Raw genomic sequence first — 215,664 nt, 5'->3', positions numbered from 1 at the left:
CTTAAAAAAACATGTGTAGCTCTCCTCACTTAGGGCTGTCACAACGACATGTAATTTCTGAGGACACATTGGTATTATCTGTTAGGTAATAGAAACGCTTTATACTCGATAGATAAATTAATACTTAAATTTCTTTTATTTGGGATTTCTATCTATTAAACCTTTTAAATAACTTTTATGCAAAAATGCAAAAAGAATGAACACGTTTGGTGTCAGTTTAGTGGTTTTTGGACCAATAATCTGTATGAACAGTGAAGTTTAACAGCCGTATATGTGAGAGATTGTGTGTGTACGGCGCCCGCGGTGGATCAAACTTCATGTTCAAACAAAAGCGCGAAACGCCTTCCCCTCTGCCGTCAGTCCGAGCGGACCGCAGCTCCGCGCGCACACACACATATAGGCTACACGCACGCACTGAGCGAGGGGGACGCGTGTGTGAGAGCAAGAGCCTGTGAATAATCCTCATTCCTTCTGCGACCCGTTCGGCTCTTGGATGATCCATAATAACCTCTCATAATAATCTATAATAATATTTAATAATCAATAATCAACCGGATCAACATGTCCCGCAGAAAGCAGAGCAACCCCCGGCAAATCAAACGTAAGTTACTCGGTTTGTTATTATTACTGTTATTTGTTTCAAAGCCAGGCGGAGTAAAGTTGGATGAAAGGGAGACAGATATCGATCAGTTTTTTATGACAACTGACAGTAGCAGCAGGTGCAAATGTCCTTCTTTAAATTCTCTTTGTTGGTTCGGTGTTTTTGTATTTAATGAGGCTTACTTTACAATCAATGTAAGATTTTTAACACTTGTTTGTTATGCTTTCATTTTGCACATTCTTCGTGAATATTCTTGTTTTATTGAGGTGTATAATATTAATACATGTGCTTATTTAATGCTGAAAGTTTCATATGACAACCACTGGGACTGAATAAAGTAGTTGTTTTAGATTTGAAGATGATTGTTTCAAAGCCTCGAGAGGGTCTGTTGACAGTCAGTCCATCTTTCAGTTTATTTTTATTTTTATTTGTTGAGGCATGTGGTGATGTTTTTCATAATGATGCAGTTAGTGACATTTGAAGACTTGCTTATGTTTTCATTTTGCCTTTATTTATTCTTTATGCATATTCTAGCTTTATTATACCTCACCAGGCAGATTTTTAAATGCAATTGTGTTTTTCTAGAAGAGTATTTATAATAGTTATGCATGTGTTTGTTTAGTGCTGAAAGTTTCATAGAATCACATGAACTCATTCAGTGTTTTAGTTTGAAATAGTTTTATATTTTTAAAGATGTTCAGCTGATTCTTTAAAAAGGTGTAAAGAGTGTTTTGAGTCGGTTCATCTTTTTGTATTTGGGCTTGTGAAGATGTCTTCCACGATTAACAGGCGATGGTTATGTCATGTTTTTATTATTTTACATCATTCTAGTTTTATGGTGCTTGGCAAGCATAATAAAATGCTGATTGTTGAGTTGAGTTGAGTTGTCATTCAGTTTTTAGTTCACTGTAGTTTTAAAACATTTCCCGCTTTTCTTGTAAAGGTCTCAAGGGTCTGTTTAGAGTCAGATGTGGATATCATAAAATAAATATCGCCCAGAATTCCTCACACAGACATTCTACCTGAGATGAGCTGATACAGACTGAAATATTTTTCTATAATGTAATTAGAAAAAAAAAAGAAAATGAAATAATTGCATTTTTACTCTAAATGTGTAAAACGAAAAACAATTTAGTTTTTGTATTTTTTAAATGCGTCCTTCCAAAAAGTATTTCTGTAGTCTAAAATAACTTTCATATTTAATAAATATGACACATCTCAGCCTAGAATAATCTGCAGAGCTCTACAGAGTTAAATAAATAATGTGTTTCATAAAATATACACCATCAGTAGCTTGAGCATTTCCATTTTTCAGGCCTATTTTTGGACACTGTTATCATATAGTACCTGAATATTTTCAGCACTGATGGTGAAAAAAATCAGAAAATAAAATTACAGTTCTGTCTTTTATACAATTATTAAATGGGCTGGCTATTGTTGCATTCATCTTTTGTGAGTGAAAGAGTCGAAGTGCGATCGCTGGTCAGGGCCTTTAGCAGCAGTGTGTGTGTGTGTGTGTGTGTGTGTGTTTGGACCGCAGGGAGGAAGAATGAAGGATCTTCTTTCTCTGTTGTGAAATGTTTTTTTTTTTTTTTTTCTTTCAGGAACAGGTTAAACTGAGCCAAGGGGATAAGAACAAGTGAGATAAACTAGTTGCACACTTCTGAAAGCCGTGTTTTTTTATCACTGCTCGATATTTATATGTGTGTCGTCATGCAGAGTGTGTACTAGTGAAAGAAAATGCTTCTGTTTGAGTGTGTGTATGCATGAGATGGTGTGTGCTATTTTGATCCTGTGTATTTTTGTACTTTTTAAAATTATATATTCCTTTTTGATTATCCAGTCACTTAGGTGACACATTAAGACGTATTGCAGTGAGAGTGTGAGAGCAAATATTGTTTGACTGTACCAGTGTACAGTACAGTAAATACAAATACGATTGAAGGCTTTCAGTCGGTGCAAAGCAATCTTTGCGCATTTTGTTTGATGTGGTACTTTCTATTATCTCATTCGACAAGCATGACAGCTTTTGAATAGCAGAAATGAGCTTGAGTCATTAAACTGTTGACCGAGGCGTTAGCATGCAAATCGATCTGCGACGATTTCCTTTTGATATGTCCAGGAACTGAGGTCTAAGTTATCTAACATCTCTCACAGCTCTGTTACTAGAGCGTTCATAATATCAGGGTATTGTCTCTGGCTCCGAAAGGTCACGCGGAGCCTATAGTTCCTCTCTCCGGCACTTCAGGAAGAGGAAGAGAGAGGAAGAGGCCGTCTGATCCAGTGCAGAGAGACCGAGTCATTCTAAAGGACAAAAAGGTTGTTGGGCACCGTACGCCCCCCTCCATCGCCAAAGCCATACGTTGGACGGTTATCTAAAATTGTGATTTATGCAGTATTTTAATATTTTGCTTATTCTCTCCCCTTGGGTGCTCTCTGAGCAATGATAAAAAGGCCGTGCTGAAAAAGCACCATTAATTTGCACCGATGCCTGTGAGATAGGGCCAGATAATGGGAAAGATAAGGCGGGGAGATATACCATCAGAGCCGCGATTATTACCATTAAAATTCCAACCCAGCAATCTGCAGCCGGCTGATAATTCCCTCTCCGTTTCCACCACTTTGGATGATAAGGCAAAAAATAGTCATCCACTGCTCCTTGATTAGGCTGCCTGGATATCCCGATAATACTGTGATAAATTATGTATTTCTCCTCCTTGTTTTTTGGCCCTGAAACGTTACATCTGATTCCATTTTTTATTAATATTTATTTTGCGTTAGTTTTCGTCCCCGCCCCCACCGGCAAAGCGAAGACCCCTCTCGCCCTCTCCTCTTTCACTTCTTCTCATCGTAATAAGAGTTTGATAGAGAGGTGATGGAGGGTGAGATGTTTTGTATGGGAGCTCATATCAGCGTTATCAGCTCATCTCCACGAGCGGCTGCTCACCGCTGTTGTTTTTAGCCCTTATCACCTCATGCCAATATGCCAATAAATTGGCCTGATTGTTAACCGGCCCGAGCCGGGGCCAGCGAAAATTTATGACAGGAAGAGATGAAAATATCGCTGATGGAGCACGATTAGCTTCGCAGGAAAGTGTGATGTCTCAGTCTGTGCTGAGGAATGCCTGTTGGTGCTTTTATAGGCAGGGCAGATACACAGGTTGGCGAATGGAAAGCGTGCCCTGTGGTGTAATTTGTCTGTAAAATAGCCATTCGAGTTGCACATGTGGGGTTGGAGAGCAGGCGGGGTGATAGGTAAAGCCTTTCTCCATCTGTTTACGCTCTCTGCAGCTCTTTACACTTCTTCGTGAGATGCTAAGGCTTTTCTTTCAGCTTTGTTTCCAAAGCCAGTGAGCTGCCTTGTTTATAGGTGTCATGATTAAAACATTTACATTTATGCATTTGGCTGACGCTTATCCAAAGTGACTTGAATTGCATTTAAGGTGTGCATTTATCAGTTCATGCATTCTCTGGGAAATGAACCCATGACCTTGTATAGACTTTGAGACCTAGTAGGCCTGTTTGATGTTTTTGATGCTGCCTGTCTGCACTTTGTTACACACTGCTCTTTTTGTTGTAAGGGTGGCTAAAAGTTTTAAAAGTTATATTTTTAGGCTGATTTACCACAGTGGTCTAACAGTTTTCAGTAATATTACACTAAAAATGCTGTGTTGTAGAGTTGTCAAAAGTACCGTCTTTGGTACCAAGTCAGTACTGAAATTTTAAAAATGTGACGCTTTGAGTGCTGTTGAGCGGATTCGTAAACACCTCTGATTGGCCATTGTGTTCACGTGCTCATCAGATATGTCTGTGATTGGCTTCAATGATCAGCGCTTCAAAAACGTTGTAAATAATCATCTAAGACGCTCTTCACTGAGCGCTTACACAGATACACACGGGAGCGTTTGAAAGAAGGTGTCTATCGTGGACCAGTTCGCTAATACTTTCAAACGCTCCCGCTTTCAAAATACTTTCAAATTCAAACACTTCCGTGTACTTTCAAGCGCTTCTGTGCGTTGATCATTGTAGCCAATCACAGACATATCTGTTGAGCTCGTGAACACAGTGGCCAATCAGATGTGTTTATGAATCCGCTCAACAGCGCTCAAAGCATCACATTTTTAAAATTTCAGTACTGACTTGGTAACGAAGTCAGTACTTTTGACAACTCTACTGTGTTGTTTCAACCCATGTTTGGATTAAATATGGACAAACCCAACTGTTGGGTTTGAAAATTGTATCTAAAAATTTAACCCAATAGTTGGGTTTGTCCATATTTGACCAAGACATGGGTTGAAACAACCCAGCATTTTTTTTTAAAGTGTAGGCATACGATACCCTAACAAATTGAATACTTCATATTATACAATAAATTTTAGTTATTTTACTGGTCCTCTTTCTTTTTCTTTATTCTATTAAATCAATTTAAATCCTATAATTATTTAATACCTTTAAATAAAAAGGAGCATTATCCTCTTTGTTTTCCTCAATATTTGGTCCCCCCCAAAAAAATTTATAGAATGGAAGTCATTTTGTCACAATTTATGTTAGCAGCGCTACACAAATAGCACTCACAATTGTTTTCAGTAGAGTTTGGCATTAGCATGTTTTTGTTTGGATACAGTAGTACATATTTAATTAGATTAGACTTTGTGTTTACTAATCAGCATATTGTTTTTCACAGAGCTTGTCGCAGTGCATTCTTATCCCTAATGAAAGATCCAAGGGACGATCATGCTGACAGCAGTTTGTAGTGACCTAAAGTCATTCATTTCAAACAACTGTTAGCGATTTCACTTTATGCAAATGAGCAGCAATGTCTTAAAATGCTGTTTAAGTAGGATGTTCACTAGGTTTTGGAACAAAACTCATTCAACAGCATGGTCAGGAGCGAACTGTTTCAAACCTCTTCGAACCTTTCTGAATCTCTTCCAAACCAATTCGCACTGTTTCTCAGTTTTCAGCTGACAAAGGAAACACGTCTGACTGAAATAGCTACTTTAAAAGTGTCTTTTCAAGATCCAGTGCCAGTCCAAATGATTATTACGCTCAATCTGAAGTATAGTGAGGATTTGCCAGCTTTCTGTGCTGGAAAATGATAGTCAGAGATCTCGGGTGGAGGTTTGTTGTTGCTATGTGTGAATGTATGTGTGTAATCGACTGTCAGTATGACTTTATAATGAGTGTGTGATTATCATCTCGGCTCCGCCCAGCAGATGGTGATGTCATACGAGAGCTCCGTCAGGCCTATCAGGTGACACGTCTATCTCTGGATGGGGTTTATCACAGACTCAACTTATAATGGTGCAGTGAGAGTGTTTGCTGACTTGGCTGCCAACATGTCAGTGTGTGTGTGCATGGATATGTTTATGTTGGAGATGAAACGGGTGGTGTGTGTGGTTTGAATTCTGTGGTTTACCAGTCAGTCGGTTTAGTATATTCTGTTCTATTTTTATGCCCTTTTGTTTTATCAAATTATTGAATGTATATGGAGCTTACATCTTTGTGTCTGCGGTCTGGTCGATGTGTTTCATCATCAGGGAAATTCTGACGCCGTAAGACTGTGTGTGTATTGTGTTCTTGTGGACTGCAAACCAGCTCAAGCATTCATTGGTTTTGGTGGAGAATATCATTGTGGTAATAATGAATCTCCTCTGAGATGACTTTCTCATACTTCAGACTTTTTTTTGTTATATTCCACTGATGAAAGTGTGTAGTTTTTTTGTGTTTCTCATAGATTTGTCTCATGACGAATGGCTGCTGGATGCCAACTTTCCTTTTCGACATCTGTTGGCTGCCAATAACAGCTTGCGTTGTTTTGCCTTGTCTAAGCTGAAGGAGCCATTTGACTCCACAAACTTATAGAAAGCAAATGCTCTGATGTACAGACAATAATTTTAATCTTCTGCTTTTATCAAGTACACAAATGCAAATACTCGGTCGTTGTATTGAAATCGTGTGGTTGCATTCAAAATACTTGCGTGCATTCCTGGCTCTACCAAACCTCAAGCCTGGACGAGTTACAATCAAATATCTGTGCCATTACACTGGATGTGTTATACATAAAACTAGCTATGAATATTGACTTTAAAGGGATAGTTCACCCAAAAATGAAAATTATCCCATGATTTACTCACCCTCAAGCCATCATAGGTATATATGACTACCTTCTTTCAGATGAACACAATCAGAGATATATTTAAAAATATCCTTAGTCCTCCAAGGTTTATAATGGTTGTGAATGGGGGGCTGTGTTTTGAAGCCAAAAATAATGCATCCATCCATAATAAAAGAAATCCATACGACTCCAGGTGGTTAATAAAGACCTTCTGAAGCGAAGCGATGCGTTTTTGTAAGAAAAATATACATATTTAAAACTTTATAAATTTTATATATATATATATATATATATTATATAACTAGCTTCTGGTGGGTAACCGTAAGCAGAATGCGCAAGTCGATTTACAGTGGAAGAGTATCCTTTGACCTGACGCACAACGTAATGACAAACGCAGAGGCGACTTGCGCATTCTGTGTACGGTCGTCTGCCGGAAGCTAGTTATTTGAATTTATAAAGTTTTAAATGTGGATATTTTTCTTACAAAAACGCATCGCTTCGCTTCAGAAGGTCTTTATTAACCCCCTGGAGCCGTATGGATTACTTTTTTTATGGATGGATGCATTATTTTTGGCTTCAAAACGCAGCCCCCCATTCACAACCATTATAAACCTTGGAGGACTAAGGATATTTTTAAATATATCTCCGATTGTGCTCATCTGAAAGAAGATAGTCATATATACCTATGATGGCTTGAGGGTGAGTAAATCATGGAATAATTTTCATTTTTGGGTGAACTATCCCTTTAAAGTCAATATTCAGTATTCTGTTTAACTAGTTAGTAGCTGATCTGAAACTTTGCATAAAAATTCACACATTTCAAAATAGAAATACAATGTTACTTTAAAATATTCACAGGATTGAAAAACATTAAAGCAAAAGATTTTTTTTTTTTGTATAAAATTGAATATCTTTTTTTATTGTTATATGCTATGATATTTTGTACACATGAAATGGATGAAATACCCTTCTTTTATTTTTTTTGTCTCATTTTGTTGACTGTTTTCTTGTTCTCAACTAGAGGTTTATCATGTTATTAATAATAATAAAAAAAACATTAAGAATAATAATTAAAAAATCTAGAGAAGCTGTTTTAAAGGCATTTTCAAAAATGAAAACTTTGTCATCATTTACTCCCCCTCAAGTTGTTCCAAACTTTTATAATTTTTTTTTTTGTTCTGCTGTACACAAAGGAAGATATGTGGAAGATCTCACCAGATCTCACCCCCCATTGATTACCATAGTTTTTTTTTTTCCTTACTGTGGTAGTCAATAAGGAGTGAGATCTGCTTGGTTACAAACATTCTTCCAGATATCTTCCTTTGTGTACAGCAGAACAAAGAAATTCACACAGGTTTGGAACAACTTGAGGGGGAGTAAATGATGACAGAATCGACATTTTTTGGGTGAACTATCCCTTTAATGAAAAATTACCAGGAAAAAGAATGGATGCATTTCTGAACGTAGAACAATCTATGGGAAAAAAGAGAAAAGAAATAGTTTACCTTAAAGAGAAAACTGACTGTAAAAGAACTGTTAATGTTAAAGTTTACTGTAGCGCCTCTTTTGCATCAATGTTGAAAACGCAACACAACATGGGTTGCATTATGAATTAAATTCAGAACAATTTCCAAATTCAACATGTAATCGAGCATGTGCAACTAGAAGCTTTTCGCAGCTTTGTGTTTATGTGCAGTATCAGTATACATAGAGCATGCTTCAGGTCTTGTTATTGTCGCTGGTTGTCTGAGAAATAAATTGATCAGCACAGTTGTTTCTTTTGTGAGAGTTTCATTGAGTAAGTGTGTACATAGAGTGACCATCTGCATTTCCTGGGAGGAAAATACAAATGTGTGTACAGAGTTTGAACATCCATCATTCGAGAAGAGGAATGCTGTCATTTCTGACTCTCTGAACATTCCCCTTTTCCTTTTTTCTCTCGCTGTCAGTTTGTCTGTCTGTCTGTCTCTCGCTGTGTTGGAAAACAGTCTATGATGCATCAGGGTTGGCAGTTTCAAAAGGTGGAGGTCATTTCCTGCCAAAGTTTCCTCTTTATCTTCCTTTTTCCTGAATTCCTCACTGATGATTCCAGAGCTGACAGTTTGCCTTCCTCGGCTGTGATATTTGCACAGAAAGAAACTCTGTAAACAATATCTCCATCTCAAGAAAGCAACTCATCAGTTTACAGTTGTCACTTCAGATTCACATTAGTTTTAACCCTGAATCATTAATTCTCACAAACCTGTTAGTTGTTAATCATTCAGTTTTTTCCTCACAAATGATGAACTTGATGAAAGGAATAGTTCATACAAAAATGAAGATTGTGGCTCTTCCTCATGTTGTTCAAATCAAAACCTAAAAAGGTACACAAATTATATGAATATATCATGTAAATGATAGATATATATATATATATATATATATATATATATAATTTTTTTTTTTTTTTTTTTTTTAAGAAATAGATTATTAAAATGTTTTTAATCAGCAAATAAGTTGATCAAAAGTGACAGAAATATTTTGTAACATTATAATGTCTTCACTATTTCAAATAAATGCTGTTCATTTGAACTTTCTATTCATCAAAGAATCCTGAAAAAAAATATCAAGGTTTCCACAAAAAATATTAGGCCACACAGCTGTTTTCAACATTGATAATAATAAGAAATGTTTCTTGAGCAGCAAATCAGCAAAATAGAATGATTTGTGAAGGATCATGTGACACTGAAGACTGGAGTAATGATGCTGAAAATTCAGCTTTGCATCACAGGAATAAATTACATTGTAAAATATATTCAAATAGAAAACAGTTCTTTTAAATTGTAATAATATTTCACAATATTACTGTTTTTACTGAATTTTGATCAAATAAATGCAGCCTTGGTGAACATAAGGGAATTCTTTCAAAATCAATTAAAAATGTTTCTGACCCCAAAGTTTTGAACGGTAGTGTACATAGTCTGAATGACTCATTTGAGTTATTTCATCTACTTTTATGGTACGTTTTTTTTGGTTGGTTTCCTCTTTTCTGTTTGACATGAGGGTGAGTAAATGACTTTTGGGTGAACTGTCCCTTTAAGCCAACTTTTTCCTTTCACTCTGTCTTGAAGGACCTAACAAGATCAAATCGCAGAAATTGTACTTGACTAATCTGTGTCGTCTGTTGTTTAGTTTATTTAGCTGTGATATCAGTGATCAGACTATTGAGCTCCAGGTAACAATTGACTTTCAGCCTTAGAGTTAATAGCCTTGTGTCTTGCTTGTACAGATCGATATTCGTATTAATTAATCAGCGCTATCGGCCATGCGATCTGGTTCTGTTTGTTGTTACATCAGCGCAATATCAATAGGGAAAGTGTACTCCCTGATCGCCATGGCAACTTCATCGCTCAGGTCAAAGAAAGTTTATCTTATCTTGCTGCTGAGAGTGGCAAACTGCTTAGAAATCTAGTTTAGACTCTCAGATCATCGATTCGGCCCTTTCTGTCTCTCTCTCTCTCTCTCTCTCTCTCTCTCTCTCTCTCTCTCTCTCTCTCTCTCGCCGGCCTCATTTTGATCAAAACAGAAAAGGAAGGTTGGAACATCAGTATTTAAAGTCTGATACTGCATGCCCTCAGGAAGGAAAAATCACAAATGTGATCTCTTTTACATCTCAATTGTTTCTCCAAGGCACCAGTGAGACCAAAAAAATAGAGGTTTTATTTCTTTTGAGAAAAAGACCTCAGTAATCTTAAAGGGTTAGTTCACCCAAAAATGAAAATAATGTCATTTATTACTCACCCTCATGCTGTTCCACACCCATAAGACCTTCATTCATCTTCGGAACGCAAATTACGATATTTTTGTTGAAATCCGATAGCTCAGTGAGGCCTGCTTCGCCAGCAATGACATTTCCTCTCTCAAGATCCATTAATGTACTTAAAACATATTTAAATCAGTTCATGTGAGTACAGTAGTTCAATATTAATATTATAAAGCGACGAGAATATTTGAATATGAAGCTTAGGAGTGTTATGAATCTTTCGTGTCGAATCAGTGGTTCGGAGCGCCAAAGTCACATTATTTCAGCAGTTTGGCGGTTTGACACGCCATCCGAATCATGATTCGACACAAAAGATTCATAACGCTCCGAAGCTTAATGAAGCAGTGTTTTGAAATCGCCCATCACTATATAAGTCGTTATTTTGTTTTTACGGGTGTGGAACAGCATGAGGGTGAGTAATAAATGACATTATTTTCATTTTTGTGTGAACTAACCTTTTAACATTTTTCTTCCTGAGTTTCATAAGAGATCTCAAACTGTTTTCAGATTAATCAAGATACTAAAGTTTGTGATTAAAAGTTAGAGATCTCAGTATGAATTCAAACATTCAAATCAATACCAAATGATCTGAGATATGCTATCAATGTTTATAGCACTCTGTATTTGTATTTAATGATGATCCTGTATTTCAACAATTGTCTCAATATGTTATTTTTAATTTAAAGTGCCCATTGTGCTTTTTTTTTTTTTTTTACATTTTACCTTTCATGCAGTTTGTAATATAGCTGTTTGTGAATGTAAAAGGTCTGCAAAGTTTTTCAAAGTGCACGACAAATAAAGTTATTGTCTCTTAAAAGAAAGAATCAGTTCTGATCTGCTGAAACGAGACATAAGTAATTCCAGTGTTGCTTCCTGTTACCAACGTAACAATGTAACAAATTTGCATAATGCCAGCCTATTGTTTTCATTGGCTGCCGCAAACGATGTCTACTTTGACCTTCAAACACTGTAGTTGTAGCTGAGGCCCAAAAGAGTTTGGTTCATGTTGTTGATGTCTAAAAGACACTGTTTTCTACACTGTGAATCCACGTCGCAAAAGATCAAAAGGTTGAGGACTCACACTGGAATTGATACGGGAAAAAACGATGGCATCATTACTGTTCATATCAAGTGCTGAGGAAGCCTCTGGAGCTGAAATTGAGATATGGTAATCGGCGTATCATTTCCGACATGCGCTGTAAGCGGTAGACCAATCACAACAGACTGAGCCATCAGACCAATCAGAGCAAAGTAGACCAATCACAATAAACTTTGTGCTGAGCAGAGTAGGCTGGGATTTAGAGAGACTGAATCTTTGAATGAACTGTTTCAGGCTCTTTGAGAAATTAGATGATGCTGCAGTGTATATTATGAGAAAAAGAAAGTGTCTTTTTTGTTTTGTTTTGTTTTTTACTTTTAATGCATATAAATCTGAGATCGCCGAAACAAAAGTAGGAACATTTAAAACAACATAATGGGGGCTCTGCTCACCAAGACTTCATTTATTTGATCCAAAATACAGCAAAAACAGTAATATTGTGAATGTATGCAAACCCGTAAGCTGCACATAAGGCCGTTTTTGCATTAACTTCAAAATCTAATTATAAAATTAAGATTTACTCCAATTCATTGTTGAAATATAATCATTTATACACAGTGGCTGTCATTTTCATGACTGATTTATTTAAATAATATATAAATAATATATATATATATATATAATGAGAGAGAGATAGAGAGAGAGAGGGGCTAATACAGTGCATATATTAAGCGAAACAGTTCATTTCTCTAGCGAACTAACAAGCTGTGGACTCTGAATGGCTTTTCTGAGGTAAATGCTTTGTAACATATTGTTTACAAGCTGTTTCATTGTGATGTCTTTCCGCCATTGACACACTGATTGAACGATTGCATGAGATAAGACCGTTTTAGTAAATTGTACTGTATCTTTCAACATACCTTCAGATGTTCATTCATGTTTATTCTGTAACTAGTATTAAAGAGGAAGAGATGATCGCGTACACTCGCGCTCACGCTACCGTTTAAACTGAGGCGCCTGTACAGAGATCTGTCACGCCACATCAAAATGCGTCAAAACGGCATTTTCTGTTTGAATTTCATGATTTCGTGGACAGAATTTGAAGGATGACACTTTGGGCCTGTCCACACGGAGACGAGTTTAGCTGTATATGCAAAAATTTTGTATTGTATAGGCGTTTCGTCCAGACGGATCCGTTTTCAGAAGGTGCAACTGCTATTTTTTTAAACCGGGTACCAGAGTGGATAAATCTGAAAACGACGCCCTTTCATTTTCGTGTGTACAACCAATCCATATATTTTGTGAAACGATGATGTCATCACCCCACGTGTCGACCCTAGTCAGACAGTGCTAACAGCACAAAACAACAACAACAATAGCGGACTACATGCTTGTGTTCATGCTGCAGAAGCTACTGAGCCTATTAGCTTTGCTAAAAAAAAGCTTTATTTCTAAGCTTTACTAAAGTTTTATACAGCGCACAAGGTTATGCGCATGCTCCAAGTCTTATTCTCCATTTTTAGTGTATCCCTGTGGCAGAATTACAGTGCCACATACTGATCTGGCATGTATACTACATCATTTTGAGTCGGTTTCAGTGGTTTTGTGTGTATGCAGATATTTCTTGAGACAAGGAAAAAAAAACATTGGATAGGGAAAGCTCTGGCTTTGTGTGGATGTAGCCTTTGTTTCTTATCGAAAGTAGCAAAACACAGAGCTTATTGCGATTATTGGTAGTTAGTGGTGTTTAGGCTACAACTCTGTATTCGTCATATACTGCTTTCGTCTTATCCACCTGTCTTTGTCCATTGTCTTAATTCACCGGGAAATTGTTCCCAAACAGGAGACCTTAAAGTTGCAATGTATACATACTCTTATGTTCATACTTAGTTCAGCCGGCATACACACTCTTATGATTGTCTTTAAAGTCAGAGCAGTGTTTATCTGGCACAAAATAATTTTTAAAATTTAAATCATTAAATTTACTTGAAATAAAACTTAACTCATTGAAAACATAATGATGAAGATTGAGGTATTTTCATGCTAATGAGAAATGTAGTAGCGTAGCTACTTTAAGTTAGTTACTCTCCAACATTAGTGCAGCCCATCTGTGGTGTACGACAACTTCTCTCTCTCTTTCCCACTTATTCTCCCAGAGGTCCCAGTTGTAGCCCAGTTTGTGGTTTGGTTCCAGCATGGTTATATACCTCATCAGGCTCAGAATAGCCCCCAGGGATCCCAACACAGATACTCGTGTTTTCCCCCCACTCCTGCCTTGGGGACACAATCGCTTCATTTACCACTCTCTATTTGGCCCCTGCCAAAAGGGGAAACGGCCAAAGAGAGAGTGAAGGGGCAACATCATGAATTCACTCATTTCACTCACACGTCTCCGTCACCTTGGCTCCGAACATTACCGGCGTGGAGATACGGCTCAATTAAGTGCGTTTCACGGGTTAGACCACCAATCTGCCCGCCAAAATTTTATCAGCGGAAATCTTAGCATGTAATGAATATGGATATTGACTCGGAGATGAACACAAACACACACTCCAGTGCTTCTCAGAACGAATGAGACTTTAGCCAGTATCAGTATTAGACATAGATTCAGGAGCCCAGAGAAAGATTGTTTCTTTCTGCGACAGAGTTCATGGTTTTATTTAAATATGAACTTTATTTCTGCTTGATGCATATGTTTAATTGACGTTCCAACCTTCCAACATTTATTTGGGGATTTTTATGAGAAATATTTGCATTCATATTGAGGTATTTGACTTTAATTGCAGGCCTAGGAACCTTGGGAAATCTGAGCACAGTTTGAGACATTCTTTTCTGAAGAAATTTTTTTTTTAACCCTTCCAGTTCTACCTTTATTGGAAAATCTCATCTGAACTGGAGAGGAGAAACATGTGAGATTGAGTCTTTTTCTCAGTAGAAACATCTTTTCTTTGCATTCAGTCATTCTCATTGTCTTAGAGAAACATTTGAGATATTAAAGAGATCTCATTTTTGTGATTTCCTGTTATCTTTGCACACAAATTCACTTCTTGAGCTTATGATGATGATGTTACTTATTTTTCGCTCATATTAAGATACTTTACAGGGAATTATTTCTTATACACACTGACCTTAAGCTGGTGACAGAAATATTGAAGTGTGAGTTTCTGGCAGGAATTAGTGCAGCTTGTGTGTATCTGATGGAGGGGTTTGGGCATTTCTCTGGCATTTCTTGGGAAACATCATTAAGGAAAAGGTGCTGGGGAGGATTAAACATCAGGCCTTTCACTTCAATTTGTACATCAGTATTTCCTCAAGCCTGTAATATAAAGCGGACATCAAGTTTCAGACTGGCTGGAAAATCACTGGAGACAAAGCTCTGGGAAATAAACAGATCAACAATTTATGTCAGATGTGTAAGAAATAAGAAGTAAACCTCCAGAACATGTTAAGGCTTTAAGGGCAAAGCTGTGCATTGATTTGACAGGACCGCATGTCTGAGGTTTGTCATGATGTGGACTTTCAGTAAAACCCTGTTTTATCCTCTGATTTGGGCATATCTGCCCTTTTGCGTGCATATGTTACAATATACACAGAAAACATAAACCAGGATTTGGCTTTAATGGTATGGTTCATGCAAAAATGAAAATTCTGTTCTGTTTACTCACACTCATGTTTACTTCTGTTCTGTTTACTCGTGCTCCAAACATGTGTGAATTTCTTTCTTCTGTGAAACAAAAAGATATTTGAAAGTAGATGAAAAGAGTCTGTAAAACTCAAACCAAAAAATAAGAAATTTATAATAAAATTGTGTGAGAAACAGACCAAATCTCTATCTATCTATCTATCTATCTATCTATCTATCTATCTATCTATCTATCTATCTATCTATCTGTCAACAATGGGGGGTGGACATCTGTCCCTTTAGGGGGGTCTGAGGGCATTTCAATGTATATGAATGTGTATTTGTGTATACATGTGTGTGTACATGTAGGTGTGTATGTTTGGGATTTGCAGAGGCACACATTTGACCATCATCAACTTTCTTAAGCCACTGAAACAGAATAACACATGGGTCAAATGATAAGAGAGGCAAAAAATATGAAAGTGCTGATTGATTGATGTCTGGCTCTGCGTTTGACAGCGAGTTTCGGATCAGTGTGTTTGATTCCCTCTCTCAGATTGAAGCTCGGCAAATGTGAAGGACAAAAAGGTCACAGATATTCGTCTCCTTCTCTCTCATCTTCCACTGGTTTCGTGAAACTAGTTATAGCACAGTGGTCAAGTGGGACAGCTTTTGCTGTGAGGTGCTTCAACATGCATTCCTTTCTGTATTTTTACATGAGTTTTGTCATTTTCTTTGAGGCTCTGCTACTTTAAAGGGTTAGTTCACCCAAAAATGAAAATGATGTCATTAATTACTCACCCTCATGTCGTTCCACACCCGTACGAACTTTTGCAAATGTCTGATTTGATTTAACATCTTTAGATGGTTTAAGCAAAGACATAAAGAATCTTTAATTAACCCGCTATGTCTGTAAAGACGACTCATGAGATTACTTTTCCTTTTTTATTGTCTCGTCAAACTACTTGACATCACATCACCAAACTGTGTAAAAACATTCTAGCATCAATATCACTCCCCGTTCAAAACCCTTAAAGTAACAGGCGTTCATTCTATCTTATTAATGTAACAAACACATTAAAGTTCTGTCATTTACTCACCTTCAAGTTGTTCCAAACCTGTATGAATTTCTTTCTTCTGCTGAACTCAAAAGAAGATATTTTGAAGAAAATGGGTAACCAAACAGTTGATGGACCCCACTGACTTCCATAGTATGGGAAAGAAATACTATGGAAGTTAATGGGGTCTATCAACGAAAATTTGTCAAAATGTTTTTCTTTTGTGTTAAGCAGAAGAAAGAAATTCATACAGGTTTGGAACAACTTGAGGGTGAGTAAATGATGACAGAATTTTCATTTTTGGGTGAACTATCCCTTTAACTAAACATTAGATTATTAGTCTAATTGAGTATGCATGCAACAGAACCGTATTTGGGGAATCAGAACCCAAATCATTACAGAAAACTTGCACAAGTTTCTCTCCTTAGAAATCTTTAGTAAAAGGGGAAAAAATCATGTGTCAATAAAGAGAAACTCAAGCTGAATTTATAATGCATCATAACCAACATCCATTGAGAATCAAACTGAACAATTGCACTTCATAGAGAGGACAGAAACACAGTCTGTTTGTGATTCTGGAGAGTTTGTAAGTGCAGTAATGTGTGAATGTAATTCATGATCGATTGTTTAAAAGGGCTGAAATCAAGGTCGTGTGCTGCCTGGCTCATAGATAGTTTAATCACAGTGATCTCCATGTCCATTCATTTCTCAAGCTTTCCTGAAGATTAGCTTCTTGTGGTGGTCAGAAATGTACATTTGAAAGGACTTTAATGAATGTAGTAAAATGACTTTCATCACATTATCTCCAATTAGATAGTAGCTCCAATAAAGATTGCACACGTCTATCTGTGTTTCAAAATAGTTTTTTTTTTTTTTTTTAACCTATACCTCTCTTTGTTTCTTTCTCTCTCTGTGACTTTCTTCTTTGTGGCAGTTTAAAAGATATAGAAAGATAGAAACATGGGAATTTTGTATTTCAGGCACTTTTTTTCAGAGGTTCAAAGACTCTTTCATACTTCAGTTAACTATAACGAAATGACCTGACTTTTTTATATATATAAAGGCAAACAGCAGCATGATTAGCTGATTTTAAAGGGCTAGTTCACCAAAAAATGAAATTTCTGTCATTAAGTACTCGCCTTCATGTCGTTCCAAACCCGTAAGACCTTCGTTATTCTTCGGAACACAAATTAAGATGTTTTTGATGAAATCCAAGAGGATTTTTTTTTTTTTATCCCCAATAGAAAGCAAGCTAATTACCGTCATTCAAGGTCCAGGAAAGTACTAAAGACATCATTAAAATAGTCCACGTGACTACAGTTGTTCAACCTTAATCTTATGAAGCGACAAGAATATTTTTTTTCTGCACAAAAAAAAAACAAAAAAACTTTATTCAGCTAATTCTCTTCTACCCTGTCGGACTCGTACACGGTTGACGCAGTGAATGCAGTTCAGTGCTTCCATGTTTACGTCCGAACGCCGGTCGTAAACGTGTAAGATGTGTTTAATACTTTCCGGGATCTTGAATGACGGTAATTATGTTGCTTTTTATTGGGGATAAAAAAACCTCTTGGATTTCATAAAAAATATCTTAATTTGTGTTCCGAAGATGAACGGGTTTGGAATGACAATGACAGAAAATTCATTTCTTTTCAGCTAATCCAGGTGGTCAAGGACAATGGTGGTCAAAATTCATTTACGTGTAACTGTGTGTTATTAAAATATTTTTGCAATATATTATTTATTATATAATATTTAGTGATGCACCCAAATTGACATTTTGGCTGATACTGGAAACCAGAATATTCTATCAGTCTGAAATTTATATTTATATTTTTAAGCAAATAAAAACAAAAACAAAAAAAAACTTACTTTTATAAAATTAAAAAAAAAAAAAATCACAAAAATAACAAAGAATTAAGAAAATGCATTAAAAGGTTTTATAGGCTCTGAGAAAACGATTTTCAATATGTAGGCCAACTAGAAATATTGTGGCCATTTATAATTTATTGGCTTAAATATATCACTTTTATTGACCGATATGACCGCTGATATATCATGCCTCCCTAATAATATGGAATGACCAAGTGACTGTCATGAATGGGAATGTTGACAGATAGCTTTTACCATGGTTCATAGACATCCTAGTTGTAGTCATGGCAGACTTTAAAACTTGCAGTGAAATATGGGAACGTACCAGTCTCACTAGCAACTATCCCGATCTGTGACGTCAAAAGCAGTGGACTGAGAAAACCAGTCCATATGCTTCTGCATTTGAATGATAGTGTAGTGTAACCAGGCCTTTAGCATGGAAACGTGCCGATCCGGATCTGAGGTGTGAACGGGTCAGTGGCCGTGTGGTCACAGTGAATGGGCCGCAGCGTGTGATTGCATGTGTCTCTGGTGTTCAGGCGTGTGTGGGTCCATGCGGTTCCCTGTGGACTCTTTGTTCAGCACCTATCGGCATATCAGCAGAGAGTCCTTCAGCCTGGGCCTCTAATGCACCATGTATGGCTTTGTAGAAGCAGCCAGGATTGTGGGCAGTGCTGGGCAGCAGGATAGCTGCAGGCCTTCTCTGCAGTCAGTGGATTAGAGGTGGCCTGCTTTCACACACGCACACACACACACACACCGGTGTGAAATCGGGCTCTGCTCTCCTCTCCTCAAATGCTAAAGCCTCTTCCCGACCATCTGTAAAATCCTCAAACTCTGTGTCTAAGTTGAGTTCAGAGTCCAATCTCCACTGCCAAAGCCTGAGAGAGAGAAAGAGAGAAAGATAGTTGAGTGACATTGGATAGAAAGAAAAAGAAAGAGTGATTGAGGTTATGTGTGAAATGGCATACTAGCACTTACTACACACAGTTTGGATATCAGAGGTACCCTTAATTTGCAACCAAGTTGCAACCGATACCACTGTTTCTACAGTATCAGAAAGTAAAGTATGGATTTTTATTTCTGTTTACTTAATTAAGAAATGCTTAAAGGCTACATGACAATGTTTTAATTTAATTTCTTAATATTTATATATTAATGTTTTACTTATATGTATATGAATATACATAAACATGAATATTTATATATTAATTTACATAAACATTTACATTTTTTAACTTTGTTAATGAGTGTGTTCAGTAACTTACAGAAATTTAATGCCAATGAAATTTAAATTTAATGTTAACATGAGATTTAAAAAAAATATTGTGTAAAAACAGTAAATTACATTTAGTAGTATTTTGCATTTTTGTCATGTGATAGCCAAACGTTTCATTTTAATTGGTGCTGTCAAATCGATTAACATTCATCTAACATTAAAGTTTGTGTTTACATATATATGTGTGTGTGTGTGTATATACATACACTTATATTATAGATGTGTGTGTGTGTGTATGTATGTATGTGTGTGTGTGTATATAATATATATATATATATATATATATATATATATATATAATATTATTATAGTAATCGATTAATCACGATTAATCGCATTAACAAAAGTTTGTTTACATAATGTGTGTGTGTATATATGTGTGTGTATATATATATATGTGTATGTGTGTGTGTGTGTGTGTGTGTGTGTGTATATATATATAATTTTATGTATAACAGTTTCTATAACTTCTAGTATGTTTGACACAGAATATGGTCAACTTGAGCGCATTGCATTATGGGAAATAGTGTTTCAGTCATTGTGCTCTGTTGAACTACACACTATGTTAGATATAATAATTAGTACCACTTTTGTATAATATTTTGTACAGAAAAAATACAGTATTTCATACTGCAAAAATAGTACAAGTATGTAGTATGCTATTTCAAACAGAGGCATGGAGAATAAATAAGAAAGTACAGAATTGAAATGATTGGGGTAAAAAGGACGATGTTGATTAAAGAGAGACTACTTACAGCATGCAAAATGAGTTCAGATTATGGGTAACAGGATATGATGTCTCTGGGACTTCTTTTAAATAAATAATTGTATTTTAAATAAATGTAATAATAACAAATAAAGTAGTGCAAACCATACATTTTGACCTAAAACATCAATATGAATTTTTGTCATTTTTGTGTAGATACGAACTGTATTTAAGAATACTGGTTTGTAAAATCAGAAAGTAATGGCTTGTGTTTGCTGTGAAGTTGTACAGTTTACAGAACATTTTCTTTTTCTCCTTATGCACATGCTGATTTTTTTTATAATGTTGTTCGTAATGGTGTTATGTTTCATGATCGCCTCAAAATCTAGATCTGTGCTTTGAGACGAGTAGCTGAAATGAGTCCGTCTTTTCAGACTCTCGCATCCATTTCACGGCGCTTTGGCAGTCAGACTTCTTCTGTGGTTAAGCTGGGTGCATTTTTTCCATATTTTGACATTTGTAAGTCAATGGTAACACTCCTCAACGTCAGTTCACTCTACAGCTGTGTCGAGAAGTGGAATAAAAGAGTCCATCATAATCAGGACACAAATTATGTCCTCTGTTTTTTTTTTTTTTTTTTTGGTCTGTGGCTTTGGAGTTGAGATGCATGTCTAATCTCTGGTGATTGTGTGGCATTTTGGAGGGGGGCTGGGGGGGGGAGGGTCGAGGGGGAACATTGGCCTTCATCTCGGCCAGCACATCAGCTTTCTATCCTCAATGTGAATCACGCTGTCGCCGGACTCATCAGAGATGGAACGTTGATTGCTTTTTGACACCCCTCCAGCATGGACTCGGTCCTGCATACATCATCCAATTTGAACACACCCAAAGTTTGGTGTGTGTGTGTGTGTGTGTGTTACTTCGCCTTTTTCTTCCTTAAAGACTTTGATTCCAAGTGCTCTGACACTGTGTGTGTGTGTGTGTGTGTGTGTGTGTGTGTGTGTGTGTGTATGTGTGTGTGTGTGTTTGGCGTTGAGGTTGATATTATTGTGTTGGTTTTTCATTTTCAGAAAATTGCAAGACATTTTAATGCCACATTTTTCCTTCTTATAAGTGAAAGCAGAATGTGTTTGTCACATCTTATCATCTGTCACATATCTGAGGAAAAATTTATCTGTTTTGAATTTAGTGGGACATAGAGCTGTGTTTATGAAAACCATTTTTAAATCACATATGAAACCAGTTATGTAATGCTTGCTGCTCTCTCACTGAAAGTGTTGACTTTTTGGCCCTTTATTAGGTGGATGTCACATTTCAAATGGTTTTATTTGTAAAAATGGTGTTTTATTACATTGCATTTGCGTAATTCAAGACTAAAGGGATGTTTAAAGGCACAATATGTAAGATTTTTGGAATAAAATATCCAAAAACCACTTGAACAATGTGATATTTTGTTGACTTGTGTACTTACATTATCCCAAAAGTTTCCAAGAATGTTTAAATCCAGAGAAATAAGCAATTTTAACCAGGACGCAGACCATGTCTGTGCGTCGCCTATCAATTACATCATACCTGCATTACCCTCAATTTCTGGTTTTATTTTGTAGAAACCATAGAAACACCAAAGACGCTTTAATATATTATGTGTTTTATTAGACAGGTGAGCAGCTGTCTGGATACATTCATCAACAGAAATCTAATCATTGTTATATAGCTCAACAGTCTTATTGTTTAAATCTCGTTTTCTTGATTTACAGCGAGTACCATGTATTACCATGCCTAATATCGATCTAGCTTACTGCAGTGTGCAACAAGTGTCTCATAGTAGCCGCCGAGTAAAATTATAATAACTTTTAACACACAAATGTATCTAATATGATAAAACAGCACTGCATTACCCCACATGCGCATGCAAAATCCTTTTTTACTCTCCGAATTAAACACGCAATGTATTAAGGTCATGTGACAAACAATGTAGTAAATACTTTTTGAAGCATTTATCATTGTATTCAAACTATTTTACTTGCTTTTTTTTTTTAGCAGGTAGTACACTAGGTTTTCATTCTGAACACAGCCTAAGTTTGTCACTTACTGCTGAAAGCATGTATCATGTCCTATTCGGATGATATTTTTAAGAGAGTTCAATTAGGAGAGGAGCAAAATTAGGTTAATACCACAGGGCTTAACAACAAACATCTGTTTTATTTTAAGCATTGACCAATGGGACATTGAGCTTTGAATGAGTTCGAGAGCTTAATTTGAGTTTCCTCCTACTAATGTCCCCCAGGTATGCAAATGAGCTCTTTGTAATTGGTGGGCGTAACAAAGGGGAGGAGAGTCTCTTAATTAGGCAGCACAAATGAGTGCGTGTTATCCAGCCTGCTTTAATAAAATTACTGCAGACAGAGCATGTCACGCCTCGCTCATGCGAATAACCCTTCGCATAAGATACAGGTCACATACTTGAGCAGGACAGTTTGGACTTATTCTAGTTTCATATAATATCACTGCAAAAAGCACTCTTTATCAGTATCTGTGCATTTATGTTTGCATTATTCTTTTGCTTTTATATTTATATTTTCATTTATTCAGAAGCTTTTATTCAAATCCACTTATAGATTAGGAAGGCTACAACACCACTGAATTAATACCTTTTGATATTGATCTGAAAACCTAAAGCACACTGTAAAAACCCAATAAGTTACAGTAACTCAAACCATGTGAGGAAAATGATTGCCTTAAATGGTTTAAGTTCATCAAACTCAAAGTAATAAAGTTACATAAGACTAAGCAAAAACTAACATTGGTGCACAGGTGCCTCTCATTAACAATCACATCACCAGCATCCCTTCGCTCCCATAGTTCTCAGCCTCGCCCAACTCATCATAATGTTCATTACATACAGTTAATTTACATAAACATCACATTCAGATCTTGGTTAAATGTTAGTACGCAAATAATGCATGCTATTATAACTATCAAAGAGACTGTCATTATATACTTGCATATATATAATCAAACAACATACAGTATATATGGTCTTAAAAGTTCGGCAGGCCATCCTCAACCTAACCACAGGCTCTACTCTTCACCATGTAAATCCCAACATAACACAACATTAAACACTAACTTATGTCTACCTATTTTAATCTTGTGCAAAAACACAAAAAATAACACTTAATTTCAACATTTATTTTCCTTATACAGTCTGACGCAAAGCATGCTGGGAATTAGAAATCTGCTGCAACTCAATCATATTAAGTTCAGCTTACTACAATCAAATTTTGAGTTCACGTAACTTTCTTCTATTAAGTACAGTGAACTTTCATTATTATTTGAGTGAAACGAACTCAATTCATTTAATTAATTTGACTGTTCGTTTTCACAGTGCAGAGGTCAATGTGATGGCAGTGGTAGCTGATTTTAACTCTGGTTGTATCGAAACCTAGTAAATGTAAGGCCTAATTAAAAAAAGTTGAAACTACAGTTGTTTTTTGTCTGTACAGGAGTTTTTTGATACACAAGTGAATACAAACCTTAAAGTTATTCAGAAAGATAACCTCAGGAAGTTTTCTCTCAGGACAGGAGACAAAATGACCGTTGATAAACGCACATCCTGATTTTGCCGAGTTAGGCGCGTTCCTGTGTCAACATATTTTGTTGATCCTGGAACAACATTCCTGTCCGAAAAAATATATCATAATCATATCCCTACCCATAATGTGTCCCTAAAATCAGAAGGAAATGATAGGTGAATAACACTGATGTAGAAGCACCTAACCCTGGTTGTAAGCCTAAACTTATTCCTCAAATCTGATTGGTTGATTGGAATGTTGTTCCAGGATCAACAAAGATATTGTTCCAGGAACATGATGTACTTGGTGAAATCAGGTTCTGTATTGAGAAACTAATCTGGATTAATCCAGTTTGGCAAACCAGTAGTTGGTTACTATTACCCAGCAGGTTGTGTAGTTTGTAAGGAGGTGCATCATTTCTACTTTCAGTGAAAGTTAACCCAGCAAAAAAGTGACGCAACAGGTAGAACCCACCAGTCTGGGGAAAAATAACCCAGCAAATTTTAGAAAGTACATATTTTACCAAAAGAAGTTCAAGGCTTTAAATAAAACAACTGATATTCAAAGTTAAGACAAAATGTATTTAAACATTTTTTTGGGAGGATTGTCAGACAGAACACTTTTTGAATCTGATGGCTCTTGATCTCCGATAGCATTGTTGGATATTAAAGTGTGGCAACACAATTAATTCAGAATCCCAGCAGATGTTTTAGGTCATCCAGTTATTGTTTAGCTACTGTATCATGAATACTGAGTATCCTTAGACATTTGACATACTGCTTTTTGCATACTTTGTAGCAGAAGCTACACATATTCAGATGCAGGGCTTGACACCCGTTGGTTAAAAGTCATTGCAAAAATGGCTCAGAAAAGTGAAGTTAGTTCAGAGTTCATTTTATGCCACTTGGTTTGATGTTTTGTTATCTAATGCAATGACATTCACAAATTTTAAAGTGTGGCTTAAGTGTCCAAATACTTTTTTGAGGCCACTGATCTGCACATCTTGGGTCTGTCACTAAAAGCTTTTGCAGGTTCTTTCAGGAGCACAGGTGCTCTTCTCTGAGCTGGAGCCGTGTTTCTGTTGCTCCACGTGTTAGAAACGAGAAAAAAATAATAACACAAAGTGCAATATCGGCTTCAACAGGAATCATGCTGCTGTTTCTCCTCTTAATCTCGACACTGATCTTAATTCCAATAAAACGTTTCCTTTTTTCCAGACCAGGAGGCACTCCAGTCATGTTTCTGTGGTCATACTTTATTGAATATCATTTTAGATAAGAATATAATCCTTTCAGCCAGATGATGTATATTGACCAGCTTTTTTTTTTTTATCAATAATAGTGTACAAGGCTAGAGACCTTTAAAGTGGAGTGTGAGTTTGTATCAGTGTGTACTTGTGTGTCATTTCATACTCTTGACTTCTGATCTATTGCAATAAACCCATATGATCTGGTAAGGAGGGTCTTGTATTACCCTGAAGGGGTTTATTTGATGATAATGACCTGCTGACTGTACATTACCCTGCTTTTTATGTGGCTTTTTACCAAATAAGTCAAATACTATGATGGGAATAGAATGAGACCACAGATCAACATAAGAGACTAGTATAGTAATGTAGGAAATCAGTTGCCTGGGGCAACAGTCAATTATACAGTTTAACAGTATTATACAAAAATATCTGACCGCAAGATGCCAGAATTGACCAATCATTTTGATTGATATTAGGCCTAGTCACATCTTCTGTTGTTGATGACTAGTTTAAGTGGTTAAATAGTTAAGGTGTGGTTTATGTGTTTATGGTGCTGCTCTAGGTGAGGTCTCGATTTACAGCATGCGTGTCAGGCAGTGTTTTTTATTTACATTACACAACCTTTTAAAGGTGTAAATGTGTAATTTCTGTGCCACTAGCAGCACCAAATGAAATCTATTTCTTACAAGTCAACCAATAGTAAATAGCATAAACAAAATGCTATGTTATTTATTGTGTATAAAATAATAAACAATAAATTGCCTGTCTATATATTTAGCCTGTCTGTCTATCTAGTCTGTTTGCCTGTCTAGTCTGTCTGTCTATCTAGTCTAACTATCTAATAATAATTAATAATTCCTTACATTTATATAGCGCTTTTCTGGGCACTCAAAGCGCTTTACATATTGAAGGGGGAATCTCCTCAACCACCACCTATGTGCAGCATCCACCTGGATGATGCGACGGCAGCCATATTGTGCCAGAACGCCCACCACACACCAGCTTATTGGTGGAGAGGAGACAGTCTGTCTAGTCTTTTTAGTCTGTCTATCTAGTCTATCAAGTCTATATAGTCTGTCTGTCAGATAGACAGACTAGATAGTCAGAGAAGACAATCTAGTATTTTTATCTTTCTAGTCTGTCTATCTATCTGTCTGTCTGTCTTTCTATCCGTCTGGTATGTCTATCTATTTAGTCTGTCTATCTAGTCTTTTTAGTCTGTCTATCTAGTCTTTTTAGTCTGTCTATCTAGTCTTTTTAGTCTATCTAGTCTATCAAGTCTGTCTGTCTGTCGATCTAGTCTATTTAGTCTGTCTGTCTATCTTTCTAGTCTATTTAGTCTGTCTGTCTGTCGATCTAGTCTATTTAGTCTGTCTGTCTATCTTTCTAGTCTATTTAGTCTGTCTGTCTGTCGATCTAGTCTATTTAGTCTGTCTGTCTATCTTTCTAGTCTATTTAGTCTGTCTATCTGTCTATCTAGTCTATTTAGTCTGTCTATCTGTCTGTCTATGTAGTCTATTTAGTCTGTCTGTCTGTCTAGTCTATTTAGTCTGTGTTTCTAGTCTATTTAGTCTGTCTATCTGTCTATCTAGTCTATTTAGTCTATCTATCTGTCCATCTATGTAGTCTATTTAGTCTGTCTGTCTGTCTAGTCTATTTAGTCTGTGTTTCTAGTCTATTTAGTCTGTCTATCTGTCTATCTAGTCTATTTAGTCTATCTATCTGTCCATCTATGTAGTCTATTTAGTCTGTCTATCTTTCTAGTCTATTTAGTCTGTGTTTCTAGTCTATTTAGTCTGTCTATCTGTCTGTCTATCAAGTCTGTCTATCTGTCTGTCTATCTAGTCTATTTAGTCTGTGTATCTATCTATCTAGTCTATCAAGTCTATCGATCTAGTCTGTCTATCTATCTAGTCTGTCTATTAATAATGAATATGGTTCATTTTACCATTTTGAGAATTTATTTATAGAAAATAATTATATTATTTATTTTTACGCACAATAAATAATATTTTATAACAATTAATACAAAATAAATATTGTAAAAATAAATTTGGTAAAAATATGATTGCTTGACTTTTTCATTTAACTTAATGCTGAAAATATCAGGTTAATTTCTCATTGTCAGCAGTGCTCAAGTTTAGTCCATTTCTGTGTTTTTAAACCTTTATTTTCATTGCAGTGAGTCAGAGATATAGCAGAGCCGGGCAGGGGTGTCTTTAACAAAATGCTGTCCTGGTATTAGAGTCTGGGTAGGGCAGAAAGCTTGATCGTCTGCTGGTTGAGTGAAAATCATCATTGTTACTGTTATGTGACTGCATAAAGTTGGTCTTGTTGGATATGACCACAGGACAGGACAGAACTTATTGTCCAGTGCTTTTGTTTCTGTTGACTCATAGGGGAAAAAAAACATAATATCTCAATTGTTTCTCCTGGACAATAATGAGATGAAATGGAGAGCAAATGGGGTCTGTATGTCAGAGTTTGATTGTGTTGATCACTTCTTGTGGTTGGCTTGAGATTGATCCAGATTGGAAAAGTTCGTCGTGGCAGATGTCCCTGTGAGAACCCACACTGAGGTGACATCTCACCCCAAAACTTCACCCAGGAGGAGGTCAGAATGTGTGTTTTCCTCCAATTAACATCAAAATCTGTTCACCAAACCCTTTAGTTCTAGCATAACCCTACTCATACCTTCTCATATCCTCTTACTGTATCTCTCCTGCTGTGTTTTCCTCTTTTATGCCGCTTTTTGATCTGTGAGACCTGTCTGGTATTAAGGCCATGCAACCTGAAATTCCCAGTATTGGCTTCTAGGCAGTGCATCTTTGCGGATTTTGGGCAGAGAGCTTTTTCTAATGCCGTTATCCTGTGTTTCGAAGCGCTGCCGTTCTCTACCCTCAGACGACTGAGGCTTGTAGACCCGGCATGTTATCAGCACCAGATGAGCGTTGACTTCAGCCTTTTAATGTACGGTAGAAAGAGAGAGAGAGAAACTAATGAGAGCCATAAAGCACCTACTGGATAAATAATTAGGCTGCTTCACAAAAATCCTGCCTGAAAGGAAAAAAAAAAAAAAAACTTTCTTTTTCTTCTGAAGTCAACAGTGTCAGTGATTTCTGAGGTGTTTTTCTTCTTTCATTGCTACTGTAGAGGATTTTCTTCGATGTATTTTTGTCTAAAGACTCTGAAGGTTGACTGCATTGAATAATGAATGTGTATCACTAACAAAAGCACATTTAATCTGAATATCTACAACCCTGAATAATCACGCAGGGAAATATTTCCCTTTGACAGGCCATTTATGAGCTAATCCTTCAGAAAGATGGTTATTAAACATGTAGATTAAAATGTTTGGAACATGTCTGTATATCCTGTTGCAGTTGTTTTTGTTCAGATGATAAATATTACATCAAACTAGATTTGCATGTCCTGAAGGAAATATCTGCACTTGCAAGGCAGTAAAATGAATGTTTTAAGTAAGTTTAGGTTTTTTAAGCTTTAGTTAATTGTTGGTTCCTCTTCATCATGACAACGGCACAAGAATGCCCTCTGTGCCTGATTTTTCATGCTATTTTGAGTGTCATGACAACTTATGATAGACAGATATGTCAAGTGGGCATATTAATTAGCAGATATTTGGCAATTATAGGAGATTGTTAGCATCAGCCGATAACTGTGTCCTATTGGTGATTAATAGAAGTGGTTGTTTCACCTTATGTAAGTTCCAAAATAAATCAAAAGCATTGTGAATGATACACATATTTTGTATTTTTTAAAATTTGTACATTTTTAATATCGTGCTTGTACGCATTTTTTATGCATATATGCAAAATGCTGTCATTTTATTCATTTTATTTCCTGTCATTAATAGGGATTTATCAATCATCAAAACAATGATCATATGTGATGTGAATTTTTACTATCAATGTGATAGATTTTAGTAGTACCTTGCTGTTTGATTCCTCAGATTTTTAGACAAATTTTTTAAACATGATTTTTAAAAGAAGAAAATAGAGATGCACACTTATTAATATAGTTTTGCAGAAATAGCAGAGACACTTTATGATTTTTTTTTTTTTTTTTTTTTTTTTTTTTATGTTTTGAGTTTTCTGTTTTATGGACTTTTTAAAAACAGGGCCTCTATTAGTAATTATGGAAGATGTGGCGAATTAAAAAAGGTTGACCACTAATAAGAAAGCGACAAAATCTAAGGCAGCTCTAATGCTCATTAAGAAAGAAACGGCCAATCATAATTCAGTATGCTAATATTACAGCAGTGTTGGGGAGTAACTAGTTACATGTAACAGAGTTATGTAATTTAATTACAAAATAAATGTAACTGTAATCACTTACAGTTACTGAGAAAAAATGTGTAATCAAATTACAGTTACTTATGAAAATGTTAACGATTAAGTTACATCTGAATATTTTCTGTAAAAAGCTAGGATGAATAGATTGAATAATATTAGCTTGTTTAACTGATTTCTTTCCCAAATTGCATTGACTGCTCTAAAATATGAGACACCAATGTTTCAGGAGTTTGGGACACAGAATAGGACACATGCTTATTCAATTGTTTCATTTCCTATTTGGGTTTATGCTTTATTTTTTAAGATTAACATTTTTTTTCCAAGGCATCGTTAGATGCCAGTATTTCCTGTCATAGGTATGCAAAGATTTGATTTCAAAAACATTATCATAGCTATTAAACTATTTCTTGTTATGATTTTAAATCTGTATTTAACCTGTGAATGATCTTTCAAAATTTTGAAAGTCTGACTATAATCAGTGTTGAGTACTACTGTAAGGTTAACCCTGCCTGGTTTAAATGTTTGAAAATGATTAACAGCTGAAAACAGTTGTTAGAAATTTAGAAAAGTAATCAAAAAGTAATAAAAAAGTAATCAAATGAAATAGTTACTACTTATTACATTTTAAATAGGGTAACTTGTAATCTGTAACCTATTACATTTCCAAAGTAACCTTCCCAACACTGTATTACAGTGATGTCATTCATTTTGGATAGTGTTTTAGAATTCAAAAATGTTTCTTAAATATTGTTAAAGAATAGTTTATAATACCTCAGAAAGAAATGATCTGCAAAACAGTGTTTGGGGTCTGTACATTAAGCAATTCCAGCTGAGGTAATTGGGGAAAAGAAAAAGAATAAGGAATTTCAATGCAGTCCTGCCTTGCAAGCACTCAAATGAGCTTACTGTATACAGTGCTCACAAATACACATACACAAACACAAGAGAGGATAAATGAGATTGTTTTATCAGATCATTTTGATCAAAAGACATCTGACTGTTAACATGTGATCTGTACAGGCTTAATATGCGTCACATTCAGACTTTTTTTTTTTTTTTACATGTGCCGGGTCCCTCAGGATCGACTGCTATTGTTGTCATGCTCTACAGAGCGTTCGCATTCCCATTGTTCTAATACTCTTCCGACAGCTTCAGAAGAGGGGGATAGAATGGAGAGAAAGAGTGACATTATCCTCGCCGTCTTTGATGGCGACTCGTGTTTCGGCACTAGCTAATCTGCTGCTCTAATCTCCCCAGAAGATAGAAATAAACAAGCAGGTCTGTGAACGAGGTACCGCGCATGGGTGAACTGCAGGAGGATTATGGTAATTTTTAAGGGATAAGTAGCAGTATTTGAAACCTGGCTGTTTTAATAGGGAAGTTGCTTTTAGTAGGTGAGAATTGGGGTGTTTTTCCTGCGTACTTAAAACCTGAATCTTTATCGTTCTCTGTTTGCAGATTGTCAAATGCTTTTCGATATCCTTTGGCCTCCGTGATGCCAGTTGGCCAGTCGAAGGACAGAGAAACGCGTTCAAGCCTCCAAAATTTGGAAAGTCGGAAATCAATTACGAGTCGCAGCTCAAATGAAAGGCAAGGCACCGTTCGACTTAAAAGTCAGGCTGGCTCGCCTTTAACCGGGTCCATTACAAAGGGAAAAGGAAATCACACCGCATACCTGATCCACCAAAAAAGGCCTTTTGAAATGTGTTGCTGGGTGGCATCCAGCCTGGCAAACGCGGCGGGCATCGATGGCGCAGCCCCTGGGCGCGAGGATGCTTGGCCCAAACGCGACGGTCCTGGGCACGTATCAATGGGCACTGGCCCATCCGCTGGGAGCTCCTAAGCCATGCTGTCTGAAGGAGAACCGATGGGCTTGGCAGCACATGTGGGCATGCGGCGCCTGCCTGCGTGGGCACCCGATGTTATCGCCTTGAGCCACCGAACGCGCTGCCCACCTCTCTGAGCCCAGCCCAGCTGACCTCCCTGACTGCGGCTCACACAAAACGCCTTCCTCAGAACTTTCCGAACTAGCTTTGCTTTCGCATGCATTTATTTTAGTACACTTTTTTTTTTTTTTTCTTTTGGTGCATGAATAAACACGAAATGCAAAACAGTCCAAACGGCCTTTAGATGCAAAACTAAGCGTGTCATGTGTCACGCTAGCTACGCGCTTTCCTCGCATTGGATTCGCTTGGAAGCGACCGTGAATGTTAACTTTAAATGAAAATACATAACCTTTGCTGAGAAGCCAACAGGGTTTTTTTGAACCGCACAAAAACCTGGATGGAGAGCGAGCCGATGAAAGCGTCAGGCGGTGGGTGGGTGAAAGCGTGGCCCCGCGTTCGCTTTAAAAGAAACTCTGGGCGGAGGTGAGGGGCGCGCTCTCTCTGCTCAACTGTCTCTGGAAGACTGCTGCCAGGACATATCTTTTGTCTTCCATTATCTTTATTTTCTTATTATTTAAAATGGCCGGATTTTTTCCTCTCCTTTGCTCCAGCGGTCTTTTTTGATATCCATTTAGATTGGAGCTTCATTAAAAAAGCTCAGACAATAGAGTGACTTCTAATTAAGAGCAGCAGCATCTGGCCTCTGGCACTGTATCCCAGTGTTCCATCTCTTTTGCTGGGGAGAATTCATTTGTTTCTTAATTAAGAAAAACACCAATAGCGTGAAAAATCTGCTTATGTTACCTGAATCCTAATTAGTTAAATAGTGAGTGGAAAAACACATTCCAGTAGCCCTAGAAATGAACTCGGCACTGATAAAAAATGAACTAGCCTCGCATAAATCGAAGCCGGATGGAAAGTGTGCCGTCATTACGGCTAAGACAATATGCAAACTATCTTCAAAGAAATCAAATTGCCGGAATGTTTTCATTTGCATGCATTAACCATTAACATAATGAGGGGAAGTGACACCGGACTCGGATCGCGCGTCTGCTCGGATTGATAACTCCTACGTCTGCAAATAGTCTTTTCCGCCGAGCGCAAGCAGTCAGATCGGCTGTGAACTGCGAGCGTGCGCGTGCAATCAAATAAAGCCGGGCGCCGTCCTCCCTGGGAGGAAAACCAGGGTCTGCGGACATGTTGCGCGGAGCACTTATCAATCCCATAGCGGGCAGGCAGCCAAAGTGCGACAAAATGCGACTGTTTTCAAATCCAAAACTGTTTTTGCTTTTTGCTACATGCTATTGCGGCCGATCAGCCTCTCAGGTCAAATGATTCAATTAAGTGTCTGTTTATGGCTGATACCAAAGCTGGGTGTCGTCTTCACTTATCACCTTTTTTGCAGATCAGTGTTCTCCCAGAATGCCACAGGAGAGATTGCTGGGGCTGTAATTAAAATGGCACGGAGACAAATTTGACGTAGGGGCTAACAAGCGGGAGACGAATCTGAAGCGGGGGGGGGCGAAAGGAGGAGGAAGCATTTAGAAATGCTGTTAGCCAATTAGGAAAAAGAGCAGGTTTGAAAGAGGACCGTGGACTCGACATTGGCTCTTTATGTCAACATGTGATCGGTCCTTTAGCACTTAGTTTAAATAGTTTAGTACTGATTAAATAAGGTCAGAGACTTTTGATTACACCTAACTGGGAGTCTAGCTAAATGCCTGGTCTTGGGCGGTTGATGCGTGTGGCCCTGTTTGGATGTGGCCGGGACCCCCGCTGTGCTACATTTGATGCTCGATTGGCAGGAAACAGACACACGTGTTCCCTGTGTCTCGTGGCAGCCGTACCTTTCACCATGTGACTTCTTTCGGAAGCCTGAAAAAAAGAAATCCAATGCGACAATAAGTAGCAGAAATGCAAGATGAAAAAGAGACAGAATAACAAGAAAGAGCCGTTACAAAAAACGTCTTTGGATTTTCAGGGCTGAAATCTTCTGCTGGCTTTTGACAATTTGCATTGTTATCGCCGATAAGGCTGATGTTTTTCCTCAGCTGTACATTTCCGTGTGAAATATTTCAAGTGTAAACCGAGCGAGCGTTCCCTTAATGAGCAGGGGATCCGGTCTCTTGCCGGGATGGAGTCTTAAGTAGCGGCTTGCTGCTTTGGATGTCTGATATCTGAATATTTAAAAGAGTTTCAAGCTCATCTGCAAATGTGATTTGCACATATCACACTTCTGCAGTCGTCAGGCTGCCACATCGGCGGGCTTCTGAGCAAAGACGAGAACACAGGGAGAGAGAGAGAGAGAGAGAGAGAGTCGAGGGGGAGATGTTGCACATATGGGTTGCTATTGATGTATTCCAGTCCTGACCTAATTTAACTCCCCGCCAGCGAGCTCATATGCATACTGTACATTTGCTAAATTAGAGAGTGCAAACCTTGCCTTTCTCCTGGAGACAGGTGTAAACAGCATTGTTGTCATAATGCGGCCGCAGTAAATATGATAATTGTACCACGATGCAATGGAGCACAAAATAATTTGGCCATCATTTTGATGCCCGGGGGCCCAGGGGATCGCCCTCCGGAAGGAAGACGGCCCATTGACATGCGGCACACGCAGTGATATAATTATGGCTGCCCATCTTTGTTCCTCGCTGGCGTCTTCGCACTGCACTAGTAATTTGCTTGTAATATGGAAGCATTTAGTAAAAAAGGAGGCTGTGATATTTAGGTTGGAGGATTCTCAGCATACTGGAGATTGACGGCATTATAATGGAATGAGTCTGTGTCGCAGAGCTTCAAGCTGTTATATAAGAATAGTGTTACATGCAAATCTTTTAAACAATAACGATTTATTAGTTATTTAAATAGCTAATTATTATTATTATATTTATAATAATAATAATTTTATGTAATATTATTTTAGTAATATTAGATTTGCTTTTAATTCAATTTAAATATTTTTCAAAAAATATATAATATTTTATTCAAAATATTGTTCAATAAAAGTATATTTTCTTATTTCATTTATATTAGTAAATGATTCATTATGAAGAAATCTTGAATGATGAGTAAAGAATATTATGAAGAATGTAATATATATATATATATATATATATATATATATATATATATATATATATATATATATAAATATAAAATGTATATAATTATTATATAAAATAATTATATATATAATATAAAATATAATTTAAATAATATAAATATAAATAATAATATAAAATAAAAAAATAAAATATACTTTTTCTTTATTACGTTAAGAAATTATATAGAAGGATAGAATATTAATACAATAATTTCTTACTAAAATAATAATAATAATTAATGATAATAATATCTAATAATAATATTTATTATTATTATTATTAAAATGATTATACTTGTTCTGGAAAAGATCATTAAAGTTTATAAATAAATAGAATAGAATATATTTTAGTACAGTCAGATGAAATTATACTGTTTCTAATGTGCTGGAATGATAGTTATATGCAAACATGAATCATCTAGTGTGCAGTGCTGTATAGTTGCGCTAAGACTTTATTTGCAAACATACTTCAGGCACATCCTATGCTGTCTTATGAGTAGGCTGCAGTACAGACCCTCTGTTAGTGTGTGTGTGTGTGTGTGTGTGCCCTGTCAGGAGGGGTGTCTCTCATGAAGTCTTTTGACATGAGGTCTCTCTCTCCCTAGTTTTAGCTAAAGGTCAATGTTACTGTGGGAGTGTCTCTTTCTCCCTCTGGAGGTGACGTCCCTCTTCCCACACATATGAAACACTTCCAGCTGCTGCCAACTGTAAGGAAATGAATAATACACATAGAGACTGTTCCACATGGGTTTGTGGTTTTACTATAAGTAGGGTTCTGGATATTGGGAGTCATATATAATGATCTGTTTCATCTGACAGTGTATTTAATTTTCCCAACATATTATTAGCCAGTATTACTATAGCCTGGCCATTACAATCCAATCCAATCTTGATTGGTAAATTCAAGTCTCGCAATATATAATTGCTCACTAAAGATTCTGTTTCACTTGGAAATATTGCACATTGCCATATATATATATAGAGTGTGTAGTGTGACACGAAGCCCAGATTTATGTTTAATGTATTATATTAGAATTATAGAAATTATAGAGTTATTTCCACCGTAATAATTTTCTGCTGAGTCATTTAGAAGAGTGATCTAATTACTTATAGTTAAATGATGACTCCATTGTCTGTGGTTATTAGACAACACTCGTGTATTTCATATTTGTTGGGTAGCCACTATTTCATGGCCTTTTTATTGAGCTATTATGAAGCTGTTCCAAAACCTATTGTGCTGCCTATATGTAGACTGCATTTTAAGGCATCATACACTGCAAAAAGATATTTCTTACTCCATTGACAGATATTTTTGTCTTGTTTTTAAGCATAAACGCAATTTTATAAATGTTTCAGAAAGCAAGACTTAATGTGTTTAGTCATTTTCCTTCTCAAGTATTCTTATCAAGGGTTGCAAAGGGGCGGAACATTTCTGGTAAATTTTCAGAAACTTTCCAGAAACTTTCAATGGGAAGTTAAGCTGGGGGATTTTGGAAATATTCCAAGTTGGAAACTTAACAGGAATAAAAGGGAATTAATTGGAAATGTGTGGTAATTTATACAAACTGTATCCTATATAAACATAAATTATAATAAACACTTTGTTTTGGTCTTAAGCAGACATGCATGCAAACTTATACAAATTTTAAAAATTATATTTTTGATTTTGATTTATTTGTGATTTGAACTTTAATAGATGTTTTCATTGAACAAAAAATGCATGAATGTTGCATAAAATAAACATATTCCCTATGACCTATTGAGGGTGTGAAATGCAACTTACTTTGCATTAAATCGGGTTATTATGCTGCAATTTTTTTTCTCCAACTACATTTAAGTTCCCTGTTATAACCTGCAGTTTTTTGTTTTTTTTTTTGCAAATTTCCAGTTTATCCCCATTAATTCCTGTTAATTCCCATATATTCCCATTAATTCCCCATATTTTCCCGTTAATTCCCATATATTCTTGTTAATTCCCATATATTCCCATTAATTCCTATGGAAAGTTTGTAAATTCCTGGAATTTTGAAACCCTATTTGTAATGGAAAACAAGACAATAATTGGCCCTGTGTTCTAAGATACCTTTTTTTTTTGGGCCAAATTTTAAAGCAGTACATCTATAATTCGGGAAAGGCAATCCCATAATGCATTGCATTGAACTCCGTGAATTGAGCTCAGTTCAATGCATTATGACAATGTAAATCCATACTCATATTTCGTTCAGTGCTGAAAAATATTTGAGTATATTTGTGAACTTAGAACATTGCATTGTTGGTTTAACAACAAGCTAACAATAAATTGTACTGTTTTTATAGCTCTTTTTGCTACTCATTTAGAGTGTTCTAAATCAGTCACTTACGAGGTTCAGTGGCAGTCAGGATGCTGCCTTAGAAGCCAGCACTCTATGTAATGCAGTAGACAGCCAGGCAGCTCACTAGGTTTTGAAATCAAGCCATGTGCTTCTAACTCTCTGACGACATTAAATGAATAACAGTGTAATGCAGGAAGACGCATCTCCCCGCGAGTCTCACCGTCAGGATCATTAGAAGTGACACTGGTGCTGCTCTATAAAAGCTGAGTGTAAATACCCTCTGGAGACACTGTGGAGACAGTAGGTGAGGCCTCCAAGGGCCCCTGGCTCCGCTGTTTGAGAAACATTAGGCTGTGAAACTGCAGGAGCGTCTCCAAGTGCTCTGATACATGATGAAATCAACACGAAACCTGAGACTTCGTCTTTGGCGAACAGCCTGCATAAGTGTCTACCCATAGGAAAAAAACATCACTGAGGAAATGTCTTTAATAGACAGCAATGAGATTAAATGGAGATGTCTCCTGCTTCTCAGGTTTTTCTCCTGAGAGAAAACGACCTCAGTAATCTTAAAAACCTCCTTTATAGTTTCAGAATTGATCTCAGCAGTGTCTCAAACTGTGCTCTCAGAATGAACTCCAACATTTATTCTCAGATTATCTGAGCTATACCATCTGTAATCATTTTATACCTCATATGCTTTCCGTATGTCATTTGTGTCTACTTTCATTTTTCCTCAGGGATTTTAAAGGTAAAGTGTGTAATTCCAGGGTGAATAGCATCACTTTTCTTTTATTGGTTGGAAAAAAATATGCTATACCACGCTATAGACCAATTTGGAGCAGACAATTTGGCAAAATCCATAGAATAAGAGAAAAATGTTTTGTTGTGCCTTTGGATATCAGAATTGGAATGCAAAAAATATAGTCTTCATTTTTATAGAATACCGTCGTTGAAAACGCCCTTTGAAGCTAAACGCAGACGTTTATGTTGCAAGTCACAGACTGGACTGATGAAACCTGCAATGATTAGTCTACTATTAAATCATGAATTTGATGTAAACAGTAAGTCTACATAATATTCACATATGCAGGTCATAGGGGACATACAGCAGTTCATAGGGGACGTAGCAGTTACAGCATGAAATAATATTTAAAGCTATACAATTTCCTGTAGATAACTTTTTTTTATCTCACAATTCTGCCTTTTTTTCTTGCATTTGAGTGTTTATATCTCCCAGTTTGAACTTTATAACTCACAATTGTGAGTTTATATCACAATTCTGAGGGGGGAAAAAGTCAGAATTGTGGGATGTAAACTTGCAATTCTGAGGGGGGAAAAAGTCAGAATAAAGAGTATATCTCACAATTCTGTTTTTCCTTTTAAGAATTGTGAGATATAAACTCAGATTTGCAAGAAGAAAAGTCAGAATTGAGATATAAACTCAAAATGAACTTTTTTTATTCTTTATTCCGTGGCTTCCACAGACTCGGTACTGTAGAACTGTCATTTTCTGCCAGGTAGGCTCCGCCCACAAAAAACATCATCACTGTTTGCAAACACAAAATAGGTCTATTGGGACCTTGTGATGTTTTGACGTAGAGTTTAAGAGATAATCTCCCAAAAATAAAAATATATGTCTTTCATGTACTGTATGTATGACTTTCTTTCTTCTGTGGAACACAAAAGAAGACATTTTTAAGAACGTCAGGGTCCAAACAATGAGTAAATGATCAAATTAGTATATTTGGGTGAACTATCCCTTAAGTCATATAGGTAATATTAAAAAATTCATACAATCCTTAAGAGAAACATCTGAGTCAAAGTTGATACTTTAATGAAAGTGCAAACTCTGAGCAATATAATTTCTCTCTGGGTTAGTAACAGAGCAGCCCAGATGAATTCACTGAGATCTCCTGTGTGTTATCATAGAAATAGAAAATGTATTTCACACTTGACCCACACGTTAAACAGTTAGACCATCGGTGCGATCAAATAATGATCCAGGAGGACTCCACAGATATAGTCGCCCAATAGAGGCCACGTTCCCCAGTGCAGAGCATCTTCAGGAGGGAAAACGGGCCCTTCGTATCGGCTTCTGATGGAATTTTAATCTCTCTCCATAAGCTTCACACGGCCACATCAAGACTTAAGAGCCGGCAAGAAAAAAACCCCGCCCTCTGTCTGTTTTAAAGGACAGCACTTTGAATGTCATTTGACAATTTCCTTTTAATTAGAACTAATTTACAGAAAGATGCCCACCAGCTAATCTTTACAGGATAATTAGCTTCTATTTTCTTTACTTTTAATTAAAAAGTGGAAAAGATTTAGCTGATCCATAAATAATTGTTCTTTTGAAATGTTCATCAGACTTCACACTTCTCTTTGGCATGAGTAATATTTAGATCTTATCGTGGGTTCTGTCTCCTTAGAGTTAGAGCAGCGTTTTTTTTATTATTATTATTTTTATCTGGGGTATTAAGAAGTGGAACTATCAATAATAGAAATAGGAACCAGAGGCAAATTAGAATTGAATTAATGAGGAATTTATTACTTAAAAAACGGTCTTCTCTTTCTTGCTGGAGTGAAATTGGAATCTCGGGTATATCCGTTTCAGAAATTGTTCCTTGATGGAGAAACATTGTTTTATCTGCAAGTATTTAAGACTCCAATCACTTTCCTCTGAAAGCTTCTCATTTATTTCCTTGATATAAAATGGTCTTGATTTAAAACTAAAGCACTGAGAGCTCTGGTTTTCATTCTCATTTACTTTAGTAGACATCAGCTTCTGGATGGTGACAAAAATAATGTCCTAACCACACACGACACAACACCTTTATTGAAACAAGTCATTTCTCTTTCCATAATGAAAGAGAAAATGCTGTACATGACAGCCAATCAGAACATTTGTGATGTTTAATTCACAATTATATGGAACAGGATTTTGGACTGAAATATTTGTACAGTCCGTTTTCAAATTCGTAGAGTGAACCAGGGCTGCTTGATTATGGCAAAAATCATTATCACAATTATTTTTGTCAATATTGAAATCACGAATATTTAATACGATTATTGGTGGGTGATATGATCAAAGACTTATTTCATGATATGAGTAATTTTAGATATCAGTAAAATTTCACAATTATATACATTAAATATAGATTAATCCCTATTAAAGCTACAAAGGTTTGTCATTTATTGTTTGATTAACATTAATGACAGACTGAAGCAGTAATATTGGGCTGCTGCCCCTTTAAAACCGAATGCACGTATCCAATATACCAACATTATCTCACAACCAATTCATACGTATTTTTACGAGGTGGCTAATTTGTACCGTTTAGGGGAGGAGTTAGGGGTAGGTAATTTGTATGAATTTATACGAATTTGGCAACTCGTAAAATACATATGATTTAGCAAAAAACGCATGAATTCGTACAGATTAGCCACCTCGTAAAATATGTACGAATTGCCATGAGATCAGGTTGAATATGCTGTTACACACGCGTTTTCTTTCTCAACTGTTCACTTAAAGGGTTAGTTCACCCAAAAATTCTATCATTAATTACTCACCCTCATGTTGTTCTACACCCGTAAGACCTTCGTTCATCTTCAGAACACAAATTAAGATATTTTTGATGAAATCCGATGGCTCAGTGAGGCCTTCATTGACAGCAAGTTAATTTACACTTTCAAACGCCCAGCTACTAAAGACGTATTTAAAAGTTCATGTGACTACAGTGGTTCAACCATAAAGTTATGAAGCGACGAGAATACTTTTTGTGCGCCAAAAAAACAAAATAATGACTTTATTCAACAATAACTGCTTCAACAACACTGCTTCATGAAGCTTCGAAGCTTTACGAATCTTTTGTTTCGAATCAGTGGTTCGGAGCGTGTATCAAACTGCCAAAGTCACATGAACTATTGAAATTTCGAAACACTTATGATGTAACGAAGCCTCGTTTACTGAAATCACATGACTTTCACGCTCCGAACCACTGATTCGGAATAAAAAATTCGTAAAGCTTCGAAGCTTCATGTTTTAACTGTTTTAAATATGTTTTTAGTACCCTTTAAGACATAACCAACTGTGTTTGCAAGGATACTTACCAAAACAGCATTTTGACATTTTTGTGTATTTCACCATTTAGGCGCAAATCCAAAGCCCATAGTATAATTTGCTTATGCGCGTTCCGCTTTGCCTCGGAGCGTGTGCACAGAAATCTGCCTGGCGAACAGTTTCTCTTTCGCAGCTTAATGCACTTTTAATGACACCATTCAATATCAGGCACGTCCCGCAGTTTAGCAACAGTAGAGTGCATTTACAATACTCACTTATTCGGCTGATTTGGATGTTAAGTTTGGCCTAGGGAGGAACGAAAGCGCACCATAATCGTCTTTACCTCAATTATCTTAATAATTGTTAAATCGTTGGAAGCCAAAATCGAAAATCAATTACGATTAATCGCACAGCCCTAGAGTGAACAGATGTTTGAATTATTTAGTATACAGTATTGAAATTCAACATTTAATGCCAATTACAGCCTTTTTTTTTTTTTTTTTTTTTTTTGTGTATTTTATTCATAAATTGGTCTATAACAATATTTTTTCATCATCTGGTGTATTTTTTAAGATATTCTAGAAAAAAAAAAGGGACATGACTTGATTTTAAATACATCAGAAATTGATTGGATTGGGAAAAGTGAGTGTTACCAGTGAAGCCAGTTGGTTGGAGAGGAGGGGATGAAAAGTAAGGAAAATTGCTTCAAATTTGCAGTAAGACCAGGAATGTTCAATTTAGAAAGTAAAACGTGTCCATTTTGATTTCATGTTGCTATTATTTGTTCTTTATCATTTTTTTCTCTTAAAAACAGAAGACCAAAAGTGTGACATCCTGTTCGCCCATATTCGTTGCAGGGGCTGAAATGATTTTGCATGCTTAAAGTATAGTGTGACCTCACCTCAGGCTCAGAGATCCAGTGCGGAAGGCAGTTCACTTGCAAATGTCTCTCTCTGGAGCTCAGTGGAGTTGATGTGGAGCAATCGGAGAGAGCGTTTCTGAAAGACGGCCCAGTCCAAATTGGGACAGAGCACAGGAGCTAATGAGAACTCACACCTGAGCTTCAGAGAGCAGGGTCTCTGTGATTGGTGTTGAACATTTGGAGGACGACCCTCAGCCTTTAATAGGCGTGTGGCACTGCCAGTTGGGTGCAGAGAGAGGGAGAGAAAAGTAGAGGCTCTGAGATTCTGGCATCTGTTGAAGCCCATCAGCTCGCTCAGAAACGCCTCCAGCATTTTAATGGCCTTGTCAAATGCCAGTCCTGTTTTTATGCCACTCCAATTCCAGTCTACTAGATGCTGAACACAGGGTGTCTCACTTTCATATGCACAAAATCTAGTAACTCTGCAAACTCTACAGCTCAGAGCTGCTCTGCTGTTTGTTAGCATGTATATGTGTGATTTTTCACAGTGATTATGAAACGCTCTGTTCCGATCTGATCTTTATGGACTTCAGCTGGTATGGTAATTGAATCTTTTAATCATGGATCTATGGGTTTTAAACACATTAAACATGCAACCCAGAAAGCATGACCTAATTAAGATATAACCAGATGTTTTGCCCTCATTAACTATCAATATATTCAGATGTTTAACTTTGAAAAATACTATAAAATTAATTCATGTTCAAAGCTATTTTATACTTAATGATAATCCTGTATTTTATTTATTTATTTATTTTTTTATTTTTTTATTTTTTTACAATTTTATTCATTTCCATAATGTTTTTTGATATAAATTATGGAACCTAAAATGTTAAAATGTTGTTTTTTAAAATATTATATATTCTATATATTATAAAAACAATTATGCTCAGCAGTTATTTTCAGAAAAAATTCTCTTTCAGAGTGCAATAAAATGTCATTTCAAACAACTGTAAAATTAATAGAATTTCATTGGTCTAAAGGTTTGTGAACCCTGATTCTGTAAGTTTATTTTGAAATATAAACACACTCAGAGGATATTTTAATTGCTCAGATGTTGCTCTTTAATGACTCGGTTATGTTTCATTCTTGTATCAACTTTGTCTCAGATGTTTCTCCCAACATTTTTGAGAAGAAATACAAAAAAGACGCAAAAGAGACAACATTTGTGTAAGAGAATAGAGCTATACAATTAATGCGGATATCACAATACACTTAATTTGGTCTTTTTTGAGTTCATTTTGAGATATCTGACTCTGGTATCTTGATAAATCTGAGCACAGTTTGAGACATTTTTGAGAACTCTTTTGAATCTCATCCCAGCTCACTTTAGTCTTTTTCTTAGGAGAAACATTAGCAAATGTCTCCATTTGGTGTATGTTTGTTCTCCTTTAATTTCATTGCTTTCTAGCGTAAAGACAAATTAAATAGATCTTTTTTTTCTGTTCATATTAGATGACTTTCTATGTTTTGGTAAAAATATTTTAGCAGGTGCTTCTCATTAGTTTGACCAAAATATGACGCAAACCCTGAATGCATGTGTCAATCTAATGGAGGTTAACTGAACGATTTAGCAGCTATTGCACTGAGACGTGTGTTCTTGCACTTGTGAGTCGATCTGTGTGTGTGCGCATGTACTTTCAAACCAGAATGTCCCAACACTATAACAGAATCTGTCTTTGGCCCACAAAAGATAGGTTTCCGTCCAAGTCTGGCAGGGTTTGGGCCGGTCTGGACGTCCCTATAGGCCTTTGCGCGGCATTATGTATTCGTGTTGGGTCTCAGGTGCTCGCTGTGTGTTTTATCCTCGGGCCAAGCTCGGTCCCGTTTTCAATGGCACAGCCAGATGAAAAAACGGCTGCTGTAGGTGCGAGCAGAATGATTTCCACGCTTGTAGAGATCTGCTGCTTTGTTCTATGCGATTCAATTACCTCTACCCTAATTAGGAGCCATAGAGAAGACCCAGACTGTGATGGGACTCCACACTGTGGCTCCCGCTGATAAAGTGTGCTATCACCATCAGAGGCCCCAGACGAGGCCCGGCCCGCCTCCAAACGCGCACATGCGGCTACGCCGATGGCCAGTCCCGTTTGTTTTGAAGTTTAGAAATCAATTTCAAAATAATTTCATTTTTTCTCCTCTTGTTAAGGTTCGTCGGGGTTAGCCAGAGTTTAGATTTGAAGTGCGGTGACACGTTATGAATGATCAATTTGGCAAAGACGTTTTGATTTTTGCTTTTCCTAGGTCACTTTTCCAGCATGTGTCTTGTTTAGAGCGAGTGAATGTATCTTCACATCTCTGGGCTGATCTTTATCTTGCAGGGGTCACTAAGTAAACAGTGGATTGTGTGAATGTGACGTAGCCCTGCGCTATATTAGTTTACACTGCTGCGACTGAGTTAAGGAGTTTTATTACGACAGTGATTTAACTTTTTGTCAGCCGTACACCTTTGACCTAAAATATTTGCTTGAATTCCCCCTTAAAATTTAATATTTCAATAATTTAACAACAAATTTGCATGTTCAGGGTTTTCTGATGACTGTTAATGTACAGAGCCCCGCCTATGACGTGGACAAATGGCCATGAATATGAATTTATAATCACACCATGTTCATTAGTTGGCCAGAGGAGAACTGGCTCCCCGACTGAGCCTGGTTTCTCCGAAGGTTTTTTCCCCATTCTGTCACCTGATGGAGTTTGGGTTCCTTGCTACTGTTGCTTTTGGCTTGTTTAGTTGGGGACTCTTAATATTCAACAATACAGTGCGTGAAGAATTATTGCACGTTGATTTTCTGATTATATTTTTTTCCAGGCACATCTTACCAATTCCAAACCACATTATTCTTAATAACTACTATTTATTTTTATTTAATCATTTATAAGTGATATATAATTGTTCATGAAGGCTGGAAATTAAAAATGCCTTATATTCAGGTGTGCAGAATTATTAGGTATGTTTTCTTTTACAGATAAAATGAGCCAAAAAAGACATTTAGACAAAAAGACAAAATTTATTAAATGCCCATGAGAAGGATGCAATACTAATGCAATACTAGAAATGTTGGTTAAGGCATTACCAATGGACAGTGAAATGCTCACTGAGTCAGCAGGGTCAGACAAAAACAGGTGGAGAAGAAAAGACACATGATAACTGCAAAAGAATTAAGGTGAAGAATTAAGTGTGGAACCCTTTAGTCACCAGTGCCACAGTCTCCAGAAGTGCAAGGTGTCAGGATCTCAGACTTAGGTTAGGTAAAGAATCCTAAAAAATGACCCCCACTTAATAAGAATCACAAGCTGAAGTGTTGTGAAGTACATGAATACTGTTTTTTTTTTTTTTTTTTTTTAATTTTTATAGGCTTTATAGACACACAGATTGAGAGTGACTCTTGAAGGACCAGCACCACATCCTCTTGTACCACTGTTTGAAGAATTTATCTTCCAGAATCTGGCAGTAAGTTTTGGGAGTTCATTTTTAGTCCATATCTGCAAAATGGTCTTCAGGGTAAGAGATGGACTAAAAATGAACACCTAAAACTTGCTGCCAGATTCTGGAAGATAAATTCTCAAAACAGTGGTACAAGAGGATGTGGTGCTGGTCCATCACTCTCAATCTGTCAAACTTTTTTTAGTAAGTGTTTTATTCTGACTGTTTTTATTTTTAAATTATTTTATTTTACTTTTTTATGAATTAATTAATGATTAGATTTTCATTAACTCACAAACTCCCTGCATTTCTTTCGTGACCACCAGTTTGGGAAAACCCTGTAATTACTGTAATATTTTGGCCAATAAATATTCTGTCATGATTTTCTCAGCCTCATATTGTTCTGAAACCATGTGATTTTATTTCTTCCGTGAAACACAAAAGCAGATATTTAGCAGAATGTTCATGCAGCTCTTTTTCATACAGTGAAAGTGAATGATGACCAGGGGATTTTAAGCTCCAAAAATGACAAAAAGCACAAAACAAAGGACTATAAAAGTAGTCTACATGACTCCTACACTATATTTCAAGCCCTTTGAATCCATATGATGGATATGATGGATCCATATGATTAGGTGTAATAAATGATGACCGAATATTAATTAATCCCTTTAAATCTTGCAACGTGCTGAATATGTAGTGTTTGTAAACAGTGATTGTTCTTCTTTTGCCTATGCAGTAAATTTAATTCACTGTAGTATTTGTGATGTTACGCATACATCCATCTTTTCTTGTTTAGCGCATGTCTGTGACACAGAGACAAATTTCTGTTAGCTTAACAACAAAGATCAATTTTCCACTTCTAGCTGAATAGCTGCAGTTCGTCAATAGACCATCAAAAAGCGTTTTGTGTAAATTGGATCACAAAGCATGCGGTTTTCACATGACTTTCATTTTCTCAGATTCTTCATCTAATGAGAGTCTCTCTATCTCGTAATATATCTCATTGATTTTCTCTCTCGGGTTCAAGCGATTCTGTGATGGTGTCAGAGGGCGGCGTCCGGCGCATTTGGCCTCTGCGAGCATCTGCAAACCGCAGCCAGCGTTCAGCCGTCAGGAGATTGATTGTGACAGACTTTTAAACAGTACACAACTAAATATAGCGGGCTACAGCACTATCAGAAAATGAGCTAGGAGTGCGGGCCTAGTCGTTTAGAAAGTCATTATTCTTATCATTTGCTGTCTCTGAAATTATTTCAGGTCTCTTCATGCAATGAATGCAGTATAATAAGCCAAACATGTGCAAAGGGCTTGAACTTTGGTAATCGGAGCAGGTCGGTGAGTAGCCTTTAAAAAACACGACTCTGATGCAAGGATCCACTGGATTTGAAGTGAACGTTCAGATTGTTGTGATGCATTTCATCTCATGAATCTGTTAAATGTGTACCATGGTATTATCTTCTGATTTAACTAAAAAAGGAGCTTTAGGAGCTGTTTCTCATTGATCGGAAACATGATTTTGATGTAACCTAATATAATCAGGTTGACTCAGATATGTGTGATGAAACCAGGACATTTAGATATTACCTCTAAGGTTTGGATCGATACCAACATTTTGTGCCTGTGTATTAATACTGAATTGATATCTTACTATTCAATGTCAATCATTAGTGATGAGTAATATTTTTTTCTTAAGAATCCATTAAGAAAGCATAATGTGTAAGTGCGTGTCTGGCATTTCATTTGGATTACAAATGTATGTGGAGCTGCATAAAAATAGAGAATTTTATATTTGCTGAGCTTTGATGGCAAATAAACTGCCCGATATGAAGAGTGCAAATGACTTCACTATCACGTCACTATCACTTTTGTTAAATATTCCATCTGAATTTGATTTATAACCAGTTACCGTTATAATGACAAGTTTGTTAATATTAAACTGCGAACTGTCTTGAAAAGCAGCACATTGTCATCTGGTCAGGAATAGAAATTTGCAAAATATTGAATATGCTATAGCAAAATTTTGGCACCACTGTACTTTTTAAGACTGTTAAATAGCACAACCCTATATACATAATAGTAGACTACTTGGGGTCAGTAAGATTTTATTTTATTTTTTTTATTTTTTTTTAAATAAAGAAATTAATACATTTACTTAGCCAGGCTGACAGTATAGACATCTGTTATAAAAGATTTATCTTGAATTCAATTAAAATAAATGCTGTTCTTTTGAATTTTCTATTAATCAAAGAAAAAAAAAATCATAATAGTTTACACAAAAAATATTAAGCATCACAACTGTGTTCAACATTGATAATAATAAGAAATGTTTCATGAGCAGCAAATCAGAATATTAGAATGATTTCTGAAGGATCATGTGACACTGAAGCCTGATAAGTAATGATGCTGCAAATTCAGCATCACAGGAATACATTACATTTTATAATATTTTAAAATAGAAAACAGTTGTTCCAAATAATAACATTCTGCTTTTACTTTATTTTGATCTGTTAAATGCAGTCTTGGTGTGCATAAATCTTACTGACCCCAAACTTTTGAACGGTAGGTCTGATCGATAAAACGATAACAATACTTAACATAATATCATTTTCCTTGATAAAATTATAACAAAAGCTTGATAAATGTTCGATATAATGTGTATGCACTATGCAAATAATGCTATGCGTGTATGTCGCAGACCGCCACACTGGTGCAGATACCAATTTGCCTAACTGATAAGTGCTGCCATTTCTGTTGCATATGAGAAATATTAAATGGCAAATGTGCCAAAAAGGAAACAAAACAAAGCTACTCGTTTGAACCTCATACCACACAGAACATTTATCAGCTCGACTCAAAAGACACCACAACACAAGCTTACAGTGAATGTATTTACTCGCTGACTGTCTGAATCACGCGACCACCTAAAAGTGTTGTGAGATCCAGTGAAAAGCATTCAAGTTGAGTGCAGAGTTCTCCAATACAAACTACAAATTAAATGCCTTGTGATTTAAACTAGTTTAAAGTAGAAACGCTGTGCCGCAATGAGGTTTTTCAATCCATAAACATTTATCATGGATTTACTCTAGTAACACAAACTGTAACCATGGTATTGTGGCAGAAATGTGGGATATTCATATCGAAATGTATTATATTGTTAATGTAGACATAGAGGGCCCTATCATACACCCGGCGCAACGTGACGCCAGGCGCGACACAAGTGTTTTTTGCTAGTTTCAGCCCGACACAGTTATCATTTTTACGTCCAGCGCCCAGGTTGTTTAAATAGCAAATGCACTATTTACATGCCAGAATTTGCAAGTGGAAAGACTGAACATTCATCTGTTTCGCCCTTGGGCATCCTGATCTGAAAACGAGGGGTGTTCAGGTGCATTGTTGGCGTGTTGCTATTTTGAGGCAACTGAAAATGACTGCACCATCGACCAACAAAAACCTGGTCTAAAGTCAATGCCACAGTAATTTTTGTTATTTAAAGGCGCGTTAATAATATGCGGCTATAGGCGGGTGCACAACGCACGTACACTCTACTTATTACACACAGAGGGACGTGCAGCAGCACACAAACATGCCAAATATTAAAAATAGAAGGATTCCAATGCTTTAAACTCACACACAAGCAGATCCGTTTCCTCTCTGGAGAAGCGTTCAGTCTTTCCGCTTGCAAATTCTGGCATGTAAATAGAAATCTTTTAAAGGGAATGGGAGATGAGACTCTGATTGGTTTATTGCACGTTACGCCCAAAACACCCATGACGCATTAAGAGAATAGGGACAACCCTTTTAGATCATGCGCGTGGCGCGCAAACCATTTTTTTTTTTTCATCGTTAAACTAGCAAAAGTGGATTCGGACACACCCTAAGTGCGCTTGCGCTTCAGACCATGTGTTTAGATCGTTAAAATAGGGCCCTAAATGTATCAAAGGAGTAATGGAATATAATTACAGTAGGTTATTTTTGTTATTAAGCTACAGCAGCTTTTGTGTATTTGTATTATACTAATCCCCAGTTTCACAGACAAGGCTTAAGCCTAGTCCCAGACTAAAACACTGTTTGAGTTGTCTTAACAGAAAGCAACTTGCACTGACAAATCTTAAAATATGTCAGTGCCATTGTTTTGTCTCAAGATGGACACCAGTAATGTTTTTTTTTCTAATGCACTTTTTATGTCCTAATTGAACTAAGGCCTAATCCTGGCTTAATCTAAGCCCTGTCTGTGAAACCGGGCCTAAATGTCTTCAGGTTACTGTTTTCCATAACAAATACCATAGAAACAATATAGTTACTTTTTAGCATGGTAGTGAGGTGCAATGTGTGGTTTTACCTAGTTTAAATTAATCTAAATAATATGGAAGACCGCTGATTAATTTTAATACTAACTCAAACAGTCAGATTTTTACCCTATAAAAATGAGGTTGTTAAAATTTTTACAAATATTACTGTTTTTGCTAATGAACATAAATTTACATCTGTACTCCAACTCAAGCTACTGTCTAAATGTGCCTTTAAACTTGAAAGAAATAAAGATTTGGACATTTGTGATAATTATTGATATTAACTGATCAGTTTATCATGATAATTTTTTTTGGCCTTATCGCCCAGCCTTAGTACTTTATCATTTTTACAATATACCATAGTTTTTTTTTGTGTGTTTCTAACAACATTTAAAGCTGTGGGTGATGTTTTTCAAGACATCTTCCCCTCATCTTTTGTTTGAATAGTGTCTTTAGAAACACTTCTCCCAGTCACTCCTTAGCCTCTCAGAGAGATGTCAGGCCTCAGCGGTTGTGAGCGGCTGATATCGCTCTGCCCATCTGCTTTTAGCATATTGAGATGTATTGAGAGAACGCGAGGAGCCGCTTCCCTCCGTGAGCCGGTGAAAGGCCCGAACGCGATTAGATCATAAAACTGTAGCCTAATTTAAACGCCGGCTCTCCAGCACTTCACACCGTGTCTATTAGAGATCTGTGCGCTAATTCTTTTCATGTAGCATGAGTCCTGCAGATGTAGCACACTATAAAGGAGTCATTTAGCAGTCTTAATGAACAGAGACGGCCGTTTGGGAAGATCAGGCAGTGCTCGATGGTGCTCTGTGCAGGAAGAAAGGGCTCTTCACAGAATTTATTGCTTTATTAAAGGGAGCGCCTCGACCGTGTTACAAACGAACAAAATGACATGTTAAGTGGTGTACTTAGGATGTCAACTTCCCTAACATGAGAATTATATATGGTAGGATTGACATGCAAAAGGTCATTTATGCTTATTATGATGTTTTGATGTAGAAACTAAAGGTCACTTTTACATTTTCTGAATTTTTGGTGTTTTAGGTGATTGCAAATGTATTGCTACTAATGTGTCCTGAGTGGTTGTTAGCATGTTGCTATGTTGTTCTGGGTGGTTGCGAGGTATTATGATCTATTTTGAAAAATCTCTATTAAGTATGATGGATAGTAAAAGTAGTATATGAGAGATCCGAGAAATACAGTGCTGTTCAAAACTTTGGGATTGGTACATTTTTAAATAACTATTCTATTTGAATATATTTTAAAATGTTATTTATTCTTTAGATGTTAAAGCTGAATTTTTAGCATTACTATAGTCTAGTGTCATATGATCATTCAGATATCATTTTAATGTGCTGATTTGCTACTCAAGAAAGATTTCTTATTATTATCAATGTTGAAAACAGTTGTGGTGCTTCATATTTTGTGGAAACCATGTGATACATTATTATTTTTTAAGGATTCTTAGATGAATATAACAGCATTTATTTGAAATATAAATCTTTTACTGGCACTTTTGATCAGTTTATTGCTGTTATTTCTTTAAAAAAAACACGTACTGACCCCAAAGTAAAAGTAGTGTATTTACGGTCCCACTTTATATTAAGTGGCCTTAACTACTATGTACTTGTGTTTAAATTAATCATTTGATACAATGCACTTATTGTGTACATACATGTTTTTACATTGTACTTATATTTTAAAAACACCTGCATGTAATTACATCTGTAATTAATTACATTTATAATTACACTGTTGACCCACCCTTAAACCTACCCATACCACCAAACCTGTCCCTAACCTTACCCGTCTCCCACCTCAAAAGCAGCGAAAGTGTTTTGCAATTCAGTATGAACCAAAAGTACATTGTACTTATTTTTTGATGTAAGTACATAGTTAAGGCCACCTAATATAAAGTGGGACCATATTTACAATAACGTATTGATGCTAAAGACACGCGATGTATATTACAGAAATATTTATTTAAAATTTCTAGGGTGTAGTTGCAGAGAAAATATTTTTCAAATGCGGACTAACTTTTTTTTTTCCTGTACATTTTAGGTGGAAGCAATTCCACCAATGCCCTTGATTGCAGCAGAATCGTAATATGCATATACCCCCACAAAAAAAAAAAAAAAAAAAAAAAAAAAGAAGTACAGCTACAAGCTAAAGTCAAGAAATCATTTAGATTTAAAGAAATAACATTGCACAGAGCAGAGAAAAAAATTAATCATTCGGAAAAATGTCTCCTTTAAGATTGCACCGGTGTATTACCTGGAGGCATGAAATGTAAATGGAAAATCAACATTGTATCCTGTGATAAGGCAGACAAATTAATAAAGGCATTTTCTGTCCTCCGCTCCTGCTGACGCCAGTGTTAAAAGTCAGTAGGTCGTGCGGGAAGAACTTTTCTCGCAGATGAAGTGGGTTTTACAGGTTTGACATCGGCTGAGAAACGGCAGCGCTCCACACGTGCAGCAGCGGTCATGAGGATACTCAGTCAAGTGGGCCACAGGAAACACTTTCCTGAGGAGAGATTATGCTATGAATACTAGTGTGTAGCATATACTGTATGCTGCCTACTATTTCACAAAAAAAAAAATATATTGTAAGAAACAGTAATCAGAATGCAGCACTGCAGCTATATTATTGTATGTGTGAATGCCAACCAATTGCCAACTTGGAAATAATTGTGTATTTTACATTTTATTCCAATTTTGTGTAAAAAGACAAATAATGAGTCCAATAAAATTCAATACTGCTTTTGGTTCTGGAAGTTACAGGTCACGTTGGGTGCATTGCATTGTGGGATACAGTATTCCATGCACTATGCTCTGGTAGTATACTGTAAACCTTTTGGCTAATGCACTGTAAGTATTTTATGCAAACAGGAAATTTAGTGCACACATGCTGCAAAACTTACTTTGATAGTATAATAATATTTCATTTTGAGCAGAAATAGTGCTAATGCAATTTTTATAGCGACATTCAGTGGCTCTGTTTCAAAACCTAGTAAACTGCCTTTCTAGTAAGCATCCTATCTGAAATAAAACCTCATACATGACTTAAAAATTAAAAAAATATGTACATCAAGAGAATAGCGGTTCTTATGGAAAGAGCACAGAAGACTTGACTCACAATTCATTTGAATAGAGTTTGATGGTACTGTGTTTCTAAGTGAACAATGCAATACTGTGATAAAGAAAAAAGTGCATAGCGTACATTAAATTATTTTTATAAGTGCTGAACGAATCACATCTTATTGACAATTATTTTTCTTTGACCACCATCTTGAATGGACTTTTTCCAAAGACGGAACATCTTTGGGGGAAAGAGCAATGCGTAATATGGCAGAATAAGTCCCGTCTTCTAAAAAAAAAAAAAAAGAGCCAATCGCGATTGGTAAAGCCGTTGCGTCACTGCAGAAGCTTGGGTTGCTATAAAAATAGTGTTTTGAGACGTGCGCTTAGGATGGCACGTGTGCTTTTGCTGGTCTAGTTCATGTCAGATTTTGTTGCTGATTTGAGATATGTTATTTAAATGTGAATTCAGCAAGCAGTTTTTGACATTTAAGGATTCAAGTATGTAGGACTTGTGTTGTGTCCCAAATGACGCACTATACACTATTCAACTATACATATACATATACTACACATACTTATGCACATTGTACTTAACCGTGTAGTGTATGAACTTTATAAGGTTATTTTGTCATTCAGCATCAGTCTGATAGCCCCTCCCCCTCCACTGCGACATTCCAAACTTCACTTTTTCTGTTAATTAAATGCATCTTCTGGGTATTTAAAGTGTACTTTTTCTATTTGTAATTCAGTTAGAACACACTACTCGCACTATTTATAATACAAAACGTCATAGAATAGTGTACAAGCATGAGAATTGGGACACACCTTTGGTCTTGGATGCCCGAAATAGCTGCCCAAAGGTGTTGCAGATATGGCCACCGAGTGAACAAGACTTTTTTTTCTTTGAAAGGTACTTTGCTATTTTTGCAGTGCATTATAGGATTGCCATCTTCACAAAGAATGCGTTTAGTCCTATATCTGAAAGAGGCCAAAATGAGATATCTTGGCATCAATTTCGAGTGACTTTCACATGTTCATGTTTCTGACACATGTGGTGTATGAATGTAAGCGTCTCACATACGACAGACAGTTTGATTGTGCTGTGTTCTGTGTGTAGGTCCACTAGATGGAGGTCTGGAAGAGGAAGAGGAGGAGTGCATATCAGATGCAAATGAGCTCACTGCTAAAGAGGAGTTTTCAGTGGAGGAAAACTTTCCTGCTGACTTTGAGCCAGACAACCTCACCTGTGAGGACATGGAATACTTCTGCGGCAAAGGTCAGCCATTCCTGACGCTTCTACTTCTATGTATAGCACGACCTTTCATGTAGAAGATCTATAAACCAAGCAAGTGTTTAGACATTAATCACAGAGCATATCCTAGTGAAACGAATTGTAGCGTAACATTCCATGAAATTCAGTTTTGCTAATTGATTCCCAGCTGAAGTTTGACTCTGAGGCATCTCTGATCACTGGTTTGATGGTTTGATGGCAGTTTTAGACCAAAGCTTAAACACACACAGTTTTGGCCTTGCTTGTAGAGGTGTGGGAAAATCTCCAGAAACCTCTGCGTCCAGGTTTAGATAGACCTCCTTTGATGTCCAATTCCCACTATGTACCTGAAAAGAGGAGTTTGATCTAGGAAATGGAAACCAGTGCGCTGGCTAATCCTTAGTCATATTCCAGCCAGGACTTACCATGGGAAGCAAAACATACTTGAGCTTTTAACACTTAAAGGGATAGTTCACCCAAAAATAAACATTCTGTCATAGTTTACTTACCCTCATGTTGTTCCAAATCTGCATGACTTTATACATGTTATTTTAGGATGAACTGTCCCTTTAAAGGGGTACAAGGACGAACATGGAAGAGCAGAGGATAGAGAAAAACAAAACACCGGTCACAAATTAAAAGTCTAAAACGAGCCATTTTTGTTTAAACCAGGCGTCTAAGCTTACGTTACTCCTGTATCCTGTGTCATACATCGCTTCAGGGGTTACTCATTTGGCGCAAGTCGATGTGCGCAGTATGTGTACTGTTGTCTGGTGGAAGCTAGTTATTTTACTCTATAAAGTTTTAAATATGGATATTTTTCTTACAAAATCCCATCACTTCACTTCAGAAGGCCTTATTAACCCCCTGGAGCCATATGGATTATATTTATGATAGATGGGTGCATTTATTTTGGCCTTCAAAACAGCCTTTCACTACCACTATAAAGCTTGGTTGTGTTAGTCTGAAAGAAGATACTCATATACACCTAGGATGGTTTAAGGGTGAGTAAATCGTGGGATAATTTTCATTTTTGGGTGAACTATCTCTTTAAGAACCACATAGACATACAGTACAGTACTGTTGAAAAGTCAGTTTTTAAGAAATTAATACTTTTATTCAGCAAAAACACACTAAATTGATCAGAAGTCAAGACATTTATAATGTTATAAAAGATTTCTATTTTAAATAAATGCTCTTCTTTTGAACGTTCCGTTCATCAGTGAATCCCCCAAAAAATGTGTCATGGTTTCCACAAAAAATATGAAGCAGGTTTCACTATTAATAATAATAAGAAATGTGTCTTGAGCAGCAAATCAGCATATTAGAATGATTTCTGAAGGATCATGTGACACTGAAGACTGGAATAATAATGCTGAAAATTCAGCTTTGACATCACAGGAATAAATTACATTTTAAAATATATTCAAATAGAAAACACTTATTTTTACTTGGTGAGCATAAGAGACTTCAAAACATTAAAATCAAACTTTTGAATTGTAGTGTTATATGCCAGGACTTTTTTTCTTTCTTCAGGTCAACCTGTCATGGTGAAGCAGCAGTTTAAAAAGAATCTTGCAGAGATTAGGATAACTTTATTTATTATGCGGTGTTGAACCTGTAGTGGGGCAGCACCCTTGTGTTGGTTAGGAATCTGCATACTTGTGTATAGTATGTTTTTGGCCTGACGTCTGTCATGTGCCAGTTCAGTCAGTTTGTGCCAACTTCTTTTTATTTTTTCTATTCCTTTTATGTATTGGTCACACCTGACTAATTTGCAATGTGTGTTTAGTTCAAAGTTAAGAGGCTGTCAGAACCCCCAACACATATGCAGTCTCATCCACCCTTCTCTGGATTCCATAGTCTTCCCTCACTGTTCAGTGAGAGGAATCTGACCGAGTTTGTGCTTTGAATGTCCCTCCGCCTCAAAGAGAAATGTTTTTAAATTACATTTCTTTTAAAAAAACCACAGTGCCCAGAGGGATTTCATACAAGGCCTGTCTTTGAGGAGCAGAATCTTTTTATGTCTTGTACAAGGTGGGCTCCGTTTTAATGATTTTCCTTTTGTTCTTCCCGTAAAGGTGTAACAGGCATGACATGTGAACCTCAGAACTAATGGCAGTTTGGCAATATTTTGTTTCGAATTCAAATGAAAATCTTCATATGTGCTTTTGTTTCCCGCTGCTTCATTAAACGAGCTGGGAGAAGCCCTGCAGATGAATGCAGTTTTACTTTATTTTGTTCGTGGAGCTTTATTCAGATTCCCCAAGGGATAAAATACAGTATTCAGATGCTCAATTCAATTACGATTTAAAAGATCCCAAGGTCGTTCCTTCCATTTACAAATCAATTGGGGAAAAATATACAAACATCATCTATAGTACATGTCTATATACTTATGTCGTTTTGATTAAACCCGTGGGATTCATGAAAGAACTGCTTTGGTAAATCTAAAGATTCATTTGAAGTATTGAAATGAGCCCTTAAATTACAAAAATAATTTGAAGGCTGTAAGAGGGGTCGTAAAGTTTTTGCATTTAGAAAAAGTAAAATTACTATGTTTTTTAAGACGTGATACTGTGATATTCTTTATTTTTTATATTTTATATGTTATGTTTTTATATTAAATATTTAAGTTTATGAATGTTTAGTAATATTTTATTTTTATCTTTAATAATTATGTTTTTATCTCTACAAACTAAAAAACAATTATAAAAATTACTGTTTTTTGGACCTGATACCATGTTTTAGGAGATATACCATAGTATTCTTTTAAGAGTACTATGAATATAGCATCAGTCCCATGGTAAATATTAAAGTACCACGGTCTCAGTACTATTTTGTAAGACTTGCACCAAAGATCTCACATTCTCAAGGGAGTGTTTGAGTATGTACTTGTATCAAAGCCATTCGATGGCCTTTTTTGTCTCAAGCACCACCAAGTTTCAGCAAATCTCCTCTAAGATTCTTTTGAACCTTTTGATGGCTTTGCTAAAACGAAGACCAACAGTGGTCCAAACTTTCAACTCTTTTACTTCCGAGATGCTTTAGTAATCTTCCCGTCGTCATGCGCGAGGGGTTTGCGTCAGATTTCTCAAGCTTTCTATCTGCTGCAATTCGGCTCTAAGTCTTCCATGTCCTCGAATTCTTCGGACAAGTTCCCATTCTCTTCCCGTTAATGCATAGTACAAGCTCATCAGGTGTATTCATTTCCCCCTGATCCTCTGCTCAATTAGATCTCTTTAAAGCGCATTTAGCCCAGCGTCTGAGTGGCTTAAATTCACTCCACTTATGCAGAAGTGCTATGAATTGAAGGCGAACGCAATCCTGGTGGCATTAAACGGTTTATGTGTGTTATTCCTCGGCTATAGGATGGCAGAGAGGGTTCTCTTGATTAAGTAAACCCTCTCAAATGAGATGGCGGGCTGTAATTAGCCCAAGCAGAGTCAAACGCCAGAGCTTTAAAAAGCAGTCACTCATCCCTGTTCCTTTATCTGTTTTGGAGAATAAGGTCTCCCGTGTGAAGTTCCTCGCTGGCAGGCGGTCGCTCCACGACTGGCTCGTAGTTCAGTGGTCGTGTATCTTTGTCGTCATTTGCTGACAACTAGCTTGTCAGGAGAACCTAAAACCTCCATTAAAAGTTTCATCCTATAATAGGTATTAAAAAGCTGTCTGAACAAAAAGAGGAATCGCCCGTCTTCATTAACTCACCAAGCCCTTATTAACTTTGATCGGACGACGGTGAAGTAGCAAATCAGCTTAAATTTACAAAGGTCAGGCAGTTGGACGCTGGCAAAGTCTCACCCATTTGCTTGAGTCTGAGTCTGTTGCACCTTGTAGCTCATGGTTTGAAATGGAACAAACCAGAATTTTTAAGAGAAATCAGAATTGGTAAATGCTTTAGGATTCCCTATTTTGTTTAATAGAAATGTCTTTAATCGAGCTCAATCTGTGCTTCTAGACAGCTTTCTAACTCTTGCTATAGACTACCAAAGATAATGAATAACCGATACATATATTTATTTGTTCCCTGTGCAGTCAGACTGTTAAACACTCTTAAAGGGAATTTTTCTATGTATTTATTGTGCATATTTTAAAGGGTTAGTTCCCCCAAAAATAATGTCATTTATTACTAATCAGTGGTTCGGAGTGCCAAAGTCACGTTATTTCAGCAGTTTGACACGCGATCTGAATCACTGATTCGAAACAAACGATTTGAAGCAGTGTTTTGAAATCGGCCGTCACTAGATATTGTTGAAAAGTCGTTATTTTGTTTTTTTGGCACACAAAAGTATTCTCGTTACTTTATAATGTCAAGGTAGAACCACTGTACTCACATGAACTGTTTTAAATATGTTTTAGTACCTTTCTGTGCGTTTGAAAGTGTAAATTTACTTGCTGTCTATGGAGTCCTCACTGAGCCATCGGATTTTATCAAAAATATCTTAATTTGTGTTCCAAAGATGAACGAAGGTCTTACAGATGTAGAATGACATGAGGGTGAGTAATAAATGACATTATTTTAATTTTTGGGTGAACTAACCCTTTAAGAGCCTGGGATCTTAATAAAGCTTGAACTTGATCCCTATAGTCATATAGGCTAAAGATCCAGACATCTTCAGCCCATACAACTAGGGATGGGAATCATAACGTATTTAATCACTCTTCTTAACATTTCAGATTCCTTAAGGATTCCATTAATAATTCATTTGAGGAAAAATATTTTGAAACAAAACAGAACTGAACATGTACTGACCTCCTGTTGCTAATTCGACTGAATCATAAAGCCTACAAACGCGTGGTAGAGTTTCATCTTTCTCCAAAGTTATGACTGATAAAAATGTCTTTGTATTCTTTTAAACTAAAGTTGCGTCTATCTCATCATAACCCTCTCACATAAGCGCTTGTCAGTGCGGGCATCTGTTGTTGTTGTAGTCTCTGGTATTTTTTTTTATTTTTTATTTTTTGCTCCGTCTTTTTAGTTTTGTTTTCTACTGTGAAATAGAGGTCTTCTCTTGTCCTACAATCTGTACCCGACCCGAATCACTTCTTACTCAAACCCGATGTGCATAAATTAGTTTTTTTAAAAAGCCTGATAAAAGTAGACCCAAGTCCGACCCGACCCGACCCGACGGCATTTATTTTCGAAACCGACTGGACCCGAACATAAATGGCATTGACGTGTGCACAGCCTGCAGTCAGTCAGGAAAAATCCTAGTGTCCTGCTGAGATGATTTGGCCGCTGCTCCATTACTTTCATTTATTTATTTATATTATTGCCTGCCCGACAAGTTATTTCTGAGTTCGGCTTAACACAGTTTGTAAAGATAATTAAACAAAATAATGAAATGAATGATAGGATATATGCATAAAGACAAGATGACTATTATACTAATATAATAAATAATCTTAGTAAAACTATAAAAACAGAAGATCTAAAAACGGTTCATCAGAAAACTAAACGTATAAGAGTATGAACTGTCACAGACAAAGCTTGCTAGCTTGTTAGCTTTAGAATACTTGCCCTCAAAGTTGCTGACATAACTCGAAACAGACAATTTAAAGCCCTTCTCACTAGAGGGTGTGAGAGATGCCACTTCGATCCGTGAAAGATCTTGCAAGCAGTGAGTCTAAAATCCATGCTGACAGGGCTCATTGAAACGGTAAGCAAAAATGTGGAGCAACTTAGTCTAAATGCGTAGAGTCCATTGCAAGTAGAAGCGAGGATTCAACTTGTCTACACCAGACAAAAGACAATAGAACCCATTATAATCAGTGATATTGTCTACACTGGATGCGACACGACATAACAAATTCCTGATAGTAAACGGATCCCCTGTTCTATTTTTGACGTAGTCCAAGTCCTTTGCAACGGTCGGTTTGTGGCGCTCAGTGTAGACAGCTTTTAGCTGTTGTGGCGCGGCGCGATGCGAAGCGATAAAAGTCGCGTCTGGTGTAGACACGGTGTAACGTTGTCATAAAATTGTTTTAAATAATAATATTTTGTTAAATGCCCGACACAGTTTAAAAGAATTTGGGTCTTCTCGGGTCCATTTGGGTAATTTTAAATTACCCGAGACCCGAGGCCACTAATGCCGTACCCGACCCATGTTTGAGGCACTCATCAATTTTGGACCCAAACCTGCTCGGGTTTTGGGTCGGACCTCGGGTTTTCAGATCCAAGTGGATCCGTGAAGACCTCTACTGTGAAACAACGGCCCGGGCCAGTGTTGCCACCTTGTGAAACAACTGATTAGTGCAAAACATATTCAATGAGCATGTGCAACCTGTGCATACAAAGTTACAAAAATCGGGCGGCGTGCGTACTGTAAGAACGTACTATTCATAATTGTTTCTTATTCGTAAGTATATAAGAAAGTGGCTCATAAGAATCATTTGTTCAGTAATTAAATTACTCTTGTTGCCCTGTACTGTATGTTTCTGTGATGTTCTGTTTGCCTTACTATGTTCAAGAACTGTTACTGTAAGTCATGAAAATATTTTCATTTCTGTGTTTTCCTTAAATCCTTTCAAGACTATAGCTTGGACGTTCAATGTCCAACATCGATATCTGTACATTGATACGCTCTAATGACTATCATAGCATTGTGAAAGCCACACAAAAAATAACTATGTGGTTTATAACAGTAAGAGTTCACAAGAACCATCATGCATTGTGATCAGTCAATCTTTTTGAAGCATTGACTCTTTGCACATCACTCATTTCAATTCCCAGCAGCCTCTGTGGAACCAAATACCCTGAAACAGCAGAGGGGTTCCTCTCTGCGGCGACCCTAAACTGTTTGGAGAGGGTTTCGGCTTCAGTCGCATCGTCGCGCACTCATGTACCATGAAATGATTGAGACGCTTCCGTCAATGGCTTCATACGAAATGGTTTCGAAACAGCAGAGCGCACTGTGAAATGAAGTCCCTGCCGATGAATAGGGTGAGTCTAGCGCACAAACGTGAATAAACATGAAACCTGAGGCCTGTCGAAGAAGATGGGCCTCCTTATTTGAAAGAGGAGACGGAGGGAAATAAAGAGAAAAAAGGCACCCCTGATAGTCCAGAGAGACAACCTTGTTGTCTCCTTGACAATTGAAGCAGCCCCCCTCCAAACAACTCCCTTTTCACGGTCAATTTCACATTTATGGGCGCCGCGCTTGTGAACAAGTTTCAAACTGAAATTTACAAGCCGCTGTCACACTGGCTGCTATAATTGTGAGAATGCTGGTGTTATATTTTCAGGGTTTTTTTTTTTTTTTAGTTTTACAGAAATTGTGAAATTTGACCTTGCTTCTATGTTTTTCCATTCTTGTAAATGTTTCTTCTGGGAGCAGTTGAGTTGGAGTCACACGGAGTGATCTGATTTTTCCTGTGTTGTGAACTGAATAGTGGAAGACTTCGAACCAATAGCAAGTGTTACGCAGTGACCTTGCTAATGACAGTACAGCGCACAATCTCATGAAAGCCACAGCATAAACATGTTCAATATGAATTAATTGATCTAAACGACAGCACTGAGATTCCATTCTGGTCTGATCAAATCACAGCGGAGAAAGACTTGAATAATTATGAGTCATTTTAGCCCGTAGCAAGGTGCCACTTATGAACAAATCCTTTGAATCCTGGGCGGCCTTGCGACGCGAGCCAGTAAACAGTATGCAGTAGAATTAATTACGCTTTCTTTGTGCCGTTTCCTCGCTAATCGGGATCTTCGGCAGCAGAAAGATCTTTTCAATACATTTCTCCCGTCGCTGATGGTAAAGCGTGGAGAATATGGAAAAATGCTCATTTGCGCAGCGATAAGATGAAAGACACATCCCTTTAGCCCCGTTTGACTCTGTGCAGGAAATCATTCATTAATGTTTGTTAAGTATGACAATCTAGCCAGGCCAGATCTACATACTCCAGACGGCATCGCATGGAGAGATAACGCAGGCCAGCAGCAGCCAGAAGAGAGCACAGCCAGTTCCTGTAATGATGGGGAATTTATGGGCCTTTAAAGAGATAGTGCCGAGGCCTTCCACTAATCACACACTCCACCGGGGTGCTGGGTGGGATTTTGCTGGGGTTTTTTTTCCTTTTTTTCTTGTCCGCACTGGAGGCATTTGAATTTTTTTTTTTTTTTTTTTTTTTTTTTTTTGTAATCAGCTTCCGAAAGCTGCATGCCACTGCAAATTATTGGGCGGAAAAGCGAAACTGTGGACTTTGTTTGAGTATTTGTTGTACAGCTGTCTCTAGTTTTACAGGGAAATCTGTTTATTTAACAACAGTTCACTTTATAAAGTCCTCAATTACCACTGCTTTAAATGGAGGGGAAATATTGGCTTCCTAAGTGGCCACCCATCACCAAGCATAACAAAATTAGCACTTTATCTTCAAAACACACAGGATACATAATTCAAAAGTCCCCATTATTAGAAAACAATTCAACGAGCCAATTTTGTTTATGTAATAGCTAGAGCCGTTTTTCTCTTTTTGCTCACAAGAAGGGAGTCTTTCATATTCCTAAATAGAGGGTACAAAATGTGTAAATTACTAACAACAGACACTTCTGAATCTCTTGGAAAATAATTTTTGTACTCTTGATAAATTATACCCAAAACCCTTACAAAAAAGTTCTGTGGTGGATTATACTTAAAGGGATAGTTCACCCAAAAATGAAAATTTTATCATCATTTACTCACCCTCATGTTGTTCCAAACCTGTATGAAATACTTTCTTCTGCTGAACACAAAAGAAGATATTTTGAAGAATGTTAGTAACCAAAGAGTGGATGGCACCCTTTGACTTCCATTGTATTTTTTTTCCTACTATGGAAGTCAATGGGTGCCATCAACTGTCTCGTTATCCACAATCTTTAAAATATCTTTTGTGTTCAACAGAAGAAAAAAACTCATACAGGTTTGGAACAACTTGAGGGTAAGTATTTTCATTTTTGGGTGAACTATCTCTTTAAAGTGAGCATGAAATGCCATTCATAACCCATTTTACTTTATAATCTGATATTTTCTCAGAATGAAACTGGATATTCAATAATAAAAGATTGGCAAATTCTTCGGGAATTAATTGGATCGTGAAATGTGGATGTTACGCACCAGGATAGTGGAAATGGGTTGAAAAATAAGAGGTATTTGTAACGATATTTTGATATCTAAAAAAATTATTTCTATATTAATCTATCATGGTTTTCCAAAGTATATGAAAAATGATTATGGTACTACCATAGTACATAAAAAAAGTCACATTACCAAGGTAACTTGTCAAAAAAAAACATGGTACCATATATTTGGTGGTAGTTTTTTTTTTTTTTTTAGTGTATTAAGGGATATGAACAGTGAAAAGGTTATTTTCAATGAGAGCAATAAGCAATATTTATTATATTTAGTGTATTTTTTTAGCCACAGTGTTGTATAGTACATTAACCATTAGAATACTGAATCACTTTTTTGCATTTCCTGCACTGATATTGTGGAAAAAAATCTGTGGATCTTTCTGTGGAGTTCTGTGTGTGTGTGTGTTCATTCAGAATCTAGACAATATATTTGTCTGATCTTTCTATCGCTCTCTCTCTCTCTCTCTGTGGCGCTCTCTTTCAGTTTATTGGGATTAGAAAGCTCAGATCTCCTTAAAATCACCCTCACCAGATTGACATTTTCAAGGGCTTCCTTGGTAGAACAATGCTGAGAGGAAGAGAAAAGCCAATATGACTTTGTGTCTACCTTGCTGCAGGAGCTGTTTGTGTAAATCGCCTATAAGCTTATTGACCCGCATGCATGTCGCTGCCATTAGACAGAACAGAGGAGCTGTGGTCCGATTGGCTGATTTCTCACTAACTCTATCCTAATGTCTGACATATGCATGCATGGACGAATGCACACACATGCAAACATCTTGGCGCATAGATCAATCTCTTAGCATTCTCTTTTTCTTTTTTAGACTAGTGAGCCGAAGGGCCACAAACCTTATGTCTATCCAGTCTCTTTTGAGACAGATTTAAGCTCTGTTCTAAACCATAGTGAGTTGTCAACTGTCTACAAAGACCGCTGTCTTACTAGGCAGCATCCTAATTGTCATAAGTGACTGATTTGAAATGCTTTTCAGAGGCAACAATTCATTCAACAGTAATTCACACATGTCACACAAATATCGCCCCTCACATGAAGTGCACAAAAGACCTGGCAAACTCACAGTTAGTTTCAATTCGATGATAGACATTAGCATGTTGCTAAGCTAATGACTCAGTAGTGTTACAATTAACATAAAAAACACATAGCACACAAAAATATTGGAAGAAATTGTGTATTTTAATCAGATATCTAGTAAATGCTCCCTAAAGAGTTATATACTATAACTTCTTTTTATTTATTTTTTGAAAAGTTTCTCTCTTCTGTAATCTAATATATTTTAATACTTTAAACTTGGCATTGTCTTGGCTATTGAATTTAGTTGGATCTTATGATAAATTGCTTGTGATACTACACATTTGTAAATCGCTTTGGATAAAAGTGTCTGCTAAATAAATGAATTTTAAGGTCAAATTGGAGTTTTACCACCAATAAGATAGCAAATACAGTATGAATGACCGGTCAAGTATGTAATTGATCTTTTGAGGATTTTTTTATGAAAAATTATGTTGCTTATAAAATAAAAATTGTCAAATACAAAGTTTTTTTGTTTTTTAAATACACATAAAATGCTTTCATTCAGCAAGGACACATTAAAATGATCAAAAGTGACAGTTACATTTTCAACACTGATAACAATAAGAAATGTTTCTTGAGCAGCAAATTAGCATATTTGATTTCTGAAGGATCATGTGACACTGCTTGATTGAGCGAAAGAAAGCGAGGGAGTGAAAGAAAGTGAAAGAAAAAGAAAGAGTGAAACAAAAAGAATAAGCAAAAGAAAAAGAAAGTGAAAGAAAAAAATGAGCAAAAGAAAATGAGAGAGCGAAAGAGTGAGCGAGTGAAAGATAAAGTGAAAGACAGAAAGAAAAAGAAAGTGAAAGAAAAAGTGAAAGAAAATGAGAGAGTGAAAAAAAAGTGAGGGAGCGAAAGAAAGTGAAAGAGCGAGGGAGTGAAAGAAAGAGCAAGGGAGTGAAAGAAAGCGAGCGAAAGAAAGAAATAGCGAAAGAAAGAGTGAGCGAGCAAGTGAAAGAAAGAAAAAGAAAGAGCAAGCAAGCGAAAGAAAGAAAAAGAAAGAGCGAGCAGAAGGAAGAGAGAGTGAGTGAGCAAAAGAAAAAGAGAGAGAGAAAAGAAGAAAGAAAGAAAGAAAGAAAGAGGCGATGTTTCAGAGGGACAGTGGCAGCATGATTTCTGAAGGATCATGTGACACTGAAGACTGCAGTAATGATACTGAAAATTCAGCTTTGTCATCATAGGAATAAATTACATTTAAAAATGATTAAAATAGAAAACATTTATTTTGAATTGTAATAAAATTTCACTTTTTTTCTGTTTTTTATTGTATTTTTATCAAAAAAAAAATGCAGCCTTGGTGACTTCTTTAAAAAACATTTAAAAAATCTTACTGAGCCCAAACTTTTGAACAGTAGTGTATTAAAATAATTGGTTGGTTTCATGGTTTCATAATCTTCAACAACTGAAGACGAATCTTTACCACGAGCACTTGCTCCCTAACTAACTAACTAACTGACTAACTAACTAGCCTGTTCTGTTCTAGCATTTGGTATGATTGCACTGCTTGTGTTGATTTTTCTTTCAGATGAATTGCCTCTGCTTGTATTATTCTCATTTGTAAGTCACTTTGGTTGAAAGAGTCTTCTATCTAAATTAATAAATTCTGAGATGGGAATGTTGGAGGCGAATATTTGGGACACGGTTAATGTCTGACCATGTTATTTATCTGCTTTCTGAGAAGCAAGATGGATATTTATAAAAAATTGCACGCAAGAGTGACAAAGAAACATGGAGGAATGTAAAATTACAGACAAGGATGTGTCCCAAACAAGAACTGCTTCTGTCATGTGCACATGACTATATTCTGTTGCATGTCGATCTCCTTCATTTTATGGGGGTAATTTCTGTTGCACTGTACCTGGTTGGCACAATGTTTTCCCGGCGGATTCCCTCCATGTTCCTGAAAGAAACTTCATCAAGCTGCTGTGACACTTGTTCCCTGCGAGGTTGCCTTGGCGATTGTGTTTAAAATGCATTGCGAACGGTGTTAGATAGAAGGCAGAAAATCCTTAATCACTGCTTAATTAACGAATCATCTTGTAGCTTCATTTCCTGAGCGGTAATTAAACAGTTCCAAGACGTTTCGTTACAGGGCTTAACATGTTCGCCGGAGATCAAGGTAGAGCCTTTAATGTTATCTCGCTGCCTTCCCAAACTCACTACACTGGAAAGGAACTGTTGATATTGCCTTTTGTTATCCTTATGGTAATGCTCAATGAGTATGCTAAGGAGCTTCTCAAGGCCTGACAATACAAATAGTGAGCGGGAGAGTGAGGAGGACAGAATGAATAAAAAAGCTGAGCCCTAGCAGGAACTTGTATGCGGGAAAATAGGTCAGAATGACCTCATGTGCAGTAAGTAGGGCAGCGCGGCCCTCTCCTTTCGCCCGGGTGTGCAGAGGCAAGCAAGAAGCTGCGATCCTTTTGGCCATGTTTACTGCCTGCCTTTGAAGTGAACCACGTCTTAACTGGCTTAAACACACCGTGGCGAGAGAATTTGATCTTTAGATTAACCCATCTGGATGGACCAGTGTGTGTTTGAGGACCATGGTGAAGGCCGTTCCACCATGTTAGAGAGTCGCTGAGACGCTTCCATGAAGCAGCTCTACCCAGAGTGTGACTCCAATGCACTGGGGTAAAAAAAAAAATGACCAAAAAAATCAACATTGTGAGACAAAATTATATATCGATCTATCTATCTCTCTATTGATCTATCTATCGATCTGTCTGTCTCTCTGTCTGTCTATCGACATTAATGAAGTTTGAAGTGTCAATATGAAGTGTAGTTGAAAACAAAAATGTTTAATGCTTCTACTAAATGTAAAATTATTTTATTTATCTGTTGTGTTTTTCAGGGGAAGAGAATGGCAACAGAGAAATAGGAGAGTCAGAGATGGAAACAGAGAGTGAGAAGACCAGACACCCCCCTCTGGAGCCGGAGGAATGGGACGGTCCACGTAAGTGCATCATTTGATTGTGTCAATGTGCATGCGTTTGTTATATGACCATACATTTTGACTTTATGTCTTGTAATTGTGACTTTATATCTCAAACGTTCACTTAACATTCATTATCTGTACAGGTAATATATCGTCTGACTTATTTTTATTTCCTTTTGAAAGCCTTTTTCAAATTTATGGACAAAAAAAGACAAATTTTGTGACGTTAGCTGCAGCAACTTACGTCAGACATGGCATTTTGTTGCTTTTAGGCCAAATTTGATTTAACACATCTATGTGTTAGTATACTCTCAAAGATTGACAAAATTACAGGTAGGGTAGGTAATTTCAGAGAGGCTAACAATAGCAAGCTAGCTTTGAAAGCCCACCCTCCCTTCAGAGTGTCTTCAAAGCCACGCCTCCTTCAAAATACATGAATGCGCACATCCAGAGCAGAGTCTGCAAAGTGCCATGAGAGACGGCGTTAAATTACCTCATGTCTCTCTCAAAGCACATAACATTGCAATAATAATGAATGTAAACAACTTACAAAGCGCTGACTTGTACCACCTGACTGCTTCAGATTCATTTCGCTGTTGATAGTATTGACATAGAAAAGCATAAATCAGAGTCTAAGGACGTGAACAGCTCCGGGTAGAACGTCACAGGTTGCTATCTTGTAATTACGGTCACGACATGGTGTGAACACAGCATAAGCACGTTGTTTTGGTTCAGGAGGAACTGTAAAAGGCGGCTGCTGTTTGTTTGTGGCACTCGGTAACTGTCTGTCTACAACTTTGCATAACCTTATGGAACGCACTGATGATGTGTGATGTCCGCGCAAGCATAGTGCGCGGAGGTATGGAAATACATATGTTGACAGACAGGTAGGACGATCGTCGGTAGGTCCGAATGCAATGATTGGACGAACATTTTTTGTTCCTGAGACTTCCACAGAAGATATATGTACATGTTTTAATATTTATACCACTTATATTATTAATTGCTCTCAGGATGTGAAGAGAGTTTCAACCAGAATAACAAAAAGTGTTTGTGAAAAAATTGCCTACCCTACCTTTAACTTTTAGCAGATACATACATTTAAAAATGTAAAGTTCTGGGAAAAAACTGACCAAATATATCGATGAATCATCTTGCACTCACAGGTGTTTGCAAATTTTTGTCCAGTCAAATACTCTCTAGAATGAGAATGTCCCTTCCCTTAAGATAATGTGCTTAGCATTAGTAAGTAAATCATGGTTCAAGCTCTGATGTAAACTAAAGTCTATTGACTATGTAAAAAGAACAAACGTTTTGATTGACATGTGAAAAGTAATTGTGAAAAGCAATGTGCGCAAGAATTTAAATCATAAATAGGTTGTAAATAGATAAATAACGCATTTAAGTAAATTTGCGATTACAAAGTCACATGTATGAGATATAAAGACAAAATTAACCAAGAATGTAGCTTGTTTTTGAGTGTTGGGCCTCCATAGGTATCTTAGCTTGAGCGCCTATGGGTCCACAGTCCATCGTGGATTGGTGATCATCTCCTGATCCCTTACTGTACTACAGAAACATTCTGATAATATATACTGGAGAACAGAAACTCAGAGGACAAGAATATCAGAAAGGAATAAAAGGCTGCAGTGCCCCTCTGATATGATACTCAGTCTTGAAGGTCCAATCCAACACGCGATCATTCCTGGCCCTCCTTTAACCGTTTAGCCCATTAGCTAGCGGCCAGTAATCACTTGTAAGCAGCTCATTATGACACGTTTTAAATGAATCCATCTGGGATCAGGGGATTTCAGACGCTCAATAGCAGGACATCTGAAGATATCCTTGACAAGGCCACCCGACAGAGGTAAAACTCTCCGCTGTTTCTGAAGACTTAATGAGCTCTTGAATTACGAAGAGCGCTTTTTTTCAACTTATGTTGAATTGTGATGTGGTCCTGCTTTTGATCACTGACAAAATGGAGCACAGTAGTATTTTGTTCTTGAGGTTTTATTTAGCATGCTGCCTACTCAGTATACCATGATAGTAACTTTATAATGCACCTGACAATATATGTTTTTGAAACGAGAATATTATATATATATTTTTGATTTTGTTATTTTACTCATTGATAATTTGAGTGTTTTGTTGTTCCCATGTACAATTCCTATACTTGACAGAAATTTTGTCATCATTTATTCATGCTCTTGTTGCTCCAAGCCCACTTGAATGTGTTTCTTTCACAGAAGATGTTAGACATACATACATACAAACAGGGATTGTACAATGAAATTGAAACACTGGCCAATATAGTGTTGGAGGTTTCAAGTTGATTTGAGATTTGAGATTTCAAAGATACATTGGAGGAGACATTCTTCTGAAGACATTCTCTAAATTTCAGTTTGTTCCTCACACAAAGCCATCATATATATTCAGAAGACATGAAATATATCAAAGGAGTCGTACTGTATGAACTATATACAATGTATGCCTTCATTACATGGAAAAAAGCAGCATGAGTATTCTGCAAACGTTCTCCTTTTATGTTCCACAGAAGAAGTCATCCGGGATTGGAGCGACATGATATGATGACGAATTCTATGATGATAGAATTTTCATTTTTGGATAAACTATCCCTTTAAGCTTCAGTAGAAAGCACACAACAGACGTAAAAACAGATATCTTTTCTTTCCCAAGAATCTCGTCTTACCATGCAGATTTTCCCTCGCCTTCTCTCAGTAGAAAAAAATCTGTTTTATCTGTCTTTTTGCACTTCTTAAAAGTCACTTCATCAAAGTGATGGATAATACATCCAACAAGATAGCAACGGCAGCAATTACTGTTCAGCCGTGGCATCACATCGCAGAATACACAAAATATGATTCCCCTTTTAATGCATATGACCTCCAGAATTTATTGCAGGTACGTACATTTATAAGAAAGTGGATTTTGGCAAGTTGGCACCGGTGAGCCCCCTGGGGTGTGTATTTTATACTGACAGCGAATCAGAGTTATCAGCACCTATCAGATAATGCATTTATCATTAAATTTCACATTTGCATTTCAATCTGGAAAGGAAATGAGCATTGCCGGCGTAAGATAAGAGCGGTAGGGACGACGGTAATAAACGGTCCCTGTGATCAGGCAGCCAGCAGGGCTGAGGGGGTCAGTCACACAACGATGGGGGCAAGCGCATACAAAAAGAGGCATCATAGACCAGTTAGGGGCTTTCCGGAAGAAAATGCTGAGCTTTAAACTCTAGCGGAGGGGTGGGGGGCTAAGCAGCCCAGTGTCTCTCTGATCATCCATCCTGTGATGCTGAGAGAGAGAAAGACAATTCCCTCCCTATTTGTTTTGAATGATTGATTTTAGTTGGTTGTGTCGCTCATCTGTGAAAGTATAACACAAAGAAACGTGTTCCATAACAACACTAAGTTTTTACATTTTCTGAAGAAAATGAGAGTGTTGCTTGTGGTCTCCAGATATTGGGTCCGTCCTTAAGTGTAAGTCTGCGGGATTTTACACAAAAATACACAAAAAGCTGCATGATTTCAGGTGTCATTCATGTTCGTAGCATAAACGGTGCTGCGAGTTGCACGCTCAAGTTCAATATGTAGGGTTAGGGTTAGGAGTTAGGGTTGTTCAACAATAGTGATGGTTGCAATAGTGTTGGTTGCCTTAGCAAACACTGCTAACTAGTCTGAAATCATTTGAGAAGTTGGTGTGATATTTTTGAGTCATTTAAGGATGCACGATACATTGATTTAAGGTTTTTTTTGTTTGTTTGTTTACTTTATTGCCTGATATTAGATATTTTATTGTGCATGCTCATTTTGTTCTCTTTTTATATTTAGAATACTTTTGTTATCATCTAACTCTCACTTAAATTTCATTGTTAAAAACACTGAGAATTTAATAACACGCTTAAATATAATAAAATATCATAAATTTAATAAATCCATTTTCGTATTGAGGTATCGAACAATTATTTATTTATTTTTTTAGTTTTAGCTGTATGTGAATATATATATATATATATATATATATATATACATATATACGATAATTCAACAAGACGTTCAACGATAATCGTGCTTACTGTGTCCAAAATAAGAGTCTGTGTTTACGTAATATATGTGTGTTTGTTCTGTGTATAATTATTATGTATATATAAATACTACACACACATACATGTATATATTTAAGAAATGTATATATTTAAGATATATATATATATATATATATATATATATATATATATATATATAAATAATATGTACATAATAATTATACACAGAACAAACACATATATTACGTAAACACAGACTCTTATTTTAGACAAGATAATCACGATTATCAGCCCTAACAGCCCTAATAAATATATATATATATATATATATATATATATATATATCTGTGTGTGTGTGTGTGTGTGTGTGTGTATAATATTTTGAATACGTTTCTATTTTTATATTTTCCGGATTCAATTCTTTTTAATTAGTTAAAGTTTTAGTAATTTTGTTGAATGTTTTTGACATTTTTATTGTTTTTTTTTTTTGTTTTGTTTTGTTTTTAAATATGTTTATTTCTATTCAGTTTTTTATTTCACTTTATTTTAGTACTTCAAGTTAAACTAAATAAAACATGAAAAAATGTTGATTTGAGATTTCAGAGCTACATTGGAGAAGACATTCTGTAAATTATTACTTAAATTTCAATTTGTTCCTCATACAAAGCTATCATATACCTTCAGAAGACTTATATATATATATATATTGAAATAACCCTGCTTTGCAGAATATCCAAGTTACAAAAGTAGATGGTGATTTATACTGTCAGTCTGAATTCTGCCAGTATAAGAAACTGTGATAATCATAAAAGAACCATGAAAGTAGTCCATATGAATTTTGTGCTATATTCCAAGCATTCCGAAGTCATTTGATATCTTTGTGTGAGGATCAGACTGATATTTAAGATGTTATTCACTGAAAATCTTGCCTCTAGCTCTCAAACCTCATTCAAGCCACATGAGGGTGAGTAGATAATGACAGAATTTTCATTTTTGCCTGAACTATCCCTTTTAATCTAGTTTGTCAGATTCATCTCAATGCTGAATTCCATATTTACCTCCCACCTCGATCTCTCTGATAGCGCCGACGGTTGCTAATGCTGCTGATAATCTTGTTACATTACACAGATAAGATCTATTCTACATGCCCCATTCGCTCCTCACTGAGACATTACTGTCAAACTCCGGCAGGAATGTGGATTTCTGGGAAAATAGAATGCAAATGAGAAAATCGCCCAACAGGAAACAACCCTCTCAGAATACAGGATATGACATCGCTCACACAGCTGCATCGCTGTCTCTCGGGGAGCAGTACAGTGGACATTAATCTCCGCACGTAATAACCGCATTCACTTTCACGTCATGTCTTCTTGTGAAAGGCCATTTCCCCCGTTTCATTCCTCCCATTGTGTTGGAAAAGTCAGATGGGCATGTTATAATTTTAAATAAAGATGGGAATCACACCATCAAATATGAACATCTCAAATGACATGACGTCCTGTTCTCAGCGATTAAAAGCAAATTTATTTAGTTTAAGAGACTACCTTGTTATCACTTTATTTATTTTATTTTTACTCTTCTTAATCTGGACTCTTTGTTATTGCCCGGCTTAAGTTAAAATGTATGATTGCGATCGGCAAAAGATAATTCTTTAATTGTTCAGTGCGAATGGGATATTTAATAGAGAGTACATCAAAAGAAGGACAGTATCTTAATGAAGAGACTCAAACAGGTTCCTCCTGCTTTAAAAATCTCTTAAAACCAATTTCAGGATTTGCTTTAGGTGTAAAAAGTTCACATACTTCAATGTTAAAGGGGTCATGTCATGTCTACCTGATTGGCCAAACTTTATTTGCGATCTTGTCTGTGTCATTTTCTTTACATGAAACATGGCGTGAAACATAAAACATGCTGCATCTCTGAATGAGACGATTGCTGTAATTTTGTGTTGCATATAAGTGATTACTTATAAAATAACGAAGCTAAGTTTGTAAGTGTTACAAATTTGTAAATGTTATTTCTATATTCTGCAAAGAAATCATTTTTTAGTATACAAGGTAGTAACTTGGTATCACTGTTGTTTTTATTTTAGATTTTATTATAGTTTTTGAATTTATTATTTTGAATTAGCTTTTATTTATATATATTTTTAGATTAATTTTAGTTCAATTCTTAGTAATTTCATTATGTGCTTTTCTATCTTTCTATCTATCTATCTATCTATCTATATGCTATTTAGGCTTAATTTATTTTTATTTTATTTTAGTTTAGTTTAGTTTTAGATACGTTTTTTAGTTTAGTTGAAGATTAGTTTCAACTAATATTGGTATTTTATTTTATTACAGCTTTATTTCAATGAACAGAAATGTAAAATAAATGAAATATTTTTCATTTTAGTTAATAATATCCTATCTTGGAGCGCAGACAGGTTTTGCAGTGATCTTTGGTTTTTGAATGAATCTTTTATGTGAACAAATAATTCTTATTCACTGACTCATATTTTATCTCTTCTTTTAAAAGCGTGCGACTGTTTTCCATTGGTTTGGATTTACTGAACGAGTGTTTTGAGTCTGAACCAGACTCAGCATTAAATACAACATCACTTTTGTGAATGACTTAGTTGAATGATTGATTCATGGACTCATTCAGAACACACAAAAAAGACCCTTTTCACCACCTACTAGAGTAATGATGATACAGTCAGCAGAAAGAGTCACCGAACTAATCAGTGAACAAATACGAAGTTCTGTCATGAAACTCTAGATGGCGCAGACTGATGGGTCCTTAACAACCTACTGACAATTACATCATTAACTACACGGCACAAGCTGGTTGGTTCCTGTTGCATCTGCAGCCAATGAACTTGCTGCTCAACATTTAATTAGTTGGTCAGTGTTTGCTGTAGCAGTTTGCAGCATGCTTTCAGAGTTCCTCCGAAACCCTCCACCTTCCCCAGCTCCACCTGTATAGATCTGTTACAGGTATATTTCATATATGCTATTTGTATTTGTATGCCAAAGTATACTTCTGTGTGCGTGCAACAGCGCATGTGCAAGCAGGACAGAAGAGTCCACTAGGTGGCAATACGCACAGTACTGAGCACAGTGTGCAGTCGTTGAAGAAGTGTGTGGAAAGAGCGATTCAAAAGCAACACGCTTGAAACAAGGAGGAAAATACAACAATGGACGGCGAACTTGACGAGCGTTTCTGTGAAGAGATCAGAAAGTACATAGCATATCTTTCTCCATCGTTTTTGATTCTTGTTCTCCTGGTATATCTTCTGAACTATGTTGCAATGCTGGATGCACTATTTTTTTCTTCTCCGATCCTGCCCAACGAATGTCCCGTTGATGACATGACTCAGTGCTGCCCTCCGATGTCTGGTAGAGTATAGAAAAAATTGTACTGCAGATGTGTTGAACTCGGTCATCTGTGGTTGAGTATACTTTGAAAGATAGGTGGACACAACTGCGCTAAACGTGTCCGGGTGCGAAAAGTGAAGTATCCCCGGGCCTTTACTTGCCCACAGCAGCATGTTGTGTATGTATTGGCAGTAGCAAGTCCCATACTTGCTCTGCAGCAGCAGCAATAATCAACAGCAGCAGCAGTGTAGCAGATCTATTTCGCCGAGACAAATACATTAACATTGTCATATCCATTACAATGCTAAACTCCTGAGAGCTGTCATGAGAGAAATTCAAAAGATTCAAGACAGAACATGTCTGCACCGGACACGATAGTTGTCGCGTCGAGCAGCACCGCAGCAGCTTGAGCCTGTCTACACTGGACGCGACAAAGCGACAATTGCAAATCTATTTGTTCTTCATGTGAGAAGTAGCGTGAGCTCCTGGAGGACGGCAGAATTAGAAGAGGGCATTAGTTTATTGTCGCCGATTTGTTGTCATATCGCACCGCATCCAGTGTAGACATTCATCACTGGTTAATGGGTTCTGTTTGCTTTTGTCATGTCGTGTTGTGTCGCGTCACTCGCGTCTAGTGTACACGTGGTGAGAGAGAGGCTAAAAAATAGTCATGTAAATCTATATTATGACATTTTTTGGCACAAAAAAGTATGATTTGACCCCTATAAGCACTAGAGTTCTACAAAAGTTCGCTCACGGCTTCCTTCTAGTCCATAAGCATGTTCTGTGAAGGCAGGAGACCATCCCCGAGATGAAAAGAACATCCACTCTGAGCTCATAAAGGAAGTGTTCTTATCTGCCCCTCCGTCTTCTTCATTCTCTCTCGTCATGGGCTTCTGTATATTAGTGGTAATAGCCTGTACAGCTATTTTGTTAATTATCATGGACGTCTTTGATGCATATCTTGACACGCTCCTCAAGGCATAAAGAAAGTGCATGTGCAGGAAAAGAAAGGGAAGGAAGCTTTTATGCATTAATGAACTTCTTTTTTGTACTTATCACTACGTCTGCCCTCAAATAGAAGCCTTCGACTTGAACTTAAAGGAGTTATATTGTGGAAAACAGGACTTTTTAGTCTTTCTTGCTTCAAGTGTATAATATATATATATATATATATATATATAATTATTATTATTATTATTATTTAAAATATCTAAACATAATTTAAAAATGTATTATTTTATATTAATTTTAATTTATTTTATTATTTAAAAAAATATATTTTTAAATAATAAAATAAATGAAAATTAATATAATAATATATTTAAAACTGTGTGTGTGTGTGTGTGTGTGTATATATATATATATATATATATATATATATATATTTTTTTTTTTTTTTTTTTTTTTTTTTTGGAGAATGCATAAGAAAATGATGATGAATGGAGAATCTCGATCATCCAATAAGCATTGAGTAACCCTCAGCTAGATCCAGTCACCTTGAGGACTGACACACCTCCTCATGGGTGGCTCTCTAAGCTCAGCAGTGCCTATCGGACACAGTTGGTTCTGTCTCTGTGAGCCAACTGGACTCGGGCCACGAACAGAACACAGGCAGGTTCTGCTGAAGAAGCCCTAAAGTAAGAAAGGAGCAGGTAGGACACAGACAGGCAGAAAGCACGTCCTCACAGACAGGAAGCACGTATAGATTGCCTGTTCTCCGCTCAGCCCACCTGTACGTGGAGCTGACACTGCCCGCCCTTGACCGGACCCCCTCACCCACACCAAACAATAGCCGCTTCAGCTTTAATGCACATATGTCATGCTAAGTGAATTTGTGGAGCAGATGGTCACGATAGCATGGCAGGTGCCTCGACAAATGTTTGCGTTTGCTGTGCTGCTATTTATATCGGCGCAAAACACAGCAGCACAAATATTTGAAAAGGCCATTGGGTGTTTTTTCAACATGCGTCACAATTATCAACGTGTCTTTTTTGTTCTTCCCAGCCCAAAACAAACAGATGGCAGTTATGGGTTCATTGCTAACCGCCTTCGATTTCTGTGCAGATCTGAAAATACACAGCAAAAAGATAGATGAAGGTCTTAAAGGAATAGTTCACCCAAAAATAAATATTCTGTCATCATTTACTCATGTCGTTCCAAACCAGTATGACTTTTTTTTTTCTTCTGTGGAACACAAAAGGAGATGTTTATGCTACTTTTCAATCTAATGGAAGCAAATGAGGCTTCAAAAATGCCAAGAAAGCTCCCTTAGTTGTTTTATTAGTCTTGTTTTCCTGTTCTAAAAATCTAAAAATCCTTAAAACATGTTCAATTTGATTGAGAAGCTGCACTTGTGACTTGTTTTCAGTGGATGTGTATTCATTATTAATATATTTTGTCTTTCTGCACTGAACTTTGCTTTTTTTTTTTTTTTTTAAATAGTATTAATATAATAAAACAATATACTGATATTTTGAAGAATGCTGGTAATCAAACAGTGTCAGTTCCCATTGACTTCCATTGTATTTTTTTGTCTATACAATGGGAGCCAAAGGGAACTGAAAGTATTTGGTCAAAAATATTTCTTCAAAATATCTTCTTTCTATCTGCAGAAGAAAGAAAGTCATACAGGTTTGGAATGACATGAGGGTGAGTAAATGATGACAGGATTTTCATTTTTGTTCTGACTATCCCTTTAAAAACTAGTGAAAAAAACACATTCATATTCAAAATATCTCATGCAGTACTGCGTCTCAAGTAAGTTTGTTGTTGTAAAGATTTTTAGATACTTTATATCATTTAACTAAAAGTGTGTAACAAAAATGAGACGAGAGTTGCAGCAGATGGGTCGATTTTCATTAAAAACTCAAATATGCATCTGTTACTCGTGTAAAGGTGTCATATGGCTTCAGAAGACTTGAATACAATACACAACTGCTTTTTTTGGAATTTTACGGTGCATGTTCAATCTCTGGTCGCTATGAAAGGAAGTCATATGGGATTGGAAACATGAGGGTGGTTAAGTAATACCATAATTTAAATTTTTGGGTGAATTATTTAACCCTTAAAGACATACCTTCGGTCTTTATCGATCCTGGACGTCATTGATTGTGGATCTGGTGAAGAAGCTGTCACCGATCAAAATATTGATTTTGAAGAGGTTGAAAACGATAGTTTTGAGATTATGTTTGAGATCGCAATTATGAGCCAGATATACTGGGAAAATGAGCTTTCACGATGACAGTGATGATAATAAAAAGCATCTGCTCAAATTGAACCCTTCCATATTCTAAAAGCTAACAAAATATGATTTATATTGTTATTTAAAATATCGAGAGTTTTATACTATTGCAGCAGTTAGAGATTCATCCATGTTAGATACAGAATATGTATCAGTGATTGGTGAAACATTCATTCATTTAAAGTGTTAGTTCACCCAAAAATGAGATTTCTGTCGTTAATTACTCACCCTCATGTCGTTCCAAACCCGTAAGACCTTCATTCATCTTCAGAACACAAATTAAGATATTTTTGATAAAATCCAAGAGGTTTTTTTTTATCTCCCATAGAAAGCAACAAAATTACCACTATTACCACTATTACCTTAATGTTATGAAGCGATTAGAATACTTTTTGTGCACAAAAAACCTCTCAGCTTTCATCAAAAATATCTATTTTATAATAAAAATAATATTTGTGTTCTGAAGCTGAACGAAGGTTTACGGGTTTGGAACGACATGAGGGTGAGTAATTAATGACAGAAATTTCATTTTTGGGTGAACTAACCCTTTAAGGTTTTTAGCTTTTATTAACAAGTACAAATATTTACCACAATTACAAATGTCACAGGAATAACACATAGATCATTCTAATCAGTCTAAATGTCTGTGCATCTCAACATATTTAGCAATGACCTAGAATCCAGGAATTAAACATTCAAATAGCTGCAACCGGCACTCCATTGTCAGGCTTGTTGACAGCTTTTGAATTACATGCTTTAATGCTGGGCCTTCAGATAAACATCCCACTGTACCCACAAAGAAACGTCACATGCAAATGAATCATCAACGTCCAGCGACTGACACCTGCTCGTGTCCAGCGACTTGTAAAGTTTCTCATCCTTCTTTCCGCATTTGTATCTTTTCCTCTAATTATTCACCAAACTCTGTTAAGTCACGGTGCCGTCCGAGGGGAGGGAGGGGGGCCCAGATGCAGATTAGGCTCCTGAAGATGAGGGTCTAAAAGGGATTTAATGGTAGAATGGATTAGAGAAATCCTTGTAACAATGTTAAATAATTATAGTTCCAGCCGAGATCAAAGCAGCATTGATTGAACCCCTCAAGCCTTTAACACAGAGAGAAGAGAGAGAGAGAGAGAGTCTTGGAAAGCAAAGATTGGTAAACTCCTGCTCGGGCCGCAGCGGCGCTGCACATGTGGATTGGCGAGGAAGAGCATGGATAAAAAGATGTATCCTTTAGGAGAGCTCCGTCTGGCTTTTGTCACTGTAGCTGGAGATCCATTTGAGAGGTCTGATAACGACGCAGACGAACTCGTGAGGGAACGTTGTCAGAGGCGCTCGCGCTGATACCTAAGCGTTTTAAGACGACTTATAGACAGACCGGAATTTAATGTATGCAAAGCACCAAGTTTGAGCGGAGGCTTTCAGTCGGAGTTGTTTATTTCCCATGTAATCAAGAAATTTTGACATGCCTGGCTGCCGCTCATTTTCCGAGCAAGGGTGTCTTGTTCGCTGCTCTCAGCCATCTTACCGCAGGCTTTCTCTGCTAGTCTCGCACAGATAAGTGGTATTGTGCAAAATCAGATTGTTGCGACAATGCGGTACAGTAGAATTTGGTACTGAATGAGCCGGGGTTATGTAGACGAGGTCGGTCGAAGAATCGATGTATTTAAAAGGACCTGTCTGTATATAAATAAGGTGCATGCGATTTCTGGTGATGTTACTAATAAAACTACCCAATGCATGAATACCCATTTGTGGGCGGGGCTCTGTTTTGTGTTTACTGGAGAGGCAGGGGCTAACATTTGGTACTTCATTGTGTACCACACATACTTATTGTGCTGAAGAACTACATAAGTATAGATTAGTCCGAACTCTCTGCTCGAAGTCTTAAAGCATCCAGATGCAAATTTCCCCACTGATCTGAGATGTTAAGAGGTTTAAGAGCAATGACTTCATGCTTGTTAGCAATGGAATCAATCTGAAAATGAACTAATGTAGTCTCAAGGCCATGAACACACTAGAATAATGCTGCAGTCTTATTATCAAACTAAGATGTTTCGATTTCACTGTTCAAATATAAAAATAGACATCTGTGCTGGAAAGTAATCTGTTGTCTGTTTTTGTTTTCAGTGAATCTCTCATCTGGATTAGCAGTGGCATAGACATTTTTGTAGAAAAATTATATAATTTTCATTATTTCACTCGTTCTATCTATAGATCTGTCTATAGATATCTCTGAAACACAAATCTTAAAGCTTAGAGATAATACTAGTTAAGCCATGGCTCATAATACACACACACACACACACACACACACACACACACACACACACTCACACACACACACACACACACACACACACACACACATTACCGTTCAGTCGGTGAGAGAAATCTCTTATGCTCACTAAATCTTCATTTCACAAAAATACAGTAATAGTACTAATGTTGTGAAATAGTATTACAATTTATGATGACTGTTTTCTGGTTGAATACATTTTAAAATGTAATTTATTCTTGTGATGCAAAGTTGAATTTTCAGCATCATTACTCCAGTATTCAGTGTCACATGATCCTTCAGAAATCAAAATATGCTGATTTGCTGCTCAAGAAACATTTCTTATTATTATTTTTTATTTAAAATAGAAATCTTTTCATTACAAAGGTTTTATTGTACTAATATTTAACTATTATGCTTTTAATTTGAGCTCTTATCATGTCATATATTGTGTTGTTAGATGGTATTTTATTGAACAGATATATCTGACTGTATATGCTGACCAGGTGAGGCACATTTAAAAGCATTGTAAAATAAAATAATAAAAAACAATAAATTATTAGAAACTTTTTGATTTACATGCAGTCAGAATTTTCCAATCGGAAGCTTAGGCAGACCTGTTGACAGCTACATGGAATATGAGTGGAATGAAAGCAAGGAGGGCAAAAAGAGGGTGTGCAAAAAGGGAGGGCAAAAAGAGGGTGTGCTGTGAGAGGGATCCCTATCAAAGCAAAGCCCCTCTTATTTGAGGGAGGAGCAGAACAACCAAACGTGCACACACACACACACACACACACACACACACACACACACACACACACACACACAAAGCATGGATAAAGATGTGTGACTGGATCATCACTCTGTTTATCAGAGCCAGAGTCAAATAATTCAGCCTGTGAGAAAAATTTAAATGTCTGTCCTCCTTTCCATTTTGTCTTTGTGTGTGTGTGTGTGTGTGTGTGTGTGTGTGTGTGTTAGGAGAGAGGGAGAGAGAATGAGGAGTTGAGGAATGAGTGTGTTGTCATGGTAGCTCATCTTTTGTAAAGGTTCTTGACTAGAGATGAATTGATTTGTGGTTCGAGATAGTCGTCTGATTGTGAAATGATTTTGTAAAATTCAGCAAAGAGAAAAGAGCTCAGGGGATTTAAAGGAGTTCTTAGTTATGTTCCATTTATTTACAGTATGTACATGCTTCTATCAAAATGGCATTAATTCCTATAACTGCCATAGCAATCTTTTGGGAGATTTTTCTACATTGGTAGTCACTGCATGACTCATCACTGCTAAGTTGAACAGCAAATATCAGCATATATATACAGTATATATATACAGTATCTCACAGAAGTGAGCACAACCCTCACATTTTTGTAAATATTTTATTACATCTATTCATGTGACAACACTAAAGAAATGACACTTTGCTACAATGTAAAGTAGTGAGTGTACAGCTTGTATAACAGTGTAAATTTGCTGTCCCCTCAAAATAACTCAACACACAGCCATTAATGTCTAAACCGCTGGCCACAAAAGTGAGTACACCCCTAAGTGAAAATGTCCAATTAGCCATTTTCTCTCCCCGGTGTCATGTCACTCGTTAGTGTTACAAGGTCTCAGGTGTGAATGGGGAGCAGGTGTGTTAAATTTGGTGTTAATCGCTCTCACTCTCTCTCATACTGGTCACTGGAAGTTCAACATGGCACCTCATGGCAAAGAACTCTCTGAGGATCTGAAAAAAAAGAACTGTTGCTCTACATTAAGATGGCCTAGGCTATAAGAAGATTGCCAAGACCCTGAAACTGAGCTGCAGCACGGTGGCCAAGACCATACAGCGGTTTAACAGGACAGGTTCCACTCAGAACAGGCCTCGCCATGGTCGACCAAAGAAGTTGAGCGCACATGCTCAGCGTCCTATTCAGAGGTTGTGTTTGGGAAATAGACGTATGAGTGCTGCCAGCATTGCTGCAGAGGTTGAAGGGTTGGGGGGTCAGCCTGTCAGTGCTCAGACCATACGCCGCACACTGCATCAAATTGGTCTGCATGGCTGTCGTCCCAGAAGGAAGCCTCTTCTAAAGATAATGCAAAAGAAAGCCCGCAAACAGTTTGCTGAAGACAAGCAGACTAAGGACATGGATTACTGGAACCATGTCCTGTGGTCTGATGAGACCAAGATAAACTTATTTGGTTCAGATGGTGTCAAGTGTGTGTGGCGGCAACCAGGTGAGGAGTACAAAGACAAGTGTGTCTTGCCTACAGTCAAGCATGGTGGTGGGAGTGTCATGGTCTGGGGCTGCATGAGTGCTGCCGGCACTGGGGAGCTACAGTTCATTGAGGGAACCTTGAATGCCAACATCCCCTCCTTTTGGAGACTGGGACGCAGGGCAGTATTCCAACATGATAACAACCCCAAACACACCTCCAAGACGACCACTGCCTTGCTAAAGAAGCTGAGGGTACCTAAAGCCTTTTGAGCATCTGTGGGGCATCCTCAAACAGAAGGTGGAGGAGCGCAAGGTCTTTAACATCCACCAGCTCCGTGATGTCGTCATGGAGGAGTGGAAGAGGACTCCAGTGGCAACCTGTGAAGCTCTTGTGAACTCCATGCCCAAGAGGGTTAAGGCAGTGCTGGAAAATAATGGTGGCCACACAAAATATTGACACTTTGGGCCTAATTTGGACATTTTCACTTAGGGGTGTACTCACTTTTGTGGCCAGCGGTTTAGACATTAATAGCTGTGTGTTGAGTTATTTTGAGGGGACAGCAAATTTACACTGTTATACAAGCTGTACACTCACTACTTTACATTGTAGCAAAGTGTCATTTCTTCAGTGTTGTCACATGAAAAGATGTAATAAAATATTGACAAAAATGTGAGGGGTGTACTCACTTCTGTGAGATAATGTGTGTGTATATATATATATATATATATATATATATATATATATATATATATATATAATACAACATATAATACAATATATAGCTTATATAGTTTTAAATTTACCATATTTTTTATTATAATATATTATTTTTTATTTGACTACTACAATCATCATGATATTTTAGGACATTTAAATTCAAATCTACATTAGAAATGTTAAAAAACGAAGTGTTATTGCACCAAAGTTTACAGTTTTTTTTGTTTTTTTTTTGTTTTGTTTTTTCCTTCAGTTATTGGTTCAGAATGGGTTTTAAATGATGAGTGTTGTACCAGTAGCTGATTATTATTGTTATTATTATTATTATTATATTTAGAGGACTCTTAAAGGCTTGTAATGGACTTGTTATGACTTAATTTTCACGGCTCAGGAGATTGGCTCAAAACAACCTGCCAGCAGAACTGAGCGCCCTTGAGCAAAGATAGCAGATTTCAAATCGTGTATGTCCACGGGCTCCTGTGCCAGCCACGCAGCTGCCATTGAGATGAATGGAAATGCTAACAGATAGATTCCTCCAGGTACTACAGAGCCCGTTGGTTCCGACAGACAGAGCTGTACTGGGACTGCAACTCCAGCTGCTGAGGTTCAGGCGTGTGTGGGCCGGCAGCTCTCTTCCTCTCTGACTTTATCAGCTCACACACTTGTGGGCGAGACGAGGGCGAGTCTCACCCTCTATACCTTAAACACAAGATCTCTGTGGTTTGAAGCACTCGGCTGCTCCTCTTTCCTCCGGCGTCGCTCTCTGCCAATCTGAAAGGCAAACAGACCTACACTGGAGCTGGTAAAATCACACACACACACACACACACTTCGTTTCTGCTGTGTTAGCTTGAATCTAAATGCACTCAAACAGAATGTTGCACAGGAGCGAGATCTGTTCTCCAGGAAGACAGACAGAGGGAAAGAGAGGGAGAAAAAAAGAGAAATAGAAGCAGAGAAAGATGGAGAGAGAGAAACCAGAGTCAAAAACCGCCACATAACAATGCCGGAGAAAAATCAGAACATTTTCCAGCGAAAGATGGGCCATTTCCAAATCCTCGTGCCCTATCAGACAAATTAAAGTAAATCAAGCATGAAATGAAGCAGGAGAGCCCGGAGATAAGACTCCTTTAAGTCCTTTCCAGATTAGGATAGGGGAAGAGAGGTGCATCTGCTCTCTGCCAGCCGAGGAGGCTAGCTTCTCATTTCACAATAGCAGCCTGTGTATAGGATTACTTTCCCCTGTCACCAACACACACACACACACACACACACACACATACACACTCAGTCTGAACATGTCCTTAATGCGTCGGCTCACTAGCTTGTTTTACACATTTTGACAAGTGATCTATAAATGTACAGCAGCTAGTTGATCATAGTCGAGTGTGAAAACGTGCAAGCTGATGCTTTAACCTATAGTTAGTAGTGTTCCTGTAGCGCAGCCGGTAGAACACTGTGAAAGACAAGGTCAGGGTTCGATTCCCATGTATGGAATGTGCGTGTTGATAAATTATTCCTTGAAAGCCTTAAAGGTCTAGTGTGTAATATTTAGGAGGATAGATTGACAGAAATACAATATAATATACATAACTATGTTTTCAGTGGTGTATAAAGACCTTACATAGGGAAGTGTTTTGTTTTTAATACCTTAGAATGAGCCATTTCTATCTACATTCACCACGGGTCCCTTACATCAAAGTCGCCATTTTGCGCCGCCATGTTTCTACAGTAGCCCTAAACGGACAAACTGCTCTACAGAGCACGTTTTCTTGACTGGCTACTCAGTGCTGTCTCAGATGATGACATCTTTGTCCTGTGTCGGCCACCTTCTCTATATACTTCGAAAGGGAGGGGTGAGCGGTGGACTGAGCCATTGGTTGCAATTTGCAACCTCACCACCAGATGCCGCTAAAATTTACACATTGCACCTTTAAATACAAATGATGGGTAGTTAATAGGAAATATTTTTAAGACATGTGGTGTGACGTGTTAACATCACATATAGCCTACCGTTGCATATACTCAGCGAAATTTCGTGAGCAAAAAAAAAGCTGCTTGGTTTGAAAGTGAAATTTCTGCAAAATAGCGCTAATGTAACCACACCTTTATACTCCATCTTTAAAGTATTTTAAACAGGATTTTGTTCATTCTGTTATGATTATACATGCAGTTTTGTTGCCTCAAAGTAATTGAGATAATGCATTATTTTATAATTGTATCCTCCAAACTGACATTTACAATACCATATTTTTGTTATATCTGCTGGGTGAAACAGTAAACACCATAAAAACCACACTAGCATACATTCAGACAAGATTCAACTATATATTGTAGGCTGGAGAATAATGTTATCAGGATAAGTGTATTTTTATATATATATATATATATATATATATATATATACAGGTGCTGGTCATATAATTAGAATATCAACAAAAAGTTGATTTATTTCACTAATTCCATTTAAAAAGTGAAACTTGTATATTATATTCATTCATTACACACAGACTGATACATTTCAAATGTTTATTTATTTTAATTTTGATGATTATAACTGACAACTAAGGAAAATCCCAAATTCAGTATCTCAGAAAATTAGAATATTGTGAAAAGGTTCAATATTGAAGACACCTGGTGCCACACTCTAATCAGCTAATTAACTCAAAACACCTGTAAAGGCCTTTAAATGGTCTCTCAGTCTAGTTCTGTAGGCTACACAATCATGGGTAAGACTGCTGACTTGACAGTTGTCCAAAAGATGACCATTGACACCTTGCACAAGGAGGGCAAGACACAAAAGGTCATTGCAAAAGAGGCTGGCTGTTCACAGAGCTCTGTGTCCAAGCACATTAATAGAGAGGCGAAGGGAAGGAAAAGATGTGGTAAAAAAAAGTGTACAAGCAATAGGGATAACCACACCCTGGAGAGGATTGTGAAACAAAACCCATTCAAAAATGTGGGGGAGATTCACAAAGAGTGGACTGCAGCTGGAGTCAGTGCTTCAAGAACCACTACGCACAGACGTATGCAAGACATGGGTTTCAGCTGTCGCATTCCTTGTGTCAAGCCACTCTTGAACAACAGACAGCGTTAGAAGCGTCTCGCCTGGGCTAAAGACAAAAAGGAATGGACTGCTGCTGAGTGGTCCAAAGTTATGTTCTCTGATGAAAGTAAATTTTGCATTTCCTTTGGAAATCAGGGTCCCAGAGTCTGGAGGAAGAGAAGAGAGGCACACAATGCATGTTGCTTGAGGTCCAGTGTAAAGTTTCCACAGTCAGTGATGGTTTGGGGTGCCATGTCATCTGCTGGTGTTGGTCCACTGTGTTTTCTGAGGTCCAAGGTCAACGCAGCCATATACCAGGAAGTTTTAGAGCACTTCATGCTTCCTGAGCTGACCAACTTTATGGAGATGCAGATTTCATTTTCCAACAGGACTTGGCACCTGCACACAGTGCCAAAGCTACCAGTACCTGGTTTAAGGACCATGGTATCCCTGTTCTTAATTGGCCAGCAAACTCGCCTGACCTTAACCCCATTGTGAAGAGGAAGATGCGATATGCCAGACCCAACAATGCAGAAGAGCGGAAGGCCACTATCAGAGCAACTTAGGCTCTTATAACACCTGAGCAGTGCCACAGACTGATCGACTCCATGCCACGCCGCATTGCTGCAGTAATTCAGGCAAAAGGAGCCCCAACTAAGTATTGAGTGCTGTACATGCTCATACATTTCATGTTCATACTTTTCAGTTGGCCAAGATTTCTAAAAATCCTTTCTTTGTATTAGTCTTAAGTAATATTCTAATTTTCTGAGATACTGAATTCGGGATTTTCCTTAGTTGTCAGTTATAATCATCAAAATTAAAAGAAATAAACATTTGAAATATATCAGTCTGTGTGTAATGAATGAATGAATATAATATACAAGTTTCACTTTTTGAATGGAATTAGTGAAATAAATCAACTTTTTGATGATATTCTAATTATATGACCAGCACCTGTGTATATATATATATATATATATATATATATATATATATATATATATATATATATATATCAGGTCGAAGTTTGATATTTTTGTTGTTTTTGCTTTTTACATTTTTGTCATTTCAGAAATAATTTTGTGTGCCATAATTGTTTTACTGTTTAAATTTGATTTAAAAAGCCCATAGTATGCTGTTCTTAAAAGCTGCAGTCCATAAGTTTTGTCTCTTTGTCGCCATCTCTGTTTGAAACCTGCAATTGCAGTTATTTGAGGAATTATCATCTTTACGTGGGTTGTCCATCGGCACGGCTCCTCAGCACGGATGAATCTAGTGTTTTGAGGAGTCACCGCACCGGTGTGGATACTGTCATCTGAACAAGCAAGTAACATGTCTGCCAATTTTGTTCTGACCAACTGAGGAAAAAAAAGCATTACAATAAATCGCGCTGCCAATGGTGATTAAATCTAACGATTGCTTAGCTCATATCACATCAAACCGTACAAATGATTATTATTATTGTTATACTTTGTTTTCAAATTGTTGATGTTGACAACATCAACTTTTGACTACGGGTGGATCTCCAGTTGTCATTTATGATTGTCGTTTGGACCTTTCTGAATTACAATCCACCATCAAAATGTTTCTTTATGTATACAGACGTGACGTAATGATGCAAAGGCAAACTCGTATTTCCCGTGGAAACCTACCAGTACCACTCAATTTAAAAAACATTATTACAAACTTACCGTTGTGAATCAAGCTAGGCTAAGGAAATAGTTTTGAACACTGGCTGGTTATGTACTTGCTCAAAAATGGATTTTGGATCATTTTTAACCAAACAAAGTTATGGACTGCAGCTTTAAGCAAAGTCCCTTTAAGACAAGTCATTTCACTCAGCAGCCATCTTTGAAATGCCCCTCGGGCATGCAAGTGCAGCTCCTATCTCTTTGAATGGGGAAACATCAAATTCTCTAAAGCTGTTTGCCAAGCTTTCGATTAAATTTCATATTTATAATCACCAATGAAATCTGACAACAACTGTCTCCATAATTTTTTTTCTAAACGCTCGAATCATGACAAAAAATGGTATTTTTTAGGCTGGATCTATCCAATGCGCATGCGCAGACCTAAATGCGTGTCTCTTGTGCCTCATTTCGGAGGCAGTCTGACTGTTTCTATAGAAACCGGAGCTCCTAACAGCCGCTGCAGTAACACGATGACTTTACCAGTCGGCGATTGGCTCTTATTTAGAAGGCGGGACTTATTCCGCCATATTGTGCGTTGCATTTTCTCCCATTCAAAAATGAGTGACACGTCTTGTGTTATTCTATAGTCTTTGCTTTAAGGCAGTTTCCATTGTGACAACTTGCCCCACATAGTGTAAGATGAACAAAAGGTGAACTATATCTTTTTTTTTTCAGTCAATGTTCAACAGATTTTTTGTAACGAAAACTTAAAGGTATGTAAATATACAAAATTAAACCTACTGTGAGAAATATTCACCAGAGTAAAAAGTGTAACAACTTGCCCCTATACATTCTAGCCTAAACCTTTAATGAAAGTTCATATTCATGATATTTTTCAGATGTAAGTTTCCCTCCAAATCTATAATGTTCCATATTTTGCAGATGGGCCAATTTTTTAAAAGTATTATATTCTCACCCTAAATTTTTTGGCACCAACATTAATTATGTAAGAGTTTGCAGCCTGAAAGAAACACACACATTCTTGGGAGTATTTTGGTTTCAGTGTCATGACTGATGTTTCTCCTCTTGGCTTTTCCCTCATCAGGAGTTTGTTAGTTATTAAACAGCGCGACCGTGACCTTCTATGCCCTGGTGTCAGGTTTAGGCCTTTTATCACCCTCTATCTCCAGCCATTTAAAAACTCCTCCTGAAAGTGACTGATTTAACCTGCTTTTATGCCGTTTATATCAAAACCGGATGAGAGAGAGAAGGGGAGAGGGGGAAAAAAAAACTTAATCCATCTTATCTGTTGACTGTCAAACTGCTGGAGCTAAGACCTCCTCACAAAAGACAACTGGGTCAGGCAAGGCAGGAGCGGCCGGATTTGTGCTGGAGGAAAGTTTGAAATGTGGTAATTGACTGGAGGGGCGGCTGCGGATAGAGCTAATGACCCGCTCGAGCCACTGGAGAAAAACAGCACCTGTAAATGCAGCATAAAAACAAACGTGTGGGAGATACGTGAGCTATTGTGTGACCCGGGAGCTTGGTAGTTATTAACACACCCGCCGATAAGTGTGCGTTATTTGTGTGCGTTTTGTGGAAGCGCAATATACCCGAATGTTCTCCTTCAGATCATCAGGAGTGCCTTGAGATTCTTTCAGAGGGGCTGAAAGCAGCATTCCCATAATTTAAAGCATTTGTGAGCATTTCCAGTGAGTGCAGTCACCATTAGTCAGTCCGTGCTGACAGGAGAAAGAGGAATTATATCCCACATGAGCACTGAGATTTGTAACACATCTCTGACTATCAAATTTGTTAGCTGGAAAAAGTCTCCTCTAGATTCAGATAGGGCATCTTCCTCAAGTTTACGTCTAATCTTTTGTGTCCTATCATTCAGAGTGACAGAAGGGAAAGAAGCTGTGGAGATTGTTGTCGGAATGACTTTGCTCAGGTTTTGATCGAAATGAGCTGGAGGAAATGATCAAGGTTTAACTGCGGCTAGATATCTTAACTACAGCATTTGCCTCTAAAAGCTTCTTTCTCCATTGTGGATCAGTATTCTGCAGGAGTAAATACATTTTTAAATATTTTTAAACACAAAAAATACAAATTTATATAAAAAAAGTAAATCACATTTTTTTTTTTTTCATTATAATAGTAGATGTTTTACTAGTGCTCTTTTGTACCATGGTATTTTCCCTGAATCACACTGGATTATGATGTAAGTACTATGATACTGAAAAATTATACCATGATAGTTACTGGGTAAAAGTTTTATTTTTTTGTCACTTATTAGGAAACTAAGAAAAAAGGGTGCAAATTACAAGCCATGAAATTGTATTTTGCATGATTATTTTTTATATATGTATTTATTTAATTTAATAATCCAGTTTTTTTAAATCTGTGATTTGAATGACATTCAGTGAGGTCTGACTATTATTTTTGCAGTTTTATGTTGTACTTACTTCAGGTTTCTTGATATTGACAAGTGTCTTTTATTTATTTATTCACCTTTTTTATTTAGTTACTTACATTTAGTGCTTAGCAAGTACAAATCCTTCATATACAAAGTTTGGGGTTGGTAAGATTTATTAATGTTTTTAAAAGTATCTTACGCTGTCATAGGCTGCATGAATTTGATCAAAAATATGGTAAAAAAAAAACAGTAATATTGTGAAATATCATTATTATAATAATCAATTTAAAATAACTGTTTTTTCTTTTCTTTTCTTTTTAAATATCATTTATTCCTGTGATGTCAAAGCTGAATTTTTTTAGCATCATTATTCCAGTCTTCAGTGTCACATGATCCTACAGGAATCATTCTAATATGCTGATTTGCTGCTTAAGAATCGTTTCTTATTATTATCAATATTAAAAACAGTTGTGCTGTTTGATATTTGTGACCCTGGACCACAAAACCAGTCATAAGTCGCACGGGTATATTTGTAGCAATAGCCAACAATACATTGTATGGGTCAAAATTATCTATTTTTCTTTTATACAAAAAATCATTAGGATATTAAGTAAAGATCATGTTCCATGAAGATATTTTGTAAATTTCTTACCCTAAATATATCAAAAATGTATTTTTGTGAGTGGATATGCATTGCTAAGGACTTCATTTGGACAACTTTAAAGGCGATTTTCTCTAAATATTTTGATTTTTTTTTTTTGCACCATCAGATTCCAGATTTTCAAATAGTTGTATCTCGGTCAAATATTGTCCTATCCTAACAAACCATCAATGGAAAGCCTATTTATTCAGCTTTCATGTGATGTATAAATCTTTCATGTGATGCATAAATTGACCCTTACGACTGGCTTTGTGGTCCAGGGTCACATTTTTTAGGATTCTTTGATCAATAGAAAGTCTAAAAGAACAGCATTTGTTGTGAATATAAATCTTTTGTAACTTTATAAATTTCTTTGTCACTTTTGATTGATTTTATGTATCCTTGCTGAATAAAAGTATTCATTTATTAAAAAAAAAAATCTTACAGACCCCAAACTTTTGATATTACCTTGTGATTTCAGTACTTTTTTATAAGTGAAAGACAGACAGTTTCTTCTTCCATAAATAATGCATGTTCTCAGAATAGTTCCAGCCTTTTAGTAAGAGGTTAGTTTATTAAGAGAGAGAGAGAGTGCGTGTGTGTGTGTGTGCGAGAGAGAGCGAGCAAGGTAAAAAGGTCCTCGTGTGTTTTAAAACAAGTGTCTGCTGAGGAGATAATGGTAAAGCCGTGGGATAAAAATGATGCATTTGCTTCTCTTCTAGCTGATAATGGGGGTTTGGAGGGGGGTGGAGGAAAGTTCATCGCTCTCTTATCGAAGCGCTCTGACATTTCTACTTCAGCTGTAAAATTTCAGATCACATATCTCCTTCAGAGCTCCTGCACCTTTTGTGGAGTGATACTGAGCTCTCCATTTCTCTACACATGCCCCTCACAGTATGTTCATTTGGTTCATAAGCTGCTGTAGATCTTGATATGCGACTCCTGTTTTGTCACACGTGGCTGATGGGCATCTGTACCTTCGAACACGACAAATCGGCAAATTCATGTGACTTTTTTTTTTTTTTTAAAGCATCCATTTTGATCTGATCCAGATCATTTCTGAAGTGCAAATGTTTAAAGATGACTATTAAAAAAAAAAGAAATTTTGGGTAAAATACTTTTAAAGGTGAATTGTGTCATTTATTCACCACTAGTGGCATTGTTATATGTTTTTAACCTTTAAACGCATACCTCAGGTCTTTATCGACCCAGGACATCGAACAGGAACATGGTTTGTGTAACATTAGCAACACATTATTAGTTGTTTGATAACGTAGTCAAGCAAAAGGCTAATAATATCAATTACCGTTATGTGTCTGATGTTGTAGAGATGTTATCATTCTGATACACTGAATTGTAGACGAGCCAGTATAATTTACTCTTCCTCTTCTTTTGAATCAATTTCTGGTTCAAACATATATGGCTGAATTAAACCAGTTTATTACAGTAAACTTGACCGAGTGGATCAGGTATTCTGAGCTTGTGTAAGTGAGTGGGGGCGGAGACTAATTTGCATATTCATGGTTCTGCATATACTAAATGAAGCAAGGGTGTAGAGTTACATTCAAGCTATTTGAAGGCATGAAGAAATTATTTTCACAGGAAAAAAGGTTTAAATATGTTATTTTGGTGATCAAAGATGAGTTTTAAGGGATACAATTATTAACTACAGGGGAACATCTTTTCACAAATGTATTTGTTTGGTTGGTTTGTGTTTGTAGAAGTAACTTTTTCCTCTCAAAAGGTTGCTTCTTTCTTTTTCTGTGCTGTGACATTGTAGTTTTGTCTTAGTTGGTTTCTAAAAACTTATTTTCTTGTTTAGTTTTTATCTGTATTTTAAAGGTGGGAGATGTGATGCCCCCACCCCAATCCCCCATCTTCCCTCCGTCACAGGGGGAAACAAACAGTTGCCGCGTGCAGCATCTTTTTGGGGCTATCAGAGAAAGATCTGTGCACACAAAAGGGACATTCATGGTTCTGCCAAGGATCTGTGGTGAGGGGGAGCGGACCCCGGAGAAGAGCGACAGATGATCTTATCTAGGGAGGAGTGGAGGGACGGGGGGATGGAGTTCTCTTCACTCATATCAACAGCTCCTCCGTGCCAAGATGGTGGCATTTCAGGCCTGGTTGATGAGAGAGCTTTTGGGTGTTTCGACCTGTGAGCTCTGCCTGAGTGGAAACGCTTCATTACCACTACTAAACTGATCTTGCAATTTCTGTTTCAGTGATACTCACCTAATGGGTTGTGACCCTAAAACGAGCTGCAGTTTGTTCTGATAATGACCGCAGACCACAGGGAAAAACAATGCTAAGCCCTTCTGGACCAACAGCTTGTTTAATGGATGGTTTAAACAGGTCTAGATGGTCTCCAAGCCTGGCTAAACTTGTTGTTTAGCAGGTTTAGTTGGTTGACCAGTTGGTTTCCAATCCTGACTTTCTGACAAGTGCCAAAAAGATATTTAAAACCAAACATCAGACATCCTAACTAAACTGGGGCAACAGGTAAGACCAGCAAACCAGCTTAGGTTGTAATATGGGGGCAGTCTGTATTTTATTGGTTAGAGAGTCAGACTTGTAACCTGAAGGTTGTGGGTTTGATTCTCAATACTGGCAGGAAAATGTAGGTGGGGGAGTTAATGAACAGCGCTCTCTTCCACACTTAATGGCTGACTGAGGTGCTCTTGAGCAAGGTACCTAAACCCCAATCACTCCTCTGGCGCTGCAGCAAAATGGCTGCCCACTGCTCCAGGTGTGTGTCCACAGTTTGCAGTGTGTGTGTTCACTACTCACTACTCCTTATGTCTGTGGACTAACTTGGATGGTTTAAATGCAGAGGACAAATTCCACTAATTTAAAAACTTCTCAAAAATGTGGTTTAGTATTTCCTGACCCTTTTGTCATGGTAACTACATAATCTTATTTGGTCACTGTGATTTTACCAAGTAAGAAATGTTGTTGATCTAGGAACAACATTCCTGTCCAAAAACATAGTCCTAACCCTATCCCTACCTCTAAACCTAACCCTACCCATAACTTGTGATGATTGGTGAATAAGAATGGTGTAGAAGCACCTAACCCTTGTTTTAAGCCTAAACTGGAAATTATCTGTAAACCTATCCCATAAATCTGATTGGAAAATTGTTTCAGGATCAACAAGAATGTTGATCCAGGAACATGTTCTACTTGGTAAAATGACGTTCACCAGTCAGGACTAGTAAAGGTAGCATATTAAACAACCATAAAAAAACCTAAATATTCTCAATGAATTTAACAATTTCAGTTTTTGTTAGCATTTTTTTTTTTTTTTTTTTTTTTTTCCTTTTTTTTTGAACAATTTTGGTACTAATTTTGCATTGGCACTTTGTCCAAAATAAAACAAAATAAAATCTGAAATATATGCCAACTTATGAAATATAAACTATATTCCATGAACTGATTCATAATAGTTTTCATTAGCCATACAATGAGCCACCATCCCTCATCTAAACTCTAAATTTGGTGACACATCTCAGACACATTTGTTATTGCTAAAGCACTTATTGTTTCTCATTATATGTTTGACTCGTGGAAAATCTAGATAAAAAGTACATGCATGTCAGTAATCGAGCAGCACAGCCAGCATTCATCGCCGTTCGTGCCAGATCCGAGGGGATAATCTGCAACTGTACATCTTGATCTTGTAATCTATGGCGAGTCAACATCTAAACGCTTGTGGCAAACATGGCGACGGTGGCAGGCTGGCTCATTACGCACCCAGAGCCGTATGTCGTCGTCTTGCCTCTCGGGCTCGTGTCGTATCGGTAACAGCTGGGACGAGCCAGCTGGGACGTGAGGTTTTGAGACGTGGCTTGGAAAGCTCCGTGGACGACTGGCACGTTTGTACTTACCAGCATTAGAACTTCAGATATCCTCGTGCAGCACGCCTTCCTCATTCACCCCAGCATGGGATGCGCAGAAGACTTCAGCGAAAGTGTCTAAAGAGAAACTTGTGCGATCATGGCGAAAGGCCACAAGGTCTTATCAGAGTAGGAACAGAGCACATCAAGCAGTGGTGGGCTAGCATAGATTTAGCCTGCCTGTGATGTGGACCAGCTGCGCTCCAACGCTTAATTATTTCCCTTTAATGAGGTTCCCCACCTTCCAACAGGCTGGCAGGAACATGACAGGCTTCAGAGAGACCCCCCGCCTCCTAAATTTTACCACTATCTCTGCTGAACTCCATAACATGGAATGAAGGCATTAGCACTGGAGCATCATGTGTTGCAGGAAATAGGAAAAGTAATTCTTTGAATGTATACAAGTATGGTTTCACAAGCAGTGTTTCATGATGTACCATGTTGTTTTGATATTTACCATAGTACTAAATGATTGCCATATTTATTTATCATGGTCGTTGATCAAAACATAGATGGAGTAGATCGCATCAATCAACACCCCCAAAGCTTGCACAGTCCTGTACCTCTTTGTGGGTTTGACATTTTATTTGGTAACGTTAGGCAGTTTCTATTTATATGTTGTTGAATGTTTGATGATCGCGTTAACTTACATGTGTGTGTGCAATGCTTTTATCACTTGTTTCTACTCCTTCGCTCGGAGATTCTGTACTCTTTCAGAAGATGACTAATAGCGCCCCCTACCATATAACAGTGAAAACATGGATTGCATGGATGCGTTGTGTCATAAACGGCGGAAAATTTTGCAATGGCTGGGATCGTGTCATAAATGACGGAAAATTCCATCAATAGCGGAAAGAGTTAAAGAACCTAAACAACCATTTAAATTTCATACTGTACATTGTAATGTTTTGTGCTATATATTTTTACTATACATTGTTACTATAACTATATTGTACTATACATTATTATCATCTTGTTTATTCTGCAAGGGGTATGTAAATTTATGAGCAGAATTGTAACATGAAAATAAATATCGGCTTATCATTAACAGCCAGAATATTAATATTGGTGCATCCCTAATAAAAACAGTCAATATGTTGGGTTTTTTTTTCTGTCAAAGATCATACTAGTACAAACCATAATATTACCATAATACATTTCCAAAATGCTTTATTATATTATGCTACTTATTTAATTCTTGTTTGCGCATACAAAAGTCTGTCATGCATTGTTGTGATATTTAGCAAACGCCTGGGGATCGATGTGCTGTGATGTTTATTCAGTCGCAGGGGAATTTCCATACAAGCAGACTAGCATGTTAGTATGTCAAAGATACGCAGCTGATATCTGCAGTGAGAAACACAGCTGAATAGGTCATTTTAAAGTTCAATCAGCACTGTAATGCTACAGAAACATTATGTTGTGTGTGTGTTGCAGACACTGTCTGACAGCAGTCAAAATCACAAATGATGTCACTTTAATGCCTCTGTTCCTAGATATGAGAACAAACGCTAAAGTATACTGTTTCTCAGATGTTTCGTCTGTGAGTTTCTGAAGATACCTCAGCAATGTCTCAAACTGTGAGACTCCAATTTCCCAAGATACCAAAGTCTGCAATCCAAGTCAAAGATCTCAAAATGAACTCAAACATTTCTCATCAAATTCTCCCAAGACCAAATAATCTGCACAATCTTAAAAATAAAGGTTCCAAAAGTGTTTTTTTTTTTTTTCTTTTTTTTTTTTAAGTGTAATAGAAGAACCATTTTTGGTTCCCCAAAGAACCTTTCAGTGAACAGTTCTTAAAATATCCATTATTTCTTAGGGCCTGTTTACTCCTGGTCATTTCATGCGTTTTCTCTGATCGGATAGCTATCCGATCGTGAAAAGACCAGGTCTAAATGCCTTCCGAAATGCATTTGAGACGGATATAAATCTGATCGCTCAAACCACTTCAGGAGGTGGTCTGGGACACATTCCAGTCAAAACTGAACAGGTCTAAATGCATCTGGTTGTTGAAACCACATATTCAAATTTAACTCCTCCCAAAAATACAAAAAAATAAACGTGTGAGAGCGTGTTATAGGCTAAATAACATGTTATAGACAGATATGACAACACTACTGCATCACGCATCGCCACAGATGAGCAGCTGACTATCTTTTCAGCAAGACAATGCGCAAACTGCTGCAAATCAAACCGAAAGTAAGTCGCAGGCGCTCAAAACACAATCGTATTGAGACTAAATGATCTTACCAGTGCTGCTGCCGCGCTCTCTCCTATTGCGGTCTTTGATTTTGAAATTAGCTGATCAATAAAATGCAGCTCATATGTGTTGATTTCGGTGACGTGAACTCCATAAAATCTGCATATAGCGCGGGAATTGAAGATCGGATTTATATCCGTTTTGCGAAGACACATTTATGCAATCATTGTTATAAATCAGATAGCTATCCGATCAGAGAAAATGCATGAAGTGACCAGGTGTAAACAGGCCCTTAGTGTAAAGAAAATTTTAATAATCTAAAGAAGCTTTTTCCACTATAAAGAACCTTTTTTGTACATTGAAAAGATTCACGCAAATATTTTCAGTGTGGTACAGATTCTCAGTCTCCGTCTCACTGTAAAGAGCTCTACTGTTGTTATGAGTGCTGTGACACAGCCGAACAGGATGCTCGCAGGAAGATAAAGCAGATAGCACTCAAGCTCAGAGGGATAAATCTCCCTCCGTCACAGGTCGGCCCCAAAAAGCTCTCAACATCGCCATGAAAACCAGCCGGAAGTCTGCTCTTGAGATCCTCATGACAAGAGCCCCCTAGCCCTCGAGAGACGAGAGTCATGACCAGGCAGTCTATTATAATAACTGTTTGATTAATCACTGTCCTAAAAAAGCACACAAAATCTAACTGATTAGATAGCAGCGCTCGGGGAACTCGCAGGGCTAGCTGTGCTATCCCGTGACACGGTTAATTAACTCCGAGCTCAGCGCGGCACTAACAAGAGGCCTCAGCCCCCTTCCTGGAAAAACAGAAATAGAGCCCATGCTGCCAGTCGGTAAGCCTGTAACATCTCAGCGAGGTTTTATCAGAGAGCGAAAGACGCTCTTTCAAGAGGAGTTAGCATCCCAGCGGTTTGATACGCTCCATCTGATCGCCATCAGCTCTGAGAACAGGTGCTGGAGTCTGTATCAAATACTACAGTCTCTCGCTGGAGGAGGCAGGAAAACACACTATGATGCTCAAATAATTATGTTTTTTTTTTTTTTTATAAAACAGAGACTTCTAGCAATGAATCTATGCTCGCTAATGCATTTAATTCTGTATTAAAGTGTTAATTCACCCAAAAATGGAAATTCTGTCATTAATTACTCACCCTCATGTCGTTCCAAACCTGTAAAACCTTCGTTCATCTTCAGAACACAAATTAAGATATTTTTGATGAAATCTGAGAGCTTTCTGACCCCTCCATAGACAGCAATTTAATTACCTATTTCAAGGCCCAGAAAGGTAATAAAGACATCGTTAAAATAGTCCATGCGACTGTGGTTAAACCTTAATGTTATGAAGCAACGAGAATACTTTTTGTGCGCAAAAAAAACGACTTTATTCAACAATTTGTTCTCTTCCCTGTCATTCTCCTACACTGTTGACATTGTACACACAGTGCAGCGCTTCTGGGCATCCATCCATCCATCCATCCATCTATCTATCCATCTATCCATCTATTTATCTATCTGTCTATCTAATCATCATCATCTATCATCTATCGATCTATCATCTAATCATCTATCGATCTATCTATGAAAAAATAATTTTTTTTTGGTAGGTCATAATTATTGTCCTAACCAGCCATGACTACTGACATTTTGTCAGTCACTTGGTTTCTATTTCTGTCACGTTCCCTCACTTAAATCTCATTTAATATTTATTGAATGTATTTCTCACAGCTTAGTCTCCAAATAATAAAGGCATAAAAAATGTTGAGTCGTTTACTCATTCTACATGCATTTATGATCAACTTGAAGCACTGATTGACTGGCCTGTTCTATCACATAGGAGAACTGGACCTGTTCAACAAAGACGGAGAACGTCGGATTCACAGCCGGCAGCAGCTTCCTGTAGGAACCACGTGGGGGCCTTTCGAGGGGAAAATTGAGCTAAACACAGATGCTCAGGTACGTTATCTCAACTTAAACATTGACGAGGGTTAAAGGTGAAGGATGCACCAAATTAAATTAAATGCTTTGTTAAAACCGAAAGATCTGCTTTTTTGAGCTACTATTGGTTGAACCAGTGGCATTGGTTTGGGAAAGTTACCTGTTTTTAAAAAATTAATTGTCTGCTAGTGCAGAAAACACACACTTCACCTTTAACAGAGTCTCAGTATTTGTAAATCAGTCCATGAAGCTGTTCGTTATTAAGGGTGAATCTTATTTTCCTTGAAGTCCATCATTTGCATATTGACATACGAGAAAGATTACTGAACATAAACAGATGTTAATTGTGTTACATATAGATCACAACCCAGTGCTACTTGAACATTCTAGCATCAAACTGACCTCAAAATTACCTCCTTTGTGCTTTTAACCATTTAATGTGCATATTTTATTACTAAACTCTTGGTTGTTATATCTACTAGATATAATATCTACTAGATTTGATGCTGTTCTCAGTTTGGATCTGATTCTTCCAGTTAGGCCCAAGTTGTTGCTCCATTCCTTCATCCGTTAAAGAAAGAACAGAAAAGAAGAAAGTGTTGACCTAACTACACAGACGGAAAGAGGAATCCTTTAGGATTTAACATTCCATTTTGAATGTGGATTAATTAAGCAATAGTTATTAAAATTTGTAACGAATCTCATATTTATCCTGTTAAAACGTAAGGAAAAGTCCATGAGGAGTTCGGACTTTGAGGCTCCATTCTAGGGGATTACTCTAACGCATAACTTATAACTTTATTAAAAATTTTTTTTTTTTTTCTCATGCTTTTGAGTTGATTTTCCTCTGTACCACCCCTAGAAAGTGCTCACAAATTGGAAAATCTTTTTGCTTAAATGTAATAAAATATTCCCTGATATATTTTAAGCAATAGTTCACATAAAAAGATTTTTTTTTCACAAAAAGAAGGTAGGTAAATAATAATTAATTGTCAATTTTGTGTGTCTTATTCCTTTAAAAGCATAGAGAAAAACATTGTCAGAAGTGATTTAAGAAAACCAAACATTGTGTGACATTCTGCAGGGTTAAAACATGTAATGTCAGAGAAGAGTATGAAAGCTCTTGAAGTTGAAATGAATTGTGTGATGTCTTTAGAAAGAAAGCTCCATCTTCATGGATGTTGACCCTTAGAGGTGGTTAAACACTGTTGAATTTCCAATTCACTGTGATAGGACCTGTGTTACCCTCTTTAGTGCCTGATCTGGGAAAGACAGAACTTGATGATTTATGATATATGATGTGGACTGAACCCAAAGTGGTGTCATATTGCCTGCTGGTATATAGATTTGAATGCACCTGCCTAAATTGAAGAGTGATGTCTCAAATGTTAGTAGACTGAATGTATTCAGCATGCTGAGACTGGTCAGCATTTGTTCAGAGCATCTGATTGGACAGTCATACCAGCTTTTAATGTGCCGTTCATGTCATTTACTATGACTGAATGTTCAGACTTCTAAAAAATATAATTTGAAAAATCTTTTCTAAGGTCAGTTGGTCAAAAGTAGGGTTGTGTGGTATGCCGATATATACTGTGGTGATGACATAAAGTGTGTATCGATATATATTTTGATATATTTTACCTATATATTGCGGTATATAAATATTTTCATGCAGCACAGGACTGCTAAAGTCATTGACATGTTAAAGCGATAAAGAAACATAAATGAATGAGAAAATAAAGTCCGAAACGTGCTTGATGTTAAATAAGTTATCAGGCGCAGTAAGTTTCGAAAAAGAACTCACAGAAAGCAACATTCTTCAAAATATCTTCTTTTGTGTTTCACAGAAGAAAGAAAGTCATACAGGTTCGGAACAACACAAGAGTAAGTAAATGATGACAAAATTTTCATGTTTGTGTGGACTAGCCCTTTAATTGGACATAAACGGTTGATAAGCGGATGTGTATCAATATATTGGATCCGTGCATTAGGTCTTAAAGTAACAGCAGCCTAACATATTCTCAAATCTAACTAAGAAAATCCCAAAAACTCTAGTGTTTACATGTGCATGAATGAAAGTGAATAGAAAACAAAATCTTGTGTGTCCGCCCTTGTATATAGTGAAGTAGGACAGCATCTAGAACTGATTGATGTATCCCTCCTGGTGAGAGAGTGCAGTCAGAAGATCTTGGCATCTGCGGGGCAGAGATAGGGTCACATGATGAGGGCTTATCTGTGCAAAGGGCACATCTGATGTACGGAGAAGTCAGCGGAGACCAGAGGGTTTACGATGCCACGCTCTGCAGTCTCTACACATGAAACTCCTCAGATGCCCCAGTCTGGATGGCATCCATCTTCGTTCCATTCAAACGATTCACCCAAATGATTCACGACTCAGTGAGTCGCCTCTCACTATGATCGCAGTTATTGATTTAACACTCTGGAGCGGATCTCCAAAAGCTATTTGAACAGGGAATCATACCTAGTGTAAAAGTGGACATTATTTTTCTATCGTATTTCATACACCAGATCAGAAAATAATAAGGTATTGAAATGATTGAAGATGTGAATAAAATTGCAAGACAGGCTGCTTTAACAGAGTTGTTCCTTGAAATGTGCCTGAAATTACTTGCAAATTGATTTAAGATATATTGTGGTGTCAGTGTCCGATGGATGTTTGAACTGCTGTGTCTACAGAGCGCTTCCTCTCTGTGCCTGAGTGATAGTCGCCCGAGCTCTCTCCTCTCCTGCCGATCAATCAGGCCATTAGAGCTCAATTACCCAGCAGCCCCTGTGCAGGTGAGCGACGAGCCCGTCCACCCCCACCAAATTAACACAAATTAATAATGACACTCAGACATAAATGTCTGCCATCTGGGGGCCGGGCGGCCGGTCTGGGTCGAAGCTATTGAGTAGCAGGTGTCTTCATCACGGTAATTACCGGGCCTGGACTCAACCCGGACTGTGGCCTATAGCTCTGTGCCGCTCACTGCCCGCTGTCCATTTTAAGTGTTAATAATTGATTTGGAAACAGCCTAATAATGAACTACAGATTTACGGGCCCCTTCCAAGATGGCAGTTAGTTAAGTATGGCTTTTAGTTCAGTGTCCATCTAATGAATGAACATTTCTCTAATTAAAAAGCTTTGTTAAGAAGCTGGGATAACCAGACAGGATCCGTATCATCTACTTTTTTCTGTCAGTTTTAATTTACTGACAGCCTTGTCAATGGATGACATTTTCTGCTTTAGTGTGTGAGTAAATATCAGGGTTGTGCATAATTCACAATTGAAGAAATGTTTCCCTTTAAATTATGCCTATTATGCCCCTTTTCACAAGATGTAATATTAGTCTCTTGTGTCCCCAGAATGTGTGAAGTTTCAGCTCCAAATACCCCACAGAGCACTTATTATATCTTTATAATATATCACTTATTATATCTTTATTATATATGTATTTGCCCTTATTGTATCCCTTTAAATGCAAATGAGCTGCTGCTCCCGACCCCATTTCCAGAAGAGGGCGGAGCTTTAACAGCTTGCGCTTCGGTTGCTCAACAACAACAAAGCTGGAGAATTTCACGCAGCCAAAATGACGATTGTCAGTAACGGTGTTCAGCCTTACATTGTTCAAACCGGAGTCAGACACTGATAGAGAGGAAGTTACAACTTTTAGAATACAACTGGACATTTTTGAATGGTTAGTGGATAAATTTATGTAGTTGCTGTGGAGTTGATTCAACTCATCGACTAGCACGTGCCGTCATGTTAATCTTTTGTGCAAATCCAGCATTGAATTGACTCTCGTTTGTGAAGCAGTCCGGTGTAAAATGACGGCATGGCAGCAACACTACTACAACAACTCTTCCTCTTCTCTAAAGCAGCCCAACATGGACTCACCTCCTTTGTTGCGTGTTCCCGGGGGGCAGGGATAATGTAAATTTTGGGGTTTGTGATGTCACTAAACCAGGAAGAAGCTCGTTGTAGTCCCTACCAGCCTTTTTTTGTAGTCATTAAAAAGCTATTTCTGTAACATTACATGTGAAATCAAAATCAAGGACCCCTTTAATATATCATTTAATATATCAATATGAATTGACTTGGCCACCTCCCACAGGAAGTCGAATTAGATTATGTAATGACAGGAAGTAGAATCTACTAAATTGCAATTAAAAGAAATTCAACATTTGTTCTTATATTGCTCAAGATGTTTCTCCTGAGAAAAAGAGTCCATGATCATACATGATATTTCAGAAGAGATCTCAAACTGTTCTCAGATTCGCTAAGATGTCTGCAATGTAAAGTCAAAGATCTCAATATGAACTCAAGCATTTCTCATCCAACAACTCAATTTTAGGAGAAAGTTCTAAAATTAAGAGAACTCTCGACTGTCTTGAGCTATAAAAGAGCATCCTCTGTGCAATCCAGATTCCTTCGGGGAGGTTTCATGAGCATTAAACAAGCAGTCAAACTCTTTTGGTGAATGTAGCTTGTGTTTGTATTGGTGGAGTGTCCACAGCTGCACAAATGACATGCTATTGTCTTCATTTGCAGCCGTCAAAGGGTGACCAGTGTCTGGTGGGCTCCTGGATTGTTTTTATGCTGTAATTCAGCGTGCACCAGTGTATCGAATGAGCGGGAGGAATAATTCCAGCCATCATTTGGCTTTATCTCCTCCTCTTTGCTGTCCTCTTCCTCCTCCTATAGGTTTATTGTTCGTCCCAAACTTGAACAAGTGGCAGTGGATTTTTTTCATGCCGAAATTATATTTTTCTTCTTGTCATTACTTCATTAATCAAGAGCCGGGCCTTTGGAAAAATGTTTTGTTTTGGTGGCTGCAATCTATTTTGTGGGAGTGGGTGCGTGTGTTTGAAAGGGAGAGAAAGCGAATGTGTGTGTGTGTGTGTGTTGTTAATCTGTGCCTGTGGCAGGTTTCCCCTCCGAAACGCAGCGCTAAGCAGCAGTATCGCATGCCTATTGTTGTAGCCTCTGTCATAGCAAGGAGCGCCTGATGCAGGCCTGCACTGCTCTGATAAGAAAAGAGGATTCAACATGGCTGGAAAGACGAATCAGTGGGACTTGAGAGTGGAGCGCGCACATACGCACACAGACAAACATCATCCGCGTGTTGGCACATGCATAACCAATTATTTACACTTACATCTAATTATAAATGCAAGTGGGGTTTATTTGCTCATAAGCAAGAGAACTCGTGCAACTGTATATTTGGCACCTTGTGTTCATATAGATCTTATTTACATCTGAGGCTATATTTATCAGAGAGAAAATCTCTTCCATTTGTAATGTCGCCCGCTTGTGAGCTTTAACAGGATTTTAATTCCTTGTTGGACACAAAAATGATTTTGGCAAGCCGAATGTGGATTTATCTAATGAAATAATAGGCCCAAAGTTTAGGCGGGGAACCAATTTGTGATTGCACGCATCAATTACTTTACTAGGCTTTAACCAGTTACGAGACCGCTGATTTCTCAGACTGCTGAAATGGCTGAGGTTGAGGGGGGAAATTGACAGGGCACGTAAAATCAACACACAACTACCTTTTATGAAGAAAATGTGTGTTTGCTTGTGCAAAAGAGCCCACACTTGAGTCTCTGTGATGCTCTGTTTGCTGTATATATATGGCTCAGTGTAAATGGATGGGGTTTATTCTCCACCAGGGAAATATCACAGTATTGCTTAGAAAGGAAGTAATGATGCAGGACAAACTAGACGCTGAAGTTTAAGAATCAGGGTCAAGGGTTTGTTCAAACGTACACTACCGTTCAAAAGTTTGGGGTCAGTAAGATTTTCTTTTAAAGGAATTAATACTATTATTCAGCAAGGATACATTAAGTTGTTCAAAAGTGACAGTAAAGACAAGTATAATGTTACAAATTTCTATTTCACATAAATCCTGTTCTTTTGAACTTTCCTGAAAATAAAACTATCGCGGATTCAACAAAGAAATTAATAGCACAAATCATAAGAAATGTTTCTTAAGCAGCAAATCAGTATATTAGAATGATTTCTGAAGGATCATGTGAACTGGAGTAATGATGCTGAAAATTCAGCTTTGATCACAGGAATTAATTACATTTTAAAATATATTCAAACAGAAAGCACTGTAGATTGTAATAATATTTCACAATATTACTGCTTTTACTGTATTTCTGATTAAATGAATGCAGACTTGAAGAGACTTCTTTCAAAAACATATACAAAAATCTTACTGACAAACATTTGAATGGTAATGTATAACCCTTAGTATGAGCAATAGTAATAGTTTGGAACCACTAAAATGTAGTTAAAATATAGTGATCAGAAACTGATATCAGATATGAAATGATTCTTGACTGGCAGAACTTCTTTTGAGATGCAAAAGGTGCATCCCCTTTTTTTCTCAGTTTTATAGCATTGATGCAACCAACTGAAGAGTACTGAATGCTCTTTAGGTGTGTAGTTCTTTTGAAAATCACATGGTGCGACAGAGAATGATGGGACATGTAGTTGTGCTGTCACCTCTTAAACCAGGTGGATGAATAGTATCTTCTAGCATGCACAATCCAGAGTTTCCTGCTGGTAATTATGATGATGATGATGATGTTCATGTGCACCAAAATACAATCATTCTGACACAGGGACGGAGCTACTGGGATGGCATGGGCTGGCAACTGCCACCCTAAGAAAAAGCACTGCCACCATTTAAATAAAAATGTAAGCAATGTTTTCTGTACCTCTTTTCAGCAGCGACGCTGCATTTCAAGCATACCACAAAATAAAGGCAAGAAAACACGTCTTTCCTAGCGGGTTGCATGTGCATGCAGGGCTCCTAGTGTATTCAGCTTCATTAATAAATGATTCTTATGAGCCAGTTCTTTGTGAGTCAAAAACACACAGCGCAGCCCAAATCATGTACAAATTGACTATTTTTCCATTTCTTTGTGAATCTGAAAATTGCTGCTTCTCTGCTAACTCAGAGATCCTCTAAGAAATCTAATCCCGTCCAGATAGGCTATGTCTGGGATTCCATATTGTTTGGCGAGTGGATTTTCTGACCGCCCACTCCACTTTCATTCTGGATATAGGCCTTTTGCCATCTGATGAAAAAATAAAATGAAATCGATAAGATCACGGAAACTATTAGCAGAGAAGAAAGGTAAGAATCTAATCTTAATTAACTAGCTTTTATATTTTGGTAGGTTATTTCTTTCTAATGTTAATAAATTCAAAAGATTGTGTTGCTGAAGCCTATGTAACAAAAGAAGATATTTTGAAGAATGTCGGTAACCAAACAGTTGATGAGCCCCACTGACTTCCATAGTATAGGAAAAAAAATGAAAAGAAAAAAAAACTGTGGCTAAGTCAATGGGGTCCATCAACTGTTTGGTTACTGACATTCTTCAAAATATCTTCTTTTGTGTGCAGCAGAAGAAAGAAAAGTATACAGGTTTGAAACAACTTAAAGATGAGTAAATGATGACAGAATTTTCATTTTTGGGTGAACTAACCCTTTAAACTTGCGATTTATATCATCCAAGTAGCCTATGTAATACTAATAAAACAACTTGTCTTTTCTATGTAGTAATGATAAAAGCTCAGTGACATTTAGAATCTGTTGAGGTTTTTAATATACATATAGTGTCTTGACTTGGTGCCCTGGATACTGACATTTTGTTAATTATTTTTAATTTGTTTTAGACCTAGATGATTGCTTTGTGGTAATGCAACTGTTTCACATATTCATGAACATGAATGTGTATGTCAGGCCACAAATTCACAAAAAAACTATGCATAGGTGTTTGCTTTGGTGTTGCCACCCCTTCTCATGCCATCCTGTAAAGAATTTTCTAGATCCTCCACTGTACCGACACGACCTGAAGACAGCATTAGAGAGAAATTCAAACAGAACACCCTTTAATATCAACATGAATTTGACATATTTCTGAATAAAACTAGAGAAAAATATAATGCAGGACATTTCATTCATCAGGAATTGATTGGATTGTGAAAATGTGTTCTCTATATGACAGATGGTTGGAGGACAGGAGTTAAAATATTATATTTTTAAAAAAGTTTACAAAGACAAAGTTTCTTCTCTTTGGAATAAGCACAATAAGACCAGATTTGTGGATTAAGAACGTAAATTTTGTCTCTTTTCATGGAGTCTTTCATCGTCAGTCATATTTATTTGAATAGATCCCATTAATGAATATAAATCTTGCTAACTAAGCATCAGGGGTTATTATACCCTGGAGTAAAGACACAGGAGGTCCAGCATTCATGTCTTTTGATTCAGCAGCTTTACCAATTACGTGCTCTGCTGCAGAGTTTCAAGGTACTAGAATCCAACATAAAGTACATTCTTGTATTCAAATCACTGTTTTCATAATGCCACATGAATGAAATGAATAAAAGCTGCAGTCCAAGGTGATGCACTCTTTGTGTCGTCTTCTTTAGCTGTGCGCATTTTTAAATGACCAATGGTCCAGTTGAAAACCCAATAAATTAATATATCAGTAAATGTGTTTTTCATGAGCAAAAGAAATAGGAAATACACAAAGAATGATTTGTTTTTCGTGTGAAAGCATGCCTAAATGCAATTGATTAGATATGAATCTGCCACAGGGGCTTTCAATGACCTTTTACTTTTGTCCTTTTCAGTGATGATAACCTAAAGAGCTTGGAATAAAATCAATCAGCATGGTTCTTTGAAGAATATTTACTTCACTAATTATTATATGCCATGTATTTTATCTAGATGTGACCGAAGCTCCTGCGGTAGATGGGGAAGTTCCATTATTTGGTGTAAAATCAGGATGAACATGTATCTGGTTTTTATGATGTAATGATATAAGACTGTCAAGGATGATATTTTGCAAACTATGTAATGATAGAGAATGTTTTAGATGTAGTAATTTATATTGAAATGTTTGAGTGTGGTGAAATTAAACTAAGCAGATATAAATGACTATTAATCACGTAAACACTATCCTGCAGAAAGCTCCACAAGTAGTCATTTATAAAGTTTGACGCATCTCTCATCACTTAAATATTAATTTATCAGATTTTTGTCTAATTTTATAATGTTTTCAGTTTTGATAATACTTTTGATAATGTAATATACACTATATATATATATATATATATATATATATATATATGTATATATACTGTATATATGTATATACCGTGTGTGTGTGTGTGATTCAAACTTGTTCAGTATTATATGAACAACTGCAAAATTTATGGAAAAAACAAAAAAAAACATGGAAATTCATTGGTCAAAAGGTACGGGAAGTGGGAACCCTGTTCTAGACTCTAAGAGAACCCTGTTTGAATCCTCTCAAAGCCCATTTATTGTCTGATCTCTCCCTTCTAATGAATCTATTGTAATACACAGTTGGACTGGTGCTGCCTGAGGGGATACAGGGGACCTGAGGTCACGACCTCACGGTGGAGGGGTGTTTGAGATTTATACTTCCTCTCTCTCTCTCTCTCTCTGAGGGATCCTCTTAGCCCATCTCCAGCTCTATGACAGGAAACGGGGGTGTGTGTGTGTGTGTTCTCTTCTCACAGCGCCAGCGGCTGCTGGGGCCACAGATGACTAGAGCTGAGATAATACATGCTCGACTTGATCTACAAGTGAACCTGACATTTTCCCCTTCTCCTCTTCATCACTGCATGTCCCAAACAGGCAAACAGATATGGAGGGAAAGCGATAAGCGGCCACCGCTTTGTGACTGAAGTGATGGCTACATAGTTTAGCACAATCAGGGCGAAGACACCGTTAAACGCCGTGTCACAATTCATGGTGTCAAGTTTGTGAATGATACATCCACATAGACGTCATTTGACAAGGGCTCTTTCCTTTCAGTCGCTGTGCAACTAACTGAATACCTTATTTTTTTTTGAGCGTAAGCACCTTGCACTGCATTTTAAAGATTTCAGAGGATGTATTAAAATAAAAAGTAAGCCACAAGAGGCTGTGTGTTACTGTGATTTTATCAGGAGGAAGCAACACAATGATGCTTGTAAAAAATGTCCTAACATTAGTCTGATATTAATGGTCACCTTTTATTTTTATTTATTTTATTTTATTTTAAATTTGTGATTATTATAATTATTCAGTTATTTGTAATATTTATTCAATTATTTATTTTTTATAATTGGTGTCTTTTACCATATTACTGTTTTTGCATAAAATCACTTTAAAGCACAGCCTTTCATGACTTTATTACTGTAGGGGACAAAAGGATGATATTGATAACTTGGCATGATTGGTTGCTCATTTTCCCTCAATGAGTCACATGAGTGACTGACATATGAACCGGTGAGATGTTTGGTAGGTCCTCAAGAGCAAAAGGGCCATCAAAGCAGTGCTGACACTGGCTGAGACTCTCAATGCATTAGGGGAAACATTAGCCACCAAAAATATTTTTATTTGACAGTTACACCACTTGATACAGTGATACACATATTTGGTGATTTATATTTAAAGGGGACCTATTATGCCCCTTTTCACAAGATGTAATATAAGTCTCTGGCGTCCCCAGAAAGTGTCTGTGAAGTTTCAACTCAAAATACCCCACAGATCATTTATTATAGCTTGTCAAATTTGCCCCTGTTTGGGTGTGAGCAAAAACACACTGTTTTTGTGTGTCCCTCTTTAAATGCAAATGAGCTGCTGCTGCTTCCGGCCCACTTTCCAAAAGAGGGCGGAGCTTTAACAGCTTGCACTTTGGTTGCTCAACAACAACAAAAGTGGAGAATCTCACGCAGCAAAAATGACAATTGTCAGTAACGGTGTTCAGCCTTACATTGTTCAAACCGGAGTTGGACACTGATGGAGAGACTTTACAACTACAACAACTCTTCCTCTTCTCTAAAGCAGCCCAACATGGCCTCGCCCCCTTTGTTGCGTGTTCACGGGGACAGGGTTTATGTAAATTTTAGGGTTTGTAATGTCACCAACCCGGGTAGAAGCTTGTTGTAGTCCCTACCAGCCGTTTGTTGTAGTCCTTAAAAAGTGATTTCTGTAAAAGAAAATATCTCCCTTTGCATTGAACTTTGAGCGTTGTAACTTTGCAGATGTTGTTTATGCTCTTACAGCAACATTACACACTAACTAAAGTTAAAATAGGGAAATCATAAGCAACAATCCCTTTAAATATTATATTTCTAGGAACTTGGCACGTTTGAAATAGATATTTAAAATATTTCTCCCTTTGATCATCTCCGTTCATCTCGGTTAATGTTGGTTTGATGCTGATGAATGCGGTTGATGAGTATGAAAGCTGGTTAAGCTAGTTAAGAAGACTATTGGGGACACCATAATAGTCATTTCAGTAAAGTGGATTGTGGTGTAGTGGTTAAGGCTCAGGGCTTATGTCTGAAAGGTTGCTGGTTTGATCTCCACTAGCAGTGAGCCAAGATTTTAATAGTTTCAAATGCGATTTCTAGTGCTAACATATGAATTGACGTCAGTGGTTTAGCTTTGGGAAGTTTTTTTCGTCTCTAAAGAAGTAAAAACTAACGCCCGCCTAAAGCTCCCTGAAGTTTGATATTTTGCATAACCTCATTCAAATCTGAATTAGCAAGAAACAACATAAGTTTGTCCACAGTGTTGTCTCCCTCGGTTTGCGCCACGTCTTGCCAAAGGTGTTGGAATACGCCACGGCAGAATCCACGGCGAACACTGAGGGGGAAAATCTAGCACAAGGGAGAAGAGTTTGAGCGATGCCAGCTGCTTTGCCATCTGTCACTGTCAAGACTCCACTTGTGGGACACTGAAACAACTTCCTTGAAAAGTAGCCGAGATAATCCACAATAGTTTTCACTTGCAATCTCGATTCCCCTGTTGGAATTCAACATTCCACAGTGTGAAGCGGAGATGGTTAATTGGTGGCGAAATCCAGGAGATGTTGGCCATCCTTTCACGTACATGCGCATATTTTGAAGTGTGCGACAAGCCAGTCTTGGCAATCGATTCTGAAATTGCCTTTCAAGTGAATAAACGTGTGATATATTGTCTAGTTATGAGCTTTGAGCCAAGTTAGGCTCTCTTTTAGCAAATGAGTTGTTGTATCAGCAGTTCACCAGTACAGCTTCTGTTTTTGAGTTCTCATACATTAAACTTAATGCCCGGTTCTGCTTGATTCTCTTGCCCTAACTTACTCTTACTTCCTCTCAGACAAGAGGCCACAGCCGAGTTCCCCATCTCCTCTCATCTTTTGTCACACAAACGCTCATCAAACCAGTCCAGATGGAGGAGCAGCACTAAATGAAAGTATTCAGTGTGAAAATCACAGATTTTTTGCAGCGGTCATCTGGTGCGCTATCACAGAAGCCTTTTGTGAGATAGAAACGCTTGATAGAGGCTGCAGAAGTCTGGACAGCGTCTGGCCGTCTGTCCCGGTGGTCTAGCACATTAGGCGAGGGTGTACAAGCCTGTCAAAACAGGAAAATTAGACCACGGGGGTCGTCAGTAAACTAATTGGGTAACAAAGAGCATACGCAGCCCCGCAAACCCTTGCTTTAACGGTTGGCGAGCCGAGATAAGAGAGTTCACGCCTAATGCTTTCGGAGGGGGTGAGTTCACTCTTATTTATTTACCTATGACTCAATATCGAGAATAGGTTTTTACGAAGACCCCATCTCAAATCACGTAGCGCATTAATGCTGCCCTGGAAGATTATGCAAATGGTTGCTACCTCATTTTCTTCACCCACATTCACTGTGGTTGTTTCTAGTTTTCAGAGGTTGTATCACATCTGATGGGGTAGCTTTCATTCTCTACACAGAATGCATCTAACGATGAGAGGAATCTGCGCAATGCAGTGACGTTTACGTGCGATTGGTTGCTTGGCAGATGCCACCTGCCTCCCCGGGCCTCCAGGCATGCAGATATCTGTACAGGTGTACGGGACGTACAGAGAACCCCTTGTTATTGGCCCAATAGCGAGCTTTTGCTGTAGGAGTCGTCAGCAAGTTGCATGCAAAGATCAAAGAAGCCAGCAATTTCAGAGGATGGATTCAAAGTGAAAATTTAAATTGAAATAGGGGGATCTATGGGAAGGCACACCATTTCACAAGCTGAATCTGAGCACAAGAGCAGGGCATGTTCCTCTGCCTCCTAGACATTATTACAATGCAAAGCAAACATTATGAATTCATCGTCGCCATGTCCTCTTCAAATAATATGCATGCGAGTTATGCGCAAAGTGCATTCAACTTCACACGAGTCAGGCAGTCGAACACTCTACCTTTGTTTGCTTTCAAGTCTGCTTGAATTTGTTCAGGTTGTGTTGTGTGGATGTTTTTATTCATTGTAGTTTTAGTCTAATTTGTGCACGCCCAGTATTGTTGCATCTACACAATGGCAATAACTTTTTGGTTAAGATATTGGCACACTTTAAAGAAGTAGTTTCTGCCATTATTTACTTCATGTTGTGTCATACATGGTTTTTATTTGGTTTTATATATATTGGGTGTTTCCTTAGAAGAGGCAAGGGAGGCAGTGCCTCCTCAAAAAATTGGATGAGAAAATAATCCATATTACAAAAATAAAAAAGCGCAAATGTTACAAAATATGACATTAATGGGTGTATAAATCACTCTTTTTTCTAAAGTAAGAATGTCCAACAGCAACACAAGCAGGTAAAGTTACAGCAGGAGTCTGCGTCTCTCTTGCCTCCCCTAAACCCATTGAGTTTTAACAGATCCCCTAAAGCATGTGGTGGGTTTGGTGGGGGGTAATTGAGAATGAATGGGGGAAAGTGCCTCCATTGCTCTATGGTTATGATTGGATATGATTGGTTCCTGCAATAAATCCCATCTCTTGTTTTCATGCGTGTTCATGAATCAGTCTGAATTAACAAAATGATGGCGTTGATGGGAAGACTAATTAAAAAGTAAGTAATCAACTCACATACTTAGCTATCACTGCTTTATGTAATGAAATTAAAGGTACATCTTTTTGTGTGTGTGTGTATATATATATATATATATATATATATAATAGCTCTTATATATATAATAGCTCTTTTCCATACCATCACAGTTCATAGTGATCATGATTGTCAAGCCTCAAAAAGGACAAAAAACACACTATAAAATTACCATCAAAGTAAGTAAAGACTTACTGTACTATTCTGAAGTTATACAAACAAGCCTTTTGTTAGGAACAACCTGACATAATGTTTTATTGAAAATTTAAATTTTAAAATATTCCCCTACTTTACAATTCTCAAATATCATTCCCCATTTTGCATCAATCATAAATGATGTTTAAACCTGCCTTGACACTATATTCTTTAGTGATTTTCAGTGATAAATGACTTAAATTTTTGCTTTCCCTCATGCAAAGCTATTGTTTGGCTTTGTAAGACTATAAAATAGTGTACAAATCAAATTTAGCTCTTTTAGGAAAAGAGCTTCGTAAAGGTCCTTCAGAAGCTCTCCTTTTAGGTTCCACACAAAAACCAGCAGGTTTAGAGTGACATGAGGGTGACTACATGATGACAGCATGTTCATTTATGGGTGAACTATCCCTTTAAGTGCATTTCTTTTAAATTGTACCATTATAAATATGGCCCATCACAGTATATCGCCGGGTGCATGTGCTAATGAAGTCCCCAGCAGCCCTGTGACTGTACGATTCAGCCCTGGAGGAGAGAAACAGTGACAGGAAGAGCTCCTGTCCTGGAGGCTAAGTGCTCATTAAACCAGATGGCATTAGAGCTGAAACCTTTCTGCGCTTGACGCTTCAAAACACGTAGTCCAAGTCCAATGCAAGACACTGGCTAGCATCTACCCCTCATTTTTTAATTCATCAGCTGAGTTTTTGCAGATAAGATAACCAATCAGATGTTCAAGATCAGGAAATGGACATTTAATGGCAGCAAAATGCGACGTGTCAAAGAAAACGAGAAATGACAGCGGCGCATTTATACAAAACACACTGTACTGCATGTCCTGTTCATTCGCTGTTGTTCGTAATCTCGATTAAAAGCCATTTTAATCTCTGTCAGCCGTTGTTTACGAGGTAAATAGGACACATTTATGTCTTCAGAAAAGATTGCGATGAAATCAGCACTGAACAGTCAAACTATGTTTTAAAGCAAGGTGATTTTGAATAAATATGCATGGTTCCTATAGCAACGATGAACAGTGCAAAACGATAGGCCCGAGCGAACCTCAATGGGTGTTCCTTAAAAGATTGGTAGAGCCGGAGTGATTCTCAATTTAATCGATTTCAAACGAAAAAGTCAATTTAACAAAGTTGAAAAGAGAAAGCCGCAGAGAGAGGAGGAGGAGAAGGGGGGCTGAAAGCATTCTTTTGCACTCAAGCAGTAAACTAACTACGGCACGCGGGCTGAGATTTCTTCCCCATTATCTCCCACCTCACATTTGCTCTTAGGCAAGCAGTTTAAAAGCCAAGCGATTGAGCCAGTGATCCAATTTGAAATGCAGAAATGATTAGAGCAGCTTGCCTCATTTCATATCGAAATTCTCTGATTTATGACAGGGCAGGCGCCAAGATCTATCTCCAAAGGGAATTAGCGTGCAATTTCTCTTTTTGCATATTTCCGTTATTTAGCCTCCCAATAGCAGATGCTCGCTCAAAAAAAAAAAAAAAAAAGAAGCAGCAAAGACGGCACCAAGGAGGAGGTATCTTTTCATTTTAGGCGATGAAACCACTGCCATTTAAAAAGAGCAGGCTGGAACGGATGACAGACATGGGAATATATTTTCTGGGCTAGATAGTGATTTAAAAAAAAAAAATAGGGGGCTTTATTTAGTTTATCAAACAGCACATGAAAAGGAGAAACATCAGGGTTTATTTTTAGAGAATCCATAATTTCGTGTGGATGCGTGTGAAGGGGATTTGGACGTTTGCTGCGTGGAAGGGGAAAAAATGTCCCCCGCAACTCAGCTGTCCAGCAAGCCTGAGGAAATATTAATACACGGAGATAACGAGAGCTGCAGGAAAATCTGCCTTAATGAAATTTCCAGTTGACCACATGCAATTTGTTTCATCATGGTGAACAACTAATTGAAGTCGCCATATCGAGGGTGCGTTATGTTGTAAACAGAGTCTTAGAGCAGGTCCGGTCCTGTTATCCTCACCTTCAGCCTTCACCTCTGCCTCGAACCCTCAGCTTCAGTTAAAATGTGCTGTGAATACAGTGTGTGTGTGTTATAGGTATTATAGGTTATACATGCAGAAATTAAGGTTCTGAATGGATCGTTTGAAAAAGAAAATCTGTCATTTATGCGTTTGCCAGACACTTTTATTACATTAAAGGTATACAATTCATGCATTCTTTAGATATTTAACCTATGACCTTGGCGTTACTAGTGACATGCTCGACTGTTCAAGCTACAGGATTTCCTTTCAGACTAAAACAGAATTTGATCAGTTTTTAATTAATTTATGTCTTTGAGTCTCTGCATTTTAATATCTGAAAAATGTATTAAAATGCAGATATTCAAGGACATAAATCTAACTAATAAAGCCATTTATTTAATTAAATTGCCTACATTTTACTCTTCAAACATTGTTCTTGTCCTTTTTTTCTACTTGGTAATTATTTTTAGCTTTGGCTTTATTTATTTATTTATAAATAAATGTTATATATATATATATATATATATATATATATATATATACTAACATTTTATATATATATATATATATATATATATATATATATATGTTTAAATTATTACAGTTAACATTTTTATTTTTTCTAATTTTTGATTTTTTTTTATGATTTAGTCTAATTTTTGGTCTTTAAAATTTTATAACATTTTTATTCAAAATTTTATATAAAATGTTAATTTTCATTGTTATATATTTAATAATTCATTGGTTGCATTAAGAAAACTAGAACCAAAACCAGAAATTTCAAGTTGGTCTGATACATATAAATGTACTAAAAAACATCATAATGTATTACATAGAATTTAATGAATGCATATTTTCTTGTTTTATAATAATAATAATAATCTACCTTAATATTTGAGGTATCCTTAACTTCAGATATGGAGTGTTTATCATGAGGATGTGGATCTGTCAAATCCATATGTAACCATAATTCTCATGCTGAATTCGATTTTTATTTCCCACACTTACCAAAAGAATGAAATGATTTCGGTAGATTTAAAGGCTTAAAATCAAAAGGTATAACATGCTTTTAATCTCTTCCTGCGCAGTTTGATGAAATGAAGAGTGCGTAGCGTGGACACTGGGATTTCTGGTGGCCCCATGAGCTGTGCGGCGGGCTGGAGCTCGCTGGGGACCGTGGCAGCGGTCAGCACCGCTATCATTAGCCTGTTGTTTACACACAGGCCTGGAGTCAGGGTGGCTCACAGTGTCACCAGCCACTTTCTTCCCTTCACCTCCTTCAGCTGATCAGAGGATCAGGGTATCAAGGCCGGATTAGCGGCGACTTGGGATTTGTGTGATTGGTTAATTTATTGCGGCGATGGCGGGTCTTTCATCTATGGCAACATTTAATCAGCTGCCGCCACACAGGCTATTACAGGTTAGCTCCTTTCTGCGGGCCTCCGCGCCACTGCCATCAGCTCCATCACAATTCCCCCTGAAATTTCCAAATTATCTGGAACAGGCTTTAGCTGCTCCGTAATAAAAATTAGAGCTGATTCCCGATAGAAGCTTTCGCTCATACCAGGCCAATTATAAATAGTACAGCCGCGGCTCGGAAAGAGGTGGAGGAGAGGAAAAAAGAGAAGGAAGAGGAAGGGGGAAAAAAAGCCAACTCTGAGGGATGTTAGCGAGGAACTTATCGGCAGCCCCTGCTTCCCTGCTCTGATCCAAATCCGACCAGCTGAAAATTTATATTAGATTTTATCACACAGGCCTAAGTCGTGAAAAAATCAATGAAGGTTATCTTTTATGTTCCTGCAACTTGTGGAAATATTGATTTTCATTTTATAGCGAATTTGGAGCATCAGTTTGTAATCACTCGCTCGCTGACTACACTGTTTTGGTCACTGTATCTCTTACACATGGAGAGAGAGAGAGATTGCAAACCAGTAGAGTGAGACTAGAGATCTGTTACTTACACACAGCGCCTCCGGTGAAGGTCTTAAATCAAGCGTCACCTCAGCATCTGTCTGCAAATAAGAGACACTTTCGCTTCACTTGTACATCGACATGAGATTCCAAAACATTATCTACTGTTTTATTACAGTACTTGTGTGTTCATTTGCAACCTGTTTTGTGTTTAACTTAATTACATTCAACTTGGATTGTTCATTCGAACATATTGCAGCACATTTAGAGTCTCTCTTTGATATTCAGATGTCTTAAAATCATTTTAGTACTACAATCACAGACTGCACTGTATATTTTTGAAACAAATGGTCAGTTTAGATGCATGTGTTTATGAAAGATCAACTCTGAGTACAATCAGAATAGCATAGTACACATTTCTACTATGCACAGTATGCAAATGTGGCAAATTTTATGTATTTCTATAATACTGCACATGAGTGAAAAAAACACATTTGCCTAAATTTACAGTATACAACCAGAGCATACTGTATGCCACAATGCAGTGTGACAATTTTCTGACTCTTAAATATATTTTTATACAAAATTGCATTAAAATACAAAATGTATTTGAATGCATTTTTTATAAATACAAAGTTCTGTCATGAAACTCTAGATGGCACAGGCTGATAGGTCCTTAACTCAATCTGCTTGCATCACATAACATCATTCTCTATAGGGCAGAGCTGATTGGTTCCTGCTGTATCAGTAGCCAATGAGCTCGCTTCTCAACCTTCAAATACTTGGTCAGCATTTGCTGTAGCAGCTGCAGTGCACTTTCAGAAATGCTCAACCTTCCCCAGCTCCTGCTGTATAGATCTGCTATGGGTAATTCATGTACGCTAATTTGTACAGCAGCAGCAGTCTTAATTGCTCACAGCAGCGTGTCGTGTATGTATTGGCAGTAGCAAGTCCCGTACTGGCTCTGCAGCAGCAACAGCAGTGTAGCAGATCTATTCCGCCAAGACCAAACATGCCAACATTGTCATGAAAGAAATGTATATAAAATCGGCAGCGGTTATTTACACTAAGTGCAAATAGCGATAGATGCTATTTACTGTCGGGAATTTGTTGTGTCGCGCTGCACTGCATCCAGTGTAGACAATATCACCGATTATAATGGGTTCTGTTGTCTTTTGACGCGTCGATTCGCGCCGCTCGCATCCAGTGTAGACACGGTGTAAGCGAAAATAGCATATTTTCTTAGCAATAGATGCTATTTACACTGTGTGAAAATAGCAAAATATTCTATTTAGACTAAGTGACAATAGTGGCATTTTCTTAGCAATATTCTATTTACACTTGGTGAAAATAGCAATATATTCTATTTACGCCATGTAAAAGTAGCAGTTCTTTGCAATAAGTATACATAGTAATTAGATGCTATCTGTATACTTTATATTGGCAGATACTATTCACACCTCAGTATTTTTGTACATCAGTATGCAATAATATCATAGAGTGTAAACGATTATATTTATTAAAATTATTAAATAGATTGCCTTATTGGGAGAATAAAACCCCTCATTACACCTACCCCTAACCCTACCCAACAAATACTTTTAATACTATTAAACATTCGTTAGGCAGTTTATTTCCACTTTTAGAACTTTTTTTTTTTTTCATTTTTATTAAAATATAGGCCTTTCTAATGTGATATGTGATGGGAGAATGGAGAAAGGCGGATTTGAAGCTGCGTCGATCGAGTTAAAAGCCAGTTCTGCAAGTCTTACTCTGTACTGCTGCGCCACTGAAGACGTTGAATTCTTTGCGTCTTTTTTTAAACTTGAGTGGCCCAACTAGACATTGGTGGGCGGAGCTAGTGTAAATAGCTTTTGCCAACAAGGGACACTATTTGCACTTAGTGTAAATAGACACTCCGATATAAAATTACCATTTGGAACCAGTTTTCAGTGTATTGTTTACAGTGAAGTAATTGTATTACTCATAGTGTGCTTAATGTTACTGTAATTTTTGTACACTGCACTGCACTGTGTATGGCTGGAATGACAATAAACTCTCTAATCTCTAAAATAATCTCAGAGATGATAACCGAGCCACATTGAATTAATGCAGATCATGTCATGTTTTTTGAAATACTACTGTTTGAAACATCTGCCTATGCATATTGTTTTATAAAAGCAGTGTATATTGTACAGTATGCAGTACTGCAGCTTTACAGTTTATGAAAAACATTGATAAATAGCAGGATTTTAGTCACATGATCTACATTTTAAAATTTACATGTGTGGCCATTTTTTCCATAAATTGCATCATTAGCTGCTTTTCCTGAGGAGCCTCTGGGCCTTGAGAGAGAGAGAGAGAGAGAGAGAGAGAGACAGACAGACAGGGCGGACCTTTGCTTCTGAATAAGAGATGACTCCAGACGGTGGGGATCAGAGAAAGGGTTAATCTGATTCTCATTTTAGATAGTTGTCGTGGCAACAATCAGACGGTCTGTGGTGCTCTTTGACAGGCCTGTAAAATTCTCAGGTCAGCCCGGATATAAGACTTTATTGTATGGCTAATTTGAGATGTGAAACAGGAGCTGTGTTAAATGACCGAGGGTTTTTGTCTCACTGCCAGTGTGGGGAAAGACGCCCACGTAGACGTTCAGGTGGGTGAGACTGCCAGGTGAGGGTCAAAACACCCTTTAAGACAAGATTTCGCCTAGTTTGATAGAATAATGAAGTCATCATATTAAAAAAAAAAAAAAAGTATCTCAATTGTTTCTCCTAAGTTATTGAGATCAAATGGATAAAAATCATAAAAAACACAAATGAGATCTCTTTAATGGAGACTTTTTGCTTCTTTTGACAAAATATCCTTGTAATTTCACAAGTATCTCTTTTGTTCTACACTGTAAATTATTATTCAAAGCTGTAAATAAAACATTATTGGAGTATGTCTTCAAGAAAATACTATTTTATTCTATCTTCAAAAATGCACGTTTAATTCAATGTGTTACTTACCGTATCTTTGTAATTATTTGTGAAATTTACTAGCAATTTCTTAGAGAAAATTTATTTTTAGACCATTGTTTTTGTCTCAGATTGTGTTTACATTTTCCAAGACAGCAAAGTTTGCAATTAAAATTCAGAGATCTCAATTTCTCAACGAATTCTTTTAAGACCAAATAATCTTATTTGATTCCCACATTAATTTTATAGATGCACTGTATCTATGCTGTTTCTTTGTTTCCACTAAAGAATTAAAGGAGAAAAGAGAGAAAATTGATACTTAAATGAGCAACACTTCCTTTTGGCAAATAGTTTGAGAGTGTTCTGAATGCATCTGTTGTGAATGCATACTTTGCAGGAGCGAATCGCAACAGCTCAGCACATGCAATGTAGACTCAGGAAAGGAAATGATGTCACGTGAGCTGCCTGAGAGTGACTTCAGCCCATTTTCACTTAGCTAAACTATTTCTGCTGCACTCTAATGAAGGTGTGCCTGGGGCGTCACGTCTAATGGCCCAGAAAGACAGACATTTTGCCTGCCAGTAATGGGCTACTGTAACAGCTGTCCAAGATCTCTACCAATCCTGCCTCGGAGTGAGCTTTCATTGCCCTTTAAAAAAAGCCATTTGAAAAATGAAATAGAAAAAAAAATTGGCATAGTGAACAGCCAAGCACCAGCAGTGGCTCTTTCTCCACAAAAGGGTGCGAGTGCATTTTAGTAGCTTTTCTCTATCTTACCGCTTTCACCTTATAGATAGAACTCGAAGCTGTGCGTTTCGACCCCGGCCAGAAAAGAAAAATGACGTTACACATTCGGAATAATTTGCCGGAGCATTATAAAACTTAACCTCAATCGGCCTTTGAAATGGATACTGATTCTTTAAATTCTTCTCGGCCCATTGCAGGAAATAGTGAGATGGTGGCGATAGGGAGGCACAATGTGGCCAAAGTTCAGTCCTGAACGCTCGCCTTCTCCTCGCCGAAAGCCGCTCGCATTCTTTTTGCAATTCCCAGGCACCTGAGATCAGGCCGTAATCGGAGAGATCAGAAACTGGATCGTTGGGAAAAATTCAGGCTGATAATTCCACACTCTTTGGAGTTAAATGCGAGGATTCTGGGCTGCGGGGTTGGGTTATTGAGACTGAAAACACCATTAAACTCTAGAAAATGTCTGAGTTTCAGTGTCAGTTCTCATCATGTATGTATCACAGAATTCTCCTCATCCACAGGAGAGACCGGTCATGTTATTCTTTTGTCTGTCGTAAAAAGGTTCACTTTTGTGTTTTATTCATTTATTTTTTTAAATGAAGGATGTTAAATCAAGTCTAATAAGCCACTTTGTCACTACTTACTGTTTTTACACTTTGTAGAAATTTAAAACATTATGATTTCTATTATGTATTAATTGTTTTTGTTGAAAATCATGATGATTTACACCGATGTCAAAAGCTTGGCTGCACTGATTTGATCTAATATACAGGGAAACAATAATATTGTGAAGTATTATTACAATTTTAAATAGCTGTTTGAATATATTTAAAATGTAATTATTCCTGTGATGACAAAATTATCGTATATAATTATAATTTAATTTAATATAAGTAAATTATAGTCTTTGTGGCAAATCGGCAGAATTTGCAACAACAATTTATAAAACGGTTAGTTCCAGTCGTTGATTCTGATTGGTCAGCAGCTGTGTTTTATTCACGATAAAACATGGCTATGACCGCTTCACCCAACGGTTTTATGTATTACTGCAGAACACCCTTAGCAACCACTCTTAGCAACGTAAACAAATGTTTGTTCTCATTGATACTGTTCACTGAAGCTTGTATTACCTGCATCTATAGCATTTTTCTTCATGTCAGTCCTATGTTCATATATATATATATATATATATATATATATAAGCAGTTTGAATGTAAGCTGCAATATCTTGTCCTTTTAACAGTTAAGGGGTTTTCAGTGCCCTGACACTGACAGCGCTAGTGTTCACAACAGTATCAGTCCTTTCAAAATAAAAGTCTTCACTACTGACTGACTCACTCAAACAGTCTTTGCCATCATCTGACTTTTCCTAGTCTGTTTTTAGTTGATCTCCATGAGATGACGCATTCTGTTGCTGTTCACGGTCAGGGACTATTTTTTCCAGCGGAAGGAAGGCTTTTAGTGATTTTACTTCATGAAAGTTGCATCGATATATACATATATTTGCTTTAATATTTGTATATATGGAATAACCATTTTATAAAAGCAGTAAGCCCCATGAAGGGTCTGCGACATACCTAACAACAATCCATTACAATATTGTGTTGCTCCCTAAAAAAGTAACTAATTGCGTTAATTACATTACTTTTGCATTACTTTTTCTCACCTGGGCTGGGCTTGCTGGTTCATTTTTTTTAATAACAACAAAAACAGTTCTATTTTTGGCAAATATTTAGGCCCTTTCTCACCAAAAGTAAAAATATATTAGACTCAGGCTGAAGGAAATGTATATTTACGCCTGTACAGTAGAGGGACTTTCAGATGTTTATTACTCTCAACATGGGGACAGGGGAGCTGTCAGTCAATAAATTGAATATTTGTGAGATATTTTGTTGTAAATTGAAAAAGTAATGTGTTACTTTAATAATTGCTTGAAAAAGTAATCTGATTACGTAACTCAATTTACTTGTAATGCATTACCTCCCAACATGGGTTATAAATTCACTGTAAACCATGGCTTCTTGAGGCTTATTGCTTTAGAAGAATACATCACAGAAAACCAAACTTTTAAATTTGTAAAACTATGTAAAAAGTGTCTGTTCCATCAACTGACCCAAAACTGTCACACTCTCTGTGTTGAAACTGCAAGTAAATATCTGATCTTTATTGTTGAGCCCTGTTGAACATCATAAAGTTCCTTGTGATTATGAGCTTGTCCCTAAATAAATGAATGATTGTTGTGTGTATGTGTGTGTGTTATCTCCACCTCTGCAGAAGACAAAGCCGCACGTCCCACTGGTGCTGAACGCAGGCCCCAGGTGGCTGCTGGATGTGACTTGGCAGGGAGCAGACGACAACAAGAACAACTGTGTGGTTTACAGCAAAGGTAAGAGGATGCTTTATCTGCCCCGTACCAAACACACATGCACTGCACACTTCTGCTATCTGCATCGCTTTTCTTTCTTTCTTTTTGACCTGTGTGTGTGTGTACAATTCATGCTCAAAGATGTTTAGTGTGGCTTTGGTTCCCGTGTCTCTTACATCTATTAGCATTGCGATTTGTAATGTAAGGTTGTGGGGTCACAGGTCATTGTGATTTTGCTTTGACAAATGTCATTTGCTGACATTTGCTTTGTTGACATTATTTTCTGTGTTTGCAAATGCTTGTCAACAGCGGATGGCCCTAAGACAGACGTGACGGATACACGCATGTTTCTTCATGCATCAAACTGCACATGTGTAGTGAATCATCTGGGCTTCAAACGCAACATTAAGATTTAATAACCCATACATGCTGTCTAAACTTCACACACACAGCTAGCAACATGTTACAACTCCTACAATGCTAACCTTATTTGTTTCCATCAGACTCATTTATACAGTTATTACTGTAAACTCAAAATAAATTCCAACCCAGGGTCACTGGAAATACATGCCTGTGGAGACATTTCTGCAAAATCATATTACGTTGCTACTTGCACGTTTTGCAACACTTTTTTATACATTTTCAGTAAAAGCGTGGTCAGTTTTATCCAAAGATGAACATGAATCTGGCATCGTTTTTTATTATGTTGCTTGATGTACGGTACATATCGTGGCATTTTGGAAATGAAATATCCAGTGAGTAGCGCTAAAAGGTTAATGCTCTATAGCGTTTGAAAGAAAACATGAGGTAAAAATGCTTTTCCTGAAGCAACAATTTCATGCTATTTGGATTCTACAAGTCTTTGAGCTCTTTTGTTGAGTGTTGTGACTAACGGGACTCATAACCGACACTCCACATCGCAAGTGTAACGCTGTACCAGGTGAGCTACTAAGCAAGTTTACAATGTTAGAAAAGCCATACATATGGAGCTGGTAATGTGATGCGAACCTCAAAATGTATTACAAGTATTTTGAGATCATAACATATATATATTGTGCAAGGAACTATATGAAAATAAGCCTTTATGAAGCGATAATTTGCCCCTGTAATCATAATTTGTGTTAACAGGAATAAAAGTTGTTGGTGTTTTACTGCCTCTAGTGTTCATTTGAGCTGGAACCTGCAGTGAATTATATGTATAGTAGAGCTGCACGATTCTGGATAAATTGAGAATCGTGATTTTTGTTTGTTTGTTTGTTTGTTTGTTTTAAACAGAGCTCATGATTCTCCCACGATTCTGAACAGACAACTAAACAAGATAACGTAATTTACTAGAGGTTCTGATTAATGTCAATTGCTGCAGTCTATTTAAAATGTTTAATGAATCTGAATGATTTTTTTTTTTTTTAAATCAGTTTGAATGAATGATTCAATGACTCATAAATACTTCACTTGTTTCATTACTGGATGAATCAGCATTTTTTTGAACAAATCTCTTGAATGAATGATTCAATGACAAATACATTTTTAACAGTCACTTTGTCACCACCTGGTGACGGAACAATGTAATCAATACAACCGTTATTTGAATTCAAAAGGTGATTTCCTCTATTTTGATCGCTTTCGTAGACATCAGTGTTTTTATCCAAACTATAAACTTTTATCTGAGTACGTCTGTGATAATATGAATATTTATAAAACGGTTAGTTCCTGTCTTTGATTCTGATTGGTCAATAGCTGTGTTTTATTCACGATAAAACACGGCTATGACTGCTTCACCCAACGGTTCTGTGTAACACTACACAACACCCTTAGCAACCACTCTTAGCAACATAAACTGTATGTTCTCAATTGATATTGTTCATTAAAGCTTACTGTGTTATGTAGAAGAGTATTGTGAGAAAGATCGATTGAGCGAGTTTTTTACCTGTTTAAAAATCTGTTTAAATATCCAATGTATTATCTTGTCCTTTTAACAGTTAAGGGGTTTTCCCGTGACTGACAGCGCTAGTCAAAGCATTTGTCAGTTGCGTCTTGTTCCGTGTTCACAACAATTCAGTCTTTTCAATGTAAAAGTCTTCGCTACTGACTGACACACTCATAAAGACCGTCTTTGCCGCCATCTAATGGCGTAATAATATAACTTCTGTTGCTGTTCACGGTCAGGGACTATTTTTTCCGGCAGAAGGAGGGCTTTTAGTGAAACTTTACTTCATGAAAGTTGCATTGATACATATTTTTGGCTTTAATATTTGTATTGTGTGGTAACCGTTTTATAAAAGCAATAAGGTACTCGAGGCTAGTGCTGTATCGTGAATAAGTCATGGCTGAAGGGGTTGCAGGCACTCAGCTTCGCGTCGTGCCTAACAACGCCCTTCAGCCTTGACTTATTCACAATACAGCACAGCCTCTCGTACCTTATTGCTTACTTGTAAAACAGAAATTATGATACTGTGTGGTTGAAAATATTGTTTGTAAAGCTGTTTCATACCTGTACATGACAACTGCTCTCGCTGGCTCAGCGGCAGTGCAAATGCAGATCTGAATGTTCTGGTGTGATTTTGTCTAAGGTTTAATAGACAAAGGCGAATCTTTGTCATTTAGGAATGAGATCGAGCGGATGTTTGAATCAAAATTGCGATCTTTTAACGATTAATCGTGCAGCTCTAATGTATAGGTTCTGTATGTTTTTTGCAGTTTTGCAAAAATGTAGCTAGAGGCACGTATGAGTCTGGGTTGATCAGAGACTGCTTTCTGTCATTATAATTTTTTTTTCTTTTTTTTTTTTTCTGATGTTGTGGTAGTGGCTAATAGCAAGTTAGCACAGTTTTACTGTTGAACTGGATTTTCAGAGTAGAATATGTCACTCTGTTTAAAGGGTTTTTTGGGTTTTTGCCAGATCATTGCTGCATGGTTTGCTAGGGTGTTCTGGATGGTTGTCAGGGTGTTGCCGGGTAGTTGTTAGGGTGTTGTGGGTGGTCTCTATATATGGCTTGAGTCCTTCAATGTAAGTCAACAGATTTTTTTCTTGACCAATTGCTTAGAAACTTTATAGCAGACCACTTCTCAAGAAGGTAAGAGGTATTAGCTGAGGTATTAGCTAATTTAGTAATTTGGCTAAATTGAGTTATTAGCCTAACAAGCAGCACTAATAACTGTGTTTTTGCAATTTTATTTTAACAAAAACTGTGGTTTTCGTGACATATTTGATTTGTGTAAGGGAATCATGCTGACCTGACAATATGAAGTGTTGTTCCTTATGAGCACTTTGAATGCTTTGACGGCCATATTACACCGAGATGCATGTATAAATAAATAAATAAGCAAAGTACAAGGATTCCAGAGTAAGAGCTCTCATTTAGCCGAATGTTTTTTGGATGATTATGACTCTCCTCTGCGCTGAAACAGAGTTTCTTCCCCTTCAAAGTGAACACGAGGCAGACGTGGGATTTTTCGTTTCCCAGCTCTCATCTTCTAATCACTGCACTGCACTGGGGGGCTGATCCTCTTTACCAGCGCCTTCATTTGTGCGCTTTATCAGCAAATCATTAAAGTTTTGATAAGCTGTTAAAGAAGATTATGCAGTTCTTTTAAAATCGTCTAATCTTTTTGCCAGGAGACTGAATATGGGAAACAAAAAGGCTAATAACAGGATTTCTGGAGTGTTGTGTTAAGTCTCTATAATTTCTTCTCTGCCTTCGTATTTATTAGCGAGAGAGAACGATTCAACTGCGAGGTCACCGATTCAGCTCTTCTGGACTGTATTTTAGCAAACAGTTACGGTTCTAGATGTCGATTGGTCTGATTGGTTATTTAATTGTAACTGCATGCTCATTTTCTCCTAGTTTTACATTTATACCATCTTTGGTGTCATCTAATGTATATTTAGCAAATGTCAAAATAAATGATGAATTTTCATATTGTGCATTTGTAATGATGCCTAAATTCACTTGTAGCATTTATTTATTTAGAAATTGAATATAAAATTTTAATATATTTTAATACCATTTATCATATTCAGCCATAACATGAAAATATTTATTTATTTATTTATTTATTTATTTTGGACGTGCACTTTTTTTGTAAGTATTAGCCAAAAAATGAGGGGTAAAATGAATAAGTATTAAAAAAAAACTGATGAGACTCTGACGAGGAAGAAAATAATGCACATTTTTCCTGTTGGCTGACATCCTTGTTTAGGATACAGCAAAGATTTGTTTACATTTTATTGCGAATAGTTGCATCAGCGTTCTCTCAAGGCCTTGAATGTTCACAGTCCAGTCTACAGTATGTACACAACATCACCCTCACTGTGCTAAAACACTTTCTATGAACAGACACACATGGTGAAGATGGTAATTGTGTGGTTGCTTCAGAAATAAATGCATCCCACAATCCTTACAGTTTAATCTATTATATTCAGGCCTGTTGGGCGTGTTTGATTCCCTGCGGGCGGCTCCGAGCGACCGATGGAGGACTCTCACTGAAAATAGCAGATCGAGAATAATCAGGGAAACTAGGGACAACACAACTGTTAACAAACACTTGTCTTATTATACTCCATCTTTTTCTGCCTCGTCTTTTTCCTCGTTATTTCTCAGTTTTAGCTCAAATTAAATGTTTATTGCCATTTCCGAATGTAGATGCTAGTAGGGATTCAGGATTGACCTGTGCAAGAACTTCACAATTGTTATGTTTTTTATTGACATTTTTGGTCTACTTGGTACTTTTGAATGAACATTACAAAGCTTGATGAATCAACTATTTTAGATAAACCTCCCTGTAAAAAGCATGCAAAAACAAAATAAACTGTGATTGGTCGATTTGCATGTCATTTAGATGGTCAAAGAGTCAGACTTTTAATTCTCACTAACTTTTAATTCTCACTATATATCTGGCCAAGAACCGCCCACTAACAATGGAAAAGTCCTTTGTTAGTGGGCGGTTCTTGGCCAGATATATAGTGAGAATTAAAAGTCTGGCTCTTTGTGACTAAATTGACTGAGAAAGCTTGAATTGTTGCAAATATGACATTTATTTTTTCTTAAAGCCAATGTTATTATTTATGTAACTTAAATGTGAAGTCAATGTGCCTGTCAGACACTGAAATGACACTCAAAATCAAATTTATTCTTTTGAAATTTGGCACCAGACAGTTGAGCTCTTGTGCATTTGGACCGCAGATATTCTGCTCTAGTGTGTCTGATTATTTAAAGGTCACCTAAATTTTTCCTCTAAGCCTCTTAAAAGCAGGAACAGTCAGATAGAGCGTGTCAGAGGAGTCGAGGGGGAAATTTGGCCATTGTGCGTGTGGAAATTGACCAGTGTAACGAGAGCGTTTTACATAAGCTCATAGACCGCAGGACTGGACTAATTCACTGTGTCTTTGTGCGGCTCATATTCTGTAATTCCTCTCCATCTGATTCTCCTCCACACATCTCTATTGTGCATTTGCTGTGACAGAGTCAGAGCAGAGACATGTTACCTTGACCTCCATCGCTGCCTTGACCTCCTGCCTTTTCTTTCATAATCTTCTGTCTCTCATCTTCTCTCTGGGATGGAAAGCACTAGGGATGGGAATCATAAAGAGCTAAAAGATTCTGGTTCAGATCCTGATTCCACAACCAGTTCTTCAATGATTCCACTGATTCTTTAACGATTCCAATGATTCTTTTAGTACCTTTGAAGAAAGAACCCCTCCAAATAATTAGTCCTAGTTCATATATCAAGGCAAGACACTACAGGCAAAACCATTGTTTTTTCATGCACTGGTCAATTTTGAGATTTTGGGCTATTTTGCTTCCATAACATGTCTTCTTTTAGACTAGTTGAAAGAAAACATCCATAATACACATACATTGTTATTACACTTTATCTATTTGCATCTGCAGATTTCAATTATAATACTTTAAAAACCTGTTTTCTCCAAATACACCAAACCGGTTTTATTCTTTTTACAGAAGGATTTATTCATATATCATTCACCTGTTTTATATAACTTTTTTTTCCCCTAAAAACATGGTGATTTTTTTCTCCTGCATTGATAATGTTTTTGATGTATGGTCTAATATGATCTAATATGTGACCCTGAACCACAAACACCAGTCATAAGGGTCATTTTTTTTAAATTGAGATTTATACATTTATACATTGTTCGAGATACAACTATTTGAAAATCTGGAATCTGAGGGTGCAGAAAAATCAAAATATTGAGAAAATCGCCTTTAAATTTGTCCAAATGAAGTCCTTAGCAATGTATATCTACTCACAAAAAATAAATTTGTATATTTACAGTAGGAAATTTACAAAATATCTCCATGGAACATGGTCTTTACTTAATATCTTAATGATTTTTGGCATAAAAGAAAAATCGATAATTTTGACCCATACAATATATTGTTGGCTACTGCTACAAATATACCCATGCGACTTATGACTTATGGTCCAGGGTCACATATGTCAAATAAAACAAGAATTTTGAAAATGGCTTTATCCAGTGTTTAGTTTTCTGTTATAGAAATGCATGCAAATGTGTGCATATTTAATTAGAAAATGTCTCTCTTTGCATATTATACATAACATTTTAGAAAACTTGTAGTACAAAACAATTGTCTTAATGGACTGTGATTAATCAGCTTGGGAATTATGATGATATCTGATATCTGTATGATGATAATTTTTTACTTATTCACCTGTGGTGTCTTGCCTTTAACAAAAGTTCTAAACAAAAGTAATTAAACTGACAACTCATTAGTGACTGACGGCTGTGGTCTTTGTTAGTGTGCCCGCCTCCCATGCTGGAAATGCTTTGAATCATGCCATGCCGGAAGTTTGAATCCCGCTCAGAGTGGGGTGACTAGAATCAGAGGGGTTACATTTGGTGCCGTGACCCGGATGGGAGCGAGGTTTAAAGGGGTGAGTGTAACAGAGGCAAGCTAGTAAGAGCTGTGCATGTAAACCTCACTCCTCTGGCCTCAAGAGGCTAGTTCTAGTGACTGACACTAGATACTGCGGCATTTAGTGTCCTTGTTAGTGCACCTGCCTCACATGCCGGAGACGCTGGTTTGAATCCCGCTCAGAGTGGGGTGAGTAGAAATGTAGAGGTTACATTTGGTGCCGTGACCCGGATGGGAGAGAGGTTAGGGGGTGAGTGTAACAGAGGCAAGCTAGTAAGAGCTGTACGTGTAAACCTCACTCCCCTGGCCTCCAAATGTAATAGTCCTACTCCACTCGCCCACTCGGATTCGAACCGGCGAAGCCGGCATGGGGGGCGGGCCCGCTAACACTGTCATTGCATGTAATGTCTTTTTATTAATTATTGGCACCAATTTCTGCCTCATAACATTCAGTTCAAACTCACAACTAAATATGATTTATTTTGCAGTGGTGCTGCAGATTCAGCATCAATGCAGAAAACACTAGGAAGCGTTATCATAACCTAATGTGATTCCGTTGCCATATTTTTTTGGAACCGGTTCTGAATAAGAACCCATTCTCGATTCCCAACCCTAATAGGCAGCGAACCGTTTCATCACTGTACAAACCGAACCTTCAAACGTATATTTATCTCCATTTGCGTGCATGTCTTTGTGTAAGCGCAGTGCTGGGTGAGGGGTTTCACGCTGACAATAAAGCGCTAGAAGACGGACACATGCCAGCTGAGTTTGGAACGACACAAAAGACAAACGCTGTCATGTTTTAAACTGTTAAGGCCATTAAATTGTTTTCATTTCATCTTCCTCTTTGAAAGGCACGGAGGCAAAGCACACGGAGGTGCCAGGGTTATTATCTCTTATCTTTGAACAGCGGAAAATACTGCGACGCATAATAACCAAACAACTGCACACAATGTAAAATTTCATTATCAGGGTGTTAAAACTGGGTTGTACCCTGAAGGGGTCCCCACCACAGCTCTGAGCGCCAGCGTAATTATGTTTAATTAAAATACAACAGAGATCAACAGAATCATTTTCATTAGGAAATTATTAATGATTCCACCGTAACAATAATTGATTGCAGTGAGCCAGGCTGCAAGAACAGACGGTCAGAGAGAGAGAGAGACGGGGAGAGAGTTGCATAATTTTAAGATGAGCACACACACAAACACACACACACATACACACACTCACACATAAACATAGACATTTATTGGACATAAAGTTTACTTAAACAATACAATGTCGTACTGAGACCAGAGGCTAACAAAGGGAATCGTGTTGAACATTGACATTATATTTGACAAACTTTAACATTTTATGGCTAGTAACAGGAGGATTGAAAGTTAAAATAAGGTCATTGCAGCTGCTGTTTTCAACCTGTCGAAGTGAGACTGAGTACTATGGCACAATGATGACAGTACCATGGTACTGTATATATGAAATGGTACGGAGTCATTACCATATTCATGTTCCATTTGAATATAACCATATATTCAATTCAATTCAATTCACATTTATTTGTATAGCGCTTTTCATAATACATATCGTTTCAAAGCAGCTTTACAGAGAATGCATGTCAACATTACAATTTAGAGAATGCAGTTAGCTAATAATGTAATAATTTAGGCAATTAATTTACAATCACTGTTAGCAATTTAATGGAAGGTAGAAGCAATGAGCTCCTGGAAAAATGAATTACATATTAACAATAATTAGGATATATAGAAATTTGGGAATGTGCGTATTGATCCAGATGTTGCGTCTTCTGAAGTCCTCGCAGGAGTTGGCGCCGTCTCTTCAAAAGTGTTGGTCATCTGAGGTCTTCTTAAGAGGCTGGATCCAAACTGAAGCTGATGTACTCTCTAGTCACCTCGGGACGGGCGTCCCGAGATAAAACAGAAAAGCAAATGGAGAATAATTAGCGTAGCTGCTGTTCATAACATTAAGCAAAGATAGTCATGTGCAATTGATCTGATATGAGATGCTTTATGAGAATGCTTGGCTAAAGAGATGCGTCTTTAAAACTGGGTGAGCGAGTCTGAGTCCCGAACATTATCAGGAAGGCTATTCCATAGTTTAGGAGCCAAATGTGAAAACGCTCTCCCTCCTTTAGAGGACTTAGCTATCCTAGGTACAACCAGAAGTCCAGAGTTTTGTGATCTTAAAGAGCGTGAATATATACCAAACCAACACTTACAAAAAAGTATGGTAAATTAAAAGCATTGTAATACTATGGTGCATATTCAAAATGAACATAGTATTATCATAGTACATATAAAAAAAAATTATAATAATAATACTATGGTAATGAAAAAACGTGGTAAGTACCATGGTTCCTATTCAGAAAGGCATGATATTACCATGGTACATATTAAAAAAAGTTATTTGTAATGCCATAGCATTCATAGTAAATGAAAAACATGGTGTCATGGTACAATATTTAAAAAAAAGAAAACAGAAATGTAAAAAAAAAAATGGTAATACCATGTTGAATCTTTAAAACAGCATACTACCATCGTGCATATTATCATGGTGCATATTAAAAATAAACACGGTATTATCATTGTACATATTAAAAAAAATAATACTATGGTAATTAAAAAATCGTATTACCATACCATTACATATTCAAAACCATGGTAATGCTATAGTCAATGAAAAATATGGTATTATCCTACAATATTTTAAAAAACATAATTCAGTGGGGGAAAGACATGGTACTAGCATGGTGCATATTAAAAAAAAACATGGCATTATCATGTTGCATATTCATAGAAAAACATGGTATTAGCATAGTGCATATTCAAAGTAAACATAGTATTGTCATGGTACATATTCAAAGAAAAACATGGTATTCAAAAACAATACTATGGTAATTAAAAATTGTGGTATTACCATGGTACATATTCAAAAAAGCATGATATTACTATAGTACATATTCAGAAAAGCATGGTATTATGGTACAATAATTAAAAAAAAAACAATACTATAAATGAAAAATGGTATTACCATGTTGCCTGTTCAAAACAACATGATATTGCCATGGTGCACATTCATTAACATGGTAAAACTATGGTAAATAGAAAAACATGGTACTAGCATGGTGTATGTTCAAATATGAATTACTGGTTCTTTAAGTAGAAGGCTTTAGTGACACTGCTGTGTTTCACTCTGCATAATTTGTCAGTATGTACAGCTTTAGTAGTGCTGTGTGTGTGAGAGAGTGTGTGTGGATCACAACCTCCTGCTGCTACTATTAATTATGATTCAATTGTGTAGCTCTGGAGCTGCTAAGAGTGATGTTCAACTCCCCCGTGGCATTTCTAATCAGCTCATGAAGTACCTGCACCTGGAGTGAGTGAATGTGTGTGTGTGTGTTTCAAGAGTGCTCACACACGTCCTCTCTTGTAAGAGTGTGTGTGGGCTTGATGATTTAACCTGCATAATTGTATAATCGATGTTGAGAAATGCCTGTGCATCGATTTCCAGAGGGCAGACAGATCTCAGTGTCAATGTGAGAGCTGAGCTTTAACACTGTCTGGAGCGGAGCCTTCAGGAGACAGTAAACAATCCACTTCCTGTATCCCACAATAAATCAGTAGATTATTGCAAAGCATCTGTTATGTTGAGCTCTTCATGGAGGCTACTTAAACAATATAGAATATAAACATGCTATAAGAATGTTCTGGCCATATATCACCCCAAAAATAAAAAGAAAGAAATAATTAATATGTTATATAAAATTATATGATATTCTCATTACTGTAAAAAAAAATTATTTATATACACATATATATATATATATATATATATATATATATATATATATATATATTTTTTTTTTTTTTTTTTTTTTTTACAGTAATGAGAATATCATATAACTTTATATAACATATTAATAATTTATATAACATATATATAAAATATGGACATGTCTGTTTATGAGATTCCCCATACATTCAACCACACACCCTCCCTCCAGAATGATTGACAGGCCGAGAGCGATCTCTGATTTGCTAGATTTCTGATTGGCTACAAAATTGAGCTCCCTTGACTTTTTTTTTTTTTTGCTGTTTACAGAGCCTGCGGCTGTCACAGAGACAGGTGTGATTTCTCAGGACACATATTTCTTTGATATTCCATGCATGTGAGATGATGGGGCTACAAAGCTCAGTAAAATAGATGTCTACAGTAGAAAGAGTGGCTATATTTTCATGTTTATTTTTTCTTTGTGTACAGTGGGGTGACAATTCTTGTTTTGTGTGCTGAGATTCTTCACACTCGATCTATATGTACCGTGATGCTCATTTCTCGTTTCTAAATCGGTAAAATCCACCCACGCAGTAGCTATTTTTCCATCTGCAGACATTTTTCACCATGTTTAAGCACATTATTGTGATTATCTATCTTGCGCCTTTGGACATCAGCATAAGTGGATTTAGAAGCTTTCCTGTGTGTTGATTTTAAGTTTGGATTCGAGTATCTTTACACACGGGCAGAATGGAGCACTTATCACCAAACGATTAAGAACCGAAAGCTAATGTGATTATGAACATCATCATACGTTCTCACAGCATAATCAACAAGGAGCACTTGAAAAAGAGTCGTTGACATATCTGTGAGTGTTTAACTATAGAATAATTGAATGGAAAATTACTCTCCTGAAAGAGCCTACATATTCTTTTTGCCTTATAAGCTCTTGAACCCTCTGAAGTCTCAGAAACTAGTAGAACAAATTGACCATTTAAAAGTCAGGCATAAAAATGGCTTTATTCGTGGAGAAAGAAGCGTTTGATTTAAAGGGTTAGTTCACCCAAAAATGAAGATTATCCCATGATTTACTCACCCTCAAGCCATCCTAGGTGTATATGACTGTATATGATGGTGTATATATCTTCTTTCAGACGAACAAAATCTGAAAATGTCCATATTTAAAACTTTATTAACTATAATATCTAGCCTCCGGCAGACGCCCATACGCATCAATTTGCAGCGGAAGAGTAACCTCTGACCCGACACATATTTGTTTGGACCGCGAGAGGCGTCTAAGCTTACGCTACTCCTACGTCATACATCGCATCATGGGTTACTCATTTGGCGCAAGCCGACTTGCACAGTATGTGTACTGTCGTCTGCCGGAAGCTAGTTATTTGAATATAGTGAATGTTTTATGAGCAGTAGGATAACCAGTAGGATAAACATATTAACAAAGTTCTTCTGCAAAATGCATGCAGTTTTGTTTTTTACCCTCTAGAGGGCCAAAAGTAGTGTACCTTTAATAAATCTTAATGGTTTGACAGTGAATTGTGACCATCCAGTTTTATCATATAGGAAAATTTATACTCTTGGGTTCAACGCAAGAAAGAAACTCATAGGGTTTTGGAACGACATGAGGGGTGAGTGAATGATAACAGAATTTCCATTCCCTTTAACGACAGAGCCAACGATAATGGTACATAAGGGAAAGTGTACAGTAAATGTCTGAATATAACGTGTATGTGGCATTAGTGACCTGTCGGAGGAGGTATACATGGGGGCTGACAGTAATTTTATGCTGCATAAAGAGTGCAGCCCTGTGGCCGCAGGTACAGCTGAGGAGACAACATGCCTGGACCGCCATCCATCCTCACACAGTGGGCGGCTGGTGACCTGCGTGATGGTTTTATATCCATTTACTCTCTCTATCCCTCTCTCTCTTCTCCCAAACCTGCGCACCAGATCACTTTAACCAAGATGTGTTTCACCATTGCTGTCCTCAAATCAAATCTCTCTTTCTTCAGATCTAAACTGTCTTCATGCCTTTATCACACAAGGTGTTTGACAATGAAATCCATCAGTTTCTAAGACTAGCTTCAAGACTTTTTAAAGAATATATTTCATAAGTTTTTTTCACCTAGTTAAAAAGCATTAACAATCATTTTCATTTATATTCCCCAATATTACAATATGCATCAATATTTACCCACATATATATTGTGCTGCAACAGTAAAGTAAAGCACTTATTATCTGAATCAGAATTTTGCTCATAATTTAAATTTTGTTTTAATAAATCACTCAACCCAAATAATAGTCATAGTTATTGTGGCATGTGTTGTGTCAGTATAGTTTGCCTGTCCTTCTCGCATTCATCCCTCAGACCATAAACAAGCCTCCTGACCACCCCATAACTAACGCTCTGGTTAACAACCCCTTGCTCTATTCCTGTTCACTGCACTGCAGAGGGAGGGAGAGTTTGGTGATGAGGTGATGGTAGCGCCATCTGTCCAGTCTCTGTGGGTATTGTCATAAAGAGAGCCTAATGTTGTCATCATCCTTACATGGCAGAGGTCATTACCGTTTATAGAGGCACATGAAACTTTATGGCACATGAACTTATGCTGCCATGATGTGAAAAGCAATGAAACGGGATCTGAACAAAAGCCGCGCAATGATCTTGCATGACCGGCCACGCAAATTAAGTAAGTAATATGCATTCTTGAAATGTAATGGTGAATTTGTGAGTGTTTTGCAACTTTTAATTCCATGTGTTTTAGGTGCGAGGAATTAGAAAAAAGTGTTTTCAATATGTATTTCCGTTGTTGACTGTGATATTGTGGCATTGATCACAAACAGTTGTGTATATTATAAAAATAATTATATATATATATATATAATTAAAATATAATATATTAATTATATATATATATATATATATATATATAAATTAACTTCGCAGGGGATGTTTTAGAATCACAAATGAATTTTATACATAATGGTACTGTTATGATTATCGTTAGAAACAAGACGATTAGAAATCACTGGCTTTAGTGTAAGTACATGACTAAAATTCATAGCAGCCAATTTATGTGGTATTTATAAATAAAATAATTTTATTTCGACAGAAGGAAAAATTAAGAGAATGAAGTGCGATCTTTGGGAAAGCAAAGGTGAGTTCAAGGCAACTGCAGGAAGGGGGAGCTATTCGAAGTGTTGTTCCAAATAAAAATGTTGTTTGAAAATCATGTTATAACTCGAGGTCATTTAAGATCCCTATTTTTCAAATATTATCTGTGTAATATAGCTGTTTGTGAATGTAAAAGATCTGCAAAGTTTTAAAGATCAAAGTGCATAAGGAGACAAGTTACTGTCTCCTAAGAGAAAGAATCGATTCTGAACTGCTGAAACGAGTCATCAATTCCAGTCTCACTTCCTGTTACATACCTACGTAATAATGTAACAAATTTGCATAATGCCAGCCTATAATCTTTATTGGCTGCCTGCAAAAGACACCTACTTTGACCCACCCTCAAACACTGTAGCTGTAGCTGAGGCCTAAAAGAGTTTGGTTTGTGTTGTTGACATGTTGAGAAGATGCTGTTTTCAGCTCTGCGAATCCACTTCGCATGCACTTCAATAGGATGAGGACTTGCACTGGAATTGATACGGAAAAAATCACTGTGTATCAAGCGCTGACGAAACCTGAGGAAATTCAGATATGGTAATAGGCGTTTTGTTACCAGCACGCGGCACTTTAAATGCTATATCCATAGGAAATATTTCCTTATTTATATGTTTTTGTTTGTTTTTAACAAATACTTCACAGGCGATATTTGTGGGTTAATGTTCCAATCAGCAATCATGCTATACGCATGAATTTTGCTGCCATCATTATTTTTGCTATTCAGTTTGGTGCCACTAGTGGTGCAGAAATCACTTTTACATCTGTTTGTGGTGCCACTACACTCGGATTGACTATCAGTTGCACGTTTTGATCCACTCTCTGTGTGTGCTTATAAGTGAGGGTGATTTCTGGGTTCCGGTCGCCGTGAGGTTGCCTGCTTTTCACTCGAGCCAGGCTTTGGGTTGATTTAAAGACCGTTAGGAATGGCAGCAAGAGAGAGAAGACAAAAAAAAGACGGTCGACAAATCAACTCACGCCGATGCCTCTCAAGGTTTCAGCTGCAACCTATTCAGCAGGAGAAAAGAGAAAAATATATATACACTCTATCCTGTCAGGAGCTTTTGGCTTATCTTGAGTGACTGTCAAGGCTGGGAATATCAGGGAATGGACAGAAACATATAAAATTAATAAGCTCCTGGATGTTGTCGGAAGTTATGATGCTTCCATAAATCCTGGTTTGATCAGAGAGGACAAGGCTTAAAGCCGGTGCCGCCTAACGCACACGGCGAGTGTTTTTTGGCCTGGCTTCTCATTCTGTCGCGGAGATAGACGCCCTTAGCTGGCGAAATAAGATTTATCTTGCTTCCTCCCCCTTTCATGACTGACAAATCTGAGAAAGCTGGAGGCGACTCGGCAGCCATTACTACCTTTAATAAAGGGCATGGGCTCAGCAAGGTGAAACTTGGGCCAAAGGCAAAAAAATGCACAGAAGAGAAAAGAAATTGGCGCTTACTTATCAGTTGTACGTTCCGTGTTGGGTGAAAGGTCGAAGAGCTTTTTGTTTGTTTGTTTGTTTCTTATAGCAAAAGAATGGATGCTATCTGTCCCAGCATCCAAACGGCGAGGCTTTCTGGAGTGGTGTGGGTAATATTTCATGTCAAGAATTAGGCAAGTGAACCTCTGTGGTTTTTTTCAGTGGGTGGCGGAGAGAAACATTGATCATCGTCTCAGCAACGAACATCGATGCGTTGGCTTTTTCAAGAGGATGTTCTGTGCTGCTAGTACATTCATTGCAGGGTAATTAAATGCTGCAGTTGTGTGTGTGTGTGTCTTTCATACAGCTTGAGTGTGTAAGAGGTTGCAGTTGTTACTAGGAGAAAAAAAGACTAAACAATATCAATGCTTGCTGGACCAGATTAGAAAAACTGTATTTCAATTTGGGGATTTGAATTGAGAATATGTCATGCTTTCTGGGCATGTCAATACAAAATGACACACTAATACAATTGTAAAAAATAAGAAATGCAATTCAAATCAAAACTGAATGACTCAGGTATGATGTATATATAAGCAATCTGTATTTTTTTTTTAAGTTTCACTAGTTGTCTTTAGCCCAAATGGAATTGGACTTTACATTGATACCTAATTATAAATGCATAAAATCATTAACAGGCTCTTTTGTTATGTTGTCATTAGTGATGCGCTGATATTAAAAGCTTATCTTTCTTTTCATGTTTTGGCTGATAACTAATATTCTATACTGTTTTATCAAAATATACTACCGTTCAAAAGTAAGGTATAAAATATGTTTTTGAAAGAAAATATGTTTATGTTTACCAAATATGCATTTATTTGATCCAAAATACAGTAAAAATAGAAATATTGTGAAAAAATGTTAAAATGACTGTTTTCTATTTAAATATGAAGATGTCAAAGCTGAATTTTCAGCATCATTACTCCAGTCTTCAGTGTCACATGATCCTTCAGAAATCATTCTAATATTCTGATTTGCTGCTCAAGAAACATTTCTTATTATTATCAATGTTCAAAACAGTTGGCCCAACAAAACAGCTGCTTAATATTTTTGTGAAAATATATATTTTTTTCAGGATTCTTTGATGAATAAAAAGTTTAAAATAAAACATTTATTTTTAAATAGAAATCTCATTATAAATGTTTTACTGACACCTTTGATGAATTTAAAGGGTTAGTTCACCCAAAAATGAAAGTTCTGTCATTAATTACTCACCCTCATGTCGTTCCACACCCGAGAGACCTTCATTCATTTTCGGAACACAAATTAAGATATTTTTGTTGAAATCCGATGGCTCAGTGAGGCCTCCATTGCCAGCAAGATAATTAACACTTTCAGATGCCCAGAAAGATACCGAAGACATGTTTAAAGCAGTTCATGTGACTACAGCGGTTTTAAATATGTATTTAGTAGCTTTCTGGGCATCTAAAAGTGTTAATTATCTTGCTGGCAATGGAGGCCTAACTGAGCCATCGGATTTTATCAAAAATATCTTAATTTGTGTTCTGAAGATGAACGAAGGTCTTACGGGTGTGGAACGACATGAGGGTAAGTAATTAATGACAGAATTTTCATTTTTGGGTGAACCCTTTAATGCATCCTTGCTGAATTAAATTAATTTTAAATCTTACTGACCCCAAACTTTTGAATGGTAGTGTAAATTAAAAACAAAATGCTATTGTGTTTGCTGATATATCAGTTAATTTACTTAAGTTGTGTAAAAAATATTTAATTATGCTTTATAAAGCCCCTTGAGCACTTGAAAAGTATAATTTATTATTTAATAGGGCTGCCCTCGACTAAAGATTTTTCTGGTCAACTAGTAGTCATTCATTTTAAGCATTAGTTGACTAATCATACGTTTATTAATAAACCATACAAAAAATAATAATGAGCCTTTAATGCCTTCGCCACTTCCTGTGGAGTTTTTTTTTCTTCTTGCGACTAAGCAACTAATAAAATTTTGGTAGACTAAGCCTCTTCTCGTCGACTAACGGTTAGTCAGCTATTAGGGGGCAGTCCTATTATTTTAAAGCTATTGTTATTATTAATAAGTGGATTGGCAAGATACATCTGGTCATGTGATATCAACATGGTGATGCTGATGAGGATGTGACCCGTTCCATGTTCTGTAGAATAAAACAGTTTTTTCTAGACGGCTGATACTTTTCATTTTAAACATATTTTTCAAAAATACTACTTTTTTTTGAGTAAAAAGTTTTTTAATTAGCACTAAAAATTATTATGTACCTTTAACTGTGAGCTAGAGGAGATTTTCACAGCTTTAACCATCTTGACTAAAGGTCCTGTAAATGCATTCTGTGAATAAGTGTTTTCTAGGAAATAATTGAATTGAGTGTTTGACGTCTGTGCTCTGGGTGCTTTACTGCTGGACTGGTTCTGAGCTGAAGTCTCTCAGATTATCCTGTGAATTGCTCTACCTGTGAAGTCTCCGGTTCGCCGATGGCTCTTCTGCATGAATTATTCAGATAGGCAGAGTCCTCACAAAATGCTCGTGAAGGAAGTGAATTCTGCTCACTGGTAAACAGATTTTAGCGATTTTCTGCTCCGAATCCCTTCTGAGTTGAGTTGTGCCTCGGTGCCAGCGACGGATAATTACATCACATCTCTTTTTCCTCTCCAGACCCCTTCAAACTTTCCCCTGAACCCACTGAAACCCCCCACCACTCTGTCTGCATCCAGAATCACCAGTCAGGGGTGCAGGGACGATCTTAAAAGTGGGGAGACATATTATAACCCTTATAAATGCGGCTGATGAATTCTGAATAGGTGATGCAATGTTTGGCCAGTAGTCGGTAGTAACTAATTTGCTGAAAGACTGGTAAGTGGGTGTGAGTCATAGTAGTATTACCCCTGGTCTCCAGCCATATCAGTGGTGTGAAAAAAAAAAAAAAAAAGTCCCTTCATATGACCAGCCGAATACTTTGTTTATTTGTTTGTTTAAATAAAATTTATTTATAGTAAATATTTAATAAATCCAATAATATGAATTAAATACATATTTACATATCAACATTTATTTATTTATTTATTATAAATATCTATCAAAAATAAATTAAATTAATTTATAATAACTATTTATTAAAAGTATTTATTTATTTATTTACTTATTTTTAATAAAATACATAAATAAATACAAGTTATTTATAGTAAATATTTATCAAATATGTATGAAATACATATTTACACATCAGTTTATTTAATTATTCAAATATAGTATTTATTTATTATATTTCCAGTAATACAAATAAAATACATATTTACACATCAGAATTAATTTGTTTATTTATCATAAATATTTCTCAAAATGATTTATTAAAAATAAATGAATACAATTTATAATAAATATTTATTAAACATTTTTAATTTATTTATTTATTAATAAAACAAATAAATACAAATGTTGTTAGTAAATGTTTATCATATTTCCAATAATATAAATGAAATACATATATACTCATCAGTTGATTGATTTGTTTGTTTGTTTGTTTGTTTGTTTATCATAAATAAATATATTTTGATGTGTAAATGTGTATTTAATTTATATTATTGGACACTATGAAATGCAAAATAGTAATAATATTTCTGACATTAGTAACTAAAAATGATGACATAGATGACGTCTATATCAACCAGCACAATAAAAAAATGACTTATTACACCTTTAAACATAAACACTAAACTCATCTGTGAGACGCTGTGGTTCAGTGCAGCTGATGCATGTGTGTGTGTGTGTTGTGGGCTACAGTCTGACCTTCAGTCGGGCAGTATTTTGGAGGGCACATCTGAAGCCGCTGACCCGTACTGGGCCGCACTAGAGAGAAAACGAAGCAGACATGAAGGAGTGGCGTTTGGCCGGAGCCCAGCTGGGGGAGAACACCTGACCCTGCTCACAGCGTGGGCACATGTGTGTGTGTGTTTCAGATATTATGAACAGTGTCATAAAACGACTACTGGTGCAATACAGAGGGTTCAGAGTGTCTCCAGCATTCCAGGGCAGATGGGAGGAAAGGACACACACACAAAAGACCTGATAGGACTGAGATGCACTGGTCCAAACTAAAGGCCTGAATGTGTCTCACTTATTTACTTGACATACCTGAGAAAAATTTTATTACACAGATGTTAAAGTGAAAGTGACACATAGCCAAGTATGATGTCTCATACCCGGAATTTGTGATATGCATTTCATTCTGCCGGTACTGAGATTCGAACCCGCAACCTTCAGGTTACAAGTCTGACTCTCTAACCATTAGGCCACAACTGGAAATACGCTGAGTTTTTTTCTCAGGAGACAAATCTGAGAAGCAGTGGAAGCAAACATCTCCATTTAGTTCCTCCATTGAGGTATGAATGTGATTTTGGTGTCTTGGCAAATCAAAACACACTTTGAGACACTTTTGAGACCACCAGAGTACACTCATGTGAGAATACTGCTGTTTTTACAGGCGACACAATTGAGGTAATTTGGGATTTTTTTTTAGGATTTTGGGATCTTGGCCAATACAAGCATAGTTTGAGGCACTGTTGAGATCTTTAGAAGAAAACACTAAGTTCTCCATTCAATCTCATTGCAGTCTATGAAAAACAATTGATAGATCCCATTTGGGATTTTTCTTTCATAAAATATACTTTATGATAATTATTCATGGCAAGATGCAAAGACAGATGGATATTAGAGAGGCAGCTGTTATATAATCAAATATCAATTAATCATTTTAAGACATTTCTTTTCAATTTCAATTTATTTCTATGTGATCAGTTTGAAAACCACATTTTTATATACTGGTTCCATCCATCCATCCATCCATCCATCCGAAATTTAATTTCAAAGTAATATCAAAGACCACTATTGAGCAGTTCATTTGCTCAATAATGTTTTGATTAGAATACATAGGCTGATATTATTGTTCTCTCCCTCCAGATTAAAGCTAAAACCAGCATTTCCCACATGTCATAGCATTTGATAATATTTGCTTCTAATCGTCAGAGGACTCGCACTACTCCTATTAGTGAACATTAGCTGTTTAAAGCTGTTTACACACTGCAATCAAGGCCACTGGCCGCCTTTACCACTTCACAGATAAATAAAGCACAAAGTTTGTTTTCCTACTTTGTCTTTGAGCTTCTTCGCAGCAGAGGAGAGACCAAAACCCCATAGACGGAGGCGGAAAACACTCCTGTACCGCAGCTTTGTCATCACGCTTGAAGAATTTCTGTTTAATGTACTGTAATGTGGAATTCAGCAGGGACCAGTTTAATTGAGTTTTACACAAACCAGTTGGGAGCGGCGCTGGAAGCTAGGTGATGTTGAGGTTCTTAATCTGTCTCTCCGTAGAGGGTTGTTGACGAAGTGGTTCTTTCTCTTTGTGCAGGGGAAAAAAGAGGAAGCCTAGGAAATGATACATCCGTGGATAAAACCAATTGGCAACCCTCAAAGGGAACGAGGTTGATAAGACAAATCCAGCACTTGTAGAGAAATAAAAGAATCCAACTGTTCATTAAAGGCGGAAACAAAACAGGCGATTGAGAAGGCAGGCCGGGCCGGTCGAAAGAGGAGAGAGAGAGAAAGAGAGAGAGAGAGGAAGGCAAACAGAGATGGCTCCTATCAGAGGAAAGGATTGGAAAATAATCAAGGATTTGTGAGCTGAATTAATAACCAGACAAATACTGATTTTTTTTTTTTTTTTTTTTTTTTTTTTTTTCGCTTTCGCAAAATTAGGAAGGATGGACCACAATTATCTAACGCAGGACGCCTTTTAGCTGCACTTCCTCCTAATTATGAAAGATAGCTCAAATCTAGAGCTTCAGATGTTTCATAAAAGCACTCAGAGATTCAAATTTGCTGCCAAGACTTCTATGTGCCCATAGGAAAGAAAAATCACAAAGGAAAGATCTCTTTAATATCTCAATTGTTTCTCCTAGAGAGTGAAGAGATTAAATGGAGGGCGAGTGGAGACTTCTTCACAAGTCTAAATCTTCTCAGATTTTTCTCCTGAGAAAAAGACTTCAGCAATATATTCAGCAATGTAAATAATTAGCATAAATTATCTTGTAAGGACAAAAAATCCCAAATGAGATTGTTTTTCCTAGACTGTGATGAGACTGAATAGAGAGCAGATGGAGACTTCTTCAAAATCCAGATGTTTCTTCTGAGAAAAAGACCCAAGTAATCTCACATGTCCCCTCTAGAGTTTTTAATAAGGTCAACAGTGTCAATCAAATGATAATTTGGCATTTGAATATATTGTAGGAAAGAAAAATCTCACATCGGATCTTTTTAATATATCAGTTGTTGCTTCTACAGTGCAATGAGATTAAATAGAGAATTTTTAAGGATACTGCTTCTCAGATGTTTCTTCTGAGATAAAAATTCCAGTGATTTCACACAAGTCTTTAGACATCTTAATAATGTCTCAAACTAATTTGCCAAGATATTAACGTCCACAGTCAAAAGTTAATTTCTCATCAAATTCTCAGGAGACCAGATTCAAAATCTACGCTATCCACATGAATCATATTGCTCTATACTCTTATGTGTCAAATATTGTCTCATGTGTTTGTTTTTTTCTCCTAAAAAACAGTGTTAATTTTGACAGCATTTTGACTAAAATTCCATTTAGTTTTAGTCATATTCTAGTAATTTGAATTGTTCAAGTTTTAATCTAGTAGATTTAGTTGACTAAAATCTAATGGGTTTAGTTAAATTGTTATGCATCAATTATTATACTTATTAAAGCTATTAAAATTATTCAGTCAAGAGCATTGAGTGATTATCTCTTTTATCTCTTTTAACATTAATGATGGACAGCAGCAGGTTATTAGACTGCTGTCACTTTAAGGCCGGATGCACAGATCCGATATTCTGACATGACATAACATAATTGTGACATAATTTTGTGTGTATTTGTCTGTTCAAGCATAAAAAGAAACGTGAAAGAGAGCTCAATTCAGTACTCGTGCGCTGACATCTGAGAGGTGGCTTTCTGTGTGCGTACAGAAAACCGGACTGAATTTAGCTCTCTTTTGCGTTATCATGCATATTTATCCATATGTCTACTCTTCTCTTTCTCCCAGACGTTTAAATTTTTGAACTTTTTATGAAACATGCAGCAAGTGTATGTCAGCTTATTTCTTGCTGGGTAGATCAACATGTTACAATTCAAATGTGCGTCATCATTCTGACTGAATCTCTTCCCAAATTGTCCCTTCCTAACATTTTTGTCTAGCTTTTATTCGTTGACGAAAATGTCAGTAGATTTTCGTCATGGTTTTTGTCATTCATAACTGGTTTTTATTTAGTTATCGTCTCGTTTTCGTCATTGAAATAATGTATTTGACGAAAATTATTAGTCAACAAAATTAACACTGCTAATAAATAAGAAATTTTTAGAAGAAACATCTGTGACGTTGCATAAATGAGATCTTCATTATCTTCATTGTCTTTATTGTATCCTTTTCTATGAAAGTGCAACCTCTAAACAATTGAATTTTCTAGTGGGCATTAACATGACACATGTGAATCTAAAAAGCAATTCCAAAACATTTGGAGCGTGTGCAGAATAAGTGAACGAGTGTGGATGTGTGACCGTGGTACTTCATCAACTGACCATAGCTGTGTAATGAGAGACCGTCCAGCTAACAGTGATATAAACACACACACACACACACACACACACACACACACACAGAGGGCTCAGGAAAGGCTGGGGCTGTAATCAGCGCTTGTGTGATCTGTACGCTTCGACATTCCATGGCTGTTTTGTGTGAAATAAAGCCATTCATCAACACATCAATAAAAATATAGAGCAGATTATTATTGCGTTGGCCACCCCATACAGCTTCAGTCGTAAATAATGGCCTGCCCGCCACTGCTTATATTAATTAGAGGTAGAATGCAGATAATGCGAAGGCTCTTTTATTGCGGTGAGCTGAATCAATTTTACAGTGTTATTCAGACTCGCACAAGGTCAGGCAAAGTTGTTGCGACAAGATGTGTCCCTTGTAAAACAGTTTTTCTCTGATCAGCCTCTGCGCTCTGCAGTGAGGACAGATACAGAGATTGAACACCACCACATCATGATGTGCTCAATACTTTTGCATTGATAGTTGACAGGTGTCATGCATGCTTTCATGTTACTGTGTACCTGGTGGACCGAGGGAAAAACAATGCTAAATGCAAGTTAAAAAAAAATGGAACTAACCATATACTCATCCTAGTTAGGAGAACAAAATGAATAGGTTAATCAACTTCTAAAAAGGAGAAGAAAACACTTCTTGTATCTTTTGTTGTTGATGTCAAAGTTTGTGTGTTCAGACCCGGACATGGATAATCATAGTTTGTGCTAATTAATTTTTTGTGTGCAGCGAATTATTAGATTAATAAGTGTACACTACATTTCAAAAGTTTGGGGTCAATATTTTTTTTTAAAAATTAATGGGTTTTTTTTCAGCAAGGACATTAAATTGATCAAAAGTGACAGTAAAGACATTTATTATGTTACAAAAGATTTCTATTACAGATAAATGCTGTTCTTTTCAACTTTCTGTTTTCATAGAAATCCTATATTCAAGAATCCTGGAATAATGCCTAAAAATGTTTTTCAAAGCTGAAAAAAATCACCTAACCTAATATAAAAAAATATTATGATCAAATAATGTAATATTTTATCTGTTTCCTTGTGCCTAATTATTGACACTACTTCTCCATCTTCTTATAGTCTTTTTAGCAATAGGCCAAAGGTTTAGAGAGCAAACTCATGTGCTGAATCTTAATTTAAGCTGGATTTAACATGCTCAACCACTGCTCACACTGTTCGCTCTCTCTCCAGTAAAGTCATCAGATTAGATGACAATAGCACTATTCTACCACTCTGGAATACCTTCATAACTCTCCAGTTACTTCTGAGAATAGGTTTAACATGCTTTTGACTGGTTCAGACGACAAATTCCAAAAGTCTACAGATCTTATGTCGCTCATTTTTCTTTTGGGGAATTCATTACTGATCAGATCAGTGATCAAGAACCACTGCTTTAGGGGATTCACTCCAGTGTTTCAGTGCAGTCATCATTTCCATAACTTTACAGTGTGTCTCTGCAAATCTCTGGTCTAGATGATTTCAGTTTGTTTCAGAAATGACTAAAAGAACTCATATGTCTGTTTAGTTTTGACAAATGGCTTTATAATCTCATCAACAAACAGTGTTCATAATTATCTCCAGGAGAACCATTTCGGTCTGTTTGAATAAAATAGAGTGCAACTGTGCCCACCCCCTTTTTTAGCAGCACTGGTTCCAGATGTATTTTTTCCATTCATTTTTCCCATAAGGATTTTAAAAAATCAGCCACGAGGTGAATCACAGCACTATAAAACTTTGATTTGAAGCAAAAAAAAGTTTTTTAAAACTAGCAAAAAGACACAAGAATGTGTACTCAACCAAAGTCCCTTCAAGACAAGTCATTTCACTCGGCGGCCATCTTTGAAACATCTCTTAGGCATGTAAGTGTAGCTCTTATCTCTTTGAATGAGGAAACATCAAATTCTCCAAAGCTGTTTGCCAAGCTTTCGGTTAAATTTCATATTTGAAATCATCAATGAAATCTGACAACAACTGTCTTGTTAATGTTGTTTTTAAACATTGGAATCATGACAAAAACAGCATTTTTCAGGCTGGATCAAGCTAATGCGCATGCTCAGTCCTAAGTGCACGTCTCTATAGGAAGCGCGCGTTTGACTGTTTCAATAGGAACTAGAGCTTCTAACGCTTCGTATTTGGAAGGCAGGACTTATTCCGTGTTGCACTTTCTCCCATTTAAAACAATACAAGTGATGCATCTTGTGTTATTCTATAGACTTTGACTCAACTTCTTTAGTAAGGATAAGAACTTACAATCCCATGAAGCATTGCAAACGGATAATCGAATAAAAACAATGGAGAAATATCAAACTACTCATTTACAAATGTTGATTTTATATATAAACAATACATTTTAAGTTTATTGCAAAATATGCATATTTATACAAATATTTAAGTATTTTGAGAGTGTAGGAGCTTCATTCGCAGAGCTTCATGGGAGTGGCCAGCACTAAGAGTTATTTTGGCATGTATTGCTTGTTTCGATTCTGATTGGTGTCATTTTCTGTACAGTTTCATGGGTAATGTAGTTTTTCAGCAGGAATTCCTCTGTTAAACATTATTATTTAAAAAAAAAAAAAAAAAAAGCTGAAATAATGTGGGCTGATGGCATCAGCAGAAGCGAATACCACATATTAACAACCTCACAGCTCACAGTAGGTCTGTCTTTAAAGGCTTATAAGTTATTGTTCAAAATCAATTCCCCTATGAAGAAAATGAATGGACCTTTATTTCCAGAATCTGAGTGTTGCAGTCTATAGTGACGATCAGCACTAATTTTCTGCAGTTTTATTGAAGGCCACCTGTAGATGCAGCTTCCTCTCTCTCCAGTAACTGGGCTGAAATTGTGGCATTCTCTGTCCGTGAATATCAGACTGACCTGCTGTTTCCTGTGAATATCTCCATCTCTCTCTCTCTCTCTGCTCGCTGATCCGAGCGCTGACTCCTGTTAAATCTTGATTATGGATTCTGTGACATTGTAAATGACGGGAGGATCGGGTGGGATGTCTCGGATTAATCGGCGGGCACGGATGCAGATTCCGTCAGTAGACTCCATCTCGAGCAGAGAGGCTTCATTTCCACTTGGCCGCCCCCGTTGTGCATGCAAAGCAGATTTAGTGATAGGTAATCCATGTGAGGTTTTTAGCACAGCTTTTCAGAGGATTGAAGAAAAAATATGTTTTAAAGGAAGAGTTCATCCAACAATCAACATTCTGTCATTGTTTACTCATGTTGTTCTAAACCCATATGCTGCTAGTTTTTAAGGTGGTTCACAAAAGGAGAATTGTTTTAAGAATTGCACTATATGAACAACAGTCATATGGGTTATGTGGACTACTTTTATAGCTCTTTCATGGTACTTTTTGTCATTAAGAAAAAATGCTTACAGTTTCCTCTTTATGTGTTCCACTGAAAAATAACATTAAATAACAGGTTAGGAGCTACATGAAGTAAGTAAATAACCATAAAATCTTGCATAACTAATAGACTTTTATCATTGAAGAGGTCTGAACTATCAGAATACAACAAGCATGTTTCAGTTAGACACCAAACTATACCAACTATTTATGTGAAACAACGCTGTCGACGCACATGTAAACAGTATACACATAATGCGTTTGTGCAACATTAGTAAACCCTAGTAGATCACATATCTTTATTTTGAGCAGGTGGTCTCGAACGAGCCCAAACACAACACAAAACAATGCGTAGATCACGGAGTGACATGCTGCTTGGCTAAAGCTATAGGATTTACGTGATCCGATTGAGTCGCAATCATGATGCAGTGTTTTGTTGAAAGTGGAACCAATGGAGACTGGATCTTGGGTGTGGTGGGCATAGAATATATACATAGATGCCTCATTAGCGGCTGTTTTTATGGGCTGCTATACATAAGCTGCCTGCCATATTGGAACAGTCAAAGCTGGTCCATGAACAAAAATACTGTTTGGAAATTAGTCAGGCCGACAGCAACAACAAACTTGTAACTCAGCATTAAGGGGCGTATGCCGGTCGAGGACACAGAAAATGCGGTGTTTGGCGTCATTGTTAGTGCACTCACCTCACCTGCCAGCAGCGATCAGGGTTCGAGACTGACTCGGAGTAGGGTGGTTAGGATTGGAGAGTGAGATTTGGAAGCAGAGCAATAAAGAGAAGGGTGGGTTTGTTTGGGTTGATTTCAAATATCAACAATGTCCAACAGCGTTTTTGAAATATTGCTTACCCCACCTTTAATTTACCTTAAGTTACCTATTAGCTCTACAAAATGCACTCAAAAAATAACTCATTGAACACACTCAATTTAATTGAGAGCAGAAATTCCATCCTAAACATGCGTATATGAGCGCTCACAGCCTAAACACAGGTGCCAGTCTTCTGCATAATGGTAGCCACAAAATTCAAAAACATTACAGAAACTCCACTAATTGTCCAACATAACTGAACATTAAACACTAAAATAAACTAACAACATCATTCCCTTAACTGAAAAACACATAAAATAACACTTTAATCCTAAATTTACTCTCCTAATGCAGGAGTCTCCTAATTACTCTCCTTGCAAAGCATGCTGGGAACTACAGATCCACTGCCCAGTTAGTTATGTCAACATTAATTTGTGCGTTTCACTCAGCATTGTTAAGTTGACTGAACAAACACTTAAGTAAATCTGACAATACTCATGTTTAGTAGAAACAACTCAGTTAAATTAAGTTCATGTAGTTTTTAAGTAATGTGAACAAGGATGGTTTGAGTGAAACTAACAACAGTGAAAGTTCATTTTTTTGAGTGAACATGAGAGTGAGTAAATTATGACAGCATTTCATTTTGAGATGAACTATCCCTTTAACATGGTGACTACAATGTCTCAGAATGTTTCAAACAGGAGGAAAAACCATCTTATTCTTTCCTCCACCTTCTCTTTCCGCCTTCAGAAGCGCCTCCAGCAGTCTCCATCTCGATCCCAGAGGACCTGAACTTTGCTAGAATATTCCTGAATATCACATTCTTCCCAGCTCTCTCCCTCCCCCTCTGCCTTGAAAAAGTTTGCAGCACCTGTCACCTGTCAAGCGTCCGGTTATTTTCTGTCGGTTTTATACTGCTCTTTCATATTATGGCTCATTAAAGCGCAGCGCGGTCCACGACCGTATTTACATAGCGCTGGCGGGAGAGTTTTAATTTGCACTGGTACTGAGCATGACCGTAACTGAGGAGTGCAGTGCCACAAAATGACTTTTCTCACTTGACATCCCCCTTAGAAAACACCGAGCCGGGCTTAATTGCTTGAACAGGGCCACAAAAGATGGAGACGGAGCCCCTCGCCGGGGGACCTGGGGGCCGCTGCCCGGCTCCTCATTGGTCCTGGGCATTCTAGTGAGATATTATTTTACAGCATGTGACCATCCCATTAACCCTTTCAAAATGCCTCACATTCTCTTTGGATGCGTCTTTTTTTTTCATGGTTTTCTGACCCAGCAGTTTTCTGTATTTCACAGGTTTTTTTTGGTTAGATCTGACACACAAGATGTTGTAATAGTAATGCATGATTGTGTCTTGGACATAAAAATTACATCCTGAAAGAACATTCTGATTTAAGTATCAACTTTGTCTTAGCTGTTTCTCATAAAATTTCATAGGAGAACTAAAAAAAAAAAAAAAAAGAAACAAGAGAAATTAAGATACAGTAAGAAAATGCAGCTTTGTAGAACTATAATATACACAGGAAATTGATGAGAAACATTTGAGACATTGTTGAGATCATGTCTGAAACACATGAGACTGCTGGAGTCTTTTTCTCATGAGAATAATCTGGGAAGCAGGGAATATAACATTGCTGTGTATGTCTTCAAGCTCTTTTATATACTTTTTCATTGGTTAAATATTTGCAAAAACCCACAGACAGACGTAAAGGGTGACCATTAGTAATGATTTATGAAAAAACATACATTAGATTGTTTCTATGGTTTCTCATTGATTTGATTATGATTTGCACCTGATGTTCATTTCTTTGATTAGTTTGCCTTTGTATTCAAACCCTGTGTTTGTTCAGTTCATTGTCTGTTCTCATATATGTATATGGTTGTTCTGTTTGTGGTTTTGATGAAGTATATTCCTGAGTATTTTGTTTCGTTTGAGTTTGTCAATAAAGTGACAAACTATGTCTTCCTGCTTCAACCAATGCTGACAGATACAAGGTTTCTGCCCGATAGCAACAATAAGAAAAAGTCTCAATTTCAAACATTTTGGAGAAAAAACAACAAATGTTAAGAAGTTGAGTTTCATAGCTCAGTCTTGATTTCTCAGTTGTTTCATTTTTAAGTATCATCTTGGTCTCAGATTGTATTTCTCTTAAAGGCCGGAACACACCAAGCCGACGGTTGGCCGTCGGGCAGTTTTTGTTCGTCAGCCGACTAGGTTTTCTCAGTGTGTTCTGCACCGTCGGCTGAAGTTGGTCCTCATCTGCTTTTTTACGGCCGATTCGAAATGTTGAATCGGCGTCGGAGCTCGTCGGTCCGTCGGGCCATCTGATCATTCTGATTGGCTGTTCAGCTACTGCCACCTGCTGGTACAGAAAGGCATTTCATCTTGCGCAGGCGCAGAATGGACGTGCTACTTGGCCGTCGGGTGTCAAGCGTCGGTTTGGTGTGTCAGGGCGACTTCGGACACAGACGCTGCCGACGTGAGCCAACCCTGCAGTCTGCTTTCGTCACCACTAGTTCATCGGCTTGGTGTGTTCCGGCCTTAAGAGGAATAAAATAAACACAAATGATACAATTGTTGGCACACAGTACGGTAAGAATTGGATGAATTTGATTAGAAATGTTAGAGTTCACTGTTGATTGCAGGCTTTGGCATCTTGGCAAATATGAGCAAAGTTTGAGACATTAAGATCTCTTCTGAAACTCCAGAGAAGTGATATGAATCTTTTTTAAGAGAAACATCTAAGAAGCAGGAGACTTCAAGTCTCAGTTAATACATTTTCATCAGACTGCTGTATAGGAGAATCAGTTGTTTATTTTGAGATTTTTCTTTCTTATGGGATTACATCTTGACAAAACAAATATTGAGATCTCAGTTATATTTCTTTTAAGTGTCAAGATTGTCTGTTTCCCCTAAAATTCAGCACTTCAGCAAAAATCACTGACATGACAATATGTGATTTTCTTTCCTATGGGTCAGAATGAAGTCTTTCTCTTTGTCCTTCTCTCTTCTTTGTTCACTGATATAGTCAGTTTCTAGATCAGCAGTAGTTTGAGGTGCTGAGCCAAAATATCACACACTCACACACACACACACACACACACACACACACACACACACACACACACACACACACATATATACACACACAGAGCTCTGAAATCAATCACCAGCAATGGGGTTTGGCTCTGATCTTGCTCATCAGCCACAAACACACCAAACCACTCAGTACCATCAGCACCATCACTGCCGTGCTCAGAATGCGCTGTGGTTTTTTGGAAAGCATATTGTATCATTTCACCATCTGTCCTGGTGGAGGAGATGGCCGAGCCTGTTTACCGTCTGCTGCTTTCAGCGCATGCAGATCTGGAGTGTTCTTTCTGGACCAGATCAGCGTGGATTGGATCGCGGTGGAACCTACAGGGGTCGCCACAGAGCACAAATATCAGCGCTGGTGGAATAAATGTCTTCACAGGCGATAGTTCCCATGGATTTTATTTTATATTATTGGTCTTTTTGTGCATTGCTGCATGTCATATCAAGTAAAATGTGCAAATATGTCATATTCAAGTAAAATGGTTTGCGAACTGCATTTAATTTTGACTTTACTACTATTAGTGTCATAATTTTTCTTGTCCTTCAATTTTAGGGAGCTCTCAACTCTTCAAAAGTGATGGTGTCACATGGAAAATCCAAGGTATTGATTGATTAACACATTACTATACCATGGAATTTAGGTGGTTGTGGCGGCGCCCGGCTCCTCCATGTGGCCGCTGGCTGCGGGTTCGACTGCTCTTTGGCTGGTGTAATAATACAGAGCAGATTGGTGGAGATCTGCAAGCCGTGTTGTTTGATCTTTCCTCTTCACGCCACGTTTGCTGGCACTCACCGTCTCAGCCTCACCGCATGGCGCAAGCGGCACTGGCGTGGCCTCAACCTGCCTGCCAGCTTTCTTCCCCCTCTTTCTCTTTCTCTCTCTCCATGCCAAACTTATTCCCTCATGGCTGTTCCTTACACATTCTGCACCCCATTTTACAAAAGCTAAACTAGTGCAATCACAGGACGAATAGTTCAATATACATATGAATGGCCCATACACTCATTTTCCTGATGGACACAAAAGAATTCTAGTAGCGGTACATTCAATTCATCTGCTCGAGGCCAAACCAGACCTCTCACATTCAAAGCAGAAAGACGGACGTACATGAATCATGATGGCCAGACTAGAGATTCTCCAGAGAGTTCAGACAGTGTGGCAATCTGAGAAACCTCAAATGGTGTCTTAAGTATCTTTTTTAACTTTTCATTTTTACAGTGTATTCTGTTTTATTCCAGAGCGTCCATCATTCTGTCATTATTTAATGCACAATTAACTGTTTTAAAGAAATAGTTCACTAAAAAAAAATAACATTTCTTCTGTGGAACATGCAATGAGAAATTTTAAATAATGTATTAGTTGTTTTTCATGCAATTGTAATGAATGGAAACTGGAGCTTTCAGGCTTCAAAAAGGATTCAACTGCACCAGAAGCTTCATGAAATGGACCATATGACTTGTGCGCAATATTTCAAGAAGTCACATAAAAGCTTTCTGTGACAAACAGACCATATTTAAGTCATTATTCACTAATAATCAGTGAGCTGTTAATGTGAACGGTTCACTGAGTCAGAACTAGAAGAACTAGATCGGTCTGATTCTTGAATGAATCTTTCAGGTTTTGGGAACTGAATCGTATTATTTATTGAAAGGATCCAACTCAATCTGAAAGTTTCATTCACAAATCACACATTTCTAATTCTCCCATGAATTTGCTAGGATGGAAGACGTGTTTTAGTGAACAACAACACGCAATATAGTGCACAAATTGTATTGACTTACAAGGTTTTATAATGCTTCTTTTTGTCATTTTTGAGATTTACCACTAAAGTCCTCCTTCACTCTCTTTATATTAAAAAGAATGGATATGTTCTATAAAAATATTCTTAAAACTTCACATTTTGTGTTTCACAGAAGCAAGAAAGTCATATGGGTTTGGAACAACATAAGGGTGAGTAAATGATGACAGAATTTTCATTATCATGTGAACTATCCCTTTAAAAAAAACTAAGCTCAAACATCTTGCAGGTCAGTGTTCGATACCTTTATCTTTAAAAAGTCCTTTAACTGTTACGCTTTGTTGTTTTTTCTTTCCTTTTTGTCACGATGGGCGGGAAAACCTGGGGCTAATTTGGTAATAATAGTGTTTCATGATGTGTAAGCCCAATTTGCACACTTTCTTTGCCATTTCCCCGCTCTGCCGCGCTATCTCGCCACATCTGCCTCTTATCTCCTCAGCGTGAAGCACTTCATTTGAGGCTAATGGCATATGCCTGATCCTAATCTCTCCCATTCATTCCTCCACTGTGAGATGGAGATCTTCATTGGCAGGATGAGACAATATGTTGAAAAAAGGGCCTTGTTAATGAGCTGTGCCGACTTCTTTTTCTGTGCTTTTGAGGGTCAAAGGCAGACGGAGCACGAGATTGAGTCGAGGAAGCCGCGGAAATGGCAGCTTTGCGTGAGGGCGCGTAACAGTTTTTATTAAAGGGACAGAGGACGTGGCTCATTTAGAATAGATATTTGAAGATCAGATATGTGGAAACCTCCAGAAACCTTGTTCTGTTTTTGTGAGCGATCCAGAGTATGTCCATAGTATTTGTCAGAACTTTATGGTCATTAATGTGTTCAAAAATGTGTTTACATGTGGGTGTATTCTTACATTTTTCTGGGCTTCCGCAACTACCAGAACTCTTGATAATGGCAAATGGATTGTAAGTTTGCAATGGCCTTTCAACACTCACAACCAGACGGGATGTTGCAGCAAACACCCGAAGGGGCGTAAATAAAGTTGCACTCGACTTGCACAGCTCTTGATGTTCCATCACCTTCTTCACTGTGCTGAGCTCACAGTAAAAGGGAAGTCGAGAGCGGGTTCAGTTGTACTGTCTGAAACACTGGGTTAGTCTCTCAGCCTCCTGGGCAACATATGGAGGCCTCCGAGTTGTTGCTGTACGTCTCAACTGCTGCGGTACAAAGTGGCGCTCTAACTGCAGCCCTTGAGATCTCATTAGAGGCCTGATTCAGCGGCGTGGCTTTGGGAAGTTGCCGTGGGCTGCACAGTCTCGACCAAGACAGGATCTGTTCTGCCTGCCAGATCATAAACAACATTTGCATATAATGTCAGCGTTTGGCAATATCCTTTAGCAAAGGCACTATCTACCCTTTGACAGTTCCTCAACAACAACAACAAAAAACATAAAGCTGAAAGGTAAATGATAGTGTTTAGTATTCAGGTGAACGTCAACAACAATATAAAGATATTTGGATTGTTCATCTTCCTTTCTTACTTGTTATAGATAAAGAAAAATATCATTTATTTATATGTACCATCTTTTAAAGCAATATGGTAGCTTTGTGTGAGGGAAAAATCTTTATTTGCTGAAAATCTTCACTTCTGCTCCAGTCTCATTCAGTTCAAATATGGTACAATGAGAACATCAAGTTTGATGTTAATCAGGAGACACTTCATGATGCCAAACCTGGTGCAACACATCTTGACATGCCATATTTGATTTAATGATGGCTTTTAACATTCATGTGACCAATAAATGTGAAGCTATTTGGTTTACCTCAGTAACTTTTTCTCCCTTTCTTTTCTTTTTACCATTTACTGAAATCTCAATCTCAATGATAAGACAATACATATAAGAATCACGTTTGACATCATTACATCTGTTTCTCTATTTCTTTCTCATAAAAAAATATCTTGTGAAAAAAAGAAATTTTATAGAATTTTATTAAATTTAGCACTTCCTGTTCCATCGTCCTGAAGTCAATGGGGTTTTTTTGAATGTTTTTGGTTAAAGGATTAGTTTACTTCAAATTTCCTGATAATTTACTCACCCCCATGTCATCCAAGATGTTCATGTCTTTCTTTCTTCAGTCGAAAAGAAATGAAGGTTTTTGAGGAAAACATTCCAGGATTTTTCTCCATATAGTGGACTTCAATGGCTACCAACGGGTTGAAGGTCCAAACTGGAGTTTCATTGCAGCTTCAAAGGGCTTTACACGATCCCAGACAAGGAATAAGGGTCTTGTCTAGCGAAACGATTGTTCGTTTTCCAAAAAAAAAGGGCGTTTGGCTTAATCTTTGCATATTCGCTTTGTAGACACTGGATCTGTACTTTCACTTACGTCATGCGTGACTTTATAGCGTGATTACGTTTTTTAGAAAATGACCAATTGTTTTGCTAGATAAGGCAGTTATTATTCGTTTGAAGCTCCATTGAAACTGCAATTTGGACCTTCCACCCGTTGTTCCCCACTGAAGTCCACTATATGGAGAAAAATCCTGGAATGTTTTCCTCAAAAACGAATTTCTTTTCGACTGAAGAAAGAAAGACATGAACATCTTGGATGACATGGGGGTGAGTAAATTACCAGGAAATTTTAATTCAGAAGTGAACTAATCCTTTAAATGTCTGAAATAAGGTCTGTAGTTAACACAAGCTCAAGATATTTTCACGGTTTATTCTACAACATAAAATACATCGGTAATACCCCACTCATGTTTTTTTAAGCTTTTACGTGTCTTGAAAAATCAAGGTTGTCTGGGAATGATAATCAAGGTCGTCAGGGATGATAAAATTCATCACACCGAACAGGTTAACTCATCTACTCACTAGTCCGCTTTCGCAGTCTTATTGTGTTTATAATCAAGCTCTCGTAAACTATTATAACTTTCCAAATTGTATAGTTTAAATAATTATCAAAAGAGTTGTCGGAAGCTTAGTGGTGGTGATGTTGAAGTCGTGCGACCGTGTTTAGCTTTAGCTTTTCACTTCTGGTGATTGAATTTAGGCTTCAAAAGTGGTCTGTCAAATTTGACGATAAAGGTAGGGTGGGCAACAGTTTTTGTTATACTGGTAGAAACTCTCTTCACATCCTGATAGCGATCAATAATAGAAGTGGTTTAAATATTAAAACATGTACATATATCTTCTGTGGAAGTCTCAGGACCAAAAAATGTTTGCCCAATAATTGCATTCAGTCTGAAACAATGTCCTACCTGCCTGTCAGCGTATGTATTTCCAGACCTCTGCACACCCTGCTCGCGCAGACATCACACATCATCAGTGCGTTCCATAAGGCTATGCAGAGTTGTAGACAGACAGTCACAGAGAGCCACAAACAAACACCAGCCGCCTTTCACAGTTCCTCTTAAACCAAAACAACAAGCTTATGCTGCGTTCACGTCATCGTAACTGTAATTACGAGATGGCAACCTGTGACGTTCTACCTGGAGCTGTTCACATCCTCAGACTCGGATTTATGCTTTTCTATGTCAACACAATCAACGCCAAAACGAATCTGCAGCAGTCAGGTTGTTGTTTACGTTCATTATTATGGTAATGTTATGTGCTTTAAGACATGAGGTAATTTAACGCCGTCTCTTGTCTCGTGATGCTTTGCAGACTGTGTGTGTTCATGTGTTTTGGAGAAGGTGCGGCTTTTCGCTCTAAAGGGAGGGTAGGATCTAATGCTTTCAAAGCTAGCTTGTATTGCTAGCCGAAATTGCCTACCCTACCTTTAATGATGACAAACACAAGAACCAGGGATGTTTGACATCAAGACTCAAACCTTGGTGCAACTCGTTTTGACTCCCTATATTTGAATTCCACGTTCAATACTCAATGCGAAGGTATTTGGTTTGTTTATCTCCAGCAATTGTTTCTCTTTCTTCCTCATAAAAATGAAAGAAAAAATCTCTTTACTCAGTTAATTATCATGCTCACCCTTGGGTGACTCAAAGGCGCACGATTTCTCTCCAGATACTGCCTTTACTTTAGAGGCGTCACTGTTGCAGAGCACACCGCATATTAGCGCTGGAGTAATTAGGTGGCATTAGGTATTATTCACACCTATCCAACTGTATTAGAGCGTCGTTACAGTGGCGAGCTCTGCGTTAATGAGAGCGTCTAAGCCGCTGCGCCGTCGAGGACGTGCCGGCGTCCCCCCACCCTCGCCGCTGTATTTGTCATGCGGCGTAGTCTCACACAATCAGCCTTCGGTTCCTCTATAATTGCGGCATGGAGCTCCACACAATGATAGGAGCTGAGAGAATACAGTCGCCTTGACAGATGTTGTAGGTCTTTGGGGATAAATAAAGAAAAAACAGGCGTAACCTTTTTTACTTGAACTGTAAATCACTGTGTGCTGCTCGCTTTCTCTCCACCCTCCCTCTTGCACTCCGTTATAGATGGAAAATAAATAATGTGTGAAGGTGCGATGATTTGGGTGATTTAGGGCGAGCTTTGAGAAGCGTATTACGGGGGTCTGACAGGCGAGGGGAGATAGGCTGGTGGTGTTAAGAGGCTGGGATAAGAGGCTGTGACATTATGTCTGCGGGGTTAAGGTGTCGGGCGTCAAAGCATCAGCTGCTATTACTGGATCAATACCTCTCAGTTTTGCACTTATCTCTGGGCTGATGGTGAGCAGCTTTACTGGATGCACACCAGGGACTGAGCACCGACTTCCCTTCTGTATCTCTCTCTCTTTCTCGTTAGATAATGCCGGTGAGACCTTGAGAAATTAGTATCAGTGTAGAGAGTTCAGAGTGAAGCATTTCTTGCCTCTCTGTGTGCACTTTAAGTCGTCGTTTTTTCCGCTCATGCAGTGGTTTTGTCGCAGACTTCTGTTTTCATACTAGGAGAGTAATGAAATGACAGTATTATTTTAAAAAGAAGCATGTTGTATACCTACATTTGCATTTTTTTTATTCAAAATATTTATTTATTGAAATATTATTATATGTTTCATATATCCTTCCTTTTGGCTTAAGAAAATTGCAATGATCTTTCAGGTCAAATTTAACCAGAAATAAAATGTACAAAATAATAATGATTTATTAACAAAAATAAATTTATATATATATATATATATATATATATATATATATATATATATATATATATATTATTATTATTATTATTATTATTATTATTATTAAATTATCGAAAATAAATCAATAAAATACCTACATTTGCATTTCTTGAATTACAATGCCAGTGCAAAATGTTGAAATATTATTATATATTTCTTACATATTTATTTATTTATTTATTCTATATTTCTTATATATATCCTTCCTTTTGGCTTATATATCCTTCCAGCGATCTTTCAGGTCAAATTATAAATTTTTTATATATATATATATATATATATATACAGTATCTCACAAAAGTGAGTACACCCCTCACATTTCAGCAACCATTTTATTATATGTTCTCAAGGGACAATACTATAGAAATGAAAATTGGATATACTTTAGAGTGGTCAATGTGCTGCTTGTATAGCAGTACAGATTTACTGTCCTCTGAAAATAAGTCAACACACAGCCATTATTGTCTAAATAACTGGCAACAAAAGTAAGTACACTCTAAGTGAACATGTCAAAACTGTGTCCAAAGTGTCAATATTTTGTGTGAGCACCACTGTTATCTAGCACTGCCTTAATCCTCCTGGGCATGGAATTCACCAGAGCTGCACAGGTTGTTGCTGGGATCCTCTTCCACTTCTCCATAATGACATCACGGAGCTGCTGGATGTTAGACACATGCCGTTTCTCCACCTTCCGCTTGAGGATGCCCCACAGGTGCTCAATAGGGTTCAGGTCTGGAGACATACTTGGCCACTCCATCACCTTCAGCTTCCTCAGCAAGGCAGTTGTCATCTTGGCAGTGTGTTTGGAGTCATTATCATGCCGTTCAGCCCAGTTTCTGAAGGGAGGGCATCATGTTCTGCTTCAGAATGTCACAGTACATGTTGGAATCCATGTTTCCCTCAATGAAGCAGAGCTCCCCAGTACCAGCAGCACTCATGCAGCCCCAGACCATGATGCTACCACCACCATGCTTTACTGTAGGCAAGACACAATTTTCTTGGTACTCCTCACCAGGGCATCGCCACAAATGCTGGACACCATCTGAGCCAAACAAGTTTATCTTGGTCTCATCAGACCACAGGACATGGTTCCAGTAATTCATGCTCTTGGACAGGTTGTCTTCAGCAAACTGTTTGCAGGCTTTCTTGTGAGCCAGCTTCAGAAGAGGCTTCCTTTTGGGACGACGGTCATGCAAACCGACTTGTTGCAGTGTGCGGCATATGATCTGAGCACCGACAAGCTGACCTGCTTCTGCAACCTCTAAAGCAATGCTGGCAGCACTCATGTGTCTGTTTTTTGAAGCCAGCTTCTGCACCTGACGCACAGTACAAGGTCTCAACTTCTTTGGCCTGTTCCGAGTGGAACCCGTCTTGGAAAACCTCTCTCTATGACCCTGGCCACTGTGCTGTAACTCAGTTTCATGGTGTTATCGATCTTCTTATAGCCTAGGCCATCTTTGTGGAGAGCAACAATTCTAATTCAAATCCTCAGAGTTCTTTGCCATGAGGTGCCATGTTGAACATCCAGTGATCAGTATGAGAGAGTTGTACTCAAAGCACCAAATTTAAACTGCTCTAATACAAGATCCACACATTTGTATGGTCCTGTCAAGCAGACAAAAACATGAACATGATGAATAGGACATGTGGCTTTGCATGGTTAAACAACATACAGCTGTTATCACTTAGGGTGTATTCACTTTTGTTGCCAGCTATTTTGACAATAATGGCTGCATGTTGAGTTATTTTCAGAGGACAGTAAATCTATACTGCTATACAAGCAGCACATTGACTACTCTAAAATATATCCAAGTTTCATTTCTATAATATTGTCCCTTGAGAAGATATACTAAAATGGTTGCTGAAATGTGAGGGGTGTACAAAATAATAATGATTTATTAACAAAAATAAATAAAATAGATATTATATATGTATAAACAGTATGTGTGTGTGTGTGTGTGTGTATATATATATATATAATATATATATATACAGATCCCAAACTTTTGAAAGGTAGTGTGTACATTTATATAATTTATTTTAAAAAGCAGCTCTGGTGTAAATCTAAGAAGTTATGCAATACTTCCAAAAATGTTATCTGATTATGTAACATATTACCCTCATCTCTGGTTATGGTGTGTGACATCTTATCGTCTTGTAGGTAAACTAAATGTCCTTTTGAAGTGTTCTGGTTCATCAGCACAGGAGAGAGTCATTTATTGTATTAGCATGAGGCCACAGAGAAAGCGTTCCGGTCACGGCTGTCCTTTGATTTTTATGGAGGAAAATGTTGTCAGGAGTGGAAAAGAGCCAAAAGTGAGTGAGTTCCCCAATGGGGCGTTTGCCTACTTTCAAGTCTTTCATTAAACTTCACAAGCCAGAGTTAATCCTTGCTACAGCATACAACAAAAACGCTGCATTCAACAATTGAAAAGGAGAAAAAAAAAAAAAAGAAAATACGATGGGGGGAGGGTGGAAAAAGAGAAAAGAACAGGCCCGATCGCTCCATATTCATATTCCTATGCAGCCGTTATCACTTAAAAGGCTTTCTAATTACAACAACAAGACAAAAACTCCTTGGATTCATTCCAGACCCGCTAAATGATAAAATAAGCTCGCACTCTCTCTGCCGCTTAATCTCCGTAAAGCACCTTGGAGCGTCATCTCCCAAATACATGCCACTGAATGTGGAAATGCCATTTGGAGATGCAGGTGTGACATTTGATAAGAAACTTCTGGATTAAATATGTTCAGCTAATGAGGAACCCAGCTACCATCAGGGCAAACTATTGGTCGGATTGTGTGCGGGCTGATAACATTCCACAACTCGATTATTAATAAACAGCCCCAGTCTCTCTCTCTCTCTTTCTCTCTCTCCCTCTCTCTCTCCTTCAGCTAAAGATGTTTTTTTCTCATTAAGGATGAGAGCGAGCAAGGGTGTGGGTTTAAAAGTGCATGTTAATGCTGCACTGAAACAAAAAGTTGAAAGCAGAAATGAGTTCAGATCAGGGGCTCGGAGGGTTTTTTCAGTGGTGGTGGTGGTTGCCGCGGCACGGCTTCAGGGCAAGCGTGTCGTCCGCTAAGCGCTTGGTGCATTGAGCCAGAAGTCCCCTGCCCAAGCTTGACATTTAGAGTGATTTGGAGCAGATTAAGGCCGCATTAGTGCTGTGGCCTGTCAAAGGGCCGTTAATGAGGTGTGGGGGGCGTCCGGACTCAAACGATGGTCCCAGATTCGGAGTTGACGCACTGATGCTCTGTAGTTGGTGGAACCGATCAATAAATCCAGGCCGTACGCATCACGGCGGGCCCAGAGAGTTTCTCAGAGGATAACTGGACTGCTGTGACGTTCCTGCCAAAGTCTCCGGCTCGTCTCATTGGAGAGTGTCCTTCTAAACCTGCTTAGCTCAGCCAGCCAGAGAAAGACTCGGCGAATGACGGCAGTGTGTTACCCGCACCAGTGGCTGTCCGCAAATATCCATATTTAAATTAAAATTAGAAAAACTAAATATATTCCAGCGCCGGATTTGGCAGGAATTGGGCTGTCTTATAAGGCCAAGTGAACTCTACAAGAAAAATGCATGTTTATATTTGTGCATATTTAAAAATGTAAAGTTTTTTGGGTTTTTTTCCACTTATTTAGACAAATAATTGCAGACTAGGTCATTCTGAAAACACCTTATGACTTGTACAAAATCTAGTCGACCAGTCTGAATTTTATTGTAGCATCTGTGACTGTTCTGTGTGATTTGAAGACTACAGTAGTTTCACACCTAAAATTACAATAAACTTATAGACAGTCATATTTTTTTAATAATGCGGTGATTGATGCCACTTTTTTAACTTTTAATGAACATCAAAGTTTTAGGTTAAAATCTGTGTATAGTTGTATATTTTAGCAATCTTTTAGAAATATATTTTTGTAAGTGTACCTTGTGTATCTTTTGGCGTCATAAAACTACTGTCGGCATTCACTAATTTTACACGCAGTGCAAAATTAGCGCTGAAAAGGCGTGGGCTGACCTTATTGCATATGCATTTGTAGGAGTTTCCCTTTCAGACGCAAAATTTATTGGAGGAGAGTATTTGCAATTGAATCACGCAACGCAATTTACTAATGCTTGTGGTAGTCAATTTACTGGTATTTGAGCCATTATTTAATGCCCAAAAAAACATGTCTTAACCCATTTTGCACGTGGCTGCAATTGTTGCTGCTAGGAGGAGACACCGCAGAGAATAGAGAGCGCGTGGTAGAAGGGAGAAAATATTTTCCACTCATATGAATTTCTTCGGAATGCCAGAGGAAGACGTTATTCGTATATTACATGTAACAAGTTGCGCCTGTGTCGACCCGCACCTGATGAGCATCAGCTCTGCTTACTTGCGATCCAACGCTAATTTGCGCAGCTCTTGCTAGATTGCATTGGTCATTATGTAAATGATTTGACTGCTTCTGTGTTCTTTAATTTGCGTGTCAGCAGTAGATCAAGCACAAAACTTGCCACTCCCATCGGCACATTTGTGGAATTGCGCTCTTATGCTAATTTGCCCCTTTTGGAAAATCTGGCCCATAGTATAGCATGACACGTTACAGGACATGTCAGCTTTTTAAAGAGTAATATTAATATGACTACTACCCATAAGTTTAGTAGTAATGTCCCAGACTCATGGGTTTGATGGTCAAAAATTAATATTCTGTACAAAATGCATACATTAGCTGCAAAATAAAAACACTGGCCATTTTGCATTGTTTTAGCATATGCAAATGAAGGTTGCAGGTGTCATGCTGTCGCTGAAGAAATGCTTTATGATGATAATGAGAAGTTGGGTTAATTTTCAGTCTCTGCCATCAAGCGTGAGAAGTTCACAGACCCGCTGTTCAACGCCGCCCAAACGGGGCCACCACACAGATAACGAACGGGTGATGATGTCACGTGCCAGTGGCGGCGGTCAATTACAGAGACAATTGAAACCGTGAGCTAAATGAATCATTCAGACAGCATATCAAACGCAACCGCCACAGACTGGCATGTTGCACGTGTGTGTGTGTGTATGTGTGTGTGTGTGTGTTCATTTAAAAGATAAACAAAAGAGCAATCTACAATCCACTGTCATTAAAGAGTCTGGGAGATTTATGTATTTGACCCTAGTCATATTTAAATGGCAGCATAAATAAAGTTCTCTTGAATTGTGGTTGGATGATGGCAGTGTTGCAGTTTCTGGAGGATGGCATGACTTGACTACATGCTGGTGTTGTGGTAGCTTCTTTAACACTGTAGATTGTCAAGGTATAAGCTACTCATGATTTTAATTATAAAACTTTACAAGCTGCTAAGAAATGGAAGACATGGATGTACAGTGTATGTACTTACAGTGTATGTACTTACAAACTAAGTTAGCTATTTTGTAACAGAAGAAGGAATAAGTTGTTAATTGCATTGTATTGTAACTTTTTTCTAATGGTATTTGACAGCTTTAAACAACACCGGTACCACCGATACATCAATAAAACTTTGAAAACACTATAATTTAGCACCATAATATAAATAAAATCTAAAATATATAATTTTGTACAACAAGAATATGTAAAATATATAAGGTGTAAATAGAAAATAATTGCCTGCACTGGATTTCAAATGAATCAGTGAAAAGGTTTAAACAAACAAATAAATTAATATAATTTTTTTGTGCAAAATATTATTATTATTATTATGTATTTTTAGAGCAAAATATACAATAATATTATCAAATTACAATAGCCATATATATATATATATATATATATATATATATATATATATAAAAATAAAAAAAATACAATAGCCATATATAAATTAAAGCAGCCATATATAAATTATATATATATATATATATATATATATATATATATAAAAGTTTATTTTTGGTATTTAAGTTCATTAAATAAATCATTTGAACAAATGGATTCACTATGAATCAGACTTCCTAATGCAAGAAAAAAACTGCAAATTAGTCATGACATTACTACTACATTTTTTACATTATATTATGACTAATTTGCAATTTATAAAGATAACGATAACAATAACTATATTAGCGCCCACACCAGTGGACAATATCGATCTATTTATTCTAAGAGCATGCTGCAGGTTTGTCGTCTGCCGCTTTAAATGCTCGAGCTCTTTAAAGCAGGATCGATTCTGATTGGCTGTCAATGTTTTTATCGCTCATCTACTGGAAAAAAAATCATTCTAAATGTGATTCCAGAGATATCGTTCCTCTGTGCTATTGTTGTTATTGTGATGTGGACTCTGCTCTTCTTTTATATTTACAAAGATTTTTAGAACTATAATTTATTGTTATAGTTATCGTCCTTAATGTGAACGGGCCGTTACTCCCCAACACTGATAGAAAATACAACTCATGATCAGTGACGTTTGTGCAGACAGCGTGATGGTGGAAGTGAGGTAATGGACATCATAAAATTGAGTTGTACAAGGTGTGCTGCACATTACATAGATTTTTTTTTTTTCCCACCCCGTTTTCTCTCCTTCTTTATGTGGAGGGAATAAAAGCCATCGGAAGAGACTTTCATCTCCGTAGGCCCAATGCGACAGCTAATCTTTCCCTCCTCTGCAACAACATTTCCACTCCAGTTCCTATCCACTCCAGATGTATTTGCTCTCCGCACCTGCTCGTGTCCCGTTAAGATTTAAACGGCAAACACAGAATGCCCAAGATAACCTGCACGCAGGGGCTTTTGGAGACACTTTACTCCCTCGACATTATTTTAAAAGAGCAGATCTGAGCACTCCGCCGCCGCTCGAGAGAGACGCGATTATCTGTTGCGATCCCTCTGCAACGCACCACGGCCATTCATCTCTCTCTCACACACACACATGCAAAGACCTGATCTGAATTTAAGGATTTTGGCAGGTCTGACTGTAGCGTCTGCGTTGTGACACTCTCATTCTGTCCTTCCTCTGATGAATTGCTCTCTGCCGTATGGAATCCTGCAAATCCTGCTCTTCGTCAAAGGCATTACTGTATATCACTACACCCTTTTTAATGCAGCACATGCATGTCTGCTTTCTTTCCAACGAGGTCTGTAAACGTACTTAGGGTCTATGATAGGGTCTTATGATTATTGTTTTTCTTGTATATTTTTTTCCTCAGCTCTTTCATAACTCAGGGGATATAATTGAGTTCTCAGTTATGTCACTTGTTTCTCCTAAAATTCCTTTGGAGAAACACAAATGGACACAAATGAAATAGGATGAGTAATCAGTAAGATTAATGAAGGTAGCAGCTCATTTATACTAGGAAGAATTTTATGAGAAATGTTTGAGTTCACATTGGGATCTGATTTTTGATTGCAGATGTTATTGTCTTAGCAAAACTGAGCTCATTTTGGGACATTTGGCCTTTTTTTCTCAGGATACAAATATGAGAAACAAGATGTCAGAAGTCTCATTTTATCTAGTTGCTGACTGGAAGAAACAGTAAAGATATTAAAGATCCCATTTGGAATTTTTCTTTCCTATGGGAGCCTTTCTTAATACATATATGCTACCATTGAAAAGATGAGTCTGTAAAATGTTTTAATGTTTTTAAAAGAAGATTCTCTTATGCTCACCAAGTTTACATTTATTTGATGAAAAAATACAGTAAAAACAGAAATATTGTGAAATATTATTTCAATTTAAAAGAACTGATTTCGGTAACACTTTATTTTAGGGTCTTTTAACTAGTTGCTTATTAGCATGTATATTACTAGTTTATTGGTTGTTTATTAGTACTTATTAAGCACATATTAATGCCTTATTCTGCATGGCCTTATTCTACATTCTTAATCCTACCGAATACCTAAACATAACAACTACCTTACTAACTAGTAATAAGCAGTAAATTAGGAGTTTATTGAGGGAAAAGTCGTAGTAAATAGTTTATGTGTGTTCCCTATACTAAAGTGTTACCCTGATTTCTATTTGAATATATTTTAGAATGTAATTTACACTTGTGATGGCAAAGTTTTCAGCATCTTTACTTCAGTCTTCAGTGTCACATGATCCTTCAGAAATCATTCTCAAATGCTGATTTGGTGCTCAAGATATATTCATTGCACTTTCTTGAGCTTCAAATTCGTTGGCCCCATTCACTGCCATTATAAAGCTTGGACACGTCAGGATATTTATTAATATAACTCCGAGCGTGTTCATCAGAAAGAAGAAAGTCATATACACCTAGGATCGCCTGAGGGTAAATCTTGGAGTAATTTTCATTTTAAAGTGAATTAATCCTTTAAGCAGATTTCCTGTGCATCATTGGTCGAACAAACTCATAGTCCCGCCCTAAACTCACCTTATTGGTTGAGCCAGTGTTGCTAGTTGGGATGCTCAAACAAACACAGCAATGTTTTGATAGTGTCACAGTGTTTACACTTTTCTCAGGGAACCAGTCTACAAATTGCCTACTTATAGTTGTCTGCATATTAAGCTGGGACAGGAGAAGTATTTTAACATCTTGCTAGTCTGGTACTTTATAAAGTACAAATATATATAATTTGACCTCTTGATATAATGACCCTATTGTGGTCACTCTTGGGCCAGTAAATCTAGGCCCTCAGGGCTGGACAGGCTCATGCGACGGGCTGATGTACCTGTATATTAACACAGTAACTGTTTGCATTCTGCCTGTCAGGATTCTATTATGGAGCATGCGGCGCTCCTTGTTTTGATACAGTGGTAATTTAAAGAGCGTCTTAATTGACTTGATTTCTCCTGCATGCACCGCAGTGAGCCTTGTTGCTTTATTGGGCCACACACAATGCGCCAAGTTCAATTTTACCATTCATAATGAATGCAGTCGTGCCATTCAAATGCAGCCATAAGCACACAGCAGATAAGAATTTAATTAAATGTAGATTAAAACCAAACAGGAAAACACACTCGCTGATAATTTTTTATCACATCCCCTGGTCATATTTTTTTTCTCCTCCTTCGCACTTTCAACTTGTTCTTCCTTGGGCTACAGGACTCTCTCTCTCTCTCTCTCTTCTGTCTGTCTCTCTCTCTTCGAAGCTGCAAAAGTGGAAGCACCTTGTGCATCTGGCTTTTGGTGCCCTGAGATTGAATGGAAATGCGAGACGGGGACGGTCGCAGGTTTAATCAGCGGCGGGAAGGAGAAATGAGGGGCAGGAAAGGGAGGGGTGAATCACAAACTTAACATGAACCAAATTACATGCACAAACAAAATGTCATAGTGACACGTCTGCTGTTTCGATTGGCTGGGGGAAATACGACCTCAGCATATGTATAAAGTGTGTTTTAACCATATATAATATGAAATATTATATGATTTACACTGAAGCAAGCATATTTATATTTTACTTTGGCATGATTTCATCTCTCATGTTTTTACATTTACAGAGGCTAAATAAATGTATAAATATAATGAAATGTTGAGTCTTTTGTAGAAGTGATTCACTGGACTAGCACAAGGAGTTTAGCAGATGTTTTGCGCTCATTAAAATGTTCCTGTATTCAGCATATCCTGAACTACAGAGTATGTTTGCATTGAAAAAAAAAGCAGAGCGTTCCCCATCTGGCACATTTATCCCTGTAAATATTTTTGGGATATATTTGGGTTTGTTTTTGACACCTTTCCAAACTCTTTTGCCATTTTGTGTCATTTTCCAAAGTGTGCTGCGAAGTGAAGCCTTTCAACGCATATTGAGAAATTTTAATGATGCTGTAGACATCAGCGGGAAGGATTTTCATTTCAAAACAGTCGCTTTACCGCTTTATTTCTTCTCTTGGGATGACTGTTTTGCCGCAAACATACACACACACACACACCAGCTGAAGTGGGCACACCCTGGCACAGCGTTCCCACCAGTGCCCGTTCCACATTTGCTCTGGATGCCAGGGCTGGTGTGTGCTGCGGCGAGACCCAGCGAATCTGTTCCACTCTATTACCCTCGTGCCTGCCGCCCACCTTTACTGTGGGGAAAAGAGCAATTTCCTGTCGCAGTCTGTTTGATCAAGTGCTAAACCCTTATGATCAATAGAGAGACAGATGTCAGCTCCAGATGGCCGTATGGCAGTACCTGGGGCAGTGGACGGGCCGTGCCAGGACGACAGCATGGCACTGTGCAAGGGCAGCAGTGTCCTCCCTCCGCACCAGCCGACAAACGCAATTAGATCCTTTAGCCGCTGAATGTTTATTTCGGATGCTCGAAGCGACGGAGGACGTAATTAGCTTGCGCTTTGAGCAATATGTGGAATTACAGAAGGGTTACGGTGCAAGCAGTTCAGGTTTGTCAGGTACACTGAAAAAAATTGGTGTCCAAACAATTTTCAGTCAGAAATTTCTAGTAAATTTCAGAAACAATTACAAAGATACTCCAATAATACAGCCCTGCATCTTGAAAAAAAAAAAATTGCTGATTTGCAAAAAAAAAAGCCTAATGTTACCTAATTTGATGATGCCGAGTTAAAAAAAAAATCAATAAAAACTCTCCAAAAACTGTCTGTTTTTCAAATTACATGTATGTATTGCACAAAATAACAAAAGCAGTCAAATGTCAAAAGTTTCAAAGTTTTAAAATGAAGTATTAAAAATGTATCATTTAACTTACAGTCTGCAAAGGAGTAAAAATGTATGTTCAAATACTCAAAAACTTTACATGAACACTCAAAAAAAAAAAAAAAAACTTGTAGGATTTACTTGATAAAATCCTTGTAATACGTTTTAAGTAAATTTTACTGCTGCTCTTTACAACTTACCTGTTATTATGAAGTAAAAATATTACTTAACTTACTTAAGTAGATTACATGTGAAATTACATAAATTAAATATAATTAAGTAAATTTAACAAAATTAATTTTTTACTCAAATAATATAATATTGAATTAAACCATGCTTTTAAAGTGGATGATTTACTTAGAAACATCTAAGTAAATAATACAATAGATATCGTGTAGATACCATATCTACATAATAGAAGTAATGCGGCACTCACCTGAACACAGAGACTTCAATAATTGGTACACAATACACAATGAGGATAACATTCAATAGATCATTTTTGCGTGTGAATGTGTCATTTTGAGTAGAAAATTAACTCTAAAAGTCACAAAATCGCAAGTTGCTAAATCTAACACCAAAAGCAATGATAAAACAGTGTAAATACAACTCGAAAACGGCAAAAAATAATAATAATAATAATTATTCATGCCCCAGTGCATGATGGGAACACCAGTATCAGAAAAGTTGAGTAGGTTTTACTTTATTTTATATCGTTGATGTTTATGTTTTAATTTCTACATGCTTGAATTGAGTACTAATATAGAATTTACTTTTTCATGTAGAAATTACATTTGTTTTTTTCTGTAGCATTTACTTCACTTCAGAATCATTTTTATCAGTGAATGCAAGTTTATAAATAAGCATTTTTTCACAAAATCTGTAATTTTCTGTCAGAGAAAACATCTGGGTCATGTTTGCATTTTCTTCTGTCACTGGCCATAATTCTAACCTTGAAATCAGGATTAGACAAAATAATGTCATGCAAGTGAAAACTGGCTGAGAACTGAACAAATAGTTGTAACCTGGCTCAGAGTACGAGAGGAATCATGTCTTTGTGACAGTTTTTTTCTGGTTATTAAGGGAAATACAAGAATTCTACACCTTTCAAATGGTTGTCGAAAGCAAAAATGCTACAAAAGGCACATAATATTTTGTGAGAAAGTGTGACATGCTAAAGCAAAACAAGCACTATTTTTGGAATCAGCACTCCAAAATTAGTAAGTAACAAGTACTGCATTATATTCAGAGTGGTGTAATCTTTGTTTTATTTACATCTTACAAAAATATATTTTTTTAAAGTGTAGAATTGTAGATGCTGTCTTTCTCCACCATTAGCATTATAAAACGCAGTTATAAAAATAATCCGCCTTCAAACAGGTTCCCAAACACTCCCTCGTCCACCATTGTTCAACAAACATCTCTATTGTTTACTGTATTAATATCATAAAAAATGACACGCCTTATCCTTAAACACCGATTTTTCCCAGAATGCATTTCTACTTTGAGACATCTTTGTCAGGCTCTCTTCCTGCGATTTGTCCATGTCACAGCAATCCTTCATCTTCCAAAATGGTTGACAGGTGCATCAATCTGGCTCAATCTCCCACGAAAAAACGTCATTGCCAGACGGCCTGAGTCGAGGTTTCCAAAGAGGAGAAGGAGCCATTTTTGCAGGCCGCGCATTTGCATGAGGGCAAGCGTCCACGAGCCCATGTGGCACGGGGACGGAGCCATGTTGGAAGAGAGCGGTCCCGCTGGAGCCCGGCCGTTCACCTGCTCCCCAGCGTGGAGCATGCTGGGAAGGGGACGCGGGCCACCGACCACAGCTGGGGGTCTGCCGCTCAACTCAACACTACCGCTCCCCGCTGCCACGAAGGCGTGACGTCCCATTAACGCTGATGGTCAAGACGGGTGGCATGTGTGTGTACCTCCCAGCGGGGGCCGCAGTAAACACATGTCGACTAGCCGCAACCAATACGCAGTAACCTGACGAAGTGAGCGCTGCTCTCGGTGAAAATGTTTGCTCACTCTCTTTACCCTTGAGCATTTCAAATCTGTGTTTTTCACTTCGAGTGAGCTAATTTATGGTGCTTCCCATGAAAAGTAGATCAAATTCTGTTTTTATTTTTCATAATTAAAAGCATGTACCAAAAAAAAGTGTAATTTCCAGCCAAATATATGTTCATTTTCCACTGCGGGATGCTTGCTTTTCATCCATAAATGCTTTTTCAACATTCATGTGATGTGTAAACAAAGTTGGGGTTTGGCGTTAAACTGATGAGCGGATGTGTTTTTATAATGCTAATTCACATCACAGCTGTTGCTGTAAACACTAAATTAAAGCTTTTGTCAGTTTTTATTGAAGTTTTGATTCTCAAATCTGCAAATGAAAAGTACTTCTAAAGGGATTTGTCAAAATCAGCTTTTAATCATTAAATAAACATCAAGTTTTGACTATTATAAATCATTCAGTATTATACACGCATTTCTGGATCTGATCGGAGTTAGGAACCTGAAGTGTTTTGAGCAGCAGTTTTGTGCAAATGTAATATGTAAACAGATTTTACTTTTCTTTTTTTTTCTGTCAGTCTGATACTGAGAAATTACTATACTGTACCATAGTCTACTATATGACACTGAACTAATACTGCATTTCACACAACAGTAGTAAACTGTTCTACAGTACACAGTGCTATTGCATTACATTAGTATATTGCATATATTTTATAATTTTATGTTATGACATCACTACAATCACTACTGTCATTTTATTTTCTTGAAATCTTCCACAAATGTATCGTGCAAAGAATGTATGTGTAAAATAATTCTCCTGATGCAAGTTATTTATGCGTCAGAAAATACTGCAAGACAATGAAATGGTTGAAATGCTTACGAAATGAGTGAACTGTCTTTTAAGAGGAACAAGGAAGGGACAAGTAGCTGTGTGTCTGTGATTCGTCTCGTGTGGTTTTGGGATGAGCAGAGAGAGTTCTGATAGGTCAGATCTGTACAGTATGTGAACAGTGCCCCCTTATGGCCATACACAGTGATTGTTGACATTGAGACAGAATCATATCAGTGTGTGATGATGGCTTATCAGTAACAGAGACTTGCTGTGTTGGTTTGTTGTGTTATAATTACTGAGGTTCAAACTGTAAGTGTGCATGTAGTTCAAAACAAGCACTGCCTATATGATTTCTCTACTTAGTTTAGTCTGAATCCAGCCAGGGTTTTTTTCAAAGCCTGCATGAAATGCAACCTATTTTACTTCCATTATCTGATGCATTTCCAGATGAAACACAATACTCAACTAGACAGAAAGTAGGGAGGGGATTCATTTTATCTGTTTGGGAATTACTTGGATTTAAAATTACTACATGTGGTAAATCACTGACTGTTATTAAAGGGATAGTTCACTCAAAAATGTGACAAAATTAACAAAAATTGACATTTGTTTTACTTTACTTAATACATGTTCTTGGTCTTAAAGGGATAGTTCACACAAAAATGAAAATTTTGTCATCATTTACTCACTCTGATGTTGTTCCAAACCTGTATGAGTTTCTTTCTTCTGTTGAACACAAAAGAAGATATTTTGAAGAATGTTGGTAACCAGAAGGTTGACGGTATCCATTGACTTGGGTATTGGGTATTTTTTACCATGGGTATTTTTATTTTTTTCTTCTTGCTATTGAAGTCAATGGCTACCGTCAACTGTTTGATTACCAACATTCTTCAAAATATCTTCCTTTGTGTTCAACAGAAGAAAGAAACTCATACAGGTTTGGAACAACTTGAGGGTGAGTAAATGATGACAGAATGTTCATTTTTGTGTGAACTATCCCTTTAAGACCAAGAACATGTATTAAGAAAGTAAAAAATGTCAATTTTTGTTAATTTTCACTTTAGCATCTCTATTTTTGTTTCTTTTTCATTCTTTGATTTTAATATAGCACATCTATTTCTAAAAATGAGCAACTATCTGCTGTTTGTTGGTATTAGATTCTTTTTCAGCCCTTTATTCTGATATAGAAAGTCTTTTGTGTGGTTTTCAGAGCCTTGAGGTCTCGAAATACTTCACATTTTACTATTAGTAACTGCATTCTGCCTGCTAGTATAGAGTTATTAGAAACATTGAGAAGGATTTCGTCTCCTTTTAATAGCTGATAAGCCTTTGCACAATTATTTTATTGCCATTTAACATTGTTTTTTTTCTCTCTCTCTCTCTCTCTCTCTCTCTCTCTCTCTCTCTCTCTCTCTCTCTCTCTCTCTCTCTCTCTCTCTCTCTCTCTCTCTCTCTCTCTCTCTCTCTCTCTCTCTCTCTCTCTCTCTCTCTCTCTCTCTCTCTCTCTCTGCTGTCTTATCAGATCCCCCTTTTCGGTTGCAACCCTCCATTTAAGAACTGCTCTCTTACTAGTTTTTTATTAGCCTGTAGTTCTCAATGAAAGAAACACTGCGGAACAGAAAGTCATAATTACGTGTTGATACTAATGCAGAGATTTAACAGAAAAGAGCTAGTGGAATATTTTTTGATTTGCTCAGGCTTTGCATGTAGCGAATGAATTATTAAATACTGAAGGTCTGAAGGTAAAAGCCGCCTGATCTTTCTGGAAAGATGACATACAATTTACACATCAAATACACCATTATTGACACAAAATATAAAGGATGCATTTGCTTTCCTTTGCCCCAGATTTGTTTTTTGGCAGAGTAATTTTTGGCGTAGCGTTGAGGTTTTTGCTCCACGCTTCCGTTACAGCCTCTAATGCAGCCTTTTGTCTGGACAGATGGGAGAAACAAACACAGATATGTTTAACTATGCATTTTACAGCAAACTATTAAAGTCTTCTACTGTTTACACATGCAAACATTTGAGTAGCTGTCCTCCGGCCAGTTCATTAGCCAACCCTTCTGTCGGCTTTTGCCACAAAAAGACAGAAAGAGAAAGCAAACGAGAGCTAGAAAGGCTTGTTTTGTGCTTTTACAACATGGTCGATCTTTTAAAGTGATCATTCAAAGTGCTCGTGCCCTGTATTAGGTGCCTTTGAGGGACACTGCGGCTTTTAGTCTGCGGCTCATCCTGGTGTGTTTGATTAGAGCGGCATGGACTTACACATGTAATTGCATAATTCTGAACCCCACTGTAATTCCTTTATGTGAACATCTTTAAGTAAGTGTTTAAAAGCATCATTAGTGCGAACGAGGGGGGAGTTTGGGCCGCGAGGACGAGCCCACGCTAGAGGATTCTATACTGCGAGATTGTATGAAAAGAACCTTTTTTTTAAGTTATCTGGACTATGTACAGGATACTGGGTTTTGATTGTTTTAATGAAGCAGCTGGCGTATTGTGTGTCCTTAATTCCTCCATTGTTTTTGGAATATGTCATAGTTCTTTATTCTTTTATCAGGTGCGCTGCAGGAGGACGGAGACAATAGGCTTCATTGCGACTGCGTTGGCCGCGGCACAAAGGCCTTCTGCTGCAGACAGCTCACAGGCGAAAGCAGCACCGCGCTGGCTACGTTTTTCAGCAAGGGTCCCGTGTCTCTCACTTTAGGGCCGCCTATTGACCTGTGTGTTTCAGTGTGTGAAGTTACAATGGCACAGACAGGAAGTCTCCATCTGAACTGTGGTTGTTCTTGAAGTTTGACTTTTGACCTTGCGAGCACCTTGAGCTGAGGGGGAGAATCGGTTGGAAAAGCTGGCCTGAACTCCCATGCTGTACATGTGAAGGGTTTGAACAAGTCTTTTTTCATCACTGCATGATGAAGTTAGGCTTTGTTTGACATGGAGTACTAGAATACTCTTACTGTTGCTGCTATTTTAAGTAGACATTATGCAGAAAGCACTACTGCATTTGCCAAAAATATGAAGAGTCACTGTATCCATCAATGCATAGTGCTCAATTTGAACTGCCGTTTCCAGCGTGATGGACAAACTGGAAGTAATGATACAAAAGTATATTAAAAATGCAATGCTTTAATTTCCAAAATGATAACGGGCAGCAGTGGGGTTTTTTTTTTTTTTTTTGGTTTTTTTAACAGGTTGCAGGTATATTCTGATAAGGTCACAGAATTGTAGGGTGAAACAATGATGAATGCTAATAATTAAATGTATAATCATGAACCATATAATCATGTATATTAATAGCAAAATAAATAGGCATAGCAGCTTTTAATAGAAAGTCAAAGGTCATCTATCCAGTGTAAAGTATTTTGACTCTGCTGATAGCATGAAAACTTCAAAATTTAGGAACATTTTTATTTTTATTTTAATAATATAATAATATATAAAAGATATACATTTCATATTTTAATATATATTATAATCTTATTGTATTTGTTTATACATTTAAAAAAATATCATGATAATAATTTAGCATTTGTTGTGTTTATTTGCAGTTCATGGTAATATTAATCTCAATGTTTTTGAAGCATATTCTTAGTTTTGTATGATACAGTATTTTTATTGTTAACTAAAACTAAAACTTAAAAATCATTTTCATTAATTGAAATGAAGCTGAATATATATATATATATATATACAGTCAAACCAAAAATTATTCAGACATTTTTGATATATTTTTACTAGTGGGTGCAGGACACTATAGTTCATTTATGTAAGTGAGGATAGCAAAATAAAGTAAACTGTGACATATTATACCCAAAAATTCTTCATACAGTGGACTACCAGTAAAATTGATAAAAATTTGGAACCAAAAATTATTCAGACTTTGACCTGACCATGTTTTGCTTAAGTGTTATCTGACATAATTAAGATGATTTTTTTTCTGACACAGTTTAACTCTGAGATCTTGTCATATTTTATTACCATTTTTTAAACTATAGTGAATAAACTGTATTAATGAATGAAATGTTCAAGGTGTCTGAATACATTTTGGGTTTGACTGTATATTACATGAAAAACTTGAAAAATTAAGCAAAAATGAGAAATGTTGCCTTGTCAACTAACTGAAATAAAATAGGTTTCAGTTGAAGTACTAAAATTACTAAAGCTAAAGCTGAAATAAAAATAAAGCTTAATAAAAAATATTTAAAAAAAAATAATAATAAAAATTACAAAAGCACATAAAATTACTAAAACTAAAAATTACTTAAACTAAAATCAAAAAACTAAAACTTAAAATTACTTAAACTAAAATATGAAATTAAACTGAACTTATAAAAATAAAATATTGATAAATGCTAAAATTTTGTATAAATAATACTAAATACTAAAACTAATAATAAAACACTTTTATGATGCTATTTTTGATACTGTGTCGGACAGCTACTTGATGTCCAAATGTAGAATCTTGGACCTGAAGCAAAACTAGCTGAAAACCACTGCTGTAAACCAACCCTGCAGCATCAAAAACATCTGCATTGGAGAAGGACATGACTGCAACACTAATATCTTTCTGATTCTTATTACACCTTATTTCTGGGCAGTCAAAGTTTGTCAGTGATTCGCTTTGAGATGAGAAAACACCACAACTCACTGGCCATCCCACAATGCCGCAGCGGTTGTGGCACCCTACATACATCCCATTCTGGCTTCTTTTCTAGTGTAAGTAATGAGTTCTTCATGCAACTTCCAGCAGTATTGAGGAGGCAGAGGTGACCTGCGCCCTCCTGCTGTTGCAGGTGACAGTTTTGATCTGCGCTGATGGCGACGGCAGTTTTTGTTATTTTAATTAGGAGATAAGGAACGAGAGAGCCTCTCCAGGCAGTGTGTGGTGTGTGACAGGATCCTGCTGATGAAGAGGACCCGTCTGAAGAGTGTGTCTCCCTGCTGTAGATTCACACGTTGATAAGCTGCTCTTTCTGGCAGCAGTCGCACATTTTTTTAACACACTGAAGCTTTCCAGTCGGTGCCTGTATTAGAAAGCCATTTTATTCACTAACTTTATTTCTTTTTATATATTCAATCTGATTGTATGATATCTTTCATTTTTGAGTACCCCTGAAGGACAGAAAATTACAGTGATTCTTCAATGATTTGACTGTCAACAGTCTGACCTAAGATTCCAACTTATGAAAATTTGTACTGATTAGCAGTGTTAAAAGTAATGCATTACAATGTTGCGTTACTTCCTTTAAAAAGTAACGAATTGTGTTACTTAGTTACTTTTTATGGAAAGTAATGTGTTACGTTACTTTTGCATTACTTTTTCTCACCTGGGCCGTGCTTGCTTGTTTCTTTTCAATAACAAAAAAAGTTCTATTTTTGGCAAATGTTAAGGCTCTTTCACAACAAAAGTGAAATGAATAAGCCTCAGGGTAAAGGAAATGCAAATTCACGCCTGTACAGTAGAGGGCGCAGCTCAAACAAGCCTTTCAGTTGTGCTGCCATTCTGGATTACAGAAGAATAGGATGCAGAAGAAAGTTCAACACACTTACTTAAAAAAAAAAATCATAATAAAACAAATGTGATGTTTATCTAAAGTCATTTTTGCTTATGTGTATGGTTGAATTGGATCATCGAAGGTCAGCAGCAAAGACATTGCTTAATAAAGATATTTTGTTGTAAATTTAAATGTAATGCGTTACTTTACTAATTACTTGAAAAAGTAATCTGATTACGTAACTCAAGTTACCCCCAACACTGCTGATTATCTTTTGCACGACTACTTGTTTTTATTAGTCAACTAGTTGACCAGCAAAGTAGTTAGTCAGTGGGTCAATGTTAATGTTTGCCTTTTGTACATTTTCCTAAATTCAGGAATTACATTCCCTTGCTGTTTGTCTCTCATTACCTTCCCTCCCAACAGCTGGTCTGAAAGCGCAGCTCATCTTCCCCTCTGAAGCTCCGTCAGTCAGTGTGTTAGCAAACAGAGAGCTTTAATTAATTGTCCAGCTTCCCTACTGAAACAATGTCCTAATTCTGCCATTTAGCTTCTGCGTATCATAGTTTGTTGTTATCTCGGAAGCCAGATTTTTTGTAAATAGTCATATTTAAAACTTTAATCTCTTGAATGGCAAATGAAGTGTGGCTGAAATCCTTCCATGTGCAAGATAAATGCTATCTGAGATTAAACCCTTCCACTGACTTCCCATCTATCCCTCCCACCTTTTCTTTTCCTGTCTATTCTGAGTATATTCAAAATGCTCAAGCAGAACGTTAGATCTGAACTCCAAATGTTACATGTGCAGTAGACCTTAAAGAGTTACCATCACTTTAAAGCAACATGGTTAATTAAAGCTAAAGTGTGTAACATCACCACCCAAATTGCAAAATAGTGTTTTTTAAATCCCAATCATTTGCATACACAGAATTGGCTAAATGCAGCAGTAATGATGTGTCATTTATTCTCTGTGACACAGGTGGTCAGTTGTGGTGCACCACGACCAAGAACATGATGGAAGGCGAGGAGCTGGTGGCATTCGCAGTGGACTTTGACTCTCGATTGCAGGCGGTCAATCACATGTCTCTCGGTGAGGGCATGTACCCAGCACGCCTCCTGGACACCATCCAGCTCCTGCCCCAGCAAGCTGCCATGGCCTCCATATTACCTACAGCTATAGTCAACAGTAAGTATAGTCAACTCTTTCTGTTTACACACAAACTCAATAACTGTCCACAGGCATCATAAACATGTATGCTACACCATACAATAAAGCTGTACGGTTTGGTCTGGCCATAAATCTTGGCCCCAACATTGCTGCATATGGAGTTTCACCTGTCCCCGTGGTTGCACCGTTAAGCACTCCAACCAATCATTTGAGCCCGTTTAGAACGTGTTACACTTGCACGTACTACACTGAAAACAGAGTATGCGGTAGTTATTCACAGATTAACCTCTACTGAAAGAACATGATGTTCTGCCCTTCAGTTTAGGGGTACAGTAAACATGTCTGGACTCTGACCAACCTTGTAATTGCAAAATTCAAGCCATTTGCAAATACTTTGTTTGTTGACTTTATCAGGGAGGTCTAGAGTTCAGCTTGACACAGAGGATGCTGCTAGCAGATGGTGCAGTGTTTTCATTTGCCCTTGAGGAAAGGGCACAAGCCTACTGGAATCATCTCTGTTGCCATGCAACATCACAGCAGAATTGTTATTTAAAATCATTTTATTAGTGTATTTGAGTAACTTCTCCATCTTCTTCCATCAGCTGTGCTTGTGAACTGACATACAGCTGTCCCAAACACTCCTAATGCCCCCCTGATATATCCCCTATAGGGATGAGATTAAGGAATTGCACAATTCCTCTTAGCCATTTCAGTTCCACTTCTACAGAAGAAGAAGAAAAAAAAACTAAATGCAATTCCATAGCCAAATGATGAGAATTTCATTCATAAATATGATTGGCAATTGGCAATAACTGTGTATAAAAGAACATAAAAGTTCAGCTCAGCAAAACTGTTGAAGCACTGGTTGTAGTTTTGCCTTCACATGCTTGTCTCTGTGTTTCAGAGGACATCTTCCCCTGTAAAGCATGTGGGATATGGTACAGGAGTGAGAGGAACCTTCAGGCCCACCTGATGTATTACTGCAGCGGGCGGCAGAGGGAACCCGATAATGTCCCCGAAGAGACTGACGCCAATTCCCACCAAACTCCCAGTATCTGCCCTTTCCCACAATGCAACAAGAGCTTCAGCAACCCTCGTGCTCTGGAGATGCACTTGAGCTCACATAGTAAGTATAGAGTATGCTGTTATCATAATTACAGTACATTTTGACAGTTGAAAAAAGGTTATTTTTCACAATCATTGTACATTAAGCATCGAAATAAGTAACTATTTAATTGTTCATTTAGCTTGCTCATCACCCATTCCTTTTTTGTACACATTTAGCAGTCACAAACAAAAGCAAATCAGCAGCAGAACCCAGCCAACCTGAACATTGAGGATGATGATTAATTAAATAAATATTATATTAATATTATAATATTAGTTTCACAACATGTTTAGGAAATAGACACAAACAGATCTACAGCAGACACAATGTGGAAATGATAAACTGACAAAAAACAACTGTGTTTTTTTTTTCTTCTTTCTCATAGGTGTCAAAATGGAGGAGTCTCTTCCCCCTGGCACCAGCTTGAAATGCACAATCTGCAACTTCACAGCAGATTCACTCCTTACATTCCAGCACCACATCCTTTCACACCTGTCACAGGCAGCCTTCAGATGTCATCACTGCCACATCAGCTTCCAGAACCATAGGGAACTCCTGCAGCATCAAGACTTACATGGACACTCTGGGAAGATTCACAGGGAGAGCGACAGCGAAAACTCCCCAAGAGGAGGAGAGGAAAGTCTGCAGGCGGCACGAGCAGAAGTGTCAGGCAGGAAGGATGTAGTCATGCAAAGTCCCAAAAGCACACCCAACAAGGCCAACAGTCCTGATGGGGAACTTGAAAGACCTGAGAAAAAACCTACCCTCGGACTGCAGAAGGGGGAAAGTCACCCAGGCAGCAAGGCTAGTTTTTCTTACACCAGAATCAAGTCGGAACCCTCTAGTCCACGGCTAGCCTCCTCTCCTGTCCAGCACAACATGGGCCCAACCTTTCCCATGGGTCCATTTTTGTCACAGTTTGCATTCTCCCAGGACATTTCTGTGGTACCACAAGCATCTGAGATTCTAGCAAAAATGTCAGAACTTGTGCATCGCAGGCTACGCCATGGAGGGAACAGCTACCCTCCTGTCATCTACAGTCCTCTAATGCCCAAAGGAGCGACCTGCTTTGAATGCAACATCACCTTCAATAATCTAGATAACTACTTAGTTCATAAGAAGCACTACTGCAACAGTCGCTGGCAGCACATGGCAAAGTCCCCAGATTTCTCTAGTGTTCCGGACAAGGTTTCCGATGCCATAAGTCCAAACAGTGGCCACACTTCAGTCGGTATGCTCCCCGGATGCCTTCCATCAGAGACTGACAGTCATCTCGTGACAACAGCTTGCTTGAATTCGTCTGTTTTGGATATTATGAATGCTAGTGGGAAAGTGCCTGAAAAAGACCTCACTGGGCAAGTAAAGAAGGTTACTACACCAACAGGAGTTGAGGAAAGGCTTGGTGGAAAACAGCCTGAGGTGAAGAGTCCCAGCACATCTTTGGTGGAAAGTGACAACGACCCAAACAAGACTACCTGTGAAGCATGCAACATCACCTTCAGCCGGCATGAAACGTACATGGTTCACAAGCAGTACTATTGCGCCACTCGCCACGACCCACCCATGAAACGCATGTCTGCGAAGGTGCCTGCCATGCAGCGGACCATGAGAACGCGCAAGCGGAGGAAGATGTATGAGATGTGTCTACCTGACCAAGAGCAACGGCAGCCCATGGGGCCACAGCCGGGATTCTTGGGTTTGCCTACTCTTGGAAATCCCTGTACATCCCAGGAGACGGTTGAAAGTCTAGCCGACCGCTTCCATCCACGGTGTGACATTTTTCCAGGCCTTGTCCCGAAACACTTAGATGCTTCTCTTACCGTCTCCAAGCCCATCCTTGCCCCCAAAGGTAACACTATTGCAGACCCACAGGAACTAGATGCTCCAATAGATCTCAGCAAAAAGTGCTCACCCCTTCCTGACAAGTCGAGCAACTCCCCTAAAAGACTTCTGGACTATCACGAATGTACCGTCTGCAAGATAAGTTTTAACAAAGTGGAGAATTACCTAGCACATAAACAGAACTTTTGCCCTGTCACAGCTGCTCAGCACGGTGAGATCTGCAATCTGGAGCAGCCGATGTTCCAGGGCATTAAGAGCGAAGGCAATAATTCGGATGACATCTATGACAAGAGTTCTGTGAAATGCGAGAAAAACGGTGGTAACAAGTTGATGGTGCAAAACGGAGGTATATTCCCACCACACCTTGGGCCAGCACCGGATCTGAAAGCTTTTGGTGATGCACAGCTCATGACCTCGAAAGATGAGAACAAGAACATGTTTTTGCCTCACTGTCTCTATCCTGGAGCAATAAAGAAGGTGAAAGGTACAGAGCAAATTTCGCCATATTTTGGGATAAAGAGCGGCGACTACATGGCAGGGAGTCTCGCAATGCAGGGTGAGGCAGCCGAACAGGAGCAAAACAGCAATGGCGCTGGAGAGACGGGAACAGAACCACCTGCGGCCAATGGTTGTCCCCATCCGAGCAAGGAGCCGCTGCCACTGCTGCCCAAAAACAGGGGCATGGTGATTGTCAACGGTGGTCATAAAGAGGATCGCCAGACACCAGCAACTCCGCAGCAAGAGAATCAGCCTCACAACGCCTCAACACCAGAGGAACAAACATCTCCCACGTGGGGAGCCGAGAACCCTCCCGACCCAAACGAGAATGTATCACCCACTTCTAAATCGCCCATGGAGGAATCCGCACCTGCCGGAAAAGGCATAAATGGGTCAGCGCCGCCAGCAGGCAGTGGGAAGTACTGCCGCCTCTGTGACATCCAGTTCAATAACTTGTCAAACTTTATCACTCACAAGAAGTTTTACTGCTCGTCACATGCCGCTGAGCATGTGAAATGAAATTATGCTCTTCTTCCCTTGTTCTCCCCTCTTATTTTGGGTACACGGTCGTGTCTGAATTAGTGCATCATGCAGTTTTATATACTGCTTGTGGACAATCAAGAGAAGCTTCTTTTTTCGTTATTTGAAGACTTAATGCAAAATGATGAAAAAAAAAAATCCAAGTGTAATATTGGTGCCACTTTCACATTTTATTTATTTTACAATCAGTATTAATAGGAGTAGTGCTCTTAATTTAAATTCAAAGAAAGTTTATATCAGAGTTGTTTGTAATGTTAATGTATAGTCATTCTTGTGTAGCAGACATATTGTTTACAATGTATGTTAGGTTCAAGGAGACAATAGGCACAGGATACAAAACTGAAATGCGTTTTAGACCCAACAATAGCTACTGGAGCACTTGTGTATTCTTATTTGCTGGTACAGTTTTTTGTATATGTCAAAATGTCACTTGCAGTATGATTCTCTTGACTTCAGCCTTAAAACTGTTTGGAGGGATAACCAGGCAAAACGCTGCAGCTCATGTTTTGGCATATACTGTACACATGGCTTTGCATATACATGTTGCTGTTTGTCTGTCTTTTCTTCGACTCAGAAGTGGATGTTTAAATGAGGATGGCAGCATTCTTGTATAGTACTTGTATTTCTGTTTGCTGAAACACCTTGTTCTCCCTTTTTAAAAATTTGCTCTCAGCGCAATACTTTGTAAAAAATAAAAACAAGAAAAAAGGAGGACAGGAACATTACGGAAAGCAGTATTATAAAGGGAGAAAAGCAGCTATTTCTTACTCCTGGAAAAAAAAAAATGAAATTGTACAAAAAGCAGGTTTATCAATGGTGGTTATTGATGGGTGGGATGAGACAAGGGAATACTGTAAAAATGATCATTCCAATGTCCTTATGTAAGAAAAATATTTCTTAAAATGTTGTTGCTATGCATGTATATGGATGGAATAAAATTCCAGATCTGTTGGAAATTTTTATTTTGATGTGGTGTCAATTAAACTTCAATCCTCAGGATAAACAGACCATTTTATTGTCTTCTTTCAGGATGTCTAACAGAAACATGTCATAAAAATGGGGGGAGAATTGACATTTTAAAAAGTTTGTCATTCACCATGGTGATTCTCATAAATTAATAATCAACATCCTACGATAATGAGAATCTGGAGTACAAATTTGGGCAATATGTCAAAAAAAATTAATGTTAAAAACAGACCTGTTTTCGAAGCAAATATAATTTCCAATGTCTTTTAAGGTGAAATATGACAGACATATTCTTGATAGGCTTCATTAAATTCAACTTTAATTCAACTGCATTCATAATAAAAAAGGCATTTTGACAAAAAAAGTACAGAGGCAGTTTGTCTTCAGCAAAAAGTACAGTCCCTCAACAAACAAACTACACAGATTTCTGTTTCCTTTGTAAGCAGAAATATGATGCTGTTATTTGGCCTCTTGCATTATAGAAGAGAGTATGTGACAGCTGCAGGGATGTAACTGTTATTGAACTGTTGTTATTAGAGAGGCTGCATTTCTGAAGCATCTCACTGCCTCTGTTGGTTGGACTGTCTTTGTGACACAAGCTTATGCAAATGTTTGATAACCGAGGATGGATTTTTGTAGATCATGTGACGATCCGCCCCACGAATTTGAATGTGATTGGCACTGGGATAAGAGCGCTCCAAAAACTTGCTCTGAAGTTCAGCAACCACCTGACGTGGAGAGATGACAGTTAATGAGACGTTCAGCAAAGGATTTGCCTCTGATTAAAACTAGCTAAAGTTCAGAAGTGAAGGTAGAAAGTGGGACTGACACTCACTTGGTTGAGATCTGAAGGAAGCTGATCATCAAACGATTCCCCAGTGATCACATGCACAGATGTCTTGCTAGAGAGAGGCTTATATCTGGAGATCTCCCTAAAAAGTCAAGGACATTCAAACAGCAGCGTAAATTATGCCACTGCACACTTCAGACTAGAAACTAATGTTAAGATTTTTTTTTACCTATACTATGTCTACATTTTACTCAAGTTATTGTTAATAATAATTCACAGTGAACATAATGAATGATAATAAATGAATATTATTAGACTGCAGCAATAATACATTGTTGCAGTCCAATAATATTCTTTATTACTGTTTAAAAAAAAAACATTTTTAAAAATCAGGTCTGTATATTGGTTATCAGAAATTATTATTATTAATAATAATGAACACTTTTACATGGTGTTTGAACATAAATGTGTCAGAAATGTGTGTGGGTCATTGAAGAATAAGGTTTGTAAAAGTGTAAAAAAAAAAAAAAAACATAATGGAGATATAATTCATTTTAAAGTTTCATTAAATGTTAACAATGAGATTATGTGGTTTTTTTATAATCAATTAACACTGTTTTTGTCATTTTTTACAAGATGGACAAAATTTGTCACCAAAAAAAGTAATTCGGTTTAACCAAAATTTCGGTTTTACTGAATGACACTTTTGATTATACCGAATGACGATATTTTCAAACAATGCAAACAGACTGATATCTAACTAAATGTTGTGCTTTTGGCTGTATCAACAAACACGACGCGTTTCTCCATTCCACTGTGCAACTTTTCCATTGCTTTTCTATGTAAATGCGCTAGACGAACGCATTTGACCGTTGCGCTTGTGTCTCACATCTTTTACAGCATCTCGCGCAGGAAACTGTACTATAAATGCATTGCTCAAGTTAAAAGAAATTTAACTTTTAAAAAAAATAAGTCTCGACACCATACTTTTCCACTGCCCACATCTTGCATTTTTAGACGGAAAGACGTGTTGTGTATGGATGGCCCCGAATGGAAAAAAGAAAAAAAACGCAAGGTCCATCTAGTGCGTTTACATAGAAAATAATGAAAAAACGCGTTCTATGGAAACGGCCGCATACTGTTTCTCCTGTTTTGTTGTTGGCAGAGTACCTGAGGCATGAGCTGTAAAGACCCCGCCCTCTTCTGGAAAGGGGGGGCGGGAAGCTGCAGCTCATTTGCATTTAAAGATACACACACAAAAACTGTGTGTTTTTGCTTCCACCCAAAAAGGGGCATTTTGGCATGCTATAATAAATTATCTGTAGGGCATTATGAGCTGAAACTTCACAGACACATTCTAGGAACACCTAAGACTTATATTACATCTTGTAAAAAGAGGCATAATAGGTCTAAAATTAAAGTCTTACCTGACTTGAGATGCACTCTCATTGAGAAAGAAATGCTCGTCTACTGCAGCGCTCTGGTGGGCAGGGTTACACAGGAGATATTTCTGACAGGAGAAAAAAAAAACAAGCATTAATTTTTATAAACACTATTCTCTATGCAAAACACACAAGTCAAAATAAACATTCAAATCTCATTTAATAGCTGAGACAAATCCATTTACATAGACATATATTATGCCAGGACAGTGTTCAAGATGTTCAAATATTTCATTGTTACTCTTTGGTCATTATAATAGGCATGCAGATGTAAAACTCTCTTGGTGACCTCGGACAGACACACTTGAAAGCGTCAAGTCACCACTTGAGTCAATAGCACGAGCTGAGCAGACCCTCTCATGAAGAACAATCCTCCATTCTGAGAGACAGAGCAGTCAAATTAAATGTCGACAAGCATTTCAAGGGCCACAATTCCTCTATGTTAAACATGAAAGCACCATGTAACCACTAATTGCTATTTGATTGTCTGTGTTTTTGTGTAAAGGAGTCTTATAAGTGAATACAGTGTAAGCATCGACAACACCTTTTACTTTATTTCTCTAAATAATGTGATTTGTAGTTGTTACATCCGTTGAAGAGTCACTATGGGCAACAGCAAGACTTGATACTGGGTGTCTAGGCTGAAATACTTGAAACACACGGACATGAAGTTGATGTGACATGTTACACTGCATTTTGCTATTTTTATAATTATAATGCATGCAATTGTATTAGCTAAGAGACAGAATATTTGTATTTTAAAAATGGAAGAAAATTAAAAAAAAAAAAAAAAAAATTCAGCAAGAACATTAAATTGATCAGTGTCAGTAAAGACATTAATAATCTTGCAAAATATTTCAACTAAATGCTGTTCTTTTAAAACATTCTATTCATCAAAGAATCATGAAAAAATGCATCAAAAATATTAAGCAGCACAACTGTTTTCAACATTGATTAATAAAAAATGTTTCTTGAGCAGCAAATCAGCATATTGGAATGCTTTTTGAAGGATCATGTGACACTAAAGACTGGAGTAATGATGCTGAAAATTCAGCTTTGATCACAGGAATAAATTACATTTTAGAATTAATTAAAGAAATTATGGAAGCTTGTTTCCACAATGAAATAAAAATTGCGACTTTTTATCTCATAATTCTGACTTTTTTTCTCAGAATTGCGAGATATAAAGTCAGAATTACGAGTTATAAAGTCAGAATTGCGAGATATAGTCAGAATTGCGTGATATAGTCAGAATTGCGAGATATAAAGTCAGAATTGAGTGTTATAAAGTCAGAATTGCGAGTTATAAAGTCAGAATTGCTAGTTATAAAGTCAGAATTGCATGTTATAAAGTCAGAATTGAGAGTTATAAAGTCAGTATTGCTAGTTATAAAGTCAGAATTGCATGTTATAAAGTCAGAATTGAGTGTTATAAAGTCAGTATTGCTAGTTATAAAGTCAGAATTGCTAGTTATAAAGTCAGAATTGCATGTTATAAAGTCAGAATTGAGAGTTATAAAGTCAGTATTGCTAGTTATAAAGTCAGAATTGCATGTTATAAAGTCAGAATTGAGTGTTATAAAGTCAGTATTGCGAGTTACAAAGTCAGAATTGCGTGTTATAAAGTCAGAATTGCATGTTATAAAGTCAGAATTGAGAGTTACAAAGTCGGAATTGCATGATATAAAGTCAGAATCGAGAGTTATAAAGTCGGAATTGAGAGTTATAAAGTCAGAATTGCATGTTATAAAGTCAGAATTGAGAGTTATAAAGTCAGAATTGAGAGTTATAAAGTCAGAATTGAGAGTTATAAAGTCAGAATTGCATGTTATAAAGTCAGAATTGAGTGTTATAAAGTCAGTATTGCGAGTTACAAAGTCAGAATTGCGTGTTATAAAGTCAGACTTGCATGTTATAAAGTCAGAATTGAGAGTTACAAAGTCGGAATTGCATGATATAAAGTCAGAATTGCGAGTTACAAAGTCAGAATTGCGTGTTATAAAGTCAGAATCGAGAGTTATAAAGTCGGAATTGCATGTTATAAAGTCAGAATTGAGAGTTATAAAGTCAGAATTGCATGATATAAAGTCAGAATTGCGAGATATAAAGTCAGAATTGCGTAATCTAAAGTCAGTATTGCGAGTTACAAAGTCAGAATTGCATGTTATAAAGTCAGAATTGCGAGATATAAAGTCAGAATTGCGTAATCTAAAGTCAGTATTGCGAGTTACAAAGTCAGAATTGCGTGTTATAAAGTCAGAATTGCATGATATAAAGTCAGAACTGCATGTTAAAGTCAGAATTGCGTGATATAAAGTCAGAATTGCGAGTTTATATCATGCAATTCTGACTTCATAACTCAAAATTGTTAGAAAAAAAGTCAGTTGTGAGATATAAAGTCAGAATTGCGTGATAAAAACTCGCAAATGCGAGAAAACGTCAGAATTTCGACTATATCTCGCAATTCTGACTTTATAACAATTCTGACATTATGATTTGCAATTTTGAGTTTATATCTCGCAATTCTGAGAATTGTGAGATGCAAACTCACAATTGCAAGAAAAAAAAGTCAGAATTGTGAGATAAAAAGTCGCAATTACCTTTTTTTTTTTTTTTTTTTTTTTTAATTTAGTGGCAGAAACAAGCTTCCATAAGAATGTATAATTCATTACTGGAATCATGCATATATTCTTTTCTTTCAATAAATACAAACCATAAATTGAGCATGTAATAAACTAAGATATTAAATAATTACAGTGCAGTCTGATTATTTATGAGTTCAACCACAGTGGTTCAACCACAACACAAATAAAAAAATACTATGGAAGTCAATGGGGTCCATCAACTGTTTGGTTACTGACATTCTTCAAAATATCTTCTTTTGTGTTCAGCAGAAGAAAGAAATTCATACAGGTTTGGAACAACTTGAGGGTGAGTAAATGACAGAATGTTCATTTTTGGGTGAACTATCCCTTTAACATACACCTGGACCTGATACACTTTGATTTATACATCCATACTATAACTGTAACGTAAAAAAAAAAACGTGCCGTGGACGCATTACGCTCAACCAGCCTTCTGCATTTACGCCAACAACACAAGCAAAGTTGTTTTTGTCTCTAGCAAACACTCAGATATTTAAAGCTCGTTTATTTTGTTTTGTTTTGTTGAAATCTACCGTTACAAAGAAACATATTGCTTTCGTTTTATGCTTCTAATCTTTCCAGGACAAATGAGACAGAGGTCTTAAAAACACTGTGTCTGTTTTTATGCAGATAGAGAGGAAGGATGGGCATGTATGAAATAAAGAAAAAAAAAACGCACCTAGTCATCACCACCGTCCTGTTGTGCATTAATTATTTCAACCTCCTTATAAAGGCAAAACATTCCTCTAAATCACCTCCTCCGTTCCTCAGGTCAACCTTCGATTCATGTCGTAAATGGGAATCTGTAGCTTTTTGAGGGGAAGAGGGGCCATTCAAAATTCTAATAAATGTTGTGCATATTCGTGGCCGCATGTTAACGTGCATGAAATTGGGTGGAACTGGAGCGAAGAAAGCGGCCTCGTACCTTGACTGCACGCGGCTGTTTTGCATCGTGACCCGAGAAACCCTGTCTGAAGGCGTTTCAGAAAGGATCCGCGTCAGTCTCTGTCTGCAGCCTCTCACATTCACACAGTCCGGGAAAGTTGTTCATCTTAGACAACTGATCATTAAACTGCTTCTCTTGTTCTCCAGAAATCCTGCCCCGAATGTCAACTAGCTCATAGACGCAACTGTAATTTACGCAACAGCGCCACCAAGTGGCCATGTTGTAAGAACGGTGTTTCCCAACCTTTTTTTTTTTTTCTTTTTTTTTCTCACAGCACCATCAGTAAGAATCAACTGCCCATTCAACAGCAACAAGAAGTTAGTTGAAATCCAAAATAAATAAATTAAAAATAGTATGTTTTTTGGATGGTGGCATGTAATTATCAGAAGACAATGTCATTTTTACTAATGTCCAGTAATCTGGAGTCTTTATATATACAAAAGTGTCTGAAACTCACATTGTCTTGCTTTATTTAAAAAATAATTGAATGCAATAACATGCCAAAAATTTAATTTGCACTTCAAACAGGTATCCTGAACACTGCTGTCAGCCTTAAATACAAAATAAATCATTAAATTAACACAACTATTTAATTTTTTAATCGTTTCATAGCTAATTGGGGTTTTTTTTAACCTGTAATTTCTTTTTATAGTTTTATAAAGTAAAACCAAATGTAGTTATTTCAGAACTTCTAAGAAAATCATAAAGTCAATCAATTAATATTTTGACAGCTAATATGTATTTTTTTGTTGTTTTAAGTTTTAAGTAATTTCTTGTTTTATAGGTTTAACAAGTAAAACCAAAAGTAGTTATTTCAAAACTTTTGGGAGGATTAGCTTGTTAAATGAAATTCGCTTGTTTACTTTTGCTCTTTATTATTATTGCTTGGGTTTTTATTGATGTATGGTTTTATCTATGTATTGTTTATTTTGTGTACAGCGTTTTGAGAAGCTGCTTTTAAATGAGCTTTTTAAAATAGTTTATTATTATTATTGTTATTATTATTATTATTAATCATATTTCATTATTTAATCTATTGACAGCAAGCTTTTTTTTTAAGTTGAGATTTCTTTTTATAGTTTTAACAAATAAAAACAAAAATAGTTATTTAATTATTTGAATCTATTGGCAGATATTGTGTATTTTTTAAGTTATCATTTTGTTTTATAGGTTTAACAAATAATAGCAAAGCAGTTATTTCAGAACCTGAAAAAAACAAGAAATTTATCAATTAATCTACTGACAGCAACTATGTATTTTTATTTTAAGTTTTAGTTCATTTATTTTCATAGGTTTAGCAAGTAAAGTACTCTTTGGAGCTTGTTTAAGTGCCCTTTAAGGTATTTATACCACTGGTTGGGAATCACTGCAGTGGCATCATAAACTTTAGTTGTTTATTTACTCACTGATCTGCTTAAAAGACACGATTAGCCATCAAACAAAATGAGCCAGGCTCAGATGGACCCTGTGGACTGACCTGTCTCTGCAGGATTTCTCCTGAGACATCATCTCCCTGAATGACCGGCTTCAACACGCCCAGAATTATGAGCAGACGACTCAAACCTGCGGCTGCAGAGAACTGCATCATCTGCAGGAATGGGACGAGGTGAGAGTACCTGTCAACATACACAAACATAAGATTACAATTCACTTACTGTGACCTTCAGAACTTTGACCCATACCAAAAAGACCATATGTGACCCTGGACAACAAAACCAGTCATATAAGTTTATAAATCAGCTGAAAGCCGAATAAATAAGCTTTCCATTGATGTATGGTTTGTTAGGATAGGACAATATTTGGCCGAGATACAACTATTTGAAAATCTGGAATCTGAGGGTGCAAAAAAATCTAAATATTGAGAAAATCGCCTTTAAAGTTGTCCAAATGAAGTCCTTAGCAATGCATATCCACTCACAAAAATAAATTTTTGATATATTTAAGGTAGGAAATTTACAAAATATCTTCACAGAATATGATCTTTACTTAATGATTTTTGGCATAAAAGAAAAATCAATAATTTTGACCCATAATATGTATTGTTGACTATTGCTACAAATATACCCATGCGACTTATGACTGGTTTTGTGGTCCAGGGTCACATATATTGAAACTAAGCAACAAAAATAGTTTAATTCTAAGGGTCACAGTGAGGATGTTAAACCCCAGAACATTAGACCCCGAGCTGCAGCAGTGCCGTATGAATCAGTGACAGGCGTCTCCTGTGATGAACTGCATTAATTGAGCGGTCATTACCAGCGCATGAAGGACTAAATGACTCCTCGCTGTGCAGTCGAATGCATCACAATGACAGCTCATTTATGAAGAATGAATCAATGACACAGAAACACTGATCAACACTCTTGTGAAGAATATTTAGACACATCACAGAACACTTCATTCACGCCAACACACACTCATATGATAGAACACTTCTGCTGATGCTCTGGAAGTTGTTAGAGCATTGCTTGATGGTTGTTAAGGAGCTGCTATAGTATTCTGGGTGGTTACTGACTGATTCAAGTCAAAATAAGTCTCTATTCTGGTCTCTAGACATGGCTCAGGTCCCTCTTATGGAAGCTTGTTTCCGCCACCAAGTAAAAAATAAAAAGGTAATTGCGACTATTTATCTCACAATTCTGACTTTTTTTCCTCACAATTACAAGTTTACATCTCTCAATTCTGACTTCTTTTCACAGAATTACAAGATATAAAGTCGCAATTGTGAGAAATAAAGTTAGAATTGTGAGTTATAATGTCAGAATTGCGAGATACTGTATAAACTAACAATTACGGGAAATAAAGTCAGAATTGCGAATTTATATCGCTGACTTTATAACTCACAATTCTGACTTTATATCTCGCAATTCTGACCTTATAACTCGCAATTCTGACATTATATATTACGCAATTCTGACTTTATAACTCGCAATTCTGACTTTATATCTCGCAATTCTGAGTTTTTAACTCGCAATTCTGAGTTTTTAACTCGCAATTCTGACTTTATATCTTGCAATTCTGACTTTATAACATGCAATTCTGACTTTATATCTCGCGATTCTGACTTTATATCACGCAATTGTGGCTACATCTTGCAATTCTGACTTTATAACTCGCAATTGTGAGTTTATATCTCGCAGTTCTGAGTTTATATCTCACAATTTTGACATATCTCGCAATTCTGAAGAAAAAAAGTAAATTCACACCAGCAATAAATCTAGTTAGTCTGATCGCTTAGAAAAAAATAATGCTTTTCCTCAAGAAGACCCACATGAGTTCAGGTACCAATCATTTTCAAGAGCAAGACTGTGACTAAACATAACAAAATTCTACAAAAATAAAATGCAAACTTTACAAAAGTTTTAGGGAATGTTTTGTGCATGCAACCTTTATTAAATCTCTTCAAACAACAAACAGGCATTGTCATTGTTAAAAAAAAAAAATAAATAAATAAATACAAATAATAAAAAATAAAATATATAAAAGCAAATTAAATTAAACTTAAGGGGGTTAATAAATTATATTGCAAGTCATTGAGTTAAGGCATTCCTTATTTCAGCTACTTTAAAGGGTTAGTTCACCCAAAAATGAAAATTGTCATCATTTACTCACCCTCAAGTTGTTCCAAACCTGTATGAGTTTCTTTCGTCTGTTGAACTAAAAAGAAGATATTCTGAAGAATGTCAGTAACCAGACAGTTGACGGTAGCCATTGACTTCCATAGTAGGAAAAAAAGTCAATGGCTACCGTCAACTGTTCGGTTACCAACATTCTTTGAAATATCTTCTTTTGTGTTCAGCAGAAGAAAGAAACTCATACAGGTTTGGAACAACATGAGGGTGAGTAAATGATGACAACATTTTCATTTTTGGGTGAACTATCCCTTTAAGGATTGAAATGAATTTTTTAAGCATTTTTAAATACCACAAAACTTGGAGCAACTTTAACAAATCTAGGCATTTGTGTAGATAAAACTTACTTATAATCAAAATATTATTACACAAAAATTCAACCTACTCGCTCCTGAGTTAGCGGTAAAGTCAGTGAATCATTCAGAACTGTTACTGAGTTCACAACTGACTCCCAGACTGAACCATGAGTCATTTTTCGGTTATGTCTAACTTATATCATTCTTTTTTTCCAACGGTTTGTTCATATTATGCACCCAAAAGTCATTTGGACCCTAAATGTTTCTTTAGGAAACACTGCAGTATGAGTTATGCACCTCAGTTTAATAGCATTAGGGGTTTGTTCAAATAGGCTAATAATGATGTTTTCCTTAGCAAGAATTACAAAAAATGGTCCAAAACTGCTCTTCAACAATGCAGGGTGCAGACAAGTTATACTGAAATTCCCCAGGAAAAAAAAAAACATCCAACCGCTCGACCTTCCCTCAAAAGTTTAGCATCGAAAGTTAAAGACTGAGAGTTTGAGCTCATCTTTTTAAATATTCCTTCCCATGTCATTTTAGCCCTTTTTCTTCAAACCGTTCTTCCTTGACACTTTTCATCTGTCAGCATTTCCCCCAAAACACGGCCCATATCGAGCCTGACAATTTGATTCGGAGTCAAATCAGTCCGTTCGCTCTGACATTTTATTTCCACCTGTCCTATTCTCTCCATTTCGTCATTCTATCAATTCCTTCGGTGCTAATTCTGCCCGGTAGGTCTGGATTATGCGCAGGAAGGCATGCGTGTCAAAGGGAAATTTAGCGAGGGTAAAGACAGCCCAGATAGGAGGATGAATTAAACAGATAACAGCAGGCAGACGGAGTGAGGAAGTCGTGTCAAGCAAAACGCCTCACCAATGTTGGTCATTTTCTGTTCCGTTCTCTCTCTCTCTCCTCCCCCCCTCCTTAAGCATGACAGAAAACTATCTAAATGAATAAAAAAGTGATGAAATGACTTTGGTGCCGTGGACTTTCTGCTCTTTGACTTCCCATCTGGATTAGTGCAGGCTGAATGGAGTCTGTTTCTTTTGTAAGAACCAACACATGAGTCTGTCTGAATGTTTCTCTCTCTTTGACACACACACATTCTGTACTTGATAAGAGCCATCTGAATTTGCATGGCAAATTATGTCCTGTACGACCACTTGAGCTGCCCAGATGGACGGCTTAACACAAAGGAGAGACAAGGTTATGACAAATAGATTATTCAACTGACTATTTACTTTTGCTTGATTCAAACTGATATGACGGCATAGACTGCCGGCCTAATATAAAGTATTTCCTTCTGTTCATTTTTTTTGGATTTCACAGTTTGATTTGTCTGAAATAGACATTTTTACATTGCAAAAGCAGTGCTATTTAACTGAACAAAACCTTACAACCTATTTATGAATGTTAAAAATGAAATGTGTTATTCTGAATCACTAACATCACCAGATGAATTTGCAAAGACAATCCTGAACTTTTCATATTGGTTGGACAAACAGATTTGGAATTTTTTTTTACAAAAAAAAAAAAAAAAAAAAAACACTATTCTTAAATGTTTAGGTGTTTAAAGGATTATGAAAGATGAAAATACAACTTGCATTTTAGGTAATTAAACTAGGTATTGGGGTGTATTTCCCTGCTGAAAAATAGAAACATCTTAAACCAGGCTAGACTTGTTTGCTGGTCTGTGGCTTGGAGACCAGCTAAAGATCAGCTTGGCCAGTTTCAGAGACCACATTAAACTAGCTTAAAGATCAGAAATAAATCTGGGCTGGTTTCATTTTTTCAGCAGGGTTTATTGTGCTTATTTTGTGATTTCTACATTATTTTATTGTGTTAGAAGTATCTAGAGTCAATATAGAAAGAGAAGATGGAGAAAACACAAAAACGTTGTCCCAGGGCCCATGAATTTAAGCGACCACCATGACTACACTGTCAGTAAGCAACTTATTTGATTCTTCCCTGTCTCATGACTCACAAGTATGATAATGTTAGAGTTTAGTATTCATTCGGGAGCCAATTCAAAAACTGTCCATTTCAATAAATCAACTCAAAACTCAATTCAATAGGGCTACTTGTTGGCTTCATCACTCAAAAATGCTCACATATGGCATTTTTCTTGTATTAAAAATTTGTCAAAAACATGTGAAGGTAAATATTGCCATTTAATACTTTGTATTGTTATTATCATCTATAAAAATGCTTTAAAATAATTTGTCCTTGAAAAAAAAAAAAATGTTCAAAAACATGCACTGATTATATTTAACTAAATTTTTACTTTTAAGTTTCAGCATTAAATATTTTTATTACAGCCGTCTGGTTGAAATAATGCTTCCTCTGATCCTATATATATATATATTTAAAAGAAAATGCACAAATCATCTAGATAACAGCTAGAGTTGAGCCTTAATGTCAGCGATATCTGTGTACAAAGCCATACACACAGAAACTCATAAAAGTTGTGAGGTCATTCTCAGTGCAGTCAGTAGGGGGCAGTCATGTCTCACTGTGATACACTGTGTGTGAAGAATGGCTGTAAACACAGCAAGGATAATGTGGCCTTACTTCATTACTGATGACTGAATGCAGTTACTTCAGCACAAGAAACTCTAATTACTGCTAATTGTCATTATTGGAGCCAGACCCATTTAATTCCAGAGGACCTCTCTCCTACTACAGAAGAAACGAAAGAAAATGTTAGACATGGCCAACAATATGACTTTCATACACATGTATGAAGTCACACTTATTCAGACGACTTGATTGACTGCCTGATTGAATTTTTCCATTGACTTTTGTCTTTCAGAGGTGTCTGTGATGAAGGTGTCTGACTGTGCAGTCTTCATCGATCATCTTGCACCTCAGACCTGCCGCAGCCTGCTCAGCTTTGCAGGGTCTCGTACCGCTTTAGCCCTTCTAAAGGTGCATTCACACTAACAACAGTTTAATCACTGGATGTCGGAAAGCTGCTGTGCTGTTGGTTGCAAGTAGGCATTCCCACTAGATTACACTGTCCAACACTACCAGGCGACGAATCACATGAGCTCCACTGTCTTCACTTACATTAGTAGCTGGGAATGTTTTCCAATCACTTTGCCTCTGCAAATGAGTGAACGCCACTTACTTCACTCAGTCCACAGTTTTAAAGTCATTAAACACAATAAGAGCTGTTTTTCCTGACAGGAAGCTCCAAGTACAGCCAATAAACAAGAGCCTTTAACAACCTGGAAGACTCTAATGCCATCTGGCAAAAGGTGCTATGGTCTGATGAGACCAAAACTGACCTTTTTGGATTGCACTCCAAGCAAACACAGCACACCACCCAAAACACACTATACCTACTGTGAAGCATGGTGGTGGCAGCATTATACAGGTGCTGGTCATATAATTAGAATATCATCAAAAAGTTGATTTATTTCACTAATTCCATTCAAAAAGTGAAACTTGTATATTATATTCATTCATTACACACAGACTGATATATTTCAAATGTTTATTTCTTTTAATTTTGATGATTATAACTGACAACTAAGGAAAATCCCAAATTCAATATCTCAGAAAATTAAAATATTACTTAAGACCAATACAAAGAAAGGATTTTTAGAAATCTTGGCTAACTGAAAAGTATGAACATGAAAAGTATGAGCATGTACAGCACTCAATACTTAGCTGGGGCTCCTTTTGCCTGAATTACTGCAGCAATGCGGCGTGGCATGGAGTCGATCAGTCTGTGGCACTGCTCAGGTGTTATAAGAGCCCAGGTTGCTCTGATAGTGGCCTTCAGCTCTTCTGCATTGTTGGGTCTGGCATATCGCATCTTCCTCTTCACAATACCCCATAGATTTTCTATGGGGTTAAGGTCAGGCGAGTTTGCTGGCCAATTAAGAACAGGGATACCATGGTCCTTAAACCAGGTACTGGTAGCTTTGGCACTGTGTGCAGGTGCCAAGTCCTGTTGGAAAATGAAATCTGCATCTCCATAAAGTTGGTCAGCAGCAGGAAGCCTGAAGTGCTCTAAAACTTCCTGGTATACGGCTGCGTTGACCTTGGACCTCAGAAAATACAGTGGACCAACACCAGCAGATGACATGGCACCCTAAACCATCACTGACTGTGGAAACTTTACACTGGACCTCAAGCAACGTGGATTGTGTGCCTCTCCTCTCTTCCTCCAGACTCTGGGACCCTGATTTCCAAAGGAAATGCAAAAATTTACTTTCATCAGAGAACATAACTTTGGACCACTCAGCAGCAGTCCAGTCCTTTTTGTCTTTAGCCCAGGCGAGACGCTTCTGACGCTGTCTGTTGTTCAAGAGTGGCTTGACACAAGGAATGCGACAGCTGAAACCCATGTCTTGCATACGTCTGTGCGTAGTGGTTCTTGAAGCACTGACTCCAGCTGCAGTCCACTCTTTGTGAATCTCCCCCACATTTTTGAATGGGTTTTGTTTCACAATCCTCTCCAGGGTGCGGTTATCCCTATTGCTTGTACACTTTTTTTCTACCACATCTTTTCCTTCCCTTCGCCTCTCTATTAATGTGCTTGGACACAGAGCTCTGTGAACAGCCAGCCTCTTTTGCAATGACCTTTTGTGTCTTGCCCTCCTTGTGCAAGGTGTCAATGGTTGTCTTTTGGACAACTGTCAAGTCAGCAGTCTTCCCCATCATTGTGTAGCCTACAGAACTAGACTGAGAGACCATATTCTAATTTTCTGAGATACTGAATTTGGGATTTTCCTTAGTTGTCAGTTATAATCATCAAAATTAAAAGAAATAAACATTTGAAATATATCAGTCTGTGTGTAATGAATGAATACAATATACAAGTTTCACTTTTTGAATTGAATTAGTAAAAATTAATCAACTTTTTGATGATATTCTAATTATATGACCAGCACCTGTATGTTGTGGGGGTGTTTCTCTTCAGTGGGGACTGGGCAGGATTGAAGGGAAAATGGATACTGCCAAGTACATCCAAATTCCTGAGGAAAACTTGCATCCCTCTGCTAGACAGCTGAAGATGGGCAGGTCATTCACCTTCCAACACGACAATGATCCTAAACATACCGCCAAAGGAACAACGCAATGGCTTAAGGTTAGTAAGGTGAATGTCCTTGAGTGGCCAAGTCAGAGCCCTGACTTAAATCCGACCTTAAATCTTAAATCCAATAGAAAATCTGTGGATGGACTTGAAGAGAGCAGTCCATTGTCACTCACCAGGCAATTTGACTGAACTTGAGCAATTCTGCAAGGAAGAATGGGCATATTCCCCAATCTAGGTGTGCAAAGCTAGTACAGACATATCCAAAAAGATTAATGGCTGTAAGTAAAGCAAAAGGTGGCTCTACGAAGTATTAAATCAGGGGACTGATGACTTTTCCAACCCTGTTATTCTAGTTTTTCAGTTTTTTTTTTTTTTTTTAAATTAATTTTCAGAACTTTTGCCTTTTGCCTTTTTCTTTTTATTCAGGCTGTGTGACAAATAAAGCAACTATTTCAAAGGAATATGATGATTTTCTATAGGCACTGTATATATGTGGTCCTGGTAAACCCTACATTATGGGAACAATAAGGATGGCACACAAGGATGGCTATACCAGAAATATTTGACCTTGTGGGGATATTTTTTGGTCGCCGTGAGGAAAACAGAGTATAAATCATATAGAAAGATGTTTTTTGAAAAGGCAGAAAGTTTTATGTGATGGGTAGGTTTAAGGGTAGGGTTAGAGGATAGAATATACAGTTTATGCAGCATAAAACAATTTGTCTATGGAAAGTCCCCATAAAACATGGAAACCAAATGTGTGAGCATGTGTGTAGAAATATTAACACTTCCAGATTGTTCAACGGCTCCAGCATCAGCCACAGAAATGCTTTATTTTGCAGTTTGATAGATGGGATGCACAGACAGAGAAGACTTTATCTTGGGGAAATCCCTCTCGAGAGAGACTTTGAAAGTTGACAATTCTGACATGTTTACGTGTAAATGCCAGCGTGGGGTTTTCTGACAGCTGCTTCTGTTCCTTCAAAAGCAAAAACACAGTCTGTACTGTGTAAACCTCACAGGAACTTAATTCAGCTGTTTTTTTTGTTTTTCGTTTTTGTCACCACAGCAAAAAAAAAAAAAAAAATGTAGAGAAAAAGGCCAAAAAAGACCATCTGTTCGCAACCAACCATATTCTGATATGACTAGCAAACCCAGCTAAAATCAGTGTTTTGCAATGGTAGCTGGTTTGTTGCTGGTTCAAGATGGTCTACTAGTTGCTAACCCAGTTAGTTGACCACCTAAACTGTTCCCAAATTCATTTTATGTTGATTTTAGCTGGATTTTCCAGGATGGGTAGATTCAAATTATGTCACCTCTGAAGTGCCAGATGATTATTCATGATCTGATAATTTCCCTGACCACACATCAGAGTTCAGACCCCATGAGAGCTGGGACATTCTTGTTCTCCAGCAATGGGGATTGACTCTTTTTTTTTTTTTTTTTCAGATATAACAGAACTCATTTCAGAGTGAGGCAGCGGTAATGAGACGCCCTTTTGATGTGGAAATCCTGCTGGCATGGGGAAGACGCTGATACCGTCTCCGCTGTCATCCTCAGGTGCAGCGGCTCTCCCTATTGGACACCGGCAGTTTATCTCTTAGTCGCCACACGAGGCTTCTTGAAAGGATGGAGACAGCAATTACGCAGACTTGTGACCCAATTAAAATGATTCAAAAGAATACAGAGCCACTCCAGTCAGCAAAACAAAGAGTCTTTTTAGTTTGAGTTTACACCTCATGTAATGGCCTCTCATCGCTCAAAGAATTAACGGCTGCTTTTGACACACCTTGGAGACACTTAGTAACATAAAACGAATCAGTAAGCAGGAAATGGAGCTAGAAAGTTATGCTAGTCAAAAAGTCCTAAAGGAATATGTACAAGATTCCAGAATTTGAATCATAATATGCAACCAATACTATACTACCAATACTACTAATCCTCTAAGAATTCAATAAGATAATAATGAAAAAAAAATCTAGATATCTTATATCTAAATATACCTGATACTGTATAATATCTTTAATCTACTAGTCTTGCTTTAGGACAGTTAAAGGAGCTATAAGAGTTTTAAAATCTTGAGATACACCCAGAAATGGGCAGTTTCTCCTATTGGGAAACTTACAGTCCTATTGGGAGCTACAAAAGTTGTTCTAAAGTTTGGGGTCAGTAAGATTTTTTTAATGCTTTTGAAACATTAAATGCTCAGCAAGGCTATATTTATTTGATCAAAAAATGCATTTTAAAAAAGTAATATTGTGAAATATTATTACAATTTAAAATACCTGTTTTCTATTTTAATATATTTTAAAATTATTAAAAATTTATTCCTGTAATGTCAAAGCTAAATTTTCAGCAGAAATATTTCAGTCTTCAGTGCCACATGATCCTTCAGAAATCATTCTAATATGCTGATTTGCTGCTCAAGAAACATTTCTTATTATCATCAATGTTAAAAACAGTTGTGCTGCTTAATATATTTGTGAAAAATGTGATACTTTTTTTCTGGATTTTTAGAACAGCATTTATTTGAAATTAAAATCTTTTGTAACATTTTAAAAGTCTTTACTCTCACTTTTGACCTATTTAATGTGTCCTTGCTGAATAAATTATTAATTCCTTTAAAAAAAATAAATAAATAAAAAGTAAAAGTACATTGTAGAAAATTTCAAGGATTATTCCAGCCTGCAAAGCTGTTCTAAAATAAAAAGAGTATGCCATATTTTATATTGCACAGCTATCACATAATCTCAAGCAGAAGTACTTAATACATCTTCAGCATCTTAAATTTAAACCAGCAGCACTTATGATTTAAGTACGATCAGTAATAAAACATGTGATACGGATATTAACTTAAGCCCTGAGTTAATATCCACAACATTTAATTCACTGTGTCCTAAGTAATTGGATTGCATGTACACCGTCTTGCACTCAATAGGTTGAGCATCTATTAATCAAAGCATAATTGCGCACATTTCCCAGATAAATGGCGCTGCTTCACGTCCAGTCATGTACAAATGAGTCAATCCGGGCATATTCATTTCTTATCTAGCTGAACTCATTCGAGTCGCATAATGGCGATAAATAATAGAGGTAGGAGTTTATGAAATGGGATATTCTGAGAAGGAAGAAGAGCCTTTTAAAGCTGTGCAGAAGGGATCTCTGAGGAACTGTGATCATGTCCCTGCTAAATGACTCCAATAGCAGGTAGAATGAGGCCAGGAAATGCGACTCTATTTCTTACTGACTTCCACTGAAATTGAATAGCTTCAGCATGCTTAACTATGGACATAAACTGCAACTAGCTGTAAATACCCATGTAATTGGAGCTGTACGTGGCTGTGTTAATATTTAATGAGTGCTTATATGGGCTGTATATTAGTGTCGATGAGCAGCTCAGATTTTTCAGGACTAAACAGAGAATTTGTTGTGAGACTTGCTCCTTTCAGCTCTGACAAAAGACACTGTAAATGTAAACAGTACGGGAGTAATTATTTCCTTTTACAATGATTCAATTCGAATCTTTACAGAAAAAAAAAATCATAAATGTGGTCACATTTGGTTCAATATAATTGGGACAATTTACTATTTTCAAAAAAAATTGTTGAAGACTAAGACAAATTGAAGTTGAAGACAAATAACATGGATTTTAGGTTAAAATACATATGAATGTACAAAGGAAAATTTATTTTTAAAAGAAAAAATATGCTGCAATAACATGAATTATCAGGTTTTGTACAAACTTATGGAGTTTATTTCGAAAGTAAATACTAAGAAACTCTGAAATATTAATATCATTATATATATATATATATATATATATATATATTTTATTTAAAAAAAACAAAGACATAAAAAACACCTTGACAAAGGCTACTAGCCGAAACGTTAGTGAATAAACAAGCCTATATGCTTCAGTGAGTGTGCAGTTGTTTCCCTTTAACTAAAAAACAAAGATACGACATCCAGAGTATGAAAGTTAGTAAAACTAGATCTCTTTTATCAAATCCAAAAGGTTTTAATTATATTTTGCTACATATAAAGGTATTTTAAAGGTTTTGAAGTGTCAAAAGGTCATTCGGTTTAACCGTCCAAAGGCCAATACAGCCATTTCATTTGTGATAAAAATATCTACAAATGTAATAAATGTATATATTTTTTATTCTGGCATGATTTTATAACATCATATATCAACATAGTGCAATATGGTATTAAAATTATGTGTAGAAGTCGTTGCTTTGTTATGAGAAAGAATGTCCAGAAAAATGAATTTCATTGATGTCATTCAGAGTAACCAATATAAAGGGACCAATTTGGATCAAGTTATGCGGTCAATATCATGTGACAGGATGTGACATCATTCAGACACCTGCAAAGGACCACATGGTCGTAAAGCAAAGTAACTAACTCTCTCTTAACTATTTGAAAAATTCATGTTTTCACTGAAATATCAGGTCATTCATTACAACCGCTATAAAACATGGAAAATGTTGTAATATTTTAAAAACTAAAAGTAAAATGTTTGATTGTCCTTTTGCTAGCTAGCTAGATATCAGCCTGTTTGCACTGATTGAAAATATCATCATTCGGCATATTCAAAGGTGTCATTCGGTAAAACCGAAATTTTGGTTAAACCGAATGACTTTTTTGGTGACAAATTTTGTCCATCTTGTAAAAAATGACAAAAGCAGTGTTAATTGATTATAAAAACCACATAATCTCATTGTTAACACTTAATAAAACTTCAAAATTAATTATATCTCCATTATGTTTTTTTAAACTTTATTTCTTATTCGTCAATGACCCATATATGTACATATATATTGAAAAATATTAATATGAATATTTCAGAGTGTATGTTATATTGGAATGCAAATTTGATATTTATATAATATTAATAATTCATAAGCTCTATTCGGACTTAATTGTTTCTCATGTGGACGTCTGTAAAAATAAATTTGCATGGCATCTCAGTGATAAAACTATAAATAAATAAATAAATAAATATAAATAAATTCATATTTAATGTAGTAATAATAGCCCATTTATTATTTATTTAAATATATATATATATATATATATATATATATACACATATATACACATATATATATATATATATATATATATATATATATATATATAATGTGTTGATACAGCTACAGTCTGCATGCCTTTCATGGAAATCAACCTCTGAATGGCTTACTTAAAGTTCGAGAAAGCATTTTAACATCCTAAAAAATGGCACACTTCACATTTATATCTGCCTCTGGCTCTCAGCATTAGGATGGAGCTGGTATATGTGCCTCACACACTCTCTCTCTCAGCTGATGACTCACCAAAACTGCTGCCACTTCTCCTCTTCAAAGACATCCTCTGGGATCGGATCGATCAGCACCAGGTCAGACACTTCCCTGAAGAGACAGAGAGACAGAGTGAAAAGACCACACAGAAGATGCTCCAAGAGCTCAGATGAGACCTCACACACACCGAGTGAGCTCATCCTGTAACCAGGGAGAAATGAACAGTGTCTATCGAGTGAGATGAATGGGCTCAGAGCCGCAGAAGGGACAATATTTTCAGTCCTTGGGCGCTACAGGGCTGACACAGCTGAATTATATATGGGTCTTAAAGCCGCACATCAGAGCAGATGAAATGTTAAATCTGTCAGATGGAGGGTTGGATGAGTGCGTGCCGAAAGGTCGGTCCCATTCTGCCCTAATGGATCTTTTGCTCATGGTAGGTATAAATGCCTGGAAGAAAAACCTGTTAGGCCTATACAACACTATACTGAACATGCAATTCTGTGGTGGTATCAAACTTCCTGACATGTTCAGATATAACTGACTGATTGTTTCCATACAGAACGAGGTGACTTACGTGTCATGGATGTGGCTGTAGAACCTGCCATTGAGTGTGCCCAGCTCAGAGCCAATCAGAATGAAGGGTGTGGCTATATCTGCAGCCTTGACCAATCGATGAAGGTCATCCACCATCCTGAAGGATAAAAGCGGAGAGATACAGGTCAGGAATGAGTGCAGGTTTGTGCGAGTGAAGTCTAGACATGACTCATCTGACAGTTCATTAATCACCAGGACACACATGTCCGTTCACCTCCAGACAGGACGCCCACTGTCCCAGACTCCTGCTCAAATTTTAAGGCGGTCAGTGATGTTATGTGAAGGACAAACTGACCTCAAACCAGAGGTTGACATACTAAACTAATAAGCGCTGTGTACCATGAGACTCTAATGGGTTTTATTTCTGACATCCTCATTAACTAAAAGGTCATGAAGATTCAGTGAGCGCTGAGTGACTTACTGACTTATGTCTTTGAGATCTGCAGGGCGCAAGAAATTGGTCAAGAAAAACTAGAGACTGACCGACATTGCTTTTTCAGACTGCTATCAGTACAGATTCCTTCTCTGTTTAATTTTCTGATAAACAATATAAAGATCTAATATTTAATATTTGTTTTATTCCTGTTTTTGGAATAATGATAATACTAATAATAACAATTATTATTATTATTATTAGTATTATTATTATTATTATTATTATTAATTCTAATGATAGCAATTATAATTATAATAACATTTATTTATTTATTTATTTATTAGTTATAATAATAATAACAATTTTTGGAATAATGATAATAGTAATAATAATTATTATGATTATTATTATTATTATTACTATTATTATTATTATTATTATTATTATTAATAATAATTATAATTGCTATCATTAGAATTAAAACAATATTTATTTATTTATTTATTTATTTATTAGTTGTTATTATTATTATTATAATTATAATAATTTTTGGAATAATGATAATAGCAATAATAATTAATAATAATAATAATAATAATATTACAACAACAACAACAATTTTGGGAATAAGGATAATAGTAAAAAATAATTACTATGATGATGATGATTATTATTATTATTAAAAACAATTATAATAATAATAATAATAATTATTATTATTATTATTATTGTTGTTGTTGTTATTTATTCTAATTATGGCAATTATAAGAACAATTAGTATTTATTTAGTTATAATAATAATAATGATAATAATAACTAATAACAATTATTATAATTATTTACTTATTATAACTATTATAAGAATAACACCAGCAATTACCACTTATTTATTTATTAGTTGTTGTTGTTATTATTATTATTATTATTATTGCTGTTTTTTATGCCGTGTTATTTATGCAAACATTGTTTTTCAATCAAGTGATCACAAATTTATTTTCATGTTTGTTTTGGACTACGTCTAATAATTAAGTACGTCTAAGTAATTAAGTATTTCTGGTGTTAAGTTCAAATTCAGTTGAAAATTGTTATTCATTATAAAAATATTTAGTATGGTAGTATGCAGAGTCAATAAGTCTAAGAACAAAACAACATGTCCTTCTCAAAAAAAGGAAACTTAGTATTTACTGTTGACTTTCCTTTAACAGCAAATCAAATCCAAATGAAAAGTTTTCAATAAAGAACAAAAGGGACGATCATCAAAATATTTTCGCTCCCAGCTTATTGAACTTTAGTTAAATTAATATCTTGCCTTGAAGCTTGTTGTCCGCCTGCTTTTAGAGGCCAGACGGAAGAGAAAAAAAGACCACTGATAACCAACTACCCTGTCCTCTCTCTACACATCACTTATTGCACGAAGAAATGCAACATGTTACAATGTCAACAGCAACAAGATAAGAGTGACTCCACATGTAGGATGAAAAAACCTGAAGGCAGGACATCTTGTTGCCAGAGGACAAGGACAAAGACATCTCTCTCCTACAGCGTTGATTGAAAAGTAGAGCGGGACATTGTCAAGGACATAAGACTGCAGAAACTGTTAATGTGTATCAGGGCTGTTTCTTTGTTTTCAGATTTACTACACAATATAACCATACAATGTGTATGTACTGTGGGCAAGTACACTACAGTACAATTTTTTTTTTTTTAAGAAATATGTACTTTTGATCTATTTAATGCATCATTGCTGAATAAAAGTGACAGTAAAGACATCTAAAATGTTACAAAAGTTTTATACTTCAAATAAATGCTGTTCTTTTCAATTTTCTATTCAGTACAACTGCTTTTAACATTGATAATAATAAAAAATTATTTTTGAGCAGCAAATCTGCATATTAAAATGATTTCTGAAGGATCATGTGACACTGAAGACTGGAGTAATGATGCTGAAAATTCAGCTTTGACATCACAGGAATAAATTACATTTTAAAATGTATTAAAATAGAAAACAGTTATTTTAAATTGTAATAATATTTCACAATATTTTACTGTATTTTTGATCAAATAAACGAGAACATTAAAAAATAAATATTTCTGTTCCCAAACATTTGAACTGTAGTGTATATATAATTAGAAAAGTATAAGACTCATATAAGTATAAGTATAAGTGTCAATATTTGACCACTCTTACAAAATAAAAATTTTATAGTGATGCCAATTTCATGAATTGTGTCTGGAGGTCAACTCATTTATGAACCATGGTGGAGGAACACAATTTCCCGGAATGCTATAATTCATCTTATCAAATTTCAATGCCAATGAAGTTATTTGGAAAAAATGCAAAGGACATTTTTTTGGTGCTGTTACACCTTTAACTTCAGACTAAGACACTTTCATACCTTCCAGTGGTTGATAATCCCCACACTTTCTCTGTGCCTGTAGTTTCATTCTGCAGGGTTCTTCGGCTAAAACCCAGACCGACTCTGTCATAGGTGCACACCTGAGAAAAAACAGATCATAGATCATCAAGTGTCATGAAAATGAGAGCAGAAGAAACCAATTGATACAACTGATAAATTCTTTAGGAAACTTAATCTACAAATAAAGTGTGCATTAAAATCACTGCAAAATTTACAGTCACATAATTTTCAAAGTCATCAGTTCATCTTTATCATCAATCATCGCAAATGTTTGTAATGCAGTCAGTGTAAGGCAGGCCATCGGCAGGAATCTCCAGCACTCCACATCAGTATTTTTGTGATGATTAATCAAGGTCTGACAGCTTGTCACAGAAAAGCTTCACTACCTCACTGCCTTACCTTACTAGAGTAATACAGGAGCACATGCATTGAAAGCTGAAATCATGTAACTTTGCTGGAGATGAAGAAAAATCAATAATGTCTTTATGGCCTTTATTGTCTCTTTGGACTCAAATCAATGAAAACTCTGGTGCTGCCTTGTTTATTTAATGTTGTACATGACAGCAGTGAAAGGCTTTCTCTTATCATCTCGTTAATGAAAGAGATTGCATTATATCATTCTAAACAGAATATATGTGTTTTTTGTTTTGGAAAAGCATACATAAAACTTCCCTACTACCTAACAGATATCACTGAAATAGGAGTTGTGAGCTTGTGAATTATGCAGTATGTGACGAGAACAAGACAATAAAGTCATAGTCAACACAGCAAGCATTGATCAGTTGTGCTTGTCCTTGTTAACAGCAAGAAGAAACTAACATACAGTATATATGTCATTCAATTCTCATATAAATTACTCAATTATTGAATCAGTGAAATCGATTGGTAAATCATACACAAGAGTCATTGGGTCTCATTCACATAAGAATTTTAAAACTGTATGAATATTCTCACAAACAAAACATGATACACCAATAACTTTTGTACTAAAATTTATTCTAAGTATATGAAAAAAGCACACACATACTGTACTCAAAAAATTACATACTCTGGGTGGACATATGTAAGGAATTAATTGACGACGGGCCGTTGAATTCTTAGAAAATAATGCACAACCCGAAGAGGTAATGCGGCCACGACGTGAAGCAGTCCGTTACACCTCTGGTCCGTTAAACCTCTTGTGTGCATTATTTTCTAAGAATTCAATGGCCCGGAGTCAATTATTCCACCTATACTACGGTTACCACACCTCAAGACGCTGTTCCGATGTTGTATTTCAAGTCATTTGTCAGGTTTTTGTCCTTAGCTGTGTGGGACTAATTTCTTACGCATCTCATCCCAAGCCTCCATTGCTAATTCCAAAAAGTAATTTCAGAACTAGTAACGAATGCTTGAGCCTTGAGAAAGAGAGAGAATAAGCATATGTGAACCTACCTGAGTCTGTGCGTCTCTCACGGCAGCAGTGTCTCTACTAATAGCGAAACTATAAGTTTATCTCAAGAACCGCACAGTTATTACCTCGCTGGTGAGTCATGTATCTTAAGTTGCTAAACTATTTTCCTCTGATTAATTCGTCAGAGCAGCGCTGACAAAATGTTTCTGTGCGAGTGTGTGTCCGTACTATACAGTATGTGTGTACGTTTGAAAGAGAGAGAGAGAGTGCGAGAGAGTATGAGCTTTCAGGACACAATAAAGCATATTTTGTGACAAAAATCATGACAATAATTTGTCGTTTTCATCCTATTGTTTACTATATTTATTTGCTTGGTCGGCGTGGGTTTTGTTTCTTTTGCGGTTGTTGGCTGTAGGACCTATTGAAATAACTGAAATCATTTGGCGAAGTGATATGGAACTGTAATGCGGTCAAGACCTGCCTAAAGTATAGCCATGCGTTTCCCTGAAAATAACTGCACACCTTGGAACGTTGGTCAACCAATCAGATTCGAGCATTCAACAGCCCTGTAGTATAAAATTGTGTTAACCCTCTAGTGTTGTTCGGTCATTTTAGGCAGAAAAAAAAAAACGAAAATATACATTTATACGTTTTCAAACGTCCAGTACTCATGCTGGAAGTTTGTTTAAACTGACCTTTGTTGATAATGAAAGACTCTCTTGGACATGGTACCAAATATCTGAAGACATTCCTGCTGGAGCATCAAGAACAACTGAAACACAAATGAAACATCACTTTCACTGTGCACAAATGACAATAAAAAAGATCAGATTTTTCATTTTTGAATGAACTTTTAATTTAACCTACTAACTGGTCTTCCATATCCTTTGCACAACATATGGATCTGTTGGCCAAGGCCGATATCAATCAGCTGAGCACCTGCAAGTAGAAAGAAATATTAAAACTTAAGTTGCCAAACTGCACATGATCCTAAAGTCTTCCTGAAGAGATGATGAGGTCTCACCTGTGGGTGACAGCACCTGTCCCTCTCTCTGCAGTGAGGCGTAGTTCAGGAAAGCTGGAGTGAAGATGATGAAGAGCAGAACCTTCATCCAGAAGGATACAACAGCCCAGCAACTCCTCTGAGAGACAGTCACATGAGGAACAGCAGAGTCCTCGGATGTCTGTGGGTGGGAAGATTACATGACACAAAGTGGTGACAACATTGTCCAGGGACAGGGTATACTCCAATGCACTTTTAATGCAGTTTTTAGGCCTGATACACCAATAAATTGACCATTTTGAGATTTTCTGCATCACCTGATAACCCTTCTATCAGTTTCAAAATCTAACAGCCATGGCAACATTCATTTTCGTTTAATTTTTGCAAATATGCAACCACAGTTTCTAATTATTACATCTTAATTTCTTTATTATTATTATTCATTATTATTTATTACTTATTATGTATGTTTATTATTATTATTGTTAAGAATAAAATATATGAAAGTCATACAAAGCAGTGTATTTACAAGAAAAAAAGGTTACAAATACTAATACCATGATTCTTTGATTTACACCATTGCGATAGTATTCAAAGGGTACTTCAAAATATACCATGGTAATACCAAAGTACAGAAACATCGCGTTACCATGGCACCATGTCCAAAAAAAACCTTTGGTACTACAGTAAAAACACATCAGCCCATGAGTTAAAGGGTTCACTGTGTTTCATCACCTTCTTTTTATCAGGTTTGACACTGTCCCCATCTTCTCGTCCGTTTGTCTTTCTGCGCAACATCTTCTGATAGTTTTTCACTCACATGAAAGATAACATATTACATTTGTATGAATGGAGCGTCAAATACAGCATGGAGACACTTCCGCATTGACGGGGACCCATGAGGAGCCAAACGCGTTTCGTTAAAGCTTATCCGCGATGAGAGCGTTTCAGTATTCATTTCAATATACCATGTATGTATAAGTACTATGTAAGTACTAAACTACTATATGACCGTATGTTTTGTGTATAATCATATTATTATACACTGAGCGTTTTGATTGTTTATTTAGGCCTATTAAATTGTGAAAATGTAGAAATAAAACAATAATTAAAAACCGGTTAGCTTATTATTAGACACTTAAAAATGAAAGTCACTTTCATTATGGAAGAGAGGAAGTCATTTATTTTTATGTTTATTTTATTTTTAACTACATTTACATTTATTAATTTAGCAGACGCTTGATTCACAAATGAGGAACGTCAAAAGCAATCATTATTGAATATTCAAATATTCATACAATAAAATATTTGTAGTAGGCCACATAATGCAGTTTCAAGTATAAACTAGATTAATAAACAAGCCAAGCCAGAGCAGAAGTAATATAATACAGTAAAATATATATATATATATATATATATATATATATTTTTTTTTTTTTTTTTTTTTAATTTATTTTTTTTTTTTAATATACAGTATATATATAAACAAATAAATGCATGTATAATATTGAAACTGATGTCCATGTTTTCTACAACTCTGTTTATAACTGACACTCATCTACACAGAACAGATTCCAGACAAATAGTAGAATTTCAAATTTTCATATCATTAAAGTTTGAGACATACTGTAGGGGAAAACACAGACGTACAGTACTACATAATATGAAATTACAGCTTGATTGGAAATAACACACAATAAAAATATGAACTATAAAACAATAAAATCTACACTCAAAAGGAGAAAAGTAGCAAATATAAAAGATGAAAGCATTGTAAAGTCAGTTTTAATGTGACCTTCATTACAAATGGATGCCTTTTTATCCTTCTAAAGGCTGAGATGAATGCAAAGGTTCTGTGCTGCACCACTTTAATACTAAAAGTCTTGCAATGAAACATCTGTCCTGTAAGAGGTGCTGTGTGACATTATCTGACTGTCAGTTCATTTATTTACACAATAACCATCTTAAACCACATTTTATGTCACACTAGCAGAAGGACACACAAGATCAGTTGAGAGATGTCGAGGCAGAGCTGCTCTATAAGAGAATATTTAGTGTGGCAGCAGAAATAAAGGTCATTATAAAGGTCACTTCCAGCACTGCAAGGTTATACATGAGTGTGAGTGAATTTAACATACGCCACAGGATACTGACCCTTTTCAAGTCTTGTATAGGTCCAGTTCAGAGTTTAATTATGTATACAGTGCTGCTAGTAATTCTAAGGGCAATGCTTCTGTCGCAGATGTAATGTATGTAAATTATGATTTTATGCATCCTTGCTCTTACGTCAGAGTCCAGCATCCATATTGAACAGACTCTGAAGCCTGTGAGCAACCTCATTTTGTGTCAGTTTGTTTCCTTCTTAGATGAGGTAGGCCATGTTAAACTGAACAAATGTAGATGTTCAAGGCTCTTCTCTGCAGGAACCCTGAGGAAAATAAAACAACGACGACATCAAGTGCCAGGAAATGTAAGACTTCACGCTGTGCCTCAGACAGCAGGTGTACTGTCATGTGATCGCAAGCGTGGCTCTCTGACTGTCATTCACAGCAATCACTGAACGATACCACCGCCAAACACCGCAGAAGGACGTTTGTTTTTTTCACAGAGTGTCAATCATCACGATCTGTTCAAACATGTCTTTGCAACCTGTCAAATCGACAGTAATGCCTGAAGTATCGTGCCCGTGAGGGAGCATGATGTGATTTTAAAGGCAATAATGAGTCATTCTATTATTTAGGGAACATTTCACATCAGCAAAAAAGTGTAAAAACAATATGTTTTCTTAATAAAACAACTATTGGTTTCAGTTTATATATTTTATCAGTGTAACTTATCTGCTAGTTGCCAAGCTTAATCATCAAATACCATTTTGATATTACAAATAAACTCCCTGGTAAGTTTGTCATGTTACAGACAAACTGTATGCCACTATACACACATATACTGTAAGTGACTCAAATATTCAATGTCTGTTATATGCACAATCATTATTTTAAAAGTCTTCTGAGAATTTTATTTTTTGCAGATACAGTATTAAAATTGAGGTTAAACCGCTGGAGTCACATGAACTACTTTAATGATGTCTTTACTACCTTTCTAGGGCTTGAAAGTGGTAGTTAAGTAGGCTGTCAATGGAGGAACAGAAAGCTCTCAGATTTAATCAAAAATATCTTAATTTTTGTTCCAAAGATGAATGAAGGTCTTATGGGTGTGGAACGACATGAGGGTGAGTAATTAATGACAGAAATGTCATTTTTGGGTGAACTAACCCAAAGATTATTTAGTTTTAAGAGATGTTATGCAAAACTCTAGTACATGTGGATGTAAATGCCCTGAAAGAATAACAGAAGCAGCATTCTAGATATTTAAAATGTAAAAAAAAAAATCATTCAAAACATAGTTGACCATGAGAGTAGCATACTGTAGTTGACGCATGTAACAGTTGACTGGACACTTTGTTACAATGACACCGAAGCTATTTACATGTGAAGATCTCTTATGTTCCCACTTGCAAATAAACAATATATAGTTAATTATTAAAAAAAAAAAAAGAAAGAAATATCCCTTAAAGGGTTCATTTACTCACCCTGACCCTCATGTCGTTCCAACCCGTAAGACTTTCATTCATCTTCGAAACACAAATAAAATATTTTTTATGAAATCTGAGAGATTTCTGTCCCTCCATTGAAAGTCCACGCAACTACAAATTTGTCGCTTCAAAAGTTTCACAAAGAGATCGTAAAACTAATCCATATGAATTGAGCGGTTTAGTCCAAATTTGACTCTGACTCTGAAGAGACTCGACCGCTTTATATGATGAACAGATTGAATTTAGGCTTTTATTCACATATAAACATTGATCAGTGAACATACAGAAGCTCAACCGAACCTGCTTGATGCGCGAGAACAAACCTCATTGGCTCTTGGAGAAGCTCAAACGTGCTGCGTAACACACGAGAATGAACCTCATTGGTTCTTGCATGTCAAGCAAACATGCTTGAGCTTCCGTTTACCATATCTGATGTGTGTGTTGATGAATGTTTTTTATGTGAATAAAAGCCTAAATTCAATCTGTTCATCATATAAAGCATCTGTGTTTCTTTGGACAATTTGGACTAAACCGCTCAATTCATATGGATTAGTTTGACAATCTCTTTATGAACTTTTTGAAGCGTCAAAGTAGTAGTTGCGTGGACTGTCAAAAGAGGGACAGAAATCTCTCAGATTTCATTAAAATATGATATCTTCATTTGTGGACATATAGGGTTAAATTATGAAAAAAATAATAATCTGACAAATAATTCATTATCATCAGAGGATCGCATGGGTTCATAACTATTTTATTCAAGAGTTGGCTCTACAGGTTGACAGGTAACTTGGTTGGCAGTTAATTGAATGCATGTGTGTGAATCCCAAGCTATGTAATAGGGAGGATTGGGGAAAGACCTGGCAACCTACCCCAGAAAAATCATTGCCATAAAAATTCATGGACAGTCTCTTACACATGGCAAGAGGTGGCCATATAATCACCAAAAGTCAGATACGACTGAAATGGTAATACATAGATTCAAAATATCTGTCACAGAGCAAAATTACATCACATGATGCTGGTCAAATAGTTTTGGGATGAACCATTTTTTTAGTTTTCAGGGGGGTGTTTGGTTAGTAACATAGTTGGCAAAATTTTGGTGGACATAAAAAAATGAAAACATTTTCTTATTTGAAACAAAATAAATTTAAACTCAATCTATTTTTCTAAGGTATTTAAATTACAATAAATGTAATATATGTAATCTTGACTTTAACATTTTTTATTCATTATTTTGCTCTCAAGACCCACTCACTTAAAAAAATGGACATTCCAAAAACTGTAAGGGACATAAAGGCAATTTCAAGCTAACTCCATGTTTTCTATAACACTGTTTGTAATTAACATTCATTTACAAATGTAAATAGCTGAATTTAAATTTTGTAGCATATCATTAAAGTTTGAGACAGACATACAGTACTGCATAATATTTTCACACATTTTCCATA

At 37.0% G+C, this 215,664-nt stretch overlaps 2 protein-coding genes across 6 annotated transcripts; one reads left to right on the top strand and one right to left on the bottom strand.

The window, feature by feature from the left end:
* Positions 1–344: 344 nt before the first annotated feature.
* On the top strand, positions 345–184,768 carry zfpm2a (zinc finger protein, FOG family member 2a). Of its 4 annotated transcripts, XM_051866228.1 has the most exons (8): positions 347–601; positions 53,449–53,607; positions 66,661–66,762; positions 98,298–98,416; positions 122,418–122,529; positions 179,589–179,795; positions 180,682–180,903; positions 181,271–184,768. In XM_051866228.1, the coding sequence occupies exons 1-8, from the start codon at positions 562–564 to the stop codon at positions 183,742–183,744; spliced, it is 3,435 nt and encodes a 1,144-aa protein (XP_051722188.1). In that variant the 5' UTR covers positions 347–561; the 3' UTR covers positions 183,745–184,768. The 4 variants fall into 4 exon arrangements, with proteins under 4 accessions (XP_051722191.1, XP_051722190.1, XP_051722188.1 ...); XM_051866229.1 differs by lacking the exon at positions 53,449–53,607; XM_051866230.1 differs by lacking the exons at positions 179,589–179,795; positions 180,682–180,903; positions 181,271–184,768 and adding an exon at positions 122,818–123,623 and having other exon boundaries at positions 346–601.
* A 265-nt stretch (positions 184,769–185,033) lies between these two features.
* On the bottom strand, positions 185,034–211,543 carry si:dkey-122a22.2 (uncharacterized). 2 transcript variants are annotated; one of them, XM_051866242.1, is made up of 11 exons: positions 211,360–211,543; positions 210,646–210,805; positions 210,489–210,560; positions 210,317–210,393; positions 208,208–208,308; positions 205,416–205,532; positions 204,875–204,949; positions 192,032–192,170; positions 186,949–187,031; positions 185,561–185,663; positions 185,034–185,459 (listed from the first exon to the last, which is right to left on the bottom strand). In XM_051866242.1, the coding sequence occupies exons 1-11, from the start codon at positions 211,420–211,422 to the stop codon at positions 185,292–185,294; spliced, it is 1,158 nt and encodes a 385-aa protein (XP_051722202.1). In that variant the 5' UTR covers positions 211,423–211,543; the 3' UTR covers positions 185,034–185,291. The 2 variants fall into 2 exon arrangements, with proteins under 2 accessions (XP_051722202.1, XP_051722203.1); XM_051866243.1 differs by having other exon boundaries at positions 185,567–185,663; positions 211,360–211,540.
* Positions 211,544–215,664: the final 4,121 nt, after the last annotated feature.

The sequence above is a fragment of the Ctenopharyngodon idella genome, chromosome 16 (genome assembly GCF_019924925.1).
Source record: "Ctenopharyngodon idella isolate HZGC_01 chromosome 16, HZGC01, whole genome shotgun sequence".
NCBI classification, from domain to species: Eukaryota; Metazoa; Chordata; class Actinopteri; order Cypriniformes; family Xenocyprididae; genus Ctenopharyngodon; species Ctenopharyngodon idella.
The sequence above is the reverse complement of the archived record's forward strand: the minus strand, read 5'-3'. Positions and strand labels throughout refer to the sequence as shown.

Coding starts and splice junctions, on each gene's coding strand:
- si:dkey-122a22.2 (XM_051866242.1), bottom strand. CDS start 211,422: ATGTTGCGCAGAAAGACAAACGGACGAGAAGATGGGGACAGTGTCAAA. Junction 192,171..204,874: donor GAGAAGTGGCAGCAGTTTTG/GTGAGTCATCAG, acceptor GTATGTTGACAG/GTACTCTCACCTCGTCCCAT. Junction 185,460..185,560: donor CAGATCTCAACCAAGTGAGT/GTCAGTCCCACT, acceptor TCTCCACGTCAG/GTGGTTGCTGAACTTCAGAG.
- zfpm2a (XM_051866228.1), top strand. CDS start 562: ATGTCCCGCAGAAAGCAGAGCAACCCCCGGCAAATCAAAC. Junction 66,763..98,297: donor GGAGGAATGGGACGGTCCAC/GTAAGTGCATCA, acceptor TCTATCACATAG/GAGAACTGGACCTGTTCAAC. Junction 122,530..179,588: donor CTGTGTGGTTTACAGCAAAG/GTAAGAGGATGC, acceptor TCTGTGACACAG/GTGGTCAGTTGTGGTGCACC.